General features: G+C 36.5%; 8 protein-coding genes across 16 annotated transcripts; 5 read left to right on the top strand and 3 right to left on the bottom strand.

Moving 5' to 3' along the window:
* Positions 1–12,011: 12,011 nt before the first annotated feature.
* On the bottom strand, positions 12,012–57,777 carry sfmbt2 (Scm like with four mbt domains 2). 2 transcript variants are annotated; one of them, XM_051891142.1, is made up of 21 exons: positions 57,609–57,777; positions 47,579–47,673; positions 46,697–46,937; positions 39,882–39,902; positions 29,614–29,702; positions 28,681–28,924; positions 25,889–25,986; positions 25,681–25,782; positions 25,383–25,530; positions 24,883–24,965; positions 22,381–22,507; positions 22,143–22,256; positions 21,472–21,514; positions 21,294–21,358; positions 21,006–21,145; positions 18,281–18,390; positions 16,952–17,127; positions 16,596–16,759; positions 15,143–15,397; positions 14,901–15,029; positions 12,012–13,666 (listed from the first exon to the last, which is right to left on the bottom strand). In XM_051891142.1, exons 2-21 carry the CDS (start codon positions 47,669–47,671, stop codon positions 13,526–13,528), a joined length of 2,583 nt encoding a protein of 860 aa, XP_051747102.1. In that variant the 5' UTR covers positions 47,672–47,673; positions 57,609–57,777; the 3' UTR covers positions 12,012–13,525. The 2 variants fall into 2 exon arrangements, with proteins under 2 accessions (XP_051747102.1, XP_051747103.1); XM_051891143.1 differs by lacking the exon at positions 39,882–39,902.
* A 7,254-nt stretch (positions 57,778–65,031) lies between these two features.
* tmem110l (transmembrane protein 110, like) lies at positions 65,032–77,949 on the top strand. Its single transcript, XM_051891172.1, has 8 exons — positions 65,032–65,468; positions 69,107–69,155; positions 69,254–69,349; positions 69,434–69,555; positions 70,811–70,923; positions 72,953–73,036; positions 73,136–73,264; positions 75,826–77,949. Exons 1-8 carry the CDS (start codon positions 65,324–65,326, stop codon positions 75,925–75,927), a joined length of 840 nt encoding a protein of 279 aa, XP_051747132.1. The 5' UTR covers positions 65,032–65,323; the 3' UTR covers positions 75,928–77,949.
* A 1,061-nt stretch (positions 77,950–79,010) lies between these two features.
* On the bottom strand, positions 79,011–100,116 carry itih5 (inter-alpha-trypsin inhibitor heavy chain 5). The gene is given in 16 exon segments (XM_051891171.1): positions 79,011–79,915; positions 81,074–81,451; positions 82,060–82,176; positions 86,522–86,572; positions 86,722–87,273; positions 87,276–87,343; positions 90,170–90,482; positions 92,838–92,916; positions 92,918–93,010; positions 93,245–93,361; positions 93,869–94,038; positions 94,702–94,961; positions 95,418–95,528; positions 96,993–97,156; positions 99,739–99,783; positions 99,875–100,116. Coding segments are annotated over 16 exon segments (2,949 nt in total). The 5' UTR covers positions 99,998–100,116; the 3' UTR covers positions 79,011–79,607.
* A 2,653-nt stretch (positions 100,117–102,769) lies between these two features.
* itih2 (inter-alpha-trypsin inhibitor heavy chain 2) lies at positions 102,770–119,387 on the top strand. Its single transcript, XM_051890760.1, is given in 21 exon segments — positions 102,770–102,988; positions 103,099–103,140; positions 103,830–103,868; positions 105,112–105,284; positions 105,359–105,463; positions 107,055–107,217; positions 107,358–107,594; positions 107,749–107,865; positions 108,292–108,460; positions 109,609–109,734; positions 109,825–110,006; positions 110,920–111,105; positions 111,193–111,332; positions 113,561–113,739; positions 113,881–114,015; positions 115,372–115,485; positions 115,573–115,771; positions 117,026–117,053; positions 117,055–117,199; positions 117,296–117,407; positions 119,009–119,387. Coding segments are annotated over 21 exon segments (2,829 nt in total). The 5' UTR covers positions 102,770–102,898; the 3' UTR covers positions 119,157–119,387.
* kin (Kin17 DNA and RNA binding protein) lies at positions 119,267–125,165 on the bottom strand. The gene is made up of 11 exons (XM_051890761.1): positions 124,908–125,165; positions 124,106–124,200; positions 123,981–124,024; positions 123,751–123,873; positions 123,147–123,331; positions 122,977–123,071; positions 122,759–122,876; positions 120,643–120,762; positions 120,453–120,552; positions 120,206–120,306; positions 119,267–119,682 (listed from the first exon to the last, which is right to left on the bottom strand). Exons 1-11 carry the CDS (start codon positions 125,019–125,021, stop codon positions 119,620–119,622), a joined length of 1,158 nt encoding a protein of 385 aa, XP_051746721.1. The 5' UTR covers positions 125,022–125,165; the 3' UTR covers positions 119,267–119,619.
* atp5f1c (ATP synthase F1 subunit gamma) lies at positions 125,165–131,475 on the top strand. Of its 4 annotated transcripts, none has more exons than XM_051890764.1 (9): positions 125,165–125,290; positions 125,736–125,770; positions 125,949–126,080; positions 126,199–126,403; positions 126,527–126,670; positions 126,760–126,824; positions 128,168–128,323; positions 128,446–128,542; positions 131,251–131,475. In XM_051890764.1, exons 1-9 carry the CDS (start codon positions 125,250–125,252, stop codon positions 131,252–131,254), a joined length of 879 nt encoding a protein of 292 aa, XP_051746724.1. In that variant the 5' UTR covers positions 125,165–125,249; the 3' UTR covers positions 131,255–131,475. The 4 variants fall into 4 exon arrangements, with proteins under 4 accessions (XP_051746724.1, XP_051746725.1, XP_051746723.1 ...); XM_051890762.1 differs by having other exon boundaries at positions 125,204–125,290; positions 125,724–125,770; XM_051890765.1 differs by lacking the exon at positions 131,251–131,475 and having other exon boundaries at positions 128,446–128,546.
* A 1,723-nt stretch (positions 131,476–133,198) lies between these two features.
* On the top strand, positions 133,199–190,279 carry taf3 (TAF3 RNA polymerase II, TATA box binding protein (TBP)-associated facto). The gene is made up of 7 exons (XM_051890892.1): positions 133,199–133,499; positions 136,466–136,726; positions 173,726–175,440; positions 186,003–186,082; positions 187,950–188,205; positions 188,912–189,018; positions 189,703–190,279. The coding sequence occupies exons 1-7, from the start codon at positions 133,334–133,336 to the stop codon at positions 189,815–189,817; spliced, it is 2,700 nt and encodes an 899-aa protein (XP_051746852.1). The 5' UTR covers positions 133,199–133,333; the 3' UTR covers positions 189,818–190,279.
* Positions 190,280–207,051: 16,772 nt separating this feature from the next.
* Positions 207,052–222,886, top strand: gata3 (GATA binding protein 3). 5 transcript variants are annotated; one of them, XM_051891246.1, is made up of 6 exons: positions 207,052–207,199; positions 212,480–212,836; positions 213,902–214,435; positions 216,716–216,861; positions 218,570–218,695; positions 221,482–222,811. In XM_051891246.1, the coding sequence occupies exons 2-6, from the start codon at positions 212,608–212,610 to the stop codon at positions 221,770–221,772; spliced, it is 1,326 nt and encodes a 441-aa protein (XP_051747206.1). In that variant the 5' UTR covers positions 207,052–207,199; positions 212,480–212,607; the 3' UTR covers positions 221,773–222,811. The 5 variants fall into 5 exon arrangements, with proteins under 5 accessions (XP_051747206.1, XP_051747208.1, XP_051747209.1 ...); XM_051891248.1 differs by lacking the exons at positions 207,052–207,199; positions 216,716–216,861 and adding an exon at positions 216,921–216,961 and having other exon boundaries at positions 211,989–212,836; positions 221,482–222,886; XM_051891249.1 differs by lacking the exons at positions 207,052–207,199; positions 216,716–216,861 and adding an exon at positions 216,921–216,961 and having other exon boundaries at positions 211,989–212,836; positions 213,902–214,378; positions 221,482–222,886.
* Positions 222,887–288,358: the final 65,472 nt, after the last annotated feature.

Below are 288,358 nucleotides of genomic sequence, written 5' to 3' on the forward strand. Positions count from 1 at the left end.
TTGCCAAGATAACAGCTCTGAGTCTTCACCTATAATGCCTGATGAGTTTGGAGAACACCTGACAAGAGATCAGAGACCATTCCTTTATACAGAATCTCTACAGATCCTTCAGATTCCCAGCTCCATGTTGGTGCTTCTTTTCTTCAGTTCACTCCACTCATTTTCTATAGGGTTCAGGTCAGGGGACTGGGATGGCCATGGCAGAAGCTTCATTTTGTGCTCAGTGACACATTTTTGTGTTGATTATGATGTTTGTTTTGGATCATTGTCCTGATGGATGATCCAACCACGGCCCATTTTTGGACTTCTAGCAGAAGCGGTCAGGTTTTGATTTTTATCTGTTGGTATTTGATAGAATCCATGATACCATGTATCTGAGCAAGATGTCCAGGACCTCCAATAGACAAATAGGCCCACAACATTAAAAATCCAGTGTTATATTTAACCGTGGGAATGGAGTACTTTTTATCCATGTGTGCACCAAACCCATCTGGTGGGTTTGCTGCCAAAAAGCTTCTTTTTTTTTAGTTTCATCTGACCATAGAAGTCAGTCCCTTTTGAAGTTCCAGTCGTGTCTGACAACTGAATATGCTGGAGGTTGTTTCTGGATGAGAGCAGAGGATTTTTCTTGAAACTCTCCCGAACAACTTGTGGTGATGTAGGTGCTGTTTGATATTTTTTTTAAGCTTTCTGAGACTCAAGACTCAACTAATCTCTGCAATTCTCCAGCTGTGATCCTTAGAGAGTCTTTGGCCTCTTAAACTTTCCTCCTCACCGCACATTAGGACGATTTAGACACACGTCCTCTTCCAGGCAGATTTGTAACATCTTTAGTTGATTGGAACTTCTTAATTATTGCCCTGATAGTGGAAATGGGGATTTTCAATGCTTTAGCTATTTTCTTACAGCCACTTTCTATTTTGTGAAGCTCAACAATCTTTTGCTGCACATCAGAACTATATTCTTTGTGATGAATGATTAAGGGAATTGCTAATTTTATGAATTAAAGATTTAAAGGATAAACAATGCAGATGTATTTTTACAGTCATCTTTGAATATATTTTTCAAGGGTGCCAATAATTCTGAGCACAACTGTAGCTAGCTAAGTTTACACTAATAAAAATGTTCACATTGAGGTTACATGAAAGTTAAATGTATGAATTAGTGTACTCAAACATTTCAAACAAATGGACAAATGAGGATTCAAACACAGGAACTTAAATACACAGGTTAACAAGGTGAATACGGCTAAACAGGATAATACAATCAGAAACCATAGCAACACATCGGACACGAAGACAGAAGATGAACACAAGGGCAGAAAACCAAACTAAACTGACTATAATTGTGAAACAAAAAAACACTGGGTTGTTTCAATCCAAATTTGGGTAAAAAAAAAAAAAATGGACAAACCCAACCATTGGGTTAAATTAATTATTTTGACCCAGTGCTTGGGTTTGTCCATATTTTACCCAAATATGAGTTGAAACAACCCAGCATTTTTAAGAGTGTGTAATGAAACTTGATGGGGACCTTGACTATTTCAGAAAAAAAAAAAAGAAGAAGAAGAAAAAAAAAAAGCTGGCTCAAAAATAGTCCATACAGCTGTTCTATGTCACAAATGATTAAATATTACATTAGAATTTGTTTGAAATTGAATGGGGACAGTCTGTCAAGCTCTTTGTGTGGGGGAAAAAAAAAAAAAAAAAAAAGCAGCATGAACATTCCACTAAGCAACTCCTTTTGTAATCTTTTTTCCCCCCAAAAGATATGACGATGATGATAATAATAAATATTATAAATATTTCTAAAGTTATTAAATTCTTTGTGTTTGACAGTCTGCATCCAGTTTCATTGTATGGAAAACAGCAGCATAAACATTCTGCTAAACTCCTTTTGTACTTTTTTCAGTATTAATAATCATCATCATCATCACCATTATCATTTTTATCATACTTTTTTTTTTTTTTTTTTTTTTTTTTTTTTTTTAAAGATATTACATATTAAAATAGTCATAGTTTGAGCTTGATAGACAGACCCATATCCAATTCCATTCAAATATTTGGGAGAGCTATAACTGTTTTTGTGGTGTGGTTTTCTGTTGCTCATTTAAAATATTTTGTGCTATTTTAAGATGATTACTAAAATCTATTTTCATGCAGACTATTTGACTCCAAAGCCTCATATAAACACCTGATTATTGTGACATCTTTAACTTTTTAAAACCTTGTCTGCAAAATAATTACTTGAATATAAAATGAGATATTTGTACAGAAAGGATCCCTTTGAAATACACATCTTCCAAATTGTTCAGCTCTCTTCCATCGATGGAAGTTTTCAAGATGTTTATTCAAGTTTGATCAGGTTGATAAAGTGCACACACCTACAGGCAAAAATGCAGTTACAAGGTAGCAACAGAGTGCTGAAGTGGAGCTGTGCTTGATTCATTTTCCATGTTGAGTCATTTCACACAATGTCAAAGATATCAATATGACTAATTCTAATTATGCCTTTGCATTTTACAAAGAGCCGATGCTTATTTCAGTCAGTGCATGTGTTTTTTTTTTTTCCAAATCTGAAAAGGGTTATTGCAGAACAATGTTGAGGGTCATTACATTCACTTGTTATTACGCTGCAAGAAATGCAATGCAAGGCTGACCTAGAACCAGCAACAAATGCATAAACACATCAATGATCCTATAGAGTTTAAAGACTTACAGTGTGTGCAACTCAATGTTTGAATCTGATAACTCTGATATTCTATATACGACCACATAGCAACCACCCAGCATAGCAACACCCTAGCAACCATTTAGAACACCTTGAAAATCAATGTATCAATTCCAATTACACAAGCTTTCTATTTGATTTCAATTTGTTTTCGATTCATTTGGGTGTATTTCAGTTATAATGTCTACTTTGCTTACTTATGAAAGAGCTTATCTGTACTCATGCTGTAAATTTATAGCTTTATAAGAGTCATTTGTTTTGGTAATTGTTCTACACTAGTCGCTGTGTATATACATTTTTGATTCACTAAAAAAAACAGGCTCATAAGAGTCATTTGTTAATGAATTTGAGTACACTTGTCACGTTGTATGTTGTTTTTGTGTGCAGCCCTTAAAAAAACTCACTCAAAAGAGACCTTATTTTGTAACACTGTCTTTTTATTGCTTCACATTCAGTACAGGCTGCTACCTGTGAAACCAGATAACTATGATTTTTTTTGGCATTGCGAAAAACAAAGTCCTATGCAACTGAGTGAGTAAGTTCAGCAGAACGAAGTGGCATCTGCAGGACAGGAAGTGCTGTATAAATGCTTTCATATACTAGTGATGATAGGCATAGTATAAAGATCAAGGTTACACTTTATTTTACAGTGCCATAGTTACATTGTAATTACTCAAAAAAGTACTGAGTACTATTAATTAACTACATATACTTACTTTAGAGTTACAGTTAGGGTTAGGTTTTGGTTTAGGGTTAGTTACTTTGTAATTATGCATAATTTACTGTTATTACTATAGTAAGTACATGTAGTAACGTGTAACTGCGGCACTGCAAAATAAAGTGTTACCAAGATCAATCTTAAGATTTTAAGCATTGGGTTAGTTAAGAGGACAATTGCAGTTAATTGACGATTTTAATTGTACAATTATTAAAAAAAAGTAAACATGAAGGTCAACCCCTAAACATACCCGTCACTGGCGTGTAAGCAGATCTTACAGATGAGATCGTACGAATTCGACAATTCGCCAAATGTTAAAATAGTTACAAATTGCCATGAGAATGTGTTGAAATAATCATGTTACTTTAGTAGCAGATAGTGCCACCAATTCATTTCAGCAAGTGCATATTAACATGAAAACAGGCAAAAATATTAAGCACTCATTGAAGTGTATTTCATTTCAAAGCAGGTGTGTAGGTCTACTGTGTCTTTCACCTTTCAACTCCAGTGCGGTGTAAAGAAAAAAAAAAAAGTACAGAAAAAGAGTCGTCCTTGAAGCTGTATCTTGATTTCCGATTGCATGCAAAATGTGCAAGTCTAAAAGGAGGCTTATTTCAAAGGAGAAACAGCAGCCAACAATTCAAAACTAGCCCCTGCCACCCCCCCTGAAGGTCCTACATGACCCAGTTTCAGGTGTGTTAGTATGAGAATGAGCTTTGTGGTTAACCCATGCAAGCAGCTTTTTTTTTTTTTTTTTTTTTTTCTCAAACAGGCATACATACACAGTATGGTGTGCTGCCAACCCCTGATATTATCTGTAGACTCATACTCATAATCACACACATATCAACACCAATCCGACAGAATAGCTAAGTCAGCAATGCTGTGCCACAAAGAAACTTCATGGGTTTTGAAAAGCTGTAAACAGTCAAGTGTTTAAACTTCTGAGTAGAGTGAGTAAAGAGTAATGTCAGCGCTCAACACTTTTGTATAGTTTATTTATTCACTTATTTTTACAGAATGTGAACTTACAGTGTGCTTACCAAAAAAAAAAAAAAGGGGGTAATTGCATGGGTTAAGATTAGGTTTAGAGGCAGATGTCTAGTTATTACCTAGTTATTACTAGTAATTACTATTATAAGTACATAGACTGTACATGTAGAACTGGACTGTAAAATAAAATTCTACCCTCTTTGCTGAAAACATCCAACAAGTACCAGGATTGTGTGCCATTCAGAAATAAAATAAGAATGTGATTAATAATTAAATTCCATTTAACATTTTTGAATTAAATTTAAATTGAGGTAGTGAACAAGACATAGAATTGCAAATATAAGGAAGTAGAATTAAAGAAATTCATATAATTTTTGTAACCTAAGCTCATTGGAAAGTCATGCCTCTACATGATATTAATCTTTTATCATCATTCACCGGATATTTCAGTTATGAACTTGACGAGTTGAACTAGAAAGGAAAAATCTGCCAATACAAACTTTGAGTGTTGACCTGATAAAGCCTTGTTTAAGAGTTTTGAAAAAAAAAAAAGGTTTGCTAAATGAATAAGTTTAAAAAGTATTAAACGTTTATAGTCCTTATGGATGGATTTGATACTGGTGAATCTACATCTGAATGCAAGGGTGTGCTCTAAAATTCCTTCATATGAACATATTATCCTTGAAGAATATGAGACCTGTTGGGCTGAATGTGTTTTTCAATTGTCTGGGGTTTGTTCCAGCTCTTGTTAAATACAAGAACAGTACCAAACTTAAGAAAAGTATCCACTGCTGCTCCCATACCAAAAAAATTGGGAGTTAAACAGTTAACTGACTTCAGACCCATAGTGCTGACGTCTATACTGGGAAAATGCACGGAAAAGGAAATTATGAGGCATCTGATAAATACTGTGAGTAATGATTTAGATCCACTGCGATGTGCATACAAAAAATCTAAAGGCGCTGATGATGGAGTGTTAACAATTAGTTGCTGAACATGAACAGCAAACTATGCAAGGATTTTGTTCTTAGACTTTACGTCTAAAACGTTTATAAGAATTTTGTTGAAAGTATTCTGACTTTCAGTATGACCTTGTGGTACTGTAACTTGAGTGTTAAAAATAGAGCTAAGTTGTCCAAGATTGTTAATTAAGCCAGAAATGTAATTAATTTATATTTATTTAAAGTCAAACAAAAGACCTTAATGATATTAGAGGATGTGACCCACCCCCTTTATTGTGAGTTCCATTTGCTGCCATCAAGGAGGCATTATAGGCAACCGCCGGTAATGAAAAAGTGTGCCAGTTATCCTTTGTGCCTAACACTGTTAAAAATTTAAATGCAAGAGATAGCAATTTTTTTTAAATGTGTATAGTATTTCTGTTATGTATTGACATTTATGTATTGTACGGTGAAGCCAAAGACAAATTTCTATAACATGGATAATAAAGTTACTGAAACTAGATAGATACATACATACATACATACATACATACAGAAAGTATTCACAGCGCTTCACTTTTTCCACATTTTGGTTTGTTACAGCCTTATTGAACTCAGGTGCATCCTGTTTCCACTGATCATCCTTGAGATGTTTCTACAACTTGATTGGAGTCCACCTGTGGTAAATTCAGTTCATTGGACATGATTTGGAAAGGCACACACCTGTCTATATAAGGTCCCGCAGTTAACAATGCATGTCAGAGCACAAACCAAGCCATGAAGTCCAAGGAATTGTCTGTAGACCTCTGAAACAGGATTGTATTGAGGCACAGATCTGGGGAAGGTTACAGAAAAAATTCTGCAGCGTTGAAGGTCCCAATGAGGACAGTGGCCTCCATCATCCGTAAATGGAAGAAGTTTGGAACCACCAGGACTCTTCCTAGAACGGGCCGCCCGGCCAAACTGAGTGATCGGGGGAGAAGGCCTTAGTCAGGGAGCTGACCAAGAACCCGATGGTCACTCTGACAAAGCTCCAGCATTTCTCTGTGGAGAGAGGAGAACCTTCCAGAAGAACAACCATCTCTGCAGCACTCTACCAATCAGGCCTGTATGGTAGAGTGGCCAGACAGAAGCCACTCCTCAGTAAAAGGCACATGACAGCCTGACTGGAGGACTCTCAGACCATGAGAAACAAAATTCTCTGGTCTGATGAAACAAAGATTGAACTCTTTGGCCTGAATAGCAAGCGTCACGTCTGGAGGAAACCAGGCACCGCTCGACCCCTGGTCAATACCATTCCTACAGTGAAGCATGGTGGTGGCAGCATCATGCTGTTTTTCAGCGGCAGGAACTGGGAGACTAGTCAGGATTGAGGGAAAAATGAATGCCGCAATGTACAGAGACATCCTTGATGAATACCTGCTCCAGAGCGCTCTGGACCTCAGACTGGGGTGAAGGTTCATCTTCCAACAGGATAACAACAGTGGCTACGGGACAACTCTGTGAATGTCCTTGAGTGGCCCAGCCAGAGCCCAGACTTGAACCCGATCAAAAATCTCTGGAGAGATCTGAAAATGGTTGTGCTCTGACGCTCCCCATCCAACCTGATGGAGCTTGAGAGGTCCTGCAAAGAAGAATGGGAGAAACTGCCAAGCTTGTAGCATCATACTCAAAAAGACTCGAGGCTGTAATTGGTGCCAAAGGTGCTTCAACAAAGTATTGAGCAAAGGCTGTGAATACTTACAGTATGTACATGTGATTTTTTTTTTTTTTTTTTTTTTTTTTTTAGTTTTTTTTTTTTTTTATAAATTTGCAAAGATTTCAAACAAACTTCTTTCACATTGTCATTATGGGGTATTGTTTGTAGAATTTTGAGGAAAATAATGAATTTAATCCCTTTTGGAATAAGACTGTAACATAACAAAATGTGGAAAAAGTGTAGCGCTGTGAAATGCACTATAGATAGTTGATTGATTGATTGATTGATTGATTGATTGGATTTCATTTTGAAAGTCCAGTGGAGACACACCTTAGGATAAATATTTGATAAGTGGGAGAGTTAAGCAAAAGTCTTCATTTATTTCCCATTTAATCACAATGCTGTCTATGAAAAAACTCTTGAGATATTTGAGCATTGCTTTTTTGTGTGTGTGAAATGCTGTTTTAGATTTCTCACAAATATTCATGTGGGCCTCTCAACCATCAGAAATATATCTCGATTATGGCCAGACACATTACTGGTGAAGCCACGTTCAGCATACCTTTGAAATGATGTTGCTTGGCAACCATAGGTTCACAGCCAGACTCAATAGAAAACACTTAATGGTCATAATGTCACGCTTCATGAAATATGAAAAAAAATCTTTTATACAATTTACGCAGTGCAATAAATGATTTTGTTGTTCTCGCTTACACCAGTTCTCCTTATGACTGATCTAATGTAGATTCTGGACCAGGCGGTGTCTGGGTTCCCAACATGTTTAACACACTGTGCAAAGATCATTTTTGGTAATGAAGTGTGAAGATTTATGATAAATATATTTGAAGTGTCTAGACCCATTTTGTATGTTACAACATAGTAATATTGATATAAGAATCTAATTAGATGAATATCACATAACCTCTCAAGAACATGTCAGGTTCATATTTTACACCGTTGGTTGGTTGGTTGATTGATTTGATTGATTGATTGATTGAATTGGATTGGATTTCATTTTGAAAGTCCAGTGGAGACACACCTTAGGATAAATAGCCCACATTAAGATTTGTTTGTATTTTGACAAAATATGTTGTATATATTTACAGTGCACAGCATAAATGAGTACACCCCCTCTGAAACAAATTCAGCAATTACTCTTTACTTAGAAGGCATATTAGGATTCTTTAGAGATACAGTGTTCCAGCACATCTGCTCGATCAGTTACCAAAGAAGCATGTCAAAATTATTCATGAAAATAAGATTTTCTTATTAAAGTGTTAAAATGTTGTGTTGCAAAAATGAGTACACCCTCCTGAAAGTTACTAAATAAAACTAAATAAAGTTTTTCTGGTGTTAGTTTAGGGCATTTTTTGATCAACAGGTAAGTATGTTGAACCAAAACATTTAAAGAGAAGTAATTTCTTGACAATTAAAAGTGTTATATAGCCCACTGAATCATTCTCAGACTTAATGCTGACAACAATGGAACCACTTGTGAGAGAACTGTCAGGAGACTTATTTCTTAGCACAAAAGAGGACAGTGGTATAAGAGGATTACCAAATCATTGTGTGAAAATATAGCAAAAGTAACACAGAAATTAAGAAACAAGGCCCCTAAAATAATCAGGCCTTCATTTTAAGCTTTCATTTAGTCATACGTTTTTTTTTTTTTTTTTTTGCTAGACAAGGAGCAGGAGAAATACCAAGCGAGTGTCTCAGAGCCAGCAAAAGCTATGAAAAGAGTGACTGTTTCTCACAGAGTAAGATGCAGCCTGCAGAAGTGACATGCATGGTTATTGTTCTCATTGGAACTACCTACTAGCCAAAGCACAATAAAGTCAGTTAGCCTTTTCCAAAGCCCATTTCTACAAAATATAGACTTCTGGGAATCCATACTCTTGTCTCATGAAAGTCAATCATTTTGGATCTAACAGCATCCAAAACGTTATGTGTTGCTAGAGGAGGAGTACAGTGAGAAGTGCCTGGTTCCCACAGTAAAGTTCAGTGGTAGTAAAGCTCTTATATAGGGATATATGAGTGCTGAAGGTGTGAGGGAGTTGTGCTTTATCAGTGCTGTCATGAATTCCCACACCACTGTGTGATGTAATACAAAAACTTGAAACAGAAGATGTTACCATTTTTTCAACATGACAATAACGATATGCATTCTTTCAAGGTGAAAAAACTTCTGTGGACATATATTTCACCCAATCTTGGCACTCTTGAGCACCTGTGGGGGATTCTGTAGAGACAAGTTGAGCAACACTCCCCATTAAAGATCAGGGCATTTAAGGAGATCATCATCCAGGAGTTAAACATGACAGATGTGAAAATTTGTCATGAACTTGTACACTCTGTGCCAAGAAGGATCGGAGCAGTATACTTAAAATTATGGAGGACATACTACTAGTGTCACACACTCACACCACATGGACTTTGTTTGTTTGTTTTGATAAGTCACATATGTTCCTTTGTTCTGTTTTCCCGCCACAATCTGTCACCATGGACACTGCACTAATCATCACAGCTGTTTGTTATTTGAGTTAATCGTCTGTGTATGTAAGTTCAGTTCAGTTGATGTGTCTTTGTCTGGTCTCATTTCGGTTATGGTTGTGTTGCTTGCTTCTCTGTTGGATCGTACCTGTTTGGATTATTAAAGATTACCAGTTTGGATTATTAAAGATTACCTGTTTATGTTCATCTTCATCTTCATCTTCATCTTCGTGTGTGTTTACACAACTAGTGCGTTACAACTAGAATATAGAATTAAATCTAGGGTGTACTCATTTCTGCAATTCTTTATTTAAACAAAATTGGCTAATTTACTTATTTTACTGATATCAGTGACATATATTCCTCTGTTTTTATTAAGTATGTGTTTAATACATTTCAATTTTTGCCATCTTTCCATGAATTGTATAAGTGATCATTAAGAAATTAATACATCTCTTTTATTTGTTCTGAGGGGGTGTACTCATTTATGTGCACTGTGTGTGTGTGTGTGTGTGTATATATATATATATATATATATATATATATATATATATATATATATATATATATACTTTATGTCTGAACGCCGGCTCAGTTTTGGGCCAACGCTGTTCATGCGAGCAGCACGACGCTTGCATGTGATGCTGACGCAGGAGCCAGCCAATACAAAGTCGGTGTTCTGACATAGTATAGGAATGAAAAATTCACTTTTATTATCTTTAGTAATTTTATCCCATCCCATAAGGCCAGAAACGTATGATATGCAAGTATGCAGATGCAACTGATTGGCCAGTGCATACCAAGTGTGCTGTGCTGTCGTACATACTTAACTAGCATACAGTACTTGTACGGACTTAATGTAATAGTACTCATGTGGCTAATAGAGGTGTACTATAGACCTTATGTAGCCCCGCCCTTTTTTAGCTCTGCGCTTGTTGTGTTCTGCCTTGCGGTTTGTATTTCCACAGCATTAAGGTAAGATTTTACGGATTTATGAATCCCGGTCTACTGACGTTTGTGATGACATCCACTTCAAACATTACAGTGCTCATGATAACTTTCGTTAACTCTACAATAAGTTAATCCACTTAATCAGCAAATTACTCTTCGACAGTGATGCCCTAGAAATATACAGATCAACCGCAAAAACGGAAGTTCAAAGACAAAATTCTAAAGATGGTTAGCACATATGATTTATATGTACAAAAGTATTGGGACACCTGACCATTACACCAACAGGGCCTGGCTCACAACCTCCATTCCAGTTCATCCCAAAGGTGTTTGATGGGGTTGAGGTCAGGGCTTTGTGCAGACCAGTCAAGTTCTTCCACACCAAACTCATCCAACCATGTCTTTATAAACCTTGCTTTGTGCACTGGGGCACAATCATGCTGGAATAGAAAAGGGCCTACCAAAAACTATTCCCTTAAAGTTGGAAGCATAGCATTGTGCAAAATGTCTTGGAATGGCCTAGAATTGGAATTGGCCAATTCCAAAATGTCTTGGAATTGGCCTAGCCCAACCCCTGAAAAACAGACCCATACCTTTATCCCTCCTCCACCATTTGGCACAATGCAGTCAGAGTCAGGCAGGTAAAGTTCTCCTGGTATCCGCCAAGCCCAGACTGCCAAACAGAGAAGTGTGATTCATCAGTCCACAGAACACGTTTCCACTTCCACAGAGTCCAGTGGCGGCGTGATTTACACCACTTCATCCGACGCTTGACATTGTACACAGTGATGTGAAGCTTGCATGCAGCTGTTCGGCCATGGAAACCCATTCCACGAAGCTCCCGCCTCAGTTTTTGTGCTGATATTAATGCCAGTGGAAGTTTAGAACTCTTCAGCTATTGAATCAGCAGAGTGTTGGTTTTTAGTGCAGCAGAGCATGTTTTACGCAGCATGCTCCTCAGAACTCAGTTGCTGCTGTTCCTAAACGCTTCCACTTTCCAATAAAGCCACTTACAGTTAATCGTGGAATATCTAGCAGGGATGAACTTTAAAGATATCCCTTAGGGTGCCACCTTTGCACTATCACAGTACCACAGTTGAATTCAGTGAGCCCTTCAGAATGAGCCTTTTTTCACAAATGTTTGTAAATGCAGACTGAATGGCTAGGTGCTTGATTTTATACACCTCTTGCAATGGGTTTGATTGAAACACCTGAATTCAATAATTAAAAGGTGTGTCCCAATTCTTTTGTCCATATAGTGTACCTTCAATTGTCTATGCCAAACAAGGACCTTCTCTATGAAATTAGAGAAATGTTCATGGCAGAAAAAAGCCTCCAGTAGTTATGTAACATCATCTGAGTGTGTGAGTGGGATGTGCTGTAAATAGCCCACATAAAGTTGCCTACTGTTTCCCGGAAATTATGTTCACAATGGGGTGAATAAGTTCACATTTGTTTCAAATTCTCTGGAAATCACAGTCAAGTATAAACTATGCAGTCGTATACTTTTATTATTAAAGGAATGTTCTGGGTTAAATACAAAATCTATGGACAGCATCTGTCGATTAGCCACAGAAAATAAATTTGACTTATCTGTCAGTTTGAAAAAATAAGCAAGTCACATTTACACTGGAAATCTATGGGGTGGGAAAACGTTAAAATACACACTGTTACTAATGTTCAGCTACTATTAAACATTATACATGTTAACATGAGACTAGATTGATAAATTCAAATGCCTTGTCCCATAGACTTCCATTGAAAGTGCACTTTACATGCGATTTTTGTTCATTTTTACAAACTAAGTCTAAATTGTTGTTTGTGGTAATGGACATCTGGTGAGGTTTACATTTGCAGATCACCATTGACAATTTTTAATTATTGCAATATTTTAAGCATTGGAAAATTATAATTGCAAACAATATTTCAAATTTTAATACATTCTACTTGTGAAGTGATCCAGTTGTGTCAGAAAACAGAAGTAAAAATATATCACTATGAAATTCATTACAAACAAACAAACAAACAAAAATATATAGAAAACATCCAATTTTGCATAGATCAATAACACATTTACATAAAATATAGATAGGCCATGACAAAAGGCAGCTCTTCAAAAATTCACTTGCCCTTGTTTTCTAAAGAGAAATAAATGATGCATTACAACAGGCATGTACTTTTGGGAAAATAAATGTGTGTATATGTTATGCAACCAACCTTCATGCACATATATATGTACATCTCAGCATACACACACATATCAAATATCAGTCCTGATATTAATAATAGTCCGTAATGCCCAAGTTGCCCAAGATTTAAAGGTGTTAAAGCGGCACTCACCTGACGAACACGACAAACTTTATAAAAATAGTTTATCAGATCAAAATAAATATAACAAATATATTAGTTCACTTCCGAAGTTAATACTTCAAATATAATTCGCCATTATAAATATAATTTGGTCTTGAAAGATTTCAGATAGTTCTGCAGTGAACTCAGGGATTGGGTGTTTTTCACAGTTTAGACGTATCCTCATTCCCTCTTGTTGTCTTCATCCTATTCTTCTGAAACATCTGAAACTCCAACCAAACCCAAACCTCCTCTAGACTGTTTGGTTAGTCTTCTTCAGTGATTCAGCACACCACCATGCTGAAAAAAACTCTTTAAGGTGAGACCAGCATGGTCTATTTTGATGGCTTTAGAGAGGTTTTGGGTACTTGACCAGCAGGCCAACCAGCTAAATCATCTAAACACCTGGCTGGGAGACCAGCTAGACCAGCTCAAACCAGCTAAGACCAGCAGCCTTCACCTTTAACCTTTTTTCTTTTGCAGGGAAAGCAGAAAATATATCATATTTCATGACTAAATCTCATATTGAAGGCAAAAGAATCCATTCGGTATGAGGCAACCTGAGGTTTCCTGATGGATGGAATGACTCCTTACATCCCCTGAGTACAATAGGTGGCTGTTGATTTGCATCCGCCGAGACAAAAGGTTAGCTTAGTTAGCAAACTGGGAGTAGAAGGCCACTTTGACTCGCTCGATTTGATGACAGAGTTTGATGGCGGGGCCGAGCTTAAGGTCCATGCATTCTTGGACTGTAGGAAGGGTCAGCAGCAACAAGGCCTGTCCATCAATGTCCTTGAGAAGGAAAAAAACATGTACGAGTTAGCATAAATATTTTTACCGGTTTTGCTTGTTTTGGTTTGCTTCAGTTACACAATCCATGATAGTACACGTATGATTCTTAGATGTGTATCTGTGTGTGTTTTCATTTGAGATTTTTGGATTGTTTTGTAATCTGCCGTAGACCAAGAACCTTTATTAATAAAGTATTAAGGGGAAATTTCATGTTGACTACAATAGAAAGCAAAGCAATGAAACTTTTTTTATTATTTAAATTATGAAAATAATACAAGAACATAAAATATTAATAAAAATTACCATGACGGTATGAAAATAATAAAATAATAATTATAAAAAAATATTTTTTAAAGTAATTAAGTCTGCAATACTAAAAAAAATCAATCTTTGAGTATTTGAAATCAGAGAAGTAAATAAGAACACTAATAAAATAATTAATATATAATAAAATATATAATATACAATAAATAACATTTCAATTATTAAAATAATAAAAACAAATAAAAAAATCACATTCTTTGACAATTTAAATTTTGAAAATAGTAAAATAATAGTTGAATTAACTAAAGTCTGCAATATTAAAAAAAAATAAGTGTTAGACTTCAGAAAATAATAAAAGAAAATAAGAATACTAATAAAAAATTGTTATAATCTTTAACCATTTAAACTCTGACTGACCTTTTAATATAGCCTGCGATATTTAAAAACAATACTGATAATGATAATAATTTCAATTATGAAAATAATAAAATAACATAAAAACTAATTAAAGAAAATCTTTGACTAAGAAACTCACGAAAATAATAAAATGAAATAATGAAAAATATGCTTTAGTTTAACTGAAATCTGCAATATTAAAATTCAGAAAATAATAAAAGAACATAAAAACGACTTAAAAAAAAAATCAATCTTTGACCATTTAAAATTTTTAACATAATCAACAAAAATAATGAAAAATATATTGTTTAATTAACTGAAGACTGCAATATTTTTAAAAAAAGTTGAATTTAGATCTTTGAGTATTTTAATTAAAAAAAAAAAAGAAAGAAAATATGAATACTAATAAAAAAAAAAAATATTTTAATCATTTCAATCATTTAAATTATAAATTCTTTCAGTAACTGAAATAACTACTTACTGAACTGGAAAATCTGATTTAGACTTTGAAAACTTGATATGAATCAGGCATTAAAAGCCAAAGAAGTGCCAAGTGATGGATAGTCTCCTGTACCTGCTCTTGGAATATCTTTGCTAGAGAGGCACAATCTGTGGACGTGATGAAGTCAACCACATCAGATACACTCCATTCCAAAGGATTCCTCTCTAACACCAGACGATCTTCTTCTTCAAAACTCTCCGTCTACATATGCACATGAGCAACGTTCACTTTAGCTAATATAATTTGACTCTAGGCATTCATTATAAATGAAAGGTATTACATTTAGGGAATAATTCACACAAAAGGTTCTTTACCTTTGTTTGTGTGTGGTTGGCCGTCTGGTTCTGGCTGTAGGAAACAGAGCGTGTGGTTCTTCTGGGAGAGGACCTCTCAGAGGTATTTGGATGGGTCGCCCTGCGCTGAAGAGCAGCACGACGTGGTGGTCTTCCTCTCCTCGGGGCGTCCTGTAACGAGTGGGCAGAGGCCTCCTCACGGAGCGAGTTGGAACTGGCCTCACTGCCCCACTCCTCAAAATCCTCTTCCTCATCATCATAGTAATAATCGCTATCCTGTGAAGACACAGTGGAGGGACAGTGTTACAGTGTATCTTAAGCTCATATTTACCGTTGCTCTGCAAAATTTTGTCATTTGAATAGGAATCTGAAGGAATGGGAATTTCACATAATGACATATTATTTCCCTATGCAGATTCCGGATCAATTACGCTGACCGTTTAAAAGTGTCTTCTCTGTGATGTTTTTGTGACAGTGGACAGTAGACCTTTTTTGCCAAATTTTGCTGAAATTTTGGTAATGTGACTATGCCTTTAACCAGGTTTGATGTGCTAAAGCATCAATATATCATATCTCTTTCATGTCAATAAGAGTTTTTTTTTTTTTTTTTTTTTCAGTTGGCTGGTTTCTGTCGCTTCGCACACTACAAAAAAAAAAAAAAAATCATTTTCAGTCAGTCACTGATCAGCATTTTCATCTTAATTTCCACAAAAAATATCTAAAGATCTTAAGAAAATATAAATTTACTGAATTTTTTTCTTATCAAATAATAAACAAGATAATAAAAATATTTTCATTTAAATTAATTAATTGAAGTCTGCAATACTAAAAAAATCAATCTTTGAGTATTTGAATTCAGAAGTTAATAAGAATCCTAATAAAAATATTAAATGAAAATAATAATGAATAAGCAAATAATATTATTTGACAATTTAAATAATAAAACATTATTTTAGTTGAATTAACTGAAGTCTGCAATATTTAATAAGACTTTTTTGTTTGTTTTAGCATAAAACTAAAATTAAATAAAATCTTGCTTAAAACAAGAAAAAAATAAATAAACTTAAGATACAGTAAAGATATATTCAACATATAAATCTTAATATCTTAAAATTTTGCTTCTTCTTTTATGGATGTTCAGATATTTTTACTGGAAAAAATGACTGATTTAAACAATTATTTAAAATTAAATTATTTTTTGGAGCGCAATTGTTAGCTCCGCCCACAACAAATTTAATTGGACCAAGTACCCTTTTTGCATACAGTAGTTAATTAAACATAAAATATGTTGTGATTGGCTGTGATTTTGTCACTCTGTGCAACATTTTCTGTTTAGTTTGCAGGTGCCTCAAACATATTCTTTGAAAAGCATGCGCTTGCATTTGCATACTTGTATACTTGAGTAGGTTTCGGGAGTTACAATTGAAAGTTTTTGAGTATGTGTTTTTGTCTGGGTTCATGTGGTTTGGCAGACCTGAGGTGACTCTGTGGTGTGGTATCCTACAATAGAAGAGCGCCGTTTCTTCTGGACAAAGATGGCTTTGCGTTTCTTTCGGCGTCGTGCTGGTTTGGTCATGTCACCGTCCTGAGCATTCTCTCCTAAACTTGGGCGACCAACTTTCCTCTTCTTGTAATATGCTACATCAGGGATAAATGTACATATTGTACATACACATACGATTATCGACAGTTAAGAAAAAACTATGTGTAAGTCTGAATGTATCTGTGTGTGTTTCTGAAGAAAATAATACATTGTGCTTGTGAAACGTCATTTTAATTCCAACTTAGAGAAAACATAATTTCATCATTGTAGAGGAATAAAAGACTCACTGTATTTGGTCTTGGTCTGACTGGAGCAGTTTTCAGGGCAACTGTCGGACACAAATGTTGGGCCAAAAAGATTCGGACAACACTGGAGTCTCTCACATACTCGCCGGCAAAACTCCGATACTTGATCTGCTGTTCGAACGACTCTCATTGTGGAGCGATAGCTTTTCCCTTTATATCTAGAAATAAGCAAACATGTTTCACTGAAGTTTTAGTTTCCACTATTAAGAACATTATGAAAATGAAACATTTTACATACTCACCACACACACACGACAGCTAATCAGCTCTCTTAAAACATTATTATGCAAATGAAGGAAAGCACTCTGTTCATTATGATTGCACTATTCAATTCTGTTTGTTTGCTAATTTATCAGTAATATTATTGCTTTTAAACACACACACACACACACACACACACACACACACACACACACACACACACACACACACACACACAAACCTACTCCTAAACCTACCCATCACAGAGAACTTTCTGCATTTTTACATTTTCAAAAAACATCACTTATGATGTATGATTTATAAGCTGTTTTCCTCATGGGGACCAAAAAAATGTCCCCACAAGGACAAGGATTTTGGATATTGCCATCTTTGTGGGGACATTTTGTCCCTGTAACGTAGGGTATTCCTGAACCACACACACACTCACTTATTCACTGGTGTTGGAAAGATTATTTTTAATGAACCTGCTCAAAAAATGATTATCTTTATAAAAAAAAAAAAAAAAAACTTTAATAAAATTGTGATTATTTCTCTTTTCAATTATGCTATATACAATGTATCAACTTAATATTTGTTAATTATAGTTAAGAATAATATGGATTATGAATATTGGGCATTAATAACAGAATTGTTCTAGTATTTATCATAAAATTTGTTAATTATTATAAATAGTCATCCATTACAGTTGAATGATTTACAAACAAATGCAAATTTGCAAAAAAAAAAAAAAAAAATCAGTTCAAAAGTTCAATTCCTTGGCGGATTGGATATTACTAACACACAGAACAATTAAAAAACTCTAAAAAATGTATTAAAAAAAAAAAGATATTTCCACATACAAGCGCACAATTACAACAATAATATCTGATAATTTGTCTTGTGTCCTAAGAAGTTTGCTAAATCTCTTAAAACCTCCCTTTAGGTACGTCTTTGTTTGACTAAAATGATTTATAAATATTTTTGAATTCTACAAATAGTATAAAACCTTTCTTTTATGGTTAGGATTAGTCTGTGTAAATTACTGTATAATTAGCTTTATACAAAAATAATCAATGTCTATGGTATAAACTTGAGCGTGTGTGTTCATACTTGGCTTTCAGGGTTTCCTCCTGACAGTTCCACTGTGGGTCTTCCACCATCTGTAGTTCTCTGAGCACACGGCCAGGTTTATATGCTGAGTTTATTAACATTGTCAGAATCTGCAAGAAAATAACATGATCAGGCTATTTATGCAATGATTTTACATAAATACATAAAAACAAATTCAAACACATGTGCATATACACTACAGCTAAAACAACCACATATGGGAAGTTGATATGAAATACATGTAAGCATGTTTGACTTAAAGCTACAGTCTGCAACTTTTTTTGGTTAAAAATTATCCAAAATCAATTTTTGAGCAAGTACATAATCAGCCAATGTTCAAAACTATCTCCTTACCTTAGCCCGATTCACAACGGTAAGCTTGTAATAATGTTTTCTAATTAGAGCGTTACTGGTAGGTTTCCGCGGGAAATTCGAGCATGCCGTCGTTCGCCTTTGCGTCATAATACACACTAAATACACATAGTCACGCAATGCTGACGTTGTTAACATCAACAATTTGAGAACAAAGTATAACAATAATAATAATTGGCATGGTTTGATGTGATATGAGCTAAGCGATCGTTAGATTTAATTGTAATGCTTTTTTTTTCTCAGTTGGTCAGATCAAAAGTGGCAGATTTGTCACTTTACTTGTTCAGATGACATTTTCCGGTGAAAATTCTTATTTTGGTCACACTTCCAAGAATACAATCTGTGATTCCGAAGTACAGTATCCACCGGTGTGGTGACTGACAGCCACACATTCTCCTCAAAACATTAGATTCATCCGCGCCATGCTATTGCACAACCCACGTAAAGATGATGATTCCGCAAATAACTGCAATTGACCCTTCTCCGGGAGTTTGATTGACAAGCGATCTAACCAATCATAATGCAGAATCTGCCATTTTGTCAAACAAAGCAGTCAGGAGTTAGAAGATTAACCTCGGTGGACTTGAACTTGAAAAATGGTGTGTTCACGAGCCGCTTGAGCTGAGGCGCTACAGCAATCTACCACGACACATTAAAGAGCCAGTTTTTATTGTTCGAATTTCTTAAAAAATTAAACAGTTTGAGAGCTGGGACTTTGTTTAATATCATAAGTAACCTGCTCTGTCTTATACAATACAATACAATGTTTATTTATATAGCACATTTAAAACAACCGAAGTCAACCAAAGTGCTGCACAGAGTATGCAAAACAGAACAGTCAACAAGATCACAAACAATAAGACAATCTATAGAACAAACACTGTAAAATGGATGAGCAGCATTAAAATATAGGATCATTGCACAGTAAGTCAGGAGATGTTGAATGCCAGGGAGAACTAATAAGTTTTAAGAGTAGACTCAAAAATAGACAGAGTTGAGACAGCTCGAATTTGAATTGGGAGACTATTCCACAACTTGGGGCCAATAACAGAAAAAGCATGATCACCTCTGTTTTTGAGACGTGCCCTGGGAACTCGCAATAACCCAGAATCAGCTGATCTGAGTGCTCTTGATTGAGTGTATAGGTGTAGCAAATCAGATAGGTACTGTGGAGCCTGATTATGAAGAGATTTATAGACGAACAATAAAATTTTAAAATCAATTCTATATTTGACTGGCAGCCAATGCAATGAAATCAAAACTGTCTTGTCTGTCAACGTGCTGTCAGTGTCCTCTTTGCTCCGCGATGTATTTTTCACTCTGTGTGGCGTGACAGCGCCATGGCTTGTCGGACAAAGCAACAGTAACTAAGGGGGGCAGGTCTTTGCGTAGGGTCAATTGCAGGTTCAAACAGAGATGACAACAAAGAGGTGAAACTTACGGGCTGCAGCTTTAAGAAAATTTACCGGCCATAAATATTCCTTACCAGAAATTTAGATACCAGTGAAAATTTACAATTTTTAGGTAAAGAAATTTAATAAAGTAATGAAATGTAAAATAACACTGCATTGTCTTCAGTGTTTAAATTAAACATTGATTAACACTCATTAAAGTTACAAAAGTTATTCAGTCAAAAGTGTGAAAAGTAAGTGATTTTTCTTTAACTTTTGTTGTTTGATTAACATTAGGCTGCTGTCACTTTAAGAGCTAATACACGGATCCAGTATACTGATACACATATTGACTTAAGACATAAATGACTATGTTTATGAGAGAGTTCAATTCAGTGTTCTCACGCTGTTTGAGACACAGATTTCTGTGCACACACTTTTTGCACAGAAAATTTCCCACACAGTGTGGAATGAATTGAGTTCCCTTTCGGGTCTTCTTGCGCTTGAATATTTCCATTGGCAAGGCTAAAATTTTCATGACGATGCAGCAGCACTGGCCCATCAACTGTCCCGAGTGTCGTTCACTTTTGTTCACTTTCATGTTCTCATAACATTGCATTGCTAGAATTCATAAACATATTACCGGCCAACTGTGATTGACACCATTTCATATAATCGCCAACACAGATTTTTATTCGCATTTGGCGCTTTGGTGAGTGTTAATTTCAGGCCCTGCATGAAAGTTACCAGTGACATTCTAAACTCAATCAAAAACTATTTTAAATAACATTTTATGTTTATAACATTTTACTTTTATTACCCAATTTTAATTTTGATTAAATCATAAAAATATTTTAGTAAAATATTCTTTTTTCCCTTTCCATTCATTTTAAAAATAAAAAATCTTCATATCAATTAAAAATTTGCAATACGTCAACTTGCAATACAAGAGAAGATTGTACCTCTTTGAGGACAACAGCACACTTTCCGGGCCCTACGGCCTTTGGTAACTCAGCAATTCGGCCCTTGTTGAGATACGGACCAGAGAAACAGCGATGATTGATGAAGAGCTGAGAACAACAGTACTTTCCATTCACCAAACCTAAACACAAACATATAGTAGATTAACCATTGTCTTCACAAATAGATTTTGTGCTTATATTGCTAATATGACATGAATTAAAATTTGCTGCAAATGCAGCAAAGGTCAAATGAAGTTTTTGGTAGAATATGTAGTAAATATGTAAAACCTGTATCCATGGCGATGGATGGGCACAAGTTAAGAGGGGCATCAGGAGGCTGTGAGGGAGCCAACCTAAAAAAATCAATCAATCAATCAATCAATAAACCAAAGTCCCACACGTTCTAGCAACACAAACACAAAGGCTCATGGGTAAAAATGTCCACCAGAGGAGTACGTCTACTCACTGTTTCTCAGGCTGAACAACAGCAATCTTCTTCTGAGGCAGACCTAAAAACACCATACAAAAAACATGACGCACAGGGGAAAATAGGGAAGTTTCAAGGTTTTTTGTGTGTTCTCTGGAAATGCCATGAAATTCTGAGAAATATTGTTTGGTCTACATTCAAGGAGGAGAGTAAATTATACACCACATAAGTACTGTATAAATGAGAGCTGTTTTTGCTGTATTACTTTTGTTTTTTACCATAACCAGTCAGGACAAGTGACGTACAACAGGACATTTTAAGGTTTGTTTGGTTTATATTGCCATCATGTTGCACTGATCTCATAACTATAAAAATATACAGTGCATTCAAAAATATTCAGACCTCTAGTTTTAACAGACCCCCATGCGAATGCAGGAGACCGGAAACGCTAGTTCATGTGAAGAAGTTACAGATATCACTGCATTCCAAAGTTCAAGTTTTGTGAACGCTGACCTGCAAATATCATATCATGTGAAGATAGTAGATCGATACATCATGGCGTGACCTTTAGCCGAATTGAAAGAACCCAAACTTTTTGTATTGAAGTGAAGCAGTTTCTATATTTTTACACTATCTATTTTCACACCAATTTTTGCAGCATTATACAGTCAGACTAAAAGCATATGATTCCATCAGTATTTGACACTTACAGACAGTCTTTTGTAAATGTGTTAGTGGATAGCCGTTTGCTTCACACCAGCCCACAGGGAAGATATCCATACTCTCAACATCCACTATACAATCTGGTAATGGATTGGTCAGACCTATAGACAAAGAAAAAGAAATTGTATTATTTATTTTGGTATTCACTGTTAGGCCGTGTGCTTGAAATATTTCTATTAAATGATATGAAAAGAAGGTGAACATACATGGTTTATTCATTCCTACCTTCCAGTGTGAGCCAGAGAAGCCGACCTTTGACCTGAGTGATACGAGCGACACAGAGTTCAGAAGGCTGAAGTGGATTCACGGCTTCAAGCCACATATCCTTACAGAAGCCCCTGCTCTGAGATGCCTGATCACACGCAACACAGAAAAATAGGTCAGTGAAAAAGCCTCATGTGTCCAATTACACAAAACAACGAAACACAGTAAATGCAAACAAACAGGCTAATGAGAGGGATATACCTAACCATGAAAATAGCTTTTTAACTGCAAAAATTTTAATGAATCACATTTATAGAAGACTTATCACCATTTACATCTGATAATTGGTGTAAAATAAACAACAAACAAGCCTGCAGCCATAGCTTTTATATCGAATCCCAAAATAATAAGTGGAATTTGGCTTTAAAATGCCAGTGCTGGATGCTGATTGGTCAATACAACATTCCAACTGGCCAAACACCCACGATACAGTAACAGCTATGAAGCAAAACATTAGTTAACATGCCATTAATTAACCTTAATTTACATGTCAGGAACTATAGAGGATCCACAGGAAATTTGAGGCAAAATATCTTTTTAGGAGTTTCAATGAAATGTGCTAAGATAATACCGGTAAAAAAAAAAAAAAAAAAGGATTTACAAACAATATAAATACCAAAAACATGTACTTTTATTCTGGAAAATACAGTATTATATATATATTTATATTACTGTATTTTCCAGAATAAAAGTACATGTTTTTGGTATTTATATTGTTTGTAAATTGTTTTTTTTTTTTTACCGGTATTATCTTAGCACATTTCATTGAAATTCCTAAAAAGATATTTTACACACACACACACACACACACACACACACACATATACATATATATATATATGTATACACTACCAGTCAAAAGTTTGGAAACATTACTATTTTTAATGTTTTTGAACGAAGTCTCTTATGCTCATTAAGGCTGCATTTATTTCATTACAATTTAAAATTATGGTTTTCTATTTTAATATACTTTAAAATATAATTTATTTCTGTGATGCAAAGCTGAATTGTCAGCATCATTACTCCAGTCTTCAGTGTCACATGATCCTTCAGAAATCATTGTAATATGCTGATTTATTATCAATGTTGAAAACAGTTGTGCTGCTTAATATTATTTTATAACCTGTGATACTTTTTCAGGATTCTTTGATGAATTAAAAGTTAAAAAATATCAGCATTTATTTAAAATAGAAATCTTTTGTAACAATATACACTACCGTTCAAAAGTTTGGGGTCAGTAATTTTCTTTCTTTCTTTTTTTTTGAAAGAAATTAATACTTTTATTCAGCACGGATGTGTTAAATTGATAAAAAGTGATAGTAAAGATTTATATTGTTAGAAAATATCTATATTTTGAATAAATGCTGTTCTTTTTAACCTTTTATTCATCAATGGATCCTGAAAAAAGTATCACAGGTTCCAAAAAAATATTAAGCAACACAACTGTTTCCAACATTGATAATAACTGAGTATCAAATCAGCATATTAGAATGATTTCTGAAGGATCATGTGACACTAAAGACTGTAGTAATGATGCTGAAAATACAGCTTTGCATCACAGAAATAAATTATATTTTAAATTATATTAAAATAGCAAACCATAATTTTAAATTGTAATGAAATAAATGCAGCCTTAATGAGCATAAGAGACTTCGTTCAAAAACATTAAAAATATAATGTTTCCAAACTTTTGACTGGTAGTGTGTGTGTGTGTGTATATATATATATATATATATATATATATATATATATAATGCTACTTAGTAACAAAATTTACGCTGATTAAGGCTTAAGGTTTATACATCTAATGTTAACATTAGGTAGACAGAAGACACACTGCCAACTTAAAGCAAAATATATATTTTCCCCAAATAATATGTGAATTATTTGCTTTATATTCAGCACAGTAACAATACAAAACATAATAAAGTACATATTGTATTTTTAAAAATTACACTTATTTATATATTTACTTCTATGTTATACTATTCAACCAAAAACAAAATTTATATACTTTAGGAAGGTAATCTCTTGCAAAGAAATCATCGTATTTATAGCCCCGGCATCAAAAACAACAACAAAAAAAAAAATCATGGCATTCATATGGCATTCATAAATATGTATAGTAAAATAGTATTTTTTTTAACCTAATGCGACTATATTCCAAATATAGCGCAGCCTCTTGTACCTCATTGTTCAAATAGTCAACTTTGAACTTTATGAGGAACAGAAAACACAAGAGGGGAGGGGTATTTCTCACAAAAACATAGCAACCTTTTTCACCTTGTACGTGTCAATGTGACCAACATCGCAATGGGAAAACCCAATAGGTGGCACACTGTCATCAGACTTTATCTAATTAACAAGAAATCCCCAAAGCCTCCTTCAGATAACATCAAACTACACACATGGTCATGTGAAGATGAAGCAGCTCTGGGGGAAAATTGAGAGAAAGTGCCTTACGTTTGGAAAACACACATCTGGAGCAGCTTCAGTGCCAGTTTGTTTGAGATAGTCCGCCCAGTCGAAGTCCTGTGACTCAAAACCTGACAGAAAATGAGACATTGAGAAAAACCAAATTAGACAGAAAGATAATAATTATTGTGTACTGTATTTTCCTTCACCCTTAATTACTTTTATGTAAAATATATTGTTATTATTATTATTAATGTTGTATATGAATATAAAATAATATAAATATAATGATAGTGTCATTGGATTTAATTTTTTATATTAATATTTACTCATTTCATTTTTTTTCAATGTTGCAGCAATGCAAATGCTTTAGCAATACAGATACATTCTACACCAATAAAGCACACTAAACTGAAAAAAAAAGTGAGATAGAGGCAAACAGCATTGATAAATCTCTTATTAATGATATGAATTTATGAAATGATATGAAATATGAATTTAATAGTTAAAATCCCATTAGCACAGAGAGATATCACAGTCACTCCCACCCCGTGGCCTCTCCAGTCCAACACCATTCTTCAGACACCACTGGACTGGCAGGATGCCCGGTGAGTCAGCGTGACACACCACAGAAGTGGGCGTGGCTTCCGCAGTGAGGTCATCAACTGTGATCTGAAAGTAGTATTCATTGTAGATCTGCAGATCAGAGAGACATGGTGTGAGACAGAAAGAGAGACAGTATGCCTGATGTCAGGGTAGGTGGCTAGTAATTATAACCTCTAGCATAAGAACCCTTCATCTAGTGTGTGTGTGTGTGTGTGTGTGTGTGTGTGAGAAAGAACATACTTTAGTTACAGACACGGGAAGAATGTGGAAAGGTTCCACTGGTGAGACCATTTCAAGCTTCATTCCCGCCCTGAAGGAGTGAGTGTGTAAGTCAGCGTGATCCTGAAACACACACATACAGATATCAGATGTGAATGTTATCAAGAGCTTTGTGCAAAATGATGCCTCACTCCTCCAACTTTCCCAAAACACACACACACACACACACCTTGAAAACCTCCAGTGGAAGTGGACTGTGCAAGGCTTCAGCTGTGGCTTGATCTAAAGCTTCAGTCCATTCTGAGCTGCTCCTCAAAACACACAGATCTGAAAGAGAAAGAGAGAAACACAAGCTCATCCATCTATCTATCCACCTATTTAATCAACCTACTATTCATCAATCCATCCTTCATCCACCTTCCACCACTCCATCCATCCATACAAGTATTTATTCAACCCACTATTTATCAATCATGCATCATCCATTCAATATCCATCCACCCATTTAACCAACTATCCATAGTTATCCATCTATCAATTCTACATCTAAATCTATTCCATCCACCCATCCATCCAAACAAGTATTTATTCAACTATTTATCAATCATGCATCATCCACCCATTTGTCAATTTAACCAAGTATCCATATAGTTATCCAAAGTTTTCCATCCATCCATCCATCCATCCATCCAGTTAGTAATCCATCAAAGCATTTTCCATCCATCCATCCAGTTAGCAATCCATCAAAGCATTTTTCCATTCATCAAAGCATTTTTCCATCCATCCATCCAGTTAGTAATCCATCAAAGCATTTTTCCATCCATCCATCCATGTTATTCAACCAGCCTTCCATCCATCCTGGTATTTATTGAACCAATTATTTATCAAAACATCCATTCATCCACAATTATTCATCTAACTATCTGACCAACCTTTTAACCAACTATGTATCCAGTTATCCATTCTTTTATCTATCAAAGTATTTTTTTCAACCCAATTGTTATCCATCCATCTTTTCATCCATCCAGTTAGCAATCCATTGAAGCATTTTTCCATCCATCCATCCATCCATCCCAGTATTTATTCAACCATTTATCAATCCATCCATCATTCATCCACAATTATTAATCTAACCATCCTACCATCCTTTTAACCAACTATGCATCCAGTTATCCATCCTTTTATCTGTAAGTATATTTTCAACCCAATTGTCATCATCCATCCATCCATCCATCCATCCATCCATCCATCCAAACTGTTGTAGACCTATAACGCCCATTTCACACTGCAAGCTTGAGCAGCGCATGAGCGTAACTACATCGTCACTGCAGCTGCAGAGACGCGTGAGTATTCACACTGGAAGCGTTTGTACAGCGTCACAGCAGCGGCTCGAAGCTACATATAAAGTGAGCATTTCTTTACAAAGACAGCTATAAATTTGTTTTTATAAGTTGGTCATTTATAAACTTGATAGTCTTGAAAGTTTGTTAACATGGGGAGGTGTACAACATTCGCATATAAACTAACCTTTAAATAAATAAAAATAAATAAATAAAAGCCTCATGTCATCCAGTGCTGCACATGAATGAGGTAAGCTTTGTGTTTTACATCATCTGCCGCGTGCACGTTTACAAGACCGCAAACTCAGCGAAAAAAGCCAGCAAACTCGGGTTTGATTTGGGTATGCTGCAGCCTATGTATCTCTCTGTGTAATAACTAAAATAATGTTTATATATCCTATTTTCTGGCTAGTTTACTTTAGTTTTTTTATAATACACCATACTTCAACCCAAACTGAATAATTAAAAACAAGTTTAAATGGGTAAATCTTCTATAAATATTTTTGAGTCTTGATTTTCTTTTCTGTCATACTCAAATTCTTGTTAAAACACATTAGACATGCTTATTCTGTGCATTTTGAACACTTTCTGTGTGAAATTATATTTATTTTGTCCATCAAAAGTGTACTTTCACTTTAATTGAGCGTCAGCAGAGCAGCAAAAATAGACTCGGTGCCGAAACCCCCGCTTCACTGCTGCTCACGCGACGCTCAAGCGCTGCTCCTGCTGCCGGTGTTAATGCACTCACTGATTAACATGCACGTCGAAAAAAATACGCGCTGCTCACGCTTGCAGTGTGAAACCGGCGTAATATATAATAATTTTAGTGCCAATCAGTCATTTGTATGGCAGATAAGCAAACAATGCCACACTGATACGCAATCAATAAAATATTTTTGCTACTGAAAAGCTACATGATTTTAAAAATGTTATTCTAACACCTTGCTATTGAGACATGTAGTTAAACTAATTGCTTTGCTATCTGTATCATCGCTACCACTTAACACTGCTGAGAGTGACAAGCAGACGCAGGTAATCGCACACACACAATCACTCACTCTCTTCTCAAAATAACTGCTTAGACACAGCCCAAGTCATCAATACTAATTTTAGAGTGACTTTTTTGAACTAGTAACTGCCTGAAAAATGTCTTGAGATAAACATGTACATGTGTTAACCTTGTAATACATTGACTCATATCAATTATTTTATTTTTTTTATTCATACAAGCATATCTGTTAGAAATGCGAGATTATGAAAAAAATTTTTTTTTTATTTATCTGCAAGATTTCCTTTAGAGAAATGTGAATTCAGATCAATGATAATTAGAGTGTGGTAGTCAGACAGGCTGCACATAGAACTTGGCAATAGCGCAATGGAACAATTTGCATACGAAAAGCCTCAAGAAAAATTATGACTATGACTAAAAGTATGACTGTGAACTGCACTGCTTTAACTCAAAACTTTAAATGGAAAATTGAAAAAAGTAGAGGAAAATGTAATACATTTTTTTTAATTTAATGTATTTATTTTAACAAATTTATTTACATTTAATCTCCATTTACTTTAATCTAATAATAAATTTAACTTAATTATGCAATTGAATTAACATTGGCTATATTTTAGTCTAGTTTAGTTGCAAAGTCATTTATACCGATCAAATACAGCTTAATACTCTCACCTGTGGGTGGTTTCATTGATAAATTATTCTCTTTGGCCCATCCCAGGGGGCGGAGCCTGGTGTCAAGGTAGAACATCCACATGTAGTAGGTGGGGTCATTTAATCCAACATAGCTGAGGCATAATCGTCCACCGACGTTACGCTGGACTTGTGCGGCCCAGTACACACTAGGTTCAAAGGCATCACGCACTTCCAAAATACTGCCTACCACGATCAGATCCACTGTGTTTTTACCTCTTAATGGCTAAGATGATAAGAAGAAAGAGACAAAGAAATAATATTCTTCATTTAGGTAAATCATTTATCAAGGAAGTTGCAACTTAACATAGAAATCTTGATTCTGTTGCTCTTTGAATCTTCCTGAGAAGCTTCTGCTTAAGAGTTTGGAAAAATTATGTGATGTGCATAAATTTGGGTGAAAATTTTTGATGCGTTAATTTCTTATTTAGCATTAAATGCATTAAAATGAAGAGTAAAATATGGACATTAGGTGTGTAATTCATGCTTTATCTTTATTTTTTCCCCCATTACTAATATTGTCCTGCTGTCACAGAGAATGGTGTAGTTTTGTAGCGCAAGCCTGTCACATGATCTATTACACATGTCTTACAATCTTGTTTTCATTCACGTCCAATTAAATGTCATATATCCTGATTAAGGCCATTCCAATTTGCTTTTTGCCATAATTCGGTGGTTCTCAACCAGTGGGTTATGACCCAAGAGAGCGTGTAATGTAGCCAATGAACAAAATTATGTTTTTTTTGGTGCATACTATATAATACCATATTTGACCCAGTGTTTGTTTCATGTGATAGGCTGGTAAATCTCACTTCTGCTATTGTTTAAGCATTTACAAAATTGTTAATTGTTAATGTTAAGGACATTTTTTTTTCTTTTTGTACACTAAACAAATAAGTGTAATCTCATTCTCACCCCTTCAAGCAGATTTGCCGGTGCCGTCCGTGAACCTGTGAGCTCTTTAATAAGAAACTCAGCCCAGTCAGTGTACTTCTCTTTAATAGCTGAAATAGATCAAGAAAGAGCAGATAATGAATTTCACACAATATGAATTCAAATACACAGACAATTTCATACTTTTGTGACTGGAACTAATGCATTATGTTCCTGTTTGATAGTATCTACCATGCAAACGACTCACAGGATGAGTGTGTTTGTGTATAATTTCCAAAGAACAAAACAGTCAGCCCCAAACATCAGAGATCAGTGTTAGGGGTTTATATATATATATATATATATATATATATATATATATACACACACACACACACACACACATTTGTTTATTTTCTGGTAAAAAAAAAAAAAAAAGACCCCACTGTACCCCAAAGCACTCTCTAACATCCACATATTTACAAATATGCCATTTAATGGACCTCTCTCAAACATCTTGCTACTTCCTTCCTTCCCCATGGTGACAGCCACATAAATTATTCATATATTCATTACGAATGTATATAACGAGAAGTCAGTTTCTGCGTTTCAGTGTCTAAACAGACACAAACATCCCGCTTTCTGCATAATTCTACATGGTACCTCCACAGAGAGAAGTGCTAGTTAGTTATGTGTTAGTGAAGAACAACAACACATTAATCACGACGAGTTGTGCATCGTTTGCATAAACTGTATGTTTGCATCAGCAGAATTCACACTGCTGAAGTTTAGGCGGCCAGCATGGTTGTTGACTGTTAGCTTGACTCTAAGAGCTAAATACTGTCTCTGTCCTGTTACGTCACAACTGCTTCACTCAATAACACATGACACCACTCATGAGGGTGTGAGCCCTGCCCTGACAGAAGATTTGAGTAAACAAAGACAGAGAGAGAGAGAGAGAGAGAGAGAGAGAGAGAGAGAGAGAGAGATGGGGTATTAACAATTGGATTTTCTTGTATGTAAAGGCTCAAAATAAAATGCAATACCAGTTTTTTTGATGGGCTATACTGCACCATTATGCAAGAATGTGCATGATCATTTTATATTTATTATTTCAGGCCAATAACCCTATTGATGTAATAATATCATTTTTGTAAATCATCTTTTTGTTGAAGAGGATTAAATTACAAGAACTTTCATCTTACTGAGATGTTTTACCAATAAACAAAATAAGTATCAACAGAAGAAGTACAAAAAAAAAGTTCTTAACCAATATTGTGGACTTGTTTTCCAGTAAATAGCTACAAATCCTTAAAATTAGATCAAATTTACCAGAAAAGCAAAACTGCAAAAGATTTTCAGAGAATGTATCATGATACAATTATTATACAATTATTACATAATTATTATATGATTATTACATAATTATTACAATTATTTAGGCTTGTTCCATTGGTAAAATTGGTATTCGCAACACATTTTACTTCCATAATGCCCAAGTAAAACAGGATATTTGTTGGGGATTGTCTGCCTTTAAGCTTGATGTACACTTTAAATTCATCACACTTTTTTTTATAACACGTTTGATCATCAAATAGTTTGGGCGTTTCCATTTAAACAGGACCCATTTCAATTAATCTGTTCATTATATAAAGCAATCGAGTCTCTTGAGAAAATTTGGACAAAACCGCTCAATTCCTATAGATTAGTTTTACGATCTCTTTATTATCTATGCTTATCTTTATTACATTTCCATTTAAATAGGATGAGTATTTCTCTCTTTCTCTCTTATTTTAGCGCACTGGTTGCCTACTAACTGTCTAACTAGTAACAACCAACAGCTAATGACTGTGATTGCTTTTTAAATGCTTATTTTAAAAACATTTCTTACTACAACTTTATTGCTTAAAGGTTGTTTTTTAAATACCAGAGATATCAGTTATATTTCAATATATATTTCTATCTATCAACTTTGTCTCAGATGTTTCTTCTAAAATTATTTAGTTGTTTGATTTTATACTAAGATTACTGACTTTGGATTACAGACTTACATTTGCAGATATGGCCACACTTTGAGACATTAACAAGATCAATTGAAACTCCAGAGTTTGAGACTACAGAGATCTTTTTGTTTGTTTGTTTGTTTGCTCTTTTAAAGCTCTTTTCAGTCTACACAGTAGCTCCAAAGTGCTGTACATTGCAAATAGCACATAGGACAATAGCAAAATAGTACATAGCAAACAATAAGTACAACAATAAAACAATCTTATGATAGCAAGAGAGCATAGATATGGCTTTAGATGACCTTTAAAAATATTAAGTGTTGGAGAAGATCTCAAAAGGCAAGTTGTTCTATAATCTTGGACCAGCAACAGAAAAAGCACACCCTTCAGTTTAAGATGCACCCAGGAGATCCTTAAAAGGATAGTTCAGCCAAAAATGAAAATTAATTACTCATCCTCATGACATTCCAAACCCATAAGACTTTCGAATAAAAATATTCGTTCATCTTCAGAACACAAATGAAGAAAGATGAAATCTGAGAGCTTTCTGTCCCTCCATAGACAAACTGAATAACTTTCTGTCCCTCCAAACTACCACTTTGACGCTTTAAAAAGTTCTAGCTGAACTGAATGACAAATCATCAGTACAGTCTCTTCAGAACATTTGGACTAAACTGCTCAATTCATATAGATTAGTTTTACGATCTCTTGAAGCGTCAAAGTGGTAGTTGCTTAGCTGTCAATAGAGGGGCAGAAAGCTCTCAGATTTCATCAAAAAGATCTTCATTTGCATTTTGAAGATGAACAAAAGTCTTATAGGTTAAAGGCGACACGAGGGTGAGTAATTAATGACAGAATTTTCATTTTTTTGGTGAACTATCCCTTTAAGGGTAGTTTGTTTGATGATCTTAACATTAAGCCTGAGTTATAGGGCTTAATAAGCTCAGCTATATATTCTGAAACCACTCTGTAGACAGCTTTAAAAAAATATATCAAGATTTTGTATTGAATCCTGTGTTGGAATGGTAGTCAACGTAATGTGGCTAACAAAGGAGTAACATGATCAGTCTTTCTAGCATTCATAGGCATCCTTGCAGCAGCATCCTGTGCTGTGCTAACTGCTGATGTGCAATATGTGCAAGTTCCAAAGTAAATGGCATTACAATAATCTAAATGAGAAAAGATAAAAGCATGTATTACTCTTTCTTGGCCACTGGTTAAAAAGATCAGGAGAAACATCTGATTTGTTACTTTTCTTTCCTGTGACTTTGTAACTATGACTTCAATCCTACAAGAGATTTTGTAGATATTTCTAAATGTAAATATATGTTGCAGAGTTTACTTAAAATCCCTTGTGGCACATTTTCTTAAGTTGCTTTTGACTGCACAGACTTGTTCGGATCAAATAAATAAATGCATAATTTACAACAACTCAAAGAGACACATGAGCCGCTTTGCGTTTCCTCTTTTCTGCACTAGAGAGTCTCTATGCAAATATTCATTATGCAAAAGCAGATTTGCATATCTACCAACAACTCTTCTGTAAACAGCGGGCCAGATTTAAAGAGTTTTTCTCGCTCATGTAATCAAGGCAATTATTCAAGAGAGGAAGGGGAACAAAACGCTGTGTGTTAAAGAAAGAGCAGTGTTGCGATACTGACTCACTGCTACAGTAGAAACAACCTGTCCTATCTCTGAAGTGGATAACACGATTTCCTGTTTGCCTGCCAACCGCTAGTACATCCAGGATACTATTTTTAACAGCAAAAAAGGTCATTGCTTAATCAAGTTAACTCAAGGATATTTGACTGGTTTGTGGTTTTTAGAATAATTACCCCCACCCCCCCAACCAAAAAAAGAAATCCCTATTTATTTCTATTAAATAAGAGTGACATTTAATCTAAATTTTCTTATTCTATTCTTAGATTTAGTAGATAAAATAATATATAACTATTACCGTTTTTATTTGCTGTGTAGTAAAAGTAATTATACAATATATTTTTTTCCAATTATACAATTTTACGTAGGCTAATTATATATGTAGTATATTTAAGTATATAGTAAAATTAAAGCATTATTTATTAAAATTTGTAGTTATTTTTTATAGTAAAATTATGATAAATGAAATATATTTTTTAAATTACACACAAACATGTGTATATATATATATATATATATATATATATATATATATATATACACACGTTTTAAAAATATATATACTATATATTTTAATTTACACACACACACACACACACATATATATATATATAAAATATTGCATCAAAAAGTAAAAATTAAATAAATTATTATAATATAGTAAACATTATATATATATATATATATATATATATATACACACACACACACACACACATACATACATACATACATATAGTAAAATTAAAGCATTATTGAAAGTTAAAATTGTAGTTATTTTTATAGTAAAATTATGATAAATGACTTCCATATTGAATTTAGTATAATGCAAATATAATAATGCACTTTAGAGTTCGAACACCCACAAGCAGTCATTTTGACATTGTAACCTTGCATTTGATTTGATAATCAAATCTGACCACAAAAATATATGAAGGATCTATCTAACCACACTATTGAATCAAAACGACAATATATTCTATCACTATATAAAACCATCACAGAAGTAGCTATAAAATAATGTGAAGCATCACAGTACTCTGCTAAAATATTGGTGTGTATAAGAATAATGTCATTCAGCTCAAATAGCTACAACAATAAAAAGTTGAGTTTTGATTGTGTGTGTGAAAGAGTGCTTGTGTCAGAACGCCGCTGTGTCCCAGCGTGTAATCTCTGCAGCACGAGTGTGTACGCTAATCGCTTAAGTAGCGCTAGAACGGGAGTGTGCGACCGTTGCCATGCCAACAACCCCCCAGCGTCTAAGCACTCGGCTCAGGCCGTGTGTTTGACACCCTTAAGTGGAACGGGATCATTTCATCACATTAGCGCATGACAATGAAATTCAACACATATTTATGCGATTAATCTCAGGTCTTTTTATTCCATGTGTGCTTGAGTGTGTGTGTGTATGTGTGTGTGTGTGTAGCTTCCTTAATGCTTAATAGCTATTAAACGTCCACCTAAATGAATGAATAGTTGAATGAATGAATGATTGATTGAACACAGGTAAAGCAAAATCAACCTAATTTACTTTGTAAATACCGATTCCTGGGGCCAGCTGCATAAACATAGCCATTATGTTAAGACTGTGTCTTAAGTACAAGTATGACCAACTAGCGGTTAGTCAAGGGGCAAACACTTTTTAGTATCAAATTAGACCAGTCTACTTTTTTAAGTCACTGACTTAAAACAGTTATAAACAGTCTTAAAGAAAAAAATGTGATGACTAACCTTAGAAAGACTAGTCTTTCCGGCCCTTGGAGTTGCATAGTTTTTCAGTCCAATTAAACAAAAAGTGTGTAATCTTTAATCAAAATGTAATAATTACCTCAGAAATGATTTTCTTTTTGATTGATGTCAGAAAACCCTCTTACTTTCGAGGTATTCCTCTTACTTTGCTTTTAGCCACTTCTGGCCATTGCACAATTGAAAATATTTATACTGCCATGCATGATGCCCATATGGGCACGTGCCCAATTGCCCATATGGTTAATCTGGCCCACTACTGTAAGCCAATATCAATGTTTAGTTCTTGAACTACCTCTACATGCCATCTAGGGTTCATGTTCAAAAGCAGTTTTATTTTTAAAGGGGTAATGAATTTTGCAGTATTATTTTGTACTGTTTCTTGAGGTGCACTTATAATGTTAGTATGATTTTTACTAGTGCTCTCAAATTGATTAATCGCGATTATTTTTTACAGATATTACTGTTATTTTGTAACGGAATGTAGTTTTAAGAGTTTTTTAGGTGAGAATATAGTTGTTTAGACCTCAAGTATGCAATGTATATGTAAACATAGTGCCTATTCGAAAATTTGTTTAGACGCTTTCGGAGAAGTGAGCTCCAGGCCGTCCGCGACCATTCATGTACCCTCAGAGAACAGCTTCATCTCGGCCAGTCCTTCGGGAATTTGCCACTGGCTCTTATGTAGATAGTGTTTAAACATGAGGTATAATTCATTTTGGGTACATCAAACGGGCAATCTTTGGTCTTATTAATTTATTACTTGTTCCAGAGCTAATAGATTTGGTTTAAGGGCTATGTTAAGTTTCATAACTTTATATTTACATTGAAATTAAATCCTGTACTAACTAGAGCGCTGCTTTTTTACATTTGACTGAACTGTTTGCTTGTATTTATTTCCTATTTTACTTCTTATACTGTTATAATGGCTATTGTTGTTAATTTTAGTTGCATTAATAAGTCACATTAATAGCCATGTGATATGGCTGTATATCAGCATGCTGTGATTGCCTACAACCAATCTATATCTATAGATCACAGCTATATCGCACAGCTACTCGCGTGATATTGCTCATACACACACACACACATTATATATTTACAAACTTTTATGTTAAATGCAATTAATCGCAATTAATCGGTTTGACAGCACTATTTTTTACATCAAAAATTGTCATAATTTAGAAATAAAAGCTAGGTAATGTTATTTTTAGTGATCTTGTATCTCTCTTCTCCCCTTCTCATCTCACTAATGCACCAGTGGGCGTGGCCAAAGATGCAATGATGTAGAAGTAAGCATTGATCTGATTCTGCAGAGGTGATCTATCATCACACTATTACTACATAATGTGACAAAATCCAAAATGAGTCATTTTCAGAGCTTGGTTTCAATAAAAGCTGTTTTTGGACTAACGAGGAAGTTTGAGTCCTGGAACTTACAAGATGTTTTTATAGTACAATAACGTCTTACATGACAAAAAAAAGATCAAGGAACATTTTATTTCTCAGTTCATGACCCCTTCAAAAGAATATAGAACCTATGATTTACATGATGTTCGTTTGTATTAAATGGTTTTTTCAAAAAAAAATCAATTTGGCAAATGTCTTAAGATTAACAAGGTACATCTGGCACTTTTGTGCTGATAAATTTAAGTACCCGTTTTTGTCATTAGTGCAATCTGTTCAGGATTTTTTTTTTTTTAGTAAGACAGATAAAAGTTCTTAGTAGCACTTTATTTTACAGTCATGTTCCACATATACTGTAAATACTTTGAACTTTTTATCGTAACTACAATAATTAGGTAATAACTAGGTACTAACCCTGATCCTACCGCTAAACCTAACCTTAACTTATGTAGTTACCTTATATTACACAGTACTTTCCTATAAGTACACGTACCTTAAAATAGTGCAACCAAGTTCTTTTTATTTAGTACTTCCCTAAAGTAGTGATGAATCATTCAGCTCTTTGGGGTTCTGATGACTCGATTCTTTTCAATGAACAAATCAGGCTAAATGGCTTGAATCAGTCAAATGTCTGTCATGTCCTAGTCAAACTGAACCAAAGATCCGAGAAGTGAGTGTGCACTTGCTTTATAAAATAGTTTCATTTACACAAATGATCTTTTTCAAAACCTTACATATGCCTGGTTCCTAGTATCATGTGGTGTCTCCTTGAGAATCAATGACTGCTTGCAGCCTTTTGTAACAGTTGTGTATGAGTCCTTCAATTGTCCTGAGTGCCAAAACTGAATTTCAACATCATAAAGTCACTGTGGGGAAGAAATCAAATGTGCAGAGCATGCTGGGAAACCAACGAACTTACAGGACCTGAAGGCTTTTTGTCAAGAACAGTAGGCAGCTTTGCTACTCAGGAGAAACCGAGGACTCATTTACAAAAGACTATACACAGAAAAGGGAACCAATGGCATGTAATTATTTGAACAGAATACTGAAAGAAAATCAGTTTTTATTATTTTTCTTGTGGAATATATGAATTATGAATTTTAGGATTCCTGTTTTTATTAAAATTTTTTAAAAATAAAAAGATTTTTGCAGAAACAGGAAAAAATGTTTAAAACGATATCCATGCAAACATGTGCGTGCACCTAGTGAAGCATGCCAGGCTGAATAGCTTTACATATGACCTCCAGAGTTGCCTTAACTTTGTGCATCTCAGCTACACAAATGCATGCAAATACAAGCTCACACTGAAACTACCATCTTCACACCTCTCACACACTCGTACATACGTCATCTACTACACAGAACTCAGCAAACAGGCAGAAGTAACAAGGAAGGAAGATAAACAGAAAATAGCAGAGGAATGAAACAGAAGAATTCTGGAGGATTTCTGAGAAAGATGGGGGCGAGAGATTTAGGAAAAGACCCAGAACAAAGACAGAGACAGATAATGCATGCGTCTGATACATGGGCGTAGATTTGGATACAGGTGGAACAACATCTACCAAAGTTGAAGGACTAGTTCACAGAAAAAAAATTAAACTTCTGTCACCATTTAATCACACTCATTGTTATTACAAACCTGTACGACTGATTTTCATTCATGGAGCACAAAAGGAGAAATTTCGAAAAAAAAATGTACCGGTCGCTCTTTTTCATGTAACTACACTGCCCAGCCAAAAAAAAAGTCGCTGTTTGGATTTTAATAGGCAAATACTTAAGAGTCTATGGATGGATCATTATTACAGTGATTATTATTTTTCTAGCATGTTACATATGTTTGGCAATGGTTCTTTTAACCCTAAAAGATAGAGTGTGTAGCTTTTCAATTCTTAAACAACAATGTATTATTAAGATGTATCATGGCCATATTCCAGGATGACAATGTCAAGATTCATCAGGCTCAAATTGTGAAAGAATTGTTGGGAGGGAGCATGAAGAATCATTTTCACGCATGAATTGGCACTGACCTTAACCTCAGTGTAAGTTTTTGGGATGTGCTGGAGGAGACTTTACAGAGTGCTTACCTCGTGCATTGTCAATACAAGATCTTGACCAAAAAATGATGCACCTCTCGATAGAAATAAATGTTATTTTCATTTATTTCCATCAAGAGGTGCATCAATTTTTGGTCAAGATCTTGTACTGACAATGCAAGAGGTGAGCACTCTGTAAAGTCTTCTCCAGCACATCCCAAAGGCTTTCAATGAAATTAAGGTCTGGACTCAGAGGTGTCAGTTCATGTGTGAAAATGATTCTTCATGCTCTCTGAACCATTGGTTCACAATTTTAACCCTGGTGAATCTTGACATTGTCATCCTGGAATATGGTAATGATACGTCTTCCTACATGGTTGTTTAAGAAATGAAAAGCTACACACTCCATCTTTCATGGTTAAAAGAACCGTTGCCAAACATATAACATGCTAGAAACATAATAATCACTGTAATAATGATTCATTCATAGAAAGTATTTGCCTATTAAAATCCAAACAGCGAAATAATTTGAAATAAAAGAACAATTTGCTCATGAAAAACAAAAGAACGGAAAGACAAGAATTATAGTGAATTACAACTTAAATTTCGTCAGTTCATCAAACAAAACTAAAGAATGGCTAGAATATTCTTCAAAATTTCTCATTTTATGTTCCATGGAAGAAAGAAAGTCATATAGATTTGCAGGAATTTTAATTCTTAAGTGATTTAAAAGAGACTACTGAATAATAGTCTAGTAATATAGTTTGTTTAGTCTGAAAGAAGAACCATTCTGACATAAGTGTTTTTAACAAACCAAGCAAGTAATCATTATCCATTTTTGTTGCATGGAAAAGAGCAGCTTTGACATTTTGATTCCACAAGAAACACAGAGTGGGTAGATGATGACAGTATTTTCAGTTAAATGTAAATGATCTGTGGGAAGTGTGATAAAATGCAATTTCTGCCCTATTCTGTTTTAGATAACACCTTTTTACTTGCAATAATTATGCAACTTAAGTTTAAAGATACAAATAAAATAAACGTGTATAAAAATGCTTCTGCTATATATATATATATATAGTTTTTTTTTCTCTTTTTTTCATTTTTAAATGATTTTAGTGCCTTTTGGTGCCTCAAAATGTTGTCTTTTAAAATGAATGTACATAGAATCACATCACATTATTAAATAAAAAAAAAATTAATATTTGTTTTTACACTATACTGTATAAAATAAACGAGCTGTACAGATATATTTTTTAATACTAAATACTTACATAGGCCTACTTGTACAGTATAAGTACTCTTTCTGAACAATTGATCAGTCATAACAGGCAGTATCATAAGGTGACAAGTATGGTGCTTCTGCTTATTTGATTTAAAAATGTTAAAACCAAACCTATGCCCTTGGTCTGAGAGAGGACAGAGAGAGAGTGAGAGAGAGAGAGAAGTAGGCTCAGCTTACCTGCTCTGAGGTAAACGTTATCTGAGAAATAAACAGACAGGAACAAAGATGACCAACAAATACACACTGACTAAACAAACACACTCACACACGTACAAACAAACCCCTACTTTTTTTTGACGCTAATCAAACATGGTTAAACAAACAATATTCCTGACTGCACCTACACATTTTTTAATTAAGTACACACTATTAAACCTAATTAATGGGGTTTACGTACATTTGCACGAGTCATTTAATTCAGTCATATATCTTCTGGCACTCAATGAAATTAACTTTGCTAATGTAAATGGTTCATGATGACAATAGTTTTCCATAAACCATTTGATTAAACACTAAATAACTATTTCTATCATCAGTTTCTTTCCTGTCAAAACACATAATTACAGCATTATTACATGTTGCAGTTGTTCAGTGACTGAATGATTCAAATGTATTAAGTCATATCCTCCTCTAAATCAGTTTAAAGGCTTAAGTTGTATCCGAAATCGCTAACATTTGGCTTGAAACGTACTTTCTACATAGGATGTATGTGTGTAATATGAATGAATTTCAGATGTACTACTATATCCGCCATGTTGTCATTGTCATGTGACCTACAGCGTCATTCATAAATTCTCCCCAGTGGGCTCATGGGATAGTAAAGTGTCTATCGAATGCGCACTTCAGAATCTTGGCGGAAATAATAGGTCATCAGAGTACTTTTCGCCTACTGTTTTTTGAATGCTGTGTATTCGGACATACTTCTCTGTTGGCGTACCGTGTTTTCGCATACTAAATAGTAGGGAAATGTTTGATTTCAGACACAATGTTAAACGCTTTAAAGAAAACAAAATTCAGTCCATGTCTGTTAGCTTTTAGGCTAACCTCTGTATGCTAGAAGCAATGCCCATCTCTACAAGGAAAATTTCCATTTAACCCTAAATTATAAATACGTAGCAAATAAATAAATACCATCTGCCCCCAATAGCAAACAGCAAATCAAGGTTCATCTCTGCTTATGCCAATTATCATATATTATAATTATTTTTTATATATTTCCTTGCTTCTAACACTTTTTCCCTTTTCCCTTTTCCAACCATTCAAAATAAATGTCTTTCTGTGGTTTATCAAGCTTTGATATAAGCTAAAGGCTATTTGCTGTTATAAAAAAAAGGGGGTGGGGGGGTTGTTTTGGTATGTCCCGCCCCAAATTCCTGTTCCATGTCAACACAGGAAAAGTAAACAGCACCCGTCAAACCATTTCATAGGTTCTTTAGGAACACCTGAATTCTTGAACATTACAGTTCCATGTTGAAGAATATTTCAACCGCAAAGAGAACTTTAAAAATAGAATCTGAATCAGAAATTCTGGTGAATGTTGATGGTTTTTGGCAGTCAAACTTCATCTTATCTTAGAAATGCAAAACACAGATTTTATCTATTTCTTCTGAAAACACATACATAAACACACAAAACAGACAGACAACTTAAGCAAAAAGTAAACCTTAATGTATATTCATTAACTTTAAATAAAAATTTAAGTGCTTATGTACTTTTTTGTACATTAAGTTTAACTATTTTAAGTTTCAGATTTATTATAAATAGTCATTTAAGCTATATAGAGAACATTTGTAAAGTGTGAATACCACAAAAATTATTTCTACAAAAAAGAAACGTATATACAAAAATGTACTTTCAGTGGAAGCCTATGATGCAATCGTATATGATTTACATACATTTTTGTACTTTACATACATTTTGTTTGTTTTATTTTTTTCAAACTGAGATAAAAACGAAAGTATTTTCAGTGGTAACTGACACCATTCCACAAATGCTTTCCACAGAGTTGAATTTTTCATTATGCATACTATATTCCATAGCGAATTTAACATGGAATATATTCGGTAACACTTTATTTTACAGTGCTGTAGTTACACGTTACTACATGAACTTACTATAGTATTAACAGTAAATTATGCATAATTGCAAAGTAACTAACCCTAAACCAAACCCTAACCCTAACTGTAAATCTATAGTAAGTACATGTAGTTAATTAATAGTACTCAGTACATTAATAGTACATTTGAGTAACTACAATGTAACTACGGCACTGTAAAATAAAGTGTAACCATATATTCTTTTAATATGCATTATTGAAAATGTATTAAACATATCAATTTTAAATTAAAATGACAAAATCCAACACTACAATCAAATGCCAATGGCCTAATTTTCTCATTGTTGAAGACATGCGTCATAGTAAAAAGCGGGATAATGTAATACGGTCAGCTGGTCATTATTGCAAAATAAACCCCTTTAAGATGATTTTGCAATAATTATTGAATGCAACACATGACTATTTGAGATCAAGTATATGAAATGTATAAGGCTGTAGCACATTCATTGACTGACCACTATTATGCAATATTTAGAATTATTAAAATTCAGTGGTTGCTTCAAAGCCAACTCCGAATCAGACATGTTGAAACAACATGTGCTTCTTATTATAACGTAAAATTCTGCAGAATTTGGATCAGTAATGCCTGTTGTTGTTGAACCTGTCAAGCATGCGTCTGTCAATAGAACACTTTGTTTGACAGATTACCTTTACGGTTCAAAACCATTTCTGCCAAAATAACCTTTTTTGTAATATGAGCAAATCAGGTATGGTAAGATTCTTCTAGAATAGGTTCTAGAATAGTCTCAATGAAACAGAGCCTTCCCTATGTTTTAAATTTTTAAAGACAAATACTGTAAAAATGCTACAGTAAAAACACGTTAACTGTAAGTTACCTTACCATGAAAAAACTGTAAATGGTTTAACATCACATTATATGTAATTTTACTGTAAAATACTGTCAAATTTGTGGTATTTGCAAGTAAAAACTATAAATTGCCATTGCCATGAATGTACGATTAAAAAAGTAAAGTAAAAGGACATTCCCAGAAATCACATCTGATTACATTTTTTTATAAATAATTTTGTTTATTTTTATTTTTGTTATTAGTAATGTACATTAGTGTGTTTTGTGTTACATTTTATTTTTATTTAGTTAATGTTTATTGCATTATTTTAGTGACGTGTGTCAAGCCGCAGTCACACTAGTCTTAAAACATGCTAAATTTATTTGGACACTGCAACGGTTGTGATATGACGTCACGCTCTACAGCATCTTTTTTTTTTATAAACATCATTTCAACATATAACAAACAGTAATACATTCAAAATGTAAAAATATACAATCTACTTGACTTTGCTGCAAAAATAACGTTCTTTTAATTCAGCCAAAAGGTCATGCCATGACGTATTAATCTTCTACTGGTCTTCAGGTGAAGCGAATTCGCAGGTCAGAGTTCAGTAAACTTGAACTTTGGAAAGCAGCGAAATGTGAAATTTTTCGCATGAGTTTGCATTTGCGGTCTGGCGCTTATGCATCTGTATGATTGGAAGTCAAAGGATCAAAAAGTGTAGTGTGACCGCCCTGATGGTGTTTTGTCTTTGTGTGTATGACCCTGTGCACCATCTATATAAGAGCATTGACCATGTTTTGAACAGGCTGCTTATGATGAACTCCGATTCATCATGTGACTTCAATTGTACCAACTGCATTATTGTGGAGATTATCGCCACATTTTAAGGTAAAAGGGCAGATTTTGGTAGTTAAAGTATATTAACATTGTCTTATATGGTTATAAGTTGTAAAATATACAGACATCCTGTAAAACTGTAAACACTGAATCTTGCAATAAATTTCTGGCAACCACTGCTGCCAGATTTTTACCAGAAATTTAATGGGATATTTTTGCAGTGTATTGTGACGTATATCCGAGTGAAACGGCTTCTTGAGAAAAATAAAAACAGAAGGCAGAACTTGATTTTGCGGATTGGTGGGTCATTGTGGCTTGCTATTGCTGTGATGTCATGTGAGTGACAGGTTGTTCCGCCCTCATGCCAGTAAACACATCATCAGAGAAAAGAAGAGATGTCGCTGCAAGAGGGAGCGGGAGTTATTTTGATTAAAGATTACGTAATAGGGAATAATGATGTGCACTGATAAATCATTTATAATAAATACTGCATTAGTCTATGAAAAAATAAGAATAGTCAATTTTGCTTTCATAGTGACATATTAAATTAGCTAGTTACTCTTTAAAAATTTAAACAATCCCTATTCTCTAGAGTGTGGAGTGGTTTGCAAAGATATTGAGTCTGTCAAACAGTAGTTAATCCACCAAATGTTGATTTTTAGATGTCTTGGAGGAGATCAGGCCAAAAGTTATATTCCTGAAAAGTACAGTACATCTGAGAGCACTGTGTATATTTGACACCACATGTTCCAGGGTTCACATCTGAAATCTTTTGTAGAATCAGCAGTAGGCAAAAGTTCCGCTGTACCACAGTACCACAATGAATGCCTGTAACCCTAAAATGGTCATGACATGTTTTAAGATTCCCCCCACCTTTGACCAATGAATTAATTTTTTTCCACTGGTTTGTGATTGCTGGATAAGGGTTTTTTAAAATCATTTTAGTGTAACTAGAAAAAAAATATATGGAAATTTCCATGACTTTTTTTAATTGATTGAATTCTCCAGACCTAAAAACCACAATTTTAAAATTCTGACAGACAAATCTCTTCGGAACACAAATTAAGATATTTTTGATAAAATCCGATGGCTCAGTGAGGCCTCCATTGCCAGCAAGATAATTAACACTTTCAGATGCCCAGAAAGCTACTAAAGACATATTTAAATCAGTTCATGTGACTACAGTGGTTCAACCTTAATGTTATGAAGCGATGAGAATACTTTTTGTTAGTGACTTGATAACGACTTTATTCAACAATATCTAGTGATGGGCGATTTCAGAACACTGCTTCATGAAGCTTCAAAGCTTTATGCATCTTTTGTTTTGAATCAATGGTTCGGAGCTTGTATCAAACTGCCAAAGTCAGTGGCGAAATTTCAAACACTTATGATGTAACGAAGCCTCATTTACTGAAATCACGTGACTTTGGCAGTTTGATACGCACTCTGAACCACTGATTCGAAACAAAAAATTCGTAAAGCTTCAAAGCTTCATGAAGCAGTGTTTTGAAATCGCCCATCACTAGATATTGTTGAATAAAGTCGTTATTTTGGCGCACAAAAAGTATTCTCGTCGCTTCATAATATTAAGATTGAACCACTTTAGTCACATGAACTGTATAAATATGTCTTTAGTAGGTTTCTGGGCATCTGAAAGTGTTAATTATTTTGCTGTCAATGGAGGCCTCACTGAGCCATTGAATTTTATCAAAAATATCTTAATTTGTGTTCCGAAGATGAACAAAGGTCTTACGGGTGTAGAACGACATGAGGGTGAGTAATTAATGACAGAATTTTAATTTTTGGGTGAACTAACCCTTTAAAGTATTACTACTACTACTTGTGGTAGAAAACCAAACATATTATTCTTTATAGCAATTGCATTTATAGCAATTGAACATTATTTTAAAAATTAAAAGATTTTAATAATGATTTTTATTTTTATAATTAATTTCTCCCTCATGTAAATATTTATTTCAGTAAACCCATACCAGTCCTGTACTGCTAATCGTGACCATTTTTACTAGTCGCACAGCATATTAACTCCACAGACAGACATTTACAAGAATTTAACTTCTAATTCTAATGGGCCGTTCGCACAGAACGCATTTTTCCATTCCAATGCTCTACTTTTCCATTGTTTTTCTATGTAAACACACGCTAGACGGACGTGAAAAACCATTCACGTCTTCTGTATTTTGCAGTGTCTCGCACACGACATGGTGTTCTAAAAATGCAGCGCTCAAGTTAAAATCAGTTCAACTTTTAAAAAACGCATCTTGAGACCTTGTGTTTTTTCCCCATTCCACTGCCCGTGTCTCGCGTTTTTCAAATCAAAAACGCATTCTGTGTGAACAAGCCCTAATTCTGTTATATTCTACTCAAATGAATCTGTTTAGGATAGTAAAACGTCTTCAACAAATGAATAACTTGTCCATGTGTTCTCATGTGTTTCCATTTGAATAGAACTTTTTACATACCCTAACCCAACTTTAACTGTATTTGGGCCTCTATCCTGCCATGGACTGTCTATAGCAGGAGTGCCCAATCCTGTTCCTGGAGATCTACCTTCCTGCAAAGTTCAGCTCCAACCCTGATCAAACACAACTGAACCAGCTAATTAAGATCTTAAGAAACTCTTCATAATTACAGACAGGTGTGTTTGATCAGGGTTGGATCTCCAGGAACAGGATTGGACACCCCTGGTCTATAGCAAACAAACAATTTTACTTTGACCAAAATAACAAAATAAAGTGTTCAACTATACTTCGAGACTACAGTAGGAACTTCACCAATAGTAGCAAGCATATAAACATGCACATAATAGGATCAATAAAGAATTGTGACTGTTCACCATTGTTATGTTTGGGCAAACATTGATATCAGGGTTAAAGTTCATGAAGAAATGATACAGTCCACAGGATAACATTGATAACATGAATCCAGTTACAAAGAATCAATTCAACCGTTGGGAGAAGATAATCCATTTAAACCTAAAGACTTTCCAGTTGTTACAGAAGCTACAGTAGATGAAAATATAAGTATTTAAACCCTTTCTGTCGTCGATTATCAGAACAAAAAAGGTGGGCCGCTCTACATAGTGAGAAGAAATGCATGTGTGTGTGTGTTTGGATGTCATTTGTTTGGACAGGAGGGACTGTTTTAAAATGAACTTAATCTGTGTTTAAATTGACATGTACCACTGAATGTGTATTGGTCTTAGTTTGAGTGCATTTGCGCCTTACCTTCAGGAGGCTGAAGCGTTTTGTTGTTCTGAGCACACCAGCCGACAGGATGAAGTTCAGCTGTCATGACATCACACCAGAAATCAGCCTTGCGGTCGTCGCCATAGCCACAGTAGCGTAACAATAGCAACTGACCACATGTGGTTATGATGGTGGCCACCCAATATGTATCCAGACTGCCCTTATTAGCAACTTCAAGCTTCATTCCAGGCTGAAAACTGCTCTGAAGACTGAGCTCCACCTGTAAGGTCCAATCAGATGGGGGTGAGGAATAAGTATCCCTCCATTATGGTCTTATTGATGGCATCAAGAAGTAACAACAAAACTGATAACCATTGTAAATGGTGTGATTCTCAACTGGTTTTTCTTCAGCGGCCAAATTTGACATAAAGTAGCAACCCAACACAGTTTCAAACCTAACCTGTATTTCATATTGTCTGGGTTGTATTTGTAACCTTGCTCATGAACAGTGAAAATTGAAAGTGAAAATTGTTACATTACATGTCTGTTCATGTTGGAATCAATCTAATTTGTATAGCTTTTACAAAGTGACTTTGTGCCAAAATACCAAATATGTGTTCAAACATTTCTGTTTTCTATTTTAAAACATAATTTATTCCTGTGATGGCAAAGCTGAATTTTCAGTCACATGATCCTTTAGAAATCATGCTGATTTGCTGCTCAAGAAACATTTCTTATCAGTGTTGAAAGTGGTTGTGCTGCTTAATATTGTTGTGGAAACTGAGAGATATTTTCTTTTCAGGATTCTTTGATAAATAGAAAGTTCTAAAGAACAGCTTTTATTTTAAATAGAAAACTTTTGTAGCATCATAAATGTAGCGTAAATAAATATATTGAGACATTCTGTCTGTGTGTTCTCACATGTCTGAATGCAGTGTGAGGGGCGGCAGTGGCTCCGGTCTCTTCGAGGTACTCCTCCCAGTTAAAATCCACCTCCTCCTCTGCACAATCCATGCCTGGTAGGAGACAAAGTAAGAGATAGTTTGTATATATGCATGCATGTTAGAGTTTGTTGTTGGTACTGTTTGTTTTGGTATGGTATTATGGCTAGATATAGGACGAAACATATTCTATGCAAGTACATGAATTACACGAATGCAAACATTTCTAACTAGCTCAGTTTCAAAATGTGTCCCAATGCACATCTTAACTCATAACGAGTAAACTATCTTTTTCAATGGTCAGTTTTCTGTTTTAATACTTTCACGGCCCATTCCGCATTGCTCAACTATGCAGTTGACACAGTGAACGCAGTGCAGCGCTTCCGTGTTCTAAGTCAGAACGCTGACTCATTATTGGCCGGCTCCTGCATCAGCATCACACGTATGCATCGTGGTGCTCACGTGAACAGCATCGCCCAATACTGAGCTGGCGTTCGGACGTAAACACGGAAGCGCTGCACTGCGTCAGCTGTGTAGGAGACTGACAAGGAAGAGGAAAATTGTTGAATAAAGTTGTTATTTTTGTTTTGTTTTTGCGCACGATTAGTATTTTCATCGCTTCATAACATTAAAGTTGAACCACTGTAGTCACGTTAACTATTTTAACAATGTCTTTACTACTTCTCTGGACCTTGAATGTGGTAATTTGCTTTGCTTTCTATAGGAGATAAGAAAAAACTCTCGGATTTCATCAAAAATGTCTTAATTTGTGTTCCGAAGATGAACGAAGGTCTTGTGGTTTTGGAACGACATGACGGTGAGTACTTAATGACAGAAATTTCATTTTTGGGTGAACTAACCCTTTAAATAAAATGATTGTTGTTTGTTAATTCACATCTGTATATTTGCATATAGTTTCTCCATGGTCTGTAATCCACTATCAATAATCGTACAAGATTGTAGGATGATGTAAATGCAATGATGCGTTTTGATGAGCAAATGCAAGAAGTATTCATAATATTCCTAAGTGTGACAAACATCTGCATTCCCATCACTGCCACATCTCTCTTTTCTGCTATCTAGCTTGACCAAAGAGCTAATCTCATACCATAATTTTTATAATAAATAAATTCATGTCGTGAGTCATAAGATTCACTTAGAAAGAAAAAAATGTGTGGGAAAGTCACAAGTTTTCCCAGCAGTCAATGCTGAGGAATGGTTCATTTAAAAAATCCTCTAAAAGATTCAAGATAAACCCCTCATTCATCTAATACCAAGGAAAAAATAGGGAGAACTTCCATATTGCTATATTTTTCTAAGCATTCTGACTAACAATTTTCACTTGGCTGACAAGAAAAGTGAAAAAATCCCATATATATACAGTACATTGAAGATTTTTTTTCTCAGTTATATACAGTATGTACAAAAGTCTTAGGCCACCATTAGATGTTGTTTTAGCAATGGTATAATGACCATATATCATCATTTCTCAATCTCTTTATTAGAATATAACCAGAAAATACAGGAAATTTATGCAGTATTAAAAAACAGAAGAAAAAAAAACAGCGTCTATAGGCTAAAGTGGCAAGTATTTAGTGACCTCCCCTTACACTTGAGCAAAAGCAGAAACCTGGCTCTCTTAAACCTAAATGGAATGAAAAGGACTGAAGGCCAAGAAAACTTTCAAACTATGATGAGAAGTTTCTCAGATTTTCTTCTTTGAGAAAATGGAACAAGTCCAGGAGGTCACACTAAATACTTTATTTGCTTAAAGAAGCCATTTTGTGTACATACTTCCTGTATTTCTGTCTGTATCACAATAAAGACCAAAGAATAAAAATGGATGGTCATTAAAACATTGCTAACAAAGCAGGTGGTGGCCTAAGCCTTTTGCACAGTACTGTATATTTGCACTGTTTTAAATTTATATTTGCACTGTTTTAAAATTCCTTTGGAAGGATCACATCTATTTTTATATATTGATTACGCCCAAAACAAAGGGACTTTTCATTGTTCAACAGGTGTTAAGACATCCATTCATAATAGTTTATCATGCTTACTAAGACTAGCTGCAAAGGTTAGAGAGCAGTGAAGCATATCTAGCAAGATAAATGATTATACAGCACAGTTAAACATAAATAAATGAAAAGAATGTTACCTAAAATAAGATCACAATTCTACAGCATCAATGCTAGATCTTTTCAAAAACTCTAAAAGACACAAACTTATCACAAGCTACACCATGTTACCTTCACATATAAGATCTAAAATATTAATTCACATCAAATTAAATAGTTTCTTTCCTGACTATAACCCATAGAAATGCTGGATTGTTAACTAGGTTAACAAAGATAATTTCAAACAAAATGCAGAGTAGACAAATAGACTATATCTTACAATCTTGCAGTCATTTATCTAAGCACTGTTGTGAGAAGGTCTGTGGTTTGGATCTTCTGCACTGATGATGTCATTACAGTCTTTAGTATGTGAAAAGCTGATGATTGCATTGATGATTGCAACCTTCAAACACACTGATGTCTTCAAAAAATGGTTGCTTCTACTTTTGCTCCCTCTAAAACTTAAACAGGACTCAAGTAGCCTAATGCAACTTTGACACTTAACATATTATTATTTCTTTTAATTCAGACTCTTTTAACAATATAATGACCAATGCCTTGTTTGCTCATTTTTGCTTTGCTTATGCTAGGTCTACACTTAATCTAGTGAATTCAATTCCCAATACACCATTCTGTAAAATAAAGCTTCCAATTGGTTGCTAAAAAAGGTTTTATGATGTCAAATAACTTTTTATTCTCTAGTTCTTTAGAAAACCATCTATACTGATGCTTAACTCTTCCCCGCCATTGACGGAAATTTCCGGCTTTCCATATTTTTACTGTTATATGTAGGGGGCGCTATTACACATCTTCTGAAAGAGTACAGAATCTCCGGATCAAAACAGATGCAAAAAAAAGCAGAAACAAGTGATAAAAGCATTGCTTTTGGACATCGTAGTCTTTGAAGAAAACCGCAATTTTCTAAGCTTTTCGTTCAAAATGTTTTTTCAAAATGGAGCCCCACACATGACATGCAGGGAAAAAAAAGTAAATTGTGCACACGATTTACTAATTCGTTCCCTCGATTTATAAGTCGTGCGCACGATTTAGCCTACTATTTTTTTCCTGCATGTCATGTGCAGGGCTCCGTAGATTTGAGGAAAAAAAAAAAAAAGAATGCATGATGCTAGAATAAAACAAGGTTTTGTTTAAAAGAACAGGCTCTGTTTCTTTCTTTTGATATATTGCATGCTCAGATATCCATTTAACAAAATATTCTAGGGGCATTTTTGTGAAAATGATCAAAAATGCTGGCGGTGGCCGGCAACTTTGTGAAAATAAATGCAGGCAGGGAAAGAGCTAAAGAACCCAGAAAGCAATACGTTAATCTGAAGAACCTATAATGTAACATCAAGAACTTTTCGCACCTCAAGAACACCTTTGATTCATTATATAAAAAAAGTGAACCTAAGGTGCTCCAAAGAACCATTAAGGAACCTTTATTTTTAGTGAAGAGCAATGAATAATGCATACATTGTGACACTAATGTATTTTTCTTCTATTGAAGTCCTGGTTTCAGATAGAACTAAGAACAAGAAGTGCACTTTAACACTGAAACCACTTCCTTGCAAATGACTCACCCAATATTTGCCATGATGACAGTGTATCGTTGTGTGTGTGTGTTTTTGTGTGTATGTGTTGTGTTATAAACACAGCAGATGAAAAATATTATGGTTCTGTCACTCACTCGGCAGATATTTCTTGGCAGCGTTCTGTACTACCCCAGTCGAGAAAAGCGAGAATCAAAGAGGAAATTGATATGACAAGGATTCACTGTGACTTAAATGAGTAAAAAGTGTTTTGTTCCAGTGGACCAGAATCTGCACCCAAATCACTGTCAAAAAGAAATCCATTTTTCATAAACTGTTAAAAAACTACTGAGAAAAAACCCATTGCAGAGGTCAATATAAAACTAGTGACCATTATAAAACTAAGCAAAAATCTTTTTAAATTATTAGTGTAAAACGTAGGTTTGATTTTTGGCGATAAAATCAAATGAGTAATTTTCGAATGACAAACAAAATATTCATTGCTACTGTCTTTTGGATGTCTTGATTGTGTGGGCTCTTTGTGGTTCAGCCAGCACAGTTGGGCCTGTGGGTGGAAAGACACCTCCAGATTGAAGATGCGGGATTAAAGTGAATTATCAACCCTAATCTATGATGTAGGCTGTTTCAGAATAAATCCAGATTTTAGGAAGCCCGTACTATCGATTAGCTCATATTGAGCCAGATGCCCTCTCTCGCTCTAATCCAGGACTTGTTCAATTGTGGAAGGGGAATTAAAGGATTATCGGAACACAATGTAGCGCTGCGTTTCTTATTAAAATAAATGGCTCTGGCCTTTTTCAGTCTCAGACACATTTAATAATCCATTTTAATCATGCAACATGGAGAGAGCAAGTTTAGCTGTGTGTTCATCTATCTAATGTTCAGTTTAGAAGGTTGCAATACTTTTTTCCCCCTGATATTTAAAAACTTGTTTAATTGTTACCTACAGCACACAATGTGGATTTATTCATGATTTGACTATTTGCCTTATTTGCCTAATGTTTTCCAGGAAGGTCCATAGTATTAGGAATGTAGGAAAATGCGTATGGCAAGAGCCCTGACAAAATGATTTGAACAGACCGAGAAATCAAGAAATGAAATTCAATTATACATGTACATCAGAACTTAAAGCACAAACCTCAATAATGATGCAGAGTAAAAGAAAACGAGCTCTGCACAAAACTGAGAGTGACAACAACAGCACAAATAAAACAAGCAAACAATAAAACTAACAGTAATCTGTATAATAATTAATGCTGCAGTGCATGTTGGGAACTCAAGCAGGCCTACAGCATCTATCACAGCTGAATGGTTAATCCTATATTGGTGCCTTCTTATATATTAAATGCAAGTCTTCAAGCGTAGCCATCTTTAAACTGAGGAAATGAGTGTAAAATAGCCAATTCTATTTCTCTGTTTCACACAATGTGCCAAACTTAGGGCCCATTTACACTAGTACGTTTTCGTTTTCGTTTTCCTTGAAAACTGAGACTTTTGAAAAGGCTGCAGAGCACGTTTTAGTTAGAAAACGCTGGGGTTTGCATTTCAGTGTAAATGTACCAAAACAGAGACTTTTGAAAACGATGGCGTGGCTGCTCACGTTCGCTCTGTGTATCCTTGACGACCGTGTAAACAGTAACATGGAGACTGAACTGCAGTCTTTGCTGGCTTTGTTGTCATTTTTAGCAGCCATTGTGCAGTTAAACTGCATTTTTCTTTTTAATACTGATGTGCATGCGCAAGAGACAACTGTTTACACTTGTATGCGCATGCCCAGTGTGCATGAACGGTCATGTGACATGCGTTTTTGGTCGTGTAGTGTAATAATAATAATAATGTTTTATTTATATAGCGCCTTTCCAGGGCTCAAGGACGCTTTACAATGTACATTTAACAAGGAAGAAATAATACTAGTAGAGTAGACAATGATGACAAACAATAGTTAGAAGATACAGTAAAGGAACATTAAATGGACAGGGCAGCATACATTAGAATAGAATCAGAGGCATAATTTTCAGAAAATAAGAGTTTTGAGTAATGATTTAAATTCAGAAATATTATTAGCACAACAGAGTGAGTGGGGGAGAGAATTCCAGAGTTTAGGTGCAACAACACTGAATAATCTGCCCCCCATTGAAGAGAGGCGATGCCGAGGGACAACAAGAAGGCCAGAGTCAGAGATACGTAAGTGAGCGAGTCGGGGTGTAGGGGAGGAGCAGGTTACAAAGATAAGGGGGAGCCAAGCCATGCAAAGATTAAAAAGCGAGCAGGAGAATTTAATTTTGAATTTAATACGGTAAGCAACTGGAAGCCAGTGAAGATCATACAAAATTGGGGTGATATGAGCAGAACGCTTGGTATGGGTAAGTATTCTAGCAGCAGAGTTTTGAATGTATTGTAATTTGGAAATGGAGCTGGCAGGTAAACCAATGAAAAGGGCATTACAGTAATCAAGGCGTGATGAGACAAATGCATGGATGACAGTTTCAGCGTCTTTGATACTGATGAAGGGAATGAGATGGGCAATGCGACGTAGATGAAAGAATGCTGATTTGGTGATAGAGTTAATATGAGCCTGAAAGGAGAGAGTAGAATCGAAGGAGTAGAATCGAAGATTACACCTAAATTTTTAACAGTACTAGATGATTTGATGTGAGAACCAGCAATCTCACAGGTGAAGTTGGTAGGAATATTGTTAGTAAGTGAGGGAGTTCCAATAAAAATAATCTCAGTTTTGTCCATGTTAAGTTTCAGAAAATTTAAATTAAGCCAATCTTTTATTTCTTTCACACAAGCAGAGATTTTGTCAGTTTGGGCAGGTAGAGCAGGTGTACAGATAGAGAATAATTGAATGTCATCAGCGTAAAAGTGATAGTTAAGACCATGAGGTTGTAAGATCTGACCAAGTGGTATTATGAATAATAATGGCCCGAGAACGGATCCCTGGGGAACACCTCGCTTCAGGGGGACAGTAGGTGATCGAAAATCCTTAACTGAGATGTAGAATTGTCTGTCAGAGAGATAGGAAATTCCAGAAAAGAGCAGTACCAGAAATACCCAAATCTGAGAGACAAGAAATAAGTAACGAAGGCAGAGCTGAAGTCGAGTAGCAGAAGTATAGACAGAGAACCAGAGTCACCAGAAATTAGTAAATCACTACCTTTACAAGTGCAGTTTCGGTACTATGGAGGGGGCGAAAACCAGATTGAAATGGATCAAAGAGATTATTTTCAACTAGAAAAGACTGAAGCTGGGAGGCAACAGTCTAGATGGAGTTTGTTTCTGAAACGCTGTGGAAACGCCAGCGTGGACGATGATCGTTTTCATTTTAAAATGCCGTTTTAAAATGAAACTCATACGTTTCATAAGTGTAAATGTCAAAAATGATTGTGACAAGTCAAATGGATAGAAACTAACATGTTACTGTAACATTACTATGAAAGCATTGGAGCATCTTATACTGAAATATGATGACATCACTTCTCAAAAACACAACATGATGGCATCACCAAGTTATTCAGTTCTTGGCTATTTATGCTTTACCACACACAAAGAAAAATACCCATGGCATCATTCTCTGTAAAAACAACTTTTTGACCTTATAAAGGGAAATTCATGCTGTTGGCTCATAGCTACTTCTCAGTGAACAGATATTGCAATAATATGTGATGGTGAATGTGATTTCACCAAGTAGAGCATGTTCCTGGATCAACATCCTTGTTGATCCTGGAACAACATTTCAATCAACCAATCAGATCTGAGAGACAAGTTTACAGTTTATGTCAAGTTTAGGCTTACAACCAGGGTTAGGTGCTTCTACATCAGTGTTATTCACCTATAATTTCCCTCTGATTTTAGGGATAAGTTATGGGTAGGGTTAGGTTTAGGGGTAGGGACAGGGTTAGGACAAAACTTTTGGACAGGAATGCTGTTCCAGGATCAACAAAATATGTTAGCTACTTGGCAAACTCACGGTGACCAATATGACAGTACACATAACTTTATTTCCCACACAAACACTACCCATTTATTCCTGCAAGGTGTTTACGACGCAACATAAAGTTCCCTTTAAAGTTTCCTACATAAATCTTCTTAAATGTGTAATTAGTATTGTAGGCCACCTATATTTGTTTTCACACTCACGTCGTGACGTCCTCAATGACATTACGTCACAATGGGCTGAATGTAAATTGCATTATTCAATCCACAACAGTCACCTGATCTCTGCGACCCGAGGGTAAACTATCTGATTACCATATGACATATCGCATATCTCTCACTCACACTGCACATCTAGAAGTGTTTGTGCGTTTAAATATGGATTACCAGACCTTTACATGTTACATAATCACGACGTATGCGAATTATAGCCTGCAATGACTTTCAGCGACGTTTCAAATCAATTTCTATAGCCTATTCGCCTCACAAAATGTTTAATCTTACCCAAGCCAAATTTGCCTCCAATGGTACGTTTGTGTGGTATGTAAATCTATATTATGGCATATTTTGTAATAAATATGTAGGCATGGTACTTACTTTCCGATACTGAATGTATTCAAGCCGCGTATTGTTGCTATGGTTACCTCCTCAGAACAACTTCTGTTTGCTAGCGTCTATTTGGCTACAACAATGTGCACTCTAACTCATAAACTTTTGTGGCTCCTGAAAAAGATGTATAAAACGCTGTTATACTTGTATGTAATAATATTTGGGCCACTTTAAAGACCACCCAACCTTCTGTTTTGACTTACTTTTGAAGGTTCATGCCTAATTAGCGGCTCAACCTCTTCTCCTCCCCATAGCTCGCGCGCATTAAGCGCCGGGCAGGTGTCGTATATATGCACTCGTCAACATTCTTCTGCACTTAGATTTTACCTTAATGAAAAAATGTTTTCTGGCTCAACTGTGAAGGCACAATCGATTCAAATGTCAAGCTTTATTGAAGCGTACACGCAGTCAGGCTGCTTCAGCGTATTTGAACACGATGATTTGATGAATTTCATGAAGGCTATGTGGCAGTTATCTTTACTTCTCATTGAAGACCGGTTTTATTAAACAAATGCTTCTTAAATGGGCCTGCTATCTATATGTGATGCTATACGATAAACAAAGAGACTTAGCTCATCTTTTCCAGGTCAGGGAGAGAATTAACGAGAAAAATAATTTCATATCAGTTCATCTCGTCATCATCAAATGCGTGGCTCCATTTCCCCTTCATTCCTGCCTTGAATTTAATCCGCCCGTATGAATTCACGGATAAAAGGATTTACGGCGACATCCACTATAACGTAAAGGCTAATCAAATAAATAACGCGTATTTTGCCTAAAATTAATAACCTTTAATTCAAATTCACCATAATCGATTTGATTTGAAAATGATGGTTTATTGATTCGTCAAAGCTTGTAACGTCTTAATATATAGCTTCTTGAAAGTGGATGGTTCAGGAACTGTTTTAATATTTAATATGAAATATATGTGAATAAAAATTTGGCTCCCGCATTCAGCACAGCGAATAGTGCACAAAGCGAAACAGGAAATATTGTATGAGCATGTGAGATACACTACTGTACTTTACACACTCTAAAAGTATTGCAGCGGAAAAAAACTACACCGACGTCAGCAAACGACAACTTTAAATTTAATTCATTAAACCACGTCCAGGTGCAGCGAAAGAAACGAAAACTGGATGCGTAAACAACGCGGTTTTATTTTTTCCTTCTTCAAAGATTTTGCATGGCAGTTTTAACACACCTTAACCCGCCATGTTGAAAGTGGATTTGACACATGAGGAACGAGGATTTCGGACCATATTCTGCGCACCTGAGTCACGTACACCGACCGGTTCGTGACGTTCAAAAACATTTATATAAACACCGCCCGAATGTGTAAACTTAAGTGTCGATATTTACGCGTGAACGTTGTGTCCTTTGAAATCGAAAGGAGGTCAAATGGCAGTTTGAAAATAAAGTCAATAGTAAGAGAGCTAGAGTCGCTTTGAGGAAGAACACGAAACAAAAATATCGCTTGTTACATAAACGTTATTTTTTCAACGACATTTTCAGCGCGCGTCTCTTCACATCGTAAATGTTTTTATCGACAGAATCGAAAGTGCGGTCGCGCGACATTCGTATTATGTATAAAAAGGTTACTTTATTTTTCGGACCGTTTTATCAACTCTCACGCAGAAGCTTCTGTGTATTTCTGACTGTTACAAACAACCTCCAAATGTTTTTAACGAGGAAAAAGCGTCTGTACGCGGAAATTCGCGCATAGAAGCACTAGACCGTGTCAGAAACGATCATTATTACATAATGAAGTTCATGCTGATAATGTAGTTTTTACCTTATGCGAGTTTTTTCCGTCTATCCGAATTGAGTGATCCGGTGTTCTGGTTGAAGCAGGAGCGGTGTGTGTATGTGTGTGTCCAATATGGCATCATCCCGCATCTGCGCATGTCTCAACATCTACAGATTATTTTCAAGCCGACTCCTTCATTGACCTTTACAGTTGCAAAATTTGTTCTGCCCATTATAAATAGAAATAGGCCCGATCCCCCGCCTCCCTCGTGTGGGGAAACTCACGGCTGTGTTTAAAAACCTTGCGAGCCGCCTGCATGGACAGCATTTGGGCATTCATATGCGCGTGCAGCACTTTTTGGGCATCATTGACGCGTGCATCGTTTTTTGGCGCGTTTGACAATTTGATGGCCAAAAATGCGGTCCAAAAACGTGCAAAAAATGCTGATAAAATGCTTACTATGTAGGCAATTCACTAGGTTTTGAGACACAGACAGTGTAAACAAGAGGGGCTGCTGTTGCAATCTCACTTGTTTTTCATCTTGATCATCTAAGCAAAAATAATTGGACCGCTTTACATGTCTTACTTCCATATTTTAATGTATAATTCAAAGTGATATTTTATACTGAAGCCACTCAAAAAAGAAATAAATAAAAATATTCTATTCTTTCTATATAGTTTCCATTATGTAGCCTAAACAATGGCAAAATCTAAAAACCTTAGAATGTTTCACAAATAAAAGTAGAAAAAAGATGTAAAGTTATTATAGTTCATTAGAGTCATGTTAAGTCATTAAAACAAAATAACTAATGAGGAAGTTTAGTCATAGAGCAAAATTACTGAAGTAAATTTCACAAAAAATGAAATGGCTATTATTCACCCAAAATATGACTCAACTCTTAAAAATAAAGGTTTCAAATGGGGGTTTTCACAGCAATACCATTTTTCAAGAACAATTTATGGTTCCTCAAAGAACCTTTCAGTGAAAAGTTCTTAAAATAACTTTTTTTCTAAGTGTGAAGAGAACATTTAAATAATGTAAAGAATCCTTTCCCACTATAAAGAACCATCTGTGCAAAGGAAAGTTTTCATGGATGTTTAAGGTTTTTCATAAAACTATCAACACCTGAAGAACCTTTGTTGTGTCTAGGATAGACTACACTTATAACATGCAATCTTGATGGCTTATTTCTACCTCATCTTAAAACTTTTGTTGTGTAACCTAGAGTAGTGAGGTTAATGGAGATAACATGAATAATGTTTTTACTTTAATGAAAGCCTTTAATTTAGATGTTACAATGTGATTTTTTTTTAGGTTTGCACAGCTTTAAATCAGTCTAAATAATGTTATTTTTTATTAATAAATAGCGCATTATTTTTTATTGTAAAAATAAATACATGTTTAGAAATTGGTGTTATCTCAAAGATATAAATTCAGTTCTCAAATTGTCCTCCGTTGCCCTCCTGTGGTCACAATATTTATTGCTGTACTGAATTTAACTTGACATCAATATAGTGACACTTTACTTCTCCAGAGAAAATAAATAAATAAACACATAGGTGCACTGTAATGACTTTCAATAGGACTGGTGCAGAAGTAGGGGGTTAGTTTATCAGGCAAAACCATCAAGACTCTGAACCACTCACATATACACACCATCACGTTGGACACTGTGTTCACATACTGTATAAGGTGAAATTCCTTGTCCAGCAAAAAATAAAAAAAAACCCTGCTCTGATCTAATAAGCACAGGCTTCCTCTTAGTGATGTTACAGTAACAGATGGCTCATGCCTTGAGCTTAATCTACAAGAGGAGACTTTGACAAGCACATCCAGGGACAGATTACCATTGCTGGAGCAGCGACCTTGTGAGAGGAGATAGACAATGTGGGTCAATACTTTATCCTCTCCATGCTGTGGTATAGTACTAAAAAGTTTTGCCTATAGGGAAATTAGCTCTGGATATTATCTGGTAGCCTTGAGCAAATATACAGTAGCTGGTATATAGGCCTTAAGAAAAGTATGCTTATAAAAGTATGCCATATGACAATGACATTAAAGACAACCTGTTTTATATTCAAAATATCATTTTCAAGATATATAACTACACTGTAAAAATTCAGTGGGGTTCTATGACCTTATTTTAAAGAACACTTTATGCCAAAAAGGTTCTATATAAGGAAAAATATCTCAAATGATTGCATAATATTTTCATGATTTTTTTCTAGTGATAAAGTATGTTTAAGAGCTGTTTAATTCATAGAATTCAATCCAAAAAAAATTAATTAAAATAAAACTTAATTAAAAAATAAATCCATAAAATGATCCCATAATCTAAAAGGTTCTTTATATAAAGTGGCTGACTTAGGGTTCTATATAGAATCTTTTCTTCTATGAGTGATACCTGATAAAGCCCTTAAAATGATTTTTATCTGTGTAACATAATCGATTTGATTATTCTAATCAATCAAGGTCCTTTAATCAAATAAAAAAAAAATAATTAGTTAATTTATCCACAATATCAGACCAATATCATCAATACAACAAAGGCAGCTATTATTATACACACAATCTACTTATTTGTTTATGTTTGAGCTCTTCTCTGACAGTAGGCTATGTCTTTCACCTGCATACCACAGCTCTCTGGAGGAGAAAACACTCCCAAGATGTAATGAGGGTATGTGTAATTTCTAAACTAAAAACTTTGCAAATATACTAATCCATTTAGATTTGTTTTAAATCCATAAAATAACCCTTTGTTTTCTTATTCCAAAAACAATAAAACAAACAAACAAACAAACAACAACAAACACTAATGTTCAAAAGTTGGAAAATAAATAATTCCTTTTATTCAGCAAGGAATTGTTAAATTGCTCAAAAGTGACAGTAAATAGGCTACCTGTACTATTATAATGTTACAAATATTTCTGTTTCAACATTGATAACAATAATAAATGTTTCTTGACCAACAAATCAGCATATTAAAATGATTTCTGAAGGATCATGTGCAGTTTTAGGGGTAAACGTATTACAAGTAAAGCAAGTTACACAGTCAGATTACTTTTTTCAAGTAACTGGTAAAGTAATGCATTACTTTTAAATTTACAACTAAATATCTGAGTTACTTTTTTTTTTTTTACTTTTTAATTAAATGTGTTAAAGTGCTCCTTTTATGTTATTTTAAAGGTTCCTAATTTTGTTTTGGAGGTCTCTTACAATAGACTTACATGCATCAAAGGTCAAAAAACTTGTCGTAATATACATTGCACATCACCTAATTTCTTAAAGAGTCTGAAAATGGTTCATTCAGTCTTTCTAAACCCTTTCTTTTCACGATCCTACTCTGCTCGGATTGGCCAAATGGCCCAGTCAGTTCACTGTAAAATATTTTGTTATGTACAGTAGGTTTTTAACAGGACGTGAGACTGGAATTGCTAAAGACTTGTTTCGGTGGTTCAGAATCAATTCATTCTTTTAGGAGACAACTTTATTTGTCATGCACTTTGATCTTTAAAACTATACAAAACGTTTACATTCACAAACAGCTATATTACACACTGTATGAAAGGTATTGAAAAAACATAATAGGGGCACATTAAATAATACAAATATACTTTATGTATATTTAATCTCACTTTATTAATCAGTGTCTTTGCTGCTAACCTTTGATGATTCAATCCAACCATACCAAAAATTACTTTACATAAACATCACATAAGACTTTTTTTTTTTGCTCAAGTAAGTGTTGAACTTTCTTCACCTGTGTTCTAATATTCTGCAATCCAGAATGGCAGCACAAAGGTTTGTTTGAACTACGCCCTCTACTGTACAGGCATGAATTTGCATTTCCTGAGGCTAATTTATTTAACTTGTGGTGTGAAAGGGCCTTTACATTATAGCCAAGACTTTTGTTTACATAAAAAGTAACTAACGCTTTATTTTTAAAAGTAACTTTCCCCAATGCTGATCATGTGACACTGAAGACTGTAATGAATGCTGATAATCCAGCTTTGTCATCACCCTCTGTATAAATTACACTTGTAATGTATTACAATAGAAAAAAAAAACATTTTAAATTGTAATTGTAATGGTTCTGTCTTTGCTTTTGTTATGTTGACTTTTAGTAGTCTTGTGCCTTCAGTTCCTGTTTTCCCCCTTTTTAGTTCGGGATTGTTTGCTCCTGTGTATTGTTATCCTTTTACCGCTGTGTGTATAAGCCCTAGTGTTTCCTGTGGCTATGGTCAGGTCATGTCCCTCTGGGTTTTGTTGGCTTGCTCAGTTTTGTTCCTTCTTCCCTGGATTTCTGCTTCTTGTCATAATCTTTAGTTAATCATAATCTCCAGTTGGATCCTGCTCTCCCTCATCTCGGAGTCACCAAACGTTACAGAATACCTGACCGCTACCCATGGATCCAGCAGATTAACTTGTGTGCCTTCGGCAGAGGAGGGACACCATTGAAGGCAGTACAGAGCTCTTTTGTGCTCTTGCCAGCTGTGTGGACTGGGAAGATAAAGTCTTTAAGGCAGTGGTCTCAAACTCAATTCCTAGAGGGCCACAGCTCTGTTTAGCTCCAACCAGCTCTAACTCACACTCATGCTTGTAAGTTTCTAGTAATCCTGAAGACCTTGATTAGCTGGATCAGGTGTGTTTGATTAGGATTTGAGCAAAACTGTGCAAAGCTGTGGCCCTCCAGGAATTGAGTTTGAGACCACTGCTTTAAGGGCTTGTATCACTTTGGACTCAACAAGCCTGTTAAACCATGTGTGCCAGGAGACACAGATGTGACTTAACATTGGATAAATTTATTGATTATGCTCTAAGACTCTGCCTATCCCCCTACTGTGTGGGATACATTGCTTATCCCACACAGTGGGTCTCAGCACTTCCGAGCCAGCGGTGGCACCCTGTGCTACCTCATGCTAGCTCCTCATTATGATGGCTCGAAGAGGAGAGGGAGAAAGCTCCATAGCCTGGTGGTTTCAGTGTTTCCAAGTCCAGTGGTTCCAGCACTCCATAGCCTATCCCCCCAAGTCCGGTGGAACTAGTGCTACCCACCCTGATGGTCCCAGCACTCCCTAGCCCAGTGCTCCTAAGTCTGGTGGTTCCAGCACTCCCTAGCCCAGCCCCCCCAAGTCCGGTGGAACCAGTGCTACCTACCCTGGTGGTCCCAAGTCTGGTGGTCCCGGTGCTCCCTAGCCCAGTGTTCCTAAGCCCATTGTTCCCAGTGCTCCCAAGTCCAGTGGTCACAGAGGTCGGATATAAGTCCTCCACGTAGCTCGCGGACTTGCAGGCTCAGCAGAAGTGCGCATAGCTGCCGCAAAGGGTGCGCTCGCGAACACCCTTCTGAAAGCTAAAATGACGAATGGGACACCCATACAGTCTCATGGACTTAATAGACATGCGCACACAGCGGCCATTGTAAGTCTACAAGACCAAAAGTGCACATGAAGTGTGCCATATGGGACAGGGCCTTACTTTGTTTCAGTGGTCCCTGAGTTCCAAAGTGTGGTGGTCCCTGCTTCGGTGGTCTCAAAGGGCCTGAGCCCAGTGGTTTCTGCTCCGGTGGTCCCATAGGTGCTACCCCTCCCAGTGTTGCTTCCTGTGATGGCTACAACCATCTTGTTTGTCTGAGTCACACACACCTCCTTATCTGAAGTGGCGGCATCCACTGCAGCTCTCCCAGAGTTCATTTCAGCTCTGGAGCCACACAAGCACCCTGCCTGTTCTGTCATGGCTACGGAGACTGTCCCTGAATTCCCTGCTTGTACTGTCACAGATAGGAATGCAGTCTCTTAGTTCCCTGTGTTCCCTGCCTGTATTGTCATGGCCAGAAATGCTGTCCTTGAGTTCCGTGAGTTCCCCATAATGGCCATGCAGGCCGTCTCCGGGTTCACCCTTGAGTAATCTTTAGCTACACCGTGGCATTCAGTTTTTCGTGGTCTCCTGCTCTGCTGTGGTGATCTCTGGTTCCACCTTGGTTTTCTGCTCAGCCAGCTCTGTCTTGGTCTCTGGCTCTGCCATGACCTCCTGATTCTCTTTAGTCTTCTGATCCTCCATGGTACCCGTTTCCGCCGACTCCATCTTGGTCTCCATCTCCACAGGCTCCACCATGGTAGGGAATAAACAGTGTGCAAAAGAGTAGTATGTCCAGTATTCATTAAACAGTAGGCTAAAAGTAACCAGATGATTTACCACTTCTGGCGAGATTCTGAGGTGCGAATCTGATCGACACTTTACTATCCCATGAGGCCATGGGAGAGGATTTGTGAATGGCAGTGAAGCGACACAACTGGCACTTGTACATCACATGACAATGACAACATGTAGTACATCTAGATTTCATTCATACTACACATTCATTCTATATAGAACATACTTTTTTAACAGTCGCAAAGTAATTACTTATTCAAAACAAGAGAGTATGCAATTTCAGACACAGCAAAGGACTATGAACAAGATAAAAGATATGAACTCAGACCATCAAACATAATAAAATCTACACAGACGTGACAACAGCTCCTAAAATGCATGGTCTTCTACGCCATATTGTAAATAAAGTCAACCATAGTGAAAAATATGCCACACAATATCTGTTGAACAAATGAATTACACAGTCAATGATATTTATTGTAAACTTGTGTGATTTTCTATATAGATTTACTATGGGATAATTTTTCATAAGTAATAAACCAAATGTGGTTTGTAGTTGCTGATTAATACACGTCATTGTCCCATACTATTTATATGTCCTACGAAACAGTTTAATTTCTTTTAAGTGAAATCTATTAATCTGATTCTGTTCCATATGCAGTTTTTTCTGGTTTTGTACATGCTTCAGCTGTACTCCTATGCTCATTGTCACGTTGCATGATTAATGTCTTTAGAGTTATGGATCAGTGAAGCTGAAATAACCCAACAGTCACACCCCATTACACTCCTTTTACTGTGCGTCACGGCTGTGTTTCGTGAATGGTTTACGCATGAAGATGGGTTTTATAAGGTTCAAGAGATCAGCAGATGCGTCACACATACACTATATTTGATTAAAACAACTGACCCCCCCCCATTTCTTTTTCTTTTTCTTTTTCTTTTTGTTTCTTTTTCTTCTTCTTCTTCTTTTTTTTTTTACAAAACAGTACAAGGAAATAATGAAAACCAGGCCTGAGGCAAAAGCTTTGCTCCTGTGAACATTTCTGAGGTAGGGTTATTTTTGAAAACTGAGGTAAGCTGGTCACTCTACCTGGTGCAAGAAGCCCCCCAGGGTAAACTTATCCCATCTGTCATCTGATTTTTGAAGAAAATATATATTTTTTGAAGAATTTATAAAAATAACTTCATAACTTCATTATAATACAGTTCAAAGAAACGAGTAAAAATTCTAAAATAAAAGTAACGTCCTGGTATGCGCATTCACATCAGCACATATGTGTTAGGGGGACAAAGGGCTGAAGGAGATTTCAGCAGCAGGAGGTGACGTCAGCAAGCCGTTTTTTCCCTTGTTGACTCAATAACAAGAGAGAAAGAAGGAAAGAAACTGACCTGAGTGAAATGCTTTATCTTATGCCACATCGCTCGACTTCAATACGACTTCAAACAGCTCGAGCGGTGTATACGCGATCTTGGTTCATCAGTCTGCTGTGCAAATTTCTTTGTCTTCTAGCTAGTTAAGTTATATGGAAAACCTGTTTAAGTCGAATTCCCGAGGATTTCTGTTCCGCAAAGGATCCTATGACTCTTCTTCTGGTTTTAAAACGTAAACATGTTTGTTTTTATGAAGAGCAGCAGAAATATGAGTGAATTGGTGAGCCCGGAGTATCAGGGCTGTGTGGACGGATCTCTGATGGACGGATTCAGTGTTTTTATTCAGGGTCTGTTGGCTCTTCTGGCTTTCAGCACTTTAATGTGTAAGTTTTCTCCGCATTCTAAACTAAACCGCCAATGCAACAATGTTTCTGTGTGATGTGATGGTGTTTTCTATTGTTTTCAATTAAGAAGATGATGCGGCACGTGGCTGGTTGGTTGGTTTGTTTACAGTTCTGTTGTAGCTGTTGGTATGGCGGTACTATGGTACAGTGATGTGTAAAGTGGTAATTGTAGTGTTTTTAGACCATTTTTACTGCACTGTCTAGTGTATATTGTAAAATAAATGACTTCATGTAGTAGTTACCTTAAGCACTTGACCTTTAAAATGACGTTCGCAAGAAATATTTACCAAAAAATTACAGTGCAGAGAAATGTGTTTTTAGTTTTTCTGGTTCTATTCTGATTCAGTTAGTATGTCTTTGTTACCTTATTTTTATCTTTCTGGTAATCTTTTGATGCATTTACTCTTATTGTGTGTTAATTCAAGGTCTGAAGTGTTTAATCCTCGAGCAATTAGGAAATGTAATGACTTTTAATCAATAGTACTGCAGTTTCAGGATCATTCAGTGTCCCAAATATTTTGACAGCATGCACACCCATCTAACATAAACTTGGGCTGTATGAAATGTATTTTCTTTCAAGTATTTTTATATCATATTTCAGTCCCTTTTCTCATACATCATTATTTTCATTTCAAATAAGGAACATGACCTTTAGACATGAAATTTATATTTAACCTGCTGGTAGTCTGTGATGTTAGGATGATGGTGACCAGCATCTAATATTACAGTGACCTGGCAACAAATCTGATGGAAAACATTCCAATATTAAGGAATTTAAGACCTGGAAATGTCATGGAATTTTCAAAATAATTAATAAAAAACAAAAGAAAGTCCTGCACACTATCAATGCGTACAAAAGTATCAAAATATCTTTATTAGTCGCAACGTTTCGGTTCCATGACCTTCGTAAGGCATATCTAGATAAACTATTCAATGCACAAAAATATATAAAATCAACTCATGACCAATTACTGCAAAGAACCATCAATTATCAATCACAATCAGTTATTTAATGCATCATTACAACCTCATCATCATTAAACAAATGGGCCACTTCGAAAACTAACATAATTAATAAAAAAAAAGATCCATTAATCACAAACTATTGGAAAAGTCATGGAAATTATTTGGTAAAAAGGTGTGGGAACATTAGAATGTAATATTTCATAAAATGTAGTTTCTAGTGCATTAGATTAGTGGGCTATTCGACTTAGCCCAACAGAAATAATTGACTAGACTTTTTCACTCAAAGTAAACATGAATTATAGCCTATTATATTTCTGTAATGTAGTATATTTCTGAGAGCAGCAGGACATTCAATGAGAAAATATGCAGGGAAGGAGTTGATTTTATCAACTGGGAATTGATTGGATCATGAACAAACCAGAGTTTGCATAAACAATGCCTAAAGAGCTATTTGATTATTGATTGACTTTAGCCAATAGCTAAGAGACATCAGCAGAAAAGGAGGAAGATTAAGTTTTTATTAAAGATTACAACTTTTTTTATTGAAATAACATGCACCAATCATTCATTCATAAGACCAGAAATGTGAATTAAAGGTGCGTTCACATTAGCAAAATTTTGTGGGCAAAAAAAGACTCGTTGCCTGTTGACAATAGTTTAGCAATGTACAAATCACAGCTCACACAGAAGACACTTTCAAAACAAGGAGCTTTCTAATGGTCAGCTTAAACCTTTTGCCAAACCTGTGTGGGGAAATCTTTCACACAAACACATCATTCCCAATCATATGAATTCCTATTGAAATGACTGGATTTCGCCCACGAACATTTGCCAAACGACAGTAAATGTGAGCGCACCTTAAAAAGAAAGTAGCATTACACTTTCTACAAAAACAAGCTTTATTCAAAGATAAGATTCCTCAGCTGTGTGATAACACATGATAACAGCATTCACTCCTGTAGCTCATGTGATGCTCAGACCTCAAACTAAAGCTATAGTTTCCATTTCTAGCCGGAGGGTCCGAGTCATGTGACCTGTCCTTACAAGTTTGAACCCTAAGGTCCAGTTCAGAGTAGTTTCTTTCCCAATATTTAACTATGTCATGTGCTTATACAGTCCAAAGATACAATATAGTGTTTTCTTGGTTAATATTTGGAAATTGTGACCTAATACTTAATTCAAGCTGCTACTAATCATTTATATAGTGAATGTGGTGGTTGTAGAGTAAGCAAAGCCTTTTTGCTAACAATGTTATTTACTAAGGTGCTAAGTAATTTGTCGTGATCCTTTAAGATTTGAATAAAACGTTCGACTTTAGCATGTAACTTGTCTTGCGTTTGTAGTATAGGCATAAATGATAAGTCAATGCGGGTTGTTGAGGAGAAGTGTGTCATTACGTAAGCGATCAGACTTGCGATTTGTACCTGCTGGATGATAAAAGGGAAATTTAGAGTGTATTCAGAGACCAAAATTCCATAGACGTGCTTTTCTGACTTAGACCAGTAAAAAAACACCTAAAAAACATACTAAATACCACAGTGGTGGTGAGTTCGGCATTACTCACATTTTTGTCAGAGTATGTAAAAATGAAAGTTTTCTAATTCTTACTTCCCAAAAGCAGTTTGTTTTTTGGTCATGCACTGAATAACCCCCAAAACATGGTAAATGACCGCTGACCTTTCTAGAGTTACACATTAACATGAATCTGTGCTGTTTTTGTTGATCATTAAACTTTTTGCTGTGTACAGAAAAAATACCCTATTATCAGAGGACTCGTGTTTACAAATTATTTAGGCTATTTGTTTATAGAATACAGAAGTTAAGTTTTACTTAAGTTTTTAGGAAAGGCAAAGAGAAATAGTCTTAAAAACAAAGGGATAATAAGTGACATTTGTACATTGTAAACCCTCGGCTTCATGCTTATGCTTGTGTTTTTACTGTATGTACTTCCTCTTTGTTATTCTGGGCACTTCCTGGCTTCTTTTTGGCTGCTTATCTTTGCTGACGTCATCACTGTTAGTTTCCTCAGACATTCAATAATCATCCTGCTTCTGTTTGGCTGTTGATTACAGACTAACCATTTTGCACATCCCTCAGATATGTCGTTCAGCTTCGGTTGTGTAGGTTAGTGAGCTGGTTTGAGATAGTGTTTCAGTGTTAAACAGTTATTCTCTCCCTTGAAAGCACTTGTCTTGATGTACATCAGTGATAACATAATTTAATTTCTAATTTTGTTTCTGTTTAGTTCAGTTTCTTTGATTCAGTGTTGGCATATGTGTGCTAGACTATTACAAAGGCAATGATGAAACGGTTAGTCTCAACAGAACTTTATCCAAGTGTTGTCATTTCCATTTTTGATATCAAACATGACCATTTCTTTTCATAACAAAATAAAATAAGAATGAAATTGAACAGCAAAAACGTTAAATAACAATTTATTGTTTTTGTTCAGTTTTGTTCTTTCTTATTTGATTGTTTTGTTTGTCATGTATTAATCAACTCACAGATGATGCAATGATATTCACACTTTTATAACTGTAAAGTTATTATGCTATATTAAACCGTTTGTCACCATATTTATAGTGAAACTCACATGGATGTTTATAACTGAGACATTATTCATGCTGACATCAATATCTTTGTCTTTACAGTGAAGAGGTTTCGTGAACCTGTTGGAATTAGAAGACCTTGGAGGATCTGGTAATTAATATTAAACATTAGTAAAGAATTATGATATAATAATAATAATGTAATAGCACAAAACAGAGCGAAATTTCATTCTTTCGTTTTGCCTTCAGGATCTTTGATACATCTAAGCAAGCCATTGGTGCTCTTTTCATGCATTTTGCCAACATATTCCTGTCTACACTCACCAGTGAAGATCCCTGCTCTCTGTGAGTTAGTTATTACTTATTGTCAAGTTTTATTGCTTTAGCCTGAAATTACACTAACCATATGACCTTTTTCTGTTTTTATAGGTATCTATTGAACTTCCTGTTGGATGCCACATTGGGAATGCTGGTGATCTGGATGGGGGTGAAGGTTGTTTCTAAGATAGTGGAATATAAACAGATAACACTACTAATGTTTGGAGAATATGGTGAGTTACATTGATGGAAGCTAGTCCTACACTTTTAAAAATAAAGGTTCTTTATTGGTATCTATGGTTCCATGAAGAATATTTAACCTTTCGATTGCACAGAAAAGTTCTTTATAGTGGAACAAGATTCTTTAGATTTTCAAAATGCCCTTCACACTAGATTAAAATGGTTCTTTAAAGAACTGTTTGCTTAAAGGTTCTTTGGGAAACCAAAGATGGTTCTTCTATGGCATCGCTGGGAAAAACCTCCATTTGGAACCTTTATTTTTTTTTATGTTGTGGTTGAACAGTAGGGAAAAGGGTCAGTTTAAAGTTCAAGACTGCTGTAATGACCAGAAATCGTAAACCAAAAATGTAAACAAAAGAGAACTTAACGCATCCGTTTGTTTCAGTCGCATGCTACCACCAGAGGGCGCTGTATGTTATATTTTTCAAATATGTTTGGGTAGTTTCCCCACACTTGCTTCTTTCCCTATCTGAGATTTCCTTGGAAAAAACACCATAGATAAAAGACAATTACACAAACACACATTAACATGTGTGCACATGCACACAGAGCAGATGGAATACGCCCACCGTTTCACATGATTTTGGCCAAACAATTGTTCATGACTGCTTTTCTGCTTAGATCAGGTTTTGAATCCCTGTTTTGACTCTTAGCCATTTTAAATTTACCAGAACTTTTGGAAGCTGACCACTTAAAAAGGCTTAAATGCTAAAATAAATAATGTTAAAATACCATATTGCATAATGCCAAACATATTGCTTTTCTGTATATTTGTTAACGTTAAATAAAATTATTTTACAAAATGTCTTTTTACAAGTGGAAGAACAGGAGTACCATATAAATAATAAATGTTTCATTAAAAGCATCGATATAATAATCATTATAATTTGTTAATAAATAAATATATTTTCAACAAATAAATAAATCATGATACACATCTTTGTGTGTATATATATATATATATATATATATATATATATATATATATATATATATATATATATATGTGTATGTGTGTGTGTGTGTGTGTTCATACTCAACATTTGCATTGGTTACCTTGCTATGGTATTCTTTTATTTCTTGATATTTTTTTGTGTATTGTTATTTGATGTCTTTAGTTTGATGTGTTTTTGTTACTGAACCCATTAGTAACTACAAAGCAATGGTGTCAACTTTTGCAAAGACAAGCATTTTATAAAACGTAAATAAATGATAATTAATTGTTAAATGTCTCTTTCTCTGTTTTAGGTGATCCTCCTCGGGTAGCGGCCTGGTTGGCTCAGTGCTCAGTGTATTTACTCATCGTTGCTCTGGAGAAAAGTGTGGTCACTCTGGTGCTGCTCATTCCCGGGTGGACCAATGTAAGATAAACATTCACACACTCAAACTTTCTGTTATTGTTACACAAGCACGCCACATGGGCATCATTTCCCTCTACAATATTTAGTAATACCAGCCAAAGATGGACAGAACTAGAATCTGTCTTTGTTTTATTTAGAATATATATATATATATATATATATATATATATATATATATATATATATATATATTCAAATTAAAACAAAGACAGATTCTAGTTCTGTGTGTGTGTGTGTGTATATATATATATATATATATATATATATATATATATATATACAGTCAAACCAAAAATTATTCAGACATTTTTTATATTTTTGATATATTTTTACTAGTGGGTGCAGGACACTATAGTTTATTTATGTAAGTGAGGATAGCAAAATAAAGTAAAAATTCTTCATACAGTGGACTACCAGTAAAATTGATACAAATGGAACCAAAAATTATTCAGACACTTTGACCTGACCATGTTTTGCTTAAGTGTTATCTGACATAATTAAGATTCATTTTTTCTGGCACAGTTTAACTCTGAGATCTTGTCATATTTTATATATATACACTATATTGCCAAAAGTATTGGGACAACCCTCCAAATCATTGAATTCAGGTGTTCTAATCACTTCCATGGTCACAGGTGTATAAAATCAAGCACAAGGCATGCAGACTGCTTCTACAAACAATTGTGAAAGAATGGGTCGCTCTCAGGAGCTCAGTGAATTCAAGCATGGTACTGTGATAGGTTGCCACCTGTGCAATAAGTCCATTTGTGAAATTTCCTCACTACTAAATATTCCACGGTCAACTGTTAGTGGTATCATAACAAAGTGGAAGCAATTGGGAACAACAGCCACGAAGTGGTAGGCCACGTAAAATCACAGAGCGGGGTCAGCACATGCTGAGGCGCATAGTGCGCAGAAGTCGCCAACTTTCTGCAGAGTCAATAGCTACAGACCTCCAAACTTTGTGTGGCCTTCAGATTAGCTCAAGAACAGTGCGTAGAGAGCTTCATGGAATGGGTTTCCATGGCCGAGCAGCTGTATCCAACCCTTACATCACCAAGTGCAATGCAAAGTGTCGGATGCAGTGGTGTAAAGCACACCATCACTGGACTCTAGGGCAGTGGAGACGTGCTCTCTGGAGTGACGAATCACGCTTCTCTGTCTGGCAATCCGATGGACAAGTCTGGGTTTGGCGGTTGCCAGGAGGACGGCACTTGCCTGACTGCATTGTGCCAAGTGTAAAGTTTGGTGGAGGGGGGATTATGGTGTGGGGTTGTTTTTCAGGGGTTGGGCTTGGCCCCTTAGTTCCAGTGAAAGGAACTCTTAATGCTTCAGCATACCAAGACATTTTGGACAATTTCTTGCTTCCAACTTTGTGGGAACAATTTGGGGATGGCCCCTTCCTGTTTCAACATGACTGCACACCAGTGCACAAAGCAAGGTCCATAAAGACATGGATGAGCGAGTTTGGTGTGGAGGAACTTGACTGGCCTGACCTCAACCCGATAGAACACCTTTGGGATGAATTAGAGTGGAGACTGCAAGCCAGACCTTCTCGTCCAACATCAGTGTCTGACCTTACAAATGCGCTTCAAGAAGAATGGTCAAAAATTCCCATAAACACACTCCTAAACCTTGTGGAAAGCATTCCCAGAAGAGTTGAGGCTGTTATAGCTGCAAAGGGTGGGCCAACTCCATATTAAACCCTACGGATTAAGAATGGGATGTCATTAAAGTTCATGTGCCACGTAAAGGCAGGCGCCCCAAAACTTTTGGCAATATAGTGTATATATAATGTATGTGTATATATATATGTATGTGTGTATGTATATATGTATATATATGTATAAATGTACGTGTGTGTGTGTGTTTCTCACTGTAGGGTGTCTAGACATTCTAGAAACATTTGTTGACAGATTTCAGACTATTATTATTATTATTATTATTATTATTATTATTATTATTATTATTTATTAGATGTATATGCATGTTTACAATGGCTGACCACTGGTCTTTGTGTGTGTTGTAGCTGGAGGAGGTGGTGTTGGACTACATCCCAAACCCACAGCTGGAGTTAGCCATCGTCATGCTGATCGTGCCTTTCATTGTTAATGTGAGTCATTCAAGAATAATGCATGATATCCATCTATCCCAATCTGTCTTTCTTTACATAATATAATGCAACTTATTGATGTAAATGTATGTGTTTCAGTCTATAATGTTCTGGGTGGTGGACAGTTTAACAATGCGGAAATATAAGAAGATGACATCTCTGGAAGGCTCACATGACTGTCCAAAGCAAGTAGAGGTGTTGCCAAATGAAAGCAATGATGAAGCTGAGGTGAGAATATTCATATGACGTCTCAATAAATGCACATTAAAAAAAACAATGGCTCTCATTCACTAATAATTGCATGTATAATTCGTATTTAAGCGCACAGGAGAACTTTTAATGAAAAAGTACAGCACATTTTTAAAGCCTTTATTTATTTATAAGCCATTTTTAAAGTGATTGGAGTAGCCAGTGTGTTGTGGTTTAGTGTGTTTGCATTACAGTTAAAAATTGCTACTTGACTGATCACTATTTGCAATTAAGCTGATGCTTTTGGCTTACATTTTACTATATACACAGATAACCTCCTTGTGTAACCTAGGATAAAGTGGCTCACAACAGCATGCTGTAAAAATGTTTAAATTTACAAATTTTATTGAAGTTGAAAATATTATTTAATATGTCAGATTCAACCTTGATACTGTACATTACGTTACACCATTGAAAATTGTTTTTAATGGTAAGATCAGGTAGAAATAGTTGTTAACAAATGCACATGTTTTACTCATAGATCACCTCTTGCAGGGTTTGAACGCACAACCTTCTTTTTGTTGTTGTTGTTGTTACCAGCACAATTTTATTAATCACTCAATTACACCACCATAAACATATTTTGAATATATTTTTTTAAAGGTGAAGTGTGTGGTTTCTGTGACAACAAAGAGAATTGACCCTTCACAGGGAGTTTGATTGACAAGCGATCTAACCAATCATAACGCCCAATCCGCCATTTTGTCTGACAAAGCAGTCAGGAGTTAGAAGATTAACCTCGGTGGACTTGAACTTGAAAAATGGTGTGTACTGCTGACGTCTTTCTGCGTTTGAAACATCATTCCTTTTCATGTTCATTCATGTTTATTTGATGCTATAAATTAACTAGTAGGAAGAGATGATCGGTTCACGAGCCGCTTAAGCTGAGGTGCTACAGCAATCTGTCACGACACATTAAAGAGCCACAAAATGGTTTTTATTGTTAAAAATTTAATTTCTTAAAAAATTACACAATTTGAAAGCTGGGACTTTGTTTAATATCATAAGTATCCTGCCCTGTCTTGTCTGTCGACGTGTTGTCAGTGTCCTCTTTGCTCCGTGATGTATTTTTCACTCTGTGCGACAGCGCCATGGCTTGTCGGACAACAGTAACTAAGGGGGGCGGGTCTTTGCCAAGGGTCAGTTGCAAAAACGTTCATAATATCATCTCTCATGTCGAAACCCCAGGATTTTTTTATGCTGGGTTTAGCAATCAGATCCAGGAAAAAATGAGTCAGTTGCAATTCCTTAACCTGATCCTAATGACCCTGTTCCCCATATCTGTCCCTCTGGACATTTCATCCAAGTTTGGTTTAATTCAGTAGTTCTCAGCTGGTTAGTCTCAGGTCTGTTTTGATAGAGTTGCATAAAACAGGAAAAAAGCTAAATGCAAATAATAAAATGCAGCCATCCATATAACACAAATCAAACTCCTATGGTATTTTTGTGCAAATTCTTTATCGCTTGGCAGAAACTATCCAATTTAGACAGACAACAAATTTGTAACATGCCCTCATTCTCAAAAATCATTAAAAAATACACATAACAAAAGGAAACATGACTCAGACTACATGAAATACAGACTAAAATGATAAAATAAGATGATAAATACAAAACACTTTAAAATGTCTTTTCTGCAGTGAAATGTTTGCTGTGGAGATTTAACATTTTCCAATTCAGGAAGAACATTAAGTTTGCATATTGCAAATGTGTGGTAATATTAGTAAATGTTTGACTTTACAGATATTATTGTTGTTGTTGTTTTTACAATAAACAGTTTTGATACAGTGTTGGTCACCACTTGATGACCAATATAAAATCTGGGACCTGAAGCACAACCATTTGACAACCACTGGAGTAATACTGTGTATTAGTTTGGCTTTATTCTTGCATATAATTTAAAATGAAGTCGCTCAGCTGAAATGAATGTTTTGTTTCTGAGTTTGTATATGAATAGTTTGATTGTGTGTTTGTGTATTGTATTCTTCTTCTTGAATGGTGGGATTGTGCTATATGAATTTGATTACAGGCCATTTTTTTTTATTATTATTATATTCATCATTTGACCAAAGACCTTTCCAAAGGCTGCTGACCTCTAGAGTCAGATTGCCTCCATTTGTTGAGCAATACGGGGTGTTTTCCATCTCTTTCACTTTGTTTTTCTCCTCTCATCTTTTATTTTTTTCTCATCTCTCTTTCCTTCACTCCTCCAGTTCTGGTAGTGTGCCAGCTGCTCACAAATCATCCATTTGTTCAGTGGTAGCAGTGACATTTCGAACATGTTTCCATAAGCTCATGCTATGGAAAATGAATCCAAATCTGTGGAACAGTATTTGATGAGTGCCAATATGAATGAGAATGTATAAAACTGGTCTACTCTCTATCTTCTGTTGTATTCATCCATCTGCGCTTATGGTTTTATAGTCAGTAGATTTATGGAACTTTAAATGATCCAGCTCACATGAACAGGAAAACAGTCATGTGTAAGATCTGGCCAGGTTGTTCAGTTGACCTCAAACTGTGTTTATATGTTTGTGTAGGTGCTGCTAAAGGAAGATGAAGATGATGCTACAGTATGCTCTGAAGAGGAAGAACAGGCTTCAACAGAAGAGGCATTAATACGAGTCTGTATGGAAGTTTAAAAAAACACAAACCTATCAACATTTCTTATACCCTATATATCTGTTCTTAAACCCAGAGAGCTGTCTTGGTGTTTACTACCTACCTTCTAAGGCAGCTTCCTAATTGAAATGGAAACTCAAGTGACTGATTTGGAACCTTCTAATTAGGTAGAAACTCCACCGCACAACTAGAACTTTTGACATGAAGTACACTGGAGACGGGTCTCAAATGATTCCAATAGAGTTTGGTGTTAGCATGTTGCTAAGCTAACAACACAACACTAAATACTTGATATGATACTAAGTATAAAAATTCACGGCACACGTAAAATGTTGAATAAATTCTCTATTTTTAGTTGGATTGAACTTTTATATTGATAGGCTACTTGAATGAAATATATTTATTGTCAACATTTAATTTATCATTTAGTAGCCTATGCTACTAAACAGCCTTGTTGGGAGAGTACCTTTAATGCCTTAAATAGAGCCTTTCATGAGAAGTACATTTAGAATATTACAATTGATCCCAATAGAGTCTGACGTTAGCATGTTGCTAAGCTAACAACACAATGCTCCAATAAGTATAAAAAAATCCTTTAGTTTTAGTTAGTTAACTGTTATAATTTTACTTTTATTTATCGAATGATCAAGTCAACATTTCTCTCACATCGTCCACCATCTTAATCATTAATTTAAAAAAAAAGAAAAAAAAAGAAACTTTTTCTGCAAAGGAAGTCTTTGTTTTGGGCACATACCTATGATACCTTAACCCAGCAAATACAGAATGTTCTTCTAACGTTAGCGTATGGTTCCCAAATTTTTTTTTTCTTTAGTTATTATCTTTAGGTTTTATTTTTTGTTACCATTAACAAATGTTCTTACAACATTCTCAGAACATTCTTAGAGAGGAAAATGCTGTCTAGGTAGGCAGTTCACTATATGTGACACGCTATACTTCATGTAAAACTACATTTTACATATTTTATTATTATTATGCATGCAGCTCATATTAAATATGAGCTACTTTTAATTGAGATACTATGTGGAATATTTGTACTTTTAAAACTTGTTTGTTAGGCTATTAGAATTAATGAATCAAAAATGTGATTAGAATGGTCACCAATTCATTGTTATACAAGTTATACATTCTAAGTTCTAAGTTATACATTTTGCCTTATACATTTATATAAACTTTAACCTTATATTGTTGGGAAAAAATAGGTGTTGGAAAAGGTTAATGTCCATGTTATTTGTCAGAAAGAGAAGTAGTTAAATTGCGACAGTGCATTTTAAACAAATATTTTCATATTACATTTTAGGATGTATATGTACTGTATAAGATAATTAATAGCTTATGAGTTATTAAAGGAAAACATTATCCTCCCTCCACTTAAGAGTTCATACTTCTAAGAAGTTAATTAAAAGTAAAGAAACAGAGACAGATGCAAGAGGAGGTCTAGTGTTTCTCCTGATTACAGACATTCAGACTTTTAATTTGAAGTCTAAACAGCTCATGTCACTACTTGTGATGAACACACCACTGTCAGCACACTACAACCACTTTCCAGCTCTCACACACATGCTAAAATATTTAATATCTCTAAGACTCACTATAAGAAAAAAGTTGTCTTGTGTAAAACCATTTGTAAATATTAAGTGAAAGACCAGATGATCTTTGTTTTACCCTGTAAAGTTTAAACCATGTACAGTATTCAGTTTTTTTATAATTGTGTTTTTGTATTTTTACGCATGCAACATCATGCAATAGTTCTGATTAACAATTTGATATATACAATGTATAATGATGTACAGACTAGTAACTGTAACCTTTCAGCTGTTAAATTATATTAATTTCTTCAAAATTGTAGCAGTGCCAATATGCACATGCGGTTTCTTCAACACGTTTGAGGAAAGTTGAAAAATTCTTTCTTGATGCTTTATTTTAATGTAAAATTACAAGCTTGAACTTAAGTTGTAAAATGCTAAAAAAAAAAAAAAAAAAAAAAAAAAAAACTGCTTGTAATAAAAAAATCTAGAACAAAATTTCTTGCAGATGGATGTCACTTAAAGAAGTAAATTAATGGGGGGTTTTTTATGTACTAATTGTTTTATAAAAACAATCAGACACTTAATTCTATTTTGCTTAATTTGAACTGTGGGGTCAGTGATAGGTAATTTTGAGGTTAAAAAAGTGGTTTGCACACATCTTTTTTTTGTATTTTGTATTGTGTGTGGATTCATTTGCACATTTTTTCGTTATCAGTATGTTAGGGTCACGTCTCCAGAGCTTTTATGTGAAGAGCAACTACTTTGCACCTGCATATTGACTATAACCACAGCCAACAAAGTCCTGTGTGACAAAGAGGCTCTAAGAGGTAAGCAAACTTAGGTAAGAACACCTGGAAGGGGTGGATCCAACAACCGTTTGACCCCAGGCTGATGACAGGGGTGAAACAGGTCATACCCAACCAGAAATTAGTTGAGCCAGTTTCTCAGCAGTTATGGGTAAAACATCCACTTGCGCTGTTGTGGTTTGTTTAACATTGTTTTCTCCTTGGTGATAGTGACACAATCACTGATTTTTTTTTTTTTTTTTTTTTTTTAAGTAGTCATGGTTCGGGAAGTATTTATCCCATTAATTTTCTCTATCCACCTTATTTTCCAGGTTAGAGCGGGCATTTGTAAATTTAATGTGTCTGGCTTCTGGTGTCATTCACTTCCAGTTATTTTTAGCTGTACAAAACAGCTTGTTATGCTGCTTGATATTGCAAACTGGTATTTCTTACCATATTATTTTAATGTATTGTCTTAATTATAAACACGTGCAAACATGCGTCCCAAAACTTTTGGCAATATATATAATATACACTATATTGCCAAAAGTTTTGGGAAATCACTAATATTAGGCCAAATCAAATCACTAATATTAGGCGATAACCGATATGGTACCAATATATTGTGCCCTAATAGTATTTTTTACATGTTTCTTTATTTCTTTAACTGATGACAAATTTTAATTTCAACAAAGCAAATTTAGTAGCCAAAAAAATCCATCCATCCATCCATCCATCAAGTGGACAGTCGCTGTGTAAAAGAAGACAGTCTATTGTTAACATTTAATTTATTAGTACAAAATGAGTTCCAAAAACAGTCTTATTATATTAACTAAAAATATACAGTATATATTTGCAGATGACTACAATAAAAACAGTAAAGAAGTATGTCCACACATCACTGAATATAAATCATGTACTTAAAATACTGCTTTTGGATGTTTGTGATGGTTTTTAAAGTGTTTGTGTAAATAGATTTGGGTCATGACCCATCAATCCAGTAGAATCATATTCTGTGTATTTGTGTGTGTGTACTTGTATAGATGGTTTATGAGGACACAAATGTGTATAATGACATGGGTATTACAATGTAAACATGGTTTATAAGGACACTTCCTGTGTCCTCGTAAATCAAATGGCTTTAGAAAACATACAAAATTGTTTGAAATTCAAAAAATGCAAAAAGTTTTCTGTGATGGGTAGGTTTAGGGGTAGGTTTAGTGTAAGGGGATAGAATATACAGTTTGTACAGTATAAAAACAATTATGCCTATGGAGAGTCCCTGTAAACCTCATATACACGTACACGTACACGTGTGTGTGTGTGTGTGTGTGTGTGTGTGTGTGTGTGTGTGTGTGTGTGTTGGTCTCAGTGTGAGTTGGTTCCATTAGCCCAGTCTCCTGTGTCAAACAGATGTGACACAACGTAATCACTGTATTGTCCATCAATCAGTTTGGCCGCATTGTTTTTGGCAAACCAGCAGCCTACTGTCTGCTTTCCAGAGTAGATTCGTCTGCTCTTCTTTATGACGGCGACAGTACGGTCCTTCACCTTTAGGACAGGGTAACTAGGTAGAGTGATATTTTTCCCTAGTGTTTCCCGTGTGCTGTTTTCTCCAGCCATGCTGAAGTTTCCAGGAAGCGGTGTTAATCCAATATCTTCATACAGGAACTGGCCTGTAAGTACAGAAATACAGTATTTCTCTCTTTTAGTATGTATACAATTTTTTCTTTGTATTTGGTAGCTTGGTTCCAAAACCTAGTGACCAGCATTTTTAGGTATCAGGTGTGTGTACCAATGTGAAGCCCTTTCCAAAAGCAACAGCTTATTCTGCCTCTTAAGATAGCTAGTTTTGGCCTCATCTACAGTAAAATATGCGGTCACATTAGCGAAATTTCGGCGAGATTTTGCAGGCAAACAAGGTACACTGTCTATCATCAATAGTGTAGTAATGTTTGAAGCTCAGCTCACAGGAGTTCAAGCCAAACCACACTTTCAAGCCAAGCAGCTTTCGCGTGACCAACAGGAACACAAGCAAAATCTGCGTTGGGAAGTTTTCAACGTCATGCAAAACTCCTGATTGCAAGGATTCCAAATGAAATGACCTGATTTAGGACACAACATTTTGTTGAGCAATTGTAAATGAAAAAAGTTCAAAAAAGTTGTGACCAATTCCAATTGACTATTTTATTTATTGTACTATGTATTTAGAGTATCACAATGTTAGCTTAGCAACATGCTAACATCAAACTTTATTGGAATCAATAGTGCAACTAAGTAGAAGTAAAAATCCCATCCACTTTTAACAATATCTTTAAGACTTAAAGACAGACCTACTGTGGGCAAGAAGGTTGTTAATCAATGGTATATGCTGGTATTGTGGTATTGTTGGTATTGTTTTCCCACATTGAAGGGAAAAGTCTGGTACCTTTGTCTTTTTGCCCAATTTTCAAATACTTTTTTGCTTCAAATCAACGTTTGTAATGTAATTCACCTTGTAGCTGAAGACTTTTTAAAATTCCTATATGGGACAAATACTTCCAACACCAAGGCCACTGAAAATATGAGTGGGCACTGTTGCACTATGTAGTAAATTCAGTCTCCATTATGCTGGTCTTAAGTAGTTTGGCTGGTTTCCCAAAATAACATGCTGGTGTTTAGCTGGTTTAGCTGATTGAGCTAGCTGGTCTTCGAGCCTGACCAGTTGCCAAGTGCTAAAAACCCCTCTAAAACCAGTATAATAGCTTGACTAGTCTGGGACACCAGTTAACCACCTTGCCTAGGCAGCAAGGTAGCTCACTGAATTAGACAACAATGTGTGTATGTGTGCTTACCTAGCAACCCGTGTGTATCCTTGCTTAATCCTTTACTGTTAGCGATGTAAAATCCCAGGTGATCTCGCTGAAAGGGTGCTGGATTTTTGTAATGGTGGAATAAAATGACAAATTGGATATTTCCTTGGATGGTTACAGTCAGGTTTGTGTTAGCAATAAGGACCACACCCAGGTTGGCGGTTTCAACTGAAATGCTGGAGCTGGATGGAAGGATCATCCGGTCACGGTCATCCAGTATGACCTTTTGTGGGGTCACTTCAATGTAAGAGCGCCTCGGCTTATCAGCTACTATAGTTATGGTGCTGAAATATGTCCTCTGTTCTTTATGACTGCCGGCTGGGGCTGGAGCACCAATCAGCGCACCGTTCACAGTCACACCTAATGGGGACAAATATATACATATTTATGGTAAACGTCCAAAATTAAGACTCCATAAGCACTAAATGTAAGAAACATTGGCTTGGTGAGTAAAGTAGGCTAGCTAGTTAATGAGCAATAACTGATAAAATAATAAAATATGTTTTAAGGGTACACAACAAAGATTTACTAAAAACTGAATAGTATTCCTTTGCTTTTTTCACATACAGACAACTGCAATGTTAAAACAATCCCCATTCACACAGAACTGCAAAACTTATAAAAAGCACTGTTGTGTCAGGCCAGTAGTTGGCGATGTCACTTTGTAAAGAAACACTGCGCACCTATAGAATGAACAAGTAATGCGCTTTTTTTTTTCTTTTTTTTTTTTGCATGTACGGGTTACATATATGTATAGTTTTAAATAACTATAAATATTACATATTAATAAAAATACTATATAAAATCTAAATCAAGTTTATTTATAATTATAGATATTAAATATTGATACAAATATTATAAATCTTAAATTGGCCAAGAATTGGCAATAATGCAAAGCTCACTAATATGCAAATATTTACATTACTTTCTTAACAAAAACAAATTCTTTGTGTAGTTTTGTTGTTTACCTGAGTGTTTATGGTCAGTCACCAGTCGGATGACATGTCCTGGCTCCCCATTAATGTTGAAACACACAGTCAGTTTACTGTGAGGAATCTCCACCACAAAATGAGGGTCACCATCAGCTAAAGACAGATAAAAAGATGGTGTAGGAGGGTCACCGTGATTTTGCCAAGTAAGACATGTTCCTGGATCAACCTGTATTGTTGATCCTGGAACAACATTCCTGTCCGAAAAATTAGTCCTAACCCTATCCCTACCCCCAAACCTAACCCTACCCATAACTGATATGTGAATAATGTTTTAGGTTACGCATGTAACCATGGTTCCCTGAGAAGAGGAACGAGACACTGTGTCCCCTAGAGGGCACTATAGGGAATGCATCCAGCATGCCAATGTCTGAAGCATAAGTCTAAACACGACAGTGAACTTGACATTGGCCGACGACAGCCAATGGCGTCACTACAGGTGAGACCATGGGTATAAAAAGGCACCTGTGAAAAATGTCATCCACTTCTTGTCCAAAGGAGATGTGCTCAGGAGTACCTAAAGCATGGCAAATGGTCGCAGCATCTCGTTCACCTTCTCAGGGAACCATGGTTACATGCGTAACATGAGATGTTCCCTTTCGAATGGGAACTTGTGCTGCATCCCCTAGAGGGTGCTATGGGGAATGGAATACCCACACCGCCATGCTGTCATGACTGATTCCTTTCGGCCAGAGCCCGAGCTAAGCAAGCTCAAGAGCTTGGTATTCATAGGAACACCTATTAAGGGAATATTGTCATAGATTGGAGATTCAAAAATGGATGCCTCAAAAAGGGGGAGTTCTATTCCTAGGTCAGTTTCCAAGGAGGCTCAAGAGAGAGCCTAACTGCTCAGAACTACTGTTCAGCAAAAACTCTAATGGAGGAGGCCCCAGAAACCGAATCTCAAGCGAGAGGAGGCCTAACCAGCCCTAAGCAGAACAGATATTAAGGAGGCCCAGAAGAGCCTAGCATTTAGGTCTAGCTGGCCAGGTGAAGCTCTGCAGAGTGGAGACCTAAACGACTCTTATAGGAAAAGAGGCCTAACAATACTCTGCATAGAGGGCAGTGGCCAAGGAGGCTCAAAGAGAGCCTAACAACCTGGCACACTACCTGCCCAAGTTCTAGGGATAAAGGCCTCAGCACTGCATCCTACACCTATACTAACTGTAGGCTTAGCTCAGGGGAGCCTAATGATGCTCCGTTTTCAAGCAGTAACCAAGGAAGATCACAGAGAACCTAACAACTTGGTCCCTAGCTAACTCAGAGAACGGAGGCATCAGCACTATGTCCCACACCATCTAGGGGCACCAAGGAGGCTCACACAGAGAGCCTGCAACTCGGTGCTACTGCATAACCTAGCTCTAAGAATGGAGGCCTCAGCAAGACGACTCTCTGAAACAAGAAGAGGCCTAACGACATTTTACGCTCAGGGCAGCTTCCAAGGAGGCTGAAAAAAGCCTAACGACTCAGAATTGCTATTAAATTACAGCACTGGATGAACGAAGGCCTCAGAAACAAAACCTAGTTAGAATAGGCCAAGCAAAATAAAGCAGTAGCTAAGGAGACTCAAGGGAGCCTAACAACTACTACCCAGTCAAGCTCTAAGGACAGAGGCCTCAACTGAAGATCTCAAACCAGAGGAGGCCTGCTATGTCCCACGCTATGAATAGTAGCACCTAACAACATAATACTGCTGCCCCAGGTGGAGCCCAGAGGAATGGACGCCTCAGCCAAAACTCTCCAGCAAGAGCAAGCCTAAAAACACTCCTCTGTGGAGGCAATAGGCAAGGAGGCTCAAGAAAGCCTAACAACTTGGCAGGACTACCTGGTTGAGCTGTAAAGGAGGAGGCCTAAATATAGTGACTCCCAAATGAGCGGAGGCCTAACAACACCCAACACTCAGCTTCCAAGGAGGCTCATAGAGAGCCTACACTCGGAATGCTATCCTAGCGGAGCTTATAGAAGGCGGAGACCTCAGCCTAACAACACTTCCAAACACAAACAAGGAGCCAAGGAGGCTAAGGAGGCTTGCACTATTGCCTAAATGAGCGCTGAGGACAGAGGCCTCAGCATGACGACTCTCTAAGTGAAAGCAGGCCTAACTACATCCAACACCCAGGACAGCTTACCGAGGGGGCTCGCAGAGAGACTAACTACTTGATATAACTATCCGGGAGGATAGCTTATCTTGGCTCGAAGCCAGGAGCACACTCGCTGCCGGATCAGACAATGTGAGCAATAACACATCTTCCTGATCCAGCAGCTCGCCCTCGTCAGCTGCCAAAGAATGAGAAATATGCATACTTTTCTTGAATTCGTCGTCCAGTTCCATCTGCGAGCCCCACAATTTCAGCCCCCTCAAGGACTTGAGTGTGCATGCTACTCACCAAGGAACATAACGCACATTTCATGTGTGTCATCAAGAATCAGATAGCGCTGACACGGATGAACACACTTTCTAAAGCTCTTAGCACTTGTGCTAGCCATAATAATTGCCTTAGACACACGTTCAAACATACAGACTGCTGAAGACAAGAAGAGGATGACGTTTTTCACAGGTGCCCTTTTATACTCACGGTCTCACCTGTAGTGACGTCATCGGCTGTCGCCGGCCAATGTCAAGTTCATTGTTGTGTTTAGACTCATGCTTCAGATACTGGCATGCCAGAGGCATTCCCCATAGTGCCCTCTAGGGGATGCAGTGTCTTATTCCCATTCTAAAGGGAACACTGATGTTGAAGCACATAACCCTAGTTGTTAGCCTAAACTTGACATAAACTGTAAACTAGTCCCTCTTAAATCTGATTGGTTAATTGAAATGTTGTTCCAGGATAAACAAAGATGTTTAGGAACGCGTTGTACTTGGTGAAATCAGATTCACCATGTAGGAGACAGAAAACATTTAGACTTGAATATGAACCATTTGTAGAACATTGAATGAATATATGATTTTTTTTCCCTAAATACTAATTTTATTGCTTTAAAAAGGGCTTTACTTGAAATTTTGTTGCATGAAAATAAATCAAATTATGCAAGCTTGTTGGTTATGTGCAATCCAAACAACCCCTGTGAATTCTTTCATTTAAGTGAGGTTCCCCTTATGCAACATTTTATATGAGATCACAAATCATGCAGAAAAGTGGCTTTCCAAAGCTTTCAGATTTAACTTGAATGGAGGGCAGTTCTACTCATCTGATAAATGCATGTAACAGATTTTCTTTGTGAGCGCTGCAGACTGCGTTTAACCCCTCATTCACATCTCGCTCATGCACGTACACTGACTGCATCAGTGTATTCTGATGTACTGTGCATACCACAAAACGACACAAACACAAACATACTTGACCGATAATATTAATGCTTGCCAGGGTGTTGCTAAGGTGTTCTGACGCTGTGTCCGAAATCGCGTACTGAGGTACTACATTTTAATTTGAATTTACTTCACGACCGTTAAAAAAGTACATTCTATATAGTATAAATATGGGTAGTATGAATGAAATTCAGACTTACTGCATCCGCCATGTTGTTACGGTCACGTGACCTATCAGCGTCAATTGGGTCTGCACTGCCATTCATAAATCCTATCCCGTGGCCTCATGGGATAGTAAAGTGTCCATTGAATGCGCGCTTCAGAATCTCGGCGTAAGTAGTAGGTCATCTGGGTACTTTTTTTACCTACTGTTTTTCGAATTCTGTGTATTCGGATATACTACTCTTTTGGCGTACTGTTTTTCCCATACCATATAGTTGGGAAGTACTCTAATTTGGACGCAGAGTGAGTGTTTTAGTGCATTTTTACAGTTGCTAGGGTGTTGCTAGATGGTTTCTAGGTTGCTTAGATGGTTGTTTACTGGCCCAATTTAAAAAACAAAAAACAAAACGCCTTCTCGTTTTTTTATTTAATTTTTTTTATATATTTTGTTTTGTTAGCATTACTGCTACCTTTTACTTTTCAGTTTTATCAATATAACTATATATATATATATATATATATTTTTTTTTTTTTTTTTTTTTTTTTTCCCTCTTTGTCACTGCTTGTATTGATTGTATTTATGATTTGGCAATATTGTGTGTGTATAAGAGTCATGCCAAAAAAGTACTTCGAATCTGAAAATGAAATTAACAAGGATGCACAATTTGAGGTCTAATACATATCCTTAGTACAAAGAGTGAATAATGAGTTACACCCTGAAGTTACATTCTTATGGGTTTGTTCAAGTCTTGCCTTTTTCTATCAGCCCCCCAAACACAGGCATGTGAATTAGAGCCTGTACACAACTCTCAGTAGCAATTAACTGTGCTCCGATTAGGGCCCCTTTACTTGAACACAACAAATTACAAGCCACACAGTCCATGTGAACAGACACTACTGCTGCTTTCAACTACACTCACACACATTCACACTGAAATGCAAAGCAGATGTAGAAAAATGGAGAAATACCGGATGTTTTGGATAAGGTGACAGACTTTTTGGCGAGTTTGCTGACACCACCTGGAGATAAATGGAAAACAGTGAAATCGTCATGGATTGTTTGAATCACCTTAATATTTTCAAGACCGTTTGTGTAATGACAATCATAATGACCCTAAATCTGATCTAAAACAAATGTTTTGCTTGCTGTCCAATTTAAATAAACACACTTGTTGCTTTGGCGACTGCAGAAATAGGCTTGGGTGGTTCATTTCTGTGCAGGCTCTGGGGTGTTAGACTGTTGTCATCTTCTGACAGCTGATTGGATGACTCGGGAGAGGGCGGAGCCTCTGTGGCCTCTGCCTCTGTCTGTGCTAAAGTTCCATCAGCCAGCACTTGTGGCTTCTCCACTATCATTTGCGTGAGTGGTGTGAGGAAATTATACGTTAACGAAAGATTTTTAGCATGTTGCGTGTAGTTTTCCCGCTCTCCACTCGTCTGGCTTCGCAGTCGACCTTTTAGTCCGTCTTTAACACTCAGATATCCCCACAGTCGCTCCACATAACCATCCACTTTAGGACCCGCCTCTGCTTCCGCTAGCCGTCGTTCAGTTTCCTGTTCTTGCTCGTGTAGTGACACATCTTTCTCCAGCACGATGCTCCTCTCGCTGTTGCTGGCGGTCACCTGAACGTGCAGCAAGTCTGAGCTGCGATTGGTCAGTTTTCCAGCTACAATGAGCTCAGAGCCATTGAAGTAATTTGTGAAAAGGTTCTGGGTGATGTATTCACAGCATCCTCAGAGTATTTCACCCGGATGTCGGATAACAGCGGCGTGCCAATCTCATCATAGAAGCTATAGAGAGATGGTAGGTAAAAGATAGGAGAGAAGACAGAAAGGAGAGGAGGAAAGGAATAATAAGGTTAAAATGCCATAGTGTTGCTTCAGATTGTGGGTTAATAAGTCATGTATTCTTTACGTTAAACTTGTTGAACTTTTAGAGTGGGGCCCATTGTTAAGCCTTGTGTAAAGATTTCTGACTTCCAATGGCATCTCATGTCACTTTTGACCTTTAACCTGGACTTTAAGGGGGGCTGTTTTTGTCACAAAACACCACACAACATACTTGCCCCATAATATTAATGGTTTCCAGCAGGCCCTAAAACTAACTTTTTGCCAATGGCCAGTGACTTAAGAGAATTTACCGGGCATGACATTTTTTTTAACCAGCCATGAAACTGTTTTTCCAAAAAAAAAAAAACAGGCAGTTATAACACCAAAATTTTTGATACCAGTGAAAATTCACAATTTTCAGGTAGGCTACAGAAATTTAATAAAGTAATCAAAATAACACTGCATTGTCTTCAATGTATAAATTAAACATAGATTAATCCTTATTAAAGTTACATAAGTTATTCAGTCAAGAGCAGTGAGTAATTTTTCTTTCTTTTGTTGTTTGATTAATATTAAGGACAGGCGGCAACAGGTTTATTAGACTGCTGTCACTTTAAGAGCGAATGCACGGATCCAATATACTGATACACATGCGTTTTCTTTCTCAACTGTTTATATTCACTTAAGACATAAATGACTATGTTTATGAGGATACTCGCCAATACAGGCATTTTCAAGCACAAGAAGACATGAAAGAGAGTCCAATTTAGTATTCACAAGCTGTCTGAGACGCGGATTTCTGAGTGCACACTTCTTACGCTTGAATATTTCAATTGGCAAGGCTTAAACTTTAGTGACAATACAGCACCAGCCTGTCAACTGTCCCAAACATCATTCACAGTTGTTCACGTTCATGTGCTGACAACATTGCATTGCTAGAATTCATAAAAATATTACCAGCCATCTGGTGATTGATACAGTTTCATGTACGCTTGGCGAGTGTTAATTTTATGCCCTGATTGCCAGGGTGTTGCTATGCAGTTGGAAAAGAAGTTTTTTTAGTTATAGTTTTTTAGTTCAGTTTATGTGGTTGCTAGGGTGGTCTGAGAGGTTGATAGGGTGTTGCTAGATAGTTTTTTAGTTCAGTTTATGTGGTTGCTAGGGTGGTCTGAGAGGTTGATAGGGTGTTGCTAGATGGTTTCTAGGGTGGTTACTTACTAGCCCAAGTCAAAAGAGCCCACTTCCTTGTTTTGTGTCACAGTTTGTTACACATTTTGTCTTATTTTGTTAGCATTACTGGCACTTTTTACTTCTAGGCATGCCTTGTGCATAGCAAAGATTTCTTTAGGCTTTATTCGGATTATCTATTATAAATATTTTAAAAATTAGATTTAATTTTTAACAACATTACATGCAATAGGAATCACGAACAAAAGCATTTACAGCATTTATAAATCTTCTAGGTTAATGTTAATTAAATAGATGTTCATTGCTTAAAGGGTTAGTTCACCCAAAAATGAAAATAATGTCATTTATTACTCACCCTCATGGCGTTCCACACCCGTAAGACCTTTGTTAATCTTCGGGACACAAATTAAGATATTTTTGATTAAATCTGATGGCTCAGTGAGGCCTCCATAGCCAGCAATGACATTTCCTCTCTCAAGATCCATTAATGTACTAAAACATATTTAAATCAGTTCATGTGAGTACAGTGGTTCAATATTAATATTATAAAGCGACGAGAATATTTTTGGTGCTGCAAAAAAAAACAAAATAACGACTTATATAGTGATGGCCGATTTCAAAACACTGCGTCAGGAAGCTTCGGAGCATTATGAATTAGCGTGTCGAATCAGCGGTTCGGAGCGCTAAAGTCACGTGATTTCAGCAGTTTGGCGGTTTGACACGCGATCAGAATCATGATTCGATACGCTGATTCATAACGCTCCAAAGCTTCCTGACGCAGTGTTTTGAAATCAGCCATCACTATGTAAGTCGTTATTTTGGATTTTTTGGCGCACCAAAAATATTCTCGTCGCTTTATAATATTAATATTGAACCACTGTACTCACATGAACTGATTTAAATATGTTTTTAGTACATTAAAGGATCTTGAGAGAGGAAATGTCATTGCTGGCTATGGAGGCCTCACTGAGCCATCGGATTTAATCAAAAATATCTTAATTTGTGTTCCAAAGATTAATGAAGGTCTTACTGGTGTGGAACGGCATGAGAGTGAGTAATAAATGACGTTATTTTCATTTTTGGGTGAACTAACCCTTTAATCATGTTAATTCATAATACATGAACTTATATTAAGATATACAACTTGAAATGTGTATTAATGTAGAAATGAACGTGAGAACCAAGATTAATAAATGCTGTAAAAGTTTTGTTCATGTTAGCTAAGTAAAGTAAGGGATAATGTGAAGTCAGCTGGTCATTATCACAAAATAAATCTGGATTCTGATGCGGAATGGTCTATTTTACATGGATTTTTATTTCTCAAATCTAATTTGCGCTTGTGTATATATTCAAATTGGGTGCGCACAGACATGTTTTGCCAAGTTTGATGTCATGGATGGCATCAATTGTTGTGTGTAACAACCGATCCTGACATGCCAATTTTATTCCTCAAAAGCAAGAAAGTCTTATGGGTTCAGAACAACATGAGCGCGAGTAAGTGATGACAAAATGTTTATTTTCGCCTGAACTTACACTTTAATTAGATTAGTTCACAAACATACAAAAATATGATGCTAATGGTGACAACGTGTTCCTCACCCTTTGAGCATGACACTGGCATCTGCGTCCTCTGGGATTCTCCTCATGGTTCCACAGTTGTCCAGGGACATCCTCTCCAGGAGCCTGTAGTCCACATCATCACCCATCCCAATGGTGAAGAGGCAGAACTTCTCCTGCACTGCTGTTTTGGTGTTTCCAATGATGGTTGGACTCTGAACCACGCCCACTGTGGGCCGCCCATCTGTCAGGAAGATGATGAGCGATACGCTGTTGTGATGGGACTCTTCTTTGCTGGACAAGTAGTCACTGAGCAATGCCGAGCCTGTCTGAATTCCACCGTTGATGTCAGTGCCTGAGGAGTTTTAAATAAAAGAGAAAATGAGTAGTAAAAATGTAAATTCTGTCATTATTTAATCACCCTTATGTTGTTCCAAATCGGTATCAGGTCATGTCAAATTAAATTAATTCTCACAATGCACATAGTTTCAAAGCAGCTTTACAGAAAATCATGTGTTTAGAATATTTTAATATCTTCATGCACTATATTTGCATTTAGCAGCTTAGAGCTGGGCGATAATATACTTTACGTTTTTGTGACAATACAAACAATCAAGCAGTTGGGATTTGCTATATAGTATATATATCACCCTATGTGAGTATATTGTATGTATGCGGATAAAGTTAGTACTTAGTATCCAACTTTATTTAAAGAGCTGGATGATAAAATAGTTTTATTTTATGATGAAATAAAAAATCAGGCAGTTGATATTAGCTATATATATATATATACACACAGTGGCAAGAAAAAGTATGTGAACCACTTGCAGAATCTGTGAAAATGTTAATAATTTTAACCAAATAAGGGAGATAATACAAAATGCATGTTATTTTTTATTTAGTACTGTCCTGAGTAAGATATTTTACATAAAATATTTTACATATAATCGACAAGACAAAAAAAATAGCTGAATTTATTAAAATAACCCCATTCATAAGTATGTGAACCATTGATTCTTAATACTGTGTGTGGTTACCTGGATGATCTACGACTTTTTTTTTTTTTTTTTTGTGATGGTTGTTCATGAGTCCCTTGTTTGTCCTGAGCAGTTAAACTGAGCTCTGTTCTGCAGAAAAAATCTCCAGGTCCTACAGATTCTTCAGTTTTCCAGCATTTTTTGCATATTTGAACCCTTTCCAGCAGTGACTGAATGATTTTGAGATCCGTCTTTTCACACTGACGACAACTGAGGGACTTAAACACAACTTTTAAAAAAGGTTCAAACATTCACTGATGCTCCAGAAAAAAACATGATGCATTAATAGACGGGGGGTGAAAACATTGGGAATTTGAAGATCAAGGTAAATTGTATTTAATTTGTCTTCCGGGAAACATGCAAGTATTTTCTGTTGCTTCCGAAGGGCAGTACTGAATGAAAAAAAATGATATTCAAGCAAAAATAAGAAAAATTTGGACCTCTTCATCCTGTTCAAAAGTTTTCACCCCCCGACTCTTAATGCATCGTGTTTCCTTCTGGAGCATCAGTGAATGTTTGAACCTTTTTTATTAGATGTGTTTGAGTCCCTCAGTTGTCCTCCATGTGAAAAGACAGATCTCAAAATCATTTAGTCACTGTTGTAAAGGGTTCAAATATGCAAAAGATGGTGGAAAACTGAAGAATCTGCAGGACATGGAGGATTTTTCTGAAGAACAGAGCTCAGTTTAACTGCTCAGGACAAACAAGGGACTCATGAACAACCATCACAAAACAAAAAAACAGCCGTAGATCATCCAGGTAACCACACACAGTATTAAGAATCAATGGTTCACAAACTTTTGAACGGGGTCATTTTAATAAATTCAGCTATTTTTTTGTCTTATGGATTATATGTAAACATCTTTTATGTAAAATATCTTACTCAGGACAGTACTAAATAAAAAATAACATGCATTTTGTATGATCTCTCTTATTTAGTTAAAATTTTGCACATTTTCACAGATTCTGCAAGTGGTTCACATACTTTTTCTTGCCACTGTATATATATATATATGTCCAAATAGGACAAAAAACACAATAAAAGTAGTCTATTCAACTTGTTCACTCATACTTTTATGATTTGACACTATTTATTTTTTGTCCTATATTAATTTATTTATAAATATATTAAAATGCTATTCATACATACTGTACAATGACTTTAACACATGTAATTTATGATAAAAGTGTTTTAATTTCTTTTCAGAGCATTATGTATGGCTTCTTTATATAGATTCTTCAAAAATATTTTCTTCTGAATTTCATGGAAAAATTAAGAGTATTTGGGTCAGTGTTATTTTATATTATATTTTATATTATTTTAGTATTTACATTTTATATTTATATTTTCAGTTTTCCTTTTCATTTTGGTTAAAGTTTTAGTAAATTTGTTATGTGCTGTTGTCATTTTTAATTGTTTGGTTTTTTAAAACATTGATTTTTTTTTTTAGCTTAATTTGAGTTTTTAGTAATTTTAGTACCTAAACATTTATATCAACATTTATTCAACATTTCAAGTTTTTTATCTAATATTTATATTTTATTTTGTCATTATTTCAGTTAACAAAAACAACATAATATTTTAGGTGGACTGTTCCTTTAAATTATTTAATAGGATTAATGTTGTTTAAATGTGTAACAGGGAGTATTTAGGAGTGTGTAAGATTTTCTACCTCCAGTGGGTGAGATCATGTAGATGAACTTCTTGGCATCACGTATATTGTTGGGTGTGACGGGTACCAGTTTGTCCCTGCTGCCAAACACGGATGCGATTGGAAAAAGTGACAAAATTGAAGTGATCACTGGGCCGCAGCTCGCGTAGGATCGTAAACAGAGCTTCTTTGGTCTGCGTGAGAGATATTAAAAAGAGAACTATTGAACTCTGTCATTTTGCTATGAGATGGGTGTGTGTATCTGTGTGTCCAACTATGAGATCACAAAAACCAGCTAGGAAAAAAAGTGGCACAATATCATTCCCTCTTTGAGAGAACAGCACACTGCAACTCTCACAACTGAAATGTTGAATATAAATTATTCTCAGTGTGAAGAATTGATTGCTTCAATCAACAGAGTATATTACCTGTCTGATTTTGGTTCCAACCATGGAGGCGCTGGTATCAATCACAAATACTACATTCTTTGGCACGACAGGCAGGTCTCTGGGGGCAAAATAGTGCACAAAATGTCCATCTAGCACCTGAAAGAAAGCAGATAGTTTAACAGCCTTTCGATCTTTGTAATGTGTTTGTGTAGACAAGAAAGCAATGAGCTCAGTGAACTGGAGGAGTTTAAAGTCTTCAGTGACTTCATCATATTTTGAATTCAAAACTGCTGGGAGAGAAGGAAAGGCATAACAAAATAAAATGAAAAGGAAGCCACAAAAAAAAACCCCTCAATATAATATTGTACTACTGTAAATCACTGACACTGCATGGAGAGAGACAATAAATGATTATTATTAAATATTTATAAATTTGATGTTATACGTATATTAATATAATATAATTACATTTAATGTATTTTGTTTTATATTATTTTATTTTAATCCACCAGAATGTCCAGCATAATAAGTTGTTTTATGCACTACAGCTTATCTATAGATAAAATAGCAAGAACACATAAACTATTTCTAATTTAAGTAATGCCTTTCTATGGAAAGTATGTAAATATGTTAATATTATGGAAATATTGTGTGTATGTGTACCTGTATATCGCCGATTCCAGTTTCCCTCTCTACATCATAGAGCACCACAAATTCTCCCAGCATGCCATTGGTGGCAATTTTGGCTTGTTGGACGATGTTGGGAGTGAAGGTGATCTTGCAGAAGGTTTCGTTTTGTTTGACTAGCGTGGAAACTGGTGGCTCTATTTTACCTGGGGCAGAAAAAGATGTAAGCAACGGTAAATCATGTGCTATTTTACAATTGATAACTTTGACTAACCTGTCACAAAATCTTTGTGGATATATATATATCCAAGGTTTATAATGGTTGTGAATGGGGGGGTGAAGTCAAAAATAATGCATCCATCCATAGAAAAAGTGCATTCTGCGTATGGTCGTCAGCCGGAAGTTATAAAGTTTTAAATATGGATATTTTTCTTACATAAACGCATCGCTTCGCTTCAGAAGGCCTTTATTAATCCCCTGGAGTCATATGGATTACTTTTTTTTATGGATGGATGCATTATTGCAAAATGCGGCCCCCATTCACGATCATTATAAACCTTGGAGGACTAAGGATATTTTTAAATATATCTCTGATTATGTTTGTCTGAAAGAAGAAAGTCATATACACCTAGGATGGCTTGAGGGTGAGTAAATAATGGGATAATTTTCATTTTTGGGTGAACTATCCCTTTAGTCAGTCTTGGCCCTTTTAAAGCTGGGAAAGTAGAAAAAAATGTAACTGGAACTTGTGCCATCTATCTTGCAGTTTTTGAGGCGAAATTTTGCAATGTTGTCAAATATTTGAAACCATACTAGTGACAGCACATCTAAATATACACTCAAGAATCAATTTGGATACAGCTGGTTACCATCTGCTTTCCCATTGCCATTGGAAGCTGGAGTTTTGCCATTTCGTAGGGGTAAGACTTCAAGGTATGTGATGCGGGAGTGCTCCACAATAGTAACGCCCACACTGAGTCTGCTGACCAATTGCATTGGCTTAACACTGGTCACATGCTCGTAACGGCCCAATCGTCTTTGCAGCAGCTCTTCGTAGGTCAGGAGGAACAGAGCACGGTTGCGTCCAGGAATAGTGACCTCCATTCGAAACACCTCCATTTCACCCTCACTAACAAGGAGAGAAGAAATCATTACTCTGGAAATGCGAACTTCTTGCCAAAGGAATCTGTCACATGGTTTGCCAAACCAAATTACAATTTTTTGAAGGGGAACATATATCAGATTTCTCAGTATCTTCTGATTCACTCACAAGTAAATGAAAAACACATGTAAGAATTTGAATAGTAACAGGCTCAAAACTTTGCATCACTTGTACATACTGAATGATTAATAACGTAATGAAAGTACACATTGCATTCTCTAGCTTGCCACAAGGGGCGCTATAGCAAGTATAAGCATACTGTCTTCTATTATGGTCACTTTTCTCTTTTTAGTACTGTTGTCATGGCAGAGCCACAGTTTGAAGAGAATCTTCCTGAGCAGGTAAGTTAAACATTTTGCTACCTGAATCATAACACGTTCAGTTTAATGGCACAGACATTTGAAGGTTTTTTGCTATCTTTACCGTGGCTCTGGTGTGTCCTTGTTTTTCTTGCCATTGTTTTCTCCTCCTTTCTTCTTCATCTTCTTCTCTTTTGCCTTCACCTGGCTGGGAAAGACTCGTCCTCCCACAATCCTTTGTCACCATACCAACAGCATGAAATGAGAATTTTTATTAGTGCCATGGAAACTACAAGAAGTTGCCACAAGTGGCATATAAATATTTCTTGTGGTTAATCATAGTCTAAACTCTCTCAGCCCCTTTAATAACCTCTCTCAGCCCCTTTAATAACCTCTCTCAAGATATAAACTATTGAAGTCAATGACCACCCATTAACAACTGCAAAATTTTGTGCTATTATCCACCATTTAATGTAAGAGTGAGTAAGAAGGCCATAAATTGAATGTGTCTGGCTTCCGGTGTCATCCACTTCCAGTCATTTTTAACTGTAGAAAGTAACTTGTTACGCATACTTGATATTGCAAACTTGGATTTCTTACCATATCATTTTAATAAATTTATAGTTTGTAACCAGGGGCGCTGCTAGCAATTTTGGGCCCTATGAAAGAATATGAGGTTGGGGCCCCTACCGCACCCATACCACACCAAACATACAAGTCAACCTAGCTATAATAATAATGACCTATTACTTTTGCTATTGCTTTTGACCACTAGGTATCAGTATTTAGTCAGAGACCTCCCATGGCTGTAGCTAGCAGATTATTTATGCAAATGTAAATGTAATAGAAAATACAGTACAGTAATCAAATATTCATATTCATACATTCTTAAACAAAACCAACTGTATAGTCCAAATTCAAGAAGGTCCATATTTTAAATCTCTTTCTAACTTGTACTCAGCCTTAAAATAACATAGTTCTTGTAATTGTTAACTATAGCATTTGTTACAATAAGGATATAATTACAGGTAAGACCGTTTTTTTTCTTTCTTCCTTTTTATAGCATTTGTTATGAAAAATAGCAACACAGTTAGAAACTATAGCTACAACATGCCACAGTTGTAATATAAATCTTCAGTGAAAATCTATTCCCTTAACAGATTATCTATTATAAATTCTACAACTAGTCAAAATTTGCCACAATAAATACAATAGAACGTGATAAATTCTAGTAAATGTGGTCTTCATGAGTTTAAAAAGCTTGCAGGATGATCTTTTCCCCTCTTTTCATCAGTCATTTTAGTGGCTGTTTTAGATCATGTTTGACTTTCTCCGTAGCGTTTTACTATCCTCAATATAGGATTCAAATGCGTTGCACATTTTGTCATCAGCGTCTACCCCCCCCCCCCCCATATAGTTTTACCATTTACTTTGTTAGTTATTTTCCTATAGCAGCTAATGAATCTAAAGTCTCGAAACATTCACAGAAAATAGCTTACTTCCATGTTGCAAAATAAGGTGGAAAGACTAGATAACCTGAGTCATTCTCAGGGTCATACTCAAATATAATTTTTATGGTCAAAACATTTTATATAGGGACACCCATAGTGGTACCATTTTCTTTAAGTGACCAACAAGAGATTACTAGAAATCAAATAGTTATTGTATTTGCCAATGATGTATGTATTTCCACACTTACATGGTAAAGTTGGAGATGTATGCAGCAGTGGGGATGTGGAACTGAAAGACCCCCTGAGTGGCAGCCGAGTGTCTGTTAAGCATGCTACAGGACACCGCAGTGAAGGCATAGCGGGAAATGATGGTGGTCTGGACCGACAACTCCTGAATGTGAGGTTTAGTTTCCTGGCAGATGAGAGCAAGTTATGACCATCATTAAAATATAGATGAATATTTCGAATAGTTGCTCTGAAAACATGTGTGTAGCCAAGTGATTTAACTAAAGATCCTGGCTGATTATCAAATAATTGTTGGGTCAAGCCCTCACATAAATGTCACATAGTTTCCCCCAAAATATGAAGTAAACTGTGGTTCAGGAAACAGCGAAGCGTGTAGTCACACTATATGGGTTAAGTTATCACAAACTAAGCTTTCATTGAACAGCTTATTTAAGCCAAATTTAAACATTAGTCAAAAAGAATTGTTGAAACAGCAAAATATAAAAGGTAAGGTACATAAGCATTAAATAATTGTTTGGGCCAACAAATATTGTAATTGTTTCATTTGTATACTTTTATAACATTTAAAATCCCATATGACAACTTCCCCCCAAAAAAGTGTAACAGTTTGCTATGATCTGACTTTTTTTTTTTTTTGTTATTATTATTTTTATAGAACACAGGTAAAGGGTTAGTTCACCCAAAAATGAAAATAATGTTAATTACTCACCCTCATGCCGTTCCACACCTGTAAGACCTTCGTTAATCTTCGGAATGCAAATTAAGATATTTTTGTTGAAATCCGATGGCTCAGTGAGGCCTGCATAGCCAGAAATCGGCCATCACTATGTAAGTTTTTTGGCGCACCAAAAATATTCTTGTCGCTTTATAATATTAATATTGAACCACTGTACTCACATGAACTGATTTAAATATGTTTTAGTACATTAATGGATCTTGAGAGAGGAAATGTCATTGCTGGCTATGCAGGCCTCACTGAGCCATCGGATTTCACGAAAAATATCTTAATTTGTGTTCCAAAGATGAACGAAGGTCTTACGGGTGTGGAACGACATGAGGGTGAGTAATAAATGACATTATTTTACATTTTTGGGTAAACTAACCCTTTAAAGCTACAATAAGTAGACTTTCGCCGCTAGAGGTCACCTATTCAAAACAAAGGTGTAGCTTGATGACGCCGAGTTTGAGCGCAGAATCTTGGGAGATGTCATCTTCATCTCACAGCCAGTAGAGAAGAATCGGACGGGACTCGGGCAGAAATCATGTTCATGGATGAGATTATTAACATTACTGTAGTATGAAGCAGAGCAGGACCAAGTGATGTTGGAGCTGAACGAGGCCGCTGGAGAGATTGCTAATGAGAGACGAACGTGACACACGGCTCACAAGCAGCGGAATTTTATTATGCCGCAGTCACCACTTCCACTTCTTCCGGTCAAGCATATGACATACCACAGCGTTGTTTACACAACTGCTGCTGTGCGACACTTGTTGTAAACTGCAGTAAGATAGATCGATTTTAGAATATCATATTAATAAATGATGGGTGGCTTGTGTTGATAAATGGCCTGCAATTAATTTTAAAACATACTGTATGATGGAGAAAATGCTGTATTATGTAGCTACTTGACAAAATAGTGTTTTTCTCTGAGGCATGGTAAAAGCATGGTACTCTCAGAAAATCAAGAAAACTAGATTTAAACAATAAGACTAAACGTGTTGAGCTATATAACAATAATTAGTTTTCTGTCTATAAATGTAACCAAACAGTTGTTCCCTTGTCTAATAAAACATGTAATATATTAAAGCGTCTTTGGTGTTTCCATGGTTTCTACAAAATAAAACCGTAAACCAATGGTAACGTGGATATGACGCCATTGACAGGCGACTCCCGGACACATCCCGTATCCTTGGTTAAAATCACAATTTTTTCACAATTTACAAATAGTTGGAAACATTTGGGATATTGTAAGTACTCAACCGAACAAAATATATAACACTGATCTAGTGGTTTTTGGATATTTTACTGCAAAAATCTTACATATTGTGCCTTTAAATTGTATTCATAAATGTTAAATGACAGAACTGGTATCATTCGAATCACACTTTTGTTCAATTTGATATATTATATAGGCCTAGGTAAACTTTTTATCTCCTACATACATTTTAAAAATAGCCTAGTAATATCATAGTTTAGCAGAAGAGGAGGATTGCAACACTTTCCAATAATGGAAAGATTGAACAGAATGGGACAATAGGGCAGGCCCACACAATTGTTAGAGTGATTAAATATTTTTTTCTGTTTTGAATAAATTAATGCACAGGATTTAAACTGTCCTTTGTTTTCCACAGTCTCACCACCTGTTACAACTCACTCGCTTGTAGTTTGTATCAACAGCACTCTTTAAAGTTGTCAATAGTACACTATAGAGATGTTGTAGATTTCTAACTTACTCTATAGCAGACAAATATGGGAATACAATACCAAAGTCTGAAATAGACAGGGAACAAAAACTACAAAGTTACAGGCGATGAAAAAAGTGTTACAACACGGTCAACCGCTAAAGAAACAAACCAAGCGCGCGCCCGAGTTAAGTATTGACAGTTGCTGCCTATAATATATTTAATGCAGACTTAAATTCAATGAATATTTCCTAAAGCAAAATGATGGAAGACATTTTGACTGTTTTACAGTCACACAAAACTTCAAAACCCGATGTAGAAAGCGCAGGTGTCGGGCGTCTTTACCTTAGTTAATAGCGTTTTCACCTGCCGCGGGATTCTCTGATGAGCCTGAAGACAAACATAAGACTGATGAGATCCTAGATATGACTATGTATGACGATATTTTTATATATGAAATGCAAGAGAGAAAAAATCCTACAGTATTTGAATCCATGTCAGAAGTCATGTATTCTTCTTCAAAGTCCACATCCTCTGAAAATCCAATATCCTCAGTTTGGCATTGAAAAACACACAAATACAAGACGAGGACTATGAGCAGCATCTTAATATAGGCTATGATTGTCCTGCACTAGCTGGTCTCTAGAATGGGTCGAGTGTACTTCAGTGGTCGTGGAGTGTGATCAGGGTGGTTATTGCGTCCCACCCATCCGAAGACAGTATGAAGTGTTTGGGAGGGAGCTCCAGTGTTTTAGGTGTGTAGACACTTGCGACATTCTCACTCATTTGTCTCTGGTCCCTATAGTAGGGCACACTGCGCAAATGAAAAAGCATAAACGGGCAAGGATGTCAATCATTTTAATGTCGTTCACACATTGGTCTTTACTGGATAACCTCCATAATCAATAGCATATGTGTACTTTTTATGTGCTAAATGCGAACAAACGTTACTCAGACTTAAATGTGTTTCGATGCAATTTACACTCACTATTAGGCTACTTTTACAATAAATTATCTTTCTGCCAGTAGGATTTAGGGTTTGGTAGGCTTAGTACCTCAAAATATAATAAAAAGCTTGTATATTTGACTGAATGTATAGTAATTGATCGTGTTTTAATCATTAGGCTATGTGTTATTTTATATGATCAAAATAATTCGATTGGATAACAATTCGAAAAGATTCGATCATCATAATAAAATCGCTTCGGCAGTCCTATAAGCTTCATTACCACTGTTCAAAGTCAAGTGAGTTCTGTTAGGTTTCTATTAGGGTAGGTGGTGCTGTTGGCGTAACTTGTAGTGGTAGTGGATTGTATTATTGCATGACGCACACAAACCGATCTTCAACTTCTCCAGAGCAAGCAACCCCCACATTTTCCTCACAAGTTTTCTGTGTTTATTTATCTGGTTATATTAATCTCATAAACAGAACACTAGCTATAGCCTACATTATATGGCTGTATGTCTTTATTTTTTCCTCACACGTTGAAAAATAATAGTTCTTTACTGGCATCTATGATTCCATAGACGCCTTAAATGTCCAGGGACTCTTTTCATTGCACAAAAGGTTTTTGATATTGGAAAAGTGTTCTTCGATTAAAATTTCTTCACACTAAGAAAACATGTTTTTTTTTTTTAAGAACTGTTCATTGAAAGGTTCCTTGTGGAACCCAAAATGGTTTATTTTTAAGAGTGCAAGATGATAATAATATTAGCTACATTTTGATTAATTCATTGAATTGTAGGCCTGTATGTAATACCACGCCAATCTCATTCTACAAACGTGAAGTTTTCCTGTCTTTGCTGCCATCTACAGGATTCACGGGTTTTATTGATCGTGATGGGACAGATTCCTGTCAGATTGGATCCGAGTTTAATCGACTTTGATTCCGGTGAGCTCTTTCTGGCAAGGAAGTGAGTTGTTTGGTTTGAACAGGGTTCACAGATGACTTTGTGCAGTTACGTGAAGGGAAAATAAGGGATGTTTGTTAAATGGATAATGAAAATTTCTTGCTTACAGGCTCAACATGTATCGACAATATGGAGCTAAGACTGAAGAACTACTCTGACCTCGCCCTTTATTTATTTATTTATTTATTTATTTATTTACTTACTTAAAGTTTTCTAGAAGAGCAAAAGACACCAAAGCCGTTCAAACGTGAGACCATTTACAAGATCATAGCTTATAAAGGTAAAATCAACTTTCCGAATGTATTACACATGTGTATCCTATATCAAATATAGATGACAAACGAGCAAAACACAGTGGAACGCCCATACCAATAGCCTAAATATTAATGGGCATCCAGATAATGACAAAAAAAAAAAATAAAATAATAATAATAATAATAAAAAAATAATAAAACGGTGTATTCAGCAACAAATGCAACGTATTTCAATAAAAAAAAGTTACATCACTTTACTATAATGTTTGTTTCCTGGTGCAAATATTGGCACAATATTCTTACGTCTCAGACTTCCGGTCGATGGTAAACAATCAGGGATTATGAATAATCTTGCTTTAAATCATCACATTATCTATGGGAAACGTGTCCAAACACGTTTGCTTTCATTTTGAACATAGGCTACAGGTTGATCAATTTAAATTTAATAAACTTCTTTTCTTTTTAATTTTTTGCTAAAAAGTGTGCCTGTGCTGTCTTTCTTTACAATAAATACCACTTTGTTTAGTGTTTATATATATGATGTAACATTCAGACATTTTTAACAATGGCTTATATGTGTCCAAATATAGTTATTGAAGTCACTGACTGTATGTCAGATGACCATATGAATGCAAATATGGTGTATGAATATGGGAACACGCAAAGTGGTGTGTAAGAAATACCAGAATGAAAGGGAATAACCTTTTGCTCAGACCAACCACAGAGTTGCTGGGGCGGGTGATTGGGCAATATTCTGGGTAATATTAACTAATTAACCCTTGAATTTATCTATATGACTTTGATCTTTTTTATCTAATGCATTTGTGGGGTCACTCTCACAAAAACATATCCTGGTCATCTTTCAGCATAAATTAAAAAAAAAAAAAAAAAAAAAGAATCCTATATTTTAAAGACTATTGATTGATTTGATTGATTGATTGATTGATTGATTTAATCATTAATTTGATTTGAAAATGCACATATTCATTCATAATATTGTCATTGATATAATATTATTTTACATATACACAATTTTTTTCACTGTACACACACAATATTTATTTTTACATTTAAATAAAAACATTGTATATATTCAACATATGAACTAAAGGGTGTGATATGTGTCATTCCGTTCCAGGTATTGTGTTTGTACATCTACTGGTCAGGTTTCAAAGGTTCCTGCCTCCTTTTTTTGGCTATGTGGGGTACAACAAATATTGACGAGGCTCAGAGGTCTCAGAGTCTGCAGAGGCTGATTATTGAGCCTCAGTCAGTGTGTGTGTGTGTATGTGTTGTGCTGGCCGTTTTGTTGCGTGTTAAGAGGACATTTCTCTGGTTCCATGAAGACTCCAGTTCTTCTGTGCATCCTGCTCTTTTCTCAGAGCTGGGCTTTCGAGTTTATCATCGATGGGGAGTGGGAAAGTGAAATGGTAAGACAGAAAGCATGAGAAAAAGAGGCAAATTTATATGTATGAGTATTTTTGTCAGTTGATTGAATGTGTATTTAAATTGAAAGCTATATTGTGTGTTATTTTGTTAGTCAGGTCCTTTGGATCAGTACCACAAGTCTGGGAGATACAGGGTAAGTTTTCATATTCAGCTTCAATATGAAATTGAAAATGTTAAAAGGAGGATTCTGAACAAAAAATACTCTAATACACTGCAGAATATCTTTATGATAATAATTTATGTACTTGTTTTCAAGATGTTAAAGCAGTTTTTGAGATGTTTTAATGTAATGACAGTGTCATTGAGGCCTTCATTGATTACCATTGATCAAAGAGTCAGGTGTAAGTCCACCAGTCCATGTGGTAGTGTCAGATGTCATGCAACTGTTTTGATGTAAAAATGTAATTAAAATTAATTAAATTATATAAATATTTACATTTGCACATGCCCCAAATGCCAGTAACATGGTTGCAAAAATGGCAAAAGTTATATAAAAAGTTTTAAAAATTAACCCACTGAGGCTGACAATTAACATTCTTTTTTTATTTTATTGTAATCTCTTCTGTTCATTGACCATTTGTTGGGGGAAAATATTCAGATCCTATTTTTTATAGTCTATTTTGGAAAGTTCCTGGAAATGTAACAATCTTTCATGTGAAGCAAAACAGACAGTAAACGGGTCAAGGTTTTTAACCTGGTAACATAGGAGTTAACTTTACAGTTTTATCAATGTATCATAATTTAAATATGGTAAATTGTTTTTGTTTGTTTTTAATACATTTATACAACATGCACCCATTTTTCTCTCCTTTTTGTGTGTAGAGAAACGTTTTGACCAGTGGAGAAGAAGAGAATTTTGAGGTAATCATGCTCTTGTTGTTCCACTTTAACCTTATCTACTAATCGATTTGTTCAAAGACACTACGGTTATTGACTTCCCCTCTGCTTCTGTTCTACTTCAGCTAGAGATATTTTTTCTCCAGATTAGTTTTAGTTTCTAAGTTCCTATATATACTTTTTTGTCTGTCTGTCTGTCTGTCTATCTATATCTTTTCACACCAGCGGACGAAAACGTTCTGTTTATTCTGAGCGTGCACTGTAGTTTTGTCATCTGCTGCTTTAAATGTTCGCTCTTTTAAGCAGGATGGATTCTAATTGGCTGTCAATGTTTTTATCATTCATTACCTGGAAAAAATCATTCTGAAAGCGACTCCAATGATATTGTTTCGGTGACGTTATCGTTATAGTTGTGGTGTGGACTCTGCTTTTTTTTATATTTAGAGCGATTTTTAGAACTATATACATTTAGCGTTATTATTATAGTTAGCGTCCTTGGTGTGAACGGGCCTTTTAAATGAATAAATATAATGCCAAAAGTTACAATTTTGCAAGTTTTGATAGTCAAGTCAACTTTATTTACCGTATATAGCGCTTTTTACAATGCAGATTGTGTCAAAGCAGCTTTACAGTGAAAATAATTTGGCTGCACAGCAGCTCTAGAAGAAAATAGTGTCATTGCTCAGCTTAAGTAAGTTCAGTATTGATTCATTTCTGTTGTAAAAATAATTAGTTATTATTTTAGTTCATTTATCTATACAGCAGCTCTGGAGAAAACAGTGATGTCATCGTCCAGTTCAGTTCAATTCAGTTCACATACAATGGTGTAAATACAGGCAGATCAAAAACATTGTTGAATATCAAGTGTCCCCAACTAAGCAAGCCAGAGGTCCATCAGGTGACAAAAATGGAGATAAAAAAAAAAAAAAAAAAAACAGACTCAGTCGGGGGGCCAGTTCTCCTCTGGACAACAACGAACAGTGCATGATTATGATTCAGGCAGCATTACAGGTCAGAAGTCAGATTTGGATTGGATCAGTCAAAATATTTAATCCAGTTCCATCTATCTAATAGTCTATGGTAGGCAATTCACTACTTTTACACAAGCCTAAAATGTCACAAAAATAACATTTCAAAATAGAAAAGGAAATTTCGTCAAGACAAACTAAGATGTTTCTAAGGTACTCAAATGGTTGCCAGACAGTTTCTTTTATTTAAAGTTAATAGTTTGTTTTATGTATTGCGCTCTGTTTGTGTTTGTATGCAGGTAATTCAGGGCAGTGACATCACAGTTAAGAGCTATAAGGTGGAGAGCAGAATCACGTCGCGGTTCGCTCACACCACGGTCAAGAGCTCTGTGGTCAACTCAGGCCCAAAAGCCCAGAGCATCAGCTTCAATGTGCAGATCCCCAAACGGGCCTTCATTAACAACTTCACCATGTGAGAGCATTACACAGAGACACATACACATAAAATCACATGAATTTCTTGGATGACAGGTGACTGCTTTTCAGGAATGTCAATGGGGTTACATTCGTCGGCTCAGTGATGGAGAAGACAGTGGCACGAAACCTTTACAGTCAAGCAAGAGCTCGTGGGAAAGCAGCCGGCATCGTCAGGTACAGCTTTTCCATCAGTCCATTCATACTGCAATACTGAAGTTTTTACTGTATTGGCTACATATTAAAATGTGCACATATATATATATATATATATATATATATATATATATGAAGACTTCAGATGCAAAAGCCTCTAAGTGCCATCTGAAATTTTCTTCTAAAATGAGCATTTTTATCAAGCTTGTATGTTTATGTTCAGTTATTTCACTTTAATGGCAATGAAAAGGACCTTTAATTGCCATTTTATTGCCATTAAAGTGAAATAACTGAACCTCTATATATACGAGCTTGATAAAAATGCTGATTTTAGAAGAAAATTTCAGATGGCACTTAGAGGCTTTTGCATCTGAAGTCTTCATATATATATATATATATATGGGGGTGGTGTTGTATTTTTACTTTTTTTTTTTAACTTAATTTTTAAACATTTTAAATTTTCTTAATTCAAATACATTGGACAAATAATTTAACCATAAACACTGTAAATAAGTTTAGTTTAATAAAATATATTTTACAGTGTATGTATACGTATATTCTATATTAATAAACAGACTATATATTTAAATATATAACCATATATTTTCATTTGAATGTATATATCCAGTAGTTATTAGAAAATATCTTCAAATCTATAATTATATTTAGATTTACATACTTATATATTCTTTAATTATAGAATTGAATATACTGTATATAATCTATTTATAACTATATATTTGGATTTGTATATTACATATTCTTAAATAGTCTATATTTTCTAATTTATAAATCACCTGCGCCCAAATATGCCTGCTTCAATACTATATAGTATGCGAAAAAAGTGAGTAGTATGTCTGAATTTATACAAACCCGATTCCAAAAAAGTTGGAACACTGTACAAATTGTGAATAAAAAAGGAATGCAATGATGTGGAAGTTTCAAATTTCAATATTTTATTCAGAATACAACATAGATGACATATCAAATGTTTAAACTGAGAAAATGTATCATTTTAAGGGAAAAATAAGTTGATTTTAAATTTCATGGCATCAACACATCTCAAAAAAGTTGGGACAAGGCCATGTTTACCACTGTGTGGCATCCCCTCTTCTTTTATAACAGTCTGCAAACGTCTGGGGACTGAGGAGACAAGTTGCTCAAGTTTAGGAATAGGAATGTTGTCCCATTCTTGTCTAATACAGGCTTCTAGCTGCTCAACTGTCTTAGGTCTTCTTTGTCGGAATCGGGTTTGTAGTATTCATAAAACAGTAGGCGAAAAGTACCCGAATGACCTACTACTTCCGGCGAGATTCTGAAGTGTGCATCCAATGGACATATTACTATCCCATGAGGCCACAGGAGAGGTTTTTTGAATCGCAGTGAAGCCATGCAACTGACATCGTAGGTCACATAACACTGACAACATGGCAGATGTAGTACGTCAGTATTTCATTCATACTACACACATTCGTACTATAGAGTAGAATGTACTTATTTAACGGTCGCAGTTTTAATACAAATGTAGTACATATAGTATGCGATTTCAGATGCAGCAATTGACATATAATTATATACACTATGTCAATATGTATATCTTTTTGTCTCTCAGGACTAACTCTCAAGCAATGGAGACCTTTAGGACAGAGGTGCATGTTCCTCCAGGCAGCAAAGTGGAGTTTGAGCTACACTATCAGGAAATGACGCAGAGGAAACTGGGCGAATACCAGCTGACTTTACACATCCAACCTGGACGCCTGGTTCCACTGCTGCAGGTCAGTCACACACACACACACACACACACACACACACACACACACACAAACACAAGCATGCATGCATGCATATATAGAAGTTGTGTCATGAACTGACCAGTGTGATGTGATGTGTTTTGTGGATGTTTGTATGTCCTCAGGTTGACGTGTATATATTTGAGCCCAAAGGTATCAAGTTTGTCACGGCCCCTAACACATTGGGAAAGCAATTTTCAGGTATGACTAAAATCACCCACACGAAAGAAAAAGCCCACGTCGTGTTCAAACCAACTCTGCAGCAGCAGCGAAAGTGTGAAAACTGCACAGAAAGCGCAGTGGATGGCGTGTTCACTGTGAAATATGATGTGGAGAGAGAGAGCAATGCTGGAGAACTTCAGGTATGGATCTACATTCACTTTTACAGCTAACATCTACATGAGCTTTTGACATGGTTAAATAAAGGAATGAATGAATGAATGAACATGAATGAAAAGCAGTATGCTTTACTTCATTAGGTGCCGTTGCTGATGCACTCTATTTTCTATCTCTCAGGTGTCTGATGGTCATTTTGTTCACTTCTTCGCTCCATCTGATCTCACACCTCTTTCCAAAAACATAATTTTTGTCATTGATGTGAGTGGAAGCATGTGGGGGCTGAAGATGAAACAGGTATGGATGTGTTTACCAGAGTAACCTGCAGATATCAGGAGATATATCATGTAATATATTATCAGTAAATGTTTTTTGTTAAATATGGTGTGTGATGATCCATTACTGAAAAATTCTCAGTATGGATGCGCCTTCTTGTGGAAGTAGTGGAGAACTGCATTTTTATTTGTATTGAAACTCCCATGTTGCCACCATGTGGTCATCAAGTAAATTGTAGGGTGCCTATTTAAAGTGATCATGAAATTAAATTAGACACTATTGGCTTTAAAACTCATTTTCATTATTTTAGTGCACTATTAATCAGAGCTTTTTATTTATTGATTGAGATATTTTTTTTTTTTTAAGTACCTAAAAAATTTGTTTAGAGTTGTATGCTACATTATTCTTAATGAGCGAGAGATACCTAACGGCCATTTTTGTTTGTAGACAGTGGAGGCGATGAAGGCTATTCTGGACGATCTGTCAATGGACGACTACTTCAGCATCATAGATTTCAATCACAATGTCCGTTGCTGGAGTGAAGATCTGGTCCAAGCTTCCTCCATCCAGGTGGACGAAGCTAAGAAGTACATCCAAAGCATCAAGCCCAATGGAGGTGAGAGAGACTTTCCGTTGGAGTTTCTGTTCTGCTTCACTGCTTATAATTTGAAAAACTTTTGTCTTCTAAAATATGAGATAGTTTGACCTTATTTGTTTATCTTAAAGGGTTAGTTCACCCAAAAATGAAATTTCTGTCATTAAGTACTCACCCTCATGTCATCCCAAAGCCGTAAGACTTTCGTTCATCTTCGGAACACAAATTAAGACTTTTTGATGAAATCCGAGGGTTTCTGAATCACACATAGGCAGCAATGTCATTGTACCTTTTGAGGTCCAGAAAGGTAGTAAAGACATCATTAAAATAGTCCATGTGACTACAGTGGTTCAACCTTAAGCGACCAGAATACTTTTTGTAAACAAAAAACAAAAGTAGTGAATGCAGTGCAGAGCTTTCGTGTTCTACGTCAGAATGCCGGCTCTGTATTGGCCAACGCTGTACATGTGAGCAGCACGATGTATGCATGTGACGCAGGAGCCGACCAATAATGAGCCAGCGTTCTGACGTAGAACACGGAAGCGTTGTACTGCGTTCACTACGTCAACTGCGTAGGAGTCTGACAGGGGAGAGAAGAAATTGTTGAATAAAGACGTTATTTTTGTTTTGTTTTTGCACACAAAAAGTATTCTCGTCGTTTCATAACATTAAGTTTGAACCACTGTAGTCACATGGACTATTTAATGTCTTTAATGCCTTTCTGGACCTCAAAAGGTACAATGATGTTGCTGTCTACTGTATGTGTGGTTCAGAAATCCTCGGATTTAATCAAAAATATCTTAATTTGTGTTCCGAAGATTAACAAAGGGCTTATGGGTTTGGAACGACATGAGGGTGAATACTTTATGACAGAAATTTCATTTTTGGGTGAACTAACCCTTTAAACTAAAACTATTAAAAAACATTTACAATAATTTAAATAAAATAAACATTAAACTTAAATAAAAAAAGTAATGATACTAAAATAGCACTGAGCAAGGTCTGTTCAGAGTGTGAAATGTCATGTGGTGCTACTCCCCAAGAATATAAGGCAACGGTTGCAACTGCAAATGTAATGGACAGTTGCAACACATGACGTTTTTTGGAGTTATTACATTAAAACATTTTTTTAAACATTAGTTATTGATCCGTGTAACATTTGACCCCAGGCACCAACATCAATGAAGCCTTACTGAGAGCAGTGCAGATGCTGGTGAGAGCGTCCAGTCAGGGACTGATCGACCCTCGTTCTGTCTCTATGATCATCCTGGTATCAGATGGAGACCCAACAGTGGGTAAGACCAATTAACATGTCCACCCTTATTAACTGGAGTTTCCTGTAGTCCTCATGTGATCTAATGTTTCTCTCTTCATGTCTTGTTTAGGAGAAATAAAGCTGAGCGCTATTCAGAAAAACGTGAAACGTGTAATGAGGGATGATTTTTCCCTGTTCTCTCTTGGTATTGGCTTTGACGTTGACTTCGACTTCCTGGAGCGAATTGCCATGGACAACAGGGGCGTCGCCCAGAGAATTTATGCCAATCATGATGCTGCGGAGCAGTTAAAGGTTCAGTTTGACACAGTGTAATGATATATCTCATGGCTCTGTCCCAAATGGAACCCTAAGCGCTTGCTATCTTCCTCCGAGTCCATACTTTCATAAGGTAATGCCGCTTTGACTGTTGGGTAGAAGGCTGCTGCGCCATTCGCTTTTTCGGCAAAAATGCATCGAAGGCGCATATCGGTTGCAAAGGGGGCACACTCGTGAGTACCCTTCTGAAACCTAAAATGACAAATGGAACACCCTACTGACCACAAGTGCATATGAAGTGTGCCATTTGGGAAAGGGCCCATCACATCCATTTGAATGTTTTTTTTTCTAACTGCGACAGGACCTTTTCATTGGTTGAAATTCCTGCTCTGTGTAACTATATGTTAAACATCAAATATATTCAGATTGTCTATTATTGTGCCAACATTTTCACTTATATTTATATTAATTTATATTTAATGTATAAAGACACATTTATACTGATAGAAAAATAATGTATCATTATATTATAACAACATGATAGGTTATATATAATATATGCTAATTTTTTTTTATTTCTTACTATTACAAACTAGGTCAGTCAATATAATAAAATAATTATATTGATTGAAAATGATTAATCACATGACATTAATAATATCAAATATATTGCAAAAAACATATTTAATTCACATTTTAACATTTTATTTTGTAAAAATTTCCATAAACCTCAGTTTGAAAAGCCCTGTAATAAAAAGTCTGATTTTGAGTAAGAGTAATATGTTAACAGTTGTCTCATTTGAGTCTATTGTTATTTCTCTGGAACCTTATAAGAAGCATCTGAGACAAAGCTGATTTGAATGAAATATAACTCCGTTAAGTCTTTTGAGCTTTAAAAAAGTTTTTTTTCTCACTCATTTTTTTTCTTCTTCTCTCTCTCTCTCTCCAGGCGTTCTACAGTCAGGTCTCCTCTCCTCTCCTGAGGACGATCACCGTTCATTTTCCTGACAACACTGTGAATAACGTCACTCAGAATCGTTTTGACAAGTTCTTTAGTGGTTCTGAGCTGATAGTGGCTGGAAAACTTGAACCGTCAGACCTCACCACTCTGCAAAGCTTCACCACCGCTTCTGCTGTGAGCCACACATCATGTTTTTCTCAGTTGAGATTTTAAAATTCGGTTTTCATGCCTTCTTTAGTAATGATGGTTTTTCTTCTCTAGGCTAACATGGACCTGAACATTCAGACAGAGGCGGATATTCTGGAGTTGGACTCTGCGCTCAGCACACATCAACATTCCTTCTCCGGCTTTGCTCGGCAGATGTGGGCCTACATTACTGTCAATCAGCTATTGGCCGAACGGTGAGAGAAACAACAACCCTGTGTTGACTTCCTTGGAGCCTTGAGACCATCTGTATGTAAAATTGCTTATAAAAATAATTTTTGGTAGATTCATTTTAGATAAAGACGCATTTAATGTGTCTCTCATGGATCAAAACAGGAAATTGGAACAAATGATAAGTATAATTATTTTCATTTACGATAATCAATACTAAAATTATGTATTAGTAACTTACTTTTCATGCCATCACTCAAGCTTGGAGGATCTCCCAGTTTTTGGCTCATTTTGAGTCAGACATGAAGACAATTGAATTTGATTTGTTGACTCGAGAACAGCTGCAATTGGATCGGTCCAAATCGCAAATGAATCCTTCAGTGCGACATGCGAACCGGTTCAATGAAAAGAACATTAATCGTACATTACTATTTTATCGCAGAGTGTTGATTTCTTTAGTTTAAAATATTGAGGAACGATGGTTTTTTTTAAATGTAATGGAGTAAAAAGGAATGTAGTGAAGTAAAAGTTTCCAAAAATAAAATGTACAGATACTTGAAAAGGTAACACTTTAGTTTAGGGTCTTTTAACTGGTTGCTTATTAGCATGCATATTACTAGAATATTAGCTATTTATTAGTACTTAAGCACATATTAATGCCTTATTATGCATGACCTTATTCTACATTCTTAATCCTACCCAATACCTAAACTTAACAACTACCTTATTAACTGTTAATAAGCAGTAAATTAGGAGTTTATTGAGGAAAAAGTCATAGTTAATAGTTTATATGTGTTCCCTATACTAAAGTGTTACCCTTGAAAATCTAGTAACAGAGTAAAAATATTTTGTAACTGTCCCTCAATGCTCATGAATATTAATTGCGTTCGCCTGGTCCTGCCTGATTTGCCGAAAAGCAGATGTTGGTAAATAGGGCCTGGTACTATAGTAAACACTAAAATGAAAGTCTTAAAGTAGAAGATTATTTCCCAAAAGTGGAAGGAATGAACGTCAAAATACAAGTAGGCGGGACATGTTTTTCTAGGCTGTGATGTAAACTAAAGGCGAGTGGCTTTTTTATTAAAAAAAGGTCAAGTCCTGTGCCATGTCCTGTCCAACTTTTTTCAACGGTAAATATGTCAAAACCAAACCAAACCAATTTATGGGGCAGTTAACCTGTTGTGATTCAGATAGGATTTCCTTTTTTTCACACTTCAAACCATTTAATATGAATTATTCTGGATTTTTTTTTTTTTTTTTCCTAAATGTAACAGTTGTGCTAATGCTAAGTCTCGCTTTGAATTATACAGTGGTTCAAAAGTAATACAAACTAAAAAAACAGCACACCCAAAGTGCAACATATACCAAATATTTAACATGCTAAATAGATATTTCTCTCTTGTGATTCCCATTAAAGGATTAGTTCACTATAAAATTAAAACTACCCCATGGTTTACTCACCCTCAAGCCATCCTAGGTGTATATGACTTTCTTCTTTCAGACAAATTCAATCGGAGTTATATTAATAATCACCCTGATGCTCCTAAGCTTTATAATGGCAGTGCATGGAAACCACCTGAAGAAACCTCAAGAAAGTGCGTCCATCCATCATAAACGTACTCCACACGGCTCCGGGGGGTTAATAAAGGCTTTTTGAAGCGAAGCGATGCATTTGTGTAAGAAAAATATCCATATTTAACATGTTATAAAGTAAAATAACTATCTTCCGCCAGACCACCTACCGTATTCAACTTACGAAAAAAGTGTAACGCGCTTGTTTCGTAAGTTGAATACAAAGACGTAGGATGTAGCGTAAGCATTTTGAACTGTTAGAGTCGTTACACTTTCTTCCTAAGTTGAATACGGAAAGCGGTCTGGTGGAAGCTAGATATTTTACTTTATAACTTGTTAAATATGGATATTTTTCTTACACAAACGCATTGCTTCACTTCAGAAGGCCTTTATTAACCCCCCCGGAGCCGTGTGGAGTATGTTCATGATAGATGGACGCACTTTCTTGAGTTTCAAACAGGTGTTTTCCATTCACTGCCATTATAAAGCTTAGGAGCATCAGGGTGTTCCCATTTGAACACAAAAAAAATTTACTGTAGCGTTTTTATGACTTTCCAAAAGAAAAAAAAATCAAGAGATTGATTACATTGGTCAGAAGAGCGAAAGATGTCAAATGCGTCATAACTCTGTGAAAATAGTCCATCGTACTCATCGTTTCCTCTGTGGAATTCCTTTCATGTAGCTCTCTAGCTTCTACTGCGAGCAAGAAGCGTAAGATTACTCGGCGGATCGTGGCCCTGGCTCTGGAGCATCAGTTTGTGACCCCTCTCACTGCCATGCTGGTGGAGGGTCAAGACCAGGGGAGGCTAGAACGACTGATCGCAGACTCGCCCAAAGACTCCAAACACGGCTGCTGCTCAGGTACCAAATCCAAATGGTTTGTCTTGAAATATAATATCCATATTGCAAAAGTCATTACTGAATAGAGTATGGAAAATGTTTTTTTGTTCTATATATTATTATAGGGGTTATTTCTCTCTTTTTTTTCTTTTATTTTCTCAGCCAGTGATCCTTCATCTGGATCACTTCCAGTGCGACAGTTAGTCTATCAGAATCCTCCGTGGGTTATACCTACACTTGCTCCCGTAGAAGTTGCCGGAACACAAGAAAGTATCATTCCTCAACAAGTCACTCTTGGTAATGCAGCAGTCAAATGATATTTACTGTGTTTTCAAACTTGGGGCCAGATTTACTCATCTGGGCAAATTAGCGTGAGACCGCAATCCCATAAAAGCGCAGATGGGACTGGAAAGTTCGGCTTGGGATCTACTGACAATGCGCACATTAAAGAACACAGACACAGCTGGATCATTTCCATAATGACCAATGCAATCTACCAAGAGAAGCGCAACTATTGCAGCCATGTCAAGCACAAAATGGGTTAAGACATGCTTTTTTCAGCGTTAAATAATGGCACAAATTCCACCGCAAACCTTAGTAAATTATGTTGCATGATTTATTTATTTTGCATCTGAAAGGGAAACTCTTACACTTGCAAATGCAGTAAGGTCAGCCGCAAAAATAGCTGTGCCTACGCTTTTTCATCTCTAATTTTTTCTTCCCTGTGTGTCTTTAGTAAATCCTGAAAGTAGTTTTTTGTGCCGGCACAGGCTGTTAGTAAATCTGGCCTTTAGCCTTAAAATGGTTCACATGCATTTTGATTCAAATGTGAATGCTCAAAACAACATTTCTTCATAAGTCAGCAGGGTTTCACAAAAAAGTTTGACAACTGAAGCGAAGCACAAAGAGATTCCACAATCAGTGTGAACGCAATGAGAATTGGTTTCTTGTTACTTAAGCAAGATACTACAGGCAAAAACATTGTTTTTTCATCCACTGGTCAATTTTGGGCTATTTGGCTTTACGTAACTATTGTTTCAGACTAGTGGAAAGAAAGGGTTAGTTCACCCAAAAATGAAAATTATGTCATTAATTACTCGCCCTCATGTCGTTCCACACCTGTAAGACCTTCATTCATCTTCGGCACACAAATAAAGGTATTTTTTTTTATAAAATCTGATGGCTCAGTGAGGCCTGCATCGCTAGCAATAACACTCCCTTTTTCAATGCACAGAAAGCTACTAAAAACATATTTAAAACAGTTCATGTGACTACAGTGGTTCAACCTTAATATTATAAAGTGACTAGAATACTTTTTGTGCAAATATAACAAAATAGCGACTTTATTCACCAATATCTAGTAATGGGCGATTTCAAAACACTGCTTCATGAAGCTTCGAAGCACTGATTCGAAACAAAAGATTTGCAAAGCTTCGAAGCTTCATGAAGCGGTGTTTTGAAATCGCCCATCACTAGATATTGTGGAATAAAATTTTGTTTTTTTGGCGCACATAAAGTATTTTAGTATTTTAGTTTAAAAAAAAAAATTAATATAATGAATCAACTGGGAAAGCATGGTGATATCTGTTCACATGGGGTTTCTTGCCTTAAGTTTTTGCTGTGATCTCTCTCATCCTTTTGATTTTACTGCAGTGGAAAATGACCCACACTTCATCATTCACTTACCCAGAAGCAAGATAGACATCTGCTTCAACATTGACTCCAAACCTGGACACATCCTCAACCTGGTTTCAGATCCTGGAACAGGTAACTTCTACAGACGTCTTCCATTACATGAAAAAACAGAGGCCCTTTATTTATTTCATATTCCATATCTGCTTTTTTCCATTCCAGGAGTCACAATCAACGGTCAGTTGGTCGGGTCTAAGAAGATGAAGAACAATAAAATAAACACATATTTCGGCACCATCTCCATATACTCTAAAACAGACGGTGTGCAGGTTATAATAGGAACCAACAGAATCGACCTGATGGAAGGCAGGAACAATCACTCCTTCTCTTGGGGAGTCACAGCTGAACTGATGCTTAACAGGTATCACAATCCAAACTTACTCCAACAAACATCACAAATACTGTATGAGAACCAGTGACTGTAAGCTACTCTTGTACAATACATTCTTCTTTTTTCTTTTTTTTTTTTTTTACTTGAATGCAATGTAAGTTAATTTGGATAAAAGCATCTGGCACAGTATCTATATCTATATTGCTGTTAAGCGATTAATTATACAATGTGGCAATTAATTAATCTAATTAAATTAATCACACATCTGAGAAATTCCCCCCAAAAGATCATTTAAAGTCATTATTGTGTTAAATGAGAAAAGCATCAAATAGACATTATAAAAAGTAGCTTTAGAAAAAAAAAATATTTTATTTGATTCAACGTAGAATTTCTTACACATAAACTTTGAGGCTTCAGTGGCCATGAGGGTAAGTAATGATGACAGAATTTTCATTTTTGGAGGAATTATTCCTTTAAAATTAATTCATTCGTTCAAACGGCTGATTCATTCAGGAATGGATGGAATGGGCCATTGAATCATTGGTTCACCTGATTGATTCACTCAAAACACGGATTCATTCAGAAAAGAAACACCGCTGTGTTGCTCGGAGACTCACAATTGTTCTGCTGTGGCTTTATAGGTAATATTTTTGTTGGCAAAACTGAGCAAAAGCAGACAATATTGTTTCTAAAATATAACAACATATTAACTTATTATGTATTGAATGTTATATAAAATCCAAATCACATTTAGACTAGTGTTATTCGGGACAAAAACATGATATTGTTTGTGATATTGCTTAACTATATCATGGTATAAATATGAGACAAAAACTCATATAGGGGCATTTTTGGCTTGGTATTTTGTCTGATAATATATAGATATTATATCTTTTGATTATATAATTATATATGTCCATAATTTTTTTTTTAAAGACGATAAGAGCAACGTATTTAACTTTAATATTCAGATAGATTTCCAAATAAAATTGAATATTCATGTAGGGCAGGACTTGATTGTATCTATTTAAGTAGATCATGTGATATGATTAGCTAATATTATTCTTGTCTATGCAGTCTTGGTTATGTAAGCAGGAATTTTATTTATTTTTTTATTAAAAATGATTAAAACAAAAAACAACTTTTTTTCCCCTTTATAATAACATTCATAATAAGACCAGAGGCATTTATTTAGGAAGTTATATGTCATGTTTTATTTGATACAATTCTCTTTAAATATAAGATGAAGCATTTGGTTATATATGCCTAACGCTTGCTTATCAGGATGAAGGTCGCCATAGTGAAGGAGCAACAAGGTTACTGTGATGATTGATGGGAGGATTTCAGTGATGGTGCTTTTGCATCGGGTGTGGAAGAAGCATCCTGTGCAGGTTGACTTCCTGGGCATTTACATGTCCAACGACAACAAATACTCTGCAAAGGTTCATGGTCTCATTGGTGAGTCACTCAACATTTAAATGTACACAACTACTAAAACACACCAACAGGAGTTTGGGTCTATGTTTCACAAATGTTTCTTGCGTCTCGTAACAGGTCAGTTTGCACAGGAACCAGAGGTGAAGGTATACGGTGTGCATGAAGGAGCAGACCCAAAGAAGAAAGAGGCCATAATGGAAGTGAAAGGCAACAAACTGGCTGTTACCAGGTATATCATATACAATCACACACACCATCACATACAAATATCACAAATATCTTTCCAAAACACATGCCAACAGCACCAACAGTGTGCCAGTACCAATTTGAGTTCTCTTTCGCACTTGAATGGACAAAAACACAAAATTGTCATAATGCCGTTATTGGTGTGTATCCACGTAAGCACAGTTTTAAATTAGTTAAAATGTGTTAAAGGGTTAGTTCACCCAAAAATGAAAATTCTGTCATTAATTACTCACCTTCATGTCGTTCCACACCTGTAAGACCTTCGTTTATCTTCGGAACACAAATTAAGATATTTTTGTTAAAATCCGATGGCTCAGTGAGGCCAGCAAGATAATTAACACTTTCAAATACCCAGAAAGCTACATATTTAAAAGTTCATGTGACTACAGTGGTTCAACCTTAATGTTATGAAACAAAATAACGACTTTCTTCAACAATATCTAATAATGGGCGATTTCAAAACACTGCTTCATGAAGCTTTGAAGCTTTACAAATCTTTTGTTTCAAATCAGTGGTTCGGAGCGCGTATCAAACTGCCAAAGTCATGTGAACCATTGAAATTTTGAAACCGTTTCGAAACACTTATGATGTAACGAAGACTTGTTTACTGAAATCACGTGACTTTGGCAATTTGATACACGTTCCGAACCACTGATTCGAAACAAAAGATTCGTAAAGCTTCAAAGCTTCATGAAGCAGTGTTTTGAAATCACCCATCACTAGATATTGTTGAATAAAGTCATTATATTGTTTTTTGCCACAAAAAAAGCATTCTTGTCGCTTCATAACATTAAGGTTGAACCACTGTATTCACATGAACTGTGTTAAATATGTCTTTTGTACCTTTCTGGGCATTTGAAAGTGTTAATTATCTTGCTGTCAATGGAGGCCACACTGAGCCATCAGATTTTGTCAAAAATATCTTAATTTGTGCTCCAAAGATGAACGAAGGTCTTGCGGGTGTGGAACGAGATGAGGGTGAGAAATTAAAGACAGAATTTTCATTTTTGGGTGAACTAACCCTTTAAATGACCGTAAAGACATTTAAGTCGGGTCTTAAAGTGACAGCAGCCTAATAAACCTGCTGCTGTCTGTCATTAATGTTAATCAAAGAACAAAAGATAAAGAGTAAAATCATTCACTGCTCTTGACTGAATAACTGTTGTAGCTTTAATAAGAATTAATATATATATAATGTATACAGTGAAGATTGTGCAGTGTTATTTTACATTTGATTATTCAATTTCTGTATGTTTCCTACCTGAATATTACTGTGAGAATGTCTTGAACACATAGGATGGAAACACTGCTTTATTCGTAAATGTTTTATGTGATTTTCCAATTTTGTGCTTAAATTAAATTTGCAAGTTTGGATGGAAGCATAGCTACTTTCATTAACAAAACCTGTAAAGAAAATAATTTAATCTTTTTAAAAAATGATTAAAAAATTCTCTTGATAGACTTGAGATCCACCTCATCCAACTTATGTACCACTGCAATTCTAACTTTATAACTCGCAATTACATGTTATAAAATACCTAGCAAATATATTTTAAAGTTTTGTAATATGTGTGCATCAATCAGGGGCTGGCAGAAGGACTACAGACGTGACAAGAAACAAGGCTCAGATGTCTACTGCTGGTTTGTCCATAACAATGGGAAAGGCTTTGTTGATGGCAGTTACACCAACTATATCCTCCCTCAGCTGGACAGCTTCCTGAGCGCTCTCTAAGAGCACGAGGCTGCCTTATGCTAGTTGCTAAGAGAGAAAAAGAGGCTGATGGGTAGAAATCTGTTATTTTATATAAGCCATAAGAACCACCAAAAAACAGAAAGTAGCCATTTAGAAAAAAGGTTTTTAATACTACAAGAAAATATATACAAAACTTGGGGAAATAGTGCTGTACATCAACCAATTGAACTGTACTTAATTATTAAGCCAATTAAACTTCCTGTTAATGTATTTCCCACTTCTGACTTGACTGTTTGCAGTGAAACATTTAATTGAATCACTTAAAAGTTTGAATAATTAAATATTTTAATTATATGCAACCATTTTCAATGACAAAACAATGAAAAAAAAACAAAACAATAAAAACCATTGGTCGATTTGTTCCAGTATGTAAATGAGGTAATTTAAGAGTCTTTATTATGCACTCTGACACAGTAGAGTTGCCCTGGAGAGAAGATGAACATCAGGCCAGTTTAGAGAAGTCCTCGTATGCAATTCCCTCCACTGTCTTTCCTTTCATCCGACCCTAAAGACAAAGAACATGATTTAGATGAGTGGCGCTCAATCCTTGAATACTGTTTCAAAATATAGAGGTTGAGTCAGATTAAGGGTTAACAGAGATACACTACTGATCAAAAGTTTTGACAGAATTGTCTTATACTCACCAAGGCTGCATTTATTTGATTAAAAATACAATAAAAATTCTGAAATATTATTACAATGTAAAATTAGCTGTTTTCTATTTGAATGTATTTTAAAATGTAATTTATTCCTGTGATGCAAAGCTGAATTTTCAGCATCATTACAGTCTTAAGTGTCACATGATTCTTCAAAAATCATTCTAATATGCTGATTTGGTGTTCAAGAAACACTTTTTTTTTTTTTTTTTTAAATTAATGATGAAGACAGTTGTGCTGCTTAATATTTTTATGGATACCATGATTCATCTTGTTCAGGATTCTTTATTTATCAATGAATTAGAGCCAGCATGTTTATAGTGTTTTGGAACACTATAAAACAATTTTTGACAATTTTCTGAGCGAACTTACCGAGTCTAACATGAGTGTTGCAGAGAATTTGTGTTCATCTATGCCTTCCAGGATGGCCTCTGTGTCTTTATATTGACCATTCAGGATCATAACTCGCTTACCTGAGACAGAAAGAGAGATTAGATCGAGAGTCTCTTCAAATTTTTTTTTTTTTAGTTGGAAAAACATGAGGGTGAGTAAATAATCTTTTGGGCAAATATATCTTTAAGCGAAAAAAGTAGCATGTTTAACAACAGTAACGCAGTACCAGGAGCTGGAATGACTGTCTCCAAATGACTCTGGTCCAGTTTGAGTTTGTCTCCAGAGTCGATCATCCTCACCAAAGCTGTGTATTTATTCTGCACCTCCTGTGAAATCACACACGTACACACAGTATTACTGTAAGAAACATATAATTCACTCTGTGTGGAGTCCAGTAACAAGAGCGCTTCACTTACCCGAATGACAGCTTTCTTCTTGTAATACTTCTCTCCTAATCTCTTCGTTATGACTTTCACTACAATGTTTGCTTGAATCCAGTGATCTGATCTTACAGATTTCTTCTTCTGTTGCTCCATCTGGAAGACACACAAGGGAAATGTAACAAAATTGCATGCATTCAATCAATATGGTTTCATTAACGAAATTTGATCTGGTTATGTTTCATGATCATGAATGATGCCCATCCTCACAGGTACATTTTCTTTTGTGTTAAATTAAAGTCTATTAGAGATTAGTGTAGTAACAGAAATATCTCTCTAAAGCTGCTTTTCACCATTTCTTACAAACCAGAAGTCATTCATTTCCAATGGTGAGTAGTAGTAGTAGTACCAACACAATCTCATGGCAATTCATCTATTTGACGTTTTGGTGAACTGGTGGCTAATTCGTATGAATTTGTACTCATTTGTGTGTTTTCATATGATCTACTTACACCCCAGTGGTGGTTTATTTTTAGGGGTAGGGTTAGGGGAGAACCTTTATGCTTACTTTTTAAAAATTTTATATTTTCATGGTCATAACCGATATATTGCGACACTCCTAGTCAGCACTCCTGCTCCTTTACTACCAACTTATTCTCAAGGGAAAACTTAACTATTTTATAAGGTGGCGATTTTGTATGAATTCGTACGATGTGAACAGTACAGGACCTGCATGGAGTTCCGACTAAGGGTATTGCAGTATATCGGTATTGACAATAACCACAATATTCAAAGAATAAAATATTGATATTCTGTTACTACCGAACATACGATAATATTGTAAAAAAATCCAGCACCAGTAACCATCTGTTTAACACTCCAACATAGTGGGTTGCTGTATTGCGGCATTTTATTGGTTCTTTTCACAATTTCTATAGATCTCACAATAATATTATCATTAATTTTTTCAGCCACAATGATATTGTAGTGAAAATCTGATATTGTGTCAGCCCTACTTCCGACACTAATCATATGTGGAATTTTCTGATCTAATTTAAGCTTTGGTTGCGTTAAAATATTTAATATATAATTAAAACTTGAACCGTTTGCCACCACCCAGCAAAACTATTAGCACAATGTGAGAATTGCCAATATTTGTGCACTAAAACTTGTTTTCTGTAAAATGGGCGGTCATGAATAATTATGTCCGAAATAATTATTTTAGAATTTTTACACAATTATTTACACTGACTAGCCCTTGAAAGCCTACTATGTTTTTCTTTTAATTGTATACGCGATCATTTGTTTTGTGTGGATATATTAACACATTCATTATTTAATCATTTTAAAGGATTAGTTCACTTTCAAATAAAAATTTCCTGATAATTTACTCACCCCCATGTCATCCAAGATGTCCACGTCTTTCTTTCTTCAGTCGAAAAGAAATTAAGGTTTTTGATGAAAACATTCCAGGATTATTCTCCTTATAGCGGACTTCAATTGGCCTTCAACTTCAACTTACGGAACGAACGCAGCGCCAGTTCCGTTTTTCCGCAAGTTAAATAGGGAAGGTGTAGGACATACAGCGTAAGCTTTCTGAAGAATACGGAAGGCAGTCTGGCGGAAGCACTTGCAAGGCAATCATTTGTGTTTATAAAGCATATATATATATATATATATATATATATATATATATATTTTTTTTTTTTAGAAAATGGCCGATCGTTTCGCTAGATAAGACCCGTATTCCTCGTCTGGTATCGTTAAAAGCCTTTTGAAGCTGTAATTTTGACCTTCAACCGTTTGGGGCCAATTGAAGTCCACTGTAAGGAGAATAATCCTAGAATGTTTTCATCAAAAACCTTATTCCTTTTCGACTGAAGAAAGAAGGACATGGACATCTTGGATGACATGGGGGTGAGTAAATTATCAGGAAATTTTTATTTGAAAGTGAACTAATCCTTTAACATGGTGAATAAGCAAAGGGTAACTGCTGCTTCACGAGTCATGACCAGTTTAAAGATACATGCAAAATGCGACAACTGTGTGTAAATTGAAATTCGGAGATAGTGGGAAGGCGGCTTAATACGTCCTCAGTGTGATAAAGGAAAAAAAGTAGATAAAAAGAAAAATATTAAAGAAGAAAACATGCCTCTATTATCTCATCCAGAGCAGATTTCTTTTTCTTATCCCTAGAGTCTCCGCTGTGGGCAGACTCTTTCCTTTTCACAGAGGCTGCAGCTTTGAGGGCACTAGGACCCAAAGTGTTGCTATAGAAGTAAAAGACATGGTTATTATCGCATCCTGTTAGATTACTTAACCCAAACTACAGCTATAGAGCTTTTTCAACACATTTTAGACTAATGATACCTTGTTTTGGAGGGTCCCGCCAAAGCAACGTCCAAGTTAAAAGCTATTTTCTCATCTTCATTCTTTCGCTTTAGTTCGGTAAACACTGGTTCCTCCTGTAGATGCATGGACTTTGAAAATCTGAGCAAGAAAACGAAAAGAAAACTTTTTTTTTCAGTACACAAACACACCTCAGGCTCCTTGCCCTCCCGACCACGGCGAACTTGTTCTTCGATGAACTTGGCGCTGCGTTCTTCGTCGTCCATATCCTGTTTCTTCTTCTTCTCCAGCTCCTCCTGCCTGCGGATTGTCTCTGGATCACGATCAATGTACTGGATGTACCAGCCTTTGGGAGTCTCATCCACTTTGCAAAAACCTGGACACAGAATCTGAATGAGACACCAAACACTGCCATTCAAGTTTGGGGTCGTAAGATTTTTTTATGCATTTGAAAGAAGTCTCCAATGCTCACCGAGGCTGCATTAAAAATACAGTTAAACAGTAATGAATCATTTCTTACTATTATCATCAATGTGCTGCTTAATATTTTTGTGGAAACCATGACAATATTTTTCTGGATTCTTAAAATAACAGCATATATTTCATTTTTGTGTAACAATGTAAAAGTCTTCTTTACTGTCACTTTTGATCAATTTAAAGTGACATTGCTGAATAAAAGTACTAATTTCTTTTTTTTAAAAAATTAAATAATTTTATAGAATCAAACATCTGAACAGTAATGCATGTAGGGCATATATGAGGATGTTTATTCTGTACAATGCATATAATGCTTGCCTTCTCTCCCAAGCCATTTGGTGAAGTCGGTGAGAGTCTCCCACTGCGTAGAGTTCATGTGAACGTGTTCCCGATGACTGATGTACTCATTATACACAATGTTATTGTGAACTCTCTTGGTTCCTGCAAAAATCAACACAGACCATCTCAGCATTCAACAATAGAACAAGCACAAAATAAACAAATGTAAAGAATTTGCAATCTAATAAATGAAAACAGCAATGGCTTACCAAATCGTCTTCGGAGCAGCTCTAAGAAATCACTTTTGAACTCCCTATAAATTTAGATTTTCAATTAAATTTGATTTCAGTGATAGCTGGATGGATGGATATGGAAAAATAGTGTGTTGACTTACTCTGAAAAGTAGTTCATGAACTGGTTAGGGTTCTCTGAAGCTAACAGGAGCTGTCTCTGATGAGACTCGGACATGCAGTGACATTTAAACCCGTTCTGCAGTCAAGAGAGATCATGTTAGTTGAGCTGCCGAATGAACTTTTGAACATGCCTAAAATGCTGCCCAGGTAGATGGTACACTAAGTTTTGAAACACAACCTATAATACTTAAAATAATGACTAGAGTGCCCATATGCTGCCCTAAAATGCTGTCATTAGGTTGAGACACAGCCAATAATGTCCAACACAGTCATAGCCTATAATGCCCAAACATGCTGTCAAGGCAGCTCACTTGGTTTTAAGACAGCTTTTGGTGTCCAAAAATGCTGTTTAGTTGGTAGCTTACTAGGTTTAACGTTTACATTTATTCATTTAGCAGGTTAGACACAACCTATGATAATCAAACCTGCTGTCTAGAAAGTTTTTGACAGCCTATATGATATTCAATAATGCTGTTTTGGTAGTTAACTACGTTGAGACACAGCCAATTTAACCAAAAATTATGTCTAGGTAGAGAGCTCACTAGGCTGAGACAGCCAGCGACGCCCAAAAGTGCTGTCTAGGTAGGGAGCTCACAGCTTTTCAGACACAACCACTATCTGTGCTTTAAGCCAGCAGGAAACTAAACAAAATATAGAAAATCAATACAGACTAAGCACCACAATTTTTAATCACACCTAAAATTAGATAATTAAAAATATAATAATATAGAGATACCAACTGACTGATACTAAAGAATAAAAAACATGTTCACATATACTTACTTCATCTCTACACTGTTTCTGACACATCTGGCAATACCAGCGCAGTTTCTGAAGGCCTTTGGCTTTGATTCTGTTGCCAATCGCTTTAGGACTCAGAAAATCTGCTTTCCCCATTTTAAACGCTAAACAATCACAAGAATTATTGAAAAAATAACACTTTCCAGTGTCTCAACGATTCTCGCTCTTCCTTGCGTGTGACGCGAATCCCTCGCTATGCTAACATGCGTGTTTCGTCACTGATCCGTGTGTACGTGTAATATCGCGAGATTATAATAAGTACGCGTTTCTGCGCTTTATTTGCGCCTGCGCAGACCGGCTGCTCTGACCTTCATTGAAGTGATCATGTTCGCCAGGACCAGCGCGGCGGTGTTCCTCCCACAATGGTGAGAATTTATTGATTTATACAATCTCTGATTTTATGAAAGCGTGCATTTAATTTGCATTTGAATGAAATGACATAAAATTGTGTTAGTTGGTCAATGAAATTCAGCTGAAATAGAGCAAGGACGTGCTGAACTTTAGGCCGCAGTGTGCTTAAGCCTATGACAGCGGCGCGCGACGTGACATTTCTATATTTATTATGATTACATTAATGGTAATAATATGAATAAATACTTGCGTATAGACTGATAAGTTGAATTATGAACTGTTTGTATGTAAATCGTGCTATCTTGTGTAATGGCGTAATAGCAGTGTTGTTTTGCAGGGTTTTGACTATTTAGTGTAACACAAATGCTGTCATATTAATTGATGCATCATTGTTCAAAGAGTTATTGTATTATATTGTGTTTGTGGATGAAATTAACCTTTATAAAGCGTCTCTTGCAGTGGGCAGGTCAGGAACATGGCTACCTTGAAGGACAGTAAGTAAAGTTTCCTTTTCCTTTATAAAAGGTCAACATTAAAGTCTTTATAAATGCCGTTTCTTGCTATATTTAATCTGCTTGCTTGCTAATATTTATGTTTCAGTAATGTTGTCATACATAACTGATAGTATGAAGTTGTATGAAGTTTCTGACCAGTGTTTTGTCCTGTTACCAGTCACCCTTCGGTTGAAGTCCATCAAGAACATCCAGAAGATCACCAAGTCCATGAAGATGGTGGCAGCAGCAAAGTATGCCAGAGCTGAGAGATCCCTGAAGCCCGCCCGGGTCTATGGCACCGGTGCTATGGGTATGCAGTTTATTATCCACAAAAGTCAAGTTTATTATGCACAAACATTCTGAAATTCGTTTTGAATATCTTTGGATACTTTGGTAATGTTATTCTTATTCATATTTGTGTTGTTTAGCACTCTATGAGAAGGCTGAGATCAAGGCTCCAGAAGACAAGAATAAGCACTTGATCATCGGGGTGTCATCTGACCGTGGTCTTTGCGGTGCCATCCACAGCAGTGTGGCCAAAGCCATGAAGAATGAGATCGCCAAGCTCTCTGGTGCCGGCAAAGAGGTCATGGTTGTCAATGTGGGTGACAAACTCAGAGGTCTGCTCTACAGGTATCTGTCTTTCTCAGTCTTGCCTCTGTAATTCTCATTCACTCATTTTGTAGGCATATCATGCTGGTTTCAAATATCACTTTCATTGCTTTAATCGCTTCCTTTCCTTGTGTAATCCATCAGGACCCATGGCAAACACATCCTGATCAACTGCAAGGAGGTGGGCCGCAAGCCTCCCACTTTTACTGATGCATCTCTCATTGCCACAGAGCTGATGGACTCTGGCTACGAGTTTGACCAGGGAACCATTGTATTCAACAGATTCAGGTTTGTCACGTAATGCACTAAAAATAAAACCAAAGCAGTGGAAAAAGGTTTTTTTTCTTGGTTTTATTGTGGATTTTTGTCCTCTGCAGGTCTGTGATTTCATACAAGACAGAAGAGAAACCTGTATTTTCCACTGACACTGTGGCAAGCTCAGGTATTGTTTCATTGTTAGTATTTCATTGTTGGGCTGGATATTTATCATGGCACGCATCATGTGTCATTGCTTATTGCCCTATTAATTTTTTAGGTTTTTTTTTTTTTTTAAATTATGCATCTTTATTTCCCCTATTTTTATATTTAGATCACCTTCACCATCATCTAATGCTCACTTAAAGTTAATTTTTAAGTCTTTCAATAACATTTTTAAATGTAATCTTTAGAAAATCACAAATATTAATTTTTCATACTGTAAATGATTAAATATTTAAAATAGTTAATTGAACTTTGTACATTTGCAGCATTTTAAATATTTGACTTGAGGGTGAGGAATTAATGACAGAATTTTCATTTTTGGGTAAACTAACTATTTAAATTTTAAATGAATTTTTTTTTTTTTTTATTAAACTGCTTGAAAAACATTCCAATGAGTCCCTATAAGAAATTATATCAATAATATACTGATTTATTGTTCAACACAGCCTTATTTCATCCACGCCTTCGTTGTAAATTTGACTGCATTTGCTGGATTTTAAAGGGTTAGTTCACCCAAAAATGAAATTTCTGTCATTAATTACTCACCCTCATGTCGTTCTACACCCGTAAAACCTTCGTTCATCTTCGGAACACAAATTAAGATTATATTTGATGAAATCTGAGAGGTATAGGACAATTTAACCACCACTTTCAAGGTCTAAAAAGGTACTTCTCGTCCGCTGTTTACGTTCAGCGCTTCCATGTCCAGTTCTATGTCAGTTCTATGTCAGAACGCCGGCTCCTGTGTCAGCATCACACGCTTGCATTGTGCTGCTCACATGAACAGCGTCAGCTAATACTGAGCCGGCATTCTGTTGTAGAACCTGGAAGCGGTGAACATAAACAGCGTACGAGAATGACACAGAAGAGAAGATATTGTTGAATAAAGTCATTATTTTTGTTTTTTGCGCACAAAATGTATTCTCGTCGCTTCGTAACATTAATGTTGAACCACTGCAGTCACGCTGACTTTGTTAAAAATTTCTTTAGTACCTTTCTGGACCTTGAAAGTGGTAGTTAAATTGCTATCTATGGAGGAGTCCTATATTTCTCGAATTTCATCAAAAATATCTTAATTTGTTGTTCTGAAGATGAACGAAGGTCTTTCGGGTTTGGAACGACATGAGGGTGAGTACTTAATGACAGAATTTTCATTTTTGGGTGAACTAACCCTTTAAGATACCTTTAGGCAGGATGACTTTATCTGTCCTGCTCTTATTAGCCATCATTACATGCTCTAAAATCTAATCAGTTGACACTGAAACAGAATCAATCAGTTATTTGTTGTGTGTGTGTGTTGTTCAGAGAACATGGGCATCTATGATGACATTGATGCTGATGTGCTGAGGAACTATCAGGAGTTTGCTCTAGTCAACATCATTTACTACGGGCTGAAGGAGTCCACCACCAGTGAACAGAGCGCCAGGATGACCGCTATGGACAACGCCAGCAAGAATGCTTGTGAGTCGTCTTTTCAGTTTCAAAGGACTTTTATGGCCTATATTCCTTGCTAAGATGTGATCACTGTCATCAACGATCAAATTTTTTCTCATTTGCAATCTTGTATTTTTCCTATCCATCAGCTGATATTATTGACAAGCTGACCCTGACCTTCAACCGAACCCGCCAGGCCGTCATCACCAAGGAGCTCATTGAGATCATTTCTGGAGCTGCTGCTCTGTAAGAAGTTTTTTCCTTTTCTCTTTATTCCATTAATAACCCATGCATGCTATCTCTCCTCCTTCATTCTTTTTATTGAGAGCAATGTGAAATGGATAACCTTTTCTGATGCCCAGTTCTGTTACAGGCACGACATTGCCAATGTTTAAATTTCTTTACTTCATAAACTTTTTATTTTTAACACCTTTTAAGTTTTACTAACCCACATTAATCAAATTTTCATCTTGCCCTTACTAACTTTCCATAATATGCATGCATTCGTCGTTCACAGGGACTGAGGCATGACTGAGGTAACATCCTGCAGCAGACTGTAGGATATATTGTGTGTGCTTGTAGAGAAATAGCACAGGCAATAGATTTTAGCTTTCCTGTTTCCTGTAGAGAGTTTTTTTTGGTTGTTTTTTTTTGTGGCTTGCATGCGGTAGGTTCTTTTAATGGGTTTTGGTGTTTCAAAGTAGTTTGGTTTTTGTCAAAATGGAGAAATTTAAGTCCTCCTGTAGTCAACAATTTTATCCCTTAAAACTCATCTTTGAACACCAAAATTACATATTTAAACATTTTTTCCTGTGGGGGGAAAAAAAAATAAAAATCTTAATGCCTTAAAATAGCTTGAATATAACTCTACACCCTCATTTAAAGGGATAGTTCACTCAAAAATGAAAATTCTAGTTCACTCAAAAATGAAAATTCTATCATCATTTACTCACCCTCAAGTTGTTCAAAACCTGTATACATTTCTTTCTTCTGCTGAACATAAAGGAAGATATTTTGAAGAATATGGGAAACTGAACAGTTCTGTAAAACTAGTATTTTTTTTTCTCCTACTATGGAAGTCAATGGTGTTACAAACTTTCTTCAAAATATCTTCCTTTACGTTCAGCAAAAGAAAGAAACTCATACAGGTTTGGAACAACTTGAGGGTGAGTAAATGATGACAGAATTTTCATTTTTGGGTGAACTATCCCTTTAATATACATGGATCTATGAATATTATAATTAGCCCTGCCTCCACTCACTCGCACAAGCTCAGACGAGATCCACTCGGTCAACTTACTGAGATAAACGCTGCACAATGGTATCACTTTTTACGTCTGACACACAACGGTAATTAATATAATTAGCGTTTTGCTTGACTACGTTATCAAACAGCTAATAATGTGTTGCTAATGTTACACAAACCATGTTCTCATTCAGGAGTCAGACAGCTGCCTTCTTACAGTCAGTATCCTTAAAAATGCTTTGAACAACTCAGAACGTCAGTGGAGAAAGGCATATAGTTCATCATAACATCGTAATATGCATCATATACCTGCCATATTGCTATATCTGCCCGATTTTTCAAATCAACAGAAAAAAAATCTTTTGAGACTCCCTTGCGCGGTCAGTTTATGATATGCTAAAGCCCGCCGCCACGTTGACATGATTGGTTACAAGGTAGAAACACCAGCGATTTCAAACCACGGGTTTGAGACTGTCTTTGGTTTACTGCAGTTTTAAAGAGAAAATACTGTTGCAATGGTGTTGAATTTGCACATGGTTTGTCTTAAAGCATGTTAAGAACACCAGATAGACAAACATTACAAACTTGTTTTTCACCACAGGAGGACTTAATTTTTTTTTTTTTTTTTTTTGCAGATCGGTGATAAAATAAAAGGCTCATTCAATTAAAATAAAGTACTTCTAGTCTTATTGATTAGGCCCGAAACATATTCTAAGCAAGTATGTGACTTCAAATGAATCTACGCAAACTTGATTTTTACGTTCCGTTGTCCTGAAATGCTAACACGTTTATTTACTTTCATATAGAATGATTCTGGCCTTGTACCAGACTGATTTTAAGGCCTGTTCACATCCATACGAATGTTTATCACAAAAACTCAAAACGCAATTTGAAAAACAGTATTTGGCAAAGGAAGTACTGAATTCACAGTACTCACACAGACACTTTACTATCCCATGAGGCCACTGGAGAGGATTTGTGAATAGGTGTGTTCGACCTGATGCGGCGCTGCGCAGACCAATCGGTGTATGACATCAAAGTACTGCGAAAGCGATTCAAAAGCATACGGAGCCGTCTGCTCTCTAATTGATCTCACGGTACTTTGATGTCATACACCAAACGGTCTGCACAGCGCCACTTCAAGTCGAACACACCTAATGACAGTGAAGCGACACAACTGACACTGGTTGGTCATATGATGACAACATTGCTCGTGAAGTAAGTACTCATTCAAAATAAGCACCTATTCGAGAGTATATGATTTCGGACGCAACCAAAGACTGCTTTTTGCAAGTTTCTCTATTCACTGTCTGTTAGCACAGTTGTCTGTTCGTGAGCGGCACCAAGTTGTAGCTTTATTGCCTCTGTGCAAAAGTGACCAAATGCGCAAATCTTAGTGCGATGAAATTAGAACACTCCTCCATTTTAAAATAAAAAAAAAAAAAAAAAAAAAAAAAAAATTATGGCATGCAGATGTTAATATCGATCTTATAAGATGCATTAACAGCTGTTCATTCAAATTAAAAATGTTTATCGCGACATGTTTTTGCTCTGAACGTTTGTCCTGGTGTGAACAGGCTTTCAGAGTGTTTGCATTACTTCTAAGATTGGTTTGGTTTTATTCTTTACACTTGTCTTCCTGAAGTTTCATATGTCTACAATTGATGTTTGAAATTTACTAAACATATTTTTTTTTTTCTTGTTGCAGATAAAGTGGATCCCTGTAAACTTCCGATGTGGTTCTGGCGCTCGTTCTCTCCAGTTCAGTCACCTGGTGTAGAATTCAGTAATAAATATGTGCTTCTGTTTGTACAATATCAGAGAAAATAAACCTCTTACAGAGAAACGTCATCCATTGATTTCTCCAGTCTATTTCTAGTGTATGTACTGATCAGCTTTGATGTCCTCTTAAGAAAATAAATAAGTTTCCCGACTCGTGCTTGTTTTCCATTGGAATTAAAGCTCTTGAACTCTTCTTTGAAGCCACGGGCTTGGCTACGCTCCAAGGTTATCAATACACAGAGCATTTGAAGAGAAGACGCCTGCCAAAACAGAACACTAGGTCAATCCTTCCAATAAACCCTCTTTGGCGTTTACGTACTTTGTTTAAAACAGTATTAAGTTACTCTGAACTGATTACTGATAAACCCAATTGACTTAACGGCATCCTTATTGTTCTCTCTTATAATTGCCAATCAAAACAAGTTTAGCCTCCTTGTTATCCATTTGAAACTCAAGCCCGGCCAGCCACCACAGTATCAGATTAAATGATCGAGCTGCGGTGTTGGGTGTCTGGATCCATGAAAGGGTGAATTTGGGGGTCACTGATTGTAGAAGAGGGTCTGATCTATTAAAGTAATGGACAAGTAGAAAGTTTGACCATATGGGTCACTCATGTATTATTTAATCAGCTGCCACTGGAGCTCAGATTCTGATGGTTATCATCTGAGAACTGATGCGCATCACCATACCCAGACACTTTTTTTTTTTTTTTTTTTTTTTTTTTTTTTTTTTTTTTAATTGAGTCATCTGAGTTCAAGTAGTAATTTTTTTTTTTTTTTTTTTTTTTAAATAGTATAATATAAGTGCACTATCAACTTTATTATTCGGTAAGCATTTTATTTTATTTTGCTTGAAAATTGTATGTTTCTGTTTTAAACTATTAAATCCTTCTAATAGTCTTTTCTGAGTAAATCATACACATTAAATGAGTAAATCATATAAATTATGAACTTTTACACAAAACTAATAAAATAACTGGTAACCATAATTCTTCTGTAAACTACCATAGCCATGTTAGTATTATAGTAGTAGAAGAAATATTAAATAATACAATAAAATTATTACCATTACCATAAATTTGTGTAAAATATATGGATGCTATTTTCAAAACCACAATATCCACATGGATTTTTTTTTTTTTTTTTTTTATAAAGATCAAGGCAGATCATTCACAAATAATTTTTTTGTGGTAAATCCTATCCTACTATGGACATTGAGTAGCAACAAACAAACTGGGACTCAAAAGTATATTTTAATATAGCTCATTAAATAAATATTTAATAGCAATGCAATCCTAGAAATCGTTTTATTTTTTTAGATGCCACTTTTTATTGTTAATATTATTATTATTATTATTAATGCAATATAGAAGAATAGAAATACAGTAAGATACAATGAGAAATATTCAAAGGTAAGAAAAACAAAACAAAGAAATAATAAACCAGTACAATACGATAATAATAAAAATTATATATATATATATATATATATATATATATATGTGTGTGTGTGTGTGTGTGTGTTAAGGTTCATGTGATGACGTAAAAGAACAACTGAACCGTTTGTTGAACCGGTTCACATAAATGAAAGATTCGAAAAATTATTCCCTGGCCTGAAACGATTCAGCCTTCCAATCACTACTGGTTATTACAAAGTCTAGTCGAGAACAAGGAAGAAAATAATAACAATAATGATCATAAATCAATTTAATTTACACAAAATATACATAGTAAATAAAAGAGTATTTTCCCAAAAGAGATGTAAGGCTTTACAAACCAACCACTATTTCCTTTCCTCACTGCACTACATATGTAGGTGGTCTAATCGAGCAAGCTGCAATCGATCAGACGCTCTGCTCTTCTGCGCATGCGCGATCGATTGCTCCGCAATGTTTCGCTTGGGAAGTAAAGATGGCGACTCATATGGAAGCGCCAATGCCCGTATTCATGTGAATGATCAAAACAAAGCCTTTACAGGCGCCGTGAGAGCGGGCTTTCGGGAGCGGAGAGATGTGTGAGAGTTACGCTCGCTCGCTGCTGCGGGTGTCCGTGGCGCAGATGTGTCAGGCGGTGGGCTGGGATGCGGTGCAGCTGAGCGCCTGTGATCTGCTGTCTGATGTGCTGGAGAGATACGTGCAGCAGCTGGCCCGGAGCTGCCACCGATACTCCGAGCTCTGTGAGTCATTTAACATTCCTTTATGACCCTTAAAGCAGTCTGTGTTTATAACAGTCTGTGTTGGAGTAGTGTGCACTATATAGTGGGTTTGTTTTTAAGCCCCGCCCACTACCAATGTTGTTAGCGTGCTAAGCTAACTAGCCTTTCAAATGGTGTTTTTGCTGTAATGGCGATAAAACTTTATTAACGAATTGCTATTATTCAGTTTCTTTGGATTCTTAACATATTTATTATTTCAAGACGGTAGTTCTGAAGCTAGCCATTAAACATCTTACTTAGTCTTTATGTTTTGACAGCTGACCAGAGGCTAGTTAGCTGTTTATTTAGGCTAACAAATCTCCCTTAAAAGGCTACATGTTGTTCAAAATAAAGTGAAATGTAAGATAGTATCCTCGTCGGTGTCTGAAATGTTTGCTACATTTTAAATTAGATAATGTGGAATAGTTTGCAAGGATGCAGAGTATGGGTTCCCACTTGTTGCCATAGTGATGATATAAGCTATAGCATCATCTGTGTGTATGTGCAAAACAGTTATTTTTGTATCGTGATACTGTTATCGTTTTTATTCATATTTTGAATTAGGTTTTGTATTTCCAGTTTTCATTCTGATTTTAAAGTTTTAGTAATTGTGTTGTTTTTGTAGTTTTTAATATGTTTACATCTGAATCTGATAGTTGTCACAGTGAGAGCCTGCAAAACATTGCTCAATGGCGTCCATGTGTTGTTGTTTTTGTGCGTTTAAATGGCCATGTTTGGAAAGTTTTCATAAATATTTGTTTTGGAAGCTTTATTTTAGTATTGATATGCTATTATAGTTTTTATTAATATCTTGAATTATTTTTTTATGTATTTTTTGTTTTCATTTTAAAGTTGTAATTTTGTTGTGCGTTTTTATTTTTTTTATTATTATATAGTTTGTATATTAGTTTTTATTTCAGTTTTAGCTCGTCATATTAAAAGCTAAATAGAAAAGAGAAATGTTGCTTTGGCAACTAACTGAAATAAAATACGTTTAAATATTTTTATATTTTATTTTACTTCAGTTAACATTTATTTTATTCCAACTTTTCCAAGTAACAATTTTTTATGGTTTTAGTTTTAGTTAACAATAACAACCCTGATTCAAAACACATACACTTTCAGTTGTGTGCATAAAGTTGAATAATAAAGCAAATATATCTGAACCTGCTTGTTGTCAAAGTGAGAGTCTGCAGAACATTGCTCATTGGGGTCCATGTGTTGTTGTTTTTGTGCTTTTAAATGGCCATATTTTGTAATTTTCTTTTTTTTCTTTTTTTTTTGGAAAGTTGGTTAGTTTACGTGTGATTGTAGGAATGTTTTGAAAACTTTCAGGTTCCGAAAGTAAAAACTCCCTCTTTGCCTGTGTGTGTTTATAATCAGCATGTTTAAATGAGTATTTTTATATTTCCCCATCTTTTTTTTAATTCAATTATGCTGTTTGCAATGCTTCATGGGATTGTAGTTCTTTCCCTCACTAAAGCCATTAAGGAACGAAAACGTTTTTAAAAATCCCTGTGGGAGAAATGAATGGAAATTAGGGTTGTCAAAAGTACTGACTTCGGTACCAAGTCGGCACTGAAATTTTTAAAATGTGACAATTACCAGCATTTCCCCCTAGCATTTTGAGTGCTCTTTAGTGGATTCTTAAACATCTCTGATTGGCCATTGTGTTCACGTGCTCAACAGTTACGTCTGTGATTGGCTTTTCAAATGCTCGTGTGTAGGGATGTAACGATTCACTCAACTCACGATTCAATGCGATTCACGATACTGGTTTCACGATTCGATTTTCTCATTATTTTTTTTTAACAAAATGAGATTTAAATGAGAAAGTGTCTTTTTATTATTTCTCAGAAAAAAATGCTGCATATTTCTTTGTGAAATTGAAATATCTTTATAACAAAACTAAATCGAAATTTTAATACAGATCCTAAATCAAATAAATAAATAATACAAATAAATCTCTTCATATGAGTACATGAACAAGACGTTTATTTGCTTTATTACAGACTGAACTATCTTTAGTCATTTAAAATTAGAGGCAACCACTGCATTTTAATCACGATCCCAACAAAGATGCTGCATACATGCAGCAATAGCAGTTTCTAATTTAAATTAGATTGTATACTTTTTAACATTTGAAGCAAAAACAGAATGTTCAGACTTCAGCTTTGTGAAATTATGCTGTCTTGACAGCAGATGGCGCTTATGGAACAGCGGCAATACAGTGCTTCCATGGTTACCGCTGTAAACTGTGCGCTAAAAGTACTTTAAAATGCATTGTACGGAAGTAAGATGAAAAGAAAATACCATCTAAACTTTTCTGAACCCTGTCAGCTCTCCTCAAATAAACATTCATATAAACCCCCGCCCCAAAAATGTATCACAATTCATTTAGCATCTCAACCGACTTGAATCGCCACATGTTTTAATCGATTTTCAACCGGCTCCGGATGTATCGTTACATCTCTACTCGTGTGTATCTGTGTAAGCGCTCGGTGAAGCGCACATTGATGTCTATTTACAACATGTTTATGAAGTGTTAATCTTTGTAGCCAAACACAGACATATCTGTTGAGCATGTGAACACAATGGCCAATCAGAGATGTTCAAGAATCCGCTAAACAATGCTAGGGGGATATGCTGGTATCCTCACATTTTTAAAATTTCAGTACTGACTTGGTATCGAAGTCTGTCCTTTTGACAACCCTTGAAAGACTTCCGGAACCAACATCCCTGAAAAAGTGGGTGGGCGCTATTGCACTATATTACTAATATTATGATGTGGCTTTTGTGAATACTTAATTCTGATTGGTTAAACGCTGCATTCCGCAAACAATTTCTTGCTATGCTTTTTCTTTCTCTCTTCTATTTGAAGTCTCTACGCCTCCTGAATAAACATACATTCCATATATTGCATATCATAATCTCTCTCTTTCTTTCAGATGGACGTACAGACCCCGTACTGAGTGATGTGGACCAGGCTTTTGGACTTTTGGGAGTCAGTATAGCTGAACTTGAGGACTATGTAAATAACTTGGAGCCTGTTGGCTACCCCCAAACTATCCCTCAGTTTCCCATCAGCAAGAGCAGCGTTCTGCAGTTTCCTGCTGCTGGCTTTGAAACGGACGCCCGTGACGCTCTGAGGGGAGAGAGGAGAGACTATATCCCAGAGTACTTCCCTCCGCTTGTCTCACTTCAGGAAGGTACGTACCACAGTCGCAATAGATGCAAACCTGAACATATTCATGCGACAAGTTATCATAAGATAATTCAACAGCATTGAGTTGTAACTAACGCCGGGCGTACACTGTGCGAGTTTACACACTCGAGAGCTTGTGAGCCCTTGCACACATTTCGAGTCAGTTAACCTGATAATCGTGTCCACGGTATGGCTGTACTTCATGGCGAGCTGGCGTCAACCATGTGATCTTTGGCGCTAAACATGTAGATTTGAGTTTTCAGTGTTGTTGTTATAGCTTCTGATAGAAAATGAAAAATAAATAAAAAGGCAGCTGTGTAAATGTTCAACATAGGGCACATATGGCAATTTAACTTTTCAATAAAATATCTTACCTGTTGAGTAACAAAAAAAACGCAATCTCTGTATCACTTTTACATTATTTCAAATCCCTCAGTTCTCTGAAAAGCCAAGTCAGTGTTGATTCTGGTGTTATTATTACCTCTGTCGTGCTCTCTTTTTTTTTTTTAAACGGGTGATTCTCCAGAGGTTTGAGATTTAGCTGCTCCATGTCAAATGTACCCGCTCGTTGTGACAACTAACCTAGTCCCACACCATACACGCGTCAAAGTAGCCGGAGCAGCTTTTCTCAATTTTCGGAAATGACGAGACACACACGAGTGAGGTATGTACGAAATTTCCCGCAAAAAGCATCCTAAAGTATTGATGATGTATTGACTCATTATTTAAATATTGCAAATTAAAAAAAAAAGTTATAGTGTACCTTTACTGTATATTGACAACTATATTTGATTGGTTGAACAAAAGTGCTATTCCGTTTGTTTTTTAACTTCTTGGTATCTTAAAAATAATACAATTTAATGACAGCACAGAATACATAAACAACAATGCTGAAATTAAGAGAACAGTCACTTACTAATTATTAATTACAATGGTTTTGTTTCATTATTATGCGTTTCTGTAAACACTAAAAGAAAAGAATCTTTAAAAAGATGCATCATATTTTTACGTGATCACTGAAATGTTCCAGTAGAGAAATGGCAAAAAGCCATGAATTGGTTCAAAATGTTTTCCTTTGGACACAACACACACACAAAATCTGTAAATCAACTGTGCTATTTTAACATTCGACCCTGAATTATGTTTGATTCAGTTGTGTTGTTCCCCAACTGGAAGTCACCTAGTAAAGTGCAAAGGTCATTTGAGCATGTTATAAGACTTTATACAATTTTTTTTATTTTTTATTTTTATTTTTTACTCAAAATTCAACCGAAGTGGGTTATGCACTATCGCTCACGTTTTTTTTATTTTTTTTAAATATATTTTATTCTGCAAAGATGCATTAAATTGATCAAAAGTAAGAGTAAAGACATTTATAATGTTACAAAAGATTTCTATTTCAAAATAAATACTGTTCGTCTGAACTTTCCTTATCATAGATTCCTGTAAATTGTATCTCAGTTTCCACAAAAAAACTTTAGGCAGCACAACTGTTTTCAACATTAATAATGATAGGAAATGTTTTAAATCAGCATATTTGAATGATTTCTGAAGGATCATGTGACACTGAAGACTGGAGTAATGATGCTGAAAATTCAGCTTTATCATCACAGGAATGAATTACATTTTTTAAAAAAAATCTTAAAATATAAAATGGTTATTTTAAATTGTAATAATATTTCACGATATTACTGTTTTACTGTATTTTTGAGCAAATAAATGCAGCCTTTGTGAGCATAAGAGACGTTCATAAACATTTAAAAATCTTACCGAATGGCAATGTAAATTAACCATGTTGTAATGTTAGTGACATTTCGGCAGCTCAGAATCAATTCTTTTACGTTCACAAACAACTATATTACACTGTATGAAAGGTAATATCAGGGGTACTTTAACTTGTGAGGATCACTAACATAATATTCACATGAATGTATCTACCGTACGATAAACAATATAACAAAAGCTGTACCAGTTGACGCGTTGTCACACAATATATGCCAGCGTGCTGTACTTGTGTACTCATGCCCATCTTGCCAAAATGCATTGATATGTGCCCATATTGGCTGAGATCCATTCCATACAGTCACACACACAGGGACCTACATATCCCATGATCCCCCAGCGGTTCAGTCCTTCACTCTCACTCCATCCGGCTCATATCTCTCATCCCCTCACCACACACACACACACATTTGCCTTCTCATCACACACAACGGAGGCAGTGCCAGTGGGTGGTGGAGGGGCGGACATGATCAGGGTTGTTTCGGGTCGGACAGGAAGCTCCCTGGCTGTGAGGTGTGTTTGCGGGTGTCGGTGTGTGTGAAACAGGAAGTCGGCGGGCTGTAGGCTTTCAGCCATGTGTGTGTGAGAAGCTGGCGGAGGTCCGGCCCGGATGGCAGACATCCCAGGTGAGTGTGTGTGTGTGTGTGTGTGTGTGTGTGTGTGTGAGAGAGTCCAGCCAGGGCAGGGGGTCTAACTGGGCTTGGAGCCAGCGCTCAGCTGGATGCCCCTCTGCCAGAAGAAAGACTCAGGGTCTCTTTTTCTCCCTCTCCATTTCCATTTGTTCCTTTTTTTCCAGTCTCCCGTTTCTTCCTCATAGATCAGTCGGAGACCGTATTACACCCCAACACACTTCCACACACTCATGCCACAAATCTACATGAGCACGTATAGGCAAAACAGACAAAAGTTTAAACATACAGTGCATTCTTCTGTAATATAGAATATATAGTATATGTATTTCTCTTCAAACCACAAAGGTTATGGAGCCCCACTGTGCATTTGAGTGTTACGAACACAAATGGGTTTTTGTGTGGCTTGTATTTTTAGTGCTACTTGCTTAAGCAAACTTCTCTTTTACTACTCAGTGATTTGAACAAACCCCTTATAATCAGTATTAAATGTTGATGTATCTCATATTGCACCACTGCAAAACAGGCCAAAATGATAAAAATCCCATAGATTTACATTAAAGAAGTGACCCGAGACATAGCTAGAGAGCAGAATTTTATTGAGACTTTGCAGTGGGTTAAACCCATAGCAACCAGTTTTATTTAAGTTTATTTTATATTATGTGTATATATATATATATATATATATATATATATATATATATATATATATATATATATATATATATATATATATATATATATATATATATGTGTATATGTATATATATATATATATATATATATATGTAAATATATATAAAATATGTATAATATTTGTGTGTGTGTGTGTATATATATATATATATATATATATATATATATATATATATATATATATATATATATAGAATTAGTGTATTTATAATTTTCAGTTTTCATTTTTCAAGTTTTAGTAATTTTATGTGCTTCTTAACATTAATTTTTCAATTTTAGTTTTAGTCATTTTAGTACTGAAACTTATTTTATTTTAGTCAGTTGCCATTGCAGCATTTCTAATTTTCTAATTTTAAGTTTACATTTTTATATTACAATATTTATACTTTATTTTATTTCAGCTTTTTTTCCAATTAATGAAAACGATTTTTAATAATAACAACAATCACCTTAGCCACCTCATTGTAACTTTTTTTTGTAAGTAATATTCTAGTCTGTTAGTAAGATTCACTTCTGCAGTAGCATATTTAGCCACAGGTCGGCGCTATCTGACCATGTTTATGCTCTTAACTTCGCCTGTAAGTCTGTTTCTGATCTTCATTTCTCCTATAGCTTGTGATACTCTGTGAATCAAGATTTTAATTTGATATAAAGTGTTTAAAATTATTGTTATTTGCCTAAGATTTATATTGTTGGTTGCAGTAACTCGAGTTCTGAGAGGTTGCTAAGTGCTTGCTTACTGAGGTCAAAATACCTCAATACCTACTCTTAAGACTGTATGATATTCTTGTCCCTAGATCGCTAGGGTCGGGGTGTTTTTTATTATTATTTGTGTGTGTGTGCGCATTTTTGTAACATATCAGGACACAAATTTGTATAATGACATGGGTATAACATAGGTATTACAAGGAGAGGGTGACTTATCGGGACATTACCCCATGTCCCCATTGTTCAAAAGGGTTATAAATCATACAGAATGAGTTTTTTTGAGAAAGTAAAAATGTGCAGTTTTCTGTGATGGGTAGGTTTAGGGGTAGGGCGATAGAAAATACAGTTTGTACAGTATAAAAACCATTACGCCTATGGAATGTCCCCACAATTCATAAAAACAAACCTGTGTGTGTGTGTTATCATCCGCCAGAAGAAATATATAAAAAAATATATAATAGCACACTTCTTTTTACCAACCCACAAAATTTGAGGTACTATTTATGTCTGTAGTACAAACAATTAAACACTGGTAGACCCTGAGATCAAACAGGTTCACACAACAAAATGAAAATGTGTTTTTAGACCATTCCAATTTTGTTGCAGTATTTTTTTTTTTTTTTTTTTTTATCTCCGTTTCGTTACATTAACAGGTTCTACAGAGTCGTTCTCGTTGGTGCAGTGGTGGGTTTTCTTCCAGTCAACAGGCTCTTGTTTGTCTATTGTGTGGGAGCGTATTGTTGTTCAGTCCTGAGGGAAGAAGGTAATGGGAGGTAGAGAGAGAGCGATTGCATCTGTACACTGAAATTACCAGTGATCACACAGGCTGATAAAGTCTCTCCGTCTATGCAGAGAGAGAACAAGATTAAGATGACTGCTTTGGAAATTTACAGCTGCAAAATGAAGCTACACGAACAGATTTCAGTTTTGAACCGCACGTCGTTGATCCCAATGTTCGGCGCAAGAATATGGTTCTGTTTGTCTTTATGCTGTTAAGATGGCTCTAACATGGAGTCCTTACCAGGCACGACTTTACAATTTTCCTGCATCAAGTAATTTGTCCCTCCATTCTGAGAGAGTACATGCTATTCAGTGTGACACAATCACAGTCTGACTTTTTAGAAAGCTGTGTGGACCAGGAATTTGGACCAATGAGATTTGGATGGGTCTACCCAGCCTAAGCCACAAAATGAGGAAGCAAGCAACAGGATGTCCTATTGCTCATTACTTGTGGCGTCTTTGCTCATTAAGATATAATATGAGATATATACTGTAAAACTCAATAAGTTCAGAATACGCAAAACATTTGAGGAAACTAATATTTTTTTTTTTTGAGTTAGTAGAACCTAACATTTTTGTGACAATTGGGGCGGGGCCAAGAGCCGTGGAAGAGGAGGAAGGCCAGTGTGGTGCACAGGTGTCTCTCATTAACAATCACGTCACTGGCATCCCTTTGCTCCCTCGGTTCTCAGCCTTGCCCCATTTATTGTAATGTTAATTACATACAGTTCATTTACATAAACATCACATTCAGATCTTGGTTAAATGTTAGATAGCAAATAACACATGCTATTATAACTATCAAAGAGACTAGTGTTGTCAAAAGTACTGACCGGGATACCAAGTCAGTACTGAAATTTAAAAAATATGACACTTTGATCACTGAACCTCTGATTGGCCTTTGTGTTCACGCACTCATCAGATATGTCTGTGATTAGCTACAATGATCAACGCACGGGAGGGTTTGAAAGCACACGGAAGTATTTGAATTTGAAAGCGGGAGCGTTTGAAAGCAGGCGTCTATCGTCCGTTGGTCGGTACTGAAATTTTAAAAATTTCCAGCATTTCCCCCTAGCATTTTGAGTGCTGTTGAGTGGATTCTTAAACACCTCTGATTGGCCATTGTGTTCATGCGCTCAACAGCTATGTCTGTGATTGGCTTTTTAAATGCTCCCGTGTGTATCTGTGTAAGCGCTTGGCAAAGAGCGTCACTGATGCCTATTTACAACATGTTTTTGAAGCATTGATCATTATAGCCAATCATACACATATCTGATGAGAGAGTGAACACAAAGACCAATCAGAGGTGTTTACAAATCCACTCAACAGCGCTTAAAGTGTCACATTTTTACAATTAAAGTACCGACTTGTTATTGCGGTCGGTACTTTTGACAACACTAAAAGAGACTGTTATTATACACTTGCATGTATATAATCAAACAACATACAGTATATATGGTCTTAAAAGTTTTGCAGCCCATCCTCAACCTTCACCACAGTGGTAACCCTACAAAACTAACATAACAGAACCCCCTGTAAATCCCAACATAACAGAACGTTAAACACTAACTTATGTCTCCCTATGATAATCTTGTGCAAAAGGCACAAAATAACACTTAATTTCAACATTTAATTTCCTTATACAGTGTGACACAAAGCATGCTGGGAATTAGAAATCTGCTGCAACTCAATCATATTAAGTTCAGCTTACTATAATCAAATTTTGAGTTCACAACTTTTTTCAATTAAGTACAATGAACTTTCATTATTATTTGAGTGAAACAAACTCATTTTATTTAATTAGTTTCACTGTTTTACATATATATGCATATTTACATATATATATATATATATATATATATATATATATATATATGCATTTTTTTTTTTGTTTAAACGCAGTGCATGCAGCATAGACAGCTTTGTTGTTTGTTAGTTTAGTTGCATTGCATGCTAAACTGAGGTTTTGCATCCATACAACAACAGTTTTGTTGCATTTCATGCTTGCAGTATAGACAGCTTTGTTAATTCTAACGGGCTCTGCTAGTTGTTCGGCATTGCATGCATGCATCATAGACCGTTTTGTTGGTTAATATGGGAGCTGCTAGTTTTGTCGCACTGCATGCAAAATGTGCAGTACAGAAAACTTTGCTGATTTATAACTTGAGCTTTATACTTTTGCAAGCCTTGCATTCAGTCCCTTTCTGTCATTAACACAATCATACCGTCGACACAGTGCGACGACAGAGTTTGCATCTCATCGCGCTTGCTCTCTCGAAGTGTAGACACTGCGAATCTCCTTGTCCAGAGGTGCTGATTATTACTTCAGTCTCTACTAGCGTTTGTGCCGTGCTTCTGTTAACTTATGAATTGAGCGAGCTCTGTATTTGACTCGCTTCGTTATCGGCTCTTTTCAAAGCTTCACAAGGGCGTAAAATGATTAGAGGAGAGCCTGACAATGCATGAAGAGATTTGCACAGTTTCCGTAGATGTCAGGTGCAGCCGTTACACTCTAAAAAGAGAAAAGGATGAATATTAAAGGCCTCCGTCTTTTCTCCTTTTCTTCCGCCGCGACATTCACATCTTCTTTAGAGAGAATAAGGCCCAGGGCCCGCTCTGATTGGTGAGGGTACGCTCCCGTAGCCAGGAGAATCCGACCTGATGAAAAGAATTTTGTCTTTTAAGTATAATAGTCATTACTGTCTCACACGCTTACTGTCTGTCTCTCTCAGGTCAGTTGTACCCTGTTTCTACCGATATGGTGCTGTTCATGTGCCAGAGCTGATTTCTGGACCATGAATCTTCAGAAAATGCTGAATGTGTTTTTAAAATTATGGATTTTGATTTAGAATCTTGCCATCTTCAGGATTTACCCATTTTATTGTCATTTTTTATAAATATAAATCAATATTCTCATGATATTTCTATATAAAATCATTTTATTTTAGTTGGACAGGGAAATCTTGCCCTTTGGCCCTGATGTTAGTGGTTTCTGGTTTGAGAGCAGCAGGTTTAAAGGGATAGTTCACCCAAAAATGAAAATTCACTTCCATAGTATTATTTTTTCCACTATAGAAGTCAATGGTGCCCCAGATCTACTTGGTTACATACATTCTTCAAATTATCTTCCTTTGTGTTCAGCAGAAAAAATAAATATATACAGGTTTGGAACAACTTGAGGGGGAGTAAATGACAGAATTTTCATTTTTGGGTGAACTATCCCTTTAAGGGGCCAGTGCAGAGACAATTTTGACATCCAGAACAGTCTTTCTGCCATGGAAACATGTGGAACGGTTCCAGATTGGGCACCGGTACCCTATCGGTAGAAAAGGGGCTTCGGTGTGCTGTTTATGTCTGTCTGTGACACTCTCGCTGATGTAGTAACTCCTGTATTATCTCTCTCCCCTCCTCTTATCTCAATGTATTTCCCTTCCTCGTCCCCCTTTGCTCATGGAGAGAGAGGGCTATCTGCTCTTTGTAGTTTTCTGACTATTTATGTCGGACAAGGTCAGAATCGTTTAAACTTGCCTGGCTCCCTCAGACCTGAAGATAAGATGAGAGCAGAAAGGATTGGGATCGATGGAGGAGTGCAGATTTATTCTCCTCTCTCTCCTCCTCTCTCTCTCTTTGTCTCTCATCCATCCCTCTTGCTCTTTTACAGAGGTTTGGTGCCTTTGGATCAATTTGTCTTTTTTACTTTCCGTTCGTCGGGCCCTTTAAAATACTGTACCTAAACGGGCCACTTTGCTCATCCAGATCAAATCAAAGAGCAAATTAAAACGCTATCAAATAAATCTGACAGACAGCTTGTTCTTGCAGGACCAGAGGAGAAGCCTCTGAAAATTTCCATGTGTTTTGAAAACTCTGCTTTTTAAATGCAGTTATGTCGTATGCTGTAAATGAATAGTTCACCCAAAAATGAATATTCTGTTGGTACTTACCCTCATGTTGTTCTAAACTTTCTTTTATTGAACACTGTAGGAGAGGTTTTGAAAAATGTTCATGCTGTTCTTTTCCATACAATTGAAGTGAATGTTGACCAAAGCTGTCAAGCACCAAAAAGAACACAAATGACTCAAGCACTACATTTCCAAATCTTCTAAAGCCTACAATAGCTGTGTCTGAGGAACAGATTGCGATTTAAGCCATTTTTGCTCCAATGTATCGCTTAAATCTCCATGTTCACATATTCCACATGTTCAGACTTGCCACATTTTGTTTGTTTAACAAATGAAACTGACAGGATTTTCATTTTTGGGTGAACTAACCCTTTAAGTGATTAACTGAAATGATACTTTTAAATTGAAACTAAAACTGCCAGTAGGTGGCGGCATGTCACTGTCTTTGTCACAGAATCATTCATTCAGTTGATTCATTCAAAACAGCTGATTCATTCAGGAACGAAGCAAGTGTCTTTATGAATGGGTCATTGAATCATTGGCTCACTGATTCATTCAAAAAGGCAGATTCATTCATCAAAGAAACACTGCTTTTGCACGGAGATGTGCCGTGGCTCAGCTGTGACTTTGTTTGGAACTATTTTCGTTGACGAAATAGAGCAAAATCAGTCAATGTTGCAATTTCAAGAGTGATTCTCGGATTTATATGCGAATGTCACTTTAGAAACTTTGCAGAGTGTAAGTGGCTGTTGGTCCTCTTAACAGCATGAAAAACAAAACTATTATTCAAATTCTGAATGGATTATATATAGCCTAGAAAGCATGTAAAGAGCCCTCCCTTGATAATCACAAAGCTGTCACTCATCTCAGTTCATTGTGATCTCATAAACTTCCATTATAATAAATGAAGTTGTCAATGAAGTTGTCTACACTGCACAATTAATCTTTTATTTATGTTGTGTCTACACTTTGTTGGTTATATTGAGAGGTTTCACAAGCATGCAGAACTCAGCACTGGACAAAAACTCCTGCGATTTGAACAGAAACAAAAATAACGACTTTATTCAACAAGGTCGTTATTTTTGTTTTTGTTTTTGAGCACAAAAAGTATTCTCGTCACTTCATAAAATTAAGGTTGAACCACTGCAGTCATGTCGACTGTTTTAACAATGTCTTTAGTACCTTTCTGGACCTTGAAAGTGTTGATTTATATTGCTGTCTATGGACGAGTCACATACCTCTCGGATTTCATCAAAAATATCTTAATTTGTGTTCCGAAGATGAACGAAGGTCTTGGAATGACATGAGGGTAAGTGAGTAATGACAGAATTTTCATTTTTGGGTGAACTAACCCTTTAAACACCTTTTAATTGTGTTCAAGAAATCAACACATGTCTGTGATTGACTACATTGCTCAACGTTGCAAAACATGTTGTAAATAGAAACCTTTGACGCTCTCCACAGCACAAACACAAATACGCACTGGATCGTTGGTCAAATCTGTTTCGCTAATATGCTTTTTGGCTGAGGGTTCACCCTCTAGCACCGCCATAGAACTGGGCCTGATCGGGTCAGTCGCACTGGTGCTACACTATATATATATTTTTTTTTTTGTAGTCGCGCACAGTAATTTTCAGTCGCAAATGTGACTGAAATGGTCGCACAGCTGTAGAGCCTTGGTTATATTGATATGTAATCACAAAAATTTTGGCCAAATTGTACATCCCTACAAACAAGCACAGCAAACCTGAAGCTTTAAAAAAAAATGGCACTTTAAATTGCAGAAGAAAAAAAATAATGACAAAATATATAATATATATATAAAAATATAAAAAATAAGTCAAAGTTGCATTTTTGAGTGAAAACAAAACAACAGAAAAGTTGCATCGGCGTATTTCACATTTTATTATTTATTATTCAGAAATAATGTAAAATATTGGTAAATAAAACAATATTTTTAGATCACTTCACTTTCATTGTATAGAAAAGAGCAGTGACATTCTGCAAAATATCTCCTTTCATTCTTCACAGAAGAAATTCATATGGGTTTTATCAACAAACGATGACAGAATTTTCTTTTTTGTGCGAACTATCCCTTTAGATGTGTTTGTTAGGTGCTGTCGAGTGAGCTCTGTGTGCGTGTAGAGGGAAGCCTCTGGTCTTATGTTACTCTGTCGTGGCTTTATGATAGATGGCTCAACCCAACCCTACTGCCCCCTGTCACAACCGTTTACCTCCCCCCGTCAGCCGACTGTGTGGATGAGAGAGTGTGTGTGTGTGAGAGAGAGGGAGAGAGACAGAGAGATCCGTGTTTGCTCGTTGCCACTTTCTGACTGACAGGTCTGGGATGACTCCCCGCTGCACTGGGCCAGGTACCGCGAGCCTGTTGAGAGTATGTGTGAACGGTAGACAGACAGGAGCCGGCTATTGGGCTCGGTGGAGAGGTCACCTGACCCAGGATCAGTCCTGGAGAGCGCACTGCCCTCCTCTGCCCAGGTGTGCTAACAGAAAACGTGTGTGTGTGCCACGAATTTCCTCTTCTATCTTTTATTCCCAGTCCAAACTCTCACATTCTCTCAGGTTTCTCTCATAATTAGGCGACTTGAAAGCGTATTCGCAACCGCCTCGGTGAGATCTTCATAAAACACATAATCCACTCCATTTTTATGTCTCCCAAAGAATAGTTTGATTCTTTTGTCACACGCTTCCATTTCCAGCATGTCCTATTCTTTTCGTCCTTACCGTCGCTCTCTTTTCATTCTCTCTCTGTGGCGGTTTTGTGTCCTTCATTCCAAACTTGATCCTCTTCATAGCTGAAGCGCGTGTGCAAGTGTAAAGTCTTCAAATACAGGTATGAGCAAAGTCAAGCTTATTTTATCTCTATAAAGTTTCATGTCACAGCATGATGTGATTTATCATGGCTCCAAGTTAGAACTTTACAGGTGGATCAGGATATTTTTTTTTGTCTTTTTTATGCAAAAATATAGCCTCATTTTTCTTTCTACACAGTTTTGAAAAGGGGTGCACCAATTGTGGAATTTTGGCAATTACGAATTATGTATTTATGGTCGAAAACCGAAATAATGGCTGGTATTATAACGCTGTACCTGATCATGTCTCAACAATAAGAATGTCCTGATTGCCCAGGGTCAGTATGAGAGAGTTTCATGTTAGTTGATGGACCTATTGGGTCGGTGTTTATGTTAGTTCATGTACAAACAGCCATGAACCAAACTTAAAACATTTCACGTTTCACATTTCTTTGAAATATTGAATGTTATTGTTAGAAGTTAAATGCGTCACCAAGGTAAAGTTATCTAGCTGATTAACAGATAAGAAATTGTTGAAATTGTTAAAATGGCTTGTAACTATCTTAGAAGCATCCACAAAAATAAAAAAGAAAATTAACTCTAATTAAGTCACAATTTTTATTTATTGCTTATCGACATGTAGTTTTTGTTTTCCAGCACAAATCTGTCTTTTTTTTATATCTAACTTGGAGTTCCATTATAGAATTTAATTCAACAAACAAACAAACAAACTAAATTTAAACATTATTGTTGAACACTGCTTTGCCAGCAATAAATGTCCAGGTTTTGAAACCTGGCATAATATAGGTTTAGGAAAAGCTGTAATATGATCTACCTCTTATATTGGTCTAATGAAACCTATGCAGATTTAAAAATAAATACATAAATACATACATACATAAATATTGTATTGTACATATTGTCGCTATGGATAAAAGCTAATTTTAAAAGCTATGGATTTGTCTAAGCTTTTAAGATGTCTACTACTAACCACCTACTAATTTGGCTGTTGTGTTTTTAGAAACTATTATTTTTTCAATACTTTCTCAGTCATTTTACTGATGTAGCATAAATCATGTAGTAATTATTTCATTTGAAATACACAGTTCTAAGTGCATTGCATCATTTAGTACAGATTCGTTATTGAGTATCGCCAGAGTAAATAATTACACCTCTAGTAAAGATACTTGATAAAAACCAGACATTTTATTATATATATATATATATTTCTTGTAATTTATGCATATATATATATATATATATATATATATATATATATATATATATATATATATATATATATATGCATAAATTACAAGAAATTATTATAAATGTATTATTTTATTAATTTCGTAATTTTATTTGAAGTACAAATAAGTTTTCTTTTCGTTTTTTTAATTAAAAAAAATATTTTTTTGTCACGTTTTAGATGAATTTTGTCTTTTCTCAGTTGATATTCTGTATATTTTATGTAGGTTCTGTTCAGTGGGAGATTGTCATAAAATTTGTGCCTTTAAAGTTAATCATCTTCCCTCATCAAACCTCTTGTAGTACCTCTGCTTCCTTTAGATGGCACTCTTGCACCAGCCAACCTCTTTTCTCCTTTCTGTCTTTATGTCTCTCTCCTTTGCTGTCCGTCTGTCTCTAGCGCACAAACATATTCCACGTGTTTTCTCTGGAATCTCTTTTTTTTTTTTTTTTTTTTTTTTTGCTGTGTTTGTTTATATAGAAACGTACTGTACAATATGTGTATACACAGTCTGCAGCGGGCATTGACCTGGTGTGTTGTCCTCGCTGTAAGCGTAGGTGTCATGTGATGATTAGCTTTGCCAGGCCACCATGTCTCTTTCTGGCATTATGATATGAAAGACGGGCTCTTCCAAGCCGTGACTCTGGCAGGAAAAATGCTGTTCGTACACTTGATCGCCACCTACGAAATTCTCACCCACATGCACGCCCAATTATGTGGGGTGATACCTTACAGTAACTGCCTTACTGCGTTTCATAGTTCATTTATGCTTATTTGGGTCTTTCTTAACCTGATGTTCTTTTTTTTTTTTTAACACACAGTGTTTCTAACCAGTGGCCGTGCTAGCTTTCCATAGCATTTAAATGGACACATTCACGTTATAAATGTTACATTTTTATTGTAAATATGTAATATTTTCGTTGTAAATGTGTTACATTCACATTGTAAATACATTCTTTTTCTCAATTTAAATGTTACATTCTTGTTGTAATTACATTCTCATTCTCGTCGTAAATGTTACATTTTCGTTGTAAATATTACATTCACATCATAAACATAAACAGTTTCATTCTTGTTGTAAATACATTACATTCACGTTGTAAATACATTCTCATTCTCAATAAATGTTACATTATCGTAATTACATTCTCATTCTCAATGTAAATGTTACATTCTATTTGTAATTGAATTCTCATTCTTGTTGTAAATGTTACATTCTCGTAAATACGTTTACATTCGCATTGTAAATACAATTTCATTCACAATGTGTTACATTCTCGTAATTGTAACATTCGTTGAAAATGTTACATTCTCGTTGCAAATACGTTTACATTTACATTGTAAATACATTCTCATTCGCAATATAAAAATGTTACATTCTCATCGTAAACGTTACATTCTTGTTTTGAATACGTTTACATTCACGTTGTAAATACAATCTCATTCTCAATGTAAATGTTACTTTCTCCTTATAATTTCATTCTCATTGTAAATGTTACATTACCGTAAATACGTTTACATTTACGTTGTAAATACAATCTTATTCTTAATGTAAATGTTACATTCTTGTTGTAATTACATTTTCATTCTTGTTGTAAATGTTACATTCTCGTTGTAAACACAATAACTTAGTTGTGAGGGATATGCAAAACTGCATACTTATAAAATCAACTTTAGACGTATATTTTTAAATGTATGTATAGACCAAATAACCTTTTATTTGCGCAAATCTACACAAAAATAGATGATTTGAAATGCAACCGTAATTCTTTAATTTATTTAAATTATCTAAATTTATTGAAGGTGAATAATTTGTGCTTGGATGGCTGTAGACACAGATCAGATGCAATATATGCGTTAAATGTATATACATTTTTATATACGTTTATTTACTTCACAAATCTACACTAAATCATTTGAAGTCCAGCACAGGCAATGAATTTGTACTTTGATGGCTATAACGGCAGGAATTTAAAAAAAAAATAGTGTAGAGACAGAACTTCTCAGAGAGGGTTAACTATGTCTAAATTATGCGTTCATCCACTTTAAAGCACCGCCACTAAAAATTATTAAAGCAAGTAGAAATTTAATTAATCTAGAACAAACTAGTTGACCTGACTTTGGCTAGTCGGCTGTTGGACCATCCTGACACATTACTAGTGGCCGTTTGATTTCAGCCGAAGGTTCCTGTGATGTTCTTGTTTCCTGAAACTGAGAACTTTTTGACAGTTGTTCCGAAATTCATATTAGCTTCTGTTACTGTTGGACTTGGTGAGTTTAGGCCAAAGTAGTTTTGTTTGTGTGTTGAAATTCTTTTAACTGATTCTGTGTGACTGTGTGTATTGGGCTGGGTTCGTCCGGTGGAAGGGAGGGGTAGGAATGTAAATCCTTCCCCAGAGAGGGTGACAGGCTCACGGGCTCAACAGAACCTCTGCCCCCGGTCCCAGGGCGCCAGGGTGGGTCACTGTTAACCCGAACTGAAATAGCCAGTTCCTGGTGTGTGTTTGTGTGTTTGTGTGTGTGTGTGTGTGTGTGTGTGTGTGTGTGTGTGTGTGTGTGTGTGTTTGTGTGTTTGTGTGTGTGCAGACAGAGCAAATATGCCTTTATTTGGCTGGCAGCTACTTTCTGCTCCAAATGTATGTAATAATATTGTAAATATTGATTTGACAATAAAAAGTTGTTTAAAGAATTTATTAATCAATTATATTTACTATACAGCATTGTATATGTTCATATCTTAACCAAAATAAAGCTGTTCTTAACGTATTTTCAGTAAAAATCCACCAAATTCTGATTTTCAATTCACGCCCCGCATGTATTTGATTTGTTTTTGGTCTGTATTGCAGTACAGTGTAAATTCTTTGAATATGAATTTTGACAAAAAGTATGAATTTGAACAAAATCAAACTGAATTAATTCAAAGAATGGTAAAAGAAATTGACTTATTGTCAAAGCAAATATTTACATCTCTATTAATGTTTCTTAATAAAATTATATTTTGAATTCTGGATTTAGAAAGAGAATAAATGCTGATGAAAGAGATTTGTCTATGAGATTCATCCATAAAAAGCCAGTTAAAACATCCTGAATTGGCCAATTAGACAATATGAATTATTATAAACCTTCAGTCTAAAAATATATTTAAACATTTATTAAAAGCATTATTCATAGTGCTGATCTCAACAATCTAGTTCACCCTCAAATAAAAGTGTTACGCTCTAAAAGTGTGTTACAGGGGTTCTCTTGTGTGTGTGTTCAGTAATTGGGCTCTCCTACACACACACACACACACACACACACACACACACACACACACACACACACGGTGCTGCTGAAGCGTTTAGCGGTGCCAGGGAATTAGTGTGTGTTTATTGTCCTAGCAGAGAGGGAGTCTGGGTAAGCACTTAATGCCACCATAGGAAACAAGAGGTGGATGAGACCAGCATTCTGAAGGAGGGCGGAAAATCACTGCACACGCTGCAAGTCAAGAGGTGCTTTTACCGAAGCAGAAGGAACATTTACATTATTGAGATAGTCTCATTTTTGCACAGTTTGAATTGTGATATAGTTCATTACATGAGTTATGTTGCATGATTCTTTGCAGATTAGCGAGTGTTGTATTTATATGAAATATGTGTAGGTTTTGTATTATCACTTAAAATTCGTTTGACTTATACTGTGGTAATCTCATACCCATCTTATCTGTTTGAGGTTTTTGCTTTTGATACGGTTCCCACAGTCATGGAAAACCTGGGAATATGAGGAAGTTTTAAAACAATTTAGAAAAGTCATGGAAATAAATAACATTAAAAAAGTAATTGAAATTTTTCAATACAGTTTTTTTTTTCTATATCTTTTATATAATATTTCATGTAATTATACAAATGTATATATTTTAACTCAAAATCTTATTGAGTAATCACAAATAAAAAATAAAAAAAACTCAGAAATGTGTATGATTAAAAGGTGTGGGAACCCTATACACACACACACACGTTACTAGGACTGATCCCCATTTAAAAGTGATAAACTACTCCAAATATATTCGTCTTAACATTAAAAACTATACCAAGTGAACTAATCATTGCGAATTACTCTTCCTCTCTATATGTCTTACGGTTGACAGTACAGTAAGTGTCCTTCGCCACCAGCCCTAAAGCTTGTGTTGTGTGATGAGCGACCTACAAAAACTGCTGATGGACGTTTTTCCCCATGATGCCATGAGCATCTAAAGACGGCACACCTGCCTGTTATTTTGGGTCTCCTGATGTATATGTGTTTGTATCTCTCTCACTGGACGTGCTCACTTCGCATAGGGGTTATTTTTGCTTGATATACCCTTCAAAATAGCCCATATGCAGGACACGTCAATAAGAATTTTTTTCTGCTGGCCTAGTCGGAAATATTTTGACGGACCCCACCACGCACGCACACACACAAATAAATAAATAAATAAAATAGATTTTTAGCAACATAGATGTGTCGGAATATATCTTTTAGAAAAACAGTTTGTATTTTGTATTATTTATTCATGTTGATTTTTTTTTTTTTTTTTTATAAACAATGTAAAAGTATAAAGTATTATACCTATTTTTTCTTGACAAAAACGAATTAGTGTTTTTTTTAATTTGCAGTAATACCAGATTATACCACTATAATGTCATAAGCATCCAGCTATAATGCTGGAAAACTGTTGCATGCAGTGATTATTATTTTCAGCAATTTCTAACTGATGCTATCAAGACTATCACAACTCGTTTTTTTTTTTTTTTTATAAACCTCATCTATGTCATCTAGTGATCAAGTTTAAGTTTACATGACTTAATACCACATATTGTATATGACTGAAACATAGCGTAATAATAACGTAGAACTGGGCCGACGGGGCAAGTGACAGTTCTTTCAACAGGTCTGAAACTCTCTCACCCTGGCTCTATAATTATTGTCGAGTCCTGCACATAAAATACTCTTTATTTAACATCTAGAGCGTTTTCTTTAGTTAAATAGCTCCCCGTTTTGATTTCGTAGCTTCATAAGGCAGTCATAAACTTTCAAATGCTAAGCGCCTCAGGTAGAAACATCTAGAGATGAATGTTTAGCAGGAGGTCGACCCTGACCTCGAATTAGGTCCATTTTGAATTTGTACTCAACAAAGTATTGACTTTCACTGTGCCAATATAGGACTGTCATTCAGAATATTGGCAGACTGTAGCAAAAGATAATTACTGGTTAAGGTTTATGTGATATAAATGATCTGTCAGAAGGCAGAATGAGGTAGTTTCTGGTGAGGTGTGTCGGGGCTGTGGAGTGGAGCAGGAAGCACTTGTCCACCGACAGAAAGAACAGTAGCTAGATAACGGCTATTGGTTTTGTAGCGCCGCAGTTACGGATTTGCCTGTACCTTCATGTGTTATCTGCATATGTAGTGAAATTCTGCATTTATGCATTATATCAGAGGCTACGCTTTTGTTTATGTGAATGTATGTTTTGTGCTTGACTGTTATTTTCGTTGTGCAGGTAGTATGACTTCAATCATTTAGCCTACTAAATATAAGGTTTGTGACAGACTCTATCTTGAATTGATCCTTTAAAACCTTCATTTAAATCAGTATGAAACGGCAAACCATTTCACTTTTAATGTGCCGTATTTCTGCTTTATTCTAATCATTATGTAATACTATTAAATAAGTATACTTAAATATCTCTTAATATATTTAGGAAGGCTGCATTACGGAAGCAGAAAATTATTAAGTTATTACATTTTAATTAATGATTAGTAGGATATTTTTTCTTTGTTTTCCTGATGTTCTGAATTTTTGTTTCTATCATATCAAAGCTGATGTGAACAGGCTAAACGCTGAATTAAATCTTAATTTATATGGCAGATTTAAATAGACCATTAAAAAAATGTAGAAATATTATTTCTTATTGAAGTCCATGTGAACAGGTTCAATTTTGCTTGGGTCATTGATGAATAAGGTTTTTAAAAGTGTAAAAAAACATAATGGAGATATAATTAATTTAAGTTTTATTAAGCGTTAACAATGATTTAAAAAAGATTATGTGGTTTTTATAATCAGTTAACACTGCTTTTGTCATTTTTTTACAAGATGGACAAAATTTGTTACCAAAAAAGTCATTCGGTTTAACCAAAATTTCGGTTTTACCGAATGACACTTTTGGTTGTACCGAATTACGATATTTTCGAACACTGCTAACAGGCTGATATCTAGCTAGTTAAATCTAGCTAGTTAAGCAAAAGGACAATTAAACATTTTATATTTAGTACAAGTTTTTAAAATATTAAAACGTTTTCCATGTTTTATAGCGGTTGTACCGAATGACCTGATGTTTTGGGACATGCGTATGAGCAAGTGAAAACATGAATTTTTCGAATAGTTAAAAGAGAGTTGGTTACTTTGCTTCACGACCATGTGGTCCTTTGCAGATGTCTGAATGGTTTGATCCAAAATGGTCCCTTTATATTGGTTACTCCAAATGACATCAATGAAATTCATTTTTTGGACATTCTTTCTCATAACAAAGCAACAACTTCTACACATAATTTTAATACCATTTTGCACTGTTTATAATGTTATAAAATCATGCCAGAATAAAAAATATATACATTTATTACATTTTAAGATATTTTAATCACAAATGAAATGGCTGTATTGGCCTTTGGACGGTTAAACCGAATGATCTTTTGACACTTCAAAAACTTTAAAATACCTTTATATGTAGCAAAATATAATTAAAACCTTTTGGATTCACTAAAAGAGATCTAGTTGTACTACCTTACATACTTTGGATGTCATATCTTTGTTTTTTATTATTATTAAGGCCTTTGGCCTGCTTTCATTCTTAATTGATCCACCAGTATTGAACATGAATTTAAGAAGGTAGTGTATGTTTCTTCACATGAAATATTCCTGAACTTTGGAAATATCTGTGGAATGTTTTTGTTTTTTTAATCAAAGCCAATGTAAATTGCATTTGTAAAGAAAGCAATGATTTAAAACGGAAGAACCTGACAGACAGATGGAGAGCGTACAGTGTAGACGGCCGAGGATGGAGAGCAAAAGATTGGAAAGGAAGATGGAGAGGAGGGAAAGACGGAGTGGCTGACGAACGCGCCTGCAGAATACAAACAGGGTTTTTCCATCTGGAGCGTTTGCCCTCATGGCACCAGCAGAGGCAAGGAAACACAGCTTAGATTAATGCACTGATAGAAGGAGGGAGAGTCGGGCGAGGAAGAGAGATAGAGCGACGGGATGAGAGGCAGGCAGAAAGAGGAGAGTCCAGGATTAATTGAATGACTTCTGGATTGAACTCATGATGGACGAGTCTTCAAAATGAAGAACTGAAGGAAAAAAAAACAGCAGCAACTCAAGTAAAATAACCTCAGTGGTAAACGATTCATACCGTTTTATTTTTACGGCCTAAACGCATTCTAAGTGGATCTGATCCCTCACACTTGCATCGACCGCTACGAGATATAAATAGTCAAACCTCATTCATCACAGAATTCGGCGAAACCTAATCCATGTACTCTGTATCTCGCATTGTTATATAGCTCTGTTACTTACTTGGCTTGTAACAAATGTAGGGAGATGTGGCTAACAGACAGCAATATGCCCACGTGGCATTATCAGTTATCGCTGACTGGGTTTCTCTGCGGCCCGTAGCTCATCACATTCCAGACACAACGTGATCGACTGCAGTTGAAACGCGAGAGAATCCGATAAACGTGTTCACATCTACTTGCACTGAAACATACCCTAAGACGTAGCCACAGTGAATCCTAGTCAAGCGGTGCAGATAAATTCTGCATAGAAGATTGCAGTGGGGCTTTTCTCTTTGTAGAGTTAGTGTTAGCGTTAGCGTCAACCGTTGTGTTTAGGGATTTAGCGGTCATATTTTATATGGCATGACATACTCAGGGACTCTTGTATACTAACATACGACTACATCTATAGATTGTAGTATGCATAATAGGCAAGTATGCATTTTTTCCTCTGTACATTAGATCATGTAGTTGCATGGAGACAAAAAATTGCATACTTGCTTATCCCATAATGCAGTGTGCTTGACCTTCCTTTGGTCCACTGTGCCTTTCGAGTTCATATTGAAGCCATGATATAATTTTTAAAATGATCCCCTGCATTATTGGATTGAACTGACAAAAATTAAGACATTTTTTTTGCCCCATTTAAATGAAAAATGAAAAATCAGCCTAATTGTTGTAGATGATAACTGGATGCCATTTGATAATATTCATGATGAGGTCATGAAGGAATACTACTTTTACTAATAAAAATTTATTGTGAAAAAATGCATACTGCTTAAAAAAAAAAAGTATAGACAGTGCAGTATTTCATTTCAAACTGCATTTTTTTTGTTTGTTTTGTTTATTCTTTTGTTCGTACCTGTTTGCTTTCATTTGTTTGTTTCTTCACTCATTTGTTTGAACATTGTTTACTGTTTTTGCCCCCACATGCTTTTATCTTTCCTTTTATTTCTTTTGTTCTTCTCTGCTTGCCCTTGTTTTTTGTTTGCTTTACTTCAACTGCATATTGAAGCTGTGATTTTATTTTTTTTTTTTTTGCTCATTATTAGATTGAACTCACAATTTTTTTTTTTTTACCCAATTTGAATTTGACCCAATTCTTACCTGTTTGCTTTCGTTCAGTTGTTTAACTCATTTGCTTGATCATCGTTTATTATTGTTTTTTGCCCCCACGTGCTTTTTTTCTTTCCTTTTAAATCGTTTCATTTTTGTCTGCTTGCTTTGTTTGCTTGCTCATTTTTTCGTTTGCTCTGTTGTTTGCTTTTCTTTCTTTCTTTCGTTCGTTCTTTTTTTCTTTCTTTCTTTCTTAGTGTTTTCTCTGTTACACTCTGCAGTATCAGGAGTATAGTTCTGTATCAGATGTTATATCACGCTGTAATTCTGTTGTTGATAAAGTGTTTGGCCCTGTGCGTGTTGTGCTGCTGTTATCATGAATCACACAAGCACTTGAGTGTGTGTGTGTGTGTGTGTGTGTGTGTGTGTGTGTGTGTGTTATCACTGATCAGAGTGAGGTCGTCTAGGCCATGTGTTGCTTTATATTTCATCATCTTAGGCTTCTTATCTTCTGTTGGCTCCACATAACCAAGCCCCTAATTCTGTTTTACCACTGACATACACACAAATACACCACCTGCAGAAACGCACATGGATCCATGTTATGAGTGGTGAAAGGGATCGAATGATCACTGTCTTTGGCAAATATTTCATCTCAGTGTTATAAGATGATTTTCACTGAAATGTTCGCTGTTGTTATATTGATCAGCACTCAACTAGATGACATAACTGTGATGTTTCTCTCCGTGGAAAACACTTGCATAGACACACAAACACGGACACAAAGTTCCCAGACACAGTCTGACCCCATGTTGACCTGTGTTGCAGCGTTTATCTAATAACATAATTTAAGGGATTTCCTGAGCGGGTTGAGGAGTGCAAATCCCTGCACACACACACGCACACGCACACACACACACACACACACACACACACACACACACACACACACACACACAGACAGGATTGTTCATGAATTTCTCTCTGTATATTGTACTATGTCCTGAATGACATGTAGAAAGTGTCGGGCTGTAATCAAATTATCTGTGTGTGTTTATGGAGATCTATGTGTATGTGTCAGTTAACTTGAGTCAGTTAAAGAATTACAGCCAGTTCTGACCCAAACTCTATTTAGGTGTAACATTAGTTAAAAGTATTCATCCAACTTCCCCTCAACCCATCCCATCCCAGCCAAAACACACACGCGCACACACACACGCGCACACACACACACACACACACACACACACGTTTACTTAACTAAATATCTAAACGAGGATGTACCATATACTTCTCCTGAAACTCTACCAATCAAAGAAAACTTTGTATTTTTGCATTTAAAAAAATAAAAATAAAATTCGAATGTAATTTAATATCTATCTATCTATCTATCTATCAGTGTCTTTCTCTCTCATTTGTCTGTCTTTCTGTCATTCTGTCTATATAACTATCTATTTAGTTATTAATTTATACTCATTGAATCCCCAAATATATGTTAGATATGTAGAAACATATGATTTTTAGGTGCACACTTAAAGATACACACTTATTCATTGTCATGTTTTAAATGCACTTTTCTTACTGTATATGTGCACTTTATATACTCACAAAAAAAAAAAAAAAATTGAATCAAAACAAAACTACATTTTCAGACTTTTCCCTGTGCTCCTTTCTTATCTCAACATACACACAAGCACACAATACACCCTCACCAGTACGCTGTCCTTCCTCAAGTTCCCATCTTTTTCCTCGGGAGTTTCCTGTGGTAGTGCTGAGCTCAGCAGCTGATTGGTCAGCTCTGGCGACCAGTTTAATCACGGGGATGGGTGTTTTTTGGGAGTCTTGTAATGACTTCCGATTTTCTCAGGGAGGAAGCAAAATGTAAATTAAGCAATTATGTATCTTAACGAGGGTAACACGGTATTTATAGACCTTAATAACCTTAAGTGGGCCGGTTTGGAAGCTCGTCAAGGGAATTAATGCAGTCTAAACAGCCTGCTCTCCTGTTTGACTTGGAGTGGCTCCCTCCACATGTCTGCTGCTGTCGCACAGAAAATATGAAAATGAGTTTTACAGTCAACCCTAGTGTTGGGTGCACAACGCATACTAGAGCTCTTTGTGCTTATTTTTGTCTTTGGACTAATATTTTTTCTTAACGTAAGAAATGGGTAAATGTACAAAAAGTTAATGTACATGCTCCGACATGTTGAGCCTTGGAGCATACGTGGGCTACAAAAATTCAAGTCTGGGTTGTGACATTTCTCTATCCTGGTCCTCCTAAGTATAATTTTTTTGTCTTTTCAACAAGTCTTATTTTTTATAGTGAATTATTAATATGTAAATAGGCTTGACGAAATGTCCAGTTTAACATTGGAATTGGCCAACAGTATGAATAACAGTATAGGACATGTATTCAAATTTCTCAGCATAGTAAGATTACTTTAAAGCATGCTATAAAAATAGCACAACAAAAATTATAGGGAAAAAACAACAACATGTGAACTAGTCAATCTCATTAATCTGTTTCTGGACAACCTCAGAGACCCATACTTACGACCACAAATGTCTGAGAAAAAATATCTTCATCGCAAAGTATATTTTTGCGTGTCTTTGGACTCAAAGTGTCACTGTTCTGCACTGAAGAGAAAAGTTCAGAAGGCTGATTTGACATTTGAAGTGAACTGGAACAGAGCAAGTGACTTCTGTGGTAAAATATTGGGCTGCACAATTGTGCAGACGGCAGCACAAATGTATTTTTGTAGGAGTAAGCACCCAGTCTTTTTAAGTTCAGCCCCTCGTCTTAAATGCACTTTTAATATATTGGGGTTTTTAGATTGAGTTGCGTGTGTCTCAAGTGGTAGGCTAGTTTGGGATTATATTCCTCCCATATTGAGATTGAGAAGCTTTATTTTACCGCCTGCCCAGCAGTTTCTACGATTTTAGAAAATAAAAACAAATTGGAAAAATTGAAGTAATCTTAATACACCAAGATGAGAGCAAGACACATTTGAATATGTTTCCCGTTGTGTTTGGAGGGAAAAAAGAGACCCTCTTGCTTTCTTCTTTTAGTATCATTATTGTTTTTATTTTTTTGTGGTGAACGTTTAAGTTTAGCTGACACCAAATAAAAAAAACCCTCATGACTGTCAAGGTCAATAAGTTTCTTAAAATATCAGATCATTTGATATTTTTATGATAAGACAAGGTTTGTTCAGATTGTGAAAACTTAAAGGGTTAGTTCACCCAAAAATGAAAATTATCCCATGATTTACTCACCCTCAAGCCATCCTAATGTATATGACTATCTTCAGACGAACACAATCTGAAAAGTTTTTAAAAATATCCTTAGTCCTCCAAGGTTTATAATGGTTGTGAATGGGGGGCCGCATTTTGGGGGGAAAAAAAGAAGGAAAAAAAAAGAAAATGGATTGGAAAAAAAATCTAAGTAATTTCCATTTTGAAAAATGGAATCTATCCATAATCAAAGTAATCCATATGGCTCCAGTGGATTAATAAAGGCCTTTTGAAGCGAAGCGATGCGTTTTTGTAAGAAAAATATCCATATTTAAAACTTTATTAAACAGAATAACTAGCTTCCGTACGCATTGATAGTCATGTACACCTAGGATGGCTTGAGGGTGAGTAAATCATGGGATAATTTTCATTTTTGGGTGAACTATCCCTTTAATGATTAAATAAGTAAAACGTATATATGCATTATTTTATATAATATATATATATATATATATATATATATATATATATATATATATATATATATATATATAAATAAATAAATATGGACCTTCATATATGCCATTGCCCAGTTTGATTTAGTTTTATATAGCCTATAGGAATTACTCCCATATTAACGTCTCTCGCTTAGTTGAATGAGGCATACGAGAAAATTCACCTGAACGAGGACATGAAGTTGTGTGTTCGGTTGTCGCATTGTGTGATTTGGTGTGTCCGTAAGTCACCTGTGTGTGTCGAGACTGATACACGCCGGCACCAAGTGGAATTTGTCCTGGTGCCATTCTGTCGAATTTCTCCTTTTTTTTTTTTTTTTTTATTTGTATTTTTTTCGTACGGGCGTGAGGAATCCTGGCCCTCTCTATCACAAAGAGATGCAAATCTCTCTCTCTCTCACTCTCTCAGTCTTCTGCCGTCGTTCAGCCGTTACGGGAAGGGCAGACTGCTGGCGCCGAGCTGTTTGGGCTCTCTTCAGTACACGCACACACACATATACACTTGTACACGCACACTACGGCGTCACACAACATACCAACACACGACGTATGCACATGTATGAACTTTGTATGGCATTTCACCCGTTATTAATGAATGCAAATATATAAATATGCCACACACACGCATAAATTCGACTGCGCATGCATCAAATGCATCCATTAAGTCTAAATGAGGCGTATTGTTGTGTTGCACTGGCCATTTAGGAAACAGAAGAATGTTCAAGACTTTGGTCCCACAACCCTCATGCGGGTCCCTTCCACTAGGCGGTAGACCCCCTCTGTCTCTTTTCCCTTCCTTTTCTCTGCTGTTGCTGCTTTTCCTTGTAGTTCACCGAAGGGTGAGGAGTTCATAGACTGAGAGGCGGTCAACTCAGGTAGACATCAAGGCAGTGACCTGTCTGTGCAAACTCATCCTGAACCGGAAACATTGGATTTTTTTTTCTCTCTCGAAATTTCCCCCATTCTTTGTACTTGAAACCGGTCCGACCTCGTTCAGAATGCAGTGGGGAAAATGTAGGTTAAATTGTGATATCCTTCCTCATGTTAAATTTCACGGTCAGTTTCTGAGAAGATACTCTGTGTTATATTTTTTGTACTTTATTTCTCAAATCTTGAGAAACCGCATATATTCATTGTGTGTTTAGACGTCAATCACTGGTTGGATGTTCCGACCAAAAGAAAAAGAGATGAGCGTAAATCGCCTGGTCGCTCCGTGCGAATTTAGCTCCTTTATTTACCTACCAGAAACTTTTCAAAAAGTTTATTTGACTGCTTCCATAAAAAAGTAATGTACAGTGTTTATTGACTTGAAGTGCAGATTATTTATTCTGGCTAATTTGAAGCAGCGGTCTCCTCTCCCCGTCTCTCCCTTCGTGTTTTTGGATAATCCTGGGCAGCGGTAAAGGAGTGGAGTCAGATGAAAGATTAAATAAATAAATAAAGCGCTTTGGATAACATTCCCCTCCGATTGACCTGACCCTATGACCTGAGAGACACTCACAAAAAGGTCACGACCTGGCCACAGGAATGTTCATTTTGAATTGCACTTATAAATACCCTTGTCTAGTAACAACTTGCCCTTACCTTTCCTATTATACTGCTTCCTGATCTGTGTGCAGAGTATGAATGTTTTATAATTCAGAATTAAAATATAATATTAATTTATGGGTCATTGACAAGGTTTTTAAAAGTGTAAAAAAAAACATAATGGAGATATAATTAAATTTGAAGATTTATAAAGTGTTAACAATGAGATTATGTGGTTTTTATAATCAGTTAACACTGCTTTTGTCATTTTTTACAATATGGACAAAATTTGTCACCAAAAAAGGTTTTACAGAATGACACTTTTGGTTATACCGAATGATGATATTTTCAAACAATGCTAACATGTTGATATCTATCTAGCTAGCTAGCTAGTTAGTTTACTAGCTAGATAGCAAAAGGACAATCAAACATTTTATATTTAGTACAAGATTTTTTTTAAATATTACAACATTTTCCATGTTTTATAGCGGTTGTACCGAATGACCTGATGTTTCGGGACATGCGTATGAGCAAGTGAAAACATTAATTTTTCAAATGGTCAAAAGAGAGTTGGTTACTTTGCTTCACGACCATGTGGTCCTTTGCAGATGTCTGAATGTCACATCCTGTCACATGATACTGACCGCATGACTTGATCCAAAATGGTCCCTTTATATTGGTTACACCGAATTACATCAATGAAATTCATTTTTCCAGACATTCTTTCTCATAACAAAGCAACGACTTCTACACATAATTTTAATACCATTTTGCACTATGTTAATATATGATGTTATAAAATCATCCCAGAATAAAAAATATATACATTTTTAGATATTTTAATCACAAATGAAATGGCTGTGTTGGCCTTTGAACGGTTAAACCGAATGACCTTTTGACACTTCAGAATCTTTAAAATACCTTTATATGTAGCAAAATATAATTATAATATTTAAGAGTCAATAAAGGAGATCTAGTTGTACTACCTTACATACTTTGGATGTCATATCTTTGTTTTTTATTATTATTAAGGCCTTTGGACAAAAAAATGACCCGTCACGTCATTGACCCGTTTACATAATACATACAGTGCAAAGATTGTATTAACAACTGGATGTTTGTCAGATGTCATTCACAGAATTATATAATATATATAATAGTCAAAAACTTGCCTATAAAATTTTTTATAGTTCTTTATTTATCATACAAACTTTTTTTTTTTTTTTTTTTAAATAGCAGCCCGGTACAAACTTAGACAAATTAAAACAATAACAAAAAAAAAAAAAAAATTTAAGAAATTTTATATTTATTTAATTGGTAATAATTTTTTTTAGCCTCTGAAATATTGCTAGGTTGAATTTTAAATAAATTAAATAGATTTTCACAAAATTAGCATTCATTTTGAGCAGTTAGAATTTAAGAAATTATGAAAAGTAAACAATCTTTTTTATTATTATTATTATTTTAGTTGGCTATGTTTTGATGACCTTATCTAAGATTGCATGGCTTATTTCCTGTCAAACCAAACATCTGTAAGTGGGGCATGATTTAAATGATAGTAAAGATTTGAAACAACACCGTAACTCTCTTACTACCTTGTGCAAGAACTCTGTGCTTTTGGTTGACTGTGCCCTCTGAATGAGCTTTGCATGATGGCTCCGTCTCTCTATGTTGGAAATGTAGTGTATCTGGATTCTTCCCACATTACACTCAGACGAAATAAGATAACTATTGTAGAACATTTTTGATGTCCGACAGATTAGCCCGTTGTCATTCTCAAAAGAATTTCAGTTGTTTAAGAGGAAACGTATAAGTTTGCATATGTACTTTTACATTTGAATGTGTTGAAATTTAAATAAAAGTATGGCGACATAACTTCATTGTAAGGAGTATAAAAAATAATTTTGTGCTAATTGGATTTGTTTCTATTCTGATCAAAGATTTTTTGTTTTTGTAGATGCTGTAGAATGTTTTAATTTTAGTTTTTTAATGTTTATACAGTAAGCACTTTTCATTTACAATTTACACATTAATATCTGCATTTATCAGTTATTTATTTATTAAATTGAGGATACACTCAGTATATGTAGTAGTAAAGTAAAATCAATAATGTTAATTTAAAAAATGCTACTGAAAGCAGTGATATATTTTTAGAAAAAACTATATTCAAGATTTTTTTATTTTATTTTAAGCTGTTGATTTGAATTTCAAAATATGTAAATTTTACATGATAACATCTTGTATATTATAGTGAATGCAAATCTTAACATGCATTATGGGAATATCTCCATCGCAGTGGCAAGTTCACTGCGTTAATGTATGTATATGCATATATCAGTTCTGCGGTAGCGAGAGTTCATCAGAACCAGCAGCAGGTCGCCGTTACTGATCTGCAAGGGAACAAAGTCAACTCAGCTAGACGCTGCACTGCAACGCTCCTTATCTGTTTATGTGATGGACTTTTTCAAACGCAAACATTTTCTTTAGATGCGCTGGGAACACACAGACCCGATAGGGATCGGACGCAGTCTAATTGCTTCAGATAGCAGCGTGGTATTAGCATTAAAACCGAACACAGGAGCAAAGCTTCCTGACTTCAGCATCGCTGATGAACAGAGACCCAACTCCCGTTTCTAACAGTATTAAACCTGGAAACAATTCAAATGCACTAAGATGCAATTTTTAGGTAAATTCATAGCCCCGGTTTGACCGCCTAATAGTTTTCTTGTGTATAAAGCTGTTGGAACATTTATTGTGTGTGTCACACAAGTTTGTGTGTGTAGAAAGTACTTTTTAACCCTGCTTTTGACCCTTCTCTGACATGCTTTGCATGGGTGTGTGTGCAGTGCTGGTTTCAGATGTGCTTTCTTGCCAAGGCGTCTGAGTTGCTCAGACTCCCAGGACAATACCCAAAGCACCCCCCACCCCTCCGCGAGCTGGCTCGGGGGCATTCCTCCACCGGTTCACTGGCAAGGCTCAAGTGGGTTCCGTTTTTTCAAGCACTCTAATTGCTGAAAGACATAATTGTCGAGCACTTTGAAGTAAAAGTCAATTTGCCATAAGTCCACCACTAAGTGTTCAACTGGACTGTTTTTTCTTCCCCTCAGCGCTGTTCGCTTGCCAGCAAACTTGTTCTGATGTATCGATAACGGCAACTCTAAGACCTGTTTATTTAACAAGGCCAAAATATCAAGCTCTTTTTGTTGTCGTTAGCCGAACAGTGCTACGCGTTTACAATTGCGCTTAATAGAATAATGACATCCGGTAAGGACGCCGTTTGTTTTGCAGTGACACATGATGAGTTCAAGGCAGGTGACCCGGCGTCGTACAGCCACTGTCTCGTGTTCTCAATGACTATATGGGTGATGACAGGGTTATGGGAAGTGTAACAGGTACTGACACAATACCTCCATGCTCTGCCTCTCAATACAACTCAAATTAGTCACCCCTCACACGTTAAACCTGAACACCTATGCGTGTGGTGTGTGTGTGTGTGTGTGTACGTGCTCGCTTCCGTGTGTTGTGTGCGCGACAGGCTTCATCCGTCAGTGTTTATTGTTTACTGTACTCCTGGTGGCGCCAGGGCTAGAGAAAACAGAAGCCTTAAAAACACTTTGTTTTGGGGAACGGCAAAATTCTGCGGTTTTGTAATCGCAAAGGCGATCAGGGGCCCTGATCTGTGTATCGGCTGAGGGAGGGGAGGGGAGCGTTACTCAACTGAAGTTCCATGTATGGCAGTGAGAACATGTGGGCGCACCAGTCTGTCTGTCTCCAGCGCTCTCCTGAAAGAAAGAACGAAAGAAAGACTTTCAGTGAAAGACAGCGAGTCACAACGACGGACAAAAGACCTTACGCCACAATAAAGCGAGAGGTGGCTGTTGTTTGATTTCCCAGTAGTCCGATATTCCATAATAGCACTCTTGTGTTTGGGGAAAATGCGTGTCAACTAATATTCATTCTCTCTCATATGATTTGTTGAGGTTCATCATTAGATCCAAACTTGTATTCTTGCTCTCAAAATGTTTAAAGCAAAAATTAAAATGTACACTGGAAAAAAGAATTCACTTTGAAACAATTTTCATTTTCAAAATGTCTAGTAAATTTCACAAATAATTACAGCAAGTAACACTTTGAATTAAACATGAAACTTTGAAGTAGAAAAGCTGAAATAGTTCTTGAAATGTAATTCAACAATCTTTGAAAAATCATTTAACAGTGTAGTATAAAAATATTCAAGGCATCTTTTCCACATTGTTTTTCAGTATAAAAAGATAATATAATTCAGTAAAGATATATAAAATATATGTGTGTGTGTATATATAATATAATATATATATATATATATATATATATATATATATATATATATATATATATATATAATATAATATAATATTTATATAATATGCCCTTTTTTATTGTACATAGCAATAAATAACATTTACTTGCACCGATATTAAAATTCTGGCCAATACCGGTATACTGATAATTATTTTCATGTTTATAGCTGATAACCTATAAATGACTATTAAAATTCTACACATTTTTTGTGTACATAAATTAATAATAAAATTAATATTGAGATTTAACAGTGTTATAAAGGGATAGTTCTCCAAAAAATGTAAATTGTCATTTACTCACCTTCCTGTCATTCAAATCTTATAAGTCATAGGTTTGGAACAAAATAAGGGTGAGTAAATGAAAGAATTAAAAAAAATTTAAATATTAAGTTTAATTGAGCATTGGTTAGATGGTGGCAAAAGGTCTTATAGTAACAACAAATCACTGAATTAGTGTTTTCAAGTATTGAATCAATAAAAAAGATAGTTTGAATAAACTAATCTGCATAAATTAAACTTATTTAAATGGCCGCAAAACTACCCTAGTGCTGCAGTCTTTATTGCCAAAGAAAGGACAAAGTGTTCAATACCTTATAGCCCTACCTTTTGTCCATGCAGGTGCAGAATATCATTACTGTGTATTTACTGTTGATCGGAATAGTTATTTCATCAAATAAGACTGTTATATCAATGTGGCATGGAGACGGGTGCAGACAGAGAAAAGAAATGTACAAATCAACCACTTCACTTTAATCAAGCGTTGATGGACTCCTGTCGAAGTGTGTAAATTAATTCCAAATGAACCCCCCCCCCCCCCCCCCCCCCCAAACTCAAATCACGCAATGTACACTATTGGCATGAAAGCCCAATAAAACGTTCTTTTCTTATAGGAAAGCAATAATTGATTTGACATTTCCTGCTACTTCAAAGGCTCTGAGCCCTGTAGGCATGGTACTAAATTACTGGAGAAAGAAGATTTGCTATTAGCCGAGTGTTAAGTGTTCACCACTGTCTTACTCTTTTCGCTTTACCGTTTTACCTCAACACGCTTGCCTGTCCATGAAAAGAATGTGGGTTTCACATTGAAGATAGATACATTTTGCTACCACAAAGACCCTGTGTGTTTATCAGTAAACTTCTGTGTTTTTGTCTCTTCCCGCACACCTGTTTTGTATGGGGTTTTTTTTTCTGGATGGAAAAACTGTTCTGTTTTTAGGCAAACTAGCATCAAGGAAGAATTTTGATGTGTAAATACATTTTCACTGCCTTTATCATTGTATATGTATGTGTGCATTTCCTGTTTTATGACTTTAAAGTTAGTTTTCACTCTGAATTTAAACTTGTATTTGTAGTTACAACACAATGGGTTATAGCTAGATAGAATGACAGTATATACCAACGATAGAAAGGTATTCTGGCAGAAGTTTTGCAATATTATTTACATCATAGCTTATATATAGCTTGTGGCTACATTTACACAAAAAAAAAGGTTTTTTTTGCAGTTGCAAAACAATGACACAACTTCCGATTATTGTAGAATTAAACTGATATGAGGTCACGTGTGTGTATATCAGCTGTTTTGGAACAGCTGTTTTTACTTTTTTGAGTCTTTTGTTAGCTGAAGTGTTATATCATAAAATTGTTTTGTTTCATATATTAATTTGTCATGAATAATCATATCTTTAAAGGGTTTTTTCACTCAAAAATGAAAATTCAGCCATTAATTATTCACCCTCATGTCGTTCCACACCCGTAAGACCTTCGTTCATCTTCGGAACACAAATAAAGGTATTTTTGATAAAATCCGATGGCTCATTGAAGCCTGCATTGCCGGCAAGATCATTTCCTTTTTCAAGGCCCAGAAAGCTACTAAAAACATATTTAAAACAGTTCATGCGACTACAGTGGTTCAACTTTAATATTATGAAGTGACGAGAATACTTTTTGTGCGTCAAAAAAAAAAAAAAAATAACGACTTTATTCAACAATATCTAGTGATGGGCGATTTCAAAACATGGCTTCATGAAGCTTCGAAGCTTTACGAATCTTTTGTTTCGAATCAGTGGTTTGGAGTGCCAAAATCACGTGATTTCAGTAAACAAGGCTACGTCATAAGCACAAAGTATTCTCTTCGCTTTATAATATTAAGTTTGAACCACTGTAGTCACATGAACTGTTTTAAATATGTCTTTAGTAGCTTTCTGTGCATTGAAAAAAGAAATGATCTTGCTGGCAGTGCAGGCCTCACTGAGTCATATTTTTTATCAAAAATATCTTTATTTGTGTTCTGAAGATGAACGAAGGTCTTGCAAGTGTTGAACAACATGAGGGTGAGTAATTAATGACATAATTTTCATTTTTGGGTGAACTAACCCTTTAAGTTTGCATATATCAGGTAAAATAAAAATAAAAAAAATCAAATGAGATAAAGTACCTTCATCTGTGAAGTTTAAAATTCACAGAATTATCCAAAAATATATAATATAAATTATAATCTAAAAATAAATTATAATATAGAATTTACATATTAATCTTGTTGTTTATAATTTTATGAATGAAAATAAATTATATATTTTTATGTATTAATTTGTAGAATTATTCATTTATATATCAAACTGAATTTTATATATCAAAGCTAAAATATATAATATGTAGGTGATATCTATGGCTGCCAGGATATACAATTAATCATGTTGTGTGTTTGGCTATACTGCCCTCGCCTACAGCAGATTCATGTACACTTTGATACATGCTATTATTGTACTTCCCTTTATATTTTGCTCAAGTCAATGTTAAACCTACTCTTGCATGTTAACCCAAGCAAAGCTGGATCTCCACACTCTCAGATAAACGGTGTGTGTTGTGATTAGGGTACTAGGCAGGGCCCTGCAGTGAGCGCGGGAGCCACAGAACGAGAGAGAAGCTGCTCTTATCTCAGGCAATTAATCAGAGAGACTCATATTGCGGGACAATTATTCAAAGCTTATTCTTGAATAACTTACAGCCGGAAGCGTGCAGAAGTTTCCCCTGCCGGACGTGAAGGTCGTGAGAGCAAGGAGATGCTGCAGGACAGAAGGCCGGCGGTACATTTGTGTGTGTTTAAGATAGATACTGCAGACAAGGTCAAAGTCATGGCAAACTCTTACTTCTGTTCCTATTTATTTCACACCAGACAGGTTTTTCCTTTGTTAAATCACTGTTTTTACACACCATGTTTAAGGTTAATTAGAGATGCATCAATATAGAATGTTTAGCTGATTACAAATATGGTGGCTGATATTATAAAGCAATACTGTTTTGCCTTTTATAATTTTATATGTGTGACCTGTGCTGGGAAAATGAGTCACAATGAGCAAATTTTCGAAAATGAGTTGTTATTTTTTGTTATATTCTTAAAAATGATGTATGATTTGTTGGAATCAGACAAAAAATGGATGAGCTACACCTGTTTGAAGTCGATAAAGTTAATTTTGAGAAAAATCGAGTTAAAGTTTTCTGAAGGTTCCAAAACAAAATCACCTAGAAAACATACCATACCTTACCCCTGGCTGTTTTAGGAATCTTTGTGGTGTAGATGATTCCTCCATTAAACACTCCTACAGGTTAATTTTTTTTTTTTTTTTGCACACGCACACAGGACGCTCTCAGATGTTAGTAATCGTCCCACACAGAGGCTGTGCGGAATTGGAACATTAAACGCATCTTATCTCGTCTCGTTTAGCCCGCTTCTCGCGCTCTCCATTGATTGGAGCCCCCAATAAACGAGCTGCCTTTAATTGCAGTAGGCCTTAATCCAACTTTTCCTTTTTAATGTACCACAGAGGGAGGGGTGGGGGAGATTTTAATGAAAGTGATATGAGTCAATCCACCCCCCCCACCATACCTAACTATTTGTGTGTGTGTGTGTGTGTGTGTGTGTGTGTGTGTGTGTGTGTGTGTGTGTGTGTATCAGTACGAGAAAGCTGGTTAGTTGCATCAGGCATTGGACTCAGTAAATTGACAGCTCTCTCTCTCTTCTCATTCACTCTCTTCCTTATCTATCCATTTTAATTACTTCACAATGTGTGTGTAAGCTTGTTTTCATTCCCATGTACCATTTTTGGCGCAGTGGCTTTCTCTCGTTATCACTCCCTGTCTTTAGTCTTATTCGCATTTGTAAGTGACACAATCAATTAAGCGCCGTGTGTTTATGTGTGCAAGTGTACAAATCCGTGCTTTTCTTCGGCAGTGCCAAATGAAATAGGAAGGGGGGGGGGGGGGGGGGGGGGGGTAATTTTTGATATCAGATGAAAGAGAAACTGGCTGCAAGTGAAAACGAAGCCGTTTCTCTGCTGGACGAACAAGTAGAGGCCTGACGTCTGAAAATTATCACACACTTTTTCAGATATCTCTCATTTCAATCCCTCCCATGAGCACTGGTTTCAAATACGCACTGATTTTCATATGTAATGGTTTAATGGTGTCATTTGCTTATTTAAAGCATTACAAGCACATATATTGTGTACTGAGAACTGTTAGATATATAAGATAAACTATTATTTAACATATTATTGACATACAATGAAAAGCAGGTAGTTTTAAATGCATCAAATTTCTGTATCCATCCCACCTAATTAGTCAAATTTTTATTCCTGAAAATGTGATTCTTTGCTATGTCCTGAATTTTGGGCTTAACCCTGTTGCCACATGATTAAAACCCTATTGCGAAAAAATTTGTAAATGACGATAGGAACTTTCTACAGCATGGCAGTAATGTATCTAATGATTATAATCGTTTCCTTTTTGATTATTAATTTCAATTTATTTTTAGCAACATTCGCCAAGCTAAACCTTGTTAGTTATTGAAAAGTTATTTTCAGTTTCAACCTATTACCAGTTTGGTTCTAAGTGAGTGATGAGCTGAAATCAAACTTTTCAACATTCTGTTTAGTTTTTCAACTCATGAAATAAATGTAAAATACCATGGCTCCTATAATATTTAGTTTGACCTCATGAGGTGGACAACTATCATTTTCTAAAGGTTAAGCACCTATTTTCACTGGCCATTTGGTCAAAGAAAAAAATGACTTAATTCTTAAGAGTTTCAGACCCTATTTCGTATCTTATTCGTGGAAATGTCCAGTTGTATGAGAGAAAAGAGAGAGTACTTCTATTCCAAGAAGAAAGGAAACGGAGGATAGAGCCATAAAATGCAAATATCACCCATGCTGCTTTTCCTTTTTTTCCATACAAATTAAATGTCAGCGTTGTGAAATACTGTCACTTTACTTCACGCTGAGGAGGTGATGACAAATCCATATTCTTCCTTTAAATAAAAATTCTTATTACGGCGCTGGCACGGTAATCACGCCGGCACAAAGCCTTCCCGTGATTAACGATAGCAATTTATTGTGCAAAAGGGCCGAGGAGAGGGAGAGCGACCGACGCAGAAGAGACATCATCTTTATCATAATTCGTATCATAAATAACCGGCCACAGCCAATCAGAGAGCAGCCGGCGTGTCATTCCCAAATAACCTTTGATAACTATTACCATTCCACCGGCCGGAAGAAAGCCTAAAGTCACAATGTTATCTTATCCCCATTCTGCGCTTATAGAATACAACAATATTACCATATAGATTACACTATTTATAATAGAGAGTGTCAGAGGGCTCTGCCTGCACTTCCTGTCATCCATTGTGGTGCAGAGAGTTGCAGTGGCCAGATTACCACTGGTTAACTGGTATCACACCACCCTAGTGTGTAGTGTGTGTGTGTGTGTGTGCGTTAGGAGTGCTTGGAGACATTAAAAAAGTTTGATTTAACCAGAGATTGCTTCCACACTTGGATGTGGGTCTGATTTTGTGTGTGTATCTTGTTCACTCTGTTGATTTGCTGTGTAATCAGGTGTGGATGATTTTGATCTTTTGCTCTGATATCCACCCTCTATTCCACCCTGAAATGTTCCCTCTCAGTTAATATTGCTCATTTTCAACATTCTGACTTTGTCTTATTTTCCTTCTTATTATCTATATTATTTACAAAAAAGAACTGAATAAGGTGGGTAATTTGTGGTGTGTTGATTGCAGTACATGTGAGCTTTTAGTCTGGCTTACATCATATCTTGATCCTGTTTCTCAGTTCTTGTTTCTTGCCTTTTGGATATTCTGGTTGCATTTGATTTGTTTTAAATCTGTGATATTAATATTTTGTATATTTCTTTCTGGCAGATGAGGAAGAGGAGGAACCGGTTCCTGCAGATATGGGCACTTCTGCCGAGGCCATGCAAGTCTCCTTGGGTGAGGAAGAGGATGTTGAGGAAGAGGAGAATGATGAGAACTGGCTTAGTCGTCATGGCGGACAGAGTCCCAGACCTGAGGGTCTATTGCCTGCCGCCAAGAGGCCCCGCCTAAGCACCAAACCTGGTGTTAGCCCTGAATGGTGTTACGAGCCACGGGAACCCCTGAGTTCCCTCAACTCCCAACACATGCCCCATTCTCCCTCCCCTCCCCTCTCCCCTGAATTACCCAGGCCTCCTGTGGCACCTCCTACACCTGGACACAAGCCCAAACTGCCCTCGCCCTCTCCTGCACGGCAGAAGAACAAATCACCCAAAAGAGGGGGTGCCTCTGCACCCACTGGAATATTGGGGCGAGCGCTTGCGTTGACCCCACCCAAGACCAATCAGAAGGCTGGGAAGAGATCACCCGGTAGGCCCAAAAGCCCCCGCAGCCCACGGCCCAGTCCTGCCCATTTGGGTGCAGCTGGGCGTGGTTGGGCCGGACCTTTCGGAGATGATAGTTCTCGCGATGGCCAATTCAGAGGTCATGATACAGGAGACGAGGATATTGAGAACTCTATTGCTGCTGTGATTGCTCGCGCTTGTGCGGGTGGAGATGGCACATCAGACCCATTTGCTTATGACTCGGACTCAGACAGTGAGGGGACAAATCCTCCAAAACCTGCACCCAAACCTGCACTTACACTTAGCCATGTCAAACCTCCACAAGCTCTCACCGGAAAACATCCGCTTCCGCCACTTCCCCCACTTCTCAACCCACCCAACCGCTGGACGATGGATGACTCTATAGACGAGGTCATTCGAAAAGCCAATCAGGGTCAAAAGCCAATTCAGGCCCCAAGTCTTTCACCTCCAGAGCCCTCTTACCTGTCGTCCCCACCTGACTCGCCTCCTACACCACCGCCACCTCTCAAACCTCCCCAGGAACGGAAAGACCCAACTACCGCTATTCTTATGAAGAAAAAAATCAAGAAAGACATCAGGGCCAAGTTGAAGAAGAAAGACAAGGAGCGACTCAAGGAGAAAGGCAAGGAGAAAGGAAAGAACAAGGAAAAAAATAAGGAGAAGAAGCGGGAAAAGGAGCGAGGGCAGGTGGAGGAGACCAAGATCCCCTGGCCGGAGCTATCGCTTGGAGTTGGAGGTGAAGAGCGGAGAGACGGCATTGGCGGAAAGAAAGAAAAGGACAAACACAAGGACAAGAAGAAAGATAAAGAGAAAAGCAAGAAAGAGAAAGAGAAACGAGACAAGGGCAAGGAGCGAGGCAAGGAGGAGAAGAGGATATCTCAAGTAACCAAAGACGTCGCTGCTGCCGTTGCCGCCACCAGCCCACTGTTCAGCCCCCAGTCCTGCTTACGAGTCCCATCAATGTTGCCCCCTTTGCCACCAATACTCCCTGATAAATTGTTCCCGCACACCAAGGATACCAAGAGCAAAGACAAAGACAAGAAGAAGGACAAGAAAGAGAAGAAGAAGAAAAAAGAGAAGGAGAAAGATAGAGAGAAGGAGCGGGAAAAGGAACGAGAGAAGGAACGGCCAAGGGAGAAGGAGCGAGATAAAGAGGAGAAGAAGAAAGACAAAGAGAAGAAAGAAAAGACGAAGGAAAAGGAGAAAGACAAGCCAAAGCTTGAGAAACAAAGTTTAATGGTAAGATGTCCTAGCACTTATAAAGTCCCTGGTCTCACGCGGTGTTGGGAAAGCTACTTTTCAACAGTCAAGCTGCCCTCTTACAGTTACACTAAAAGCTACACTACAATCTAATAACAAAAGTAGCTACATTGCATAAGACTAGAAAATGCCCCAAATTGATATAGATAGTAAATATAGTAGTATATAGTGGATATAGATATAGTAGGATAGATAGTAACAGACAGTAAAAACCTTCCCAAACTGAATTTTTGGTGCTGAATATGACAGAGGTGGCCATCAATGAAAAATTCAATAATCAATTCAGTATTAAACACAGTCTTGTGTTTAATACTTTTAAAAATTACACTACTGTAAACTTATATTTCTGAGTGAAACACTATATTCAACAGGAACAAGGGGTACATATAACACAGCTTTGCGTCGCGTTCGCATCTTTTCATACGCAACTATGATGTAATCATCATTGAACGCCAACTACATAAGGCCGCATGGGCCATTCATAAAACTTCCACATGAATTCAATATGACTATCAGGTGCAGCATCAATAATGCAAGACACAAGGGAGTCGCACAGATAGATTTACTAGCTGGCCTCACTGTGTGTGTGTATCTTTCTGTCTTTGTCTCCTTGTGTGTGTACCTTTGAGATCAGAGGTAGATCGCTGAGCTACATTTACATTTCCGTCTTTTCCGGTCGATTTGTCCCTGGAATCCTGCTCCTTGCATGGAGCCCCTGTGCACACACACACATGCACAATAGACTATCAATCTGTGTGCAAATCAAACAAGGGATAATACACCTCAAAGCCTCTGTTTACCCAATTCATATCCCATTTTAGAGCGTTTATATGTGTGTGTCTGCAAAAGAGCTTGAGGGAAAGAGTGTTAGTTCTTCTTTATCAAACTCATCCTTCAATCGCTTTTCACTTTCCAACGACAGTGATAATGTATGTACACCACATCAGAGCAGCTTGAATTGATTTGGACTGCTGCAGAATTCCATTTTTCCTGCTTTCTGTCTCTTTTTCTTTCGTTACCTGAATCCCTGACCCCCGCACTCTTTTTCTCTCCATCTTTTTCTCTGTCTCCTGCTGCCACTGGGAGATGGGATTGAGAAAGTGATTTCTCTCGTTCTCCACCTGCTTAAATCTTTCCATCACTTTAATTTTTTGCAAGGCTGCTTTGCTGCCATCCAGGAGAAAAGAAAAAGAGACAAGAGAGTGAGAGGAAAGAGGAAAAAGAGAGAGGGAGAGAGCTGAGGGGGTGGGGAGCTGGGGGGGTTATCAGTCGTTGGCCTGAGGTATGTGTGCAAGGGACTTAAATCCGTAGAGATTAGCAGAAAAATGCCGTCGGTAGCAGTAAGGGGCTTTACGCCACTGGTTGTATTAGTTCAGGTGAAAAGAGTATTGCGTTTACATAAAACCGGACAAATCCAGCCACAATGCCAATGCTGTGGGACCACAATGCAATCTGCTATCTCTGGACCTTAACCACAACATCCAGCGCTGTTTCCTGAGAACTGCTTCGGAACTACTGCCACCAAACACTGAATTACAGAAATTGAGAGAGAATGATGGTGGAGAGAGAGAAGAGATGGGGCAAAAGAGGAGACAAACGATACAATGTAGAGAGAGATGGAAAGAAGCAAAAGAGATTATGCCATTTTTTCTTGCAATGGGTCCTTAGTCTTTACTTAGTCCTTAGTTGCTCACATGAAAATAAGTCAAAATGAAATGGTTTTTGCAGCCCACTTCAGATGTGTGTCTGATAGAACAGCATATTCAATTTAAGGAAAAACACAATTCAATTAAAAAAAAAAAAAAAAAAAAAAACAGGCCAGGACTTTTTTCCACTGTAAATTTTTCATTCACTGTAAAGTACTGGATCATGAAAAATGGTCGCTATATGACATGTGGTTAGAGAAAGCGATGTCAGCCAAAAGGTAAAATTGTTTCAGAGGTGCAATATGTTATTGTTATATGAACAACCAGTCATCTGATTTTAGTCTCACAAGCTTTAGACTGTCTACACAGCAGAGGTAAAGAGTACTTGAAAACCATTCTTAAGTAAAAGTATAGATAACTTACAGCAGAAATGACTCATTACAATTTACAAGGCACCATTTTCATTGCCACTTGAGTAAAAGTCTTAGATTATCTGATCAGTACTTAAGTATTTTACTCTTACTAAATGTAGGCTCAAAGATGCACTAGTCCTCAACACTTATGAGCCATGCCAATGAAAAACAAGAAATGGTTGGTTTGTGAGGAGAGCAATCACGTTTATTTATCTATAATGTGTTTAATAATTGTATTTTCATACTTTATTAATGATCAATTTATCATTTCTAAATTATGTATTACATTATTTACAAACCAGTTATTTAGCAGGTGTCAGTGGTGCATAAGATCATTTATAAAGTGTAAGTAAATGATTAATAAACTATTTAAATGTACATTTATACATCTTATTATTTAGACATATAATAATAGTTACTCTGTGTGTTAATAAATGCTTTATTAACATGTATTCCTACTGTAATTCATGATTAATTCAGGTAGTTATAAAACATTTAGTAGTTGTCAGTTAACTATTTTTGTGAGCTCATCTAAAGTGAGGACTATTCATGCCTCGTAAAGCTTTTATAAAGGAGATTTAAAGGATACAGAACAGAAATGTTTATTTCAAGGGGGGGAAAAAAATGAAACTTTATGAGAGGTAACTTGATATAAAATTAAAAGTAAACCTCTGCAATTTTACAGAAAATAAAAATCCCTGTACTCCTCCAGAAAACATAACTGTGCAGTAAAATGAAACAGCCTATGCAATCTGATATAAAAATACATTTCTGTAAAGTGTAAACATTGCTGAATAAAAATTTACCAGTGCCAACACTGGATTACAGAAGTGCCAAAATACAACAACATATTGTTTATAAAATTATAATAAAATATTTCACAGTGTCAAAACTACCTCAGTACTAACTTTAAAACATTAAATCTCCTTTGTAAAGCTTTACGAGGCATAAATAGTCCTCACTTTACACAAGCTCACAAAAATAGTTAACTGACAACTACTAAATGTTTTATAACTACCTGAATTAATCATGAATTACAGTAGGAATATGTGTTAATAAAGCATTTATTAACACACTGAGTAACTATTATTATATGTCTAAATAATAAAATGTATAAATGTATGTTTAAATAGTTTATTAATCATTTACTTACAAACCCAATTCCGAAAAAGTTGGGACACTGTACAAATTGTGAATAAAAAAGAAATGCAATGATGTGGAAGTTTCAAATTTCAATATTTTATTCAGAATACAACATAGATGACATATCAAATGTTTAAACTGAGAAAATGTATCATTTTAAGGGAAAAATAAGTTGATTTTAAATTTCATGGCATCAACACATCTCAAAAAAGTTGGGACAAGGCCATGTTTACCACTGTGTGGCATCCCCTCTTCTTTTTATAACAGTCTGCAAACGTCTGGGGACTGAGGAGACAAGTTGCTCAAGTTTAGGAATAGGAATGTTGTCCCATTCTTGTCTAATACAGGCTTCTAGTTGCTCAACTGTCTTAGGTCTTCTTTGACGCATCTTCCTCTTTATGATGCGCCAAATGTTTTCTACGGGTGAAAGATCTGGACTGCAGGCCGGCCATTTCAGTACCCGGATCCTTCTTCTACGCAGCCATGATGTTGTAATTGATGCAGTATGTGGTCTGGCATTGTCATGTTGGAAAATGCAAGGTCTTCCCTGAAAGAGACGACGTCTGGATGGGAGCATATGTTGTTCTAGAACTTTGATATACCTTTCAGCGTTGATGGTGCCTTTCCAGATGTGTAAGCTGCCCATGCCACAACCCCATACCATCAGAGATGCAGGCTTCTGAACTGAGCGCTGATAACAACTTGGGTTGTCCTTGTCCTCTTTAGTCCGGATGACATGGCGTCCCAGTTTTCCAAAAAGAACTTCAAATTTTGATTCGTCTGACCACAGAACAGTTTTCCACTTTGCCACAGTCCATTTTAAATGAGCCTTGGCCCAGAGAAAACGCCTGCGCTTCTGGATCATGTTTAGATATGGCTTCTTTTTTGACCTATAGAGTTTTAGCCGGCAACGGCGAATGGCACGGTGGATTGTGTTCACCGACAATGTTTTCTGGAAGTATTCCTGAGCCCATGTTGTGATTTCCATTACAGTAGCATTCCTGTATGTGATGCAGTGCCGTCTGAGGGCACTGAAGATCACGGGCATCCAGTATGGTTTTCCGGCCTTGACCCTTACGCACAGAGATTGTTCCAGATTCTCTGAATCTTTGGATGATATTATGCACTGTAGATGATGATAACTTCAAACTCTTTGCAATTTTTCTCTGAGAAACTCCTTTCTGATATTGCTCCACTATTTTTCGCCGCAGCATTGGGGGAATTGGTGATCCTCTGCCCATCTTGACTTCTGAGAGACACTGCCACTCTGAGAGGCTCTTTTTATACCCAATCATGTTGCCAATTGACCTAATAAGTTGCAAATTGGTCCTCCAGCTGTTCCTTATATGTACATTTAACTTTTCCGGCCTCTTATTGCTACCTGTCCTAACTTTTTTGGAATGTGTAGCTCTCATGAAATCCAAAATGAGCCAATATTTGGCATGACATTTCAAAATGTCTCACTTTCAACATTTGATGTGTTATCTATATTCTATTGTGAATAAAATATAAGTTTATGAGATTTGTAAATTATTGCATTCCTTTTTTATTCACAATTTGTACAGTGTCCCAACTTTTTTGGAATCGGGTTTGTACATTTCCTAAATGATCTTATGAACCACTGACAACTCCTAAATAACTGGTTTGTAAATAATGTAATACTTAATTTAGAAATGATAAATTGATCATTAATAAAGTATGAAAGTACAATTATTAAACACATTATAGATATGCTTATAAATCAAGAACAAAGCATTTATAGGTGTATTTATAAACTGCTTATTAATGTCTATTAATGCTTTATAAATGATGATTTGACTGTTTACTAATGCTTAACTAATGCTTCATAGTGTGCAGTTATTATAAAGTGTTACCTATTTGGGAAAGTTGAAATAAAACTGAACACCTCAATATTGCAAACAACACAACAGCCTCATCTACAGACACTCGAGTCTCAGTGCCCAAGTGCTCAAATAGGGCATAAGTAAACAAATATCTTTCAAAAATGGTCTCTTCAATATATTGGATAAATAAAGTAATGTTAACTATAATCACCGGCTGCAGCCATGTCCTCATCTCAAATATAAAACAGCTGCGATTCAGCAACTACCTACTAATGCACTCACATTCGCGCAAAGTAGTTGACAAGTTTGGGTAAGGGCAAAACGCAAAAGATGTAGTACATGCAATGCCCTGTAGATGGCTATTGCTTATTTTGTAACAGAAATAAACTGCTGCAGAAAAAATTAGATGCCAAGCAAAATGTAATTGCATTACTCGTTACCAAATGTATTAGAGTAAAGAGTACATATACTTACTCAAAAATGTAGTCAAGTAGAGAGTAAAAGTTGCTAATATCTTTGATACTCAAAATACAAAGTAGCCAAAAAGATACTAATTACATTTTCTTAAATAATTTACACCACTGCTACACCGGACACAATGTTACTCATAATTAGTGATTCTGTCTACATTGGATTCGGCTTGACAAGTCACCGACATTAAACTTATGCCCCGTTCTATTTCTGACGTGCTCTACGTGCTTGCGCTACTTCTAACAAGTGGATAAATGGATTTGGATTGTTCACTTTGACATGTCCAGTGTAGACAGTATCAAGCTGTGTTAGCATGGCGAAAAACGATGGAACAACGGTCGCAGTCGAATGTAAACACATTGTTAAAGTACGCACAACACAACAATAGTAAATGGCCCACAAGTCTAATTTGACATGATCCAAGTACCAACAAGTCAGAAACTTATCTAATCAATTCAACTGTTTAAGGAACCAAATATAATGAATGTCATTCAGTTCCAGTATTCTTTAAAACAATTAAGCTGTTGTGAATAAGAACTAGTTCTCAGTTCTCAATCCTATCAGTAATGAAGGGTATTCCATGATGGCCAAGATATTCTTTGTGTTTATACCCAGTTGCATAAACGTAGCCATTATGTTAAGACAGTGTCTAAAGAACTCATATGACCAACTAGCAGTTAGCCAAGGGGCAATCAGTCTTACTTTTTGTTATCAAATTAGACCAATCAGTTTTAATGTAACTGACTTAAAAAATGTATGAACAGTCTTTGATGACTAACTTGTAAGACTAGTTTTATCAGTTTATGCATCCGACACCTGACATTCCAGGGATGGCATGAATGCCATAACTACATTACATATTTTTTAAATGCAGTGATTAAGGTCATTGGTATGAACAGTAAAGGTAAGAGTTGACCACGAGCCTTACATTTATCCCTTTGATTAAACCGTTTAGTTTAAATATTGTCTATGAAAGCTATGAATTTTGATTTAGCACAGTCTCTCTAAACTCCACTCCTATTGAACACTGACTCTTTACTAAATGACACAAAAAGGACCTTTGTATCATATTTAATTGTATTGTGCTTTATGGTATTACACTCTTGTAAAATTTCGAGAGTTCCTTTTTCACTTTTTCGTTATCGCTTCCTTAGCTTATAGCGCTTTTAAAGAGTGACGCCGGTCTCCGGGTCATGCTGGCTACAGCACTTTACATCCATTTAGAAGCTGATTAATCAATTTGCGCGATCCCGCAGCCATTTATGTTGGGTGCGGTGCGTGTTTGAATGAGCGGGCCTAATCGTGATAGGAGTAGGTTAAGTAGGACGGGGCACTTTTAGGGAGAAAGACATTGCTGCCACCTCCTCAACCACTTAAAGACTAATTAACATAAGCAGATAGTACTATCTCGTCCTGCTATTGTGGGTCACCCTGAGTGTGCACACACGTTCGCTCTTACAGACGCGCACACACACGTACATGGGCCTTATCGTCAAGACACACGGCCTTGGCTCCTTCCTTGGGGAGGTTGAGAGGTCTGTACTTGCTTCTGTTTTGGATGGCTGTTCCCCATTGCCCTACTGTGGTTAGAAAACACAGGTACTGTTCTTCCAATTGGGAGATGTTGCAGTGTGAAGTTGTTTGCGTTTTAAAACTACAACTGTAATGACTTAAAAATCTAAAATTACTTACTTCTCACCGCCTTGTAGCCCATCCATCTCCCACCATTCTGGCTGAGGTCAGTTCCTAATGGATAAAATCATTCCTGCCCTTTAGTTACTGTGTTGGGTCACCTGTTGATCCCAAAGTAAAATCTAGGTCCTGAAGCAAAACCAGTTTTTAGAAATCTGTTTATTGTCTTTGTATTATTTTGTGCTACCCACTCTTTCTATTTCATCACATTCAATTCAGACTGCAAAGTCACAACTCGGGTTAAATATAATTTATTTTGCCGTGGCACTGTAGATTATGCAGCGCCATTGTTGAATAGCAGAGCAGGAAACACAGGTACCAGGTGAAACAAGTTTGTTTTGCCCAATTCTCTCAGAGGAGTTTTCCATAGATTAACACGGCAGTCTAAAGTTCATTGTGCCAAGTCCAGCGTTAACTCAAGAGCTCCTCTAATCAACTGAAGTACAAACTGCTGATTAATCTTTTATGGCAGTTTAGAGTTGCAGCCCTTGTATATCCCCAGTATAGTGTAACCCGCATATAGGAGCAATCGGGGTTGGCGGTTCTTTCCCAAGCATGTATCGCTAGAAGAGACGTGTGATAGTCATGGTTATAATGCTTCATAAAAGCCATCCATTTGGGACGATCGGATCTGAAAGCGAATCGGAGGACGAGAATTGCTCGTGCAGGCATACCTCCAGAGCTTTTTTTGTTTTTTTGGCGTCACTCGCCAGGTTTGTTCATGCATATATGCTAATGCAGCGGCTAACACAGCCTCTCACGCTCCTATTCTCTCCAAATGATGCAACCTGCCAGCCATCCTCTCAATTCTGCTGATACTTACGTTCCCCTCTTTCCATAGAAGAAAGGAAGTGAAAAACAGAGAGAAAGAGAGAGGATGGGGTGGTAGGCAGACAGAGAGAGCGAGACACAGGGAGGAGTCTCCAAATCCACAAAGGTTTTGTAATGAATGCGCGGCGCAACAATAAAAACAAAAACATTAAAGAGAGAAAAGACATGTTTCTGTGTTAAACAATTAGTGCAGCGGCATTATGGGGGATCTGGGCGGACAAAAGCACCACAGCGGCAGGGGTTCTCCCCAACACAAACACACAAAGAGCACCTCACTCTCGTTAAGCCTCGGGAAAAACCCCCGAGACACACTCTACACCGGTCTCCTCAGCCAGCGCCGCGTTATCCGTCCCTATGCTATCATCTCCTCCATCTCTCATGCGCTCTGTTCTGTGCATCATCCCATTCTGCTGTTTTTATCTCTGTACTGGGGTCTGTTTGTACCCCTCTCTCCGTTCCTCCCCGCCTCCATGGCCCCGGACAGGACACACTACTGCCAGCATCAGAGGTGTGTGTACATAAAGGGCTTTTCAGGAGGACTGACCCTGGTGCTAGCTAAACTGGATTAGAAGGACACTGTTATCCATCTGCCGTGTTAAGTGTGAGCGTCTGAGGGGAGGCCAGGTGGTCTTGTCCTCATTAGTAGCTGATTTGTAGTTTAATAGCTTGCTTTAGACTTTAGATTTTCATGATCATGTCAACACTGCAAGTTTTGGGAAGGGTAACCTCAGTTTTAAGTATTCATTCCGTGGGTATGAGGAATATGGTGTCGATCCCACTAAACGAAACTACCAATGGCTGACATGGTGATGACCTTAGTACTGTTCTGCCATCTTGCAGCTGTGAATAAAACATGTATGCCAACAGTTTTGGTGATAGCTATTTTAGACAACAGTGCACTGTAAACCCGAATAAGTTGGCAAAACTCAAAACATTTAAGGTAATCAGTTGCATCAAATTTTTTAAGTTAAGAAATTCCAAATTTAAGTTAGCAGAACTGGCAGATTTCAATTTTGTACTCGTACATTTTAATTGCTCTTAACTTGAAAAGTTAATTCATACATTTAAATTAAAATTATCATGTAATCTCAACTTATATTTTTAGCAGTGGAAATTTAGCTAGCTATAACTAGCTAATTTATCAAATGCTAATTGGTGACAATTCTTTGATGACATTAGCATAACATAGCAATTGCTGGAAAAGTACGGCAATATAGAACATTTATCATATACCTTTTCTCAAACTAAGCTCCACTCATCATCATGAATGGTAACCCCTCAAAAAAAAAGACATAACAGAAACTCTTCTAAATTGGGATGGCAAAGCATTAAACACAACTAAATCCCCCACTTATCTTTATTCTATACAAAAAAATATTGTATAACACTTAATTTGAGCATTTCTTCTCCCTTTTGAGTGTCATGGCCAAGCATGCTGGAAAATAGAAATCCCAGCCCAGTTTCAGGTAAATGTAAGTTTGTCTAAATTAAAAGAAACAAGTTCATAAAACTCAAAACAATGAAACAATTCAGATTACTTAAAGTGTGTCCGTTTCATGAACTCAAAAGAAAAAGAAACATCTGAATACTCATAAAAGTTTATTTGATTGAACTAATTTGTTCATTTGAGTTTGCCCTAATCAAACCAGTTATTTTGAGCGTTAGGGTTTACATTGTGATATTAGCAACCTTTGACATATTAATATCTGCCATTTTTTTGTGTCTGTCATCAACTGAGACACACCATGATTTGTGTATGTGAAACTAAAACTGAAGTAGTTTGATTCTATACACACTCTGTGGATTCAGTTTGGTTATCAGTGCCTAATTTTTCAGTAGTGATTTGTCTATGCTGTAAACAACTGTAAGAACTGTTAGAAGGCACTCAAAAGAGAAGTGACACCTGCATTTTGCTGTACAATGTTCAAAACTGGCTTGAAAACCATAGTTATAAACCATTAACCATCAGGCCATTGTTTTGATTTTATTTTTATTATTATTTTAAAACTCAATATTGAAGCCAAATAGAGTAGAGCTTATTTTAGAGCTTTTCTGTTATACATTATAATGTTTTGTTAAGAAGCATGTAAAGTTCTCATTCACAGCTTTAATGCAAACGTTGTATCAAAATATAGGCAAAACAGAAGAGATTTATTACATTGATTAGCATATTGGTTATCGTGAGATCAGTAATTTGTATAACATTTGCAAATTCCTATTAGATAGACAGCATTAAAGAAAGCTCAAAAAGGGCTGAGTAATAAATCAATATTTATATTTATAAAAAAAAATCAATAAACTTTTTAATATAAATTGCTAACTTGATAAATTGATTACATTTTAGAAAATTGATTAAATTTTCAAAATTTTATAAATTCATTTCATTTGATACCGTTTTTGATGATACATTTCTATTAAATCATAAATACAGAATCCAGAAAAATAGAAAAAAATAAAATGGGCTATACAGTATATTTCAAATGATTTCTGTCTCTGTTCAGGCTGATATTTCTCCTGCTGTCCCACCATCTCCTGTCATTCCCCGACTGACCCTCAGAGTGGGCGCTGGACAAGACAAGATGTAAGTAACCCCCCACCCCCCCGGCCCACACCACATACACACACACACACACACACACACACACACACACACACACACACACACACGAAGAGTTGAGACTATCAGGCAGCTCTCTGTGTGGTCAGAGTCTCTGAGTCTGTGTACAGGTGTGAGTTTCAGGCTTTGGGTCTTGTGACCAGTCCCAGACGGCCCATGAGGTCTTTGAGGGGGGCAAACACACACACACACACCCCACATCATGGCCCCCTCCTGCACACTCCTATCAATAGCGCTAGTGTTCACACCACTTAACCCCCTCACACACACACAGCGCCATACTACAGGTAAGGCGATTACTGATTCCTGAACGTCTACATGTGACTGATGTCGCTTCAATGGCCAGTGTGATTTAGACTCAGAAAGTATAGTGTCTACACACTGTTTTGTCTGTGCTTTTGAATTTCTTCCTCGCCTCTTCAGTTCCACCTGCATGCAGGACAGGAAACATTAGTGTTTACGTCTGAGTGTGTGTCTGTTTGTACAGGATGGCCTTTATTCTCAGCCTGGGAGTGTGTGTCGTGCCTCTGATGTTGCCTATGTTGTGTTCTTTTCTTGCACCTGTAGTCTGGTGTGTAGAAAAACACAATCAGCAGTCCTTTCAAGAGGAAAATGTGTTTTTATGTCTGTCCTTGTGTTTTATTTCATTTACATAAACACAAAGCTTTAGATGTTGTTTATGTTTTACTTTTATTTGAGGTTGAAAGACTTTAGGGATGCATAGTATATCAGTGATGAAAGTAAAAGATAAAAGAGTACTGATTTGTATCAGCAATAACAAAAATAATGATCGTTACAGTGTAAATATTTCCGAGATCTCAACAGAAGCTCTTCTGATGCACGTGAAAACATGGACACAGGTCAACTTTGACCTCTGAAAGGTCTTGAGGTCACATCCTGGACAGGGCATACCCCACACCATCTTTGCCCCGAGAGGGAGTCCTGTGCATGGTTGTGGTGTGTGTGTGTGTCAGTCAGATGAAGCATAAATAATGAGTGTCTGTGTGTGTAATCGGAGCTGACCGTTTGACACGCCCTTCTCAGGGTCAATACCACAGCAAGCGCCGCTGTCCACTCTCTCCGAGCCTGTCAATCAACCTGTTACTCGGCAACAGCAGGGTTTAATCAGTATGTCTGGCAGCATTTAAAAGTCGAACTGCATTAAGTTCTCTATTGCCAGATTATAATTAAGGATCCATAATATACTGGTAAACATATCAGCTAATATTAGCTAATATTTGAATGCAGATATTATAAGGTCATTTTTTAATGCAAGCATAGAAAAGCATTCAGAAAGGCATAAGTGTAGCATCCCAAAATGGCGGTATGTAGATTACTCCTAACATCTAACATCTTTGTTATATATATATATATATATATATATATATATATATACATACACATACATACATATGTATATATTTTTATTTACATGTGTGCATTTATTTTTTATTGGTTAGGGTTAGGTTTTTTATTCATTGATTGATTGATTGATTTTTACTGTTTTAATTATTTGACTGATTCTTAATCAAAACAATATTTTTTTTAAACAGAAAAGCTGATTTATAAAATTGGTCATCATATTGGTTTTTGACCATCACAGGAGAATGATATACATGATATTTTTTAATTATATTTATTTAATTAATATTTATATAATTTTTATTATCTTATATTTATAATCTTAATTAATATATATATATAATTTAAAAAAGCTAAAATTCATTATTAATTATAGTTAAAACAAGCAGTAGTACAATAAAATATCAGTTCATGTAAATAAATGATGATATGGTATATAACCCTTTCTCCCTCTCTCTTTCTTCACCAGTGTGATCAGTAAGGTGGTCCCAGATTCAGAACCCATCCCTCCTCCACCACGGACCCCAGTGGCCAGGTCTGGTCCAGGAGCTCGGATGCGTTCCCCTCCAGCTCCTCCTCCACCTGCCCCGGCTCCTGTAGCACCTCCACCCCGCCCTCCTCCTAACCTGCCCCCTCCGCCCCCAGTCGCCCCCATTCAGCCGCCACCCAGCCAGGCCAAAGCACGGGGATGCAGCGTCGTCACAGAGACCGTCAGTGCATACGTGGTAAGTATCAAATGTACACACAACAACACTATTGGAAATTAATTATTGGATTGTATTAATTTTATTATTATAAATATTAATATCCATTTTATTAATACAAAAAGTATATTTATATTATACATTATAATATATTTAATATTTATATTATTTCTTAGTAATTAATAACACAATAAATAATTCTTCAGCAAAACAATATCATTCGTTAGCCCAGTTTTAGGCTGTTTACAGTTGTCAAGCAATTATATAGTACGCCAATATACAGTTCAGGCATCAGATATTTTATATAAATATCATGTGCGACTTGCTTCATTAATTTGAACTTGGCTTTGAAACACATTTTGAATGTTATGTACTGAATTGCAAATTGTTGTCGTTATTATTATTATTGTCGACATTATTTCACTTAAAAGCATTGAAAAATTGCACATAAAAGCATTGAAAATTTAATGCATATATAACTCATATTGCATATATTTATTTATATGTTCTTCCCTAGATTTTTTCTAGCTAAAATTTTGGGCTAAGCCGGAAAAAAAAACATGGTTTAAACGGGTTATGACCTCCAACTCGAAATGATAGAGGATGTGAGATCATGTGACGCACATATAATAGTATATAATAGCACTTGTTTTTACTTTGCTTTTTGACCAATGCCAGAAGTAACACTTTCCAAATTTGTTTGATTGATTCTTGTTGTTCATCACAGATTCGGGATGAATGGGGTAATCAGATCTGGATTTGTCCAGGATGTAATAAACCTGATGACGGCAGTCCCATGATCGGATGTGATGAGTGTGACGACTGGTATCACTGGTAAAAGCCGTTTCCAGCTTCTCTTACATTACACATTTACCAAACACAGATTTTTTTTTTTCCAGTAATGTGACATATTTTTTTAGGAACAGTATAGGCTGGAATTACATTTTATCTATAAGGAAGTTGTCTTTGTTTAATTTCATCTTGACTTTAGGTGAAGTCATGCAGTTATGTCTTTATTCATCTTGTGTGGTGCACAAGACGCGTCCTTTTTTAGACATATAAGCACAAAATGTACGTTTTGATTAATTAAAGTTACAGAGTTGTTTTATTTTACACTAATTCTCTTTCATGCCATTTCAAGAGCCACACACACTTTTAAAGTAAATCAGAGGAAGTCCCAATCAAAAAAACCCAAAATGAGCCTAGATTGCTTGGCATTACTGTAAAGCTTTTTGGGAATCATCTTTTTGATGCGTTTCGCTCAAAGATCAAAAATACACACACACATAGAGAACAAATTGTGTCTCTTTCATGATGAAAGCAGATATTTTGATGGTGAGAATGATCGAGTAGTTTTGTATATAAAAGACATGCTTTTTTTGAGTCTCCATTTCGAATTTATGTCAAAATATATGAAAAAAATGCAAACTTGGCACATAAACTTGAATGATATAGATCGGTATCATGAAAAACAACTTGTAAGTGAGACTCATCGATCTCTCTTTCTCTCTCCTTCAGGCCATGTGTGGGTCTTGTAGCCGCCCCTCCAGAGGACCAGTCGTGGTTCTGTGTGAAATGCGCTGGCAAGAAGAAAGACAAGAAGACAAAAAAAAGGAAACGCAAAGCGCACTGACCCACATTTCTTTTTCTCCCGTCTTCGTGCTCATCTGTTTTCGCCTTAATTCTTTTCCAACTCTATTTTGCTGCGTTTGTTTTTGTTTTTGTTTTGTTTTCACCCAGCCCTTCTTTTAACTTGGTAAACTTAACTCAGTGTCCGGTATCATAATGTATTTTTTAAAATGAAAATTTCAAATGTGTATATGTTACTTTTTTATGTGGAGAATCGTACAGTATGTCTATATGATCTTTGTACCAAACTCATGATTGTTCAGTAGATGTGTGTTGAAATGAACCTCTCAGTTCACCTTCAATTAATGGTTGTTCCATGTATGTGCTGATTCATCAAATCACCCAGGAGAAAAAAACATTCTGTACTATAATCTGCCTTTTAATATGGTTCTTCTGATTGATTTTGACTGGAGGTGCAGTTTCATTTTACTATGGATTTAATTAAAAGTTGCTTTTTCACATCTTATTGTTTTGTTGTCTTGTCGTTCGTTTTGGGTTGGAGAGTAAAGATAGGTGGACCACTCATTCAGAAAAAAACGCTAAATCAGTGACTGTAATCTTAACATAAGGTTTTCATAAGCACTGTGTCAAAATAATAAATAAAAGGTTAAATGTATTTTATTATTTAACCTTAGTGATATTTCTGTATTGTTCAGTCAGTTGGTTTTGGCTTTAGGCTTGAATATGGCAAATTATTGTTGGGAACTGAACTGTAAATGTTTTTATATTGCCATAAAGGTTGCAATGAGTTAAATATGATAAATGAAGTGTCAGTTACACATTGAAATGTTTTTTCAAGAACACATTGAATAAAAAACAAATAACCAGAGATGGGCATTGTTTATTCAAATATGATATACTGCGTATACAAACCCCTCAATCCTCGAGAGGTAAAGTGCCATTTCATTCATGTCCTAACAAAATTGTAATTGTTTCAACTTACAGTGGCCCCAAAAAGGCACAAAATGTCTGGTGTTGCATAAAGTGTCAAAGCAAGTGGTATTTATTTTTTAAAAAAAGATGAAGAACAAGTGTACTTTTCGCATATAACGACGGTTTTAAATGATAAAACAATGAATATAGGCCTGCTGTAAAATAAGAAAGTTGTGACACTTAATGTGTCTTTTGTGGAACATGAATTAGTTACGCCTATGGTCAATCTGCTAGGACACCTGTGTGAACTTTACGGGAATGGACTAAACGGATAAAAATGATCTTTTGAAGCATGATTTGTTTGCAGATACCATGGGCTTTATGTCGAACGTCACATGGACAATCTCTCAGCAATTCGTACATATTTCACGAGTTGCCAAATTTGTATGAATTCGTACGCATGATCTACTTCTAACCACGCCCCTAAACATACCCGTCACTGGGGTTTAGACGAATCGTATGTATTCATACGAGTGACGTCGGACGAATTAGCCACCTTGTAAAATACATACGAATTTGTCGTGAGATAGCGTTGGTCTCATATCGCATCCGCTTATTGGAAAAAGTGAACAGACGGCCATATTTACGGATTTTTAAGGTAATCAGCTAACCTAGCTAGTTATTTTATTGTTGGCATTTTATTCAGTTTTAATAAGCTGTACGAATGCTTGTAAGAAGAAGAAAAAAACTTTTTATGCTCATATTTAGTAGCTCCTTTGAAGGCATCTTAAAACAACCTTACTCAGGGCTGCTGCCAACGCTTACGCATTCAGCGTGAGACTCGCGCAATTGTCACTGTTCTCTCGCTGTCATGCCACACATCTATTTTCACACAGTGAAAAACGTCGCGGAGATAGACAAGACAGACCAGGTTACTTTTGATATGAAACAAAGTCTCAGCTTTATTTTATTTTTTTTATTAGAAATAGAAATAGTTTTATTATGAAATTCAAACTACCGTTTGGCGCACTTGATGTGGCGTGACAACACTGTAGCCTCAGTTCGAGCGAAGGGAGAGCGCACGTGAACCGATCATCTCTTCCTTTTTACTAGCTACTAGTTACAGTAAGCCTACAAAATAAACATGAATGAACATTGACAGAGGGTATGTTGAAAGAACCATTACAGCCTTCTGAAATGTATCATGTCTCAATCAGTGTTTCAACCACGGATAAAACAGCTTGTAAACAACATTTACCTCAGAATAGCTATTCAATGCCCATAAACTATAGTTACAGAGAAGAAATGTACTCCAGAGAGGAGCAAAAAAGCACTATATTACATATTAATTGTATTTTTTACTCTAAAACCATTAAAAGTTAGTTATTATTATAACTTTATTATTATAAAAACGTCCTTATGTAATTGTATAGCCTACAGTCAGTTGTTAATTAATCAAATATACCAGCTGAAAGGGTTCCCTGTATAGTTTAGTACAACATTAGTTGAGAAATATTTTTGTTCTTGAGAAAAATTAACATGTAGGCTACTAAGTTATATATCCATATACCTACCAAATGAATCAATATTGAATCGAGATTGAAATCGAATCGCAACCTCGCAAGCTCATGAATCGAATCGAATCGAAATGTGTCTCACTCCTAGCTGAAGCTCAAAAGTTGGCAGCCCTGGCTTTATATTTAACGAAGTACAAAAAACCTGAACCGGAAGCGATGCAACCTGTTTTACAGAATACGGAAGTTTGTTGTGCATAACTGCGTTAATATTTTGCTGTGTGGTACCATTCATATTTTAAAGTATACAGTTACAGTAGTTCCTGGACCTATATCATGAAGCCGTTTTAGGTGGATAGCCAGGTATGTTTCAGATTAGTTTGCGGCAACCCTGGGTTTTAGGTAGGCCTACCATGAAAGTGGCTTGGGTTTAGCAGTGTTCATTGTCATAGTAACGCTCCATGGCTAACCTGCTCCGGGGCAGGTTATGTTCTAGGTAAGAGATCTCAAACCGAAATTGGACCAATCAGCTGTGAGCAAAGTGACATCTCTGACACAATAATGTCACTCCCCAAGTTTCTCTTGCTTCAAATTTAAGGTCACAATATAGTAAAAGATTTTTAAATACAAAATTGTCTTTATCGATGAATATTTATTATAATTATTTTATATTTTTTATATAAATATTATACTCATGATCCAATTCACATGAGCAATTTTAGTTTAACAATTATTAATAAAATATAAAGTTTAAATTAACATAAATATATAATTGGTAAATAAAGCATACATATATATATATATATATTAGGGCTGGGTATTGACACAATTTTCACGATTCGATTCGATTACTATTCACATGCTTTCGATTCGATTACAATTTCGATTTGATTCCATATTGATTATTTTGGATGCAGCAGTACACTTTTCTAGCTGACTAATGAGTTTATGTGTTTTACAAGCTGTTTTATTGACGTCTTTCCGAGGTTGAAACACTGATTGAGCTATTACACGAGACATGATACGGATTTTGGTAAGTTGTACTGTATATTTTAACATACCTTCAGATGTTTATTCATGTTTATTTTGCGCTGTAACTGGTATTAAAGCGGAGGAGAGGATGCTCACATGCGCTAAAGCGATCTGTCACGTCACATTAAACAGCGCCAAAACGGTATTTATTTTTTGAATCTCATAATAAGATGGACGTCATTTGAAATCTGAGACTTTGCTTCATATCAAAAGTAACAAAGCACGCTATATATTCTGCTCATTCATCAACTGAAAATGACTAGACTAATCGATTCTTGGGATTTAAGAATCGATATCTGCTTGTAAAGATGAGAATCGATTAAAATCGTGAAATCAATATTTTTTTACCCAGCCCTAATATACACAACAACAATGTAGCTACTAAAAACTGAAAAGTTTTTCCTTTGCGTTTTTCACATACAGACGACAACGTTGACAAATGATCCCTGAAGAATCTTGCTGAATCTTGCTGATTCTCTTGCAAGAAGTAAATCGCAGTTTCTCTGTTTCAAGGCAGGTGATTGGCTGTTCGCTACCGATGTCACACTTTCATGTGTACGCACTCCATGAACTCAGGACCAAAGCCTGAGTTGACAGAAAAAGTTGATGATCTGTGTCATGGTACCAACAAAGCCTGATTGAATTGGTTTAGTTTTGTCAACTTGATTGAAACTAATCCTTTAGCCCTGAGTTTGTTTAACTACCATCATGGTACAGGCCCCTCTTTGAACCGGATTTTGGCCCTATAAAGAAATTGCAGAAATAGCAAGGGCTGTATGGTAAGTACACTATTTCGTATTCAGCCATCTTTATGAGTGAATCATTGAATCATTTTCTCAACCAATTTGTTGAAACACAAATTAATTCAGTAACGAATGAATGTTGTTCGGTTTTCAACAGCTTATCTGCTTTGGCTTTGTTTGGAACTGTTTTCATTGGCGGAGCAAAAACTGACAAAGTAACTGGCAAAAGAGTATCTAAAATGTAAGTTATGCAATATTAACTTCTTGTTTATTCAACTGTATCAACAATATCACACTCACAATCACTCTGTTCACGGCCACGATTACCTGTTCCACTGACGTTCCACAAAAAAGTGTCCAAATGCTTGATTTTGATCAGTATTGTTGTTTTATCAATTGAAACATTACCAATGTCTTTTTGTGAAATGTTTAGCTTGTTGTGCTATTCTTCTTTAAAATAGGCTAAATGCTACATGGTTTAATATTTTTTTCTATAGACCTAAAGCAAACATTATTAACATTAACATTAACATTATACACAGAATTTTTTTAAAGCATCAAAATACATTTTTGGGCCACTATACTTAGAGCAATGGATCTAAATTTAAGAATGCAACAAAGATTTCACACTTTTTTTTTTTAAATTAGCAAGATAAGAAATAATGAGTACAAATGTTGAAATTTTATTAATATAGTAGAGAAAGTCATCTACACATATGAAGGGTACAACAGGGTAAAATACTTGTCTTATCAGTCTGTCCCTTTGTAGTTCTGCCAATATGACTATTTAGCTCCCACACAGCAGCTTTGAAGTATTCCACCTGATGCGGACTCTCCACTACTGAACTCATTTAAAATCTCCTCAAATATCCCCTCACTACCTGTCATTTCCGCTAATCGCACAGATACGGCTGGCTAAATGAGCCTTTACCGTAGCTAGATCATTTCTTTATGTTAGCGCTTATCACAGAAAACTGAGGCCTTTATTGTTGCATTGTTATTCGTTTCAAAGCAGAAATGACTGTTCTGCTGCAGCAGGGAGCAGTTAGCAGTGGACTGGATGGTGATAAGAAATGCATTCCACATGTAGACTGGTATCCAGGCCTGCTTGTTAAAGGAGGGTGTATCTACAGACAATAGTTTTGAGCTCTGAGCACCTTCTATAACAAAACAACCATGAAATGTTTGCATGCCTTTAACGCAGCAAAGATGAGCGTTAAGGTCATGACTGTAAATGTAAAAGCATATGGATTTGTCATGATATATCAAAAATGAATGACTAAATTCGTATAATGGCTTCAAAACGGTTTTGGACATTAAATGCCCATTCACACCTAAAATGATAACTATAATAATAACTCTAATGATAACTATATTAGTGTCCACACCAATAGACTATTCTATCACTTACATAGCATAGATCACACAGCAATGATCCAATTCCTGATGGACAAAATCAAGTCCCATCCTACATTTTTTCTTGTTTGAAATACAGGTGCATCCCAGTTTGTGTACTTATGCACAATTCTATGCCATTTTGTAGTATGAATTGTGCGAGCAGTGTGTTCACACTGAAAATTCTAAAAAGAAAAAGTGCACTTTAAAGGGATAGTTCACCCAAAAATTTTGTCATCATTTACTCCCCTCTAAAGTTGTTCCAAACCTGTATAAATTTCTGTGTTCTGCTGAACACAAAGAAAGATATTTGGAAGAATGTTTTGTAACCAAGCAGATCCCCCCCCCCCCACCCCCCCATTGACTACCATAGTATTTTTTTTTTCTACTATGGTAGTCAATGGGGGACCGAGATATGCTTAGTGCATGCCCGCTCACTTTTTCAGTGACGTTGGTTCCGGAAGTATTTTTTCCATTAATTTCTAATGTAGGGATTTCAAAAAAAGTCTTTGTTAAGGCATTATGAACAATGAACCACGCCAACCAGCTATGAGGTGAATCACAAAATTACAACCTTTGATTTGAAGCAAAAAAAGTATTTGAAAATCGGTCAAAAATACAAAGGTACAAGAGTGTATACTTAACGGCTTTAGTGAGGGAAAGAACTACAATCCCATTAAGCATTGCTGGCAGCATAATTGAATTAAAAATGGAGAAATATACTGCTCATGTAAAAACGTTGATATAAAAACAATGTATTTAAGTTTATTGCAAAATATGCATATATATATATATATATATATAGGCCACATTCAAATATTTAAGTATTTAGAGAGCGTAGGGAGAGTGAATCGATTATGTTATTTGCAGCGCTTCATGGGAGTGGGCGGAGCTGTTTTGCTTGTTTCGACTCTCTGATTGGTGGAATTTTCTGTACAGCATCATGGGTAATGTAGTTTTTCACCCCAATAGGTTTTAAACACGATTATTTTAAAACAAATTTAAAATAATGCAGGATAACGGCTTCAGCAGAAACAAATACTTTCGATTAACAACCTCATAGCTCACAGTGGCTGTCTTTAAAGGTTTATAAGTAATTGTTAATAATCAGTTTTTACTTCCGGAACCGACTAGAGATTCCAATAAGATCCTTCCTCTCTGTCGTTATCATCATAGTTTTGTTGTGGACTTTATGGTTATATAGTTATTGTATCGTAGTAGTCTATATCATCATCATTCTTTGGCCTTATATCGCTCTACTATTTAGAGCTTCACTGATATAAGCCATTTTATCATTGACTTTTAAGCAAATTATGTCAATGTGATTTTTAGTGAATGTGAAGTTCATGAAAAGTCCATGAAATGAGCATGAAAAGCCTGTTGCCGCATTTCATTCATCATTATTTTTTGGCTATTTAATTTAAATAATCTCCCCATATCATAAATGTAGAAGACGATATCCTTGTATCAGGTAATTTTTAATGGTCAAGGAAAACAATTCATCAGATCATTTATCAAGCACTTCAATTACATTCACATTGTATAGATGCATGTGTGAGTGATGTTAGTTTTTGCAGATTAGAAGATAAACGTCACTCACAGCTTCCACAAAGGTCAGAGGCCACATGAAGAGGTCAGAGAAGAGACACAAGTTTCCTCTAAAGGTGAGAAGAGAAAAACAAAGCATTTCATGGCAGATTGATTAATACACCCACATACACAGATGTCTAATGATAATCTTAAAATAAGAGCAAACAGCAATTGGTTGAACATTAACAAGTTCTGTTATGAATTTGCAATGAGATTTTACTTCCTTGTCTGTGTTTTATAAATATATTTTTGTTCAGTTATATCTGAAGGTTTCTTCGGGATGTTTACAAAACATAAGGCAAAAACGTCCAAACTGCAACAATCTTGGAGTATCTTTGCTCTTTTTTTCCCAGTAAAATATCGAAACATTCCCACAAAAGACTTTATTTTAGTATTCTTTACATTAATAAAGGTATTATAATGTATACTTTTTTCTTTTCTTTTCCATTTCTTTGCAGTTAGGTTTCACAAAAGTAATTTTATGTCATAATTTTCTTTTGGCCTTCAGTTGACCATGTGGATTTTATATCTTCTGAAATACTATGTGCTTTTATGTTTGTTAGAATCGACTTATATAACCTACAGAACGCAAGTATAACTTTGAATGAACTAACACTGGCAACGAGATCCAATCTGTAAAACAGGTAGCCTATTCCTAAAGAAATTAAAAAAAAAAAACTAAACTGATTGTTTCCCTAGAATTTCCTACGTGATCCCTAACATATGTTAACATTTTATTTGACAAATTTAGACGCTACACCTGAAACCTGCGTAAACTGTTTATTTGCAAGTAAAATTCATCTACGCAAATTGACGCAGTCCAAGATTAGTCTAGACGTGGAACAGGACAGAAAGTTTTTCAAAATAACATATGCAAACACAAAAACAACAAACAGCTGCTATGAACTATTACTAAAAAGACGACGATGATGATGATGATGATGATGATGAAATCAAATCACGGCGCCCCCTGTTGGTAAACTTTATAATAAAAGACATATATAAGCATCAACAAACACATTGACTCTAATATGAACCTTATTTATCCATAATTTGTAAAGCAAAGTAATAAATGCAAACAGACATATATGGGCTTATTAGGAAGCCACAAGTATGCTCATCTTAAAGCAACCCAGTTATTAGGCTATATCAAAAATCATTTGGAATATTTTTCTATGATTAACCGATTGGGCTCCGTAGAATAATATAGAAAAAAAAAAATAACTTGCCTTGAATTTTTCAAGAACTAAACATGAAAAATATTAAGGTTAAATATTTGGAAAATTACGATTTAGTTAAGGTATTGTTATGTAAAACAAGCTGCAGTTTAGTGGGTCTTTAAGGTTAAACATATTCCACATCAATTGACCCGAAACTATGGGTGTAATCTCATTTGCTTTCATTAAAGCATGCAGTAGGCCATCAATGCTATCAAGACACAATGTTAAAAGGATTTTATCAGTCTGTTTGAAGAAACATTTAACATTCGGACAGTGAAAAATGATGTGGTAGTGTATCACAGATACTCATCACGGGATTAAGTAGTTATGAATCAGCGTTCCTTTTATTTCATATATTTTTCCATATATTGCACATTTTGGTCATCAAGCCCTCTTATAAAAGGTATGTATTCATATTGGACTATTTAAAGGCATATAAAATGTTTTTACCCTTGCGATCTGTAAGATTGTAAACAGAACTTTTAAGGTTAACGGTCCATATTCCCTTTTAATTTCAGAAAGTGCCACATAGATGAGAGTTTTTCTTTTGTATGTGTTTGCTGCATACTTTTTGTGAGAGTGAAATTGTGATTTATCGGAGGCACTGTAAGCTACCCTCGGAGCTTATCTTCCTTTTACGCAAAGGTAGCGCATTTCTTTATCAATTGTTTTGAAACGACAAGCTTCAAAAGCAATTAAGGATGTGATATGATACCAATGCAGAGGAATTTCGAATACATTTTAATTAGAATATTTATTTATTTCGAATTTCTTCTCAGCCCGAAGCTCCTTGTGCAATTAAAGAGGGTGCGCGCGTGATGTTTGAATAGCCTGATCAATAGCCTGAATACTGGCGTGCGCGCGCGTGGATTTAACATAATCAGCCTCGTGGGCGTCACGCGAACTTCCAGCGTGAAGGTGCAGCGCGGAGATAGGTAATTATTTCACCAAAGGCACTAATGAACGCTCTATCTGCCTTCCACAACTCGCATCGCGTTCTGCCCTTACGACATTTATTATAAACTTTCTCCTTCTGATGAGGAAAGAAGAGAAAGAATAAACAAAACGAATCTGGGAGGGGGGATTCTTAGTGCACATCTCAAAGGGGTGTGAGGCATCATCATTTGTCGCCATAAACTGTTTAACTGGCAAGTTTAAGAAGCTATTTTCTATGAACATTCCAAGAAAAAATGTCTGAACAGGTGAATATTTACCACATCAAGTTTGGCTATGCAAGTGTGAATGGAGGCCGGGGCTAGTTGTCACACATTTTACTTAGTTGATTATTTCTCATGGTTTATTCTGTCAATTCATCTACGCATTTCAAACAATAACACGTTTTTTGATCATTTTCACCGTTTCTCGCTCAAGAAAAAGGTTCAGTTCAGTAACGGACGTTGGTCTTTTAAACTGTCACAGTATATGGGGTAAGTTGTCACAATAAGAACCTCCCATTTAACAGCCTGGTATTGCTTTTTTAGCATAGGCCTAAATGAAACGGTGAAAAAAGTAACACACATACACACACACACACACACACACATACAAAATCGTGAAACAGGAATATAAAAGGTAACATACAAAATATTATATCATAGCACAGTTCAACCTTTTGAAAATAAAACCTTTCTTAAAATAATATAGGCTAGTTGTCTAAATGCATGCCATGTGGTTTTATTGCGTTCACTTGTTTGCCCAATAATTATTACAAAAAATATGATGCTATTGGGGTTTTAGTTTCGAGAATAAAATTCACAATATTTATTTTAATTTGAAGACAATAGCTGAAATCTTAACTATAACCTTAACTTTTTCAATGTGACAACTAGCCCCGATCTGCCTGGTATGAATGACAATGCGAACAGGCAAGCAAGCCACTTAAGCATGCTTAAAAGAATGAATGAATGAATGAATGAATGTAATTATCATATGTGCAAACTATAAGTAAACCCTTCTCCCTTGCTAGTGTACCATCGAGGTTTGTCGCATGACACCGAAGCACAGCTTTTGAGCCTATTCAGTTTTCCTGGCATGCTTCCCAGTCATGCAATATGCATTCTTCTTCCTGAAAGGGTGGAATAGATTGTCGATAAAAAATGTCAAAATAAAACGGTAGCGCGCCTCGCGCTCTCTGTAGTAGGCCTATTTAGACTGAAAGTAAAGGCATTTTTCTCCTTGCGCATTAGAGAGGGAGTGATAGAGGGGGGAGTATAGCATAAAGACACCTACACAAGGCCATGCATCTCCTTTGATCAGAAAGGGCAGTTGCGTCATCAGATGCTGATGTTGGGGAGCGCGCGCACGCGCTCGGTGAGGAGAAAAGAACGGGAAAGTGTCATCATAAACGCGCGCTGTGTCGGGGAATGACTTTGTGACGACCTTTGTTGCAAATGGGCTGCAGACATGGAAATGGCTTAGCGCTATCGCCGTCTCCCAGGCAACCATCAGGGTCCCCATCTCTCGCGGAGAAATGAGTTATGAAAAGGCTGGAGTGAAGCAGGGATTAAACATGATCCTGGGGACAGGGTGTCAATCAAAAAAGCCAACTCACAAACCGCGCTCCTTTTTTCCCCACTACAAAATTGTATTTTGAAACGCAGCATATATTTACTGCCAAAGGTGCCACTGTCTATTTTATATTTATTTAAGGCCGATAATGAATTGGTGCTTTAGTGCGCCTATAAAGATGGGGAGGTTGTGCTTTTAAAATCCGTTATCGGAGAGGATTTAGCTCGGCGCAGTGCTCACAGGCAATGGGTATTTTTCAATTACCCAGATTAATTGCACTGCATAAATTAGAATACAAGTAAAGTGAATGGAGATCAAAGTTGTTGATGAATCTGAGACATGGTGGAAGCTCGAACTGGCGCACATTGTTGCTGCACTGTGAACGTATTATGTCACTTTGTCAGATCTGTTTTATCGCGAAAAATTAGAAATTAAATGCGATGCCGTATAGTCAGCTGCTGTTGGGCTGGACCTTGTTCATGGTAGACGCCATTTTTAATTTGACGCTAGTGAAGACGAGGCAATTGGACAAAGTTCAGCCTGCTGTGGTGTCGATAGTTCTGCCTACATATATATATAATATATATATATATATATATATATATATATACACATACACACACACAATGGACAAAAACACTGGAAGTGAAATATAAACGTGACGTAAGACCTATTAAACTCTGTCAGTATACTTCTATCACAGCTTCGTTTTCATTCACGTCAAATGATTTCGCGTCTACGTCGACTGAAGGTACCAAATCAACACAATCTTAATTGTATTTATATGGTTTTTGTGTCACGAATATAAAAGAAAGAGCCGTTGTTTGTCTAACCTAATTTCACCGGCTGGAGCTAAGCTGGACCGTTTAGAGTGGAGCTGAGGGAGGGGGCGTTCTTCAAATTGGCTTGACCCGATGCTATTTGATATTTGGCTCTTTGACACTCATTTAAAGGCGCGCGGCAGCAAAGCAGAACGCGGACAAGCCCGGCCTGAAACCGGATCCGCGCGCGCGCGGGGGGATCTGGAGAACACGATAGCCAGGGGCTCGCGCTCTCCAAAGGCTCTCTGGTCATCTTAGACCGGCTCGCTCGAGCCTGCAGCGCCAGCGCGTCGCCAGGCGGCGTGTAAACGGTAAATGTTCGCTATTTGTTCCAAAGATTGCAATGAAAATCAAGTCTGCCTCCTCTTCTCTCAGGCTCCCTATTCTCCGCTTTCTCTCACACACTCGAGATACCAACAAATAGCCATTGAGTAAGAGGCTTAAAGACCCCTTCTCCCCCACACAATACTTAAATGAATTCATCAAGCGAGTAAAGGCGACATTAAAAGGAGAGAGACGGAGAAAAGGAGAAATATTGGTATTTATTGAATCGTTAAAGGCAAAGATACCGGACACCTTTCGACAAAGCCTTCCCTGAGTGGCCTCTGAACTGCTTACATTAACCCCCCCCCCCCCCCCCCCCCAAAAAAAAACCTGAAAATCCAGGTGAAACTGGGGCGATTGTGGCCATGTTTGATGTCATATGTAAAGAGAAGGCAAATCAGAAATCCATTTCACATGGGAGTAAGTCAGGACACTTTTAATAAACGTCTCGTTAGAGCAGGTTTAGTACAGATAAAGCGATGCCATTGTGCGCGCGCCCCTGGAGAGCAGGCAATGATGTAACGCGCGCATTTGTGTCCAATTCCCCTGTCATCCATTTCATTAGTTAATCTACTCATCTCACTCTCTCCATCTCTGTTACTCTCTCTTCTCTCCTGCCAATCTGCGCATCTCTACCAACAAACAGTTCTACAAATAAAAGATTGCTTATTATGATTGGCTGTATGATGTGTTTTGATAATTGCTGGTTCGTCACCAAAAGTCTGTTCAAGGCCTAAAGGAACCCATTGAGAAATCCAAATATCTGGGTTCTCTGAAAAAAAAAGAAAAAGAAAGAAAAAAATCTTTTGGCCTAACTAAAAAAAAAAAAAAGAAGAAGAAGAAGTAGTATAATTTGCATATTACATAGGCCTATACAATATACATAAACAGAGCGTGAGAAATCTCCCATTTCTTCAAACCCATCTCTCTTTCGATGTCTTTCCGCGTCCCTTTCTAATATCCTTTCGCTCTTTTCGGTTCTGCCCCCTCTTCTCTTTCTGTCGTTCTCTGACGTGCCCTGAGAGATGCTGGATATAGGGGAAATAAATAAAGCGATAACATCTCTGCAGCAGAAAATGACGGATCAGAAAACCAGAGAACTAAATAAATACAATATATAGACCTATATAAAGCATAATATGGTGCTACAATATAATGAGATTTTTTTTCTTAAACATGAAAAAGATTAATTACACCATGAAATGCAAAAGAAAAAACGTAAAAAAAATAATAGTATATAAAATGTTACACCAGCGGGTCCAGAGCAGCCAAAATAGTGATATTTAAATAGGTCTACTTTGAATATTAATAATAATAATAATAAATTCCATTCAAACATTTGTTTATTTTTTATGTCTTTATTTTTTACATTGTTTTGTTGATATTGCATTTTTGCGGTTTGATTTGTTTCCCTATGTCATCAAACGGCTGATCAGATGTAGATAGGAAAAGCCACAACCACAAGATGTATCTAGTGTTGTATCTTTTATCTCATTTTGATATCAAGGTTTTGGTATCATAATGATATCCTTTATCGCAGCTTTTCGTTAAAGCTCAGGTAGCCTGCAATATCTACAAGACGGTTTGCTGCCAAAGCCACAAGCATGGAGCTCTGAGAGAGGTGAACTGAACTCATGCCCACCCCTCACACCACCAATCCCTGCTCGGTGATTAATGATATTTCACTAAGATTAATCATAGAAAATGAAAGATCTTGGAGGTTTTCATTGGATAGGCGGGGGAGGTAGGGATGATGTAGAGGAGAATTAGCACCATCGAATCTTTTTAGATGCAAATATTGCGTTATCTCCGCGTTACTGCACTGTTTTTGGTGTTTATGATTAATTATCTTCTCTTGGTGAAAAATAAATCATGCGAAATTAGGATCTCTCTTCCTCCACCAGCCTTGCAGTTGATGGCAGGTCGTTGTTGTTAATTTCTGGTCGAAATTGACACACTAATTATAGTGCGGCATGTGAACACTAGAAGGCAAGATTACCTCTGCTTTTTTATTTTTTATTATTATTATTATTTTTTTTTTTTTTATCAGATACCCCCTTATTTTTTACCAATTAAAAATCGCAAAGGCATTTCATTGCCCCGGGATGAAAAAAAGCATCCTCTTTCACAACATTGGCCATCACTTTTCCCCATCAGATTCATTGTGATGTATTAGATGCAATAAATTATCCCATGTAACAAAACATGGCGCGCTGAAAGGCAGATAATCTGGAGGCGCGAGATAAGGATTCATTATTCCTCATCATTATGGCTCTGCCTTCTTTCTTAATCAGACTCTCTGATCCTGCAGGATCTGGGCACGGAGCAGATAAGCGCCAGTCGTTTATAATTCTCCCCACCTTGGCCTAATATTTTCAAATCAAATCGGGAGGAAGAGGCAGCTGGAACAAAAAAACAGGCTTATGGTTGTAGGGAGAGCACACGGTTGGAGAATGGTAAAACAGAGAGAGAGAGAGAGAGAGAGAGAGAGAGAGAGAGAGAGAGAGAGGAAGGGAGGGAGGCAACACTGTGGCTATATGAACTGATTTTAACATTACATTCTGAAAAGAAAAAAAAAATCGCCGACGATTTTGTTCCCGCCAAAAGTAGCCCATGAATGTTTAAAATTGGTAGAATAAAGCGACGCCTCATTATTCATGCTGCGCCATTTTAAAATGGCCAATTTTTACCACATAGTGATGGTTTTGAACACAATATAATGGTCAATAATGACAATAATAAACCCCTCGTGTGGCTAACGCGAATAAGATCAATGGCGATAAATTAATACGGTTAGGAGCAAATGAACGCTGAATTGAGAGGCTGTCCAAACAACTCAACTGAGCGACACATTGGCTCAAAGTGTTTAAACAGACCACCCCGCTTTCTGCTGCTGAAATTAATCGCTTTATAAACGTGATATCATAATCCCCTGCTCTATCTGCCGATAAGACTGAGAGAGTTATAAATACCAAAAGCATAAATAAATAAATTAGTGGAATAAACAGCGCTGTGTGTTAGTATCAAACTCAAGGTTTACACTTGGCTGTTGTCAGCTGTACTGTCACGCTGAGGTTCACGTCAACTATGCGACATTAATCACTGATTTTCACGGCGCGAGAGGCAACAGTGTATGCGTTTGTGTGACCGGCGTGTATGTGTGTGTGCGCGTTTTTTTATTATTATTTATTTTTTTAATGTCCTCAAAAATTATGCTTGCCACAAAATTGCCTTTTCACACAAGCCTCAAAACGAGTTCAGAAATAATATTGTGCATTTCCGCAAAACCAAACGCAAAAATGCAGGCCTTCGTTGTCGTTTTACAAGAGCCTACATATTTTACTTCACACACATACACACAAGATAACTAATATTTGTTATATTTGCGAAATGGATGATGTCGATAATTCAGTATTTCCCCTTCCAGATCAATCTTATTTATGGTATGCGTTCAGAGATAAAAGATAATAAGAAAGGAGAGAAAATTGATTCGAAAATGAATTTGCTCTCAAAAGAAATAGATTGAACTAATTAATTCAAAAATGTTTTAAACCGCCGTTGACGTTAATCTGTATTTATCATATTTATGTGTTCTAATTATCTGTGCAATATTTCTTCATTTGACTTTTTGTTTTATTACATCTAGCAGGCTATGCGCATTCATCATGGACGCATATTAAAAAACATTTTTACATAGATATTAGGGTGCTGTTTATTTTACTAAGCACTTTATTTAAGACTGAGACAGATTATCAAATCATTATCTTCTGGATGTGCCTTAGCCTAATTCCATTATTAAATCAAATACATAACATTTGAGGTCTTCTTCTTGCTTTGGAAACATTGAATAATTCATTTTTTAAAGAGCCTCGTTTTGGCTCGCTGTTGCTGTAAGTTTATAGTGCCGTTTCAGTCAATTATCTTTAATTTACGACCTTAATTGAATTTCTTCTCCAAAGACAGATATTGGTGTGATCAGTTTACTGGCCTCGACGCAATGTGAGAGCAATTCACACAAGTCTTCTTTCTTTCTTTCTTTCTTTCTTTCTTTCTTTCTTTCTTTCTTTCTTTTTCTTTCTTTGTCACGGCATTTTCACCGTCCTATCTCCTTTTCTCTAACTCTCTTTGTTGCACATCATCCAACCTCACCCCCCCACCCCACACTACAGACCCCCCCCCATGAAGAGAACAGAAAGCCATTCCGTCAATAAATGGGCGTGTTAGCCGAAACAGCTGCTTGTCATCTGCAATCAGCACATCACATGAAGAAAAACACTATGGTTGTATTTCGAATAGGAAGTGTAGCTGAACCGCGATTACATTGCATGTGTTCTGATTTTTGACGTTCTCAAAGGCCTCTTAAGGCTCTGGCTACAGAGTCAAAGACCTTATGAGTTCCCACTGCAAACCTGCAACAGAACATTTATCCATATATATATATATATTTTAATGTTTCAACAAAGACAACGTCAAATATAAAAGAGCGATAATAAAAAAGCTTACTGAAGATGTGATATAATCACGTCTCGATTTACCTACCAACATGGCCACAATAAAGTAGGCTATTTTGTTTAGGAATTGGCTGCAATTATCGACACAGACACATCATAATTCTGTACATAGCAGCATCTGCTTTTAATTGCTTTTAAGAAGAATAGCATATAGCATTTATGTTATACAAATCACATATTTCAGTTACAAAGACCTATAATATTTTTTTAATTAAATATATCTGTATAAAACATTTCGTTTTTGTGTTTTAGCCTATTTCTTTCCGTGTATTTACAATTTCATATAAAACATAAATAGAAAGATACGAACAGCATATTTGTTAATTTTAACGAATATCGCATTGTATGATTAAAAATTATTTACAAAATATAATATATAAAATGGTCAAACCGTGACAGGCGCTATCAGTCATCTCATGCATTATAGAGCATCAGTCTGGCATCTATCGGACCGCATTATTATGGCTCAAGGAGAAAAGCGGCGTGCTACCGAACGCACGCGGGCGGTACCTGTTCCCTCTCCGCGGCCCGTGCGTCCACGTCCCCCTCTCTCTCTCTGTGTTAAAAAGGTTCGTTTCGGACGCGTGTGATCGCTCCCATTCAGATTAAGTGTGTGTTTTTACTCCGCAGCCTGCGCCGACCCGGAAGAGCTCGCGCTTGGTGTACAGTAAGTACGGTAAGTGTGTGTGTGCGTGCGCGCGCAGAGTGAGTGTGTGTAGGCTAGAAGAAAAAAGGGAGTCTAGTTTTTTTCTCTCCTGCTGTAAATGCCATCGGCACTTCCATCTGTGTGTCACTTCACATCTGAAGCCCGTCAGAAAAAAAACGCCTGACCACGCGTCAACCACAATTCCGCAGGTCAGTAAATATTCGGATTTATATTTTCTATCGATTTTTTTTAAACTAATTTCTAGCTCTTCCACAATTAGCATAGCTCCCAAAACTGTCGAATACATTGATTTGCTTCCATGTTCCTAAGCGTTATGCATGCCAGCTCTTCTGATGCTTTGTCCCTCCATTTCATATTTTGGTGCAGATACACATTGGCTTTGCGGTTGTCTCTGTTTAATAAATTAATATTTTTTTCACACCGACACTCATGCATGTTTTGTTCTATATGAGGGTGGTACAGTCATTTAACAATTTCAGACGTGTATAGATGTCAACTCTCATGAGCTTATTCATTTCACCCGACACATATATAGGCTATGCGTTTCACCAGCACCCACGTCCACTTTCCGACAATTGGGGTGGTATTTTATGGACGCCCTTGTATTTTAAGAGTCATTTTCCCGCCTACCGTCCTCTAGATGAAGGATTTTAATGATCTATTACCACCTGAGTGTGAGCAAGTATGCTTCCCTTAACCCGTGAAATTGATCTGATTAGCCCTGCAATGGGTCATAAAGAGAAGTGGATTTGCTGAAACTGCGCTTCCAGTGTGTGTGTGTGTGTGTAGGGAGGGAGGGAGAGAGTGAGGCAGAAAGAGAGAGGATGCATTTGTGTTGCTGGTTTGAAGAGAATTGAAAACAGAGAGAAGAGGACGCGACATTAAGGCACATCATAGGCCGTCTTTCATGGGCGCAAGCTCGTTTGGTTTGTATTTGCATGTAGAGAGCAGCAGCTTCCATTGATTGGAGCTGAATGCGCGTAAAACAGCTGTTTCTCCCTGATAGCACGAGACCGGCCACTCCATTCAGCTGCACAGTGAAATGATCTGAAACCATGTCCTCAAATCAGCACTCGACCGAAAGGAAGAGATGCACTTTTGTTTGAACGACAATATTCCTGCGCTGTGCCTCTTTGTTTACCCTCTTTGAGTTATGAAGTTGTTACATGCGACATCCCAAAGAGCACCAGTGGGGATCAAATAAATACATTAGGCCTAAAGAAGCCGAACACATGGTGATGTTATACGAACAAACGGATTAATATTTCGAAGGCTAATATATCGGATATGGATTAATGAGAACGAATAACCAATGGAAACTAAATAACGAATGTTTCGGAAATTAATTGTTGCAAATATGTCGAGTTTTCTATCATAAGCACCAAATGAAAACCGTCTTTAGATGTTTCTCTCTCGAGCGATGAGTTATCAAAAACAAAACCTGCACTCGAGGCTCTCGCGTTTTTTCCCTCTCACCTTTTTGTCAGTTGTTCTTAGAAATAAGTCAAACTCTCATTATGACAAAACTATCAGAATTTCACGTCCTCGACTGGGTTCTAAGAATTTGCTGTATAACCTACATAGGCCACCATCACACAGCATACGAATTCAGAAAGAAAGTTCGTTCTTGAAAAGACGTACATGAATCGCAATCCGCCCAAAGTCTACCTTAATGTTCCGAGTTAACCTTTATTCATTATTATTATGATTATTTTTATCATTATTAATTACGCTATATTATGTTTAATTTTAGATTGTTTTAATTTAAGACATTTTGCCCCCCCCCCCCCCCCCCCCCCCCCCCAATTTGCGTTTTACAGTTAAGCTCCTTTGTGATTTTCCACAGCTGGTAACTGAGAGGAGAAACGTTTTGTTGCTTAAAAATAAATGTGACGAACAAGCCCTTAAATGCGTGAATATTGCAAGTGTACCGCTCATGTTTCGCTATACTGAACCCCCCTTCCCTGTCTTTATCATTCGGTAGCTGGGGTGAAGTGTGTGTCCTCTGGTTCACCCCGCTCTGTTTGGACAGCTTTACCTGGGCAGTCTAGGCCGACCCTTTCATCAAATCTCCTCACATCTTCAACTCGCCATAGACGTCATGGAGGCTTGCGTTAAAATCTGATTCATCCCCATACAACCTACGTTTGAATAACGTGTGCATAGCCTATATGGAGGGTATATATATATATATATATATATATATATATATATACATATATATATATATATATATATCTCCTATATATGTGTGTGTGTGTGTGTGTGTGTGTGTGTGTGTGTGTGTTATATGAGTAAATCAGTAAAGCTGAAGATAACAATCGCATTCTCCTCCACGATCAACCAAAAATGAAAGCGGATGAGAAGTAACACAATTGTTTTGATTGTGTATTATATGATTAATTTGTATATTACAAAAAAGATAACAACAACCGCAGTGCTGCTACTACTAACACTAATAATAATAAAAGCAGTTGCATGTTTGTTATTAGGCTATTATTATTATTATTATTATTATTATTATTGTGCACCATGTTCTTTGTGATGGCTACTGTGCTGACCAGCTTTTGTGTTTTATTGTCTACTCGCCCGTTCAAAAACACACTTCAGCAAAATTATTACAAAAAGGTTTTATGTGTTTATAAATGGTGCTCGATAAAAACAAAGCGTGTTATCAGCGCACATCTTCTAACCCTTGTTATAGGATAGACTAAAATAAAACGGCCGGGTCTTAAGTTCTCACCCACAGTGAAAAGTGTGATGCCTCCTGATTTTAATCTGCCTTGCCTGACATAATCATTCACAAATTATCTACCCAATCTTCAACCTGACCCAGTATCGCTGTCTGCCACCGATTTACTGTGCCGTCAATGAATCAGCCTGGTGGCCCGAGCAAAAAAGAATGTCTGATTTAACATACCGCCCACCCCTCATTATATATATATATATATATATATATATATATACACACACACACACACACACACACACAAAAGTATATATGTGTGTGTGTGTGTGTGTGTGTGTGTGTGTTTCACATCTTTCTAGGTATCTATATGATTATATATAGGTCTATATATAGCGCCTATGTATACGTATAGAATTTATTTTGAGCCTATATTTTTTTTCTCTTTTGTCTTTTTATTGTGTAACACATTACAGCTGTGTAATGGAATTGTAGTCCATATTTTGTTTTGACAGCCCGAAGTATGATAAACGACAACATTTTCTTGTGAGGGCGCCTCGAATACTTCCCAAACTCTGACACATCGTGCCTGTAGTGTTCGGAACGGCTTCCATCCATGTCCCGCGCACTAAGCTTAAGACATTCAGTCAAGAAACAAAACACATAATCAGGATTTCACTTTTACCGTCGCGTGTTGCCTTCGAGTACCTCTAATGTACGCTCGCTCGCGGGATAATAGCTCGTGCGGATCATTACACGCGTCCGCTGACAGCTCGACAATGACAGTGAGCCAGTGCAACACCATCCAACTTCGGTCTTTACTAGGAAAAGAAGAGGCTTTCCTCTTCGTACGGGAGGGAGAGAAAAAGCACATTTCCTGAATCAGCATTTTCATCCAGTTTCTCTTCATATATGTCGTTTTTTTAAGATGAGGTGCAAGCTTCGTCGCCACCAAGGTATGAAAATGTGTGTTATTATTAGAGCCTATTAAAAATATTATTTCTTACTCGCTTTATTTTTCAGTTTAAATCACATTCTTTGAGTAGCACATGGATTTATCGTTTTCTGGAACCCTAGAAAATACTATCGCGAGAGAAACACAAGCTTGCAAAGCACATATTTTACCTCCAACGCGTGGGGTATATTTCCTGCCTGTTTACTGACGTCACGTCCAGCGGAGTCGGCAGGGCTGGCCATCATCTCAGCGCATTTCAGAGCATCAAACGAGCACCCCAATTACATTTTGTCAATCTGTGGGGACGGGCCAGCCAAACCGGAGCATTACAGACAAAATATCACCCTAAGGGCCAAGCCCCCTTATTACAGCGCAACCAAGTACAATAATAGCGAATAATCTACCTGAAACTGTTCCCTAATGTGGCATTTGTCAGAAGAAATACGTTCCCATTACATATTAAGGTTAAAGTTTTAACCGCGCATACTGAAACGCTAATGTATTTGCATCGCGTTACATGTAATGGCGTTACACTTAAATAAATAATGATGCAGTCGTTCGGTTGGTGTCCTTCAAGGAATAGCCTAAAAAACACCGACATCAGCAGCCGGGGAAAGCCTGTGTTAAAAGTGCAGGAAGAGAGAAATGACTATGTCGCAGTCAGGGTTTAAGAGCCCCTTTTGAACATTCATATGCAACCATTAGAAAAACGTGCTTGTCACCGCGAGAGGACGCACTGTCACAATTTAAAAGAGAATACACTCCACACAAGCTGCCACTGATAACACATGCAGTGGTGCTACAGCAGGCCGCGGAACGACAGTTCCCTTTAGGACATGTTGATAGTTCCGTATTTATATTTTTATTTATATATGTATTTTACTATGTACCCAAGCAACATTAATAAATACTTCCTAAAAAATAATCTGTTAAAGAAATCATTTTGGGAGAGATTGAGAAGACACATTTATGTTTCTATTTCAGACGCTGCCACGGTCCTGATTTAAATTCTTTACTTTTATCCTAATTGATACTTTATTTATGAACCAATTTTTATTTATAATTTTTAAAATCAAGCTGAAATATGCATTTCACAGCCTAAAATGCATTTATCGTGCTTGTGTTTTTATAAATAGTGTGTTTAACATCGTTCAGACGTCTACTCAAAAAAATAAATAAAAAAATACTCCATTCTGTATATGAATGGGAAGCAGAATTGGGCGCAGCTCCTGGTCATCTTTCCCTGGCCCACTTTATTCAATTAGTCCAGGCTGTTGGGCCCCGCCCCTGCTGATGACACCACAGACCCTCCTTAAGTTGCGTCGCGCCACAGCTGTCTGCGAGCATTGAGCTGACTGGCGCCATCCTGAAAGAATGCCTTCACTGTAAAAAAACACAGAGAGAGCAGTGCATTCAGAGACAGAGGGAGTGAGCACTAGAGAGAGAGAGAGAGAGAGAGGGAGGGATGGAAATAGAGTAAGAGGGAAGAGGGTTACTACTGCGCATAAACACAGATTTGATCAAACTTGTGTTCAGTCATAAGGCAGAAAACTTATCCAGATCGACCCGGCTCGGCCTGAACCGTCAAGCTCACTTGTTGAGTCTACGCAGCGCAACAGAAAAACTTGCGGAACTTGTCGCGCGTTTGGATGCGTACGCGGACTTATGACCAGCAATAGTATAAATGCATTTGACTTTCAGAAGTTAAAGCGCGTTTATTGAACAAACGGATTCAGTTTATACGAGCTTCTGACAATTTGCCAATGACAGAAAGAACACAAACGAACGGACGGACTTTGTAAAACAAATTGTCTTGTTCAATTTCAGGTGATCGGAAGTAAAAAAAATAAATCGAACCAGTGGATTAAACAAAGGAGGAGTTTGGACTTTTTGAACTTTCGTGTTGTGTGTATCGGTGATTGTATGAACGTTTGCTAAAAAAGAAAAAGAAAACGATGGAAGTAAGTCCGGAGCAGCCTCGTTGGATGACCCATCATCACCCGGTCATTAACGGCCAGCATCCCGAGACACACCACCCGGGACTGGGACACTCCTACATGGACCCGTCGCAGTATCCCCTTGCGGAAGATGTGGATGTATTGTTTAATATCGACGGACAGAGCAACCACCCGTACTACGGGAACTCGGTTCGGGCCGTGCAGAGGTACCCACCGCCACCTCACAGTAAGTAGTCCTAATTTTATCATCGGTTATTTTACATTATTCATCTATGTTCCAATTGAGTTATTTATATGTAATAGGACAGAAACTGTTTTTAGGATTGTACTAAAAATGCAACTGACTCTTTTGAACGGTGTCAATTTCGTAGTTTACGTGCGGCTTACCTGAAGTGATGTCACTGGTTTCACATCTTTCTAGTATTCTATGGTTATTTTACTTTTTAGGTTATTAGATAATGTAACGTATTCCATTAATTTTAGGAAGCCTTTTAATTTAATTTAAATGTGATGAAAAAATTAATTGTGAACGAGTAGTGTTATTCGAAAACACACAAGTTAAAAAAATAGGATGGTATAATAATATATAATAAGGTGAAAATATTTATATTAGTACTAGGTGGCTGAGATTTAATTTAATGATTTTTCAAAAGTCGCAAAAACGCATTTTTTTCCCCCCCTGTACTAGGTACTTGAATTTTAGTGCGGAAGAAAAATTGCTTTAATTTATTGACATGACTTCCTGAACGGAATGGGGCAAAGCGTGACCTTGTTTCTCGTTTGAATTGCCCCATCTCTAAACATATCAAAACTTTCAAAATCCGTGCATCATCAGTAGATACTGGTGGGTAAGATATCGAAAGTCGTTTGAAAGTGAGAAACTCTTGAGGGCTGTTAATTGGGACCCTTCTCAGGGCCATCGAAAGCCTCTCAGATGTAATCTAGGCCTTTACGTGCAGTTTCACAGTTTTACTCATTTAGTCAGGTTGCACTAGTTCTTTCATGCAATAAATGGCCGTTGCTAAAAGGGTTTTAGCGCCTAAAAATGTTTAAAATGTACTTGGTTTTGCAGCGCTGTTGTAAAAATCATTGACTATCTTGCTATTAATTATATGTAGGCCTATACATATTATTATTCTACATCTTTCTGGAAAAAAGTATATTATATATACATAAAGATATAATTTGATGTTCAACAACTGTGTTTACAAAATGTTCTAATCGTTCTTAATGTGACGAATCCCACAGCCTCGTCCTATCCTAACAGCAGGCTTGTGTTTTGTTTCCGCAGGTAGTCAGGTGTGTCGCCCATCGTTGCTGCACGGCTCTCTTCCTTGGCTCGATGGAAGTAAACCTATCGGCCCTCACCACAGTACCTCCCCCTGGAACCTCGGGCCTTTCCCCAAAACTTCCCTGCATCACAGTTCCCCTGGGCCTCTGTCCGTCTATCCCCCAGCCTCCTCCTCCTCGCTGTCCGCTGGCCACTCCAGCCCACACCTCTTCACCTTTCCCCCCACTCCACCCAAAGATGTGTCCCCTGACCCCTCAATTTCCACGTCAGGCTCGGGCTCATCCGTACGGCAGGAGGACAAAGAGTGCATTAAGTACCAGGTGTCTCTGGCCGAAAGCATGAAGCTGGATTCGGCTCATAGTCGGAGCATGGCTTCTATCGGAGCGGGCGCGTCCTCCGCGCACCATCCCATCGCCACTTACCCTTCCTATGTGTCCGATTACGGGCCGGGGCTCTTCCCACCAAGTAGCCTGATAGGTGGGTCCTCTTCTAGTTATGGTTCCAAAACGAGACCAAAAACAAGGTCCTGTTCAGGTAGGCGTGCGCTTTACTACCCTTTGATTTTACTAACATAATCATAGTCAGATCATTCAGCAATAGCTTTTTCTCTGAGAGCTCTCTTATTGTGCATTTGCCATTCGTTTTCCTCAAAAACAGCCTCCCAGGTTATCCAATTCCCGGATTATTGATTTGGTTATGTTTTTTTTTTTTTTGTCTGTGCCAAGGCTTGGCTATCAAATTTGGGTACATTCCACATCCCTTGTTTAAAGAGCATCAATGGCTCCACTCCTTAAATCTGATTTATGATATCGCACTGAGATAAGGCTATTTATTTAAAGTAAATCTAATGATATCTAATGATAAACATGTGAAATTAATATTAATTTGAGCTACGTTATAATCCTGTTCGCTTGATTAATTTATGACGCAATAATCTCAGCTTTTTGTTGTGGTATCAGTTTAAATAATCAAGGCGCAATTTACTTTCTCTTTTACAGAAATTAAAGATTTTTTTTTCAACACGCCTGCCTTACCCTATTTCATTATTATATTCCTCTTTGGAGAATATTATATCTAATGTCGTCTAGATACAAAGCGGAATTAGCTTCCCTGATTTATTAAACGTCGCTCAGCATATGCAGATGAGTCTACACGTTTAAAGCGGAGCGCTAGGGTTTTCCGGATGTAGATATGTGTGTGTGTGTTTGTGTGTGTGTGTGTGTTTTCTCTCTCATCTCTTGCTCCTCTTGTGCCTCGCAGTTCACGGCCCCATCTATCTCGCGTTTATATGTTTAAGCTAATCCAATTATTTTCAGACTGCTGCACGCGACAGTTGCATTGTTTACTTTGCGCAGAAACTTTGATAGAGTCCGGATGCGCCGCGGATCGCTCGGAATAACGAATGAGCTGGCGCAATGCACGGCCGACATGCACAGACAGAGTGTTATCCAAACACACAGAGAAAATGATTTCAAAAGGTCAACCAGCTTTTTAAATGCGATTAGCGAACGGACCATTTTTAAATCATGGTCTATTCATAGCGATAGATTTTATGATAAAGATATATAATCTCTTATAGACTAATTTAACTTGTGTGTTACTAATTTTTATTACGTTTTTTAATTAAATTTTAAATCATTATTATTTAAATCGGTTGGTGTTACTATGGTTATATTGTAGGCTATACATTTAGAATACATAGCCTATTTTGCACAGTAAACATAGAACACTAAAGTTCTAGCATTGTTCTTTTAAGGTTTTGTTTTTGAAGCAAAACATGTATACACGCTCCTCTATAGATGCAGTAGAACACTCCGTTATTGCGTGTGTCACTATCTGTGGTCGCGAGCTTTGTGGGTTTGGGGCATTTTGTAGAGCAAAAGAGTCTCGCGCCACAAATGAGGGCAGAATGAGGTACAGGGGGCTGCACGGCGAGGTTGTTTTTCGTTTCAGCGGAGCGACCGGAGGCGTGGGTCACTGAACATGTGAAGCGCGCGCCCTTCACCTGTCAGTCAAACGGAAAGAATGCCAATCAAACGCTACGGTGTTTTAATTACGTAAAGAGAGCAGGTTACACAATGAGTTAATTAGACCGACGCTTTCACTTACTGTTACTGAATCTATTTAACATTATTTCAGCCTAAAATCTAGCTACTTTTATTCCTAGTCACGTTGTTTAATGAACCGGGAGGTTGTTTCTTTGGAAATTGAGTCATGAGTTTATCCAGCTATATTATATTTGCGATTCCCTCTTCTAATGAATGATGCAATATTTTCAAGGCATCGTTGTTTAGAGCATGACACGTTTGATAAAACCTCTGAAGATCTCTGAATACATTTTCACAGCATTGCCTACTTAGAACCGCTAAGTTATTTGTAGATCTTATCAGATGATGTCATATTTGACGATTGAAGTTGATGTCATATTAGATAATGTTTTATTTGGTAATGCATTAATAATAATTTGTTATTAATGCATTTCCATATTCATCTTTTACCAATGAGAATTTGTAATGTGTGTATTTTTGATATTGCCTTTTCATATTTATTTATTTTTGATAAATAATGAATTATTAGAAATTGTTATGTGTGCAATATGTGTATAATATTAATATAAATATTAGCAATTATTTTGTGTGTAAAATACTGATATTTAATATTCTGTTTTTAACCTGGCGGCCACTGGTGTTTAATATGCTCACTAGTGGCATGGCCTATAGGATTGTGTAGTTGTGATTATACGTGTGCATGGAAGTGTGTTTTAGTGGTTCTAAAAAATCAGTTGTGCATGCGTGTGTGTATCTCTGTTGGCAGAGGGTAGAGAATGTGTTAACTGCGGGGCCACCTCGACTCCTCTGTGGCGGAGGGATGGCACCGGTCACTATTTGTGTAACGCCTGCGGACTATACCACAAGATGAACGGACAGAACCGACCCCTCATCAAGCCCAAGCGGAGGCTGGTATGTTGCTCTATAGCACTGTATTAATGACACTTCTGTCTTTCTCTTTCTCTACCCAGGAAGAAGTGTTAGCTGCAAGAAATTGACTCGCCAAGCGCAGGTCTCGTTTCTTTTAGATTAAGCAATAGCAGTTATTATTATTATTAGCAATAATAATAATGTTTATTTTTTTTTCTGTATCAATTTTTATTTATTTTTATTTATTTATTATTTATTTTATTTTTTCCCGCTCGACATAAATCCCCGGACAATTTTATTTTATCGCAAATATTGCTGACACTGTGTCTACGTGTCAGCATAATGAAATTTGTCACGGAGAGACTTCAAAGTGTTGTGAAACGAGCGCTTATCTCAAATGAGTACGCGTGGGAGGCGATCATCTCGAACAGGTCAAATATGTCTGCAGAAATTAGGTTCAATTCTGACAATGTGCGATTCATCAGGGACACTGTTTCACAGGGATTTAATAAATGAGAAAGAGAGAGAGAAACTCTGTGTTTTCAATGGCCTGGCAGCACCAGACATGCACGTCTCTCTTCGGGCTTTGGATAGAGTCGAGGCTCTTGAGGCGCAGAGAAATAGTCCGAGCGCTGCTATTTTGGCATTGGCCTTCTCTCCCTCTCTAATGTGAAAAGCCGACTTCCCAGGAAAAGACTGGCGGATATCTGAGCGCTGCTGATAAAACTCCTCGAACAACAGCGCTCGCTCCCGCAGTCTAAACATACGGGCGAGAACGCGCAGACAGGAGTCACGACTTCAGATTGATCTTCAAATACTCTAGAAAATAATAGTATGAAGAAGAATAAAACAGGAACGAATTACCTTTAGAGAACAAATGTTGTTCTCTTTGTCTAATTTATTTGAATTTAATTCATTTGGTAAAACAATTTAGCTGTCTTTTTAAATTCACAAACGATCGAAAAAAGCAGCCAATCATAATAAGCAGCATTAGACACTAACGTCGCCTATTATTGACGCTTCGATCACGTCAATCAGTCATGCGCCTGATTATCAGTCTGGCTTTAAATTGAATTAAACGACATTTATGAATCATTTGTCACTGCAGAACGTTACTTCAGCATTTCTGTATTAACCCTAAACACATGATTTTTCTTTCTGCATAGTCCATTTCAAAATATGTTGCTGATCCCTACAAATTCATTGTGTTTCTTTTGAGTTTTCATTGTTTTTTGTTTTGTTTTTGTTTTTGTTTTTTTACTTATGATAATTGTCAGTAACTGCTTATAATTAATAATTCTAACTGCTTTTAATCAATGCATGTTAATTTAGAGCAAGCTATTTTAGTGCAGCATATTGATGTAAATAAAGATGGCTAATATCTAACTGAAGGTTGATGTTTAAACGTGGATCCATTTCATGCAGAGCCGCTGTTTCTCCATCATTTAACGGGAAAATGTCATCAGCTTTAATGGGCACTATTTAAACCAGCGCTTTCATGTCCTCTGTAAATATTTAGGTTTGAGAGGGCATGTGTGCAAGGCACTATTTTTACCCGAAAGTTTAAGGCACCAGTGTTATGGAGATCTCTTTTCCCCTGACATATTTCTGCATCGCTTAAAACCATTTGCAAGCTCAGGAAACAGGAGGGTTGGGGGCCATTAACACTGTAGGAATGTAATCATCATCTTAAGTTATTATATTATGAGTGTAATAACCGTGATTCTTCCTCTTTGTGTGTGTCCATCAGTCCGCTGCCAGACGAGCAGGGACCTCATGCGCAAACTGTCAAACGACCACGACGACACTGTGGCGGAGAAATGCGAACGGCGATCCCGTCTGCAATGCCTGCGGCCTCTATTACAAATTACACAATGTAAGCTCCATAGCTGTCTTACACTTATCTAGTAAGATATTTTCTATCTTCTCTTTGCATGATGGCTCCTTTCATGTCATGCCATTTCTTTTTCTTTTTCTTTCTTTCTTTCTTTCTTTCTTGCTTTCTTTCTTTCTTTCACAACATTCACAACTTCGTGAGAAGTGAAAGGTTCATGCATTGACTACTCAAAAATGACTACGAATTTATGTTAATCAACCATTATAATCATTAATCAATCACATCTGTTTCATTTAGATTCGTTGTGTTTTCCAAAGCCTGTCTGATTGGCCGTACTGTAGTCACTAATATTGTGATTTTCGAACCCCAGGGACGACTTAACCCATTCCGAAACCATGAAACGTTTTTTAAACGTTCCCCAATGGTCTCTAGACATTAGAGTCAATTACCCACAGAGATTTGTTTTGTTGTTCCTCATATTATTATTTATTTTTATTGCTATTATGTGGGAGCTAAACTGCTAGTACTGTTGTACTATTGAATTACACTTCAGTTGGTGGTATTTCAATGTTGAACATATGCCGGGGAACATTTTCATTCTACCTAATCAGCTCTGGTATCCTCTATCATCACACTTTGAGGCCCCACGCTCCTGTTACACCGCCTACTAGTCACGCAAGTGCACCCTTTTAAATCATTTTGCCATGTTGGTTTTGACTGTTTCATAAGAACTTGAGAAAAAAAGTCTTAGGCTATCAGGGAAACAAACAACATGTATTATCGTTCGAAACAACCAAGAGTTTGGGTAATTGGAAAATTAGTTTGTTTTGGTACGTCCTTTTTCTGTTAAGGTCGGCCTGCTTTGAATCAAATTCCAGATTTTGCATGCTAAATTAAGCGGAGCTCTCTCCAGAGTGTTCTTCACTAACTCGCATGTTTGCATTATCACAACCACTCCCATCTCTCATTGAGCCGACAGGGATTTGTCAAAAGAACTGATTTGTGATTGTATTTGTATGTCTGTCAGTCTGGGGTTAGACTGCTGACCCGTTTCCTTCTCAGTTTCTTTATGTGGTCATTTTAAGCCCCAAAATGCATAACTGAATAACGTATAAGAGTGTTTTATAGCCGACGGCTATAAGCATGTGTTTTCTGTGATGTTTTAAATTAACAGTTTTGCTTTGGGGTGTGAGTACTCACACACACACACACACACACACACACACACACACACACACACACACACACACACATACTGGTACACTCGCTCGCATTTACACTGGTGGTCAGCCAATACGGGTTTTACGATAACAGACGTCAATGCAGATATCTAGAGTACAGTATGGCAGAATTTCTTGCAGATATATTTTTGATATAATCCAGTTCATTGTTAACAAATAAATACATTGCTACAAATTCAGAAATAACAGAAATGAATGATTAGATTCAACATTTACTCAAAATTTACTAAAAAATAAACTGTGGGGTTTATCAGTCTTTTATAAATCAAAATGGTGAAATAACAGTAGAAAGTTCAGTTTATTAAGTCTTAAAGACTCAAAAACAATCGAACACATTAACACTCAAAAACAAATGCTTCTTAGTATCACTTAATAGCTCTTGCGCAAAGCATTTAAAAGTGTTTTAAGACAGAGAGAGAGAAATAAGCAGTTCAATTATGGGGTGAAAGTGGCAGGCTTTGGCAGACGGATATGGCAGTGCTACTGCGCTTGAACCCGGCTGGCCAGAGTCTGGGGTTTCTCTCTTTGGCAAGACTGGCACCGTCCATGCCTGGCATCAGGGAACCAAAGGCTAAATCCAGCCTAGTCCTGATATGACCCGATACACACACTCGTATGTACAGACACGCTCGTTCGAACAAAGAAACTGACATATCTGTGTTATAATGAAGCTCTATTACATACCATCAGAACATGCTAGGACTCAATAAAGCATTAAAGGGTCTCACTACGAGTGTGTAAAGTGACCCTCATTGTTTAACCAAATCCTAATCCCAGAAACTGTGACTTAAAGGAGTGTCAGCTTCCAACTTGCCCGTAAGAAGGAGAAATTGTAAATGAGATCTGTTTAATATATCAATTGTTTCTCCAAGACCGCAATTACAGAGATTAGATGAAGAGAATATGGCTTTTGCTTAATATTCTGTCATTATATACTCGTTCCAAACCTGTTTGAATTTCTTTCCTCTGTGGTTCACAAATGAAAATATTTTAAAGAATGTTTAAACTGTATTTGTCCATACAATGGGCGTCAATAGGGTCCAAACCAACATTGGTCTTCATTGACTTTCTTTGTACAGACATTAAGAAGCACATTATCACATTATCTTCTTTTGAAAGTCTTCCTCACATGACACGAAGACATGAGGTTACATAAATGAATGCCTTTAGGTCCTCTGCTTCTTGGATGTTTCTTACAGTGTCTCAAACTGTGCTTTTATTTGCCAAGATACCAAAGTCTAAGATACTCAAAAGTCAGAAATTTCATTACGAACTCATTATTCCAAGACCAAATGATCTGAGCTATGCTATCCACATTAATTTTACCATATATCAACAACTGCCTCCCATGTGTCTATTTTTATTTCTCATTAGGAATTTTTAGGAGAAACATCTGAGATTAAGTTAATACTTAAAAGAAACATAACTGGATTTAGGTCTTCTGAAATATGAAGGACCGATCTCATAGCAATAAAGTGTTAAAATTGAAAATTATGTTGAAGTTTTTCCATTATGCTCCTGTCTTATGTAAGCAGGACGATCCCGTGGCCATTATTAAAGTCTGCCATCTCTCTCTCCTCGCAGATCAACCGACCACTCACCATGAAGAAGGAGGGCATCCAGACCCGGAACAGGAAGATGTCCAGCAAGTCCAAGAAGAGCAAAAAGTCCCATGATAGCATGGAGGATTTCTCCAAAAGCTTGATGGAAAAGAACAGTTCCTTCAGCCCAGCCGCCCTGTCACGTCACATGACCTCGTTCCCTCCCTTCTCGCACTCCGGCCACATGTTGACCACGCCCACCCCCATGCACCCCTCTTCCAGCTTGCCCTTCGCCCCCCACCACCCCTCCAGTATGGTGACGGCAATGGGCTAGAGCACCCTGCTACCTCCGACCGCCCAATCTCCTGACGGTGGATGTCTCAAAGCACCGTTAACCTTGAAGCCTGTCACCCGCCGCAACCCTCCGACCTTGAACCAGCTCTCTCACGCGCTCCGTCTGAGCTACGAGCCCCCCCAAGACCCCTTCTCCACTTCGGTATGCCCCGCTTAAACCCCCTAACCCGCATTATGAGGGAGAGACAGTGAGAATGAAAGAGAAAAGACAATAACTTTCTTCATCGCCCCTCCAACCATGAAGCCTCGCGCTGATGTCAACCTTCATTTGTGTACAAATGCCATCTTTCCTGTGGGCATCAAGGCACAAACATTACGAGACTTTAAACTAACCTTCTCTAATTCCCAAACCTACTCCTCTTCTTCTTCTACGCATCTCCTATTCTTTGCCCCCGTGAGACATGAGGAATTGAGCTGTGAATGACAACAGGAGATGAACTCTGCATATATTTGTAAAAAAAAATTGTCTGAAATACATTTAATGAAGACTTTTTAAAGAGCAAAATGAAAAAAGGCGAGGACAGGAAATGCCCGTGGGCAGCTAATGATAAGAAGGGTACGACTTAAACCAGGAAGATGGAACGGCGTGGCGACGTGGCCACGATTTCTATCCGAATGACGAAAAAAGTAGGAGATGAGAAGTAGGGAGAAGAAAAGTAGAAAGGAAATGGTGTGTAATGCATTAAAACTTGTAGTCAGGTCTGTTTCGCAGACTTCCAGCTACTCTTCTGGATGTGTTATAGGTCTTGGGCAATTGGTTTGTGTTCACACACACACACATGCACACACACACACACACGCACACACACACACACACACGCACACACTCACGTATACACCTGAAAGACTTCTTTGGGCCCAGGTTATATGCATTGTGAAAAAAGTTCCTGTATTTGTTATTTGTATGTATAATTCAGAGTACCAAAAATACGAAAGAAACAAAGATGTAGAATTATTTCTTTATGTAATGCAGACTGAATGGTTGTACAAATTTAATAATCACTAGTGTAAAAAAAAGACTTGCTTTTTGTTGCGTAATTTTTTTTCCTCTTTGAAAATAATAAACTAGTTTAATCTCTGTTGACATCATACAAGGAAGCAACGGTGAACGCTTTTTTGCGTGTTTGCATACTAATTGGTGTGTGAATGCAAGAGTGAGTTTTTGTGGGTATATGTCCCTATGTATGTGTGATATCTGACACATGGCTTCTGTTAGCCACAAGGACACCTCTAGATTTACCCAGAATGCTGCTGGCCGCATATCAACAGGAAGCCTAGAAATAAACAGACATGTTGTGAGGGACTTGACCCCACACGGCCTAAAACTCCTCACGCTACCAATTTGAGTTTGACATTCCATCAACACTGCTGTTAGCATGCTAGTCACATCAGAAATGCTTTTTGAACGTGTCAGGACAGAAATAAGAGTATTTGCAGTCTGGAGACTGAAATTCATCTTTCCGTCCATTTTATGTTGAACGTAAAATCGGTTTACATTTTGAAGAAACAAATGCTTCAGGTCTGTAAGAACAAATTGACAATAAAAATTCGATCCATGATTTATCTCAGAGAACAGTGATGTAGTACATCACATAATATTGTAAATTTCAATGAAAAATGTAACCTAAGCAAATTTTATGTTTCTCTTCACTTCAAAAAATCGGCAAAAACAATGCAGTCCGGTGAGAATACTTGATCTTGTGTCAACCAACGATACTGCAAAATGAATGAGGCAATTTAGTGATGAATATGGCAATGAAATTTATATTTGCATAGAGAGAGCAATCGCTTAAAGACTTCTTATAAGAGAGCCAAGTATGAAAAAACATGGTTAACAGAAGCAAAGCCTTATGGGTAGAATAGGGTAAAAGGTACCACAGCAAAAAATACCCTCAGCCTGTGGCTGCTACTGCACAGTAAATTGTAGAGAAAAGAAACTAATAAGGCTGCAAAAAGTGGTTTTGTGGTGCAATGAGGCATAAGTTGGCATCCGAAGGGTAAGTTTTCAATGCAATTTGGATCTTGAGAAGATTGAATTTCTCAGAACTAAAATAAATGCTGTGTTCGGGTCATTTTGACCCAGAAAGATTTTCTTTTTGACGAAAATGTTAGTTAAACTCCGTGACTGCTCACACAGGGTATAACTACTTCCCAAATTTTATTTTGTACTTTTTGGGGATTTTTTCCCCACCTTGTTACACTTGTGGTGTTCCCGGTCAAAAAAATGACACAGCATAATGGTTAATACCACAAGTCAGAACAATTTTGTGGGGGATAGATTGCACACCACATGCTCAATAAAAATTGTAGTTGCCAAAATCTGGCCTGCAAATCAATGAGACAATACAAGAACATTCAAAATGTTCAAAAGCAGTCGTTACATGAAGAGGAAATCTTTTTTTACCAGCTGCCTTTGATCAGTGGTTCATTGTGGGTTTGCAGGGTCATTGCTTACTGTTCCATTGTAGCTAGCCATGGTCTTCACTCCATTAGTTTTTATGGGTCGTAAGAAAGGACCTGCCCTAAGGGTTTTTGTTTGATTATAAAGCGTTCACTTTGTAGAAGAACTGTTAACATAAACATTATACGTAATGCGAACAATACATATGTTTAATAGTACTCTATCTTTAATAATTTTACCATGTTATGCTAAGCTTGCTAAGTTCAAAGAAACATTCATCATTAACCAATGCAGTACTCACACAATGACAAAAAATATTTCATCATGGTTAAGATGTCCAATCCTGCAGGCATGTAAATGTAGAAAACAAACATTAGTAATACACAAATAAAGGTTAGTTTTAAGTTAGCATCATGCTAAATTTTACACAGGGCAGTTACATACTATAAACCAACGTTGTAAGATACATTTGCATGTTTCTTTTTCTCAACGGAGTGAATATAGAGCTGCATACATTTTGTTTTTAGTTGCTGTTGTGGTTTCATACATTTGCATGCAGCCTGTGCTGATGGCGCATTAGCATGCTAAGAAACTTTCTCTGTGAAGTCCAAAAAAATAAAATAAAAGGGGAACTAACCCTAGACCACAGTGAAGCCAAGGACCCACACATACGCATAGAAGAAAAGCGCATTTACACGTACATTCGCTTAAAATAACAAAAACAGAAACCTTCCCCTATATAAGTGTATATAAAAAAAGATTGTTTATACATAAAAGGCATGGCTCCTTCTGTTAGCATAACATCTGGGTTTAAAAACACTCACGTCAGGTTCAGTTTCGCAAATATGAAAGTGTTGGAATGTCCTGTTGCCCTTTACTGCCCTTTACTGCTCATTACTGTTGTAATGGCCATAATGAGAGACATGAAAATGCAGATAGAGAGTAAAAGAGAGAGTGAGAATTTAACAAAGTGCTTTACGCCAACTATATGTTCATGTGAAAGAGTGTATATATGCAGATGTCTGGTTCTAAGAGACTGAGAGTGGTATGTCTGAGGCAACACTTTTTGCATGTTAAATCATCATGTCTTATCAAAAATCATATCATAATCTCGCTTTTGCTAGCTTCCGCTTTGACTACACATAGCCACATGGCAGTTACCTCATGTTTATTTTACTGGACTGACTTTAGCTGTTCTGTTCTCCAGTATATCAATGTTTTCCTGTATTTTAATTTCTTGCAGCATTTTGTGCATTAACATTGTGATCTGTAACTCAAAGTCTGTATGAACCGTGGGTGATCTCGAATTAGCTATATGCTAATTACTAAGCGGATATTCGAAATGTCCCTAAAGAAAGTTAAAAGGCTCAAAGGTTTTTGGTGTGAATCTTCCAAAAACACATACTCGTTCCATTTCTAGTAAGTGCCGTCAATTAAACAAAATGTGGCTCAAACTATTTCCCTCACGTTAGCATGCAAACTACAGGATCCCGGCAGACGAAATATAATGACACTGCAAAACCAGCGGGCACACTTTTGGGTTCTTCAGAAATGAAGCTTTTTGTGGTGACTTTGGTTTGACACTTCTGAGTCACACATTGCAGTTAGCAGGGAACAATGATTGCATGGCTTTTGATTAGCCAGTGTAGGCCTATAAGTTATTGCCTAAATACTATTTTTTTTTTTTTGTTGTATTTGTTGTCAGCTGACAGTCTTTTGTCTATTAACAGCAGTTGCTAGCATAAGCATCGACACAAGCTAGCTAACTAGCTAACTAACTTTTTTTTTTTTTTGATTAATTGAGCGATTTATGCTATTTATTTATAGTTTAGTGAGTTAGCGTGTAATATGACCTTCAAAAATGCTAATACTGAAATATTGACCAGAATTTAATTTAGGACACACAAGAAGGCACCATTCATGGAAAAAAAGACAAAGATTTCTTTGCAACCCGACACGGAACTTTTTGGTTATCTTCCAGTGTTTGGTTAACCAACTCAATTTGACTGAAATATGAATCAAGTTGAGTTCTTTTTCCGGGTTGACAGAAAAAAATAAAAAAAAAAATCAGGGAATGTTTGTAAACATTGTAGTTGCCATGGGAACAAGCACCTGGGAGGCGGTTACCTGTGGCTGACATAGCATTTACTGAGAGCCGTGTGTTTGAACATCTGACCAGAGCCTGGCTTCCTTGATATTTCAACCTGCAGTGCTAAAACATGTTTTAACACTATACCACCTTAGCAGGATCTCATAATCCAAATAATGTTTCTGTTGGAAGAAACCCCTCTCCTCTCATTATTGTGCTATAAAAAGGCAACAACAACCTAAAGGGGAACTCCATGAACTACTAGGAAAAAATGTTCTGGACCGCCACATAGTTTTCATGAGTGCTTACTTCCAGTTTTTGACCTCCCAAATTTGTTGTTTGACACAACTGACTTAAAGACCCCATGAATCAAACATTTTTGTTGCTGTTATGTTGCCCTTACATGCTCTCTGAAATTTGATAAGTCCCACTTCTGAAGTAATGATTACAAGCTCATCGCATTCAAGTTTCGAAATGAAAGGGCGTTCATGTGCAATTTTTACCTAGGAAATTCGTAATTTTCGATAATTCCGAGAGCATGTGAAGGCAGCATAAATCCATGAATCATGATACCTTTGAGGCCATATACGCTAGAGTCCTGAAAGTTAACAAAATAGCAGATATACACTGCTTATATATTCTTATAAACAGGCTTACACTACACATTTTATATTTTAAATCCATAGTCTTTGACTTCTGTAAAAATAGACAACTTTGTCCAATCAAATCTCTCCAGAATGAGAACATCCCTCCCCCTTAATACCACCTGCCTCTGATTAGCAATAGCAAGTAGCAAGTGCATGTTTTGGTGGCTATTATTTTTCACTCTTGGAAATACATCAACATAGGAAAGAAAACTGGCCTTCAAACCATCCATCCATCACAGGGTCATCACACGCTGTGTGCTGAATATTCATGAAAAGGTATGTACTAATGTCTATATTTCATTAATTATAGAGAGAGTCAGTGAACAGCCATGCGTGTTTTAGGTGCGTTCACGCCATGTCATAATTACCGTAACGATTCTAAACTGTAAAAAGCCTACATGTGCTTATTGAACTTGTAATTACAACGTGTAAGCTCTTAATTTTCTGAGAGCTACGACTTGTACCACCTGACCACTGCAGATTTAAGGTGTGTTCGACTTGCTCTGCAGACCGATTGGTGTATGACATCAAAGTACCGCGATTCGAAAGCGTACGGAGCTTTTTTTACGGTAATTACGTGAACGCAGAAATTGGAGTCATATGCTGCGTTCACGCCACCTCGTATTTACTGGAATCTTGAGATGACAACACGTGACGTTATATTCGGAGCTGTTCACGTCATTGGACTGGGAATTATGCGTTTCCATGACACCACTATCAACGCCTAAATGAATCTACAGCGGTCAGGTGGTACAGCGGCCACGTGGTACATCTGGGAGCTTTCAGAAAACTCCCAGCTTACAAGCTGTAATTACGAGCTGTACGAGGACGTGAACGCTTTTTACAAGCTAGAATCTTGTAACTACAGGAATTACGAGGCCGCGTGAACGCACCTATATTAATGCTGCCTTCACGTGCTATCGGAAATTTGATAATTCCCACTCCTGAAGTCGTGATTACGAGCTTATCGCATTCAAGTTTCGAAATGGGAGGGCGTTCATGTGCAATTTTTTTAACTAAGAAACTCGTATGATAATTGTGAGAGCTTGTGAAGGCAGCAAAACACCCGTAGATCTGGATTATTATAGTTAACTAAAACTAAAAACATTTTTTGCCACATTTCTCAATTTTATTTAGTTTAACTTGATGTACTAAAATAACTAAAACCTAAACAAACAAAAAACTGTACACACACACACACACATTTATGTAGCCTACTAATATAGCCTATGTAAACTAATAAAAATAAAAAAACTTGTGAAAAATAACCAAAAAAAAAAAAAAACTGAAAATAAAAAAAATAAAAACTAATTCAAAATCTTGATTAAAAATATAATAATATCTCAGTGATTTTAAAATAACAATTTATTATCCTCAAAATGATACTATAACTCAACTACACGGTTTCAGATCTCATTTCTACACTACTAAAAGTTAAAAGTTGAAATCATCTTCGCTGTTAATTCCTGCCAAGGTTGTGAAACAATTCTGAAAAAATATAACTTGAATTCACACTATTTTGTTTTATAAAGCAGCTGTCAAAAATACATGTAAACTTGCATTACTGTATCTTGTTTTACCATTGAAAGTTTTCTCAATTTTCCTCAAAAGCAACTCACAATATAGTAAAAATCTCTGTTAATGACAGTGTGAGCCATTTAATACGGAAAAAGAAAAAAAATCCCAAAATGACCTGTCTGCTTGTAATGCAATTATTCATTTAGCTAAACTCATAAGAATTAGTCCTGTGAGCAGCTGAGTGTCAGCGGTGCAGATTTCCTTCCTGTTCATTGTTTTAAAGGGTGGAAAGTTTTCTCATTAGACTTGATATGGCACTGGCGGCTGAGTAAATGCAAAATATTGATTAGATCTGCTAACAAAGGCCTAACCAGGCATTTCAGCACTGAGAGTTATGATGGTTGCATTCACTGGAACGGCCGGGGAGTCCTTATTAATTTTGCACCAGGTGACTTCTGAATGAAGTGTGTCAGTGGTTATATGACCACACCATGGGATTCATGTGGGTCTCCAACAAACCACTCCATATTTACCGAAATTAACCACACGCATAGGCTTACATACTCTTGAACTTTTACACACGTCTCTGGTCTGTGACCTATTACAATTCTTACTGTCATACCTGAACAGTTATTTGCTTGAAACCACATTCGCATTTAGACACACCTATACCCAAGCTAGACTAACCACACACATAAAGAGATGCCTGTGTTGAAAAAAAAAAATAAAATAAACAACTACACATCTGTCTGGTCGGGTTTCCCCCTGTAATTTCTATGCATTGTTTTACAGAAGGCCTTATATATATATATCACTTTGTGAGCACAGATTCTGTGTGGCCTGGTGTTAGATGAAATAAAAATGAAATGATAGCCTATATCTTTGTAACATGCTATAATCACAACGATCATTATCATTGCAAAAAAGAAAATTAAAGCCTGAAAACAGTATAAAACATATGACAATAACCACAATTGACTTCAATTACAAAGCTTGTCAGTTTAATTTCAGATTCTTAGTTTGGCACTTTTGAGGAAGCGTCTTGGCCCAGCCTGATGAACTATTGCCAAGAATTTTAATAAGGCTGAAGCCAAGTCGTACGTGAAAATACATGCTTCATGTTGATAAAAATGAGAGCGGTTTAGCTGTTTGTGTTTGTGTTGTAATGAGCAGTGTCTGTGAAGTTGTGCTTAAAACGTGGGGAACGCTGTCCCTCGGTTGCTAAGGTGAGCAGTTATCTGTGGTCTGTGTGTTTGTTTTCAACACTCTTTTGCCACTTGAGAATGCGGTGTTCAGCATTGTCTTTTCAGCAATCGTAAATCTTTAGCATAATCTCCCGTCAAAACATGGAAGATAACAGATAATCATCTCTCTTTCGACTGAGGAAGCCTGGGGGTTTGCAGGGTGGCCAGTCGACGAGACTACTTGCTGGCTGCCACACGTACACACAAGAACAGACACAGTCTGGTGGAAAATCGCAATAATACTATATGTAAAAGAATCATTTTGGATAAAGAAGTTAATGTATTCAATTGTAGGCAAGCATTATTATTATTAAACTTTGGATACACTCTTAAAAAAGGTCCTCTATGGTTCCATAAAGAACCTTTCCATCGCACAAAAAGTTCTTTGTAGTGTAAAGACGCTCTTCAGATCATTCAAAGGTTCTTCACACTAAGAAAAATGGTTCTTTTAAGAACTGATCATTGTCCTTTGGGGAACCAAAAATGGTTCTTCCATAGCATTTCTGCCAATGAGTGTATATATATGGAATCTGAGCTAAATAAGCAAATTTTATGATAATATGGAAGTCCGATTTAGAATGAACCATCTGAACGAACTGATTCACATAAAATGAATTGGACTTGGCAATGCTACAATGATGATAAAACACTTATTTTAACTGGTTTGTTTACATGAACTATCCAAAGAACAGGTGATCTGAACAAACCAATCCACTAAATTTGTGTATATGTGACCCTGGACCATAAAACCAGTCATAAGTCGCACGGGTATATTTGTAGCAATAGTCAACAATACATTGTATTATCACCAAAAATCATTAGGATATTAAGTAAAGATCATGTTCCATGAAGATATTTTGTAAATTTCCTACCATAAATATATCAAAAATTTATTTGTTTGTGAGGGGATATGCATTGCTAAGGACCTCATTTGGACAACTTTAAAGGCGATTTTCTCAATATTTGATTATTTTGCACCCTCAGATTCAAGATTTTCAAATAGTTGTATCCTAAGAAACCATACATCAATGGAAAGCTTATTTATTCAGCTTTCAGATGGTGTATAAGTCTCAGTTTAAAAAAATTGACCATTATGACTTTGTGGCCCAGGGTCACATATATATCCTAAGTATTAAACTTTGAAGAAAAAATCATTGAGAATTTTGAGCATGTTCTCTTTTGACCACATAGAACTATCTACCTAACACAAACAACACCTTTTTAACCAAGGTGTTAAACCTCTGAACCGGTTACTTAAACCATTTGATTGAACATTTAACTAATATGAATTAGGCTTTCCAACGCAATATGACTTTTAAAAATTTGTCCTATTAGTTGCTTAGTTTATTCACATGTGTGGTTGGACGATAAACCAACCACACATGCTTTGGAAATCATGGTGAATCATGGTGCTAAAAGTTCATCAGTTCATCAGTAGACAGGGACAGAATGGGGCATTACGGTAATCAGACACACACTTACGCAGAGTTCAGCAGTTCACACTTGGTAAAGCATAAAGAGGGGGCGTTCAGGTAGATGACAACAGCGACAGATGGAGTGAATGATGAGCGGGAGAGAGACAGAAGAGGAGGAGTTGAAGGGGCTTCTGGGGTTTTTAGGGAGGGAAAGAACACGTCTTTAGTGGGTATAAGGGGTGATTTGAAGGCCAGAGAGGGAAAGGTGTGTGCATATGTGTGACCATAAACACAGATCCTCTTTCAAACAAATCTAAGCTTCTGTATGGATGAGCAGCCAAAAACATACACACATATCAGTGACTGTCTGGCGGTGAAACTGGAATTGATGTTTTAAAATGCATTGAATCTACTTTGAAACCTCTGTGATACAGGCTGCTCAAAAACTACCCTACATGTTAACTATAATACTAACTACTAATTAAAAGTATATATATGTATGTATGTACACTCTAAAAAATGCTGGGTTAAAAACAATCCAAGCTGGGTTGAAAATGGACAAACCCAGCGGTTGGGTTGGGCAATTTTATTTAACCCAACTATTGTTTAAAAATTATTATCTGGCTGGCTTAAAATGAACTCAAAATAGGTTGGAAATTAAAAATCAGACACATAATCACTAGAGGCAACAATAATAGCCAAAAGGTGAACATTTATTAATAAGCAATTTAATAAATGTTTATTGTTTAATTATCATTCATCAAACTTTTTAATGAATGTTAATTTATTAAACATTAATAAATGTTAAATTCCAATATATTTTGGGTTCATTTTAAGCAAGCAGTACAGTAATTTTTAAACAATAGCTGAGTTAAATAAAACTACCCAGAAGGTTGAGCAAACATTTAACCCAATAGCTGGGTTTGTCCATTTTCAACCCAATTTAACTACATTTTTAAAAGAAAAATATCTTTAGATGAACCATCTGAATTAATCAATATACTTAAAATGAAAATGTTTTTTATTTTAACCTTTCACTTACAAGAATCATCCACTGGAACAATCCTATTCAATAAAATTAGTCAGACTTCCCATCTACCGATACATTATTTGGAAATCTAGTTGAAATGTTATATATAAAATATGTACTTTTAATTTTTTACCTGTCCCTCCCCCTGCAAAATTCACACCCTTTGTGAAATAATCATGACTTTTTTTTTCATTTATAGCCCTTTAGTCTTTAATTTCACAGGACAATAGATAACAAAATGCTCCACATCAATTTTCAATAAATGTGAATGGTGCTTGACGTATGTGTTTGTGTTTTCAGAGCAATCATCCTAACGGACACAAGACTTTTGGATGCCAAAGGCAAAACTGTCTTTTCAGTGAAAATCACCTTATTTGCATGAACCTGTCAACGCAGTTTACAATAATCAAAAAGCTTCTCTTCTCTTCTCTTCTCTTCTCTTCTCTTCTCTTCTCTTCTCTTCTCTTCTTTTTTCTTTTCTTTTCTTTTCTTTTCTTTTCTTTTCTTCTCAAATATTTTCTAAATGGATTTAAAATATTTTTCATTAAATTAAGACCAAATTGCTCTCCACATTCATTTTATAAGGGGAAACGTGTAATTTCTGCACCACTAGTGTGTCACCAATTGGGATTGCAAGAAGGATTTTCAACAGATTTCAAACACTCCCCTCTTCTCCCATTGGTTAGTCCCTGCCCCAAACCCAATGCCATTGGTTAAGCCAGTGTTGCTGTGTCGGGTTGTTCAAACAAACAAGCAATGTTTTGATAGTGCCACTGTGTTTACACTTTTCAGGGGAATAAATGGCCTTCCTAAAGTTGTTTTTGCATATTATCTTGGAAAGGAGAAAGTATTTCAACATTGAAAAAATGACCCACCTTTAAATGAAAACTTTATTAAAAGCAACTTGCAGTACATTCAAGCTCTGCATGTTTTCTATTTCAGTTTTTCCACAATTGCTAAGACACATTTTTTGATATATTGTTTACTGTGTCATATTGTATTGAATATTATCTGTATATTCAGAACTTGGATGCTATAAAAATACAGTAGTCCGAATACAGTAGTCCATTCTGCCTCAGCATCATGTCCAGCCTGAGGACTTTGTCCACAGGCAATGTTGTCTATTGCCAGGCAAAGGAAAAAAACCCTCTGGTGTCCAGCCTTGACAACACTCCACACTTTGCTCTTTCTCGTCCTCATCTTCTTTCTCCTCGTCAACCACCTCTCACACATACTCAACCTTCTTGGTGAACGTGATTTCACCAAGTACAACATGTTCCTGGATCAACATCTTTGTTGATCCTGGAACAACATACAATTCAGCCAGTCAGATTTGAGGGTCAAGATTACAGTTTATGTCAACTTTAGGGCCTACAACCAGGGTTAGATGGTTCTACATCAGTGTTATTAATCTATCATTTCCCTTTAATTTTACTGGTGAGTTATGGGTAGGGTGCGGTTTAGGGGTAGGGTTAGGACTAAATTTTCAGACAGGACGGTTGTTCTAGGATCAACCAGGTTTATCCAGGAACATATCTTACTTGGCAAAATCACTCTGAGATTGTTTTCATCCATGGTTGGTATCAGCATTCAATGCATCTGTGTCACCTTTTCACTTTGAGCTGGCTTATATTTTGTATACAGTTGGTTCGTTCACATCATTAGAAACAAGTGTGATCAGTTTTGAGCCATTGTGTGTAAATGATGACAATTGTGTTCTAGCTGTGTTTAACTTTTGCCACTTGTGTTTACTGTTTAGTGTCTTAGCGATTGTGAAAAACTGTATTAAACCTGTGACATTTGTATTGCTAGCACAAAACAACCAGTTGAGCTACAACTAAGAGTTCCATTATGCTTTCTAAGCTATGAAAGTGCTACCTCTGAGCAATAATATTTTCCTCTAGGCGAGCAAAGAGACAGGTGTTGATGTTAAGATTTTTCATTTGCTTTAGCCTTTGGCGGCCACTACACTCAAACACACACCTACACACATACATGCATACATACACACACACGAGGATAGATTCTTGGCACAGACTGGTCTCAAGCATGAGTGAGTTTGAAGTGTCGCATTTGGCGGTCTGTCCTGAGTCATATTCATTGCTATGGCATGCCTTTAATACTTTCTTACAACATAACCAATGAGAAGTCATCATGCTTATCCATGATTTGTGTGTTTGGGACTATCTCAGCTATTTGTTTAGCACACTTTCCTCATTGTATTTAGTTTAACGTAACTAAATAACTGAGATTCTTTTGTCATTGATAGTCGTTTTTTAAACTTTCTTTGCCCTGAAACATAACTATTAAAAAATTTGAAACATAACTCATGCCACACATTTGTGCTACGGAAATATTATGGTTTGTTAAAGGGTTAGTTCACCCAAAAATGAAATTAAGTACTCACCCTCATGTCGTTCCACACCCATAAGACCTTCGTTCATCTTCGGAACACAAATTAAGATATTTTTGATAAAATCTGATAGCTCAGTGAGGCCTGCATTAACAGCAAGATAATTAACACTTTCAAATGCCCAGAAAGGTATTAAAGACATATTTAAAACAGTTCATGTGACCACAGTGGTTCAACCTTAATGTTATGAAGCGATGTGAATACTTTTTTGTGCGCCAAAAAAAACTAAATAATGACTTTATTCAACAATATCTAGTGATGGACGATTTCAAAACATTGCTTCATGAAGCTTCGAAGCTTTACGAATCTTTTGTTTCGAATCCACTGATTAGAAACAAAAGATTCGTAAAGCTTCGAAGCTTCATGAAGCAGTGTTTTGAAATCGTCCATCACTAGATATTGTTGAATAAAGTCGTTATTTTGTTTTTTTGGCGCACAAAAGGTATCCTCGTCGGTTTATAACATTAAGGTTGAACCACTGTAGTCACATGAACTGTTTTAAATATATCTTTAGTACCTTTTGGGCATCTGAAAGTGTTAATTATCTTGCTGTCAATGCAGGCCTCACTGAGCCATCGGATTTTATCAAAAATATCTTAATTTGTGTTCCAAAGATGAACGAAGGTCTTACGGGTGTGGAACGACATGAGGGTGAGTAATGACAGAATTTTCATTTTTGGGTGAACTAACCCTTTAAGGAGAGAGGTGTATATTAGTTTTCAAAATGATCTGACAAAACAGATTTGACGATAAAATAGACAAAAATCCCATATAATTTCATTGACCAAAGCCATATCTATGGGTGAAATTTGAGATTTGGCAAGCAACCACCTAGCAATGATCTAGAAACCATATAGCAACTATGCTAAAAACACTGAAACAATGATTTGCAACATCCTGGCAACCACCTGTCGCAAGTTGTACTGCAACAAACCTAGATCACTCCCATTTTAATCCACTGAGCTACATTGGATGCATCTTAAAGCGGGGTTCACACTGTTACCCTTTTTCCTCCAGAGTCGTTCACGTTCTGGAGCCAGAGCCTTTTCTCGGCCAGGCGAATTGTAGCCTGACGCAAGAGACTCAACAGTCTTCAATCGCTTACTTTAATCGCCTTCTTGATACACCTTAACCTCTGAAAAATTTCTTGCTGAGTCACAAATTTTGCATTGCCGCCATGAAGTGTGACTGCTCCTTCCGGCTGTCAGCCGGACGATTGGGACCACAGTGTTGGTGTCGCACAGTGTACCATGGCTTTTACTCAAGATCTCTCTGGGATCATATCAGGGATCAGTCTGATGTGCAGCATTCATAAAATACTCTAAAAATCATACACCCAGCATAATATATGCACTTGAAACACAATGTGGCGATGACTTTTGTATGGACAAGCTTGACTCAGATTCTCTTTATAAAATGTAAAACCTAGATAGTATTGTTAGTTTCATGTTTAGGTTATGATTGGTGGGACAGGACGGAACAACACAGTGGCTCAGTAGACAGCACTGTTGCCTCACAGCAAGAAAGTCTCCAGTCGAGTCCTGACTGAGCGAGGAGGCCTTTCTGTGTGGAGTTTGCATGTTTTCCTCATTTTGGCATGGGTTTCCTCCAAGAGCTTTGCAGGACAGGTGAATTGGAGACCCTAGATTGAATTTGAATGTGAGTGTGAATGTTGACAGTGAGTGTTATCCCTGTGATCCCTGCCTTTGGCCCAAGACGCTGGGATAGGCTCCAGCCTCCTTGCGCCCCTACAAAGGACAAGTGGTTTGGAGAATGCATGGATTGGATTAGAAGTTATTTGTGTTGTCTTTTCATGTTTTAGTGTCTATACAATTCTAGGGGTCATTCTATAATAGATTTGGTGCCATATGAATGTGTGCATATACTTCTAATATATATAAATATAAAATATATGCACCGTTACCAGCAACTACCACTATTTCTTGTCTAGTCAATTAACAGTTAAGTGGAATATAGTGTCCCATCAGGGACGTCTTGTATCAATGTTCTGCCTTCAACATACTGCGGATAGTTTGAAGAATTGATAACGGAAGTTACTCACACAGGGCTTCCCCTTGCCTTTAATCCCTTACACTCTCCTTTTCTCACTTCCTCACTGAAAAAGATGGAGTGAATTTGTCTGGGACATGGGCTCTTGGGGATCTCTGCCTGTGTTTGTTTAGTAGGCGGGGAGCTCAGCAGAGACTGTGTGTGTTTTTGTAGTGCTCGACTTTTCCTGAGGTAATGCTGCCCTGATATGACCGCATGGGAGAGAGGGAGTGGGAATGTGACCGAGCAAGAGTGCAGCGTCTGCAGTGTTTTGTCTGGTTCTTTGAGTGTATATTCATCTTTCTGCATTCGGTTTGCTAATGCTATAGCTGATGTCACAGTCCGAAAACATCAGCTGGGCTGCTTGCCTTCTAGGCAGTGCTTAGAGGAAGTTGGATGAGCCATCGGCTGTTGTTGGAGTGTGAATCAGACATTTGAGTTGAGGCTGGAGTTGAGGTCACTAGAAGTGGCTGCGGTCAGGGACTCCTCGCTGGGAGAGGAAATGGAAATGCAGGGAGGCCTCAGGTCAACCACTATAATTCCGCATGCTGCATGGTTTGATTCCTGGAGGTTTGGAAGTAGGGTTGGGAATTTTAAGGAATGTAGCTATTCTGGTTCCGATTCCACTTAATTCTGTTTTCTTAATGATTCCATTAACTGTTCTTTTATTAAAAGGAATTGTACCCCTAGTATTACTGTCAACCCATACTTTGGATTTAGTTCATCTGTGAGTTAAGAAAGAAATCAGTATCACAAAAGACAATTTCTTAAGCACTCGAAAGTTGATTGGTCTGCAAACAGTGCATGGCAATGCCAGAGCCGTGCAGGGACAAGAGTCTGCGCACCCAAAGTGAGATCATCATGTTATGAAATTTCCACAGAACCAAAGCTGAATCAGCAGGCTCAGATAGTAGGGTGTACAATCTTAAAAATAAAGGTTCTTTATTGGCATTGATGTTTCCATGATGAACCATCAATATCCATGAAATCTTTTCATTGCACAAGAGGTTCTTTATAGTGGAAAAAGGTTCTTTAGATTATTAAAATATTCTTCATATTATGAAAAAAATGGTTCTTTTAAGAACTGATCACTGAAAGGTTCTTTGGAGAACCGAACATGGTTCTTCTATGATATCACTGCGAAAACACCCTTTATTTTTAAGAGCAATTCGTACGTATTTTACGAGGCGGCTAATTCGTACGAATTCGTACGACCTCACTCGTACGATTTCATACATTTTTTGCCAAATCGTACGTATTTTACAAGTTGCCAAATTCGTATGAATTCGTTCGAATGACCTACCCCTAACCCCGCCCCTAAACCTACCCGTCACTGGGGTTTAGACAAATCGTATGAATTAGCCACCTCATAAAATATGTACGAACTGGTCGTGAGATAGCACTTGGTGGCTCATATTTAAAGTGGTGTTCCTTCCGAATGAGCGGACATTGCAGAAGCATTAAACATAAACAAAGTCAAGACTATCATTGAACTGATGTATTTTATATATTTTTTTAATGGATCCAGTTCTTAATTCTCAACTTTATTTAGGAGAAGTGCGCATGTCAGAATGACGTTGTGTGTGCATTTCTGTACTTGGCTTGTCTCCTCTTAATTCTTTAGTACTGACAGCACTTGCCTCCTGTCCACTTTGATATACTGATAACTCAACGTGGCTCCAATGAATGTGGACAGAAATTGAATTATCCCAAGCTCTGGAACTTTTCTCCACTTTCGGTCTGCCTCTTATTAAAGATGGAGAGTCAGGCAGTGCCAGTTAGAAGGGTAGCATATGGATTGCTCCTCTAATTGACTGATAGTATCTATTGGCAGGCACACTGATTGGTCAATAAGATTGCATGGCGGGGTTTTCTGTCTAAGTCAGCAAGTTGACTGACACTGATTCTAAGCCATTTTATATCAAACATTTATATTTAGAACCTTGGCGTTCATTGCAAGTAGTGAGAATCTTCTTCTGACAATTTAAATCTCTCATATGGCACTCGGGAAAGCAAATCCGAATGCTCTTTAAGCTGAATCTTGGAAAGCGAAGAAACCTTAATGGAGGTAACTTTTGGAACAGATCATACCAGAGGGAATCTTTAAAACTGAATCATAACTCTTTATGGTGCAACTGCAAGGAGTTTTAATGGTTGCTTCATTTTGACAAAATATTTCATTCATAAATGTAGTTCACCACTGATTTTTAATATTTAATAAAAACGTTTAAGACTACCAGCACATAATAACAATTGTAAGAATAAAGGAAGCTCTTTTGATTGTTGCAATATTGTGTCAATGAATTTGCATTGGTTTTACAGTGTAAACCAGAGTGCATTAGGTCTAGAAAATGATTATATATATATATATATAGGGAATGAAGTTTTCAGAATTTGGACAACACTATGAAATGACTGACATCCATTTTAGTGCACTATTTTGGGAAAAGGGATACAAGAAAGACGTCTGTGGCATGTAGACACCATTGTATGACAGTATCATGCAACAACACTGGCATACTGCCTTAACTACTACACATATTTTGCAATCAGCAGCAAAGTCTGTAAGTACCTAGAACTATGCAAATTGAGAAGCAACAAAGTCTTGCTACATAGACTGCGAAGTTGATTTTTGGCCGTCCGTTTCCCTACAGACGAGGTTGAGTAGGCGAGGGTAGCTGAAATGCGGAATGCAATGCTGTCAGCACTCAGAAGGCACATTGCTGGCATGTTTGTTTTAACGCTCTGTTTCTTACATTCTGTATCTCTTTCTTGTTCTCTACCTTTGTTTTTCGGTCTTGCTCGGTCTACTGCAGGCCGCAGAGCAGGAAAAGGCAGGTGGTTGACGCTAACGGTCGAACACTGTTTGCGTATGTGTGTACTGGATAAACAGGTTGAGGGGCAGAGGTGGAGGTGGGGTGTTTTTGGAGCGGGGGATGGGGAATGTTTTCCCTAAAACAATGAGCTTTCCGAGAGACTTAACGCTGACTAGCTGAGTGTTAAAGCTGAGGGCGGGAGAGAAAGAGGACAGATTTTTTTTGTTCTGAGGTTCTGCTCAAATCAGCTTGGGGTTACAAGTCTTTATTGTGCTTGCTTCCCTTCAGTGACTCAGCTCACACACATACATACACTCTTTCCCTCATAACTAGCAGCCAGCCATTGTCATAGCTGTCTTTGTAATTACAGCTTGTTACAGTAGAAGGGAGCAGAGATGTGTCCATCATACTAGCTGACTTAGCTGTACTGCAGTAGTAAATCTCCTCACAAGTTAGCATCTCTAATAATCACTGTAACCTCAAAATGTCCTGTCTCACCCTAATTTTCCTTTATTTCCCTGGAACTTTGAGAATTTACACAGAAGTTTAGATGTAAACAAAGATTGCTAGCTCTGTTTCAAAGATTAGCCACTTACCTGTAGCTGCCTTCTAATATCCTAACTGATACAATATCCTAATAGTGACTGAAAAAGGAATGACATTAGAGTGTTGCTAAGCTAACTAAGTGTTTTAATTCATTCTTTTTGATAATAAAATGTCATATAGACTAAATGTCAATGTAATCATTATTTCTTTTGCCTTGTTCATTGTCTTGGATGAATTTCTTTTACTGAGCTCTCCGCAATGCATTCTGTGATTACCTTGTCTGTAAAGGATATGTGCTGAATTAGAATCTGGCCAAAAAAATGTAACTTACATGGCAGCCTTTGCGTCAGGACAGTATCTATGATGCCATAAAATGCTAGACAGGCAGCTTGATAGATTTTGGAAAAAAGCTCTGTTGTGATGTTTTTCCATGCGTCTTGTGTGGCTTTGATACAATCAAAGTACTCGACGTAATCATGCCAATGGGCGTTAGATGTAGTTCATTATTAAATGGTTCGTAAATCATTTTTAGAGCAGAATGATTGTTTGGAGAAAAGGATATGTTTGGTTTCCTAGCAGGTCTCTATAAATGGACCAATGAAATGCTCACCTGAGGCAGACAGAAAGATATAGATAGAAACGAGAAGCTGAAAGAGAGAAAAGGGGGGAGCGAGAGGAGGTAGAGAGGGAGAGTTTAAGAGAAAGAGAGGTGATCTTGAGGCCAGGATTGGGTCAGACTTGTTGTAGCATGTTGGAGTGATACGGAGAACTGCTGCAGGGTAGCATGAACTCACTCACCATGTCTGTTTAACTTTCTTTCTTTCTTTCTTTCTTTCTTTCTTTCTTTCTTTCTTTCTTTCTTTCTTTCTTTCTTTCTTTCTTTCTTTCTTTCTTTCTTTCTTTCTTTCTTTCTTTCTTTCTTTCTTTCTTTCTTTCTTTCTTTCTTTCTTTCTTTCTTTCTTTCTTTCTTTCTTTCTTTCTTTCTTTCTTTCTTTCTTTCTTTCTTTCTTTCTTTCTTTCTTTCTTTCTTTCTTTCTTTCTTTCTTTCTTTCTTTCTTTCTTTCTTTCTTTCTTTCTTTCTTCTTTCTTTCTTTCTTTCTTTCTTTCTTTCTTTCTTTCTTTCTTTCTTTCTTTCTTTCTTTCTTTCTTTCTTTCTTTCTTTCTTTCTTTCTTTCTTTCTTTCTTTCTTCTTTCTTTCTTTCTTTCTTTCTTTCTTTCTTTCTTTCTTCTTTCTTTCTTTCTTTCTTTCTTCTTTCTTTCTTTCTTTCTTTCTTTCTTTCTTTCTTTCTTTCTTTCTTTCTTTCTTTCTTTCTTTCTTTCTTCTTTCTTTCTTTCTTTCTTTCTTTCTTTCTTTCTTTCTTGCTCCAGTGTTTGGGAAACTGTAGCTTGTCATAATTTACTCACAATTGTTTGTAGCCAAGTTAGACAAGCTACACTTAGTTAGCCACATTGCTATCTAAGTAGCTAACTACATTGATGCTATTTAGGAGAAAATAAGCGCTTTCAAGTCATATTTACTACTGAGAAACTCTGAGATAATTTTAATACCCAAGTTCCAAGTTGGGCGTGCCATAATCTTTAAACATAACGGAGGGGAGAATGATTTCTGCTGTGACTGGTATGCTTTATTAGTTTTTTTTGTCTTGTCATTAAAGTAGTGCATATTTACACATATGATATGCTTCAAATGGTTATTAATATGTTTTATACACAGTGAAAATAGCATGTATTTGACTGAAATTCCAGAATCGTCAGCGTCTGTGTGAATGTTTATATGGGATGCTAAATATCATTTTGCCTTTAATAAGATTTGCCTAATAACCCGGTGTCCTCCATGATTCCTGTTCTTTCCGAAAACAAAGCACTTAAACGCTACAAACTCGTAATCATAACTTCAGAAGTGGGAAGTAGGAAATTTCTGAAGGCAGCATAAATATGGAATATTGAAATTTCAAGATAATAATTAAAAAAAAAAAAAAAAAAAGTGTACTTGGCGACTAAAAACAACTGACCAATCATGTTTTCATTTTATGAACTGTCTAAACGAACTGATTCTCTAAATAAACTGTTTAAACTAACTGATTGGCTAAAATGAATCAGACATCATAGTGCTACTAAAGAAGACATTCTAAGAGAGCATGTTTGATTTGTTTGTGTGATGTTATGCCTGATAACTAGTAAGGCTGTGTGATGCAATGCGACATAAAAATAGAGATCAAGATCAAGCGTTGTATTAAGCTACACACTAATTGTTGTGAAAACCTATCCTGAGGGAAAGTTAATTTAACAGTGTTGGTACTTTAATAGCGCTGCTACTTCACTAAGCTACTTTCTTTCTTTCTTTCTTTCTTGTTTTGATTTTTCCTCTTCAAGTAATTTATAAAAATTCCTCACTGATGAAATTGTTCCTGTAATTGTTGGCTGGAGAAACAAAACAACGAAAAGTCCCACATTCCTGCAGAAGTTAGATAAATAAAGTTGGAAGGCTCAGATGTTAAAAGAGAGAGAAAGTGTAATGCGTTTCTTTTAGCTTGTCTTAACTGCAGTGCATCATTTTGTCTCTTCTCCTGTCATTAATGAAGCTCTTGCACTTACTGGATTGTACATTCCACTAAATGCACGTGGAACGTAACACTGTCCACTGTAACTTTTTTAAGATTATGCACGCAGTAGAAAATTCTGAGGCAAATGTTGAAAAATGCAACGCTGCATTTCTGAACTCTCTGTCACCCGAACCATGCTGCCTTGCAGCCATGTTCTTAAGAAACACACACACACACACACACACACACACACACACACACACACACACACACACACACACACACACACACACAAAGCAATGATTTGTGACCTATTGGCCAAAAGAGTACTTGAACACACAAACGTGTTATCTATTTAAATGAGTATATACCGTACCACAGACACCTATTTTATATATAAAGCTAATATATATATATATATATATAGATATATATAATTAGCTAATTATATATAATTATATAATATATATCATAAGCTTTATATATAATTTTATGTATAATATGTGCAATCAACTAGATTTCGGATAAAATTTTGTACCTACATAAACATAGCTAAGTAAAGTCTCTCTCTCTCTCTCTCTCTCTCTCTCTCTCTCTCTCTCTCACACACACATACTTACAGTGACATTTCATACAGGTAAACTATAATTACAGGTGAAGGAATCACTAGTGAATGAATTATGTATCTGTTCTTCCTTTTCTCTTATTCATGCACAGTTTTTTTTTTTTTTTTTTTTTTTTTTTCTTTTTTTTTCTCATACCATGAAAGTTTGTCTCTTCAAGTTTTATAGGTGGAACCTAACAAGTTTTTTTTTTTTTTTTCTTAAATGTGTGTTCATGTTTTTAGGGCTGTTTATGAATCTTCTCAGCTGTGGGGTGTGAGTGTGAATATGGATTTCTCAAGTTTTTGTGTGTGTGTGTGTGTTTTCAGGGTTTGGAGTGTGAGAGTCTATCTCGCACAATCTTGGCTGAAATCACACTGGACCCAAGTTGCAACTTTAAACAGACACAAACACACGTACACACTAAACACAGGAATTTACTGCAAAGCTTCAGATTTTAACTTTATAGTCAAAAGTACAGACCACGATACCAAGTCGATACTGAAATTTGAAAAATGAGATGCTTTGAGCTCTGTTGAGCAGATTCGTAAAAACCTCTGATTGGCCATTGTGTTCATGTGCTAATCAGATATGTCTATGGTTGGCTACAATGATCAGCGCTTCAAAAGCATGTTGTAAATAGACATCAATGACGCTCTTCGCCGAGCGCTTAGATGGATACACACGAGAACGTTTGAAAGGACCGGTCCGCTGAGAGATGCCTGCTTTCAAACGCTCCCGCTCCTGCTTTCAAAATGCTTTCAAACACTTTCGTGTGCTTTCAAACGCTCCTGCGCGTTGATCATTGAAGCCAATCACAGACATATCTGATGAGCGCATAAACACAAAGGCCAATCAGAGGTGTTTACGAATCCGCTCAACAGCGGTATCGCGGTCAGTACTTTTGACAACACTAGACCTTTGACAGTATTACATGTCCACTGCGAATAAATCACACACCTTAACTGTTGTCTTGTTCCACAACAGTATTAATAGTTTTTTAGTAGAAAATATATAGAACTCGCACTGTTGCAACAGAAATTAATAATACCTCAAATCATGTGGCTTGTTGAGGAGTGGTTCAGGAGAGATGTACTATTATTTTTTGCCTCGTTGAAAACAAACGGGCAAAAAATCCCATAGACTCACATTTAAATTAGAAACCCAAGTCATATAGACAACAGGCCAGTAAGCACCCACCTAGAAAACTCTAAAAACCACCTAGCGCACTGTCAACCACCCAGAACACCAATGGAGTTGCATAGAAACACCTTAGCAACCACCCACAACACTCTAGTATCATACTGGTGAGTTTTACACAGAAAAATAGCTTTCATTTTCATGGTAAAAATGTAAAAATGTAGTTTTATTCCACATAAAATCCACCGTATTTTCAGGTCAAGTCAGTTTGTTTGTTTTGACGGTGATCTATGAGGTAGATTTTGTAACTGTTCTGGAAGTGTGGTTTTAAACCGCTCTAGGGAACTGTAATGCACCTCAAAATCAATGTGATTTAATTAGGCTCTCTACAACAGTGTGTGTGTGTGTGTGTGTGTGTGTGTGTGTGTGTGTGTGTGTGTGTGTGTGTGTGTGTGTGTGTGAATGTGAGTTTGAGCCGATAATTTAAAGAGGCCTCTTTTCAAGCTCACATTGGGGAAGAATAAGTAGCTTCAATTGTCGTAATTCTAGAGCTGTTGTCTACAACTATTCCCAGAGCTCTTAGACACACACAGGTCAATATAAATAAGAGTTATTGAGTGTGTGTGGTTATTGTTCACTGCATGCATTCCACTCACATTGTATATTTTCATAAAAACAGTGTGTTTATGTTTATATATGTGTGTTTGACTGTTTGAAGTGGATGCACGGGTTCTGAATTGATTGAGCTGTGAAGGGTACATCCCTTGGGTGCTTTTGGTGAGTCAGTTGTTGCAGTTTTGAGAGCTCAACAATAGGCTTTTGTGATTGTGTGTGTGTGCGTGTGTGTGTGTGTGTGTGTGTGTGTGTGTGTGTGTGTGTGTGTGAGTGTGAGTGTGCGTGTTCTCGCATGAGGGGTTTCTCGTTCTTGCAGGTAAGATTTGAATTTGAAGATTTTTTTTTCACCACGTGAATAGGAGAGTGGGTTTACGATAGACCTGAAAGTATTTGGACACTTAGGCTAAACTGTAACATGTCTTGTCATTGCATTAGATTAAATATCAGACCAAAGGATCATTTATTTACAGATGCCACTTAGTTTGGTATCTTTTTGTCTAATACATTCACATCAATGGCATAAACCTTTGCTTTTTTTTTTCTTTTTCAAAAGCACATTCACATATACATACATGACTTGAATATACATCTTACATTAAAATGATTGAATTGAAATTCATTTAAAACATTTTGAGTTCACTGAAATTAAAATTTTGAGTTAATACATTGAAGGTGATTGGTTTAATCAACAGAAACTTAAAATATTATGTTATCCGAACCGCATTAATTATTTAAGTTGATTTGACAAAAGAAAAAATGTTGTGATAACAAATCATGAAAATAATTTTTTACAGTGTGATATCATAATGAAGAAAAAACATTTAATAAGTCGCTTGGTGTAATGTCATTATTACATTTTTTTTGACACTTCTGCCTGCAAAATTAAAGTCATGTAGCATGACCAATATGCAGAAACAGAAAAAAATACATATGTTTAATAGAGAGGACAACTTACAAACCATCATGACTGTATCATGGTCAAAATGTTTCTTTAGTTAATTTAGTTAATTTGACCTTTTTATCAAAAGTCATGGTTAGATCACTTTGTAAAATATATTGTGACTCTCTGAAACTTAAATGCTATTATTGATTATTTGATAATTGATGATTTTTGTAATAAAAAAGTAAAATAATTTAAGATATAAAATAAAGTAAATAACTGAATAAAGTAAAATAATTGATATACTCACATATAATCAAAGTGTTATATATAATAAAGTGTTATATATGAATAAAATGAATAAAATTTAGACCATTAAATTTAAATTTTTTCTTGTGAAAATAGTATAAAGGATTTTCAAAACCATCATGAACAATAATTCTAAGAACTTGTTTTAAACTAGATTTTCAAGCAATTTTCCCCCTTTTTTTTATCAAGAAAACTCTTCTCAGTCATTGACCCTCATTCATATTTAAGTGTGACTAATATAATATATAAATGGCTAATGTATATCTGTAAGTGTGTGACTGAAGAATTTGTAGATCTCTTTAGGTTTAGTCCAGGTGCAATGATGTGAAAGTAAAAAGCGTAGAGATACAGCCAATAGCTCACAGCTATACCCCTCAAAATGTCTCAACCTGATGTCTCATTCCCATCATACCTGTTTTTGCCCCTCAAAACACACACACATACACCACAATTGTCCTCTGTTAGCTAGAAAGGTTCACAATGTGTCTGCCCATTTTTTAGGGGAGCATTTTGGAATGAAAGGTAAGATTGTGTGTGTGTGTGTGTGTGTGTGTGTATGTGTATTCATATCCTGATAGGCCACCTGCTCTCAGCATTCCTGAAGTCCCACCCCCAACCCCAACCCCCCCCCACACACACACCCACCCCCCGCAACAGCTCTCTAATCGTCCCAACTACAACGGGGTCTTTAGGCTGCCCCACGTGGCTCTTTTGGATTGCCGTAACTGATACAAAATACTTTCTAACTATTACAAAACGTTCACTTAAGGTTACAAAATGCTCCCCTGCATGTGACCCCATGGCAGATTAGTGCTCACATACACTCCTCAATTTACCCCACACACGCAGTCCTCTGACCACAGCTCTCGTGCACGCTGCCCTGTTGCTATGGAGACGGGTGGAAAGGTGAGTGGCGGTGTCCGGGTGATTGACCGCGTTTCGAATTGCAGGCCGAGAGACTTACGTGTGCATGGCCAGTGGCGGCACGTGTATATAGCACCATTAAAGATTCTGACGTCTTTTTGAAGGCAAGAGAAATTTCCAGACTTGATCTTATACATCTCATACTCAACAACAGAAATTTGACTTTTTTTTTTTTTTTTTAATTATTGAATGAAGGTTAAAGGGGACCGATTATGCAAAATTCACTTTTACATGGTGTTTGAACATAAATGTGTGTCGGCAGTGTGTGTACACAACCACCTTATAATGGTAAAAATCCACCCACTCCTCTTTTTTTTTAATCCCCATAAATCATAAGCAGTGTCTCCGAACAAGCCGTTTGCAGATTCTAGCAATGTGATGTCACATGACTGCTGGCGGACTCTGCTCTATTAGCATAGACCCCGCCCTCAGTGAGCTGTACATAGTCCACCAGGTTTATATCCTCGCCAGAGCATTTAACAGCAGCATTCAAATAAGAAATGTATTCTTATTAAAGCTACTAATGTTATTTAATCAAGAGCAGTGTTTTTCTTTTGTTGTATTAACAGCTTTAATACACAGATCTAATATACCAACCCAATCCCGCGGCAATTCGTACATATTTTACGAGGTGGCTAATTCATACGGATTCGTACGCCCTCACTCGGATGATTTTGTACGGTTTTTGCTAAATCATACATATTTTACAAGTTGCCAAATTCGTATGAATTCGTACAAATGACCTACCCCCTAAACCTACCCATCATGGGGTTTAGATAAATCGTATGAATTCGTACAAATGGGGTCGTACGAATTCGTACAAATTAGCCACCTCGTAAATAGTACTTTTTCTGGGGATACCATGGGACTTATCTTATGGGACATCTTGTAAAAAAAGGGGCATAATAGGTCCCCTTTAATGGTGCCTATTCGTATTCAACAGATTATTAAATTATTACAACAACATTATTACTTATTTTACAAGCGAGAAGGTTAGTAGTTTATATAGCAGTCTGAGGGGCCGTTTACGTGACACGTTTTTTAACTAAAACTTTTTATGCGTTTTGGCCATTCATTTACATGACAACAGAATTTCAAGGGCCTGAAAACAACCTTTTGATAACCAGTTTCAAAGTGCAAGTTTTTGAAAACGATATCGTTATCATCTCCATGTAATATAAAAAAAATGTGAATTTGTGAAAAGGGTGACGTCATTTGCATGCGCATTACACGTTCAGTCTATAGGCATGTAGTGTTTCTTTACAAAGTGACATCGCCAACTACTGGCCTGGCATGAATAATGCAGCATTTTTAGTCGTTTTCGCAGATACGTGTGAATGGATTGACAACATTGTCGTCATTGTACATGAAAAACGTGAAGGAAAAATGTTTTCGTTTTAGTATATTGTTGTCATGTAAGCTTACCCTTAAAGGTACAGTAGAATAAAATTCTATCAGGGAAGTGGACAATTGTTATGTAAAATTACATTTTGAATGTTTGATTCATAAGTAGACTTTTTAAGGTGTCCGTGTTAGTGTAATTATACATTTGAGTAATAATAATTAACTACATGTACTTACTATAAGGTAAGGATTAGGTTGTGCTTTATGGTTAGTTACATGTAATTATGCACAATGTATAGTAATTATGTCTGAAAAATGATGACTGAATTTTTGGATCAGTTGAATCAGTTTTGGTTGAACAGTTCCTTTTAATCATAAAAGTGTCACACTGGGCTGTGACCGTATGTCACCGTGCTTGTTATTCTTCTCCTCCTTGCCCCTTTCTTTCCTGTGCACCTCTGTCCACCCCCGCTTTCCCCTGTGTGTGTGTGTGTGTGTGTGTGTGTGTGTGTGTGTGTGTGTGTGTGTGTGTGTGAGTTTTGTTTACTTTCAGGAACAGGGAGCTCAGGTGACGTTCAGCAGGAGGAAGCAGTGCGGTGGAATTCCAGGGAATTTTCTCCCTCTCGTCTCACTCAACACGGAAGTTTACATCAGCCAAAACCAGTCAGGCTTCTGTTTCTCTTTCTACTGCTCTCTGTCTCTCTTTCAGCCTCAGTATGGCTTTTAATCATGGATATATTTTTACACTTGAATCATACAGGCCATACAGAAGCTAATTAATATAAATTTTATTCTTTTTTTCAGGGTATTTCTCAGCATTTATTTTTTAGTCACTGTTACCCAGAAAAAAAGTGATCTTTTGAGACAAATTGCCCTAATGGTGGGAACCTGAAGTGTATACTATATTAGTACATAAAATATACTAATATAGTAGACTTTTCAGCCATATTATAAAAGGCTTTGTGTCGAACGTCACATGATCAAACCGGAAAACTGTGGTTTAAAACTATCTCATCCACTTGACACACCTAATTTCCCTATAAATGCCATAATCAGTGTCACAATTGCAAGATTTGATATTACTAGAGAAATGATGTCATTGTTTTCGGCCTTTTGAACAGTCAAACTTTGTTGTTTGCAGTGCTAATTAAAAGTATTGATGCTGCTAACTAAATATTTCAGGAGACAGTTCATCTGTTTTCAAAACAGAGCAGTTTTTCCAGTAACAAGCTAGAGTAGCAATGAACTGTGACAACTCTACATCACTGCTTTTAATGCCACATTATTTGAGCATACAGCTTTTAAGTGAATCAGTTCATTTGGACAAGCCTCAGTTTCTGAATGTAGATTTCCCAACACTTGTTTTCTTGTTCTTATATTTTTTTATGCAGGGATTGTGTGTGATATTTTTTATTTATTTTGAATTATGACAAATTCAATGGCAGTATCACATGCACCCTTCACAGAGAAATCAATTCAGGAATGCATTGCAATCAACTCAAATCCAAGATGGTGGATGAGGCGAGAGAATAGTTGTTTATAAGTAAATATTTTATTGTTATTTATTATTTCATTCAATTACAATAGTCATATGTAATTAAAACTACTCTAACTACTACAAGGTATTTTTGTGTGTGCTTTGTATGTTTGTTTACTTGCTGTTAGCTTAGCAACATGCTAACATCAGTCAAGTCTCCTGTGACTTACAGTTCCTGAGTACTGTTTGTGCGGCGTGCAGGATTGCTATATGTGTAGAGCGTTCCAAATTGGTTATTGGACATTCAATGGTGGTTATAGGATCATGTTTTAGCAGGCAACTGCCACTGAGGTAGCAAAAAACATGATTCTTACAACAGATATGTTTGTGATTGCGTCTGTGTACATATCTGTAAGAAAAGGGATTTTTCTGCTGCAATATCTCACAAAACTTGACAGCATTGCTATAGAGGTAGACACACACAAATGCTCTTGGACATGCTGAGGGCTAAACAGGCCAAATTATTGATGCAATCAGTGTTTTTTTTTTTTTTGATAGAGAGGCCTTTCGTTGCTGACACATGCAGTGCCTATGGTCATACACAGACACGCAGCCTAGAACTAAATTTGATAAATAAATTAGAGATCACATCTCACAACACTAGATACAACTGATGTCACCTTAATGTAACTTTACCTCAGGAAATCTGCACAAAGTGTCCGTCTGCATTCTCAATGTGGCATATATGACCCAAGTTACACACAGTTCATATTAGTTAATGACATTATTATTATTATTATTATTATTATTATTAATATTAAACAGAATAAGGTGTGACTGACTATCTATCTATCTATCTGTCTATCTTTGATATATAAGATTTCAGTGATCACACGAGTAAAACACACAAAGCACATATATACTTTTTAAGATTGTGTAAACAGAACCTCTAATGTCTTTTTTGACGTATGTCTTCATAGAAGAGTTCAACACAAAATTATTTGTTACAACATTTGTTATGTAATATGTGACTGAACACAGATACACTCATAGGCATAATGCTATACTGTGACACTCACTATATGGCCAAGATTTTCCTTGTGATTATGGGAAATTGTAGAAAAACAGCCAGATTGATTTTGCATATGCCAATACAGCACAGCTAATGTCTATTGAACTTATGTGTTTTCGTATGCAAAATCAATCATTCTGCCCGAAACCTCGGCCTCCAATTATTACGTCAGTGTGCGTACATACGAGATTGCTGGTGTTTGCTTGTATAAGTGTTATGTGGAGGTGTAGGAGTGAGAGAAAAACAAAGAAAGAGAGAGAGAGGCAGAGGTGAGAGAGAGTGAGGGATCCTGTATCCGTGATCCTGCTCCTGTGTTGTTCTTCTGGATTGGACGTTGCCTGGGCAGACAGGTTAGTGGCACCTTGCCAGCATCTGCTGCTGCTGCCAGTTTCATTTAGATAAGAAGAAACATAAAATATTCATTTAAATGTGTTATAAATACAAAGTACAGTGATAATGGTGAAGATACAGTGATAAAAAAAAAAAAAAAAAAACATCATGCAGAAGAACATAACCTGTTCTTTTTGTCTGTCTCTGTCTTTCACTTGTGTTCTGCCTTGTGTTAAGCAATGCAGAGCACCCCTAAACGCGTCTGACAAGACAATACTCGTGTAAGCACAATGAAGGACATCTAAATCTGTACCTCAGGCACCGTCTCTCTCTCTCTCTTTCTCTCTCTTTCACTCCATCTGTCTCATCCAGCACAATGGCCCTAATGAAAAAGAGACACACTGTCTTGGCTTCAGACGTGTGTGTGTGTGTGTGTGTGTGTGTGTGTGTGTGTGTGTGTGTGTGTGTGTGTGTGTGTGTGTGGGTGTGTGTGGAAATGGAGCTCATACTTAGACCTGTATGAATTGTCTCTTTGACACCAGGCTCTTTTTAGAGTTTCTCAGTGGCTCTAAATGTTTTGTTCAGACCACTCAATCAAGGCACTGTGGACAAATTTTTTATGAAGAGACACAACTTTATACAAAAAAAAAAATCTCGCTTGCTTTCTTATTCGGTGCTCTGCAAGCAATTGAAATTAGGTTATTGTTACAATTTCCTAAATGCTTATACTTTGGGATAGGGATTGAACAAGCACCTAAAATGTGTAATTCATTCTATCCATTCATTCATTTGTGTCAAGCACTGCTTTTTACAGCTGCTTAAAGGGATAGTTCACCCAAAAATGGAAATTATCCAATGATTTACTCACCCCTGCGTTTGTGTAAGACAAGTATCCTTATTTACAACTTTATAAAGTAAAATAACAAGCTTCCGGCGCGACAGCCAAACGCATTTCAATGTACATCCAAAAAGCGTTAACTTCCTCAAAGTAGTACACGATGCCATGACGTTCGGCAATACGCCATGAAACACTACGTCGAATGTGTATGGCTGTCGTGCCGGAAGCTCATTATTTTACTTTATAAAGTTTTAAATAACGATACTTGTCTTACACAAATGCATTGATTCGCTCCAGAAGGCCTTTATTAACCCCTTGGAGTCGTATGGATTCATTTTTTTATAGAGGGATGCATTTTTTATTTTTTTTGTCTTCAGAATTTGGGCCCCCATTCACAACCATTATAAACCTTAGAGGACTAAAGATATTTTTAAATATATCTCCGGTTGTGTTTGTCTGAAAGAACATAGTCATATACACCTAGGATGGCTTGAGGGTGAGTAAATGATGGAATAATTTTCATTTTTGGATGAACTATCCATTTAATGTTCATATTTGGTATCCACTTTGATTGTATCAAAGTTCTTTGCTGTCCCCTTCTTCAGTTTCCACTGACCATTCCCAACATTACTGACTTTTTTTAAGCGAATTTGCATGCGTGATGTGGCCATAGTAAGTCGTAGTCCCAATGACATTAACTGCTAATGACATCCCTGATTTAACACAATCCAGCTCGATTTGTTTTCCTGGCTGTCTATGGTATTCATAACAATTTCCGCCACCTTCACATTTCCATTTTCCTTCTGCCTGTTTTTTGATATCCAACTCCCATGCATTTTATACTTTTAATTGTATACATTGAAAACACTTTTTCAGTTTTTCTACTTCGAAATTTTGTTTAATTCATTGTACTTGCTGTTTCTTTGTAATTGTGAAATTTATTAGCAATTTCTGAGTGAAAATTGTTTCTACATTTTTTTTTTTTTTCCCAGTGTACCAAGAACAAGCTTGAAACCTCATAGCAACATGCTGTGAGCAACTCAGAACACCCTAGCATCAGTTTTGCACGGGCAAACACTACTCACAGTTTCTTTGGAAATGTATCCAGTTGATAGCGCACACTCTCTCTCCGGAATGACATGAATATGCCCCTATCTCTCTCCGCACTGACAGTATTCTTCCACACAATGGCCTAAAATTACCCCTAACGATGGCTGAGGGCAAACTAATTGCAGGTGTAATAGTTGGACTGACTTGTGTGTGTGTGTGTGTGTGTGTGTTGAAGATTAAAGTCGTACTTGAGGTACGCCGCCGTCTGCCATTCATACCTAATCCTGCAGGCTTAAATTATTACAGCCGACAACACTAACTTCAGACCACACCCTCAGACACACGCCAGTCACCCTTTACCTCTTTTATGGATAGGTTAACTCTTTTTGTATGCTTGGGAGACTGTTTGTATAAGGCATTTCATTAATGCTCAATTAATTCTCACCGTATCAAGTAGCCTGACGTTAACATCACTTTGTTTACCCTTGTTCTATAGCCTAAAACCTTGAGCCTCCTCAAATGGGAAGGACACAGAGGGTATTTGATACACCGATTTAAAGTAGTTTTCCATGGTACAGTACGTCTTTATGAAAGCTACACCGATTATTCTCAATACGGCGATCAGACTCCGCAGTTCGTCAGCTGAGCGGCCCACTTACCCTTCTTAATATTAATTAAGGCCTTTCTCTTCCAAAGGTCTTCTCTTCTTTCTTCAAGGGAAGCGTTTCAGGCTCAAGTGACGCCTTGGCGTGAGTGTGTGTTTCTGAGCGCGTGTGTCTCGTGGTCTTGGCGCAGCGGTGGGCTTTTGGAGTCATTGTCCAGGCTGGCTTTTGTGTGCTGGATAAATGACCACTCAATGGAAGCAGCCAAGATCAAGTCTAATTCCAATTGGGGTGTTTCAGGAGGTTGGAGTTGTGTTAATTCGTCTTTTCTAGATGTTTGACTACATTAGTGAATAGTTTTAGATGTTCGACTTCAAAACAAACGACTACATTTATGATTTTCAATCTTTAAAACATCTTTGAAACGGTATTTTTTTAAAAAACATTTGCCTTTATTCGGATATTTATAGAGTGTTGTAAACACAGATTAATTAACACTAAATACAATTAAAACTAGAAAACACAGATTTATAATATTTTATGAAAATTTGTCAAGATTTAATAAAACCTGAGAGATTTCTGTCACACTATTGAAAGTCCATTACACTCAACCTTTGACGCTTTAAAACATTCATAAAAGTTTTGTAATGAGATATTTTTTTGTCCCTACATTGAAAGTCCAAGTTTAATTAAAAATAAATTTCTTCCTGTTTTGAAGATGAACAAATGTCTTATGGGTTTGGAACGAGGGTGAGTAAATAATGAATGAAATTGTATTTTTGGGTGAAAGGTTTTAATCTCTAAAAACCTTTCTGCTCTGTAAATCTCAATCAAGTGAGAAATCCGAATATGAGCATGAAGGTCACAAGAGACGCAAAAGTCAATAGCATTTCACATTAAAGCTTACAAAATTCTTGAGGTGACAATTTTTGAATGTGTGAAATTTGAGCGATCCTTTGGCCTCAAACATTTTTGAATAAATTGTGACTGTACTCTGCCAGGTATATCCGGTTATATTGAGAAATGGTTAGGTTTAGGGGAAGAAGCCAGGTTAAATTCTCCAAAATATATACATACACAGTAAAAAGATTTTGGAGGTCAAAACTCAAAATTATATGTTGATTGTTTCATTGAAAATTTTCAGTTGGTTAAAAACAAAAGTGCCAGTGTTCAGCTGACATAATTTAATTGAAACAACTGAATATTTTCAATGCAGCAAGTTCACCCAAAAATGAAAATTCTGTCATTAATTACTCATCCTCATGTTGTTCCACACCCATAAGACCTTTATTCATCTTCGGAACACAAATTAAGTTATTTTTGATAAAATCCGATGGCTCAGTGAGGCCTTCATTGCCAGCAAGATAATTAATACTTTCAGATGCCCAGAAAGCTACTAAAGACGTATTTAAAACAGTTCATGTGACTACAGTGGTTCAACCTTACTGTTATGAAGTGACGAGAATACTTTTTGTGCGCCAAAAAAACAAAATAATGACTTTATTCAACAATATCTAGTGATGGCGATTTCAAAACACTGCTTCATGAAGCTTCAAAGCTTTACGAAACTTTTGTTTTGAATCAGTGGTTCGGAGCGTGTATCAAACTGCCAAATATGTCTTTAGTAGCTTTCTGGGCATTGAAAGTGTTAATTGTCTTTCTGACAATGCAGCCCTCACTGAGCCATCGGATTTTATGAAAAATCTCTAATTTGTGTTCCGTAGATGAACAAATGTCTTACGGGTGTGGAACGATATGAGGGTGAGTAATTAATGACAGAATTTTTGGGTGAATTAACCCTTTAAATTGAAAATCATACCCCAACAAATATGTCATGATTATTTGTGACCCTGGACCACAAAACCAGTCATAAGGGTCAATATTTGGCTGAGATAGGACAATATTTGGCCAGATACAACTATTTGAAAATCTGGAATCTGAGGGTGCAAAAAAAATATCAAAATCGGCTTTAAAGTTGCCCAAATGAAGTCCTTAGCAATGCATATCCACTCACAAAAATACATTTTTGATATATTTACGCTAGAAATTTACAAAATATCTTCATGATCTTTACTTAATATTCTAATGATTTTTGGCATAAAAAAATCAATAATTTTGACCAATACAATGTATTGTTGGCTATTGCTACAAATATACCAATGCGACTTATGAGTGGTTTTGTCGTCCAGGGTCACATATAATATATAATTTATATAATTATTTAATGATGATAAAATTCCAATGCCTTTCGCTTTATTGTATTGATGCCAAAAATTTCTCACTGAAAGCAATTGGTTATCAGCCGCATCGCAATAAAGGGCAAATTCCAATTGGAAGTGAGCATCCCTATATCCCCTACTCACTCCAAAGGGCAGAGCCCTTGAAGAGGGGACTTTAGAGGAAGTCGGACTTGAAGCTGTTTAGAACACACTTGGTGAAGGGAACAATAAAATTTGACACAATTTCCTCATTAGCTACATGAAATGTTACCATGACAAAACTAGGCAAATGATACAAATAAATGTACATTTATAATTTAGTTTTTAAAATATGCTTTGTGTGTGTGTGTGTTCCCAATCTGCTCTTAACTTTAAAAAGTTAAGCATTAAACACATAAAGCATTAAACACTTAAGTTTTAAACTTAATATGAAATGCATGACGAAAATGTGTAATATATCACAACAAAACAAACAAACTTGAAGTATTCTGTTTATACAGGATCAACGAGTATGAGCCGAAGAAAGTGCCTCAATCCACATTAATCCATTATAAACATATTCCACATTGGCTCCGGGGGGTTAATAAAGGCCTTCTGAAACAAAGCGATGCGTTTGTGTAAAAAAAATATCCATATTTAACAAGTTATGAAGTAAAACATCTAGCTTCCACCAGACTGCCTTCCATATTCACATTATGAAAAAATGGAACAGGCCTTAATTTATTAACCCCCCAGAGCCGTGTGGAGTATGTTTATGATGGATGGATGTGGATGGAGGCACTTTCTTCAGCTCATGCCCGTTGGTCCCGCTCACTGCCATTATAAAGCTCGGATGCGTCAGGATATTTATTAATATATCTCCCATTGTGTTCATCAGAAAGAAGAAAGTCATATACACCTAGGATGGCTTGAGGGCGAGTAAAGCTTGGGATAATTTTCATTTGAAAGTGAACCAATCCTTTAACTCCAACTCTCCAGCCATATCTAGATTTACAATGAATCGTGAGGACTTGTCACCCTTGGTCACATGACCATAAACGATCAAAATAACTTACCTGAAGTAGCTATTGCATATTCCCTTTACTTGTGGAAGAGCTCTTCGTGAAGGGTTTCAGTTGTTTAATTTCATTTGGAACGTCCCTACAAATGGCGAAGTGCCCTTCAACAGTGCAAAAACACTGTTTGAAATTCGTCCGAAAACACTACAGGTAACGCGCATTTCTCTTGGACATACGTCAAAATGAGTGTGATGGGTGTTTAATTAACCCAGTTGCATGTGCAATACAATGTGACATTAAAAACAGCAATGTCACGGTTTCTTGTACAGTAGCTTGTTACTGGTGAAGCTGAACTAGTCATGCTACTAATGTAGATAAGTTATTTGCATCTCTACTTTGTTTCTTACCAACTCTAATGCCAAACCTATTAGCATTGATGCTAAATAGTGTAAAACCTTTACACCAAACAGCCAAGTTCAAATATAATTTCAGTGGGGTGTTGCAGGAAGTTGTGTTTGTTTGAGAAATTTAATGTCATGTTTGCCATCCTACATATTCGACTGCACATGAATGGCTTTTGGATGGATGTTTTGCTTCACAAATGTTTGCTTTAAAGTGCCAAAACTATTAGCGTCAAAATAAACACAGTAAAACTCTGAGTCAAACATTCAATTGCCTTCAGTTCCCATCATAGATGTTCGGAGGACTCACACTCTGTATGTGTGTGTTCAGGAAGCTGTTGTCTAAGACTTTTTCTCTTTTCAAATATCATGTGTGTACCATATATTGAACGTGTTTGCTGTTAATATTGACAGATTTTTCTATAGCCTAGTTAATTTTTTCAATTAACCAGAATCTAGTCAGTCAGGTAACCACTTCTAGTTTGTAGACTTCTAAAGTTCTTAGAGCAAGTTCCGTTATGATGAGGAACTAAAATAGCTGTTCGTAGAAGCTGTGTTTGTGGCTCACCAGAGTTTTCTTTGATACAGAAGTTCCTTGAAAATTTGGGCGGGGGCAAATGTTCTAGTGTCTAATGATGTATCGATTCCATTTGAATTCAGTCTCGTCTTTTTTCAGTCTTTTCACTACTTTAGAAAACACACATAGACATATCATAAAGAAAGTAGATGTTTTTTGTGTGCGTGTTTGCTGGTGCAGTGCTTTTGCAGAATGTATTGGGAAGTTGTTAGTGTTAGGCTATATATGAGTGTGTGTGGTCACGTTCAGTAATCTGTCACACGCAACAGTGTGATCTCGTTAGTATTCGTAGAGGTTTGTACACAAAGTGTAGTTCAAATGCTAATATGTTTTATGACTGGACAGAAACTGATACACACAATATCGAAGCATGGACAACATACTTTCCTGAATAATGAGTGGTAAAATGTAACTTTACAGATTTTTACAAATCCTCTTGATGGGTTCACAGAATATTGAATTCAGGACATTGATAGACTGATTTTGTATTTGATTATTTAAAAATAATCCATTTAAATGTAATGAATTTAACACTTTTACCATGGTGTTTAGGTTAAAAAGAGAAAAGTTTGAACATCTGTAAGATATATTTTTAATTATATTTCATACTTATTCAACTTTGAAAAAATCATTATGACGCCACCATACAAAAATAGAAAAACACTTTAGTTTTGTTATAATGACTTAAATAAATTTATTTATAGTTATAAATTAACAAACATCAATTAACACATTTTTTATTTAAAAAAAATGAATAAAATTAATCATATTAAGTGGTTGAAAACATCTTTAATTACCAGCAAACTTTTGTATTGAGCTTGTTGAATATATGTGAATGGGTTTATGTTACAATTTGTTCATTGATATTGTATAAATTAGGCGTTTATCAATACACAATGCACTGGTACACTTTTACGGATGAAAATCCACATTCATAAAAATATTCAATCCCGCTTTATATTAGGTGTCTTTAACTACCATGTACTAACATTTAAGCTAACCATTTGACAGTGCACTTATTGTGTAAATACATGTTTTTACATTGTACTTACATTTAAAAAAAATACCTGCATGTGATTACAACTGTAATTAATTTCTGGAATTACATCTATAATTACACTGTTGACTCTTCCCTTACACCTTAATCAACCAACCAAACCTGTCCCTAACCTTACCTGTATCCCATCTCAATAGCAGCACAAGTATTTTGCAATACAATCTGAACACAATTGTACTTATTTTAAGCAAGTACTAGTAGTTAAAGGATTAGTTAACTTTCAAATGAACATTACCCCAAGCTTTACTCACCCTCAAGCCATCCTAGGTGTATATGACTTTCTTCTTTCTGATGAACACAATCGGAGATATACTAATAAATATCCTGTTGCATCCGAGCTTTATAATGGCAGTGAGCGGGATCAACGAGTATGAGCTAAAAAAAATGTGCTTCCATCCACATCCATCCATCATAAATGTACTCCACACAGCTCTGGGAGGTTAATAAAGGCCTTCAGAAGTGAAGCGATGCATTTGTGTAAAAAAAAAAACAAACAAACATATTTAACAAGTTATGAAGTAAAATATCTAACTTCCGCCAGACCGCCTTCCGTATTCAACTTACGAAGAAAGTGTAAACTGGTGTCGGTTCAGTTAAGATTTTTCCGTAAGTTAAATAAGGAAGGCGTAGGATGTAGCATAAGCTTTTTGAACCGCAAGAGTTTTACACTTTCTTCGTACATTAAATACGGAAAGCGGTCTGGCGGAAGCTAGATATTTTACTTCATAACTTGTTAAATATTGATATTATTTTACACAAATGCATCACTTCGCTTCTGAAGGCCTTTATTAACTCCCCGGAGCCATGTGGAGTACACGTTTATAATGGATGGATGTGGATAGAGACGCTTTCTTCAGCTCATACTCGTTGATCCCGCTCACTGCCATTATAAAGCTCGGATGCGTCAGGATATTTATTAATATATCTCCGATTGTGTTCATCAGAAAGAAGAAAGACATATACATCTAGGATGGCTTGAGGGTGAGTAAAGCTTGGGTTAATTTTCATTTGAAAGTGAACTAATCCTTTAAGAACGCGTAATATAAAGTGTGACCAAATATTCACATTAACTGTTACTTTCACACTAGTTATCAAATTATCCTAAACTATCAAATTATCCAAATGGAAATATGGCCAAAATGTAATCTCAATTTTGAGCTTTTTCAAAGTAGTCACCTGTTAGTAAATGCTATCAATCTCAAACACTGACAGTGTGAACGTAGCCATGTTGTATGACCTATTATTGAAACATCAATGCATCAAGACGTCATAGAGAACGAACACACAGAGAGATGAAGAGAAAGAATGGGGGATTGAGAACGTGAGTGAGGGGAATGGAAATACACCTGTTCATATTCATTTCAGTCCTTTAGTCATGGTACTGGTTGCCAAGATACACAGATCACAGATCATATAAAATTTTTCCAACTGAGCTGACACTTAACAGTAAATTATCATGAAAGGCTTGTTAATTGGATGTGTGTATACGTGCGCGCGCATCTGTCAGATGCATTTCAACTTCTGCTACAATCATAAAAAATGTCTTCAAACTTAGCAAGTCAATCAGCTCAAATAATTTTCAACATTAATTTCCAAAATCACCATAAAATGAATTCATTTGATTAATTATCCCTGTGTTACAGTCCACGGCTTTTTGTTTTCTTCAAAATAACTCTCAGGCAATCTCCTGAACTTCTATCCAGTGATTAATGTCTGTGATGAAGAGGCTGTTCAACTTTAAAAGCTTCCTGCTTGTTGAAAGCAAACGAAAAAATAACTTTTGCTAATGATTGCAGCTTGTTTTCAGACCAACTGTGCACTTGAGGGAAGGTTTGGATTAAAAATACCATTAGAAAATCATTATTTTGTTCGAAAACCTCCCAGTTCTTGGTGAATTCCAGGCGTGCTTTTGCGTGTCAATGTTTGAGGCGGCTGTACGTGTCATTAACGACTCCTTGCCTCATTAAAATGTTTTTGTAACCGCTATCTTTCCGCAGCAGTTCTTCCTTGGCAGACAGTTTACCATAAACACAATAAACAGTGGGGGAGTTTACGTAATTGAGCCTTTCTCGCAGTCTCTTTTTTTGCAGAGGGCAGGGTTTCTGGTTGTAGTATTGGTCTGGTCTGAGGCAGTGTAAGAGTGTGTTGAAACCTGTTGAGCTGGGCTCTGTCGACCCGTCTGCAGTGTTGCTCTAGCAGGCCCTGGGGACCTCCGGCGGACAATGAAGACCCTTGGGGAGGGGAGAGGAGAGGAGGGCCGAGGGGTTTGGAGGTGTTTGATATTCATGAGCTCAGATCGGCACATGGTGCCCTGCCTGTCTCAGTGTAAACACAATTAGCATGTCTTGATCAATTAGCCTTCCACCTATTCAGAAAAAATGGCAACATTTTGAACTGTTTTGAAGACTGAATATACACACTACATATCTAATGTCATAAAAAAGCTGATTGGATAAACTATATTTGAATTGGTTTTAAAATGCTATTATAGTCTGATTACATATATGCTCATGTGACATGCAGATATAAATAAAACTAAGTTCTATTAGTTATTTTGATTTCAAAACATTATTACTGAAAATGCTTTTTTCAGCATTGTGATTCTTTTTGTACGCAGTATAGTAATACAATCTTTCATAGACATATTCACGTTTAAACGCAATAAACAATATATCCATTCATTATATCACACTTACTGTATATATCCATTCATTCTATCATAGTTATATTATCCATTCATTATATCACAATATATCCATTCAATATATCCCACTGCAATAAAATTACTGTAATGCATGACCTTGAGTATTTCATTGCTTTAAACCAGTATTTAAATATATAATTTTTCATGTTTGTGAGATTTAATATTACTATTTATGTGTGTGTATATATATATAATACATACAATTTTAGATTTATTATAATAATAAATTATATCGATATTATGATACAATAATATATATACTATTCTATTTTTTTTTTTTATATATTTTAACTATGTGTGTGTGTGTGTGTGTGTGTGTGTGTGTATGTGTGTGTGTGTGTGTGTGTGTGTATATATATATATATATAAACATATTTTACATTTTTTGGATTATTTTACCTTTACATACATTAAATTGTGTAAATAAGTAATTTTATGCATATATTTATTTTAAATATATGCATGCAATTTAATAAAGTTTAAAAAAAAAAAACAATTTCTACTGTATTTAATAAGGTATTGGTTTACTATATAGTTTTTACAAGTTAAATATTTTTTTTTTTAAATAAAATCAATTTATTATTTAAATAGTTATTTTTTATAATACCTTTGTATCTTATTTATGTAGGTTTGCAAATATTTTCATATGTGAAGTTATTTAATAAAATTTTACAGGTAGCAGGTTTATTTCCATGTCCAGGTCAACATTTCTCTTTTTCTAGCATGGAGTCCTTATAGTGGAGATGTTCCCATGCTCCTGTCCCACTTTTATTCATCACTCTTTCTCTCCCTTTCTCATTTTCCTTCTCTCCGCCCCTCTTTTATCTCTTTATCTCAATATCACACATTAGTTTATCACCAGCTTGTCTGTGGTAGCAGAGATAGGTGATTATGGCTCATCATTACAGCCCTGGATGTATATGTGTGTTGGGGTTCTCAGGAGAACCAGAGGGTGGTCCCAGTTCCCAGCACTCTCAGGGGTCTCTCCTGAGACCAATACAACCTCGATTACAGCATTATGCAGTATCATAGTGCTAATCACAACCAGTCAGAGCAGAAGACAGTGTGTGTGTAGAGGCGTGTCAGTGGGATGTTAACTGGGCTGTTAAGGGAGTGTATTGTGTGTGGTGGTTGTATAGTGCCGCCTCAATGCTTCTCTTTGACCTCTCTACCCCGTCTTTCAGAAGCGTAACATCAAATTTACACGATAATAACTCTCATTACAGCCAAAATGTCTGAGTGTAAACGTACGCTAGCTAGCATGCTAGCATTTCAATCCTTTCAAAACATCAGATTAAAGTAAAACAGTTTTCTACTCAAAAAGTCGTTTTGCAGTGACACTTATACCTTTTTAAGTGTGACTGAAGTGTTTTTTGTGCAGGTTTCTTTAACTTTTAGCATAACATTCAAACTTAAAGTCAAGCATATAATCACTGTTGCTAGTTTTGTAGCGTTAAGGTGAAGGATATCCTTGTGTAAAAAGTTCTAATGCGCTTCAGTCACCCTACATTGACCTGCGAAGTCGCCAGTGTTTATTCACCGCACCCTTATTTGAATGCTAAATACAGCATTGACAACAAACTTGAAGCATGTGAAATCAGTCTGAGATTGATTCCCATCCATTTCCATCATTCGTTTCCTGTTCTGCTCTTCATCCAACCATCCGTTTGATTGCTGTTATAGGCATTGGTTTGTCCCTGGAGAGTGCTGTTTTGTAAACCGGTGTAATAGGGTCAGGCTAATATCAAACAAATGACAGCTTCCCTCTTTTCATTGCTAAAAAGGGTAAACTGGTGCATATGTGTCTAGCGTTCCTATGGCTGCCAGCTGAGACCCCTGTGGGACCGAGGGGCCATCCTCTCCATCTGTTCTGGTGGGCGTAACTCCCACCGATTACCCCATTCAATTTGTTCTGGGTTGTGTTTACAGCCCAAAACCCGACTAGCGGTTTGCTTCTAATTATGACCTTAAAGACCTAATAACCGGTGTGTTTATAGCTTTGTGGGAGTGTGTGTGTTTCCATTTCACTCATTGCTTTGGCTCACGTTCTGATTAGTCATTTTATAGCGTGACGATGTGTGTGTACGGTACATTGAGAGAATGAGAACTCTAATTAAGAACCACGTGTGTGGCTTCCCTGAGAAAAAGAACTGAGCTGACAGTCCGTATGTGTGACTGTCCATTTTATTAGCATATAGAGGTACCTGTTGAATTGTGAGAAAAATGTGTTATTATTTATAGATATTTGGACATTAGGTGCACGCTGCAGTAGAAAATGTGCATTTGTTTCCTTAAGAAACTGTTTCTACCTGATCTGATCTGGCCTAATCAAACAAACAAATATATACTTTAAACAATAAATCATCAATAAATACTCACACCGATCAGGCATAACATTATGACCACTGACAGATGAAGTGAATAACACTGATTATCTCATCATGGCACCTATTAGTGTGTGGGATATATGAGGCACCAAGTGAACATTTTGTCCTCAAAGTTGATGTGTTAGAAGCAGGAAAAATGGGCAAGCGTAAGGATTTGAGCAAGTTTGACAAGGGCCAAATTGTGATTGCTAAACGACTGGGTCAGAGTATCTCCAAAACTGCAGCTTCTTGTAGGGTGTTCCTGGTCTGCAGTGGTCAGTATCTATCAAAAGTGGTCCAAGGAAGGAACAGTGGTGAACCGGTGACAGGGTCATGAGTGGCCAAGGCTCATTGATGCACATGGGGAGCAGTGGGGAAAAATGGTTCAGGAATGGTTTGAGGAGCACAACAACGAGTTTGAGGTGTTGACTTGGCCTCTAGATTCCCCAGATCTCAATCCAGTCGAGCATCTGTTGAATGTGCTGAACAAACAAGTCCAATCCATGGAGACCCCACCTCGCAACTTACAGGATTTAAAGAATCTGCTGCAAACATCTTGGTGGCAGATACCACAGCACACCTTCAGGGGTCTAGTGGAGTCCATGCCTCAATGCGTCAGAGCTGTTTTGGCAGCAAAAGAGGGACCAACACAATATTAGGAAGGTGGTCATAATGTTATGCCTGATCAGTGTATGTTAAATCTTTAATTCATATTTTTAAAAAACTAAATCAATTAATAAATAATTATAACAATACATCTTTAATAAATATTTTTAACAATACATCTTTAATAAATATTATAAACAGTAAGTCATAAATATTTTAAATGGTACATCATTAATTAATATTTTAAATAAACCATTAAGAAATATTTTAAACAATACACCTTTAATTAATGAATATTTTAAATAAATGGTTAATTAATTACTATTTTAAACAATACAATCTTTAATTAATAAATATGGAAAATAAATAATTGCTAAATATTTTAAACAATAAATGCTTAATTAATGAATATTTTAAACAATCAATCATTAATGAATATTTTAAACAATAAATCAAGAATTATTTTAAACAACAAATCATTCATTTTTTTTAACAATATATATTTAATGCATATTTTAAATAATAAAGCATTAACTGAAAAAATATTTTATAACTCAAATAAAACCAGTTAATTTAGATGTTACACAGATTATCTTTTGGCACCATTAGCACAGGTAACAAAAGTCTAATTATTTTTGTTATTTTTGTATATTTGTGATGTAATCCTTAAATATAAATAATGACAAATAGTAACAATACATTGTGTCAGCAATAGACAGCAATCAAGCAACTATCGCTATGGTTACCGCTTCGAAAAATGTTTTTTTGTGAGTGTTTATTTTGTGCATTCTGACAACACCTTTAAGACCCAAAACGGTAAACTGTTCACTCTAAAAAATGCTGGGTTCATTTTAATATAGTAATTTTAAACCAAGTTGGGTTTAATAAAACTACCCAGCAGATTGGGCAAACATTTAACCCAATCGCTGGGTTTGTACATTTTCAGCCCAACTTGTTTTTTTTAAGCCAGTATTTTTGTGTACACTTCATATATGAGTTCTTTTGAGATCACATCAAAACTTTTACCTGCAGTACTGATATAAGTTGTAGCACAGTTTTATTAAAAATTTTAGAAATATGAAAATATGTAAACATATGTACTTTTATACTTGAAGTTTACTTTGAAATTGATCATACATTGATATTTCATGTGTCTACTAAAATGTAAAGATATGTACATCTGCACTTCATGGACATGTAACACACCTGCAGACATTGTGCAATCTCTGGTGTTAAATGCTCTGTTTTACCTTTAATACATTCATAACCTCTTTCATGTCTGTACTGTACACAAAGATATTACTTAGTTTGCTATTTCTAACCTGCATGTCAATCAAAATAGCAGTGGCAGTGCACCAAAAGCTCATTACATTGAAAACAGTTGACAGCATGTTGACACTGAACTTTGTGTGTGTCATAATTCTATAACTGTGGTAAAATAAATCTTGGTTTAACAAGACCACAGAGGTGCCATGACCTGTGTGAGCCCTGTATCCGTCTCCTTCCATGTGTCTGTGTCCTCACAGCAGGATTAGATAAATTACCCCGCCTCGTCTCACCCATGCTAATAGCCCTAATGAGGCAGATACATGCTGGATGAATAGAGCCTGCCTGGAGGGGGGCATGTACCCCTTTCAAATGAGGGAGGGGGTCAGGGTTTTTGTGTGTGTTTGTGTGTTTTTCTCTTGGGTGTAGTTGTATTGTTTGTGAAGCCCATAGGCTTTTGAACTTTGGAAATCAAAGGTGGTCCATGTGAAGACCAAAAACTAGAAGCTCTTTCAAAGGGCAGGTATTTAGCTGTTTCTCCCAGAGGTACTCTTCATCCCTCAGGCTTTGCTACATTCTTTCTCTTTCTTTCCTTTTTTGAGATAGATCCAACAATCACTGAAATCTGACTTCAAGACCTTCGTGATGGATCACAATCCAATGGATCAAATTTGTTTAATTATCTGCATGATTTGCGCAATGTAGAGCGGGATCATTTCAGGATTTCAATCAATTATAATGTATCTTTTTTATTAGGCAACAAATAAATTTGTAACAATATTGTCTTATATTCTTAATGGTATTCAGTTTTGTAATGTAAAGTTTTTATTTAAATCCAAAATATTATTGAATATGAAAATTTCACTGGGTCATTGACGAATAAGGTTCTCTTTCATAGGTTCACTCGACGCTGCGTAGCTATGATGCAATGGGAATGCCCTCTGGGTGTGCCGATTGTCTGAAGCCTGTATAGAATCACGCCAATTCATTGGCTGATGGCGCAGGCGCTGCCCCGACACTCTTACGTAGCCATCCTATACTGATGAACGCGCCATCTGCTCCTCAGATTTCTCTGCCTTCACGAAGCGGCCATTTTAGCCCTTCTGCTATGGTTTATCTGACCCAAATTTTGGATTATTATTCGAGTGTTTCTTCGTCTGCACTTCAGCGACTGCGATAGTGGAACTCAGTTCTCCTTGTGGTGAAGTGCCATGGAGTTTCGTCGTTGTATACTGTCGTGTTCTCGCTTCATTGCAACTGACGACCCACACAGTAAGTGTGTTAAATGTTTGGGTTTTTCGCACGTGCATGAGGCTGTTCATGGCGCTTCTGCTTGTAAATTCTGTGAAAATCTCCTTCTCAAAACTCTCCATTCTAGACTCATGGTTTTTGAGAAGGAGTCATCCGTTTTTCCCCGTCACGCTCCCGAAGCCGCCGAGGCCTCACGTGAATCCGCGACCTGGGATTCGGATGTAGGGCTCGAGGACATGGAGAGCGAGCAGACGGGCCTCGCCCTTTCTCTCCCTCCGTCTCCTGAGCACACACGCTGGGTTTTGCCAGTCAAATTCTCACATGATTATCTGTGCCCTAGCCCGGAGGCACGTGAGACGGTTTCCTTCGGGCTAGACAATGTTATTTACACTGCAGCGTCCGACTCTGAGAATTTCGGGCCTGCTTCAGCTGACGCTCTCCCCGACAAGTGAATGTTGACGCTGAAGACTATCATGTCTCAAATTCGTGCGGAGGACTGGTTCGTCACTATAGACCTGAAGGATGCATATTTTCATATTCAGGTTGTCCAGCGGCACAGGAAGTTCCTCAGATTCACCTTTGGAGGAAAGGTTTATCCGTGCAAGGTTCTTCCCTTTGGCCTGGCCTTGGCACCCAGGACATTCACGAAATGTATGGATGCTGCTCTGGCACCGTTGAGGCTCCAGGGCATCTGTATACTCAATTACCTGGACGATTGGCTCATTTTAGCCCACTCCAGGGAATTAGTGACTCGGCCTCAGACTGAACACCGAAAAGAGTGTTCTCGCCCCATCTCAACAGACTGTGTTCTTAGGGGTTCACCTGGATTCCGTTCAGATGCAGGCCCATCTGGCTTCTGCCCGGATTTCCAGTTTTGTTATATGTTTGGCCTGCTTCAAGCTAGGCCATTATGTCTCTGTAAGCACCTGTCGCAGGCTCCTGGGCCCTTTATGGCCGCAACATCCCCTGTGCTGCCCCTAGGATTGCTTCACATGAGACCGTTTCTTTGGTGGATGAAGCTTTTAGGGGTCCGATCGACAGGACCAGCCTTTTGCCTGTTGAAAGTGTCGTGCATTTGTTTCCACGCCCTTTCGATATGGTGGGACCCACTCTTTCTTCAAAAAGGAGTCAACATGGGCGCTGTTTTCAGTCGGCAAATGATCACAACGGACGCTTCTCTGACCGGCTGGGGCGCGGTGTTCAAGGGCAGGCCAGCGTGTGGAGTGTGGACGGGAGAGTTCCTCTCTTGACACATAAACAGCTTGGAGCTCAGGGCTGTATCCCTGGCCCTGCTGCTCTTTCTCCCCTTTCTCAGGAGATGCCACATCATTGTCAGGACGGACAACATGGCGGTGGTATCTCACATAAATCGCCAAGGGGGCTCATGATCACGCACCCTGGACAGGCATGCGCGTCGTCTCCTCCTTTGGGCTCAGAACAAACTCCTCTCCCTGAGAGCGGTTCATGTACCCGGGACCCTGAACCTCGTGGCAGATTTTCTGTCGAGGTAGAAACTCAGATCGGGGGAATGGATGCTAAACCCTCAAACAGTAGCCCGGATTTGGGAAGTGTTTGGCAGAGCGGAGGTGGACCTCCTACTTGTAGCCCCATTCTGGCCGTCCTAGACATGGCTCTCAGAGCTGATTCTTCTTCTGGGCTTCCCTCCGTGGGAGATCCCGATCAGACAAGACCTGCTGTCTCAGCTTCAGGGCAAGATATGGCATCCTCATCCTGAGATTTGGAAGCTGTGGGTATGGCCTATCAAAGGCCACCAGCTTTGATCTCTAGTCTTCCTGTTGACGTCCAGGAGACCATTGCGAGTGCGAGAGCTTTTTCCACAAGAAGGCTGTATTCCTCCAAGTGGAGGGTTTTTGAGTCTTGGTGTTCATCTCATGCTGTGGATCCAGTCAGCTGCCTTGTGGGTTCAGTGCTGGAGTTCCTGCAAGAGAAATTTGTTGCAGGGGCAGCTGCTACTACTCTGAGAGTTTATGTCTCAGTCGTTGCTGCTCGAAGGGAGTCAGATGAAATTCCCCTGGGCAAACATAGGTTTGTCTCGCCGGTTATGAGTGGGGTTTGGCGCCTGAAGCCAGCATGCCCCCCTGGAATTCCCTCTTGGGATTTGTCAGTCGTCCTGGAGGGGTTAATGGAGGCTCCTTTTGAGCCCTTGGAGTCAGCTCCAGAGCAGATTCTGACTCTTAAGGTTGCTCTTTTGTTGGCTCTAACTTCTTTAAAGTGAGTGGGGGATTTGCAAGCTCTCTCTGTTAGTGAGGCATGTATGAACTTCGCCCCTGGTCTAGTTAAGGTAACCTTAAGACCCAGGCCAAGATATGTGCCCAAGGTCTTGTCTACACCATTTCGCTCTCAAGTTAATACCCCTTCACTCATTCCATCCTCCTCCTTTCACCTCTGATGAGGATGAAAAACTTCACTTGCTCTGCCCTGTTCAAGCTCTGAAGTCTTACGTAGATCGCTCTAGCGGTTGGAGAAGAACGAATCAGCTTTTGGTATGTTTTGGTGCTGGCTGCCGCGGGCTTGCCGCATCAAAGCAGAGAATTTCTCACTGGGTTACGGAGGCTATTCCACTGGCATATGAGGTGCGTGGTCTGTCTTCACCTCTCAGCGTTCGGGCACATTCCACCAGAAGTGTGGCTTCCTCTTAAGCTCTTTTTAGAGGGGTCCTCCTGGAGGACATTTGTGTAGTGGCAGTATGGTCCTCCCCACACACATTTGTTAAATTTTATAGTTTGGATCTCAATATGGCTTTGGGATCCCAGGTTCTGTCTGTTTGAACCGGCCATGGTTGCTATCTGGTTTTTCATCGTGCCAGATATGGCAGCGCTTTAGCTTGGCGTGTTTTGTATATTGTTCCCATTGCGTCATAGCTACACAGCGTCGAGTGAACCTATGAAAGAGAACGTCTCGGGTTACTGGCGTAACCTATGTTCTCTGAATAGGGAACGAGATGCTGCGTCCGCTGCCAAGCTCCTTGCGCTGCCGACAAGTGGCCTTTTTCGGCAGAGAAATCTGAGGAGCAGATGGCGCGTTCGTCAGTATAGGATGGCGACGTAAGAGCGTCGGAGCGGCACCCGCGCCATCAAGCAAATGAATTGGCGTGATTCTATACGGGCTTCAGACAATCGGCACGCCCAGAGAACGTTCCCATTGTGTCATAGCTACGCAGCGTCTCGTTCCCTATTCAGAGAACATAGGTTACGCCAGTAACCTGAGACGTTTTTAAAAGTGTAAAAAAACATAATGGAGATATAATTCATTTTGAAGTTTTATTAACTGTTGACAATGAGATTATGTGGTTTTTATAATCAATTAACACTGCTTTTGTCATTTTTTACAATATGGACAAAATTTGTCACCAAAAAAGTCATTCGGTTTCACCAAAATTTCAGTTTTACCGAATGACACTTTTGGTTATACCAAATGAAGATATTTTCAAACAATGCTAACAGGCTGATATCTAGCTAGCTAGCTTGCTTGCTAGATAGCAAAAGGGCAATCAAACATTTTATATTTAATACAAGTTTTTAAAATATTACAACATTTTCCATGTTTTATAGTGGTTGTAACGAATGACCTGATGTTTCGGGACATGCGTATAGGTGAAAACATGAATTTTTCACATAGTTAAAAGAGAGTTAATAACATTGCTTCATGATCATGTGGTATATAATATACATTTATTATATTTTTAGATATTTTAATCACAAATGAAATGGCTATATTGGCCTTTAGATGGTTAAACCGAATGACATTTTGACACTTCAAAATCTTTAAAATACCTTTATATGTAGCAAAATATTATTAAAACCTTTTGGATTCAATAAAAGAGATCTAGTTGTATTACCTTACATACTTTGGATGTCATATCTTTGTTTTTTATTATTGTTAAGGCCTTTGGACAAAAAAAATGACCCGTCACGTCATTGACCCATATACAATTTATTTGGAAATGTTTTCTAACTTATTTTTTCTAATTATTATTTTCTAAATGAATACATTAATAAAAATAATAGTTAGTAATACATAAATAATTCAACATGGTAGTATTTGCAGACATTATTATTTAAAGTGAAAAACACTTCTATCAAAAGTGGTCCAAGGAAGGAACAGTGATGAATCGGCTACAGGGTCATGTGCGGCCAAGGCTCATTGATGCACGTGGGGAGCAAAGGCTGGCCTGTGTGGTCCGATCCAACAGACGAGCTACTGTAGCTCAAATTGCTCAAGAAGTTAATGCTGGTTCTGATATAAAGGTGTCAGAATACACAGTGCATTGCAGCTTGTTGATTATGGGGCTGCATAGCCGCAGACCAGTCAGGGTGCCCATGCTGACCCCTGTCCACCACTGAAAGAGCCATATTGTGTGATTTTACACTTTAAATAATAATGTCTGTTATCATGTTTAACAAAATCATGTTAAATTAATGTATTAATTATTATTTTTTATCAATATGGACATAACACATTATATTTATGAGCATATGTAATTGTTTAATATTAATGCTATTTTTTCTTATTTCTTATTTTATTATATTTTTTATTTAAATAAGTGTATTTAATAATAATAATTCTCATTTAGAATTAAATCAAAAGTTAATATGAATTCTATATTCGAATGAACCTCAACAGAGAACATATGCACATATTTATTAAACAATTACATATGTTCAGTGTGTTGATATTGTATTCATTAGTGTCTATACATGTAAGTGTACATTTTAGTAATTTATTGCATAAATATTCTTTGTATAACCTAGTGTAATAAAGTTGATTCAGCCATATTAGGACTTGAATTAACTACACTGTACAAAATTATTTTCATGATTTGTTATCATAACATTTTTTCTTTTGTCAAATCAACATAGATAATTAATGTAGTTCAGATAACATAATATTTTGAGTTTCTGTTGAATAAACCAATCACCTTCATTGTATTAACTCAAATTTTTAATTTCAATGAACTAAAAATTTGAAGGCAACCAGGTTAGAGTGTAGATGATGTAGATGCAAAGTTAAGAAATGTAATTTTTCATGTTATTGAACTTCAGAGTGCTAAAGAATCTGTTAAGTTCAAAGGTTAATCTGCCATTGTGTGAAATCATCTGTGTGACTGGAGTGTGTTACTGGCCCTCCAAACATGCATCTTGACCTGCAAAATATGTAAAAAATGTGGCCATCTAGACATTGTGTACAGTGAAAAGCATCAAAGTCATGAACAAACAGCTGTCAAATAAAGCATGTGCCGAGACTGTCAGACTGTGTGTGTGTGTGTATATGTGTGTATGTGTGTGTTTGTGTAGAACAGGCCCATCTTGGTCGATGTTAGTGTATAAAGAGCATGTATATGGTTTGACAGAAACCCCAACAAAGGGGTTCACTTTGCACACTTCACTATGCAAACTCTCACACACTTTTGGTTGGTTTGAGACCCTCACTGTAAACCTTCAGATATCTAAACCGCATGCACACCCTCATCCAGCACCTACATTTGATGGTTCACCCCAGAATTTGCACATATTGAACCATGTCATTATATGTACAACCATTGGCTGGTAAACTGTCACTTTCACACAGTTAGGTGTCAAACCCAGAATGCTCAGGTGTATCGTTCACCCTGCTCAACTAAAAACGTTAAAATAAAATGGAACTATGCAAATCAGAATGGATTACCCATCCAATGACACAGTTACGTTGAATGGACTGTAACATTTCTGCAGTTATTAAGCAGGTAAGATGCACATAATATATAGGCAGGCACCACATGACTTTGTCACAGAAAATAATATTTTATATAATAATAAAAGTAATACATTATATATAAACATTTATATTATAAATGATTGTAATATAATAAATATTCATGAAACATTATGCTCAGAAGTTTACTGTAAATATTTATTGATATTAATCATATGTCAATGTTTGTCCTGTCATCTGTCTACTTTTATTATACATTGTTGCATCATTGACACTTGTCTAATGTCCTAATGCTTGTAGAACTCGTTGTCAAATTAGACAGATGTCAACAAAGACAAATCCTCATCCTTGAAAACAATGAAAAAAACTATGCAAGGTAAAAGAAAATATGTAAAAGAACATAAATATTTGTTAAATGGTCTGAAGCAAAACCAGTTAACGTGCGGTTAATATATTTAGATTTTTTTTTTAAATCAATAAATGTCTATGGGACTGTCCTTATTTAGATAGCTATACAATTAAACTTGTGTATCTACAGTGTTATCAGACTGTCTTTGTTGCTATAGCTTTGCTTCTGTTTCTATATCCTGAAGCAAATGTTTGTGTGCTGGGTGTATAAACTCATCAATGCTCAGCTATTAAAAAGCTGTTACATGCTGGAATTACTAGACTGGAATTGATCAGCAGGTGTGATAGAGTCAGAGAACCCCCCCCTTCATTTTTTAAAGGAGTTGGTATTATGCAAACTTTTGGCACCACAACTAGATTTTCCAGTTTGCTGTGTTTCTCTCTCTCATTCTTCTCAGTCACTCATCAGCTTTTAAGGCAGTTGAGCTCTTGAAAACAGTTGAAACAAATCATTATGCTGTTGTGAGGCTGTGTGCATTACTATGAGGTGAATTTGTTGCCGTCTAAATCAGTAAAGACAGAATCTATGTCTGCATGTGTATGACAGTACTGTGTGCCTTACCTGAATTCTAACGCCACAACACATTGAACATTATTTAAAGGGATATTTTTTCCCAAAAATCATCATTTACTCCCTCTTATCATTTAAAACCTGTATGACTTTCATCTGTGGAACACAAAATGAGGTATTTTGGGAAATGTTCAACACTTTTCCCTCATACAACAAAATATCACTGTAAAACAAAACGAGTTAAGGTAACTCAAAACATTAGAGGAAACTAATTGCCTTAAACCGTTTAAATTTAAAAACTAATATGCTCCATTCGAGTCCACATAATAGTAAATTAAACTGTAAATCCACTTAAACTGGCTATGTAGAATTCATAACCCTTGTTATTAGCGACGCCTGTGGCCGTTAAGTGAACTGCAGTCTGCAACGTATTGCTCGTGCGCGCACGCAGTCATGCACACGTAACACACAAGAGACTGAACGTGATTCAAGGCCCGGATTTTTTTTTTTTTTTTTTTTTGTAAAAGTAAAATATTAAATGTTAAAAGTAAAAAGAGGTTGGAAATATCTTTGCCGTGATACACTGTTAACGAACATAACGACGACGCCCACGCTACTGACTGAGAGCGACGGTTAGATGATTATGTAAATATGTGTGTGCGCGCTTTCCTTTCAAAAACAAGATAAACACATCAATGACAGCGGTGAGAAAACAGCAGTTAAGAAAGCATTGAGATGTGGATATGTTTGCACCAGCTCTGCAATTCGTCGATATCATGTCGACAGATGAGGTAATTAAAATTACAAAGTTGTGATAGTTTGATTAAAGCACATTTGAGACTGTAGACTAAATATAGATATGGCTATGTAAGACTATAGTTGAATTAATCCTATTTTTTTACATGACACATTGACACTACAGTACAGAATGGCTCTTTCGGCATTATCCTGAACATTGTAAGTATTAATTTCATGGTTCATTGAACAGAATAGCGCAGGAGCGTGCGTAAATGTCATATAGCTTACTTTTGACTTTCCCGGCAAAAACGGGCTTTCATAGACAACCTTGAAAGTTGTGGAAGGTCTTAAATAAATTTGGTTACTAGCTGTTCAATAATTGGCAATAAAAAAGCGATTTAAACATGGAAATTCTTAAATATAGCCCCTTTAAATACTTTGTGTAGCTGAAACTTAAGTAAATTGCTTAAAACCAGAATCAGTCGGTTTCAGTTTCCCGGATGAGTGGTCTGTATTAATTTGTGGAGCAGCCATGTAAAAAGCAGGATAATATACAGTCACCTGGTCAATATCATAAAATACTTTTAGTTATTGAATTTTATGAATTCATTAAGCTGCGATGTAATTAAGTGGGGTAATATACAGTATTGCAAAATACATTGATAGATTGATTGTAAAAATGACTGGCAAAATGTACATTACTTTTAAGTATAATACTTTTAAGCTTATTTGTTCTTTTATGCAACTTGGCAGACCCTGGATACTATTTTCTTACGTCATATGGAAAAGAGCGTGAATAATCCTCAGAATTTCTCCTTCTGTGTTCCATGGAAAAAGAAAGTCGCAGGGGTGTGAAAAAACATGAGGGTGAGTAAATCATGTCTTCTAATCTTTGAACTGTAAACTTATTCAAAATAGAGCACATCGAGAACAATGTATGTTTAATTGAGAACACATTCCTACTGTTTCCTCCATCATTTGAATCAGACTCATTTCCTTTGTCTCCTGAGGTATTTCACTAAATTTCTTGTCAGATTGCTTTTAGTGTGATGGGTGTGGTAATATTACTTGACCCCCAAATGGACTGAGCTAGAAAAAAAAAGATTCATCTGATAAAACTAATGAGGGACATTTTAATGTTCAAAACGTGTGTATTGAGTTGCTGTAATGTGGCTAATCTAAACATGACATCCGTCCATTAAACTTTTGTGTGTATGTGTATGTGTGTGCTTGTGTGTGTACACTAAAGTTTGGACCTTTCTAAGAAATGTAGCAGTTTTCCTCACGTTTGTTAGCCCATTATCAAAAAAGCTCCTGGAATGAGTGAGTCAGGGCTTCCTGGTGCCTTCCTGTGTTGTAATGATCCAACTAGCCGTCCAAACAATACTTAGCGCACAATTACCATACTACCTCATGTAGTCATCACACTGGCCTTTCCTGTTCAAGAATGATTTAAGGCATATAAATGACAGTTGGCATCAGTGCAGTTAATGCATATGATCGTGGCAAGTGACACATAAGGAAGGGATAGAAAGTAGCAGGTGTGATATGGAAATGCAGGTGCATTTCTTTTTTTTTTTACATAGTAAAATATTTCAACACACTGAAAAGTACAAGTTCAAAATTGTACTTTTAATTCACTTACAGTTAAAAGAAAAACAAATTCTTTGAACATGCATATAACATTCAAGAAGAAATTAAAAGTTAAAGTTAAATAGAAGTTAAATATTTAGGTTTTTGCATTTTCCCCCCTAGTGTAGTTGACATCCCCCCTTCAAAAGTTGGTATTTGTGATTATCATATTGAACCATCTTGAAATTTCTCAATATAGAATTTGACGATCTGAGATTTAATAATTATATTTACTGAGATTTTCAATTTATCACACATTACAAGGAAAACGAGAACCAACAAGAAAAATAGCCTTAAAAATTTAAAAATAACATTATTCCACCCATTAATTGAACTAGTCTTTTCACTGATCCAATTAATTTTTTTTCCTCACTGATATAATATGATGTATTATTAGCAGATATTATAATATATCTGCTTGGTACTCCCAACATCAATGACATTGGATCAAATTCCAAAGATCTTTTCCATTTCACCCAGCTATACTTAGATTTTTGTGTTTATATAATAAGAATCTGTATTTAGGAGTCATTAATGCAGTCACATATCCATACAACCCCACTCATTGATCTAAGAGTGATATGTAGTATGTTTAAATACAAATTGGTCTGAGAAAATTACTAAAGATGTTCTCAGCTATTGAATATGGACAGTTCGTCTAATTATCTGAAGGGTAATTGTGATGTCATAATAAGTGATGGTTATTTTATTGGTTGAGGGGAGTGCTACTGTTGTCATGTTTCCCATTAGTATAGGTCTTTATGAAGTTAGCAAGCCAGAGCACATGTTTATCAAACACACACATCTTAATGAGCTTCAGAGAGTGTAGGGCACTTATGTAATTACCCTAATGAAATATAATTTACCCCAGAGTAGTCTTTGGATAGTTAGTAACTAACTTACTCAATCTAGACTGGCTCCACCAAAAGAGAACACGCAAGTACACATATAAAGATGGTTCCTTTTAACTTGAAGTGTGTGTGTGTGTGTGTGTACCAGCATTGCTTTTTCCCCTAAAAATGCAAAGCTACAGCCCTGTGGTGATTTTCTCACACACACTTGTTTACACTCTAAACACTAGCAGTGCTTGGACGATGGGAAAATACACTCTCAGCACAACCCTCATGAAGTGTGTTTGTGTGTGTGCATTAATGTACTAACTGCACCTTAAGTTGTGTGTGTGAGAGAAAAAGATGGGTGATGTTCGACGCAAATGTACTTTCCACTCACGGGTGGTTTGCTATTTTAATCCTGCTGTTAGGCTAGCGCACACACAAATGTTCTCAGACTATGTTACAACATTGAGTTTTTGTTTATTTGTTTGTTAGTTTTAGCTAGTGTGGTTTTAGATTATAGTTTTAGTTTGTTAGATGGTGAGTGAATGAATTACAACCAGCTAAGAGCAAATTTCTGTGGTAGAAACTGCCTTAGCAGTATTTCCTTCCACTGGGTTGGGTGTGTGAAATTAGCGGCGCCGGCCGCAGCCAATCACCTCTTATCTGATCATTGATCATCATAAACATCAGTGTTAGATGGGAAAGATTGTAACGGAAGTCAAGCAGACAGATTATAGTGATAATCAAACTATGTAGCAAATGTTGTTCTCCTACATTTGTTAGCTAACTAGCTAGCAGTGTAATTGGTATTACTAACACACACAACTTCTTTGAAAGTGTGTGTGTGTGTGTGTTTGTGTGTGCGTGCCACGCTCTGCTGCCACTTCATAGTGAAGTATTGTGAAAGTGCTGTCAGAATGACACTCGGTCCCGCTGCTTCAACACGTACGCACCACCCGAGGCAAGCCAGTTCTGAAGTACGTTTGTGCACTTTGTGTGTTGCCAGAAGTCTCGCTCCAGGCCGTGACCTTTTCACATGAACGAATACTCTAAAGCGAATGTTGTTGTGGTCTGTTTAGCTGTGTGTGGCTGAAAGCATATTTGTTTGCTTTGTAATCACCTGTTATGTTTTATTATATACTATTAATTCATGCATGATTGACTCTGTGTCGCAAAAATGTCAAAGTTAAGGTCAAAATAAAATAAAATCAAAGGTGATTTGATGTAATACAGTAGAAGAGTTGTTAGCAGTGGGAGTCGCTGAAGGTTTTTTGTATGTGTGTAGGTGAGCGTTTAAGCCCCTTAAGGTGTTAAGGGCCTCTTACCATCAAGGCTGTCCATTTTCACATGTTTGCTGAGACAAGCTGACCATCTTTTCCTGTGGCTTTAACTGTAAAACTCAATCACACATTAACTTAATGATGCATTAAATAAAGACAGTGTACAGTTATTTTATTTATATATATATATATATATATATATATATATATATATATATATATATATATATATATATATATATATATATACAGTGCTTCCCACAGGTTTGAAATATACTTGCAGTGGTAGCCAGGTGGAAAATCCTCCTGTTACCCACGGCACAAAAATGATCTACTACACGTGACAAACATCAAATAATGCGTAACTTTTAAAAATATTTTTATTTATTGAAATTCATTTTGATACAGATTATGCTGTGTTTTGGGGGATATGAAGTACTTTTTTGTCCATTTACCACAAAATTTCTCAACTACACCATGTGCATGCATATGAAATATTACATTTTTATGGAAAAAAAAAACACTTTAATGATGATCAAAATTAATTATGAGTTGTTTCTGGATGTTGATCTAGGTGTTAGAGGCAGAATTCTGTAATCTGCTGGTTAGACAAATCTGTAGGAAATACATTTTTAGTGTAATTACCATATACATCCAGCAGAGGACCCATAGAGATCAATTTATTTTTCTGGATGTGGCCAACTGCTCTTATAAATGCAATGTGGAAGGAACATGATCACGCGCACACACGCGCGCGCACCAGGCCTTTGTCTGTGAAATATTCACCGCGTGTCTTTGCAGCACATGTGGAATTGTCAGTGGGAGTAAACAGTTCTCGCACACACTGAACGAGCAGGTACGAAACGCGTAGAGCGAGGGGAGACTTTCCAATATCTAGTTAGGGGCCGTTCACATGTCGCGACTTTTGCACGCTCAAGTTCATTATTTTAAATGTAGACGCGGGACGAATGCGGTCAAATAGAGATCGAAAGCTCTGCCAAGATGGACTAACAGCTGATCATACCTGTACAGGGCGGGTTTTTTATTTCTTATCTCCATAAGTAGTAGTATAATCTAGTAGTAAAGCTAATGCAAGGTCTGGAAATCCATTTATCCTTTGCTGAAACTTATTCGTCTTCATGGAGAACGCGGCTCATGGTTGCTTAGCAACGAGCGCTTTTGAAAAGAGGAGAAAGTGCCGCGGCTGGCATTTTCCATGCGTTTTTAGACGTGATGTGAACGGCCTCTAAATCGAATGCGGATGGTTTCATTATCTCGGGCGGATAAAAAAGTAAAAGTGGATAAAAACAATAAAAGCAAAAATGTGTCACTAAATATACTTGGGCGGCCGTTAATATACCTGGGCGGCCCGCCCAGATAAAGTCTATGTGTGGGAAGCACTGATATATATGAAAACATGGTGCTGATGTTATATGTTTGGTCAAACCTATTTCTAAAAGAACAAGGTGCACCTACTTACCAGTAGTGTTGATACATGACACACGGAGTGATAGATGTTACACAGGCTTGTACAAATGAATTCAAATGGCAACAGAAAGAGTGACATGAAGTTGATGATAGCCAAACTGAATTTCTGTAATGTGAGTGATCTGTTTTTTTTTTTTTTTTTTAACTTTGACTGTTGATAGTGAAAGCAGACTCTGCATAATATGGCTTCAGAATTACTCTTTAGATAGATAGATAGATAGATAGATAGATGATTTTAACCCATGACCATTGCATCATGTTCTACAGTTAACTTGTTACTTTTAAAAATAATCCTTCCCAACAATGTTACTATCTGTGATTCTGTAGATGACATGTAGCTCAAGTTGTTAGTAACACAAGTGCTGTTTAAAGAGTTCAGAGCCCACACACCAGCAGCAAACAGCTCTTAACCACACCTATTAATAGCGTACGGAAAAGAAATGCATCTATGCCATCTGTTAACAACCTGTAGAGATCTTTCAAACAGAGATGAGCAGCAGTTTAATACAATGATGTGGTAGAAAATAGCCATTTTGACAATTTTAAGAGGAGCTTGGTGTTCCATTTCATGCCTGACAATCATGCCTGCCATATATTGCTTCCTTTGCTCTCTTGTCTTCCCATCCATTTGATTTTACACCTACAGAGCACATATTCACAGCATTATTTACAGTTATTTGAAATGCGAGGGAGTCTAATCATAAATACGGGTTAAAGATCATTAAAAGGCTAATAACTGCAGCCAAGGTTTTGGACACAGTTCAAGCCTGTACGCTAGGCCTTTTTAAGCTGCTAATTAGCTCTGTTCGCCAAGATAAGAATATCGTAGCCTGTTCTTTTCAAGGATAAATTGACGTTTGAGTTGTCAGTTATGATTTTTAAAACTGATTCATCTACGCTACAGTTTTTATGTTTAACTTGGCAATGCTTAACTCATGTGAAGGTAGAGAAAATGGAGGTATAAAGCCAACACATTCTTATGGCAATTCTTAACTATATAACATTATAGTGAATTGGTGACTAATTTGTATGAAGTCATACAATCCCTTTTGTTCATTTTTGTATGATCTGCTTTAGGGATGCGCTGATCCGATGCTCATGGTGCGTTTAAGTTCTCCTGGGAAGTTTGTGTTTAAGAGTTGGGAAGTCGTGTTTACAACTTCAGGTGATTTCAAGTCACTTTCGTCGGAACAAGATGGCGGTGTACCTTCTCTTCAATAACTACACAAAAATACAGCAAGGTTTTTAAACTCTACTTCTAGAAAATGAAGAACAAAGAATGTGCATCAGGTATTTTTTGTCTTTTAATGTTTTAAGTAATTTTTGAAGCCAGTGTAAACTTTATCGTTTCGTAATAAATTGTTATATTACGATGCTGTTATATTTTGTGCAGGGAATTAGCTTATTTTGTTGTAAATAAAAAAAGCCTGATAAATATTGTGGTATTCCACCACGTTTCTCACTAACACACCCCCAATTCGTAAAGATCAGGCCTTAAAGAAAATCCCAAGCTTCCCACTGGTATTTACAACTTTGTGGTGGCGTTCATGTGCATTCAACTCGTAAATATGGTCATTCCGACATGGTGTGAACGCACCCTCAGTATCAGTATCGGCTCCGATACTGCCATTTTTGCGGGATCGGGTATAGATCAGACGAGACCGGTCCAAATCCAATATTATACGTTTACTTTTCTGTGTTATTGTTAAACATTATAAAGCACCATAAAGTTTTGTGCACTATATTTCAAGTGTTCTAAAACCGTTCCATAGTTTAATGTGAGGTACAGATGAATATTTAAGTAGTTTAATTCAGGATCATGTAAATGCTTCCTTCCACTGTGGCTGTCAGTCATTCTCGATTCAGCATTCAAACTGTGTGTGACGTTCAGTTACGACATTCAACATGATGAAAATCTCTCCAAGATGATTCAGTGTTTCTATTATTATACTTGATATGTAGATAAAAGTCTATGGTTTTGCATAAAAGCACTTTATCTTTTGGAGTTTATTGCTGTTTCTAAATCATGTTACTTTCTCCCGGGTGTCTGTTAGATCACAACACTGCAGTAGAGAGCACTATGAATTGTTCTTCATGCGCACAGTAACTGAAATTTAAAACTGTTAAAAGAACAGGCTTAATAAACTGTTGCATAGATATAATACACTACGCATCAATATTTCTTTGTGCTTTCAACTTATCAGTGCGAAGCTCTGTGCACTGTGACTCCATGTTGCTTCAAGCGCATCATTCTGCGCACAGGATGCGCATAAGCGCTTTGTGCCGCTCTGTATTAGAGCCTTTCATATTATAGTACTTTTATGCAATGAAAGATTATTAATAGCCTTTTTTTGTTCTGTCCTAGCTATCATATGTTGCTGCCTCATTAGAAAGATGCGCTATAAAATTTAAAAGAATATATTTATATAAAGAAGAGAAAGTATATATTTATATATAAATATATTTACTTATTTTTCATGAATGTAAGAGTCATATAACATAAAGTCATGAATCATGACTGAAGGAGTCAGCCTGATTCCAGTAGTCTCTTTCACACAATGAGGATACAGTTTATTGGGTAATTCAGTACTATTTTTTTTTTTTTTAGTATCACATTGGTACTCGTTATTGGCCAATACTGAGTCCCAGGTATTGGAATCCGTATCGGAGGCAAAAAAAGCGGATCGGAGCATCCCTAATCTGCTTATACGCCCCACTGACAGTTAGGTTTAGGGTTGGACCTTTAACACAATTTTTTCCAAAAAATTGTGTTTCCATTCAATCACATCATACAAATTTATATGAAATCGCTACCTTGTATAATATGCTGCATTCATGTCGTATCGTAATTACAGTAGTCTCGAGATGACAACACGTGACGTTATATTCAGAGCTGTTCACGTCCTTGGACTGAGAATTATACGTTTCTATAGCACCACTTTCAATGCCCAAAAGAATCTGCAGTGGTCCAATGGTGCAACCGTGCAAGTAGGAGCTCTCAGAAAACTCCTATCTTACAAGCTGTAATTACGAGTTATATGAGGACAGGAACACTTTTACAAGTTGAAATCGCATAATTGCGATAATTACATGGTGTGATCGTACCTATAGTTATGTTTTCTCATGAAATTAGGCTGTATTAAGCTGTTGCAAAAACGTAAGAGTAGATTTAAATCTGAACATACAATAATTTCTGAATGTATAATAATATACTCTTGAGATGTCAAAAGTTTAATTTTTTTCTATAGTAAGGAATGTTAGAAGACAAAATGCTCAAACAAATCTCTTGTGCTGATAAAGAGCGATTCAATTTTCATCTGAATAAGTAAATGGAATATAATTAATATATCTTGAAACATCTCAAACCGTTACTTTTTCAATGATGTTAGCGGAAAATGATTTTAATGTGTTTTAAATATCAACAGCATTCTGTGTACAATGTGTACACCACTGAGTATGTATCATATAACTGCGTGCATACCTGTGTTTGTATAGCTGTGTTTTTGGCTGTTCACCACTGTTATTGCGCCCACTCAGCCAGATCTGACATCACCTTTGACAGAATGGCAGAATAAACCCACCCACACATCAACACAATTTAACCTCACTACTCAAGACAGGATGAGCCTACCTTTCTCTTTCTGTCTTTCGGAGGAAGACAGTAGCAGTGGTGTCACTTCACACGCTGTTTCACCTAGTGTTTCGCCCCCACACGTCTCCTTTCCTCTCACTCACAGGAAATTGCGGGCATGCCATGTCGCCAAAGAACATGGCTCTTTTCTATATGAAATTCTGTTTTTTCTCTCCTTCCCCCTCATTCTGTGTGGTTTATCACTTTATTTTCAACATCTTTGAACTAATTCAAAAAATTCAGCTTGATACGACTTCGGAATCCCATTTAAGATGTTTTTTGATTCAGTGGGCCAATCGTGTTTGTTCAAGTTGCTGTTTTTTATTCTAGTGGTAAACAGTGTTTAGAGGCATCATGTCAAGTGCACGTGTGTTCCTGAAGGCGGTGCCTGGTAGAACTTAAAGATATAGTTCACCTGAATGGAAAATTCTGTCATTATTTTCTCACCCTCTTGTTGTTCCAAATTTGCATACTGTTATGACTTTTTTCACAGCTCTTTTCAAGACAATGGCAGTTCTGAAATCTCATTTGTGTTAATGTTCATTTTTAATGGTATGTCGATACGCCCTGCTTGCACAGCTATGGTCATAATATGCTTTCATTGTATGGAAAAGAGCTTCTACTTGTCTACTTGTGCATCCAACACATAATGGACCCTCTTCACATGGAAATAAAAAACAGCAGGGTAAACAGAGGTACATGGTTTGACTGTACATACATATGGTATTATAAGACGCTTTTCCACTGCATGGTACAACTTAGCACGACACGGCTCGGCTCTCTTTACTTCGACTCTGTTTGCTTTTCCACTGCATTTTAGTACCGCTTCAAAGTGGGTGGGATTATAGACTGATCATTATAGTTGCGCCTAGGGCTGTGACGGTGGCAATTGGTGGTGGTGGTTGGTGGTGGTTGGTTTTTTATATATACATATTTGAGGTTGCGTTAGACTTTCTCCGTCATAATCAATAATTACCCGTCATTTTAATTTTTATATTTTAATGATAAGACATTTAATAGCTTCTGATTTCATCCACATTTTCATTTTTATTCACGAACTTATGGGATAAGCAATCATGGGATTAATAGGCCTAGGCTATGCATTTATTTATATTATGAAAAGAAAGTTAAAGACTGCGTTACTTTTCAGTTTTCATCTTGAACACTTGTCAAGGATCGTGAGTGAATGCGATCATCCTTTCCTCTTTACTACTTCACAGAACGAAATAAACATGAATGAAAATCAAAAAATATGTTGAAAGATACAGTAGCTTACCAAAATCTGTATCACGTCAGTTCAATCAGTGTTGCAAACAATGGCACGTATATACCTCAGAAAAGCCATTCGTTGACCATAAACTTATAGTCAGCAGCAAGAAAAATAACAAAACAAACTATTTAAAACAAAACGAACTGGATTAGAAACGTAATTATGTAAGTATAAGTATTATAATATATAATAAAATGGACAAACTGGGTGCGTGTAATCAAACGCATCGTTTTCATTTTGTTCTGGAGATTGAACTCGCACTCTGCTGCCACACTGGAGTGCACTTACCACCAACTGGACAGGGGTGGGAATTACAGTTACAAGCAACATCAGCCTCAGTAATCTGTCAAAATGAAGGACGGGCTGCAGATTTTTTCAGTCACTGCTAAAAAAAAATTCCGTCAATGACGGAAATTTTTCGGTTAACACAACCTTTGAGATTTTATATATATATATATATATATATACACACACACATGTCACACTACCGCCAGTGACACTCCACGACCGCGGTGGCACGGTTGTCATGCCGACGGTCACAGCCCTAGTTGCGCTGCCTCTACTGCCGTGGATCCACTCCTCATCTACCAACACAAGGAGCGTCTGCACCTCGTCTACTGACCACAATACAGCCATTTCTTTTTTCAAGTTGCATGCAATGGTCGTTTTAAAGCAAGTCGTTTAAAAAAGTCGTGCGAACCAATGATACCGCGGTGGCTATTTCTGACTATTAGTCTAGTGGGTTTGGTGTCTCATGTTGCAAATCCAATGACTTTGGTCGTGACGATTCTCTCTGACCAATCAGATATCTGCAGTGTTTACACGTCACATTTTAGTATCAGTACAGCTCGCTTGGAACTTCAACTGAGGTGGTACTATTTAAGTGAGCCATATCGAGTCGTCCCATGCAGTGGAAAGCTGCCAATACATGTGCAAAAAAAAGCTTGTCCATTCAAAACTGCAAAAAAACAAAAAGAATAAAGTGAACTAGGTCAAACAGCAGAGGTGATGTGTTGTTTAAGCCAAATGGTCACAAATGCCCACATATCCGAACTAGTACAGAAGGTGACGCATGAATAGGCCTACATGAAAAATGTCTGTCTATTGATTTATTTTTTATTTATTTATTTTTTTTAAAGTGTGTGTGTATGTCTTGTTTTGTGAGTTGTTATAACATTAAACACAGGAATAGGGGTTGGGTGGAGGATTTTAGACATGTAATGCTACACAACACAATTGATTCTCCACAACGGCCTTTGTCACAAAAACACGATTTAGGGCAAACTATCAACTACTTAAAAACCTTCAGTTATCATCTCATATTGCTTTGCAGACCTGTATTGCTTGTTACACTAAATATTCATCAGTATTGTCAGTCTAAATAAAAATGGAAAACACACACACACACACACACACACACACACACACACACATGCACATACAGGCAGATATTGCACGTTCCACTCCACACCTCTCTGCAGGTGATGACAGATTAAAGGGATTTCATTTCATGGCAGGGTCTTCAGGGCAGAGTGTGTGAGCCTGACCCGACCTCCCTTTCTCATACTCACACACACACTTCACTGGGCTAATCCTGAGACAGTAGAGTGGTCCAGATTAGGTGGTTTATTTTCTGAATTATTATTCATGTCCAGCTTTCAGTACACATTGTGTGTAGTTCATTTGTGTGTGTGCTTATTGTACCCAGGTTTCTCCATTTCATATGATTTTTGCATTTTTGGCAATTTTTTGAAGAGTGAATTTTGTGGAATGGATTTAAAATCCTTACTTTTACTTTCTTAATGCACTTTTGTGGTATTATTGTGAATCATTTAGCATTGCTTAAATAATATAATATAATATAATAATACAAGTAAAAAATAATGACACAATTCAAATTGTTATTGCATTAGAGAGTTAATCATGAAAGTTAACTTGCTTTGACCTATGAGTTTACAGGGCAGGGCTTATTGTTTTCTTTGGTATGTTCCGTTTTGTGCTTGGTTAGGGTTAATGTAATGATATTCGGTGTCATATTTAACTTCCATATAATAGGTGCGGCTTTGTTTAGGCTGAAATAAACACACACACACACACACACACACACACACACACACACACACACACACACACGCACACACACACACACACGCACACACACACTTGCACACAGTTGCATATTTATTTAATATATTTTTAAAGTGGCATAAAAAAATCTCCTGCCAAAGTAAATCCTTTATTTTTTTATTTGATGAAGCATTATTTTATCCTGGTGTGAAAGAGGTTTTTTAAAATAAAGAACTTCATAACAGTTTTTCAATCAACATGATGTCACAATACATTTATAATCATTTTATAATCATTATCATTCATAATCATTTTTTACTGGCCATATTGTAAAAAATTAATTTTTCTATTGCCTTTCCAAGGAACAAAGGCTCATTTTTTGCATGATTATTAGAACGTGAGACCTCAAATTGAACACATACACATTTCCACTCTATTTCTGACAAACTCATGGATCAGTGCTTGAGATAACATTCCCACCCTCAGTGGTATCACACACACAAATGTGCATGCATGCATACATGCACACGCACACACATGCCCTAGTGAAGCCTCTAGCTACATAGTGTGGTCAAACCACACAGGTTCATATCAAAGAGTGGGAGTCGAGAAATCACAGCAGTGGCTACCAAACGCTAAGAAGCAGCAAAATTCACCATGGTATTTACCTTTTATTTGAACATGGTATTAATATTTTTTTCTGGACATGTACTAGCATGGACATATAGCATGGTTCTGCAATGTTTTAGGCCATGTACTATTTGCATTTTTATGTTTTTACAGATGTATCATAGTACAATTGTGTGTGTTTTTTTTTTTTTTTTTTTTGGACATGTACTGTACCATGGTGCATGTTTTTATACATTCTTTGAAGTATGTTGCCATATCATAGTGCATGAATATGGTAATCACTATGGCAGTACCATATCATACCATCACTAGTAAACATTTAGGATGCATTTTAAATTCAGCAAAAATAGCTTAAAAAAAAAACAACAGACAAAAACACAAGCACACAGACAGAGAGAGATGGGCTGGTGAAATAGTTTTGAACAAATGACTGAGCACTCACTCACACTCATAAAAGAGCTCTTAAACACTGAATACAGAGACAAGTGGAGTGAGTGTCTGTGTGTGTGTGTGTGTGTGTGTTGATTAGATGTGAGTGTTCGACTTCCTGACCTGCATGTAAGAGGTAAGGGTATGTTTACCTTGAGGAGAAGCTGTTGTGTGTGAGTGTGTGTAAATGGTTTGGGGTGTGTTTACCCCGAGGAAGGAAGCTGCCTGTGCTGTTTGCTCCTGTGTCAAACAGCAGGCCCAGCCCTTTTCTGACTGTGGGGAGGAGCTTCTGGAAGAGAATCTGCTAAATAAGATGGAATTTGTATAGTTATGTATACAAACTCAACCCTGTCATCTCTCTCTCTCTCTCTCTCTCTCTCTCTCTCTCTCTCTCTCACTCACACACACACACACACACACACACACACACACACATGCACACGCACACATGCGCGCACACACCACACACACACACACACACACACACACACACACATGTTTGTTTCACTATATCAGTGAGGATAATTGCATATACTTCCATTGATTTCATATCAGGTTAGTAATATTTTATATGACCTAACCCAGCCCTACACCT

The sequence above is a fragment of the Ctenopharyngodon idella genome, chromosome 4 (genome assembly GCF_019924925.1).
Source record: "Ctenopharyngodon idella isolate HZGC_01 chromosome 4, HZGC01, whole genome shotgun sequence".
In the NCBI taxonomy this organism is placed as follows: domain Eukaryota; kingdom Metazoa; phylum Chordata; class Actinopteri; order Cypriniformes; family Xenocyprididae; genus Ctenopharyngodon; species Ctenopharyngodon idella.

Excerpts from the sequence above, each read along its gene's own strand:
- sfmbt2 (XM_051891142.1), bottom strand. The coding sequence starts at position 47,671 with ATGGATTGTGCAGAGGAGGAGGTGGATTTTAACTGGGAGGAGTACCTC. Across the intron at positions 18,391-21,005 it reads GTGCTGTTGTCCTCAAAGAG|ATTCTGACAATGTTAATAAA; the intron begins GTACAATCTTCT and ends ATTTTCTTGCAG. Across the intron at positions 13,667-14,900 it reads CAAAGATATTCCAAGAGCAG|GACATTGATGGACAGGCCTT; the intron begins GTACAGGAGACT and ends TTCCTTCTCAAG.
- tmem110l (XM_051891172.1), top strand. The coding sequence starts at position 65,324 with ATGTTTGTTTTTATGAAGAGCAGCAGAAATATGAGTGAATTGGTGAGC. Across the intron at positions 65,469-69,106 it reads GGCTTTCAGCACTTTAATGT|TGAAGAGGTTTCGTGAACCT; the intron begins GTAAGTTTTCTC and ends TTGTCTTTACAG. Across the intron at positions 73,037-73,135 it reads TCGTGCCTTTCATTGTTAAT|TCTATAATGTTCTGGGTGGT; the intron begins GTGAGTCATTCA and ends TATGTGTTTCAG.
- kin (XM_051890761.1), bottom strand. The coding sequence starts at position 125,021 with ATGGGGAAAGCAGATTTTCTGAGTCCTAAAGCGATTGGCAACAGAATC. Across the intron at positions 124,025-124,105 it reads TTCATGAACTACTTTTCAGA|GGAGTTCAAAAGTGATTTCT; the intron begins GTAAGTCAACAC and ends CTAAATTTATAG. Across the intron at positions 120,307-120,452 it reads GACAGTCATTCCAGCTCCTG|GTAAGCGAGTTATGATCCTG; the intron begins GTACTGCGTTAC and ends TTTCTGTCTCAG.
- atp5f1c (XM_051890763.1), top strand. The coding sequence starts at position 125,250 with ATGTTCGCCAGGACCAGCGCGGCGGTGTTCCTCCCACAATG. Across the intron at positions 125,291-125,723 it reads GCGGTGTTCCTCCCACAATG|CGTCTCTTGCAGTGGGCAGG; the intron begins GTGAGAATTTAT and ends ACCTTTATAAAG. Across the intron at positions 126,671-126,759 it reads ATTGTATTCAACAGATTCAG|GTCTGTGATTTCATACAAGA; the intron begins GTTTGTCACGTA and ends TGTCCTCTGCAG.
- taf3 (XM_051890892.1), top strand. The coding sequence starts at position 133,334 with ATGTGTGAGAGTTACGCTCGCTCGCTGCTGCGGGTGTCCGTGGCGCAG. Across the intron at positions 136,727-173,725 it reads GCTTGTCTCACTTCAGGAAG|ATGAGGAAGAGGAGGAACCG; the intron begins GTACGTACCACA and ends TCTTTCTGGCAG. Across the intron at positions 175,441-186,002 it reads TTGAGAAACAAAGTTTAATG|GCTGATATTTCTCCTGCTGT; the intron begins GTAAGATGTCCT and ends GTCTCTGTTCAG.
- gata3 (XM_051891246.1), top strand. The coding sequence starts at position 212,608 with ATGGAAGTAAGTCCGGAGCAGCCTCGTTGGATGACCCATCATCACCCG. Across the intron at positions 214,436-216,715 it reads AAAAACAAGGTCCTGTTCAG|AGGGTAGAGAATGTGTTAAC; the intron begins GTAGGCGTGCGC and ends CTCTGTTGGCAG. Across the intron at positions 218,696-221,481 it reads TCTATTACAAATTACACAAT|ATCAACCGACCACTCACCAT; the intron begins GTAAGCTCCATA and ends CTCTCCTCGCAG.